At 43.0% G+C, this 288,358-nt stretch overlaps 1 protein-coding gene across 1 annotated transcript; it reads left to right on the top strand.

Moving 5' to 3' along the window:
- The first annotated feature begins 87,728 nt into the window (after nt 1-87,728).
- Nucleotides 87,729-274,887, top strand: LOC126183480 (lutropin-choriogonadotropic hormone receptor-like). Its single transcript, XM_049925540.1, has 5 exons — nt 87,729-87,896; nt 94,734-95,019; nt 260,339-260,567; nt 270,293-270,525; nt 274,664-274,887. The coding sequence occupies exons 1-5, from the start codon at nt 87,729-87,731 to the stop codon at nt 274,885-274,887; spliced, it is 1,140 nt and encodes a 379-aa protein (XP_049781497.1).
- The last annotated feature ends 13,471 nt before the right edge of the window (nt 274,888-288,358 follow it).

Genomic DNA, 288,358 nt, shown 5'->3' with positions numbered 1-288,358 from the left:
TCTAGGGGACTGATGACCATAGATGTTAAGTCCCATAGTGCTCAGAGCCATTTTTTGATTAGATGTGTAGATCACGTAACTAATGAAGAGATACTGAGTAGAATTGGGGAGAAGAGAAATTTGTGGCACAACCTGACTAGAAGAAGGGATCGGTTGGTAGGACACATTCTGAGGCATCAAGGGATCATCAATTTAGTGCGGGAGGGAAGCGTGCGGGGTAAAAACCGTAGAGGGAGACCAAGAGATGACTTTACAGTAGGCAGTTTCAGAGTGAAGTAGGTTACAGTAGTATACTCGGAGATGAAGAGGCTTCCATAGAATTGAGCAGCACGGAGAGCTGCATCAAACCAGTGTTTGGACTGAAGACCACAACATATGAAACCTCCTGGCAGATTAAAACTGTGTGGCGGACCGAGACTTCGACTCGGGACCTTTCATTCTGGAAATATACCCCAGGCTGTGGCAAAGCAATTGCTCCGCAATATTCTTTCTTCCAGGAGTGGTAGTTCTGCAAGGTTCACAGGAGAACTTCTGTGAAGTTTGGAAGGTAGGAGACGAGATACTGGCGGAACTGAAGCTGCGAAGATGGGTTGTGAGTCGTACTTTGGTAGCTCAGGTGGTAGAGCACTAGTCCGCGAAAGGCAAATGTCCCGAGTTCGAGTCTCGGTCCGGCACACAGTTTTAATCTGCCAGGAAATTTCGTAATTGGAAATGTTATTAGGAGACTGCGCCTACTCAATACTTCGTTTAGATTTACAGTGAATGCAGGGTTTGGCCAGAAATGACAGTTACAGAAATGGGAGCTCTAGATGACAAAGCGTTTCGAAAAAAATAAAAATTCATTTTGGTGCCTGGCAGCCGAGGCATGAGCGCTTTACTTTAGCATGGAATATAAGTAGCGGTAGGCAAAGCATATGCAATGGATGTCTGTGGGTAGTGGGAACGAGACCCTATGCGGAAACTATTTTTATTTCTTTGATTTTCTATTACTGCAATACATACACTGCAAATAAATTCCAGTAAAGCTTAATATATTGTATTAGGTTGGTGCATACGTTCGTGGCGCTTTTATTTCGCATGTCGCTATTCCCGTTACTAGAGGTTTATTTATAGATTGTAATTTTTTAACTGTAGTTCATTGTTGCTATTTGAGTTTACAAATTGTCATTTTGTCATTTGGAGATAGTGAGTGGAGCTGTGGACGCCAAGTGGATATATCGAAACTTTCCCGACATATTCTTCCGTTTGAGTTCAATGGATGAGTTACATCATTTTCCTCCAGCATGAGGATAATGCCATTGGATAGAACGCAGCAATGAAATGATTTTCTCCTTTTAAGTAGGATCGTCTTGACATTAGAGACTCTCCACGTTCAGGAAGACCTTCGGTGTTTTGATGAATATGATCCACGTCATTGTTCCCGAGAACTAGAAACATGATAAACTGTGACCATTCCTCCATCGTATGATATTTGCTTGCAGTGGGGAAGGTTCAACAATCGGGTATGTGGGGAGCGCGTGATCTAAGCCAAAAACACAAAAATCGGAAATCAGGGGTGGCCATATCTGTATTCCTTCTTGTTCGTCATCAATTGGCTCTTTAACAACACCAACCATTCGTATCCCATATCGTTACTATTGACCAGAAATTGTTCCTTTATGCTAACGTAAGAAACAGAAAGGAATGGTTGAGCCCAAACAAAGCAGAAACTTCTCGTACAGAGACCTACTCGCGTCCACGAAGATAATATTATGCACTTGGTGGAACAGCAATTGTGCGGTGTACTACGAATTGCTTCTCCGATGTGTAACCATCACTGCTGACGTTTATGATCAAGAACTGAGACGTCTGGCAGGCGCAGTCCCAGAACAACGACCACGAAGACTGTGTGCACTGATGCTACTTCACGACAGCACCCGCTCTCATTCTGATAGACTGACAGAAATTTCTATATAGGATTTGGGTTGGTAAGTCATTCCGACCCACGTTATTCAACTGATCTTACATCTTCATTTTCTCCTTTTCCTCTCACAATCAAACAACCTTCAAGTAACTTTCTTTTCGGATGAAACCGTGGTCCGAACATGGCTCTACGAGTTATTTGATTCAGAACCACGTAATTTCTATAGTCGCGGAATAGAAAAGCTAACCCACGGGTGGCAGACTGTTGTAAATAGTGAAGAGTAATATATTATTCATGACTAAAGTCTGTGTTATGTGTATCTGTTATATTTATTAAACTTACGAGAACACGCTATGAACTTATGCATCAACCTAATATTTATTAATGTTTTCATAAAACGCATCAAAAGGAAAGCCAAAGGGCACTTTAAGATTGCAAATACGTTTCCAGGGAGCGACTGTAAGGCGTACACGAAAACTCCGACTATAAAATTAAATACTTTTATTTTTTCACATATGAAAACAACAAACCAGGTGTAATGCATCATTTTGCTAAATACAAGAGAGAATAGCTGGTGATGTACAATGGGATGTATTTTTATGCACTATTCTCAGAATGTTATTTCTTTCACTATGCCGATGAGGTAAGAGCAGTTTTGATATATATATATATATATATATATATATATATATATATATATATATATATATATATATATATATATATATATATATATATATATATATACGTATAGCGATGACATTCATCGTAAAAATTAGGGACCAGTAATTTCCCCGACCACTGGCACACGCAATCAATGAAGCATTTTTACAATGACATGCATGTTTTAAAGTTTGTATAGAAAAACAATCTTGGATTACATTCATAAAAAGCTTTCTCTCGACGGACACATTTACAACAAACCAGGTGTAACGCATCATTTTGCTAAATACAAGAGAGAATAGCTGGTGATGTAGAATGGGATGTATTTTTATGCACTATTCTCAGAATGTTATTTCTTTCACTATGTCGATGAAGTAAGAGCAGTTTTGAGGTATAAATAGATATTGCAGGGTTGCACTAGCAGATTACTTTTGTGGAGAATCTGTTTCAGACTGGATGGTGGCAATTCTTCTTTATCTTAAAAAATATGGTCGTATCATTGTGAATATGTTTGTCGTCTCCATGGGTCAGTCACCAAGTGAAATTTGTTCTCCTGCGCGCTACGCTTCATTAAATCAGAACAGTGTTCTTGCTTAAAGCTGTTGCAAGATCCCTAGATTTTCTTGAAGTAATAACGACAACGTTATATTTTGCACCGTACTCATCCACCGTATCTTGAATCGTCGGTCCGAATGAGTCAGTACTCTCTTATAGTCATAAGTACGCTGTTGACAGTCATTTTCCACGGTGGGTTATAGGATATTGTACAGTACATGAGTGGGTTACTTTGTTTCCACCCTTTTACGAGAACTACGTATTTTTGCCTCCCTATGGCCCAGGGTCCGGTTATAAGTAACCTGGAAAGAGAACAACAAATGAAAATATTATGTTATACGTGACATTCAAAAGAGTATATAGGTTGATGTCGCCTAATGAGAATTCTCGACTTAGCTATTTTATCTAACATCAAGTACCGGTACATTCTCTTCAAGGAAAGTTGTTTGCAGAATCCTCCTCTGTCTTCGGACATTTATTTTTAATCCCAAATCATTCTTTGACCTTCCTTTTCATTCATTTTTTTGAAAATAATAACAAATACAATGCACCATGTGATCAAAAGCACCTGAACACCAGGCTGAAAATGACTTACAAGTTCGTGGCGTCCTCCATCGGTAATTGTGGAATTCAGTATGATGTTGGCCCAATGACAGCTTCCACTCTGGCAGGCATACTTTCAATGAGGCACTGGAAGGCTTCTTGGGGAATGGCAGCCGATTCTTCACGGAGTGCTGCACCGAGGTGAGGTATCGATGTCGGTCACTGACGCCTGGCATGAAGTCGGAGTTCCAAAACATCCCAAAAGTGTTCTATAGGATTCAGGTCAGGACTCTGTGCAGTCCAGTCCATTTCAGCCATTGCAGGGATGTTAGTATCGTGTAACCACTCCGCCACAGGCCGTGCATTATAAACAAGTGCTCTATCGTGTTGAAAGATGCAATCGCCATCCAAGAATTGCTCTTCAACAGTGGGAAGCAAGAAGGTACTGAAAACACGACCACACCATGACACCACCGCCTCCGAATTTTACTATAGGCACTACACACGCTGGCAGATGACATTCACCAAGCATTCACCATACCCACATCCTGCCATCGGATCCCCACAACGTGTAACGTGATTCGTCACTCCACACGACGTTTTCCCACTGTTCAATAGTCCAATGTTTACGTTCCTTACACCAAGCGAGGGGTCGTTTAGCATTTCCCGGCGTGGTGTGTGCCTTATGAGTAGCCGCTCGACCATGAAATCCAAGATTTCTCACCTCCCGGCTAACTGTCATAGTACTTGCATTGGATCCTGATACAGTTTGGAATTCCTGTGTGATGGTGTGGATAGATGTCTCCCTTTTATACATTACAATCCTCTTCAACTGTTGGCGTGAGGCATCTTGTCACGGTCCGCGCGGCTTCCCCGTCGGAAGTTCGAGTCCTCCCTCGGGCATGGGTGTTTGTATTAACCTTCCCATAAGCTAGATTAAGTTAGATTAAGCAGTGTGTATGTGACCGATGACCTCAGCTGTCTGATCCCATGAGACCTTACCACAAATTTCCAACTGTCGGCGGTCTCTGTCAGTTAACAGATGAGGCCTGACTGTACGCTTTTGTGCTGTAAGTGTTCCTTCACGTTTTCACTTCACTATGACGTCGGAAACAGTTTTCCTAGGGATGTTTAGGAGTGTGAAAATCTCGCGTACAGACGTACGACACAAGTGACCCCCAATCACCTGACTATATTCCAAGTCCGTGAGTTCCGTGGAGCGGAATATTCTGCTCCCTCACGATGTGTAATGACTACTGAGGTCGCTGTAATGGAGTATCTGGCAGTAGGTGGCAGCACAATGCACCTGATATGATAAACGTATGTTTTTGGATGTCCGGATACTTTTGATCATATAGTGTAAATAGAATATTACTTTGGATCATTTACAGTGTCAGTAATGTAAAAATTGGAAATACAAAAAGTTCTGAATATAGACTCCACCCCAGCACCCGGGGATTATCATTCTGTAGTCTTCCGTTGTGGCAACCACTGCCTAGAAATTACATCAAAGTAAATGGCTAATGCTTTTCCGAAAACATGCTGGCCTGGAGTTCCCACTTCCGTCACTTCCATTTCTGGCCGGGCACTTCATATAACACAAATTTGTCGCGACTGAACCGTCACTTTTAGTGCTATCGGGGCTCGCACTCGGTTCCTCCTCATGGGTTCCAGATCATTAATGTTTTCGAATTAATTAATATTTTCGGCTGATTTGGTCAATCACTTAACTGACCGCATGATGTTCATTCTGAGTCTCTGGGGAAGAAATAGACAAGTCAGCGTGGACAAATTTGTTGATGAATTTTCTCTTCTGAATGGCGCAGATACTGTGAGCTTACAGAATCCATCAAAATCTTTCTAAAAGTTACCACATTTCGTCAACTTGCAGATTTTATAGAGGCCTTCATCTTCCTTTTCGCTTAAGGAGCTGTAAAGTGAATACGTGTACTCTTAAACAACAAAATGGCACTTTCTGATGCGCATGTAGTGAGTGTGAGACTACTCCACGGTGATCCAGGTTCTTCTTGTTTCTGGGAACAGCATGCTTCTTGAAGATATGTTAAAGAAATAAATATTACTTCTTTCAGCTGATAATGGGGCTGTGGAAGACACACGCATTCATTTTGAGGATTATTTTTAGGTAGACAAACACGCTCCGTTGTTCTCGTTTTTGAGACTTTTACCACTATCTGAGTTAACGATCTGTGACTGAAATGACTCATTAACAGATTCCCCCACTCACAAGGCTATTTAACAGGTAAGAATTTGAGTCATGATGTTTGGAGCGCAGTTAAGTGGTATACACGGTTCATTCACGTTAATATGACCATCACTGTGTTCGACGTCAAGTTGCAATAACCACTGGCAGACGGCAGGAGACAAGACTAGCAGTGGACGGTATTATATTAAGTGTTTCGGTGGAACACGGATAGTGGTGCAGCCGTTGTCGAAATACAGGAACTGAGCGATGTATCTGACGTCGAAAATGAGATGAACATTTGCTTTTGGGCCAAGGGTGCAAGCATTCCCGAAACGGATTTGTAAACTGTCCACGTGCCGTTGAGGTTAAAGTACACTGTGCATGGCAAAATGCTGCTATCCAAAACCGGACGAGGCAACGGTATTTCATCAATGGCTGTATATGACAGATGTGGATGATGGATTGCGGAGATGAGCACGGGCGAATAGATGTGTAACCGCTGAGCAGCTGACCACCCACTTGAACCAAGGAGCAAACAACAGTGTTTTCTCAACAACCGTCCAGAGAACGCTGTCCTGTATGGACTTCCGTAGCAGGCTCGTGCTTCATGCAACCATGCTGACTCCTGTTCATCGGCGACGAAGGCTGGAATTTGCGCGCCTGTACAGCAACTGTGTCCACTGAGAGACAACGGGTGGTATATTCATGCTCCATCGGATAGATGGCCGTAGGCGTGTGCGGCGTCAAACGTTTGAAAACAAACAGCCGGCAACAATCTTCAGAGCAATATGCTCTGGAGAATGAGTGATCTTGTCATCCTGGAAGGTTCGACGGATCCACAAAACTATGTGTCAATCCTTTGCGACCATTTCCACTCCTGCAGCCAGATTGTTTTTTCCTCAGCAGCAGGTCATCTACGGGCAGGAAAATGCAACGTTCACACAGCTCGCAATTTAGGTGCGTTGTTTGAAGTCCGCCAGGATGAGTTTGCCTTACTCCCGTTGCCACCAACCCCCTTGTAATAAAACGAGTCGATAAATTATGGGGGCAAAGCAATCGGGCTGTTCATGCCATGAATTATTAAGGGATAAACCTATGGCAGCTGGCCACAGCTCTGGAGTCGGCGTGGCTCCACATCCTGGTCGGTACCTTCCAGAACCTCGCTGACTGTCTCTCTGCAAGTCTCGCAGTGGCCCGCGCTGCAAAAGGTGGTTATTCAGTCTTTTTTCTGGTGGTCACAAAAATGTGACTGTATTGTGCATTAGCATTCTCAAAAGAGGGGGAAAGTCTCCTGAGATTTGAGATTCTAGGAACGGCTCATTGCCAGTCAACAACAGCTTCACATTCTGCACTGTCGAATTCCGTGCTTTCACAAAGATAATCGAATAAGTCGACGTAGTGGTTAAGTAACTGAATGTTCACTTCAAGGAAACGAGGCGTTGATTCGCACCTGAATATTTAGATTTAGGATTTCTGTCTGTTTTCTCTCTAAAGCTGAAAAAATTATTCGTTTTTAAAATAGAAACCGCCTTCACTTACTGCAGTGTATTTTGTTCCTTCCAGAAGCTGATCGCCTTTTACTTTAAGGCATCCTCAATTGAACAGTTCTTCCCGTTTATGGTTGCCATTTGCGTTCCCTTTCAACTGGTCACATGTTGGAGGTCGCACTATAACTTCACTTACGAAACAGAAGTAAGATTGCATGTTGCGACCTTTTTTTCACAAATTTCGTATTGACTGCCTTAATTGCTGTGGAGCATTTTCTATCTTCTGTCGCTAGTTGTAGACATTTTACCGAAAACCGTAATTACAGTGTTCCGAAAGTGAAATAAAATACATTGCAGCAAGGAAATGTGGTTCCTGGTTACAAAAGGAATAGTTCTATGCTTGCAGCGGGTGACGGCCACAGAAACAAACTTGTAAAACAAAAAAATATTCTTGTATGTTCCATAACTCCCGACTTAGCTACGACCTATACTACCCGATTGACATTGCACATACAACTCTGACGGGAAAAGAAACTGTCGTCAATGAGTGGAATTTCATTATTACAGTACAGTACACAGTGAACTACTTAAATATTAATATTAATAAGATAATATTGCTTCTTATCTTTAAAAATATTAACCGATGCTGAAAATTACACTTTGCAAACAGAAATAAAAATTGCTTATTATACAAGCTCAACAGCGACATTGTTCACGCTATAGCAAATGGCCGAGTGATGTCTGCGCTTTTTTGATGCAGTTCATGGCTCTGCTGCTTCAGGTTAAACCCGAGGAACAGCAACTGGCCCAAACGATATGCTGGCCCTAACCAACTGTCGATCGCCTATAAATATCCAGCGACTTCATGGCCACACGAATGAAGAATTTGACGGAGGCTATTCCAGAACGATCTGTGCATAAACAATATAACATATTTGTGTCGCTCGAACCTCATCAAGTCAATCAGAATTACAAGCTGACGTAACTGCTTTCCTCGAACTCTTTTTTTTACAGCGGCATGTGCTAATTTGCTCTAGTGTGTGTCATACCGCACAACCGAATCGGTGCCATAGTTCTGTTGTGACCATTATTGTAACTCGCGGATAGTAATCCCAGCACTTAATAGTCACAGAGTTTACAGATTTACCAGATCCGAAGAACAAACTCGTAACGAGCTACTAAAGACCAAGAATTCCTTATTTCAAACCATAACAAAAGTCCAAATTTGTTTGTTGATTTCAGGCTACTACGTTCTAGGGTAAAGATTTTGCACTGTGGAAAAACCTGGATTGCGTTTTAGCATAAGACGTATAAGTTGCTTTTGGTGCGATACCTCCAACTTGTGCAACCGTACAATAGTTTCGTTTGAACGGTCAACAAGGGAAGCGCCTTTGGCAGCTATCACCCGCCCCTCTGACGCTCATTCCGGGTACCGTTTCCATCTCCCCTCCCCCTTCGACCGCATGGTCGGTCTGGCTAGATTGTGTGGCTACATTTCAAACGCTAGGGAATGGACTTGCCCAGTCGGAAAACCCATTCGTGCGAGTTTTCAGCGAGTTTTGCGGTCGCGCGCTCTTTGTTATCCTTAACTACGCCTCGGAAAGCAGTCTACTGGTAAACTGCAGTCGCTGCAGTTGACGCACATGAAAACGCCGTCAGCGATCTATTCACATTCGATAGATGAACGGAGGCATGACATTTGTCACGATTCAACTACTGCGCTTTTATATGGCACCTAAGGCCAGAGACTCAACACTTTTTCGCCGGCGACATTGTGTTGGCGTTTATACACTCCTGGAAATTGAAATAAGAACACTGTGAATTCATTGTCCCAGGAAGGGGAAACTTTATTGACACATTCCTGGGGTCAGATACATCACATGATCACACTGACAGAACCACAGGCACATAGACACAGGCAACAGACCATGCACAATGTCGGCACTAGTACAGTGTATATCCACCTTTCGCAGCAATGCAGGCTGCTATTCTCCCATGGAGACGATCGTAGAGATGCTGGATGTAGTCCTGTGGAACGGCTTGCCATGCCATTTCCACCTGGCGCTCAGTTGGACCAGCGTTCGTGCTGGACGTGCAGACCGCGTGAGACGACGCTTCATCCAGTCCCAAACATGCTCAATGGGGGACACATCCGGAGATCTTGCTGGCCAGGGTAGTTGACTTACACCTTCTAGAGCACGTTGGGTGGCACGGGATACATGCGGACGTGCATTGTCCTGTTGGAACAGCACGTTCCCTTGCCGGTCTAGGAATGGTAGAACGATGGGTTCGATGACGGTTTGGATGTACCGTGCACTATTCAGTGTCCCCTCGACGATCACCAGTGGTGTACGGTCAGTGTAGGAGATCGCTCCCCACACCATGATGCCGGGTGTTGGCCCTGTGTGCCTCGGTCGTATGCAGTCCTGATTGTGGCGCTCACCTGCACGGCGCCAAACACGCATACGACCATCATTGGCACCAAGGCAGAAGCGACTCTCATCGCTGAAGACGACACGTCTCCATTCGTCCCTCCATTCACGCCTGTCGCGACACCACTGGAGGCGGGCTGCATGATGTTGGGGCGTGAGCGGAAGACGGCCTAACGGTGTGCGGGACCGTAGCCCAGCTTCATGGAGACGGTTGCGAATGGTCCTCGCCGATACCCCAGGAGCAACAGTGTCCCTAATTTGCTGGGAAGTGGCGGTGCGGTCCCCTACGGCACTGCGTAGGATCCTACGGTCTTGGCGTGCATCCGTGCGTCGCTGCGGTCCGGTCCCAGGTCGACGGGCACGTGCACCTTCCGCCGACCACTGGCGACAACATCGATGTACTGTGGAGACCTCACGCCCCACGTGTTGAGCAATTCGGCGGTACGTCCACCCGGCCTCCCGCATGCCCACTATACGCCCTCGCTCAAAGTCCGTCAACTGCACATACGGTTCACGTCCACGCTGTCGCGGCATGCTACCAGTGTTAAAGACTGCGATGGAGCTCTGTATGCCACGGCAAACTGGCTGACACTGACGGCGGCGGTGCACAAATGCTGCGCAGCTAGCGCCATTCGACGGCCAACACCGCGGTTCCTGGTGTGTCCGCTGTGCCGTGCGTGTGATCATTGCTTGTACAGCCCTCTCGCAGTGTCCGGAGCAAGTATGGTGGGTCTGACACACCGGTGTCAATGTGTTCTTTTTTCCATTTCCAGGAGTGTAGTTCCTTGAACAATTCCCCTGTGACTGGCATTCAGTGGAAAGTCTGAATTCTCCACGACTACTAAGTGCAGACAAAAATAACGTGCTTTGCTTCATGGGTTACGTTTAGCTGGTGCACATCGACCACTTGCAAGTCCGGTCTTCCTTCTATAAATTACGTGACTTTTCACGAAGAACATTATTTTAAAATCCTTTTCCGTATGTGTGGTGTAATCGAAGCGAATGTCGTTTCCATATGCGTCCTGTTACGACTACAGTTAGTAACAAATTCACCTCAGATTTGTAAAAGAATGAGAAATTTTTGCCAGGCCGAGCAGTTCGCCTCTACGAATCGGTACGGATTCCGCAAACGCTTACTTTTCACTGTTCGTAAAGAGAAACTGGTTGCGTAAACAGCAGGTCCCAAGCTGACGCCATATTTAGTGATGTGCGGAAAGCCTTCGATACTGTCCCACATCAGCGCGTTGGAATCAAAATATTATTTTACAGAGTGTTAGAAGATACATGTTACCGGGAGACTTTGAAGCGAGAAGATAGTTAGGTGATTTTTTTTCTTCTTTTGAAGAAAATCGAAGCGAATGTCGTTTCCATATGCGTCCTGTTACAACTACAGTTAGTAATAAATTCACCTCAGATTTGTAAAAGAATGAGAAATTTTTGCCAGGCCGAGCAGTTCGCCTCTACGAATCGGTACGGATTCCGCAAACGCTTACTTTTCACTGTTCGTAAAGAGAAACAGGTTGCGTAAACAGCAGGTCCCAAGCTGACGCCATATTTAGTGATGTGCGGAAAGCCTTCGATACTGTCCCACATCAGCGCGTTGGAATGAAAATACTATTTTACAGAGTGTTAGAAGATACATGTTACCGGGAGACTTTGAAGCGCAGAGATAGTTAGATGATTTTTTTTTTCTTTTGAAGAAGGAGACCCATCAGAAACAAACGTTATGCGTAGGGATTTAATGTGACAAATGTGCTGTTTAAATCTTATCAACAACATGTACTATTGTTATGTCATATAAACAAACGGAATGGTAAGTCACCACCTTCACGTCCTGGCACAAAGGACTGCACGATGCTGACCGGCCAAAGTGACATCCACTGCCAGCCCACGTCATTCGGATGAGGTATGGAGGATTTAGGGTAAGGAAACCGCTCTCCCTATCATTCTTAGTTTCCCAGACCTTGAAGCCGTTACCTCTCACTGTAAGTTGGCCTCGCCAGATTGAGTGGATTCTATTCCAGTCCTCTTATCAAAACAAAAATACTGGTAGGAACGAGAATGGAACTTAGTTACTCCATATGCCAGTCAAACATGCTGACCGCGTAGCTACAGAAGCGGGCTAACATGAAGCACTTAAATATACCACACATTAGTTGACAGCACAAGCAGCGAACAGTGATTATCATCAAGTGCCTTGTAGTACATAGAAACAAAACACAGTGATCTGTGATGGGAGTATAATTGGAAGAAAGGTTTTTGAGAAGAATTAGCAGCAGTTGTAAATGGTCCAAGAAGTAGTTCACTGGCAAGAAGAAGGTCACTTGCAAAAGCCTCGTTCTTGAGGAAAGATTCATCAAAGGTTAGGCTTGTTATCGAGTTAGGTTAACGAATATCGGGTGTCTCTGCTAAGAGTCGTAAGGCGAAATTTTCTTTGATGTTTTCGTAGATATTTGCTATTTTGAGTGTGAAATGTGTAGATGCAGTTAGCCCAAACAAATACTGCTCGTCACATGCATCTTGTGGTGCCCATCGTCAACGGAAAGCGTCCGTTTGTTTTCCGTTACAAACAAAAGGATTTTTGCAGCGTAATTTTACGTGCTCATTGACAAGACTGTCCCAAATCAGACTAGTGCGATCTTCGTTTTACCTGTATCTGTTAACACTGACAGTACAAGACGAAAAATAGTCGCTAGTCCAGCAGCGGCAGAGTAGTGCTGTTGCATGGTGGGCCGTGGTGGCACACGAGTCGCTGCTTGAGTGGTGGTTATCCTCACACTCTTATTGTCCCTGTTAGTACATATCGATAAAACGAATATCGCACTAGACCATTTCGAAACTGCTTTATCGACATTAACCGACGCTTTCCATTGACAGTATGCGTCGTATGGGGGATGTGACGAGCAGTATTTGTTTGAGCCAATTCCAGCTACACATTAAAAAATCTAAACTGAAAATACCTCCCCGAAACTTAGGAGAGACATCCGGTATACACACAGTGTTCTAGAAATGTTGCGCCATTTTTAAGTGTTGTAGACGGTGTCTTGAGGAACAGATGAACAAATCACGGACACAAATCCGTGTCCAGAAATGTAATCCGACGACACTATAGAGCATCGAAGTTACAAGTGCCAACGCTTGCCACTATGCCACCTCTACCAACGCAAACTTGACTTTGTTCGCTGACGGACCGTAGGCGGAACGTCTCTCAGTGTTTCACGACTGATTGCCACGATCGGCCGTGGAGGAGATGGAGCTAGCTGCTGAGCGACAGGTCTTGTCTCATAAGAATGAGGCGCTCTGTTGTCTTAGTGGATGATGGTCTCGGACAAGGGCATCCGTCTGCAGTTATTTTTCTCCTGTATACCGAATATTGGAGATTTTATAAGATTCCAGGAGAAAAATAGACTACTGATGGAAACACTGGTCCGAAACCGTCGTGCACCGAAGCAACAGAGAATCGCATTCATCAGAGACAAAAAGCTTTCTGCACCACAGCTAGCCCCATCTTCTCCAATGTCGATGGTGGAAATCAGTCGCGGTCACTGAATAACAAACAACGTTACGAAACGTCCCACCTATGGTCCATCAGCGTACAAAGCCACGTCTGCTACGGAAGAGGTGGCTTAGTGGCAAGCATCGGCGATTCTAACTTGGGCGCCCCGTGGCGTCGTTGGATGACGCTTGCGAACGTGGGTTCCTATCCTCAATTTGTTCAGTAAGACACCCTCTACAACCCCTCGAAGTATGCCGCAAAATTTCCGGGACATCCTATATAAGGGCACTTCTGAGGCATATATGCAACCCATCGCGACTCCGATGCGGATTCATAACCATCGGCATGAAAGGAAAGGATTAGTGTGGCCTGCGGACGAAACCTTTTGATTACCCCTTACACATAGTGTGAGTGTGTTTGTGCGTGTGTGTGTGTGTGTGTGTGTGTGTGTGTGTGTGTGTGTCTGTGAGAGAGGTGGGTTGGAGAGAAAGGGAAGGAGAGAGAGAAGATGGGACAGAAATGACAGAAGTAAATAGAGGGGGCCAAAGAGAGAGAGGCATATAAAAGATAATCATATCAGTTGTTAATACTCAACAACATTATCTTACTGTTGAAAACTTGATAAGTCTAAGAACTGAACAGCATGCCAGAGATTGTTTGTTTCAGCAAGTAAACACGTTTCTTTATAGTAATGTTATTTCTGGAATAGTTTTTAGTATCACATTCTTCTACATCTTCCCATTGTAACTAAAGCAGTAGGTACTCACAGTTGGAATTTATCACGAGAACAATAATTTATGTGTATTTCACTACGTTACTTTTGCACAAATGAATTTACGGCTCATTGTGGATGTGTTCCAGGGACCTGGACAACAACATGATCACCAAGATACCGTCTTCCGCTGTCAGGGTGCGCTCGGAACAGTTGTAAGTATCCAGCACAGGACGTTAGTTCCTATGCTCCCACATGGAAATGTGAACTTTACAGTGTATTGAATTGCATTTACTCAGTTACACATCAATTTAATTTCAACCATGTTGCAGCACATCTTTTATTGACTGGAAACCAAGGCTCTTAAATCGTGTTGTACAAAATCAATACTTTTAATTGTGTCACAGAATTTTAGGTTGGTGCGACTATTATACGTATGATTTTAGCCTTACTTACTACGAAGCAATGTAGGACGCTTTGTTCAACTTCTTAACATAGCTACTGCGTTCAGTCGAAAGGATTCGATGGCACTGAATTGGGAGACAGAGAGAGATGCAGCTACATAATGTCTGTAAGTTAACGGACACTTGAGGACGTCAATTTGGTGAGGCAAGTCGAAGACGTAGGTGTTGTTCAACGGGGAGTGGACGAAGGAGATATATGACCGGTGGGCAGGCTCACATGCTGCCAAGGTTGTTTAAACTACACTGCAGATGTTTCGCTGGGAAGCCCTTACACATTCCTTAGATTCCCGGTCTCTCCTCCTGCGCTTTCCATATTTTTGAAACCGTGAAGAAAGACATTCGTGGCTGCTGATTTGCTTCGTCCCAAGAGATGCACATCTGGGTACAATCATACTTCCGTAGGCAACCGCAAGCATTTTCCATCAAGGCACTGGCCATCTTGTCTCACACTACAATAAATGTATCTACAGTTATGGTGATTATTTTTAAATATACTCTTTGTGGTACATCCACACTGTCGTTAAGATTTTTCGTGCTGAATAAATCCACTCCTGCTGTAGTTCACAAATAAAAGGTTTGTGAAATACAACTGGACCGAATTAATTCATCATGAAAATTTTTGAAATAAATGACAGTTTGCTGACTTTTGGTACCCTCCGCCTCATTTACTTTGACTGCCCCTTATTGTTCAATAATGTTTGTGTCTCACTGTCTCATTAGTTATTGGTATATCTTCCTCAATCTCGTCATCTCCTTTGCAGTTGTATATACACACGACGGTTGTCCAGAAAGTAAGTTCCGGTCGGTCGCGAAATGAACAACACAATGAAAACCCGATGAAACTTTGCACAGATGTGTTGGATAGTGTCTCTAGTATGACCCTCGATCGCATCAAGTAGCTCTTTTCAGTTGTGAGTGCACTGTGAGTGAGTATAGGTGCCTAGAACAACGATGTCTCCCGCCAAGTAGGAGGGTCTACTGACAGGCTTCGCCTTAATGAATGCAGCCCACCTAACACAACTGCCATGCACTTCCTTTATCATGGCAATTCTCAGCTACATTCTGCAGGGGCAGTGAAGACGCTCCTGCAGCCTTTTCAAATGGTTCAAATGGCTCTGAGCACTATGGGACTTAACATCTGAGGTCATCAGTCCCCTACAACTTAGAACTACTTAAACCTAACTAACCTAAGGACATCACACACATCCATGCCGGAGGCAGGATTCGAACCTGCGACCGTAACGGTCGCGCGGTTCCAGACTGTAGCGCCTAGAACCGCTTGGCCACAGCAGCCGGCGGAGCCTTTCCAATGGGAAGTATTCGATCACCCACAACACAGCCCTAATTGTCTCTTCCTGAGTATCATCTCTTTTCACATGAAACGCTGTATACGAAGACAACACTTGGGCGCAGGCTACGCCCTATAGACCAGCGCAGAGAATTATCGGAAAGCACAGGCGGCTGCCTTCTATGACAATGGTGTTTTAAAATTTGGTATAACGCTCCGACAAATGTCTAAGTCGGAGCGGCGACTATGCAGAGGAGTATCTGGAAAGTGTAGCTAACTCTTGCAAATAAAATGTCTCTGATTTTCACTGTGGTTTCCATTTAGCGACGATCGGAACTTACTTTCTGGGTGACCCACGTATATTAACGTAACTATCTTCTCTAAAGAAAATTTAATTTGTAGATACCATCAGTGATATGTTGCATGTTGATTGGTGGGTTCACACTCATGGAGGATATTTTAGTTAACAGGTGCGGCGTTAAACTGTTTCGGTATTCTTTGCACTTTATATATTTGTTGTTCACATATAATGATATAAATGATGCCTAGAAGGTTGGGCTCCCACTTTCTCTGGATATTATCACTGTGTCATAGTTCACTTTAAATGTGTGAATTCAACTTACGAAGTTGGTTTGCTCTGAGCACTATGGGACTCAACATCTTAGGTCATAAGTCCCCTAGAACTTAGAACTACTTAAACCTAACTAACCTAAGGACATCACACACACCCATGCCCTTACGAAGTTGTCTAGCGCTGACGTTTGTCTTCTTGTTGCGTCGTGAGTATTAGAAGCATTTATGTTAAAAGTCATCTTTTAAATTGCAGATAACGAAGTTCTACTTCCTCGAGTTGTTTTAATTATCTTACACTATGTTCCTGCATGAATGCGTATATGCTAGTTAATATACTTTAGTAGTTTGTAGCAATAGTTCAGTATATAGTGGGTCTGTAATTGATGTCAAAACATACAATCACTATTATCACATTCAGCTATTATTTCTTCCATATGCTTATACCTCAGCATACGTTTATGATTCCTGCCTTGCTAGTAGAATTGGTGTATACTACTTGACACACATTGACTTTAAATTACCTTGAAAAGAGCAAGTGTTAATCAAGTGAACTTGAATTTAACCTCTTTTGATGTAATCATACCCTGCCCGTCCCTTCCCCTCTCTTTCCACTCCCCTCCTCTCCAACCTATCTCCAACCGCTTATAGCACAATAATAAAAATAAAACAACCAATTAGACATACAAAATAACGGGAATAATCCAATTGTATTAATGGAAAAACTTTTAAAAATTCCTCCCCTTCCACATTCCCCCATCTACAACCACTCAAATAGAGCTGTACTACTTAAATTCAGCTAATAATAGCACAGAGAGAAAACAAATCCAAGATGTAGAAAATACCATAATTGTGTTAATGGAAAACTGAACATCCTCCCATCTTTATACGGAAACAGACCAGTTTTGTGATTTATAACCCATGCTCCCTCTTACCAACCATACAAGTGTAGTATACAAATGATTGTAAAAATGGTGCCAAATTCCATTATTTTCAACATACACTTTCCTTTTTCCAGCCGGAGAGTAGTGTTAAAAACAGTGCCAAATATTGTTATTGTGGTCTTCAGTTCAAATACTGGTTTAATGTTGCTTTCCATCCTACTCTGTCCTGTGCAAGACTCTTCATCGTGGAACAACTACTGCAACCAACATCCTTCTAAATCTGCTTACTACGTTCATCTCTTGGGCTTCTCCTGCGACTTTTTAAGCCACATGATTGCTTTAATACTAAACTGGTGAACCATCGATGTCTCAGAATGTGTCCCATCGACCGATCCCTTCTTCTAATTAGGTTTTGCCACAAATTTATTATTTCCCCAGTTCTATTCAGTACCGCCTCATTAGTTACATGATCGACTCGTCTAATCTTCAGCAATCGTCTCTAGCACCACATTTCAAAGACGTCTACTCTCTTCTTCTCTAAACTGTATTTCGTCCGTGTTACACTTCCATACATGGCTACATTCCATACGAATACTTCCAGAAAAGTCTTCCTAACGCTTACACCTACACTTGACGTTAACAAATTTCTCATCTTCAGAAATTCTTTCCTCGTCAATGCCAGTCTACGATTTATATCCTCTCTACTTCGACCCTAATGAATAATTTTGGTACCAAATAGTAAAACCGATCTACTACTTTATGTGTATCATTTCCTAATCTAATGCCCTCAGCATCACCTGATTTAATTCAACTATATTCCATTGTCCTCGTTTTGCTTTTGTTTATGTTCATCTTATATCCTCCTTTCAAGACACTGTCCATTCCGTTCAGTTGCTCTTCAAGTCCTGTGCTGTTTCTTACAGAATTACTATGTCATCGGCATATCTCAAAGTTTTTATTTCATCTCTGTCTTACTTTAATGCCTATCCTAATTTTAACATCGGGGATAGGCTAAAACACTATCTGACTCCCTTCTCAACCACTGCTTCACTTTCAAGCCCCCGACTCTTACAACTGCCGTCTAGTTTCTACACAAATTCCGCTCCTTGTGTTTTACTCCTACCACCTTTAGGAACAGAAAGAGAGTATTCCAGCCAGCATTGTCAAATGATTTATCTTAGTCCACAAATGCTAAAAACTTAGGTTTGCCTTATCTTAACCTATCTTTTATGAGAAGTCATAGGGTAAGTATTACCTTGCGTTTTCGTACATATTTCCGGAATCCAAACTGATCTTCCCGAAGGTCGGTTTCTAACAGTTTTTCCATTCTTATTTTAAGAATTCATATTAGTATTTTGTAAGCCTGACTTACTAAACTGATAGTTCGGTACCATTCACACCTACCAGCCTCTGCTTTCTTTGGAATAAGGATTATTATGTTCTTATTAAAGTCTGAGAGTATTTCGCCTGGTTCTTAGATGTTGCTCACCGGATGGAATACTTTTATCATGGCTGGCTCTCCCAAGGCTATCAGTAGTTCTAACGTAATGTTGTCTGCTTCTGGGACTTTGTTTCGACATAGGGCTTTCAATACTTTGTCAGATTTTTCGAGCAGTATCATATAACCTATCTCATCTTCATCTACGTCCACTTACATTTCTATAATTTGCCCTCAAGTCCATCTCCCTTGAGCAGACACTGTATACACTCATTCCACCTTTCTTCTTTCCCCTCTTTTCTCAAGACTGGTTTCCCATTTGTGCTAATGATATTTATACAGATGGTTCTCTTTTCTCCAGAGGTCACTTCAGTTTTCCGGTACGAGTCATCGGCCTCTCACCTGCTGATATGCTCTTCCAAATCCTCATATTTGTCCTCTAGCCATTGTTCCTTAGCCATTTTGAACTCTCTGTCAATCTCGTATTTTAGGCGTTTGTATTCCCTTTCGCCTACTTCATTTACTATGTTTTCATATTTTCTCCTATCATCATTTAAATTAACCATCTCTTGTGTTACCCAAGGATTTCTTCTAGCCCTCGTCTTTGTGCCAACTTGACCCTCTGCTGCCTTCAGTATCTCATCATTCAGAGCTACCCATTCTCCTCTACTGTATTCCTTTCCCCTGTTCTTGTCAATCGTTTCATAACGCTCCCTCTGAAACACTTTACAACCTCTGGTTCTTTTTAGTTTATCCAGGACACTTCTCCTTAAATCCCTACCTTTTTCGCTGTTTCTTCAGTTACAGTCTACAGTTCATAACCAATACATTGTAGTCAGAGTCAACAGCTGCACTGAAAATGCCTGACAGTTAAACATAAGGTTCCGAAATCTCTGTCTTACCTTACCTTTTCCAGCTTCTCCAGATCTCTTCCACTTATACAGTCTTCTTTCACGATTCTTAAAGCAAATGTTAGCTACGATTAAATTGTGCTCTATGCCAAATTGTACCAGGCGGCTTCCTCTTTCATTCTTTTCCCCCAGTACACATTCACCTACTATTTTCCCTCCTCTTCCTTTTTCTAGTATCGAATTCCAGTCTCCCTTAACTATTTGAATAATTTATTTTATCTCGTCATTCATTCCTTCAAACTCTTTATAGTTTACGGAGCTAGTGCACATTGTGGGCTTCGTGTCTGTCTTGGCTACAATAATGCATTCCCAATGCTGTTCATCGTAGATTGCTATCTTTTTACTCGTTATTGAACCTACTCCTGCATTACCCATATTAGATTTTGTATGTTTTACCGTGTACTCACCTAACCGTATGTTCTGTTCCTTCTGCCACTTAACTTCAGTAACTCCCACTGTATCTAAACCTAACTTATTCACTTTCCCTTTTTAAATTTTCTAACCTACCTGTCCGATTAAGGGATCTGGCATTCCACGGTCCGATCTGTAGAACGCCAGTTTTATTTCTCCTGATAACGATATCCTCCACCCGGATATCCGAATCTGGGATTATTTTTCTTCCGGAATATTTTACCCAAATGGATGCCAATATCATTTAAATAAACAGTAGACCTGCATGCCCTCTGGAAAATTATGGTTGCAGTTTCCACTTGCTTTCAACCGTTCGCAGTACCAGCACAGCTAGGCAGATCAGTCAATCATCAAGACTGTTTCCCCTGAAACAACTGAAAAGGTTCGTCTTTAGGAACCACAAGTTTGCCTAACCTCCCAATAGGTACTCCTCACTTGTGATTCCACCTATGATAGGTTATCTGGATCGCTGAGGCACGCAAGCCTCCCCTTCAATGGCAAGGTCCACGTTTCCTGCCAGGCATGCTTAAAAATTACGTAACCCTCTGATTAAGGTCATTTACTTCTGGCGTAAACATGATGTCAGCTTACATTATTTGCATACACACATATACTTCAAATGTAATTTCAAAATTATGATTACTTGACATCATCAATGAAGCAGGAGTCGATCTTCTATATCTGACAGTCTAATAACCATTTAGAAGACTTTAATGTCTAGATCTCACTATTTGTTACATAGACAGCCACTTTCAGCCAGCGAGTGACCATCCACTGATCCATAATCACAGATTTTCCAACATTTTAAGTATTGTATAGAGTGCTGAGCAGTGTCTGATAGTTAAAAAAATTGTGGCAAAATCCCATGTGAATGACCTTACACTTTTTAGGTAATAGCCATAAGCAATGTAACACGTCATCCAGTGATCATGGATCTGAAGATAGCCATTGAAGTGGTTTAAACTGGTTACCTATGCAACAAAACTTGCCATCTAGTTAATAAAGCGTTCTGAATGGATAGTTGATTCTCTAATATCAAAGACATGAATTATGTATGTAGAACGGCACGCGCGTACACTCGTACACACGCACAGCTTGCATAGTGTTCCACCTTCCTCCCCTTTCCTCCAATTAGCGCCTACTATTGCTGTTACGATACAGTCCCATCTCGGGTGTGATGAGTAGTTTCCGGATGACCTCAATTACAATGGTGTTCAAAATTCAAACAACAAAAGGAAATTTTGCAAGGCCGCGTTTATTTTGCTAGAAAACAGTGTAAACAGGTGACAGTAAAGTAGAAACACTGTAAAGAATACAGAACATAAACAAATGAAACATGCATAACGGTAGCAAAAATGTTCTTCGTTTTTTTTTTCAAATTCAACGGATTTTCACACAATTCTGACAAATGGTTAATGTGTGCAGTATGGTGTGCGACCACCTCAGGCAGCCATATAGGCCTGACAACGACGGTACATGCTGTAAATGATGTCATTCAGCTCACGATGACGCAACAATGCCGATTCTTGCTACAGAGCTGCTCACAAGTGTTGGAGAGGATTGGAGAATGCTGATGTGATGCAACCCGGCTAGCTAGTGCATCCCAGATATGCTATATGGGATTGAAATTGGATTGCAAGAATGCTAATGTGATGCAACCCGGCTATCTAGTGCATCCCGGACACGATATATGGGATTGAATTCGGAAGAGCGAGCACTATCTTGCATTTCCAAAAAAACATCAACCACCTGTGCGCTATAAGCTCGGGCATCATCGTCCATCAGTGCGAAGTCTGGGCCATGGCACGTCGCAACAACCGCGCATGAGATCCCAAGATCTCTTCGCGGTACCTGACAGTAGTTAAATATTGCTGATTTACCAGTACAATTTCATGAAGAAGTATTCGAGTGGTCAACATAATCCCTTCCCACACCATTAGGTACCATACACGATGTCAGTCTCTTTCCACAATGTTTGGGTCCCGAACTCGCGTCCCATGCACCCTCCAGATGGAGTCTGTCGAGAAACACTCTTCAGATCAAATCGGGACTCATCTGTGAAAAGAGCATTGGCGTACCTTTCGGCCGTCCAGATGGCATGTTGACGGCTCCACTCTAGACTTTCCCTTCTGTGAAGACACCCCACAGGTAAATAGAAAGTAGGTCTGCAACAATAAAGGCCACTCTGCTGAAGTCTTCTGTGCACTGTTTGCCTCGATACAGCATGTCCAGTGGATGCTGCGAGCTCAGATACCAGTTGCAGTGCAATAGTAAGGCGGTTCCGTCGTGCCCTTACAGCCAAATAACGGTCCACTCTTTCTGTCACCCGAGGACGGCCCTGCCCTGGTATCCGGGACACAGTTTCGGTCCCTATAAACTGCCGACTCATCCGAGAGACAACAGAACGATTCACATTAGGCCATCGCACAACACCAGTTTACGACTCTTCTGCTTCCATGCTTCCTACGGCCCTCCTCAGCAGACAGTCTGTAACCGTCTTCTCTGAGCCAGTACAGCATCGTTTGTAACTGTGTTCAAATGGTTCAAATGGCTCTGAGCACTATGGGACGCAACTGCTGTGGTCATAAGTCCCCTAGAACTTAGAACTACTTAAACCTAACTAACCTAAGGACATCACACACATCCATGCCCGAGGCAGGATTCGAACCTGCGATCGTAGCGGTCGTGCGGTTCCAGACTGTAGCGCCTTTAACCGCTGGGCCACTCCGGCCGGCTGTAACTGTGTACACAGCGATTTGGATATGGGACAACCCTGCAAACACTACCCCGTTCCCGGTGCCCAAGTCGCCCAATGTGGCGTCGAATGAAATAAGACCTGCACTTGGCGGCCGAACTTCCCCGAATAGGGCCTCCCGGCCAACGATGCCATACGCTCATTTCATTTTCACTACCCCAGCTTGATAGGTGGCCCGACGACATTGCTGGCGTGGTTGTCCGCTGATCGGAATGACATCTCCCGTGCAGAAAACGATCAGAAGACTGTCTGTGTGATTATATCGTGAATGAGACACAGGACGGGGAAATAGCAGCTTGTTCCTTTAATTTATCAGAAAATATGTCACACACGTCTCTCTTCTCCTCCAATCCAAGCCTAGTATCACTATTACAATGTATCTGAATTCTCTAAAAATACTGAAAATTTGATCTTCTATATTTGCATTACTGATTCCTTGCATCAATATTTGTTTGTTAAATATGATTGGCGAAGTAGAAACATGTACTTGTTGACTACAAGTTTTATCTTAAATACTGTTCCACAAACCCTGAAAATGCGAAATAAAATCAACTCTTGTCTAACTTGCTAGTTGCTTACTGCCACCAAATGATGGCTCATTTGTCAAAACGTGACGAAAGCTCGATCTCTGTACAAAAATATCTTGTTCTCATCATCACTAACACCTGCCTGTGTTGTGTAAAAACGTTCATAGTTCGATCTATGAACCACAACTGATTTAAGACACAACAAGACTTAAATTAATTATTTACCACATTATGACGCTACACTGTTCTGAAACGTCAGCAAAACATGTCGGAAATGCAAATAGTGCCATGTTTACTAACTTTGTTAAGGTCCAGTGTAAGAAAAATGCTGTAGGCTGAAATTAATTTTTTTCAGTAGTCTATAATATTAATATACTAAAATGTCTCAGAATAATGTAATGTTTATGTTCCAGTGGTACCTAAATACGTAAAGTGTATTCAGCCCGGGCAAAATTTGATGTGTGCATTATCAAAGTTTTTACGCCAATATTATTTTCTACACATTTGTCCTGTACTGCTTATGAACTTTAAAATACATGTCAGTAAGACTCAACAGTGAAGATAATGTATCACTCAAAAAATACAATGGTAACAGTTACTCCACATATTATTGGACACCGAGTTGAGGTTAAGTACAAAAGAACGTTGTAAGACTCAAATTACTCTATCTCAACTATGATACCACGATATTTCAAAATGCTCCTGAAAATATAATGTCTATGTTGGGGCAGTAATATCTAAACATATTAAGTGTACTTAATCTGATAATGTGTGTGTTCTTTCATCACCAGCCTAGGGCACAGCGAAGATAATGTATCGCAATAAAAAAAGTCGATAACAAGTTTTAAAAACAAGCTGCTCAGGCATTCAGGAAATGGTTCAAATGGCTCTGAGCACCATGGGACTTAACATCATTCAGGAGACTAAGTGTAATCACGGTGTAATCAACTAAACCAATATCTAATAAAAGTACACCCACAGATATGCAGCGCACGATTGTTTCTTCGGGGAAGGAAGGAATAAAATGCTCGATTTTAGGAAGCAATTAGGTGTTCGGTTTTAGGAAGGAATATGGTGTTTTATTACGACATATCATGTAAACTGTAGAGTGACATGGACTATTTATAAACACTCATTCACAAGACTGCTTTTTACTGCACATCTGGCACTATTTTTTGTTCTACTCTCCGACTGGTCGGAGGTAGGGAAGTGTACGTTGGAAATAATGTAATTTGGCACACTTTTTACACATCATTTAAATACTACACCCCGATTGGTTGGAATGAGAAGATGGTGTGGGGTAGAAAACACACAATTGATCGGTTTCCATGTAAGGAGGCGAGTGTTTTAATTTTTCCGTAGAAAGAGTTGGAGTATTTCCGCCACCTTAAACTTTTTAATACTCTGCTATTGCTGGCTGAAGATAGGGAGTACTGCTCTGTGTGACTGGTTGGAAAGAGGTGGAGGCCATGAGTTGCTGAACTGTTTTAAAAAGGGCGTTATATAAAAGAGGGGATGGAGGTCCGTTCATGTCATAGTGAATCTCATGCTCTTCCATGTTCTCGAAGGTAGCTTCTAATTTAAAACTGCTGTTTCTTTCACACCGGTTTGTGCATGACTCTTTTATTTAAACATGGTATGGCATTGGTTGCCTATCATGCGTTGTAATAGAGAATGTTTTATATACTCGAATATAACTCAACAAGTATGACAAATAATGATTACTCTAATCTTAGAAAACTGTTGGGGTGGAGAGAAGTGACGTTAGAGAGGTTGCACTATAATTTATTATACTGTACATCCCTTAAACTGACTTTGAAACTTTTTATAGTTTTATTATTTAATGGATGTAATCAAGTCCACGAACCGGACCCTTCAAACATTGATATAAATGATACTTAATCTATTACAAATGCGGACTTTCTTGTCTCAAATTTAGTTTTCAGTAAATTACTTGAAAGCTTTTAGGGGTAGGTCAATGGGGTCACATAGTTAATGTTTTTATATCAAACTAAGAACCATGGACCTTGCCGTTGGTGGGGAGGCTTGTGTGCCTCAGCGATACAGATGGCCGTACCGTAGGTGCTACCACAACGGAGGGGTATCTGTTGAGAGGCCAGACAAACGTGTGGTTCCTGAAGAGGGGGAGTAGCCTTTTCAGTAGTTGCAGGGGCAACAGTCTGGATGATTGACTGATCTGGCCTTGTAACACCAATTTTTCCATTCGTCTGTAAGGAATTCGATTCAGTATTTTGCAGCCGTGACTTATTAAACTGATAGTTCGGTCATTTTCACACCTGTCAACACCTGCTTTCTTTGGGATTGGAATTATTATGTTCTTCTTAGGGTATTTCGCCTGTCTCATACGTCTTCCTCGCCAGATGGTAGAGCATTGTCAGGGCTGGCTCTCCCAAGGCTGTCAGTAGTTCTAATGGAATGTTGTCTACTCCCGGGGCCTTGTTTCGTCTTAGGTCTTTCAGTGCTCTGTCAAACTCTTCAAGCAGTATCATATCTCCCATTTCATCTTCATCTACATCCTCTTCCATTTCCATAATATTGCCTTCAAGTACATCGCCCTTGCATAGACCCTCTGTATACTCCTTCCACATTTCTGCTTTCCCTTCTTTGCCTAGAACTGGGTTTCCATCTGACGTTACTATCCATAAATACTAACAATACCAATATTATTGAGGCTTTATGGCCATTTGTTAACATATTGCCAATTGACCACTATCTTGGGACCTCTGTCTGACACTTATGTGTCAGACTTTCTGATGTTGCGTTAGCAGAAGTGGCTGGCTCCACCATACATTGCTAGTGGCGGACTGGACTACAGCCCGCGGCCGCAGGTTATACATTTATCAGCCGGAACATTATGAGCACCTACGTAACAGCCAACATCTCCACCTTTGGTAGAGATAAAAGCGGCAACGCGTCGTGGCATTGAAGCATTTAGGCCTTGGTAGGTCGCTAGAGGGAGTTAGCACTACATCTGGACGCTCAAGTAATTAATTCCCGTAAATTCCGGGGAGGGGGACGATGAGTTCGGACGCCGCGTTCAATCAATCCATGATGTGTTCGATCGGGATGGGGGCGGGGGACAACACGTCATTTGAAACTCGCCACTGTGTTCCTAGACGTACTCCATCACTCTCCTGGCCTCCTGACATGGCACTTTCTCTTGCTGAAAACTGCCTGACGTCGGGAAACGTGATCGTCATGAAGGGGGGTACGTGGTTTGTAACCAGTGTGCGACGCTCATTGGCCATCATGGTGCCTTGCACGAGCTCCATTGGTCCCATGGGTGCCCACGTGAATGCTCCCCTGAGCATAATGGAGTAGCCACCAGCTCGTCTTCGTCCTGCAGTACTAGTCGCAAGGAGCTGCTCTCCCACAAGGCAGTGGATTCGCGCCCTCCAATCGGCATGATGAAGCCGGCACCAGGTTTAATCAAACCATACAACGCTTTGACACTGAGTCAACTTCCAGTGCCGATGGTCACGTGCCAATTTCTGTCGTAGCTGCTGCTGTCGTGGTGTTAACATTGACACATGCAAGGGTCGTCAGCTGCGGAGGCCCATTGTTAGGAGTGCTTGGTACACGTGTGTTCAGACACACTTGTACTCTGTCAAGCAATAAACTCTGATGCTAGTTCAGCCACAGTTTGCCGCCTGTTCTGTTTTACCAGTCTGCTCAGCCAACGACATCCGACATATATAATGAGGGGTACATGCCCAACCCCACGACGTATAGACGAGGTTTCACCTTGGTATCGTCACGTGTTGAAGACACTCACCATACCGCTCCTCGAACATACGACAAGTCGTGCAGTTTTCGATAAGCTCGTGCCGGGTCTCTGGGACATCATTGTTTTCCCTCGGTCAAATTCAGATAGATCGTGCGCCTTCCCCATCCTATACATGGACAGCACGCTCACTGATACCACATGCACCGAGCGTGTGTCTGAGTAACACTCATTCCTCGCCAGGTGACGCTACTGTCCCCTGCATGAGTTTATATCGGTAGTAGATCAGTAGTCATAATGTTCTGGCTTATCAGTGTATGTACCTGCCGCACCAATATCCGTAGGCTTTCCCGTAGTCGTTACCGCTGTGGTTCTCTCCGTGCTATCTGCAACTGTCGTTCGCTGCAGCACGGGTATCCATGATCCGTTTACCGTGAGCGATTCCTCTTTATACTGAAGCACTCATCAAGACTGTGGATTTCGAAAGCTTTGTGAACAAACGGACATGGCAGTTCTTGGTAGTTCTTGTCTACAGCAAGGACATACGTGTTGGCGAATTTTATTGTACGGTCGGGCTCTCACAGCACTTACTCCCCCAGGTCAGATTTCTCCATCTTCTCCAGCTTGCAGTGAGATTTATATTTGGTAATCCCAGGGTTAATGGATCGTCCAGGCATTCCTAGGTAGACTTTTCCACATTTACAAGGTATAACATTGCAAGTGGGACCTTTTGTCGTTTCCTGATCTAAGGCACTCTTTGATCTTCTTCGTTCGTTTGTAAATCGTCTTTAAGCCGTGTTTGCGTAGTATGCGGTCGATCTGTCAGTCATACTGGGGATATACACAGATAGACAGGTAGGCAGTACCCAGCCTTTCTTCTTCTACCTATCACATCACCAGGTTTTAGATTTCGTGAGACTTAGTATACAGCTGATGGAGGACCCATTGCTACTCAGAACACTTTCCATGTGCTTCAGCTCGCATCAAGTACCAACAACAAGAACAAATTAGAAAAAAAATAAGGCAGTACACACAAGGGCGCCCATATGTTCGAGGGTCGGCCTGCAATTGAAACACTAACGCTCGCTTATGTGAGACAGGCAGTCAGGCCAACCATTCACGAACCGACGACAACCCAACCGACCAACCGACCAATAGTCAGCGGACCCACAGACAAGATAACTTCCACTTCACCCGACAAGGGCGCAACAGGGAGTTGAAAGGAAAAACGTAGAAGATATTGGCGCCCACAACCAATCAAAGACGGAGCTGTCAAAGTACACACCATGCTGGACAGCTACAACACGATGAGGAAACCACGCTGCCTGGAATTTACGTCAACGGCCAGGGCAGGTAACCGGAACGTTAACGGCCACAAGACAGAAGATTCCGCTGATGCACTTCAATTCAAATAAGCAAGTACAGTGAAACTCCACCGGAGGGTGGCTAGAATTTTACCACTTGAAAATCACGTTGTTGCTAGCGGGAATATCCCAACAGCCGACAACGAACTCCTAACGACACAATGTGAACAGTCTTGACTTTCTGGTAGATGAAATCAGACTCAAGTATCGTGTCCAGGATCGGTGAGTCACGGACCTCGTAGCAATGGGAACAGCGCCACACACTTCGACAGCGCTTAGAGACCGCCATTCGGCCCCTGGCCAAACTGCGCCCGCTGAGAATTCCTCGCTGCTCCACGCCAACTGACCGACTACTAGCACACCGGCCAGCCGGAAATACAAGCAGCAGCTCACAGATAGTTCAGGGTGCGAATATCGATACATTGCACTGCTGCTACCTGTGGCAGGAGAGGATAACAGCATAATCACGATAACCGCGGGAGACTAAACACAGAATCGCAATGAAGGTTTAATCCAGCCCATACCATGAGCCAGCCGCGGCTCAGTAGGAAATACAACCATTGTAAAGAAGACCGAGGGATATGAACAGAATATTCGTGAAATGTTAGATGAGATGACCTACCGAAAGCTAAGCCCAGATTCGACGCAGTGAATGACACGGAATGCAAATTATTTAATCAAGGTTTCTTCCCTCTCTGCCGACATACAGAGGAACCGGCGCTGCTCAGAAGCCCTAACATCCTGGCTGGATGGATTACCAAAAATTCACAATGTTGATGTACCATTAAGATCGATTATAAGCGATCGTGGCTGACCAACTGCGCCAAGACTTGACCTCTCTGCTTCACTCGCCCGTAGGTAAGACTGACACACACATAAAGAACTCGGGACTTTCATTAGAAGCTAAAGAAATTAAAACTTGGACCAAACGACATTATAGTCAGCTTTGATGTTGTTTCTTTGTTTACAAAGTGTCACTCCATGATTCTGCGGATCGTATCGGTTCCATTTACCCACCTGACCAAGCTCTTTCACGCGTGTCTCACCATTAACTACTTTGTGTGAAATTTTGATTTCTATGAACACCTGTAAGTGGCCGCCATGGGTAGTCCACTTAATCCGGTGGTGGCTAGGTTTTTCGTGGAACATTTCGAAAGACAGGCGCTGGACTTGCCTCGTTGTGTAATGAAAGTGTGGTACAGGTACACCACCGATAACGTCGTTATGTGTCTCCATGGTGACTACCTTCGACACCTGAACAGTCTCTATGCAACATTAAAATCTACTATGGAGACAGAAAAGGTCGAAGAACCGTCTTTTCTACATGTGCTAATTACAACGAACGGTGAGAAACTCGGACGAAGTGGGTATCGAAAACTGACACATGGACCGATACTTTTACAAACTAATCGTCAAATCAACGCCCGAGCGAATAAAGGGGAATGCTCATAAAGCGTGCCAGATAAATATGTGAACAGTAACACCTTGGATGCAATACTAGGAAAGTGTTCTGAAGAGCTATGGGTACTCCATGAGTTGCATAAGGAGTGTAACTAAATCTACCACTCAGCGAAGTGATAAGTCAGAAGACGAAATGCCCGGTACAGCCTTTCCGCCTCGATCCCCAGGGTGACGAACGGAGTCGGTCGCATTTTTTGCAAACACACCATAAAGACAATTAGCAAACCTGTCAAACAGATCAAAGATCTCAAGGTTTCCAGGAGGATTCGACATACCCAGGGCGTGTGGAAAAGTCTGTGTTAGGATTACCGGACGATCCATCAATCCCAGGTTCACGGAACATAAAAGGCATTGCAGGTTGGGGCGGATGGAGAATCGGCCGTGGCAGAGCACGTTCTGTGTGAGACGGACCACGCAATAAAATACTCCGAAACGGGAGTTCTCTTTGTGGACAAGAACTACCACACCCGTTTGTTCAGGAAGCTATAGAAACCCACAAACATGTTAACAGCATCAGTACGAAAGAGAAAAGCCTCAAGATAAACGGATCTTATAATCCTGTGTTGCAACGAACGACTGTTGCAGTTGTAAGGGAAGAACCGCAGTGAAAATGACCAGGGAAAACCTCTCGGACGGTGGTGCAACAAGTATATTACACGGTGATTAGGAACAGTCTGAAAAGCTTGTGCGGTGTTGCAGGGTAAGTTGTGGTGATAAATAACTGTTAAGAAATAAATTCGATTCGTTGCACTATTTCCTAGATAATGAACATTGGAGTAAGCCAATCAGGCCGTAACCTCCCCCTCACTTATCGACCTTAATGACAGTGAAAATTTAAACAGCATGTACCTAACGGAAATTTGGGAAAAGCAGTCGTCACCGAAGTTAATCTGTCGGTAAAGAGGGAGGAAAGGGTTACATCTAAATGAAAGGAAAAATGCAAATAAAACTGGTGGAAATTAATTTTGAAAAGGGGTAAAGTTAATAAAGAAAGTAAATGTGCGGCAGTTACGTTAACAATCAACTAGCGGTAATTAGATATTTGAGATTTGGGGGAAATTACGGTCGCCAGTCCTATGGACAATTACTATAGTAACTGAAAAAAGAAAGGTTATTACACATATAATTAGCACTAGAAGCGTGGCAACTGAAGGTTGACACGTGTAGTGTGAAAACTGAAAGTTTGCCAGAAGTAATAAATTTCGCTACACTCTGACTTAATTTAGCAAAAGAATTAATAAAACCGGAAATCGAAAGTTAATTTAGTGACTGAAGTTAATAGTGAGCTTTCTTTCTGAAGCACATCGAAATTGAGTAAAATACGGTTAGTCTTGGACTACCTCAACAATCATTTCAAAAGCTACTTGAATCTACGCAATTTAGAAAAAGAGATTTAACTTTGAACTTAAATTAAATGATTGTGAACAATTAACAATAGTAAAATTTAACACGTACCAAGCTGAGCTGCAGTCACAGGTAAGCTAAATTATGGTAACAAAACTCGCACTCTTAATTTGTGCTTGTGTAATCTAAATACTGTAGCCAGCTATGAACACCTTAACTGAACTTTGAAATTAAAGCAGTGAAATGATGTTACTTTAATGCTGGCGTCTGAATTTCAACGACACTCGGGTTGATTTCGGAAAAGGAAGGGACCCTGCTTGGTAATGCAATTGGGACAATGAGCAACAAATGTCCATGCTAAGTTGCTGTAATTATAGTTACGAAAATGGTACAGTTTGAAAAGCTGAGGTCTGCCATACAGTTCTAAAACTTTACGTGCTTCCAGTCTTCCTTATTGGTTGATTGAAGGTTTGAAGCCGTCGATCGAGGAGGTGGCGACAGTCACTCATTGTCGGCCGTCGCTGTTGCAGAAGCTGGATGTTGGCGCGCCTTCTTCTCGACACGGTCACCAGGCGAAACGGGCTCTTGATGTGCGCCAGCTAATGCTTCCCGTCCGCGACACCGTGCCAGAAACTATTATCGCAAGTCGAGCGCAATTACATTCTGCCAAACCCCGAAAGCGCGGCAACTCGCGGGAGCGTCACACAACACATCTGCTCCACTCGCTACTCCAGCCAGACTCTCTCTGCTCAGCCCGCGCTCCACGCGACAGGGTTAACACTACCAAAGCTCCTACACACTTTGATTCTTTACACGACCTATCGATGTAATCGTTCGATAGCAGTTTTCCCTAGGCAAGACCCAGCGTAAAAATACAAATAATATTTACGAAACAAACCAATTATACATCGACATAAATGCATAAATATATATATACAAATAGTAAAACAATTACAATATGTAAAGACACAGAAATGTCATATATTCAGGTAACAAAAATAAGGAAAACAAATTTATAGTACAATAGATGGAAATAGGAGGATATGCATTTCCGGCGTTACAAGGCCCTTGGGAACACACATTCAAGGGGTCGTCCAAATACAATTTTTGTCAGTTGTTCTTATAGCGTAGATGACGGAGCATGAGGCTGCTTAGCCGTTTTTTCTATCTTTCTCTTGTTCAGTTTTAGGAACCAAACGGACAAGTTTGGCAATACCGTGTCTGGCGGGAGGCTTGAATTTGCGCGCGCAACGACCTCACTGGCTAGCTCCAATGTTAATTAACTCGGAAACGGCGTAACATATAGAATTTTTTTGTTAACAGGTGGTTACGATCACACCCTTACAAGCATTTCACACCGTTTCCAAACAGCCTGTAATCACCGGCCGTAGGCTAGACTACAGTGCGCCACCAGAAATGTAGGGTAACGCATTGATAACGCCAGCCACTTGCACTAACGAAACGTCCAAGAAATCGTCAAATAACATCGGACAAAGAATTCGTGACAGGAGCTAACTCGTAATATTTCATAGTAACAAAGTTCAGCTATCGGTAAGTGCTGTTGATTGGTGGAAATGTTCAGTACCCGTAAGTCTTGTGACCCTCGAAGGAGCTTTATCCGATTTTTTTCTTTTTGAAAATGTTCTGGTCCTGCTTTAGAAAATTGATATGCGCACCCTGTTTCTCAAACACCATTTACATACAAGTCCCGCTGATTTTCTGAGCTGAATTATTAATTTAGGGCCGGCCGAAGTGGCCGTGCGGTTCTAGGCGCTGCAGTCTGGAATTGCGAGACCGCTACGGTCGCAGGTTCGAATCCTGCCTCGGGTATGGATGTATGTGATGTCCTTAGGTTAGTTAGGTTTAACTAGTTCTAAGTTGTAGAACTAATGACCTCAGAAATTGAGTCCCATAGTGCTGAGAGCCATTTGAACCATTAATTTAGGGTGATAGGTTGGTCCATCACTTCACACCATACAAGAATAAAAAAGAAAAGAAGGATTACAATGAAGTGATTTGGAGGACAGTTGTTGGAACATCAAACATCCTCTTTAAATTATCGATTCTCATTTTCACCATTTACCAAATAAGACGACAATTTTGAACGAAGAACTTTTTCGACTCGTAGGAAGAAGTGTGCCATATATTGATGTACATTTCTCAAAACAACCAGAATGCCGCTTTATGAATGCACTCTTTTCCTCTGAAGAAGATTACACAAAGTATAGCTACCATTACCATAAAAAAAGGTTAATAGAAAAAGGAATTCCATTGTTAGGCATATCTCTTATCTTCTCGATGTACATATGTGTACAGTGAACTCATTGTTATTGCTACTGATTTGGAATTTTATATATCATCGAATCTGACGGTTCATACGATTAACGGAATAGTTACGAAAATAAGAATACTCAGTCGTTACTGACCTACCTGTATGTTCCACTATTCTGATTTGACATGAAAAATTCATCTAAGGTATTACTGTGTTGCTATGTGGTTCAAGAAGTGTGAGAAAGTTTTTAAACTTGGAATACGAGTTATTGTTCTCTACAATTATGATATGTATAATTGGAGACTACAAATGTTTAAATAAGTCTTAGGCATTCCATTCTTTAAATTCTATTTATGGTACTTGTGTTTCATTTATGTGATTTAGTTCAGTTATTACCAAGAGTGTGTAAGAATTAAATCTTATTGCTATAATTAAATTTTAAGAAACGTATATGCCTGCGGTTTGTTCCAGTTTGCTAAACTACAACCTGATTGAGGAAATCCACGAGAACGCTTTCAATGGTTCGGAGATAGCCGAACTGTAAGTACCGCAACACGCAAAAGGTGAAAAGTTTTGCTTCGCCTAAAGAAACGTCATTGGTGATGAACATTTACAGTAGATGTAGGCTGCCTGTGATTAAATTTCCAGTTTCAAGCTGTAAAAAGAGAACCATTGCTCAGAATGCCTTCAAATCTGAACTGTATATTACTGAGGCAGGGGGTAACGACATGGAGAACACATTAATGAAACTTTTACCGATAGCTGTTGCTTTAAGTATTTTAACGTAAATGTGGTCGGTACAAAAGACGGATGTATCACAATACGACGACTATGGTTTTAGTTGCACAGTACGCCATCCGTACTGTTCAATGTGCACGACTGCATGAGTTCGGCAGACAACAGTTAAGGCACTCACAGCTAGGTAAGCGCATCCACAGCGGCAAGGTCATGCCACATCCATTGGTAAAAGTTGATTTATAATTGTCCTGAGATAAAAAACTGCAAAAAACGCAAAATGAATGGGTTTCCAACTGTCATGAGACATTTTCAGTATGAGGTCCACCGTTTCCTGCCACAAGTTGAAATCGAGGAACTGCGTTTTCCACAACAGATCGGAGTGCTCTCGGGGGTCACGTTCAGAATGCATAGCGCAGTGTGGCCTTCGATTCATCTAAGTTCGTAACTGAAGCAATTAACACAGCACTTTTCAAATAACCCCACAGCCAGTAGTCACATTGATTAATGTTAGGTGACCTGGACGGAAAGGCTGTACGGAAATAGCGGTCGATAATTCTAGCAAACCGAATGCCTCCAGGTTCACTGGCTATGCAATGCGCTGAGAAGCGCCATCTTGCATAAAAATAATCCTATCCACACACCCACGTTGTTTTGGAGTTGCAATGACGTTGGTGCGCAAAAGACTGTCACAGCGTTTTCCATTGACGGCACACGTAACGGACCCGCAGGACTCCTCCAAGAATTACGGCCTTATGAGAAACGATGCAGTCAAAGCGCACCACGCAGCCACTTTTCCAAAATGAAATGGTACCGGCTGACGGTCGTGTGGGTTTCCCGTTGCCCATATTCTGCAATCCTGTGTATTCACATGATATTGGAGATGAAAATGGGCTTCGTTTGTCAGAAAATGTTCCATGGCTATTCATTGTCCAGTTCCAAGCGAGCAAGAAATTCTAGAGTGCACGTCTGTCTTGCTGGAAGGAAGCAGCTCGTAGCAATACCGGATGTTTCGTAGGATTTTATGCACGGTGCTCGCACACAGGTCCAGCACTGGGGCAATTTTCTGTCCACTGCATGTATGCACATCACCGCTCCACCCCTTGGTGCAATGCTGTGGCCAGACCTCGAATGAATTACTTTCCTCCCTCTGCCACTTTGCACTTTCAAAGAAATTTTCTTTTCGAATTTGGTACTCATTTTCTCCAGACCCTTAGCAAATATCGGACCAATATCTCTTTAATTCCCTTGAGTGTCCGGAACTTATGCAGGGCTACTGGTACACAGTTACTGTTCTTGTAAATGAGTTTTACCAACAGCACTTCATGGAAACAGCCATGTAGGATGTCTCGTAAAAAAAAACTGAGGAACAGCCGTATCCCGCACTTATCTTGGGGTGCGTACTCTGATTCCACAAGACTCATTTCTTGGTCATATTTTAGTTTTTTTACCCATCACATTTCCCCGAGCGTCAGTAATATACTTTTAAAATTTGATATCATTCTGAGCAACTGTTGTCTTTCTATCGCGTTTTGAATCTGGAACTTTAATGATAGAGATCCTTTATTTTAAAATAACATTAATGAGCATATCTACATGACGATAAACATTTCGATATTATTATTGATTTTGGATTCCATGCATGCTTGCATAAAAATTACAATAGATATCCCACATTGTAGAAGCCGAATTTTTTTTCCATTTACCATTCATGTCACAGCAGTTTCTTTGATATCTTTAGTATACTGCTCTTCGATTGCATGTTGCATGATAGTTAATAAAATGTATTAAATTACGTCACGACTACTTTTATAACACTGAACACTGGAAAATGGCTCGAAATTCCGACACAGACGTCTCATTAAAGGCAGGATGAACATAATAAATCATACATGATTACTGTATTTGTTTAAACTGTTTATAATAGTTACAATTGCAAGAGTATTTCACCAATGACCAGCAGCTACTTTTGTCTCAGTTAATTAGACTTTTAATTATGATACTTGTTGAAAACAGTATCCTCACTCAGCTTTAGTGAAGAATTAAAATCTACGGTGAAAAAAAAACAGAGTCTAATGTCTGCCATCCAATATTCCAAAAACATGTACAGATATATAAATGAGCTGCGGTCATTTGCCTATATTGTAAACTTAGTTTTGGTCGTAACTACTGAAATAATACTAAAAAAATCTTCGGATTCCAACATTTCTGGAGACCGTACACAGAAACAGGGCAGAAAATGTGACAAATCAAAACATAATTTTAGCTTCTAGAAGGTAAAATTTTCAGAGCACTTATGTTGGCGAAGTACATTAGTAATATTCTCCTGAGACCGTGGTGTTTGATTTCATTATAACCTAATATTTATTTTCTTATTTCTGTATACCTTTTTGTTTATGCAAGTAATTGTTATCTTGGATCACAGGCTTTATCATGTTGAGAATGATATATATCTGAATTTTTCAATGATAACTGTTTCCTTCTATGTTTCACTAATGAATAGCTATCTTTTCTTTTTAAACACTTCGTAAAACACTCAATTTTCTCTGAAGATTCCACTCTTCATTATCGGATTCACAAAAAGGAATCGGTGACTCGAAAGCCACTCAGTGCTTCGGCTTATTACTGTAGGCTGTTCCACTAGTTTTGCTAAGGAGGGAGATAGTTTAAAGGTAATATAAGTACGATAGTTGTAAGAACGTTGAAAGAATTTACTCGGAAATACAGTACATTTTTAGGGGATATACATTAAAACATTGTAGGAGATATAGATCGATTGACAGAAGGAAGACCTTGTGTTATCCCGTTCCCTATTGATCTCCACCCACTGTCAGAAGCCTCTTGGTGAAATTTAGACTGTACAGTAATATCATGGGAAAGAACCGTTAACTCAAACACGAGTCACTCTCCAGTAGCTGGCAGTCCCCGTGGCAGTTACCCGACACAAAAACGTTGCAGCATCTTTAATATGTAGAGCGCCTACAGAAGATAGGAGAGACAAATTAACAAGCCTGGACATGCACAATGTGTCGCAGTTGCATTGGGATTGGGGCTACGAAAAAATACCTCATGAACTCTGTTCACAAAACCACTGTATTTATTCAAAATAGTCTCTCCCTGAATCAATACACACCTAAAATCGTTTTAAAAGTGTGTTGAAACCGTCACTGTTGTCCTATTTTGGAACTGCATTTACTTCTGCAGTACCAATTTCTTCGATGTTCTTAATTGCGTCGTAACGGTGCTTCTCAACGAAATTTTCAATTTGGAGAAGTCGGTTATGGCCAAATCCGACGAATACTGTGGTTGATCCAGGACTGTAATCCGTTTGCTGGCCAAAAACTCGCGCATAGTCTTCATTCTGTGGGCTGTGGTGTTGTCGTGGAGGGCGACGAAGAACCTGCCTTTTAGTATTTGGGTTAAATTCGATGAATTATCGTCCACAAACACAAAACTTGATGTAGCCTCGCTGTTTCACCGCCACGACGAGAGTCAGACAGGTGCTGTTACGTTCAGGACGAGCATGAATGTTGAACTTCTACACGGCTATCGTTGAAACTTCAAAGAGCTTAACACCACAATTCGCAATGAGATAGAATTGCAGTTTGGAATTTCACACAAGCTGTCCTGACTGAATTGGGAAACACTGTGTACGAACGAACAGTGAGAGCGAATTTTCAGGATCGCAGTTGGCCCTAAATTTGTCTACATGAGTGACAGTGCATGGGCGAATCCAATAAACCTGCGGGGCGAATTCACTAAAGCTGCTTTATTCTGCGAAGCCTCCAGACGTGAACCACAGTGTCTAAGCTGGAAGTGCTTTTTTATGACGATGCATGTCCTGCTTGATGCCATCACAGGCATATTTATGATGCGGCCCGTTTAAGTCGCGAGCAATGTCATCACCTGTAGTAGAGATCACGAGCCAGTCGTGGGAAACACGCAGCATTTTTACGGCCATGTTGAAGGCTTTTGTGTTGCTGCACACAATAAAAAGTATGTTGATTTATTGGAAAATAATCTTATTTTCTTAATTTTTTTTACCTCATTACATTTGTTATTAATAGGTCTCCTTGTACACTCCTGGAAATGGAAGAAAGAACACATTGACACCGGTGTGTCAGACCCACCATACTTGTTCCGGACACTGCGAGAGGGCTGTACAAGAAATGATCACACGCACGGCACAGCGGACACACCAGGAACCGCGGTGTTGGCCGTCGAATGGCGCTAGCTGCGCAGCATTTGTGCACCGCCGCCGTCAGTGTCAGCCAGTTTGCCGTGGCATACGGAGCTCCATCGCAGTCTTTAACACTGGTAGCATGCCGCGACAGCGTGGACGTGAACCGTATGTGCAGTTGACGGACTTTGAGCGAGGGCGTATAGTGGGCATGCGGGAGGCCGGGTGGACGTACCGCCGAATTGCTCAACACGTGGGGCGTGAGGTCTCCACAGTACATCGATGTTGTCGCCAGTGGTCGGCGGAAGGTGCACGTGCCCGTCGACCTGGGACCGGACCGCAGCGACGCACGGATGCACGCCAAGACCGTAGGATCCTACGCAGTGCCGTAGGGGACCGCACCGCCACTTCCCAGCAAATTAGGGACACTGTTGCTCCTGGGGTATCGGCGAGGACCATTCGCAACCGTCTCCATGAAGCTGGGCTACGGTCCCGCACACCGTTAGGCCGTCTTCCGCTCACGCCCCAACATCGTGCAGCCCGCCTCCAGTGGTGTCGCGACAGGCGTGAATGGAGGGACGAATGGAGACGTGTCGTCTTCAGCGATGAGAGTCGCTTCTTCCTTGGTGCCAATGATGGTCGTATGCGTGTTTGGCGCCGTGCAGGTGAGCGCCACAATCAGGACTGCATACGACCGAGGCACACAGGGCCAACACCCGGCATCATGGTGTGGGGAGCGATATCCTACACTGGCCGTACACCACTGGTGATCGTCGAGGGGACACTGAATAGTGCACGGTACATCCAAACCGTCATCGAACCCATCGTTCTACCATTCCTAGACCGGCAAGGAAACTTGCTGTTCCAACAGGACAATGCACGTCCGCATGTATCCCGTGCCACCCAACGTGCTCTAGAAGGTGTAAGTCAACTACCCTGGCCAGCAAGATCTCCGGATCTGTCCCCCATTGAGCATGTTTGGGACTGGATGAAGCGTCGTCTCACGCGGTCTGCACGTCCAGCACGAACGCTGGTCCAACTGAGGCGCCAGGTGGAAATGGCATGGCAAGCCGTTCCACAGGACTACATCCAGCATCTCTACGATCGTCTCCATAGGAGAATAGCAGCCTGCATTGCTGCGAAAGGTGGATATACACTGTACTAGTGCCGCCATTGTGCATGCTCTGTTGCCTGTGTCTATGTGCCTGTGGTTCTGTCAGTGTGATCATGTGATGTATCTGACCCCAGGAATGTGTCAATAAAGTTTTCCCATCCTGGGACAATGAATTCACGGTGTTCTTATTTCAATTTCCAGGAGTGTATTTTAAAAGCTCTGTCCAGAAACATAGCCATCCTTCATGTATGAAATGTAGTGCAAATATCGTAAAGCACAATCCGACTGGTTGACGGAACACCAGGGAAAGCTTTTTATTTGTTGTAGTGGTAGCCGCGATGCCAGATTTCTTCAGTCTTCTATTTCACGTGGTAAAAACATTGCAACGGAATCTTACACGCCGAAACACGCCTGGTGATATTTGGCGGAGGTGCTTTATTGCAGGAGCAGCGTAATCTATAGTCGTTAACTGTTAGCGTACAGTAACTGCGAGTATGTCCTGTAACTGTGTCACTGCGTTCCGTTGCAGCAGCCTGAAGGGAAACCGCAGGCTGAGGCACATCCACCCAAAGGCGTTCGTCGGACTGAGAAGCCTCAGAATTCTGTAAGTATACCGCTGCCTCATTGCCCTGAGCACTGAGTTGCTGACTAAACTCTAGATCACTTAGTCTTCCTGCAGTAAATTTTTTTATTACGACTGCATTTCTCGATTTTCTGCAGTAAGTTTACATCTGTATATTAAAACTATGAAGAGGTCTTTGTTGAATAGGATTCCTGCGAGAGATCTAATTACTTTCTGTACTCATCACTCTTAAAACAGGTTTAATGCAATCCGACATGATTTACTCTCCTGTAAAAACATCTTCATCTCAATCTCTTACACCCATAGTAACAGTAACATTCCAGTTCTTCCACATGTTTATTCAGATGTGATTTTTTTATGTGGTGTAGCTCTTGGAACATTTGCAAGGTTCGTTAAGAATATCTTTGTGAAGGGATGTCATTAAGATAACTGAGACTTACAGACGTTCCTTTCGCGCTGGGGTAAACGATCACTTTTTGCTCCACCTCAGAGTCTTTATATTCTTTCTTCTAATTTCTCCCCATGTCCTTTTCACCTCTTCATTTACATTGGCCTTCTCATCACTGATTACGAGTGATGCTCTTGCGTTGACCAAATCGGTTTTTGTTTTTTATTTATTTTTTTATTTATAAACGCCCAACTTCCCTCTTTACCTCATTATAAATTTCCTTTCTTCTCGATGAAATATTACTAGACAACATTTTACATAATTCATCGTCATGCCTATTATAGTTCATGTCGAAATACCAACAGCCGATCTCATCCTTTTCTTCATTTCCTGACAATAGGGGAGCAATGAATGTAACATCAGTTATGGAATAGTCACTAATTTGTGATTAACAAGTTAAGTACAGTCGAAGAAAAGAAACCAGTCTTGTTTTAGAATTGATCTTTGTGATCTCGTACTCTAAAATAATGAGAACGGAACGTCTCTAAAGGCATTTCAGACGATAAGGTGAAGGAAAAGCTTTATTCGTAAGAGAAAATTTAGAATATTTTATCAATAAGAAAGAGATAAAAGATTTATTAGTTGGTATCTGGGATCTTTTCTGGCATTAACATCTTTTCACCCCTGACAGTGATTTGTTCGTCAGTATGTGAAAAATACCAGACTGCGACGTGGTTACAAAACATGTTACGTTGTATGTCCACCCGCAACCGAATGGGAAATCAGAGCAGAGTTCAGATGAAAGTAAATAGCACCATATCTCGTAAACAACTGTTGTGTTTGAAATAACTTCAGACTTGATGTCATCTTTAGATTGCTTTACCTTAACGAAATGGAATACATGAGGACATAATTAAGAAATGGATTTTTATAGGACCTTTCTTTCGTGTTATCAGCTTTATGACTGATCTGATGCGCCCCGCCATGAATTCCTCTCCTGCACTAACGTCTTAATCTAAGAGAAGCACTCAAAAACCAATTTTGTCAATTATTTTTTGGGAATATTCCAATATATATTTTTCCCGCAGTTTTGAACATCTATAGCTCCATCGGGTGCCATGGCAATTATTCCTTGATCTCTTAACATCGTTTCATACCTTATCATGAGTATCTTCGTTAAATTAAGATCGTTGTTCCATACTAGCAGACATCTTTTGGTCAGAATTGACTTCATTGCCTATACTATTATGTGTTTCGTGTTATCCTTGCTTCATCTGTCAACAGTTATTTAAATTCAGAAGTAGCACAATTCCCTCACTCCTTCTTCATGGTCCCCAATTGTGATGTTATCACTAATCTCATTTCTCCTGCTCCTCATTACATTCGGCTCTCTTCGCTTTACCCTCAATCCAGTATGTGATCATCACACCATCCACTCCATTTACAGCTACTGCTATTCTTTGTCAGTTTCACTGAGGGTAAAAATTCCTTTAAACGATCTTATCATTTTAAACATTCTTTGAAGGTAACTGGTAACGGTCGTCAAGTAATGTTTAAAATGCATGTCTGACAATCAGCTGCTTCTTTATTGAAAACCCAAATATCGACCTGTTTCTGTCACAGACCATCTTCACCGGTCAGGGTTAAAGCAGTTGAAGCCACGACATCACATCAGTCATTATTAAATAATAATCACACCTCATGTAGAGCTTGTTATGAAATACAGTACACCACGCAGGAATTTTAAAGGTAAACATAGTAATAACGTGTTAAACAGAGCAGTATTGCCTTTAAAAGTCCTGTGTGGTACACTGTAATTCATGACATTCTCTACGTATGAGATGTGGCTATTATGTAAGAAATGACAGATGTGATTTGGCTTAAACTGTTTTCACCGTAATACGTGAAGATGGTCTGTGACTGAAACCGGTCGTTATTTGAGTTTTAAATAAAAAAAGCAGCTGATGATCAAACATGCATTTTATACAGACCTTATCATTGTTACCCTTTCGTGCTGACTTTAATTCCACGCACGAGCCTTAAATTTCTTTCATCACTTCTCCATCGATATGCAGACTGAACAGTAGAGATGAGAGACTACATCTTAAATTCTTTCCAATCCAAGCACTTCATTCTTGGTTTTCCATTCTTATTCTTCCCTGTTGGTTCTTGTACATGTTGTATGTTATCAATATTTCCCCATAGCGTAAATATATTTTTCTGGAGAGTTTCATACATCTTGCACCATTTTATATAGTTCGATGCTTTTTCTAGGTCGATCAGTCCAACAGAACACGTTAACAGATGGGTTGAAATAAACGTTGGATGTTAAATTTAATAACAATGGCTCTCTTTGTTTCAGAGCAAAAGTGCGCTGTGTTGAGCTGTTTGAGAGGGACTTAAGGTGTAACTGTGATGTTGTCAGGGACGTGTCGCGAACGGCCATCGGGTCGCTGCCCACGGTGGGGCTGCGAGAGCTGGAGGTGCTGCGCCTGCAGGACACCGACACCCTCAAGGTCATCCCCTCCATCTTCAACTTTGAGGTCAGTCCCAGCAGCCGCTCGCTCACTCCCTCCACCACATGTGTTAGTGCTGCAAAGTAGAGATGGGCAAACTTGTTTGTTTCTGAGATCGGGTCATATCAGGTCACTTACAGGAATGAACTAGTTTTTTCTCCTGACTCACCATTCTCTCACAAAAATAAGTAAAAGGAAGGCACTTGGCCTTTTAATTAATGTCACTAAACTTGTATTTTATCTGATTTGGTCCTAGTTTAACAGAACATACAAAGATGAGTAATAGTTTTGTGCCATGTTCTCTGGTAATGTTCAGATAAGGAAATTTTAAATTTCGTCTGACGCAACAGTTATAAATATTACAACAAAATCGTAAATATTTTTTTATCAAGTGCCAAAATTTTAAGAATGAAGACTGATTCTTATTGTATTTTGATACTTTTATTGAATGAAATACAATATAACAAATATAACAACTGTAACTGAAGTGTATCTACAGTTGTCATTTACAGTTAGTGTTACCATATATTTACCCAAAAAGGAATAATTAATCAATATTGTCATTTAGAGATAAAATCTGACACACTTTAGTATATGTGAGTCTGTTTCTCTTACCAGTGCATATTTGTCCTGCTTTTCAATGTATATGTTCATAGGTTGTTGTTGTTGTTGCTGTGATACATTATATATGTAGAACCAGTTGATACAGTGTTGGCCACAGAAATTTTGTAGTTTCCCATCTTTCTAAGAGATCGCTGTTTACACACAAATATCCCTCCGCTAAATATTTGTGCAATTTGACAATTGGTGCACTTTCTGGGTCGTGCTTTCCTTGAAGCTGACTAACAGTTTCATTTAACTCTTCTCATGATGAGGAAGTCTCATGTGTTATGGTGTTAACTGGTTGAGAAATGTGATGTATTTTTTATTATTGAACAATCAACGCGTTATTTCTTCAATAGCTTTCATAATAAATAAGGACTTGATCCGGAACCTGATGACACTTACGTGCTGGATAGAGATTGAAAATTAGTTTGCCTTTCTGGGAGGGTACCTTCAACCACAGTGGAGCAGACGTCAATGAGGACGGCTAAAAGAGAAATGATTTCTCGAGTTTCTGTATCGACTGATGGCGTACTTGGTCGGCCTCGTGATCTATATTGTTCCAGAGTTATTGGAGGTTGTTACGATTTTAGAGTCTCTTCAGCTTTGGTGATGAGCCAGAAGGCTTGGAAATTATCTGCTGAGAGTAGCGTTATTTTCATTTTTCTTCCAGTCTGGTAAAATGGTACCAAACATCTCTCGTAATTAATCTTGGCGAAAGCAATGTGGATGAGATATTGTTGTGCAGCACTGAAAAGTACGCTGATAAAACTAAAATATTTACTTTTAACATAGCTTTAAGTGAGAACAAATATTCATGCAGCACATTCTATAATCAGAAGTTACAGAGTATGATATAGATTGTTGTGATCTACGAAACCTAGACCCGCAGTCGTAAAGTTTGTATGATTTACGAAGAGTTTTGAAACAGTCAGATGGATGAAGAAACTCACGTAGACAAACCAGACAATATGTGAGGATTTCACTGGTGAAAGACAAAAGTTTGAATAATGCGATATCCGAGTTTCGGCTACATAACGTATGAACAAAAGATTGCTGAAGAATGGTCCTCCTAAGGGCTGGAAAAAAGCAGCCCAAATGAACTCTAACGCCTGCATTTTAGGAGCTACGAACTTGTCAGGTCATGCACCCACTAGTTCTACCAGTGTGGCTTCCTTGTTATTGCAGAACATAGCTGGCCATCCTTTCAACTCATTTCGACGAACTCTGCCATGTATTTCAGAATATCGACCTCTATGTCTTTCTTCTAACGAACGTCGATACCTGGCTGAAGGCAACATGTTCTCCAGTTCCGTAAACATAGACTCCATTGTCCTAACAAACCACAGACTAACAGACGAGGAGGTGGAATAGCGCCATACAAACGCTTTGAGTTATTACCTACCGTGCTACTCACACCCATTACTAATGAAGACAAACAAGTCAGATACATGTTTGTAAATGTCAAATCCCTTAACAAAATTTGCGTAACTGCGTCTTCTACAGACCTCCGAAAGTAGGTAGGATAGCCTGTTTCACACCTGACCTTCAAAATTCAATTCCACTTAGGAGTATACAAATAATGCTAGTAACACTAAATGTTATGCCCCTTCACTGTGAAATTCAAGTGTGTAGTTTCTTCTTCAAATGTAACAGTATTTCAGCTTGCACCTACCCGTAATGCTGCCTATAGTCACATCACCGTAAATAGATTTTCCACGAAAAAAACAAGCAAAGAAATTACTACCTGGAATAACAGCTCACAACATCATATTCATGACTTACTCTCTAATATATCCAAGGAATAAACTGTAACTGACAAGATGCTTGGACTTTAAGTGTATGAGTGTACCTGAACCTGCAGTGGAGGCACAAGAGATAATTTGGAGATGACTTCCATTCCATTCCTGGAAAGACAAACTCCTTGCACCTACTATCAAACTAACTGTTTTACACAATAAATATACTCCCTCGTAGACTCGAAACATGAGGCGAAAACATCCACCTTGGCCAAAGGAAGAGCTAAAACATTCATGAATCTCAGGGCCACTGCACATCGGACTTACGAACGACCTCCTACCCTTCAAAAAAAATTTTACCAGCAGAAAGCAAACAGAGTCAGTAAGTCTACGAGAAATGATAACTAAGCCATTCCAGTACATTAATCTAAAACTTTAACCCAGATGCTGTACAGGAAAGCTTGTGTGATCTAGACAAAGTAGAAGCTGCTGCTGATCCCATTGTCCCAAACAAGGAAGTACACCAGTACTTGACTTTAGCGACAAACTTCACTGAACCGTAAACAAAACATAGATTTACTGATTATTTCACGGAAGTAAAGTGACGGTAGTCACGAAAAATTCTTTTTTCAGCTGAAAACGTCGTCGAAAAATCCTTCAGGTCAGAATTTACTGTATAGGATGGCGTCGCAGTCTAAATGATCAAGCTTACTGTTGACCCTCTACTGCTCTTAATAACCACTGCTCTCTACACCTTGAAGCTATAAAAGGACTCAAAGTCAAAACTTAAATGAGTGGATTAAAAAATACAGAAACAAAGGAAGCATTATGTCACAAGAATGGAAGGCGACATATTACAAAAATTGATGATAATTAGTGCCGAGTGGGCAGAAGATATTTAGAAAGACCGAGATTACGCGCAGGATTAGCCGAGCGGTCTAAGCCGCTGCAGTCATGGACTGTGCGGCTGGTCCCGGCGAAGGTTCGAGTCCTCCCTCGGGCATGGATAATTTAGTATAATTTAGGTTAAGTAGTGTGTAAGCTTAGGGAGTGATGACCTTAGCAGTTATGTCCCATAAGATTTCACACACATTTGAACATTTTTGAAGACCGAGAAAAAACTGCAGTATCAACTAACAGGGCTTAACAAGTAAATGCCTGATACATGCAAAGAGAAGAAGAAGTGATATCACATTAAAATTATTATTATATTTTAAGTATCTGTGATTTTAATAATTTTTGTAAGTTTCATATAAAACTCTGGTCTGATATAAGGCGCCTCCTGAAGGCATTATTCTCTTCAAGTTTTAAATGAATAAATAAAAAAAATAAACTCACTATACTATCACAGGGCTCACTGAAACGTCAATCACACAGTTATTTTAATCGAAGTGCAGTGCCCTATGCAGTAGAAATGGGCAGTCCACTCCTGAATTCATTCAAAGAGGCAGATCATTTTGAAGAGTGGATGGTGGGTGACTTGGAAAAAAATGAATGGTATCTCATATGATTTAAAAATGCATCTCTCGTGGCTGTAATGAGCGGAATGAAAATTCTGCAGTAGGGTGCTGCAATTGCACCCCATGCCACACCCATAAGAAAACGTTCCCCAAGCTACAAAAATGTATTTGCCATTTCAATAGTAATGCTAATAACGACGATATGAAAGTAAGCTCAATACAACACCCAGTCTCCAAGCGGAAAGAAATCTTCAACGCCAGCAAGAATCGAACCTGGGTCCCTTCACTTGACAACCCGCCACGCTGACCTTGCAGCTACCTAGGAAAAGGATGGATCAGTTCTTCAGAACATTATACTGACGCAGAAAACACTTCTCTTGTGATGTTTCTGCTCTTGATTTGAAAAGAATGTCACCAACTTTAGAAGCTCAATAAATGTTTACATACTTTTGTTCGAGTTGTTACTTCTTATTCTTGGACTCAGCAATGCATTCTGAATGTGCTGTCAGCGATGATATTAACTGCAGTCTTCAGTCGCCATGTGGTCGGCGCATATCGCAAAGCGAACTAGGTATCGCTCCCCTCCCAGCAGCTCAGCGCTTCTAACCACTCTCACCAGTTGGACTGTAAGCCGTCTCACTAGCTCACTATTCACCACCACTCTCTCAGATCGGACTGCAAGGTACCTTCATACCTCACTGCTTCCTATCACCCTTACGGATCGGACTGCAAGGTAGCTCACTGCTCCCCACCACTCTTGTGGTCAAGATCGCATGGAGAAGATCGTACAGAGACTTTGGGTGTCATTATGTCCTGTGCACTGTTGGCACAGTGATACAGCTTACGACTCACTTTCATGACTGAGCACCCCTCCATCCGAGTTCAGCACTTTATAGACATAAAAATATGTATAACACATAATTACTTTAAGATACATGATAGTCCATGCACACAGATTGTCACAGAAGGAATGGTCAATATTCAGGGATATGACAGGAACGATCACTTGGAGCAAAAACTAAATATGGACATATGCCCTATTTTGAACGTTTTCTGAGAGAGAACACAATTAAAGTTACTTTTGTGTGTTTTCTTTTGAATAATTCGAAATCTGTGGCTTCTAGCGAAAACCTGACACAGTACAAAATTAAACTACATTTAATTTCCTATAAAACGTCCTAGAGATGCGTTGTGCATGCACTGAGGTGTGGGTAGGTTTAATAAGTCAATTTGAGATACTTTCCCGACTTGATAGATCATGTGTCCTGTTTCAAATTATTCGTCTCGACTTTATCTACACTATTGTGGTACATTGTAAAAATTGACAATGTACTGAATAATGAGGAAAATAAATAACGTACGTTAAATATGTTCTATCTCGGAAACCATTCAGAATAGTGCATATGTCTACTGAAGTTTTTTGCTTCAAATGATCGTTCTCGTTATGTCCCTGAATACCGATCAGTATAATGTAAGAACATATATCACATGCTCCAGCTTAAAATATTAAACACATTATGGAATAATGTGGTTCACCGTGTAGGCAAGCACTGTATTATGATTCAAGCAACATATTGTTTTTGTAGCTTTAACATCAGGTGAGATAATAATACCTAAGTATGCAAAAACGTTAATTATGGGAACTAAAACTAAAAGTATGCGTGTCATTTTCTTCTCAAAGATAATATCTTAAAACATTCCAGCTTCACAATTTTATTTATTTTGAATGTCCTTTTCATCTTCTTCAGCCTTCATCCTTTTCATTTTTATTTTGGTTTACTTTATCGTGTTTTCAGCAGCTTTTCCAGCTTCAGCGATACATTGCGTGTACATTCGTAGTAGCTCATTTTCGTATTGTCCCTAATTTTCATGCTTTATTGCATCGCCAAAAATATTGTCTATGTGTACATTTGGATCGAGAATTTAGTTTTGTACTTACTGCAATGGATAAAGAATACTTACTGCAATGGATTAAAGCATGTTCCATCTTCTTGTCTGAGAGCCAGCACCCAGCACTGTGCTTGAAACAGCTAGACCTGTGTAACTTCCTGTGCACCATTTGAAGATGAGCCTGAAATGATTCCAAAATCGGTTCATGGAATGAATAAATAACTATTTCAAAAAATGACTGGTTGGAGTTTTATTTCTTACATTAAATAAACAATGGCGGGTTCTAAATATCCGTAATGGATAACCTTAACAGACAATGCACATCGGCTTTACTAGCAGTGCTGCAGTAGAAGACACAACAGAGGAAGAAACGGTACATCACTCCTGACTGAGCTGACTTACAAACGGATGATCTCAAGGAAATTGTTTACTGCAATGCGCATTTCCGCTCTGTGTTGCAGCACTTGCGGGAGGCGTGGCTGACGTACCCGTACCACTGCTGCGCCTTCCAGTTCCCGGCGGCCCACGACCCCGCAGAGTTCGCCAAGCGGCAGGTGAGTCGAGTCCTTCACCATAGGCCTGCGCAGACTCGTCTAGCACAATTAACACACCCCAGTTTGTTGCTCCTATTTCTTCTAGGCTGCAGTCTCGCTGTAACTGTTTCGTCCTTATTACCTTAGGTCTGTCCTCCCTACTAATATTCTCCAGCTACTTAAACACACTTCGGTGGCAAACGGAATTCCCATGCACATATGTTTCGTGCTAATACAGAACAGTGGGCACAAGTAAGCTATAAAAAATTACCAATAAAATTCTTCTGAGGATGTGACCATATTGCCAATGTGTAATACTTCCGACGTTTCGGCCACTATTGCCAGTGGCCCGCATCAGAGTGTTAAAACAAACACCGTCAGAACAGTTCTTGAAGGACCAAAGGTACAGACCGGCCGCCGTGTCATCCTCAGACTTTAGGCGTCACCAGATGCGTATATGGAGGGGCATGTTGTCAGCTCACCGGTTTTCCGGCCGTTGTCAGTTTTCGTGACCGACCTCGCGACTTCTCAATCAAACAACTCCTCAGTTGGCCTCAGAAGGGCCGTGTGCACCCCGCTTGCCAACGGTACACGGCATACCCGGACGTTGACCCATTCAAGTGTTAGCCAAGCCCGACAGCGCTTAGCTTCGGTCACCTGACGGAAAACGTTGTTACCATTGCGGAAAGGCGACAAAAAGAATGTTTTGCTGAAACCCCGAGGAAGGCCACTCGCAATACGGGCCCTGAAAAGTCGTGTTAGACGTTGCCACTGTGGTCACAGTCCCAGAAGACGCTTACATATACAAAATATCATAATTCCTGCTGATTAAAATTGTAATGTTAATATCATTAATCAGATTATTACTGATATCAAAGTATGGAATCTTCTAATGCACCGCTAGCTACAAAATACAGGGTGGTCAGGAATAGTCTGAAAGGGTCGTAAGTGTGTTGCAAGATAGGTTGTGTTGAGAAATAATTATTAAGAAAATAATGCGATACATTGCGCTGTTTCTGAGTCAATTAGCATTCACATTAGCCAGTCAGGCTATTGCACCCGGAAATTTAAGCGAGCCGTGCGAGACGCTGTACAGCGTTTGGTTTCCTAAAACCGAACAAGAGAGCGACACAAAATTTGGATACGCGACGATACTAAGGATCGAACCGGAGCCCAAGACTGAACAACCTCGTGCTTTATCGACAACGCCACGCGAACGACTGACACTTCTTGTATCTTCATCTGTATGATTGGCAAACTACAATGCCAGTTAACTCACAAAGTGAGTTGTTGTTGTTGTGGTCTTCAGTCCTGAGACTGGTATGATGCAGCTCTCCATGCTAATCTATCCTGTGCAAGCTCCTTCATCTCCCAGTACCTACTGCAACCTACATCCTTCTGAATCTGCTTAGTGTATTCATCTCTTGGTTTCCATCTACGATTTTTACTCTCCACGCTGCCCTACAATGCTAAATTTGTGATCCCTTGATGCCGCAGGACATGTCCTACCAACCGATCCCTTCTTCTAGTCAAGTTGTGCCACAAACTCCTCTTCTCCTCAATCCTATTCAACACCTCCTCATTAGTTACGTAATCTACCCACCTAACCTTCAACATTCTTCTGTAGCACCACATTTCGAAAGCTTCTATTCTCTTCTTGTCCAAACTATTTATTGTCCATGTTTCACTTCCATACATGACTACACTCCATACATACACTTTCAGAAACGACTTCCTGACACTTAAATCTATACTCGATGTTAACAACTTTCTCTTCTTCAGAAACGCTTTCCTTGCCATTGCCAGTCTACATTTTATATCCTCTCTACTTCCACCTTCATCAGTTATTTTGCTCCCCAAATAGAAAACTCCTTTACTACGTTAAGTGTCTCATTTCCTATTCTGATTTCCTCAGCATCAACCGACTTATTTCGACTACAGTCCATTATCCACGTTTTGCTTTTTTTGATGTTAATCTTATATCCTCCTTTCAAGACACAGTCCATTCCGTTCAACTGCTCTTCCAAGTCCCTTGCTGTCTCTGACAGAATTACAATGTCATCGGCGAACCTCAAAGTTTTTATTTCTTCTCCCTGGATTTTAATACCTATTCCGAATTTTTCTTTTGTTTCCTTTACTGCTTGCTCAATATACAGATTGAATAACATCGGGAAGAGGCTACAACCCTGTCTCACTCCCTTCCCAACCACTGCTTCCCTTTCATGCCCCTCGAATCTTATAACTGCCATCTGGTTTCTGTACAAATTGTAAATAGCCTTTCACTCCCTGTATTTTACCCCTGCCACCTTCAGAATTCGAAAGAGAGTATTCCAGTCAACATTGTCAAAAGCTTTCTCTAAGTCTACAAATGCTAGAAACGTAGGTTTGCCTTTCCTTAATCTTTCTTCTAAGACAAGTCGTAAGGTCAGCATTGCTTCACGTGTTCGAACATTTCTACGTAATCCAAACTGATCTTCCCCGAGGTCGGCTTCTACCAGTTTTTCCATTCGTCTGTAAATAATTCGCGTTAGTATTTTGCAGCTGTGACTTATTAAACTGATAGTTCGGTAATTTTTACATCTGTCAACACCTGCTTCCTTTGGGATTGGAATTATTATATTCTTCTTGAAGTCTGAGGGCATTTCGCCTGTCTCGTACATCTTGCTCACTAGATGGTAGAGTTTTGTCAGGACTGGCTCTCCCAAGGCCGTCAGTAGTTCTAATGGAATGTTGTCTACTCCCGGGGCCTTGTTTCGACTTAGGTCTTTCAGTGCTCTGTCAAACTCTTCACGCAGTATCGTATCTCCCATTTCATCTTCATCTACATCCTCTTCCATTTCCATAATATTGTCCTCAAGTACATCGCCCTTGTATAGACCCTCTATATACTCCTTCCACCTTTCTGCTATCTCCTCTTTGCTTAGAACTGGGTTTCCATCGGAGCTCTTGATATTGATACAAGTGGCTCTCTTTTCTCCAAAGATCTCTTTAATTTTCCTGTAGGCTGTATCTATCTTACCCCTAGTGAGATAAGCCTCCACATCCTTACATTTGTCCTCTAGCCATGCCTGCTTAGCCATTTTTCACTTCCTGTCGATCTCATTTTTGAGACGTTTGTATTCCTTTTTGCCTGCTTCACTTACTGAATTTTTATACTTTCTCCTTTCATCAATTAAATTCAATATTTCTTCTGTTACCCAAGAATTTCTACTAGTCCTCGTCTTTTTACCTACTTGATCCTCGGCTGCCTTCACTACTTCATCCCTCAGAGCTACCCATTCGTCTTCTACTGTATTTCTTTCCCCCATTCCTGTCAATTGTTCCCTTATGCTGTCCCTGAAACTTTGTACAACCTCTGGTTCTTTCAGTTTATCCAGGTCCCATCTCCTTAAATTCCCACCTTTTTGCAGTTTCTTCAGTGAGTAACGTACTGAAATTTTTTCTTAACAATTACTTCCCAGCACAACCTGAAATGTAACGCACTTCCAACCTTTACAGATCTTTCCTGACCATATTTTATATTGCAAGTCGTGACTGATGATTCTTACGTTTTAAATACGTTGCTTTTTTTCTTTCTTGTTGAGTCGACAATTAGGTATCTATAGAAAATGTAAATTAAAGTCGCCCTCCACTTTTCTGTGTTTGCATGTTGTTGTCAATCTGAGGAACTACTGTAGGGGATTTGGTGTGGTTGTCACTCTTAACTATACTGATCCTCGAGGAAAATTACTGTATATCAGTATATACACATTACAAAGATGTCGTCCGTACATAGATACTTAGTACTACCCGTGGGAAACCCTGGAGGGTCACTAGTAAATACTACGGAAATTCTCAACAACGTGACAGTTCTTCTCGTAATCTAAAATGGAAGCTCCTCACGCCGATTAACCAGCGACTACCGCTTAAATCAGGTCCAGACACTACTACATAAATGCGTCGGGTGGATAGTACGAGCTCCTGTGCTTACGAAGAATGAGGATGTACACCACCAGCCCAACAGCAAGAGGCTGCCGTACCAAACACTCGACAAAGCATGGCCCCTAGTCAGAAAAGAAGGTACACTATGTGATCAAAAGTATCCAGACACCCCAAAAATATACGTTTTTCATATTAGGTGCATTGTGCTGCAAATTACTGCCAGGTGATCCATGTCAGCGACCTCAGTCGTCATTAGACATAGTGAGAGAGCAGAATGGGGCGCTCCGTGGAACTCACGGACTTCGAACGTGGTCAGGTAATTGGGTGTCACTTGTGTCATACGTCTGTACGCGACATTTCCACGCTCCTAAACATCCCTAGGCCCACTGTTTCCGGTGCGATAGTGAAGTGGAAACGTGAAGGGACACGTACAGCACAAAAGCGTAGTAGGCAGACATCTATACAGACCTTCACACAGGAATTCTAAACTGCCTCAGGATCCACTGCAAGTACTATGACAGTTATGCGGGAGGTGAGAAACTTGGATTTTATGATCGAGCGACTGCTCATAAGCCACACATCACGCCGATAAATGCCAAACGACGCTTCGCTTGATGTAAGAAGCGTAAATATTTGACGATTGAACAGTGGAAAAATGTTGTGTGGAGTGACGAATCACGGTACAGAATGTGGAGATCCGATGGCAGGGTGTGGGTATGGCGAAATTTCGGTGAACGTCATCTGCCAGCGTGTGTAGTGCCAACAGTAAAATTTGGAGGCGGTGGTGTTATGGTGTGGTCGTGTTTTTCATGTAGAGCCCTTGCACCCCTTGTTTTCCGAAGCACTATCACAGCACAGACCTACATTGATGTTTTAAGCATCTTCTTGCTTCCCACTGTAGAAGAGCAATTCGGGGATGGCGATTGCATATTTCAACACGATCGAGCACCTGTTGTTAATGCACAGCCTGTGACGGAGTGGTTACACGACAGTAAACCCCTGTAAAGGACTGGCCTCCACAGAGTCCTGACCTGGATCTTACTGATCGCCTTCGGTATGTTTTGGAACGCCGACTTCGTGTCAGGCCTCACCGACCAACTTCGATACCTCTCCTCAGTGCAGCATTCCGTGAATAATGGGCTGCCATTCCCCAAGGAACCTTCTAGCATCTGACTGAACGTATGCCTAAGAGAGTAGAATCTGTCATAAAGACTAAGGGTGGGGCAACACCAGATTGCATTCCAGCATTACCGATCGACTAAGCCACGAACTTGCAAGTCATTTTCAGCAAGGTGTCCGGATACTTTTGATCACATAATGTATATTTTTCCCACATCCAAGTTAAAGTTTCAGACTACCAAGATCATTAATCGAGTCATTATAAAATTATTCATATTTTTATATGTTACACTCACTAACCCCGCGCAAATGCCTCTAAAAACAAATTAATTTTTTTTTCACTTACAAAGACCGACTTCAGCTCCACAATGGATTAGTGACAATGAAAATTTGTGCGGGACAAGTTATCGAACACGCTTTCCCACTGGAAACAGCAGCACTTCCGCTGTTTCACTGGATGGCTGCGAAAGCCGGACTACGCCTTAACCACTTTCGTTAGCCAAACACGTCTTCGGGACTAGTCCAGACTCCCATACGTCACTGAGTGTCTGCGTCCTGCACTTGCACAGTTGCTGTGGTTCCCGCACAAGGGGAGAGACCCATTACTATCGCAGCGGCCGTCTCTAGGCATGAAATGGTATTCGCAGTGTCTGTGTCATACGATGCACTAGGCGCATAGTATTTTCTGTGTCTGTCTCATAGGCTGTACTATGTGCACACTACATCTTATAACAAAGTCACTGCAAATACTATACCTCTAATATTTTTCACCTACAGTCCCACTTAACTAAGTTTGTCTGAAAGAAGAACACACAGGCGCCATTTATAAATTCAGAAAACCTATGTTATATAATGGACAAATATCAAAAGACTATTTTGATGCCTGTTATGTACACATATTTCTCATTAAATACGAAAACTGCAAGGGGCAGTTATAAAACGTCCCCTTTGAACAATTTATACACGACTGTGCTTAAACTGACACACAATATTTTTTTTAGCGCAACGCAATCTGACTTTCAGAAATCCCTACAAAGGAATGGCCCTGACTAACTTTAACCTGTACCTTTCACAAATCACTTACCTCACCAAAAATCTTCGTTACTCGAACTACTGCAATACAGCGAGCGCCACTACTGCCAGCTAAATAAAAGATTCAAACTACGGAAGTCACTAACTACTGATAGGCATAGTTAGCAAATGAAAGATTTTAATAGAGAACAAACAATGTATTTACCTTAATATCATCAAAAGTCATAATATATGTAATTTCAAAACTCCGCCATTTCCTTCCACACATCCACCACTGCTGGCGGCTCACCTCTAACTGCGCAACGCTACGCGCTGTTCACATCCAGCTGCCGCTGCCCAACACTACAATGGCAGACAACAATGCAAACTAGCCACAGGCGGCACACAGCACAGCCAGTGATTTTCATACAAAGCGCTACGTAACGTTGCCAATAAGAAAATATAAACAGCCTACTTACATAAAGAAAACATAAACAGCCTACTTACATAAAGAAAACATAAACAGCCTACTTACACAGTCACCGAACAACTGCTACCTGTTTGTTAGATACTTAACTATCTAGCTCATCTGATACTAGGCTTAATTCCGAATTGTTTTGATGACCTTCTCTCACCCTAATGTCTCGCTAGAAAATCACTTGTGTTATATTTACATGAAGGTAAATGTAGAAACTCTCGTCTACGGCCGGCCGGTGTGGCCGAGCGGTTCTAGGCGCTTCAGTCTGGGACCGCGCGACCGCTACGGTCGCAGGTGCGAATCCTGCCTCGGGCATGGATGTGTGTGATGTCCTTAGGTTAGTTAGGTTTAAGTATTTCTAAGTTCTAGGGGACTGATGACCTCAGATGTTAAGGCCCATAGTGTTCAGAGCCTTTTGAACCATCTTGTCTGGGACGTTCCATTTTGTAGACTTTCGTCATTCTTTCGATAATACTTGATGTCACATACATCAATAAATCTGTCAAGGTCTAGCGTAACGCAGAACTGTCCTTGTGTTGGTTGTAGAAGGTACCCCAAAACGGTATTAAACACATCTTCACAAGTGCTATCCACACTGTCTAATTAGAATGCTTGGATACGTCTATTGAGAAAATTATATCCCATCAAATAATACATTCAACCAAAAATGCTAATTAAAGAACAATACTGACATCATGTCAAACAGAATATGATCGCTGCCGTCCCTATGCAGTTAATGTTCTGGAGGTTTATCGCCTTAGAGTTTCTGACCGTTTTGTGTGGAACCCTATATTAAAGAACCTTGCTGGCAATTGTACAAGTTAATATGAATGACAGTGCTGTAATGTCAGTAACTTCACACCTGGAAACGTCCAAAATGGCTAAGGGGCCTGAAATTTTCGATTTAAAAAAAAAAATGGTTCAAATGGCTCTGGCCACTATGGGACTTAACATCTGAGGTCATCAGTCCCCTAGAACTTAGAACTACTTAAACGTAACTAACCTAAGGATATCACACACATTCATGCCCGAGGTAGGATTCGAACCTGCGACCGTAATGGTCGCGCGGTTCCAGACTGTAGCGCCTAGAACAGCACGGCCACTCCGGTCGGCCAGCTTCCGTGTTCAAACCATTTCGCCCACCACAGTTGCCAGGCCATTTATGCTGTTAAAACATTCGTTGTAGAATAGGAATATGAGATTGTGTCTTTAGTTAAACAAAAATGCATAAGGGCCCTTTCTGCGCCGTGTCGCAATACGGCCGAAAGCGTGATTCCGTCCGTGTACCACCGATGGAGTCCTGGGCGCCTCGCAAGCGCCAACAGGCATGTTCGCAGCCATGCTGCTTCACCTGGCTCTACTAACCAAAAGGCATCATGATGCTTCCACCCAGGCAGGCTGTCTACACATGACTCACAAGTGCCAATGTCACTCAGGCCTTCCTCTGCACACGGAATGACGTCACTGGTGACACGTCAATGTCGACTCCGTCCCAGGTTAGTCACATTTAGCTGCTCGATGCACATCTAGACCAAGCGACATCACATCATGAATTTTTAAATTTGCTCAAGTGCCTGTCAAGTAATATCCAAAACAACCGTGCTGCTGCCGTGTGGAGTGGCCCCTCCCGCTGGAGGTTCGAGTCCTCCCTCGGACATGGCTGTGTGTTCTAGTGGACTGAAGACCTCAGAAGTTAAGTGCCATAGTGATCAGAGCCATTTGAACCATTTTTGAACCACGGAAGCTGTTTCAGCGAACAGTGACATCATAAGGGTGGGGAAAACTATTTAGATAACGTATTAAACTGACCTTAACAGATCTGTCCGCCTCGTTAGCTGCGCGGTCAGTGCGGTGGATTGATAAGTGAAGGGATCTGGGTAGCAAGTTTTCTCCAGTCGGGGATTGGGTGTTGTCTTGTCTTCACATTCCTATTGTCATCACTGTAGAGATGGCTGAATGGGCACGGCACGGAAGCCAGTAAACTGAAATGAAAAAAATGTGTGACGTGAAGTCACGTAAGATGTATGCACCCATTTCTACGTAATTTCTAGGTTGTACCCTTCCCACTACGGACGCTATAAAAATACATGGAAGCTACAGGTTTTGTAATGTAAAAGTTTTTCATTATCTTATGCATAAGACAGATGACTCCATACCTACGCATGACGCAATCAGCTAGACATTGATTTAACTATGCATTACGAATAAATCGAAACGTGTAATTAAAGAAAGTAGTCACCATACAGCCTGTGACTTCCATGAATTTATATAGCGTCAATAATAGAACTGAAGCATCCTTCAAATCGAACTGAATTATTCGAATTTCCGGCCGTTTTAAAATTAGCTCAAGTGCATTGCAACGTCAGGGGAAAGCCCTTTGACAATCTTGGATTCTATCCTTAGAACGCGTTAAATCTGAAACCATGCGGGCTCATATCCTCAGGTCTTCTGTACTTAGGTCAAGTCACCTAGCAACCAAATAGGCTGTTCTCGTATCGTCAGGTCAGCAATCTTGGATCGTGACCTTAGATTATCATGTCACAGAGGTTCTCCTCAGGTCTACTATCTTGGATTTTATACTTAGGACAGTTAGGATAGGTTTTTGAGTTTCCCGCCATTTTACACTTAGCTCAACTCCTTTTAACCGTCCACTATTTTATACATAAGGAAATTCGGCTATGACTTCACATGGGGAAAGGGAGGGGAGTGGAGGAAATATGGCCACGTTGCATTGCGACATAATCGATGATATAATTAGAAATCTGCCAACAGTGCGGGTTGTCCTCGAACATATCCTGCCCCAAGTTTCACCTCACCTCTCTCGTGGAAAATTTACTAATATTTACAAGCATCTTTTGTCGAGGTTATTGTGCATCCGCGACCTGAATACGGCCTGAGCAACTGAGCATCTGATGCCCAGACAACGAGACATGGTCTGCTTTTCAGTTTCGCCGTTCAAATTCGTCCGCTGAGCGTCGCCCCTACCACATGGCCCGGCCTTCCCTACTTAAGTACATCGGTTCTTGACAGATCACTGAAGTTAAGTACTGTTAGGCGTGGTCAGTGACTGGGAGGTAACCGCCTGATTACACTGCCATGTACTATTGCCTATTTCCCCTTTCCCATTATGGCAATGCCCTCAATTAATTTACAAACCTCCTTGCAGAGTCCCACGAAGCGAGGCATGTGGCACCATTGATGGTGATCCGTCCATCATATGGGAATACTAAGCCCGACAGTCCCCTTGGTGGTATTAGAGAGGAGTAAGCTGTGTGCTGACACAGGTTTTCATCCTTTCCATTCTCTCATCATCATCCAACACAGACAGACACTACACTACGCACACCCATCAAAGTAAACTACGCTTATCAGATACAGTAAAAAATACAACACTCTTCCAGTTAGCTGGCTGAACTTGCGCTTCGGGTTTCCCAGCCACACAACTTTATTTTTTATCTTAAGCAAGCCAAGGGTAAGCAGTGTAACAAATGGGAATCGTGTAAATCACCGTATGATCAAGAGGTAGCTAATCTCGTTACGTTACAATGTGTGACCCTGAACGTATGTAGTCAACAGTGATTAATCCCACGAGTGGATCCTAATGTAACAAAAAAATAAAAGATGTAATAATAAATATATAAATTGTTGTCCATCTCAAAATCAGTAAAGTCTCACTCATGTTTTCGTCCTGTACCTGCACCCCACCATACAATAGCAAAATGAAGAAAATGAAACAAATATAACTCTCTGATGTTAAATATACCTCCCAGAAATATAGAAATATACACAGTGTCAGTGTTGTCAAAGCAAAATGGCTCTGAGCACTATGGGACTTAACATCTGAGGTCATCATTCCCCTAGAACTTAGAACTACTTAAACCTAACTAACCTAAGGACAGCACACACATCCACGCCCGAGGTAGGATTCGAACCTGCGACCGTAGCAGTCGCGCGGCTCCAAACTGAAGCGCCTAGAACCGCTCACCCGCACTGGCCGGCTCAGTGTTGTCAAATGAAACATTAAGTGACGTGTGTGACGTGGAATCCACCATGAGATCTCATGAGAAGTGAAACCGTCATTACGAAAGGAGGTGGGGAACACCATATTATCAGTAAAGAAGCAGTGAAAATAGAATAACTCGGTATGAGAGCTCTGACGTGGAACGTGGACTAGCCAGTGGACGTCATATGAGAACAAAGCCACGAGGGAATTTTCACCGGCCAAGTTGACTGTTGGTGAAGTAATAGTGAAGTGGAAACGCGGAGGGAGAATCACACTCAATCCGAGACAGGCAGACCTTACGTACTGACGGCGTTAAGCATCGCATTAGGAGGTAGGAAAAAAATGGGCGAAAGGAATCGCTCAAGAAATAAACAGTGCTACTAACAGACAAAAGCACAATGACTGTGCGTAGGGAGCTATAAGGAGATACAATCGCCGAGCATCTACTCCTACATCACACGTTCCTGTAGTCAAGCTCAATGACGCTTGAAGTGGCATGACGGTTGAATCTACAGCGCAATGAACGATTAGAGACGAGTGATTCTCAATGTTGAATCACGCCGTACGCTGCGGTAGTCCAGCTAAATGAATTCGAACAACAGACTGTAGATACCAGTATGGTGCGTGCTTCTGTAACCAAGGCAACGAAAGCGTTTGGTACTTCAAGAGACAATGTATCGAATATTTACACCGCATACAGGGAAAGTGGAAAGAAAAACATACACTAAGTCACAATGCGGAAGAAAGTTTGTGCTGAATGATCGTGTCACGCGTCATTAAATAGGGAAATAAGAGGACGACAGTTGCAAAAGTTGCTGCAGAACTGGATATCGCGCACGCAAACCCTACCAGCACCAGAAAAACACGTAGGGAGCTTCATATGCTGGGAATTACCGGATGGGCTGGGCTTTCGAAACCAATGAGTAAGACAACTGCCCATAACGGGTAGACCTGGTGCCGAAGCCACGCAACATTTAATACAGACTAACGGAAGAAAGTCATTTGGTCGGATCAATATTGTTTCACTCTGTTGCCAACTTATGGCCGAGATAACGTCTCAAGATCAAATCATGTCGGAGACTCTGTTATGTTTTGGCAGCCATATCGTGGTATTCCACGTGTAAACAGGCACAGAAGTACACTGCCCGTCGCCAGATTCGAACTTGGGTCCTCTGCTGAGCACGAGGAAGCGGATGGTGAGGCTGTGTCCACAGATGGCTCCTGATGACAGAATTTCAACATTTGTTGATCGGCTGCAATAGATTGGTTGTTGGTCTTCTGGTCGAGGTTTACTTCTGCTCATAATATTCTTGGCGGCGACGAAGGAGGCGAGACGGCCGCGGAGGCCGAGCGGTTCTAGGCGCTTCAGTCCGGAGCCGCATTGCTGCTACGGTCGTATGTTCGAATCCTGCCTCGGGCATCGATGTGTGTGATGTCCTTAGGTTAATTAGTTTTAAGTAGTTGTAAGGTCTAGGGGACTAATGACCTCAGATGTTAAGTCCCATAGTGCTCAGAGCCATCTTTGAAGGAGGCAACAGGTGCTACATGTGCACCCTCTGCTGCGACTGTAGCAGCGCTGGCGTGACTGGAACCCGCTGCTTAACAGCGGCGCTACGGGCTTGCTGGGTCTCACCGCGGGGGCTGTAACCACGTGCCCCGGGCCTCTGTTGTGATCGCGGCTTGGGGGCGTGGCGGTGGCGGGTGCGGGACAGGTCACTGTCCTGTCTCAGCAACCATCAGCAGCGCCAGGGCCCACAGCTCTTGCTCTGCTCACTGTGTTTGTGGAGGCAGCGTCCCAGAGCAAGGCGATGACTCCAATTACAGTTGACTGTTTGCTTACCGTGTCCGACGATAGAACGGGGATGACTACAGCAGAGGCGTCGCATTGGTGCCGCCTAGGCTATGACCTCCATTACTACAGTGGCTATTACAGTGACTGCAATGGAAGTGATCACTTCGAACTAATGGTGGCACTGAGTGGCACAGCCTCTGTTTCACTCTAGTTCCTCACAGTCGATGATGATGAGCTGGCTGTGGGTCGTTAAATACGGCTTTCTAGCAATGATGTTTGCAGTTCTTACTTTCCAGTGGGTTGGTGGAACATTTTGGTGTTGCTCGGCTGCTGTAATTGATCCGAATACCACCCTCGATGTTCACACCCTGGTGTGCGGCGAGCTGCTTCTTGTCACGTGTTCTGTTGGTCGGTGACAAGTGTTATCTTAAGTGTTGGTTAACTCGGCACTCCGCCGACCCACTTGCGTTACATTACCGTACCACTGAGGAGCGCAACAGAATGTAACAAAACATATGACATCTGGCTCCCAGTTTTCCTTCACATTTTAACTAACTTCGTTACTGTGGAAACCTAGCTTTAATCAAATTAACTCCTCTAATCTTCGACCCTCTACGTTCTCCCCCTCTATGGAAAGAATGTTTACCCATATTCCGCCTCCATATCTATTTACACTCAACTTTATTTACATGGTTTTGAACCCTCTACCAATATTGGGCTTGTACCATATTTACACGGTTCGCTTCCTATGAATTTATACTGTAGCTTGTCACTGCTAATTACACCATTGTTCATTACGGTCCGTGAAAACATTTGGTACTTGACTCCATGACTGTTGACCGTTTACATTGCCTTGCTGGGAAGGGGGATGCCGTTCTGATAGGTTAGAACCTATAGTCTGAAGTTTGTGAAGAGTGAAACTTGGGCAATTCTTCTCTATAATAAGAATTATATATGGTCATCACAAGGAATACACAAGCGGCTGATGATGATGAAATAATGAGTGCCAGTTGTTACTGTTGCTTACTTCTGTTGCTTTATACGTGCTCTAAGAGACGCTCCATGGTAACACGACCTATTTGGCTAGCAATCGTCTGATCTACAGAGGCCAACATGTCTGTGTCAGAGGTATCATTAAGAAAGAAAAGACGTTGAGGGGCAAAACCGAGGAAGGTAGTACGTCAGGTATATAAATAAAGAAATGGAGAGCTATGATTCTCATTGTTGTAGCTGGTGAAAGAAAATTGGGTTCAGACATCTCACAATGAGTTCTAATGATTATTAATCCTCAACTCTGCAGAACCAGCCTTTATGTGCCACCTAATTTGCCCTTCTTATAACATGTACAAATAAACACTGTTGCCCTTGCCAACGAATATGACCAGTGCTGTCCTACCCGCTGGAAGTATTCCCCCTCCTCTGACCCATTTCTTGCAGTGAAACAATGTGACCTCGCAAGACTTTGGCACTGTATCTACTAACTTCGACTGGCAGATAATAACCGGTCCGGTGTGGCAGTGTAATAAATCTTGTGTAGACATTAATGTGTGATTGTGTATATTGGTGCCATTAGTAAGGTCTCCATCACCATTAGCTGTACTTCGGAAAAACTTCCATACTACTGTGTGTACCGCACAGTATTACAAATAGCAGTCTCTACAATTAGTGGTACCGGTCTGCTAACTTCCAGGCGAGTCTATCATGACCGTCTCCTAGTGGTAGCCAAGGGATAGTGCATCGTCAAGTACTCCTCCCTTGGCCATTTAATAAGTCCGAAAGACGCTGGCACAGCAATCTCGATTTCTTTCAGATAAGTCAATAATCATTCCGGTGGTAGTCTAACTGGTGTAAGGTGTCCGTGCATGGCATGCAATGGTCCTTCTTGCAACTCCCCAGTTTCAGTATCAACATGCAGCAATCATTAACTGTGCATCAGTATTGTCCAAGCGATCACCAGTAACATATAAGTATCGAGTTTTGGTTTCAGCAGATGACCTAATATACGTCATTAACGAAGAGGTCAACTCACGAAGCTGCCAAGTGTTGTTCAACACTTCGTTTTCCAAACTAGTGAGCTGGGTTGTGTGCAAATTCACTGCCTCCTGGTTGCTTCCCGCCACTTTCCGAACTTCCTGTGGTGTCTTATTGTTTCCTTAGCATCCTGTCACCTACGTCCAACCATCCGCTTTTCTGTCTAACCCACGGTATCAGTTCCATACTTGTCGTAGTTGATCCCGTAGCTTTGCCAACAGCGACAGTAACAGACGATACTCTCCTTGTGCACAGTTACATCCTGACTGATTACTTATCATGATGTACAATTTCCGCAACTTTTTTCGTCTGCAAATCTCGTTCTGAGTGCTCAAATAGTGAAGTTTACCCTTAATCTCCACTGATGAACTGACACAATAACGTCTGCTTGGAAAACGTGACGACTCCGGACACAGTACGTGCCCTAACTGCTTCGTCCAAACACCCAGGATACGATAAGCCTAAAACGATAAGCCTCCATTCTCCGCCCCTCCTCCATGGACCAGCTGTGCTCCCACGTACTGTTTCCATCTTCTCCAGTCCCAGTGAAGAAACGTATACTCTGAGGGAAAATAAAATCCTAATGTCAGTCCCGCATCGATGATCTATGTCTTAGCATATACCGGTTCGCCATATTATACTGCTTCCTTAGATTTGCTCTGGGTGCCGGTGATGAGAATGAAAATACAATGAAGACAACACAACACCCAGTCCACGAACGAGGAAAATCTCCGACCCGGCCGGGAATCGAACCGGGGCCGCTGCATGGGAGGCTAGAACATTACCACCCAACTAAACAGGCAGACGCCATATCATTCAGCTGCGCAACACAATATGATACACACATCATATCTGGCTCCCAATGTTATTTCACATTGTAACTGACTACATTCCTGTAAAACTCCTACCCTTAACCAACTTAACCACTCTAAATCAATCGACCCTCCACACAAGGGGCACATGCTTAGTCTGCAAAGTCACATTACTGCCAAAGACTATGTGAGAAGTTTGGCTGATCAGGTACAACAATTGTTCTCTGTGCTCCAAGCTTGCATCGTTCAGGACTGGTTTATGGGCACGACGATGAATTCCTTCACCTCTCGGGCTCTTTACAGTCATCAGAGCTCAATATTATTCAGCCTTTGTTGTCTACTTCGGAGAGAAGGTAGAGTGATCGCTATCCCACTATTTTGCAGGAACAATGGAATAAGGTTCCATCTAAAACCATATAGGACCAGTATTTATCCTTTCCTAGATATCTGGAAGCTGTTTTGAATGCCAATGATTTTTCTACACCTCAAAAACATGGTAATAAATTGAGCTCTTGGTGTCTGCATACTTTTCTCCGCACTGTACAACCTTCTTTGGACTATATGGGGTGTCAGAATCGGCCGTCGCCTTAGTACCTACTGTTACAGATATGTAAGAAACTAAGGGAAACCACAATCCACACAGTATACTCAGGACTCAATTATTCGCCGGTCGCCATGCAAATCTGCTATGTAACGAATGTACCTTCTTGCTCATTTACTCAGGTGTATAGATGCTATGGCAGCTCAGAAACACGTGTTTAAACCTCCAGAGATCAAGATTTAAGTTTCTGTGGTTTTCAAAAGTCTCTTGAATCGAGTGTAGGCAATAGTTCCCACGAAAAATGCAAAGCTATTTCCCATTCCCCTCGTTTTACGACTGAAGATTGTGCTCGTTCTCAAATGACGTCGTCGTTAAGAAAAGAGAGAAAAATTTGAATATCAAGGTGATGAAAGACTATGGCGGTAAACTTACGCAAAGATCTTAGCGTCAGTAGAGTCCTAGTATAGCAGCATTGGGAAAGTCCCCTGAGGAGTGCCTGAAATCAGGACACGATGCTGTAGAGAGTGACGCAAGCGATTAGTTGAAGTGCTGTTGTTTGAATGGCGGTCAATTAGCACCGCCTCCACAAAGTCTGCTGCTAATGACAACCAGGCGGAAAGGAGGGCGATCGTTGCCTGTGAGCCAGAAAGTGAAACTCCGCAGCACGATCTTTGATGGAAAAATATTACAACTTCCTAAATTGTATGATGCAAAAAGGTACGGTAAGACAGTGAATGTTGCGAGTTCTATTCTAAGCAATATTTTTACTTGTTTTTTTTCCCAAGGTAAAGTCAGGCACGTGAGTTAATGCAAAATATCAACTTTCTTCACTTTTACGTTGCATGTATCCATTTAGATGATATAGTTTTCGAATGAAACACCAAAGGGCTCTTTGCACAAAGTGAGCGATGCGAAATCGTATGTGAATGCAGTGTTATTCTATTAAAATTTTATAATGGCTATTGTCTCTTCTTTCCTAATAACGCCCTGACAATTAAGTGCCAGTTTCAGCGCTCCGTAGTCAGTTTTTTTCTCTTACTTTCCCTTCTGTATTCCTCCACCCTTTCTCTATGGTTATTTCTTATATCGTTCGAACTATTTGGTTGCTTTGGAATCCATCCACCTGTAACTCTTGCTAATAATTGTATCTGTTGTTTCATCGTCTTTATTATCCTCTTTGTATATCCTTCTTGAGCTTCTGAACGCATTCTTCTGTTGATTTCTTTTAAAATAGGTATTCGAAGAGGCCAGGCTAATCTGTTATTATTTACTGTACGCAAGTAACCAACATCTCTTCTCTTTCTTATTTCTTTCCTTTGTTCTCGTTACCCAGACGTCCTGTTTTTACTCAGTTCAGTATCTTTCCCGTGTTTCAACTGTCTTGTATTTCTTATTTATGTATTGTATAGTTTAATAAAAGGCATTCATTTGTACACAGGTACTCTCGATCGGCAACTGTACTGTAGAGCTTTGTTTTAAGGGTCTTCCAAGCAGTTATTCATTTTTGTACTATGAATCACAGGGGTTAACCATCTTGCGTAACGTTTCTTCTAAAACAAATTGTTTGAACTACGTTTCACAAATAACTAAAATTTTGTCCTTTTTAATTTGATCAATATAAATCACTCTAAATTTAGGAGTCTTTTGTTGACCAGGGACCTGCGCAAAGATTTCTCACTTTCATAGTTTTAACTAATGACAGTATATAGAATAAGTGTAGTCGTAGAGGTAAGCTTTGGTGTGAGAATGAAGAGAAAACATCTTTAAAAATGAACCGAACAACGTGAAATAATAAGCATGAATTGTTCATACATACTTCTATTAAACTTCCATATGTCCAAAAAGTGTTTTCCATTCTGAATGTTTGTCCCGTCTTGTATGACGGGCAGAGATCAGGACTGTCAGTAGTATCTCTTAACCTACAACTTTAACTCGACATTTTCAGTTGCAGCATGCACTTTAGGCATTGGGGGCAACTGGTAAACCACAATTCACAGCTACCATGACATATATGATTCTCGTTTCGAAGAAGTATATTCAATTAGAAAAGTCAACTTGTACGACGTACACAGATTATGGACTACCGTAATGGTCACTGTTATTATATATGGCAACGATGCATACAAATTATCCAGTTAATAAGCATTTTAAATGAAATAAAATGATCTTTTCAATAAGGTAGTATGAAACGAGAATATCTTATTCTTTATTAATAAGTTAGCATCGTAAAAAATATAGGTATGAAGCGGGACATTCTTGATGCCCTTTTGCCTCTGATAGTAAAAAACCCCTTTTCTGTTGAAATTTTCCACAAATCAGCTCAAAATCTGTATAAAATGTCATAAGCCGTTAAGAAAACCTGTCTAACGATGCCTCATTCGTCACTGTACGATTAGTATGTGTTGAGAAAAAGGGCTCTTGATTTGAGAAATGATACATATGACAATTTTGTTGCTACAATGACTCTTAATTATTTTTATTGGCTACTTTCTGTTTAAGATTTACTTTGAATGCTACATTTCTTCAATTTTCAGGGAGTGCAACAAAATAATCATTAAATGCCATGCCGTTTACTTGAACACCTGTGTTCTTTCTACGTAGTACTATTCATGAAATTCTCTATTCTGATTACCTTTTGTTTCTTCCGTATTTACTTTGAAAGATTTTGGAATTTCACAGACTTGTTTTAGTTTCGAAAATGTGGAAGTGAAAGACTGATGAACTAGGTTTGCTTACAAAGATTTAGCAACGAATTCACTCATATAGCACCAGTACAAAAATCCTTATATTTAATGTGACTTTACTTCATGGTATATTGTTATATCTACAAAAGAGTTATATCAATGGTTTTGTCTCATAGAGATTTGCTTTTCTGGCCACAAAACGTGGTACCGTTCCATAAAAAATTCATTGATTCTTGTATCTTGTTTCATAATGAATTTTCGAGAACGCATTGCTGTTCGTTTCGTGAGCCCTTTGTTCGTCCCTGCAAATGTGTTCAAAGGATAAAAAATAATCACAGTTGACAAAGTTAGACAGTATACCCTGTGCATGTAATTATTTCGTAGATAACAGTTTAATCGCTCTTGAGTCCAGGTAGTGATACGGCAGAATGTAGCTGCGAGAATGTATCAACTAAGACACTGCTATCAGCCAATGAAATGGAATAAGTGGCTGATTTAAACAGACCTTACCAGTCATTTCCTGTTATGTGTCTGTTAAAGGAAATAATGTCGAAAAAATGGTTCTGAGTACTATGGGACTTAACATCTGAGGTCATCAGGAACTACTTAAACCTAACTAACCTAAGGACATCACACTCGAACCTGCGACCGTAGCAGCAGCGCGGTTACGGACGGAATCGCCTAGAACCGCTCGGCCACAGAAGCCGGCAGTAATGTCGCAAATGATGTAAACTGGTTTAACTTTAAGTTTCTCAATTAAGTTCAGTAGCTGCGAGACATCTATATATGGCTGAGGCTTCTACTACTTGACATAGTAGATTGATGATATTATCTACAGCTAAGATAGAATGTGCAAATCACAAACATTATGTTCTTATTTTTTATCTTATTTATGTTAGCTATAGTTATTGCACTGCGCCTGTTGAAACGGAAAAGGCAATTATCGCTATCTCGGCGTACCGGGTGGTTGTAATTGAAGTGCGGCTGCTGTCAAAGGGCCAGTGTGGGCTGTAATTATCGTGTGACAGATAAACTTTATGGGTATTCTAATGCGTTAACGGGGAACCGATTTACGCTGGAAAAAACAGTCGTAATTTTAGCCACCAGGTGTAAATCTTGCGTTGTGAATGCAAGAAAGACATATATAAATGTTTCCATACGTCATGCGTGAGGAATTTGAAGTGTACAGGAAAGGTCAAACAAGTGAGAAAGGCATAAAGCTAATATTATTATGAACTGCCGCTTACACAGTTCGTTCAGTACGTGGATTACAGACGTCGACGAGATGCTTGCATCTGTAAAATAACTTGATCAACGTCAGCGGGAAGTGGTGCCGGTGGAATCTGAGCAATATGTTCCTGTATACTGGCCTTCAGATCAGATAGAGAGCGTTCTTTTACATATCGCCTGAGTCAAAAATGACATTGGTTCAGATCAGGTGATCTTGCCAGCCATGCATCTGGATAACCACTGGAGATAAGACGTTCGTGGAAAGGTGCATTAAGCAGATCTTTCACTGGGTGGGCGACAAGAGATATTGCCCCATCATGCACGAAAACAGCGATTTCCGCACAGCTGCATTGTTACAAAGCTGGAATTACATGTTATATAAGGATGTCACGACAACGAGCAGACGTCGCAGTAAACCTCACAGGCCCTTGGGGTACATTCTCTTCATAGAGGAACGGACAGAGAATAAAGGTGCTTATCAATGCATACCACACGATAACATACGGTGAGTGCAGTTGCTTTTCGTCTACAACATGGTGTTTAACTATACCCAAATTTTGGCATTGTGTATATTCTCTGCAACCTCTGGTATAAAATTTACCTCGTCACTCCAGAGAAAATTGCCCCGCTACGTGTCATCGCCTTCTATCGTTGCCAGAAACCGGATACCACATTAAGAACATTCCTGCGAATCATGATGTTACAATTGCTGCACCGTCTCCATCTTGTACGGATTTCAATGTAAAATGCAAAACTTTTCGTACTGTTGACAATCTGATGAAAAATTCTCGTTACACAGTACGAACACAAGCCCTAACCATTTCCACGTGCTGCATGACCAGCTGCACACAGAAGAGCCAAAGAAACTGGTACACCTGCCTAATATCGTCTAGGACCTCTGCGAGCACGTACAAGTGACGCAACACAACGTGGCATGAATTCGACTAATGTCTGAATCAGTGCTAGATGGAACTGACACCATGAATCCAGCACGGCTGCCCATAAATCTGTAAGAGTACGGGGGGTTAGAGATCTCGTCTGGACAGCACGTTGCAAGCATTCCAAATATGCTCAATAATGTTCATGTCTTGGGAATTTAGTAGCCAGCGGGAGAGTTTAAACTCAGAAGAGTGTTCCTGGTGCCACTGTAGCAATTCTGGACGCTTGGGGCGTCGCATTGTGCTGCTAGAATTGCCCAAGTCCATGGAATGCCCAATGGACATAAATGAATGTAGGTGATCAGACAGGATGGTTACGTACGTGTCACCTGGCAGAGTCTAGTACAGACTTATCACGCGTACCATATCACTCCAACTGCAGACACCGCACTCCATTACAGAGCCCCCACCAGATTGAACAGCCGCCTGATGACATGCAAGGTTCATGAGTTCATGAGGTTGTATCCATACCCGTACAGGTCTACCCGATCGATACAATTCGAAGCGAGACTCGTTCGACCAATCAATAGGTTTCCAGTCTCCAACAGTTCAAAGTCGGTGTTGACGGGCCCACGTGAGGCATAAAGCTTTGCGTCGTGCATCATCAAGGGTATACGAGTGGGCCTTCGTCTCCGAAAGCCCATACCGATGATGTTTCGCTGAATGGTTCGCACGCTGACACTTGTCCATGGCCCAGGATTGAAATCTGCACCAATTTGCGAAAGGGTTGCATTTCTGTCACTTTGAACGGTTCACTTGAGTCGTAGTTGGTCCCGATTTTGCATGTTTTCCGGGTGCAGAAACGTCTGAGGTTTGACGTTTTACCGGATTTCTGATATTCGCGGTACACTCGTGAAATGGTCATATGGGAAAATCCACACTTCATCGCTACCCCGGGGATGCTGTCCCATCGCTCGTGCCCCGACTATAACAATACGTTCAAACTCACTTAAATCTTGATAACCTGACGTTGTGGCAACAGTAAGCGATTTAACAACTGCGCCAGGCGCTTGTTGTCTTATATAGCCGTTTCCGACAGCAGGGCCGTATTCTGCCCGTTTACATATCTCCGAATTTGAATACGCTTGCCTATACCCGTTTCTTTGGCTCGTCAGTGGAGCAACAACAACGTCTTCATTAACTTACATCAGGATAGAACGCCTCCTCTTTCAGGTATCACATGAACCTCACCTCCGTTTTCGAATTCCATCATCATCTTCTTTAAACCATTTAATGACGTCGGACCTCTCTTCAGCTTTCAGTCAGCGATGCTTTCTCAATACAACACTGTAACAGCTACCGTTTACATAAAACAGTTTCGCTAACGTGCACGATCTCTCTTCTCGACAGCTATACCGTTCACTCACATTATAGCTTGTCAAATGACAGCGTGACGTCATACAGTCATACAAGCAGTTTGTAGCGCCCGATATGCACCTGATGGCCCACATACGAAATAACTTATTTTCCAGCTTAAACTAGTTCCGCATTAACGTTTTAACGCATCTATCAAGTTTCGCTGCCATACATAATTACAACCCACACTGGACCTCTGCTAGTAGCTGCACTTTAATTTTAAGCTACCAATAGATTGAATATTGAACGAGGGAGCGAGCAGTCCATCTGCACCAAGGAGACCCCTTGCGACAACTACATGATCCGGAAAATTACAGCTGATACCAAGGTAAAGTCTTAGTTTCGATGCAAAAGTTGAAACATATTCAAAGTTTCTGTCTGCATTCCCGTGGAATATACACACATGAAAAAGAATGTTGCATCACCGCGGTTCCAAGCTCTCCTGAACACTGACGTTGAATGTGTATACAGGGTCAATGACACAGTCCCTTGGATTGTTCATATATGTCACTCAGCCCACACTAACATGTATACAGCAACGCATGCTCAGTGCCTGCGACGGAGTGGGTGAGACACCCGATGTTCCCCTCATAGCAATAGGACGTACACTAATTGTGTTTTCTGTAGTTCCGCCATGCCTGGAAGATCAGTTCCGAAGTTTGATCCGCATGTTATGGTGTGTCAGGAAGGGCTGTCATCAAGGGAACTTTTTTGGGGGAAACGCCACGATGCTGCATAATGACTATTGTGAATCTAGAGGATGTGATGTTTCGACTCAAACTGTACGAAATAGGCTCCGCGATGTGCAATTCCCGACGGCCACGAAGAGGTCCAACTTTGACACCTAGACACCAAGTGGAACGGTACAACATGCTGTATGGACTTGTCAGAATTGGCATCAAGTTCTGCTCACAGGTAAGACTCATATATGCCTTCAATCAGTCGGAGACGTGTTTGGAGGCACTCTGCTCACCCTCAACGTCTTAGACACACTGTTCAGCGATCGTAGCAAGGTGGTGGTTTCCTGATACCTTGGCGTGGCATTACGTGGGACCAAGGTATGCATCTGCTGGTCACAGAGGGCAATCAAACGGCTGTACGTCACAGGGATGGCATCCTCTGACGAATAGTGCACCAATATCTGCAGCATTTCAGACAGGGATTCATCTTAATGAACGACAATCTTCCTGCTCCTCATGCACGTCTTGTGAATACGTTCCTTCATGATAACAAAAACGATAGATTAGGATGGCCAGCATGTTCTACAGACAAGAAGTCTATGGAATATGCCTGGGATACATTGAAAAGGGCTTTCTTGGGCAAGATGACCCACCAACCTGAGAGGTCTGCGTGTTGAGTAGTGGGACAATTTGTACTGGCAGAAGTAAAGTTGTGAGGACGGGGCGTGAGTCGTGCATGGGTACCTCCCGAGTTTGAGTCTCAGTCCGGCACACAGTTTTAATATCCCAGGAAGTTTCATATCAGCGCACCTTCCGCTGTAGAGTGAAAATTTCATTCTGTATCAACAGTGCCTTGCCGATGTAGGGAACAGTATGCCACGACGATATAGGTATGGTTCGAATAGCTCTAAGCTCTATGGGACTTAACATCTGAGGTCATCAGTCCCCTAGATTTCTAACTACTTAAACCTAACTAAGATATAGGTATGCATCAATGCAAGAGAACGTGTTACCGCGTATTTTAAGTAGAAGAGTATCCAGCAATCCGGAACAAAAATTCAGAAGTTTTAGAGTATTAGTGTATAACTAGCAATTTTTTGTTTTCGTGAGCAATAAATGGAGCTGAGCCGCACGTCGTAGCCGTGCGGTCTATGGGCGCCTTGCCACGGTTCGCGAGGCTGCCCCCGTCGGAGGTTCGAGCCCTTCCTCGGGCATAACAGTGTGTGTTGTCCTTAACGTAAGCTAGTTTAAGTTAGATTAAGTAGTGTGTAAGCCTAGGGATCAATGACCTCAGCAGTTTGGTCCCAAAGGAACTTATCACCACAGCTAAATTGAGGTGAAATGTTGTATCTGTATGTCTCTATTCCACTTTTATGCAACAGGTCAAGTACCCCTAGAACCGCATTGATGCAACACTTTTTTTGACATGTGTATCAAAGCATGAAATCGGATAAATCTTTTTGAAACACCTTGTACACAAGCTTTACAACAGATGGGCCATGGACCACTCGGTCGTCGGTCGTGGACCACGCTTAACCTGCATCATGTTCGTGCAACTTGTGCCCTCAGCGGTGGCTGTCGGAGGTGCACGCCAACTACTGCGGCCGGCAGCAGCAGCAGCAGCAGCAGCAGCAGCTGGGCGACGACGAGCTGCACATGAAGGTGTCGGTGTCGCGGGCGCGCCGCAGCCGCGACCACTACGGCCACGACCGCGAGCGCGAGCAGTTCGGCCGCGTCGTCTTCTCGCCCGACAACTCCAGCTCTGTGTGGCCCAAGGAGCCCGACTGGGGCGCCCTCGCCGCCGCCGCCAACTCCGCCAGCGGCCGCCTCGCCGGCGAGCTCTTCCACCAGGAGGTCAACGTCCAGCCGCGCCTCACCGACGCCTACTGCACCGGCGGCAACGTCTCCACCAGGAAGACCGGCCAGGTCAGTCAGTGCTCTCTGTAGCTATACCTACTGTCCGCTGCTGACGGTGGGGAAGAAGCACGATACAGTGACTCAGCAGCCAGTCAGGTACTCATTGTGATGTAAATACAGCGCGTTCCAGAATGAACACTGATAAGCCAGAAAGTTGTGACTACTGGCCACCGCGACGTTGGATGCCGTCTGGTGTAGTTGCGGGCACGTGACGCGGGAATGAAAGTATGTAAGGGAAGCAGGTACGTACGGGGAATCACACTAGTGAAGATCTGCGCTGCAAATGGGGAAATCCATTACGATGAGCTATTTTGGCAAAGTGGACATTACTTGACAGGTTCCCGGGAATTACGCCGGATTATTGTTGTTTTCTTCAGTCCTGAGACTGGTTTGATGCAGGTCTCTATGCTACTCTATCCTGTGCAAGCTTCTTCATCTCCCAGTACGTACTGCAGCCTACATCCTTCCGAATTTGCTTGGTGTATTCATCTCTTGGTCTCCCTCTACGATTTTTACCCTCCACGCTGCCCTCCAATACTAAATTGGTGATCCCGTGATGCCTCAGAACATGTCCTACCAACCGATCCCTTCTTCTACTCAAGTTGTGCCACAAACTCCTCGTCTCCCCAATCCTATTCAATACCTCCTCATTAGTTACGTTATCTACCCATCTAATCTTCAGCATTCTTCTGTAGCACCACATTTCGAAAGCTTCTATTTTCTTCTTGTCCAAACTATTTATCGCCCATGTTTCACTTCCACACATGGCTACACTCCATACAAATACTTTCAGAAACGACTTCCTGACACTTAAATCTATACTCGATGTTAACAAATTTCCGGAATATTTTACCCAAGAGGACACCATCATCATTTAACCATGCAGTAAAGCTGCATGCCCTCGGGAAATGTTACGGCTGTAGTTTCCCCTTGCTTTCAGCCGTTCCCAGTACCAGCACGGCAAGGCCGTTTTGGTTAGTGTTACAAGGCCAGATCAGTCAATCATCCAGACTGTTGCCCCTGCAACTACTGAAAAGGCTGCTGCCCCTCTTCAGCAACCACACGCTTGTCTGGCCTCTCAACAGATACCTCTCCGTTGTGTTTGCACCTACGGTACGGCTATCTGTATCACTGAGGCACGCAAGCCTCCCCACCAACGGCAAGGTCTACGGTTAATGGGTGGCGGGGGGGGGGGGGGGTAATATTGTAAAAACCGCACAATATTATCCTGCGTAATTCCCGGGAGCCTATCAAGCAGTTGCAGCGCCGGGAAAGCCTCAAACAGGACAACAAAGTGGACATTATTACTACGCAGAGTCTGTGAAGGAGTATCTCGAAAAAGGAGAAGGTGGTCGATTTTTCACGTGCTACTGTCGTGAGGATCTACGGAAGGAGGTACAACAACAGTGAAACCATCACTAGGTGCTAAATGGTTAGACGTCCATCACTCTTGACAGAACGTAGGGTTCAGAAGTTTGTCTGGTCTGTAGAGCTTGATGGCTGGTGATCTGCGGCATCTCTGCCGAAAGAGTATAATGCTGGTGCACGCACAAGTGTTTCGGAGCGCACCGTTCATCGTACATTCGTAAAATTGGAGCTCCGCAGCAGACTACCCCTACGTGTTTGCAGGTTGACCCAACGACATGAACAATTACAATGACACTGTGCACGAGACCGTCGGTATTCGACCCTCACTCAGTGGAAACGTGTCGGCTCTTCGGGAATTCACATCTTTGCTACACCAGGTCGATGGTGTCATCGAGGTGGATGGCGGCTCGAAACGTGCAGCGCGCCACTGACGCAGGGTGGTGGGGGCAGTATTGCGCTCTGGGAGACAATCTCCTATGTTAGTAATCGAAAACACACTGTCGGCTGCTAACCAGCTGCATCCCTTCATGCTCGATGTCTTCTCCGACTGCAGTGTCATCTTCCAGCAGTATACTTATTCCTGTCTCAGAGACAGAATCATGCTATGTTATGAACTTGGTGTCTCCGCGACCAAATTCGCTTGATGTAAATCCAATGTAACGCTTCCGGGTCGCTACTGGGCGTCATCACCACGTAAGCAAATCAGCGGTCCGTTATTTACGTAATTACACGATCTGTGTGTAGACAGCTAATTTGCACATACCTTCACAAACCTCCCAACAAATCGCCGGACCCCTGGCATCCAGAATTGAAAATATACACTCCTGGAAATTGAAATAAGAACACCGTGAATTCATTGTCCAAGGAAGGGGAAACTTTATTGACACATTCCTGGGGTCAGATACATCACATGATCACACTGACAGAACCACAGGCACATAGACACAGGCAACAGAGCATGCACAATGTCGGCACTAGTACAGTTTATATCCACCTTTCGCAGCAATGCACGCTGCTATTCTCCCATGGAGACGATCGTAGAGATGCTGGATGTAGTCCTGTGGAACGGCTTGCCATGCCATTTCCACCTGGCGCCTCAGTTGGACCAGCGTTCGTGCTGGACGTGCAGACCGCGTGAGACGACGCTTCATCCAGTCCCAAACATGCTCAATGGGGGACAGATCCGGAGATCTTGCTGGCCAGGGTAGTTGACTTACACCTTCTAGAGCACGTTGGGTGGCACGGGATACATGCGGACGTGCATTGTCCTGTTGGAACAGCAAGTTCCCTTGCCGGTCTAGGAATGGTAGAACGATGGGTTCGATGACGGTTTGGATGTACCGTGCACTATTCAGTGTCCCCTCGACGATCACCAATGGTGTACGGCCAGTGTAGGAGATCGCTCCCCACACCATGATGCCGAGTGTTGGCCCTGTGTGCCTCGGTCGTATGCAGTCCTGATTGTGGCGCTCACCTGCACGGCGCCAAACACGCATACGACCATCATTGGCACCAAGGCAGAAGCGACTCTCATCGCTGAAGACGACACGTCTCCATTCGTCCCTCCATTCACGCCTGTCGCGACACCACTGGAGGCGGGCTGCACGATGTTGGGGCGTGAGCGGAAGACGGCCTAACGGTGTGCGGGACCGTAGCCCAGCTTCATGGAGACGGTTGCGAATGGTCCTCGCCGATACCCCAGGAGCAACAGTGTCCCTAATTTGCTGGGAAGTGGCGGTGCGGTCCCCTACGGCACTGCGTAGGATCCTACGGTCTTGGCGTGCATCCGTGCGTCGCTGCGGTCCGGTCCCAGGTCGACGGGCACGTGCACCTTCCGCCGACCACTGGCGACAACATCGATGTACTGTGGAGACCTCACGCCCCACGTGTTGAGCAATTCGGCGGTACGTCCACCCGGCCTCCCGCATGCCCACTATACGCCCTCGCTCAAAGTCCGTCAACTGCGCATACGGTTCACGTCCACGCTGTCGCGGCATGCTACCAGTGTTAAAGACTGCGATGGAGCTCCGTATGCCACGGCAAACTGGCTGACACTGACGGCGGCGGTGCACAAATGCTCCGCAGCTAGCGCCATTCGACGGCCAACACCGCGGTTCCTGGTGTGTCCGCTGTGCCGTGCGTGTGATCATTGCTTGTACAGCCCTCTCGCAGTGTCCGGAGCAAGTATGGTGGGTCTGACACACCGGTGTCAATGTGTTCTTTTTTCCATTTCCAGGAGTGTATTTCGTTGCGAAGGCGGACAAACAAGCTATTAAGATGGTGATCAAAATGTTTTGGCTTATCAGTGCACACTTATTATAAAGCGTTACCTTGTCAAAACTAATTATAGCTACTACACGGTTCAGTTATTGGAGGAACGAATACATTGTGTAGTTTATACTCGTTGCCGCTGCATGTCGGTTATTTTCTGTTTGTTTGGTTACCGTCAAGTGTTGCAAAATGGCTACTCCGCAGCAGATATCATTTCGTGTCCTCGAGTCTGAGAAGTGTAATTCTTTGATCGCAGTGCAGAGACGTTTCACGATGAAGCACCAAACTGATCCTCCGAATGGGGAGCACACGGATACAGGAGACACAGTTGTAGATACAGGATGTGTATGTAAATGGAAGAGTCCTGGCCGACCTCTGTTTCTAGAGTAAATGTTGCACGAGCTTAAACAGCTCTCCAGTGTAGTCCCCACAAAATCAACTCATTGTGCGAGTCCAGAGTTACAACTGCCACAGCAACGATGTGGGTTTTTTTTTTTTTGAGACGTTGGTTGTTTTTCAAGCCCTACAAGTTACATCTGTTATAGGCTCTGCTTAATGATGACAAACGCAAACGGTTAGCATTTTCTGGCGAGCTTCAGAATACTGTCGACAGTGATGACACTTTCGCACAACGCATCGGGTTCAGCGAGGCTGCGACTTTCCACCGTAATGGGAAAATTATACAAACACAATATTCGAATATGGGACCTAAAGAACCCAAAAACACACAATGAACACGCACGACATTCATCCAAAGTCGAAGTGTTTTTTGCGATATTCCACTCAGCCGTTCACGGGCCATTCTTATTTGCTGGAAACACATAAACGGTCAGAAGTATCTTTCTGTGTTACAAAATAGATTGTTTTCGATGCTTAACGGTGATAACATTTTTCAACAAGACAGGGCACCCACTGACTAGAGTCTCCAAGTGCGTAAATGTCTGATTGAAACTCTATTGAGCCGTCAGATTGGTCGTCAAACAGCCGGCGACTTACCACCTATCACCTGGTCTCGTCACCCGGATCTGGCACCCTGTGACTCCTTCAAAAAAATGTTCAAAGGCGTGTGAAATCTTATGGGACTTAACTGCTAAGGTCATCAGTCCCTAACCTTACACACTACTTAACCTAAATTAACCTAAGGACAAACACACACACCCATGCCCGAGGGAGGACTCGAACCTCCGCCGGGACCAGTCGCACAGTCCATGACTACAGCGCCCAAACCGCTCGGCTAATTCCGCGCGGCTGTGACTCCTTCCTTTGGGGTTCCATTAAGTATAACATTTGTGCACCAACACTATCACAGAATCTAGAAGAGCTGAAGAATCACACCCGCATTCCCAGAATACCAGTAACGATGGACGTGCTCACCAGTGTGTGGGAGGAATTCGAGTATCGATATGATATTGTCTGTATCGCTTTAGGAGGGCATATTGAACATCTACAATCTGAATGTGAGATATTCGAAAACGCCTGTTCCAGTTTTCATAGTTGTATTCTTAAGTTCAATAAATGAGTTCGTTCTAAATATATGTACTCCTTTTGAATCACACTGTGCAATAGATGGATGACCTTTAATATTGCAATACCAGGTAGATTAATGAATTACTAAGATCTTCTCACTGTGCATATGCAGTATGGCAGGAAGTATATACGATTATATGTGTAGGCGGGTAGGGGCGTCATCAGTCTTCTGGCTGGTTTGATGCGGCCCGCCACGAATTCTTCTCCAATGAAAAGGGTGCTCTTCATGTCATAGAAGCAATTATTACCCTCTACTCTCTCAGTCATTTGCTGGATGGCTTCCAATTTCTGCCTTCCCGTGCAGCTTTTACCCTCTACATTTCCCTCTAGTATCGTGGGAGTTATTTCGCAATGACTTAACAGACGTCCTACCATCCCGTCCCTCCTTCTTGTCAGCGTTTCTCATATGTCCTTTCTTCGCGGTTCAGCGGAGAACTTCCTCATTGATTACTTTGTCAATCCACCTAATTTTCAACATTTCTCTGTAGCACCACATCTCTAATACTTCAATTGTGTTCTGTTCCGCTTATCACACTGACTATGTCTCACTAGCATACAATTCTGGGACCCAAATGTACATCCCAGAAATTTCTTCCCGAAATTAAGGCCTACGTTTGATGCTAGTACACTTCTCTTGACCGGGAATGCCATCTTTGACTGTGGCGGTTTGCTTTTTATGTCCTCTGTGCTTCGGAAGTAAGGGGTTACCTTGCTTCCAAGGAAGTACAATTCCTTAAATTTGAGATCACCAGTTTTTATGATGAAATGGTTCTCGGGCAAGACGTCGAATGTCCTTTCGAAATTTCCGCAATATTTCATCGGCAAAATTGACCGACATCTTCAGGTGCGGCGAACACAGTGCATCAAACCAGGCAGAAGACTGATGACGCCTCTAACCACCTACAGATATAATCGTATATTCTTCCTGCCATGCTGCATATGCACAATAAGAAGATCCTAGTTCGAAATTTCCACAATATTTCATCGGCGCAATTGACGGACATCTTCAGGTGCGGCGAACGCACTGTTAGGGCTGTGACTGAAGCCCCCTATTTACACCAGTCTAATAAGAAACCGTGCGGGTGGTAACCTGATCGGTAGTGAGACAGACATCCATGCCACCTGTCGGACGATGAACCAGCAGCTTCCAAACAAGCGCAAAGGCTGTCAGTAATACTTTGCGCTGACTCGTCGGCCCCAGCGCCCTCTGCCGGGAGCCGCCTACCGATATTCGAGTCCTCGCTGGTGTGCGCCTATCCGCGCCATTGTCATCCGACTACATCCTTTGTACAACCAACAGTTCCTCTTTATGTTCGGTGCGATTTTATCATGGTCAGCGCTGCATCCCATGCAATGCTGAGTTGGCATTCTGTATCCCCTTCAAGCAGATTAGTTGAGCTGCGAATTTCCACTGCTTCTTTAATAAAGCTGTCCCGGTAGGAAGACGTCGAGAGAGAATTTTGGAGCTTTCTTAGTCCATACAGTCTCCTGTACTGATACAATGGTCGGCCATTGCAGGTTCCTCTAGCTGATCCAGACGTGTGTGTCGTCGACGATCGACGCACCTGTCCTCCACGGTACGACGCGTTTGTTGAATGTATGGTACCCCGCAGGTATAGGGAATCTTACAGACTCTAGGCCATGCTAAACCATAAAATTTTTCCTCAGCTTAAAGGAGCTCTGAGTTTGGTTGGGGGACGAGAGACGGATTTAACTTTATGTTCTTCCTATTTTCGAAGAAACACCGACGACGAATAACACGATGATCGTTCCTTTTGTTCTTCACTTCCTTCCAGTTCCCTATTTTGGTTAACACGCCCAGTACGTAAGTAAGACGAATCTCTCTTTCAGAATATCCGTTCTGTAAAAATTCGGTACTGACGTGGCATATTTCATCGGATAAGCTGCCTGAATCTGAACAGCTGGTGATCTGCAAGTATAAATCCGTGCATGTAAGTTTACGGTACATAGCGTGACGTAAAGTGCCATCCTCTTTTCTCCATGCCAAAACGCTTAGGAACGGTAGTCTGCGGTGTTTTTCTTTTTTTCACGTCCGCTATAAACTTCATATTCGAATGAAGAGAATTTAAGTGTTGCAAAAATGAATCTATCGGTGCAGTAGCTTGGGGTCATATTACAAACGTGTCATCCACATATAGCCATATTTTAATATTAACTTTCTCGATATTCTAACTTCTGCTGCTTCCCATTAATTTCGTTCCCCTTCGGTTTAATCTCATTCCGTATACTGTGCTCATTAAACGTTCACTCCGTTCTGTTCTTCAAATTCACTGAGGACAGCAGTGCCATCAGCGAATCTTATCATAGGTATCCTTTTAGCCTAAATTTTTGTCCTACTCTTGAACCATTCATTAAACACCGTCATTGCTTCATCGATGTATAGATTGAACGGAAGGGGCGAAAAAGTGCATCGTCGTCTTACCCCTTTGTTAATCCGACCACTTCGTTCTTGGTCTTTCAATATTATTTTCCTCTCTTGTTTCTGGTACATATTACATATTACTCGTCCTTACATACCGCTTACTCGTTTTTTTTTCAGAATTTCGAACATCTTACAGTGCTACACTGTTACACTGTCGAACACTTCCTCCAGGTCAACAAATGCTTTGAACGTGGACTGATTTTTCTGCAGTCTCGCTTCCATTAGCCATGGGAAACGTCAAAACTGTCTCTCTGATGCCTTTATCTTTTCTAAAGCTGAACTGATCGTCTCTAACACATACTGTTTCCTTTTCCATTCTTCTGTGTACTGTTCGTGTCAGCAACTTCGATGTGTGAACTGAATTCTTATTGCACTCTCAGTGTTGACATACTTCTCCTATTCATCAACTTTAGGGGTTGCCGTGTGGTGACATGCCATTCCTTCGCCAAACCATGACCAGATGGTTTTGGTCGGTTGGAGATCTGGGGAACGTACTGGGCAGGGCAACTGCCAAACACCCTCTGTATTCACGTATGTTCCGATAGAATGGGAAATATAAGAACTGATGGTTTCTTGTCGAATGGTAATGCTGTAGGGAGCCCAAACACAGGGGCCAGGCCCCAACTTTAACACGTCGGAAACGTACCGACGTTGTCTAAGTTACCAGCTACGGGAACCGGAGGTAAACGTTTTGGATACCGAATGGGACCTCATACCATTACATCAGGTGCTGTGCCTGTATGGCAATGATAAATGCAATGTGGAAATCTTAGTTGACCCCAGAGTCTCTGCACTCGGGTACGTTCGTCGTAGCGCTGTAAGCAAAACCAGCATTCATCGGAAAAGACGACGTGGTTCCACTACTGCGTCAGGCCCAGCGAAGTATATGTCGTCGGCGTGTAGTTGTTAAGATCCTACACGACACTCAGCATGTCCCGTCTGAAGCAGATGAGTCAATATTGACACGACTGTCGTCGTATCCCAGCTACGTGAGCGGCAATACGAGGTGTGATCAAAAGGCAATGGATATTTTATTTTTCTTAAAGAATCTTTATTTAATCATCAACTTTCCCCTCTTGAAAGTAGTTCCTCTTAGATATAATACACTTGTACCAGCGCCTTTTGCAATCTTGGAAGTACTTCTGGAACTCACTTTTCGTAAAGTTGTTAAGCTCCTCAAGATTCTGTTTTCATCTCATCATTAGTGACAAAACGAAATCCTCTCATGGTTCTCTTCAGTCTCTGGAACAGAAAGAAGTCCCAGGGGGCCATTTCTGGCGAGTACGGTGGCTACGGCAACATAAAGGTTTTGTTTATTGCCAAAAAATCACGAACAAGAATTGAGGTGTGAGCGGAAGCATTATCGTGATTCAATTTCCACTTGTGGTTTTGCCACACTTCTGGTGGTATTCGGATTGCTTCATTCAAACAGTGCTTAACTTCCTGGTGGTATTCCTTATCGACCAAATGAGCATAGGACAGGAGTTCGTCACCATCGCATTGTAATCGAAGAAAACAGCGAGAAGAACCTTCACATGTGGTAGAACTTGTCGAATCTTTTTGGTCTTGGCTCTTCAGGCAGTTTCCATCGCGACGATTCGGCCTTGGGTTTCGACGTCATATCCGTATACTCATGTTTCGTCACCTGTTACAACTTTATTTAGAAGTTCTGGATTATTGTCAACTTCTTTCAGAAATTCCTGACTAATGTCTACATAAGGTCACTTTTGTTCGAAATTCAACAAACTGTGCTGCTACACATTTCATGCACAAAAGATCCGAAAAAACTGCGTGGCATGAGCCAGAGGAAATGCCGACGTCATCGGCAAACTCTCTTATGGTAATTCGGCGATTTTAACAGACTCATTTTCTGTACTTCTTCCACATTGTCGTCAGTAATTGGTGTGCTAGGGCGTCCATGGATGTCGTCGTCTTCAAAACCTTCTCGACCCTCTTTGTAACATTTTACCACTGTTAAACTCTTGTCTTATTCAAAGTAGATTATACGAATACTTTTTCGACTCTCAATAATAAAATAAATATTCAGATCAGCTGAAAATGTAAGCATATGTCAGGAATATGTTTCCCGACAAGTTACAAATTTTTTAAAATCGTATAAATAACGCCAGAGAAATTAAAAAACTTCCCTTTTATCACATCTCAAGTATCGGATGATCCGGTGTGGGCTGTAATTATCATAGGGCAGCGAAATTTGGTAGATATTCCAATGCGTTAATGCGGAACTAATGGCATAAGTTCCAGTTTTTGCCACCAGATGCAAATCTTTAGTTGTGAGTGCAAGGAAGACGTACAGAAATGTTTCCATATGTAATGGAGTAGGAACAGGACATGCGCATAAAAGGTCAAATAAGTGAGAAAGGCATAATTATTTTATTATTAGCTGCCGCTTACATAATTTGTTCAACATGAGCAATGGAGACGTCGACAAGATGCTGTACAGCGTCGAATATGCATCTGATGACCAAAACTGGAACTAAACTTTTTCCGTCGTAAATCGGTCCCGCATTAACGCATTAGCATATCTACCAAGTTTCTCTACCATATGATCGCTGCAGCTGCACTTTGATTATGATCGTGTGGCATTGATGGCCGGGAGGCCCCATCCGTGGAAGTTATGCAGCCGGGTTGCAAGTCTTATTTCAGGTGACGCCACATTGGGTGACTTGCGCGTCCGTGATAATGATGAGGACAACAAAACACTCAGTCCACGAACGGAATAAATCTCAATCCCAGTCGGGAATCGAACCCGGGCCCAACAGATAAACTGCAGTCACCCACAATGTTGGTATTGTGCATCCAGCTACTGAAATACGATTTTTTGTATGAACATGTTTCGCCTTTGTGATTTTTTGTATGAACATGTTTTGCCTTTGTGATTTAAAACGCTGTGAATGCAGGAGCTTTGTCTCTCTCACTCTCTCTCTTTCTCTGTCTGTCTTTTTTAGCTTTAAAATGATGATTTCATATCTGCATGCATATTTCACAAAACGATTCGCCTTTATTTTCATCATTGACATCAGAAACTTTGGCATAGTAGGGACTCTTTACTACGTACAAGTTTCTAAGTGTTTTGTCTCACACACTTGTCGAAATTATCGAGGTTGTAGCACATTCTTTACTTATTCTACCCCTTTCGGACAACGATACACAGCACAGTAAGGCTACCAATGAAATCTACTAGGAGGAAAATGTTTTTTGGAAGATCAGTAACGCAGTGATCTACTACATATGTGGCTGAGAATCCTTCTTCTCTGAAGACAGCAAGATTTTAGCTCTCTGTTCGAAATACCATTAATTCCATGCGAGATTTTGCTTTTGGATGAATTTATTGTTTTCCTAATACAATCCTTTCAGAAAATTACTATTACAAATACTCCGCCATGCCTTTTTGATTAATGTAGTTAGCATACTACTCTGTAAACGTGGTGTTAAGCTTCTTATTTCATTAATCTCAATGCCAGTTAAAGCAATTTGGATCTTATATTATCCACCAGTATACTAACTGCGAAGAAATCTGATCGACTCCTACCGACATGTTCGAATTCACATCACCCACTGCCAAACATGATTATGATTTTCAGGCCTATTCGCATTATTGAGTCTTAATAAATTTCAGCCTGCCCATTTTCGTGCGCTGGTATTTTCAATTTTCACGGGATACTTATTCTTACAACATTTGACACTCATATCTGTAGCACGTAAGCCTTTTCCATCTCCTTTCCTACAGATCCTTCGTAAGCAGTCCCCCATCGGAAGATGCGAGTAGCAGAACGGTTAACCTACAGTTTATTGCGTGTACGTGATCTTGATACTATTACTGCTGAAGTCGGAAAGTAGTGATGGATACGAGTATGATAGTCTAGTGGAGTTTTCTCCAACGACTGGTGTTACCAGATTTCCCATAGTCTTGCAGCCCAGATTCGGCTGATATACAACTTTGTCTGTTAGTATTCTCGATCATGCTTTCCAGGCCTCGTAATACGACTGTTCCTGTTGCCATGGACGAGAGTCGTGCTGTAAATATCCACTTTCGGCGTCTTATATCCATGGAAGCAAGTATCGACGAAGTTTATACACAATAAGACGAAAACAACGACGCACCAGGAAGGAACTATATCAATGGGACGTAAATCAGTAGATGTGATGTAGAAGTACAGACAAATGATTACAATTTCAGAGAAATTGGATGAGTTATTGAAGACAAAGTGCTTCACAAATTGAGCAGTTCAATATGTGTTAGTCCACCTATGGCCATTATACAAGCACTTTTTCAATTTGGCATTGATTGTCAGAGTTGTTGGATGTCCTCCTGAGGGATATTGTACCAAATTCTGTCCAATTGGTGCGTGAGATCGTCAGAATCCTGAGCTGGTTGGAGGCCCTGCCCATTACGCTTGGGGAGAGATCTGGCAACCTGGATGGCCAAGGTATAATTTGTTAAGCACTAAGATAAGGAGTAGAAACTTTCGCCGTGTGCCGGCGTGCATTGCCTTTCTGAAATGTAAGACCAGGATGGCTTGCCATGAAGGGAGGGAAAGTTGGAGTATAATATCGTCGACGTACCGCTGTGCTGTAAGAGTGCCGTTGATGGTAACCGAATGGATTCATCTAAGAAAAGAAATAGCATGCCAGACCATCACTCCAGGTTGTGGGACAGTATGGCAGGTTGGTATCCCACTGCTGTCTTGAGGCGTCTCCAGACACGTCTTCGCTGACCAGTGGGGATCAGCTCGAAACGGGACTCATCACTGAACACATTCTACTCCGCCAAAGTGATTCCAGGCAGAAAACTTCTCTGTAGGCACTCTGGAGAGCTGTGTGTTACCAACCTAATTGTCGCCTGCCATATGGCACGACAAACGGGAGTGTTGGCCTGGTGTGCCACTTGATTTCATAGCAGGACCCCTTTGGTTGTCAACCGCGGCACTCTTACGCACACCGGTATGTCGGCGATATTCTACGCTCCAGTTTGCTACCCTTCACGGAAAGTCATAGAGTTTCCACCGCTTTTCTTCGTAGTTGCCAGACCGCACCTTGGCCAGCACAGTTACCGGAAATCTCCCCAAATGACAACGTTTGGAGCATTATTAACATGGGCTTCCAACACGTTTGGAATTTTGACGATCAAACGCGCCAATTGGACAGAATTTCGTTCAATATCCCTCAGGAGCACATCCAACAACTTCATCAATCAATGTCAAGCCGAATAAATGTTTGCATAAAGTCCAGAAGTGGACCAACGCATTATTGAGTGGGTTGGGTTGGATTGTTTGGGGGAACAGACGAAACAGCGAGGTCATCGGTCACATCGGATTAAGGAAGGATGGGGAAGAAAGTCGGCCGTGCCCTTTCAAAGGAGCCATCCCGGAATTTGCCTGCAGCGAGTTAGGAAAATCATGGAAAACCTAAATCATGATGGGCGGACGCGGGATTTAATAATTGAAATAATTCTCTTAAATTAACAGTTTGCCCCATATACCACACAAAGAGTCATTTGAATTACTTCTCTGTACCCAACCACGTGTGTCGCACAACTTTAATGCTGCGTCAGGTGTCTCTAGAGACCTTCAGGTAATCTTTCTCTCACCAGAGGGAAGTTCATAATGGCCTGAGTGCACCTAGAGAAATAAACTAAACATCACCTAAAATGAATAACACTAAAATTTCATTCAATGATAAATTAAAAAAGAACACAAAAAGGAGTAAAAAATGTCGAAGTAATATTAGTAGTAGATCGTATGACAACAGACACCTATTGAAAAAATATTAAATGCCAGTGAAATGTGATAACGGTCGCTGAAAATGGCTCGGTAACAGGGACGAGCGACATGAACCGTGTGAATGGCCGGAGAAAAAAATGTGACATCCGAACGTAACGTGCGGAAGAGCGCAGCAAAGGCTTCAGAGATAAAAATGTTCACCGATAACTGCACGTTCGCCAGCAGATAGTATTTCACATAACGGCAGCTTTGGGCTGAAGGTTCACACGACGTGCATGAAAAAAATAAATATTACTTTTTTTCGTGGTACCACTGGAGTTTTTAGACTTCTTTGCCTGTAGCTACATGAGAAAACTTAAAAACTTACATAAAACTTAATAACTTATAATAACATATAGAGCTATAGAACAGTGTGCATTATTCGTACTTAAATCCCTACAGAGACCCTGCAACAGTGAACAGATAATCAGACATAAGATTGGCAAGCGTTAGTGGCATGCATTGAAACGGTATAAGGTAGCAACACCTCAGTTAAACAGCTGCGAAACTCATGAATTGCCATCGTAAGGCAATGTAAAAGCCAATTTTGGAAAAAGAGCGAATGCCTATTAACATTTAGCGTCCCCTCCATACTGCAGCCATTATAATATGAGTCGCTGCTCTATTTGTGAACGCGGGAAGAAGTAATCTAGTGTCATGTCTGAAGGAACTATCCCGGCAGGTGCTTATAATGATTTAGGAAAACGCGGAACATTGAAAAACAGGGTGTCGTCCAGACACTTCTCTTATGTTTCATGCAACAGGATCAAAGATCATATAAGCAATGCAGAAATACCTGTATTGGTGCTGCACGGCGCTTCTATTGTAAGTATTGCCGATTGCTACAACACGAAACGTAAGATGACGGTTGGGTCGGTAACATAAATATGGTAAAAATGTAATAAAATACTGCAAATATTATAAATTCCCGCCGAAGCTAACATAAGAGAATTATCTGACAGGATTAACAAAATAACAGTACGACAACTAAACGTTTTAAATTACAAATTTCCATTTTAACCTTAGGAAGGAAATGTTGTTCCAGTGATTCAGAAAGACAGAAGAATCTGCTCCCAAGAAGCGGTATGTCGGAAACACAAAAAGGGATTTGAGCGTGTTCCTTTACTAGTCTTGTCGAAATAAGTTCCCATAACATTTTTTCCACACATCATTTAGCTTTTACGAAAAAGCTATGTTTTTGCCAATGCAATATACTGTGTAAGGTCCAGGGTGTTTCAAAAATGACCGGTATATTTGAAACGGCAATAAAAACTAAACGAGCAGCGATAGAAATACACCGTTTGTTGCAATATGCTTGGGACAACAGTACATTTTCAGGCGGACAAACTTTCGAAATTACAGTAGTTACAATTTTCAACAACAGATGGCGCTGCAAGTGATGTGAAAGATATAGAAGACAACGCAGTCTGTGGGTGCGCCATTCTGTACGTCGTCTTTCTGCTGTAAGCGTGTGCTGTTCACAACGTGCAAGTGTGCTGTAGACAACATGGTTTATTCCTTAGAACAGAGAATTTTTCTGGTGTTGGAATTCCACCACCTAGAACACAGTGTTGTTGCAACAAGACGAAGTTTTCAACGGAGGTTTAATGTAACCAAAGGACCGAAAAGCGATACAATAAAGGATCGGTTTGAAAAATTTCAACGGACTGGGAACGTGACGGATGAACGTGCTGGAAAGGTAGGGCGACCGCGTAAGGCAACCACAGAGGGCAACGCGCAGCTAGTGCAGCAGGTGATCCAACAGCGGCCTCGGTTTTCCGTTCGCCGTGTTGCAGCTGCGGTCCAAATGACGCCAACGTACACGTATCGTCTCATGCGCCAGAGTTTACACCTCTATCCATACAAAATTCAAACGCAGCAACCCCTCAGCGCCGCTACCATTGCTGCACGAGAGACATTCGCTAACGATATAGTGCACAGGATTGATGACGGCGATATGCATGTGGGCAGCATTTGGTTTACTGACGAAGCTTATTTTTACCTGGACGGCTTCGTCAATAAACAGAACTGGCGCATATGGGGAACCGAAAAGCCCCATGTTGCAGTCCCATCGTCCCTGCATCCTCAAAAAGTACTGGTCTGGGCCGCCATTTCTTCCAAAGGAATCATTGGCCCATTTTTCAGATCCAAAACGATTACTGCATCACGCTATCTGGACATTCTTCGTGAATTTGTGGCGGTACAAACTGCCTTAGACGACACTGCGAACACCTCGTGGTTTATGCAAGATGGTGCCCGGCCACATCGCACGGCCGACGTCTTTAATTTCCTGAATGAATATTTCGATGATCGTGTGATTGCTTTGGGCTATCCGAAACATACAGGAGGCGGCGTGGATTGGCCTCCCTATTCGCCAGACATGAACCCCTGTGACTTCTTTCTGTGGGGACACTTGAAAGACCAGGTGTACCGCCAGAATCCAGAAACAATTGAACAGCTGAAGCAGTACATCTCATCTGCATGTGAAGCCATTCCGCCAGACACGTTGTCAAAGGTTTCGGGTAATTTCATTCAGAGACTACGCCATATTATTGCTACGCATGGTGGATATGTGGAAAATATCGTACTATAGAGTTTCCCAGACCGCAGCGCCATCTGTTGTTGAAAATTGTAACTACTGTAATTTCGAAAGTTTGTCTGCCTGAAAATGTACTGTTGTCCCAAGCATATTGCAACAAACGGTGTATTTCTATCGCTGCTCGTCTAGTTTTTATTGCCGTTTCAAATATACCGGTCATTTTTGAAACACCCTGTAGATCTGTTGTTCTGTCACTATTTCGCGGGATCTCCATGTCCTGAATACCTGACTGTCTGACTGACTGACTGACTCATCATCACCCAGCCCAAACCGCTAAGGATATAAAGTTGAAGTGTGGCGAAGTGCGGAGCCTATGCTGTATACGTCGTTTAAGAGTGGATTTTTTGAAATTCTAACCATAAGATGTTGAAATAGGGGATGAAAGGCTTTTTTTTAAAAAAATATCTGTAGTAAGGCAATTTTGAAGCTATACCTACGAATACTGGTATCTGGTTTCTCAGTCACAAATAATGAAATACGTATTTCAGCATTTTTGTAAATTCAACCACTATAGGGATCAAATAATGACTGAAAGCTTTTTTGAATACAAATAATTACTAAAGAGCTACTAAAAGATTTTTAAAGCTACATCTATGACAACTGGTATTTGAATTTTCGGATGAAAATTTAAAAAACAAATGTTTCAGTGTTCCTGGAAATTCAACCCCTAAAGGAGTGCAATAGGTAATGAAAATTTTTTACAAAATGTTTTGTTATATGGAAAAAAATTTTAAAGCAAAATTTATGAAAATTCGTATTTGACCTCTGGGGCAGATATAAAGAAAATATGTTAGGGGATGAACGTTGCTATGGAAATATCTCCACAAGAACCCTAAAGGCAGCATTAACAAAAACTTTGGACTACAGTAACCAGAATCGCTTTTCGGTCAGAAGTACAGTCGTAAAGACCATGCTTATATGGCCTTAATTAGCATGAAAAGCTTAGAAGGTGTAGAACTCTGTGAAAAACATAAAAAACGATTAAATAAAAACAAAAACAAAAAATCTCTGCAGGCCATTCCGCCTACAAGAGCGAAGGAGCTGATGTTAAGTTAGCCCCTCATATTATTTGTCTGGAAACATGCTCTCTGTCAAACATACAAGCAGCAGCTACAGAGTCGTTCCTGTACGCTATACTTTGTTGTATTGCTAATCGAATATCTTGTACAAAAATGGGTAATGAAAGTTATCTTGGCTCACCATAGGCTGAAACCAAGACCATTATTTGGTCAAGCCGAAGTAATAATACGTCATCCTTGATGCTGAAGTTTCATTGCATAAACAGGTGTAACGTTTGTTGGAAGCAACTAAGTGGTCTCATTCTGTAGTACTTGATGAATATAATTTGGATAATTTGCGCGCCGTGCGGTACGCTCCCTTAGTAAGTATACACTAAGGTGACAAATTCCAGGGGACAGCGATGTGCACATATACAGATGGTGGTAGTATCGCGTACACAAGTTATATAAAGGCAGAGCGTGGCGGAAGTGTCATTTGTACTCAGCTGATTGGTGTGAAAAGGTTTCCGACGTGATTATGATCATGACGAGAGCTAGCAGACTATGAGCGCGGAATGGTAGTCGGTGTTGGACGCATGGGATATTCGATTTCGGAAAAGCAATTCAATATTCCGAGATTCACAATGCCAGGAGTGTGCCGATAATACCAAGTTTCAGGAATTACCTCTCAGCACGGACAACACAGTGGCCGACGGCCTTTACTTCACAACCGAGAGCACTGGCTTTTGCGTATAGTTGTCTGGGCTAATAGACAAGCAACACTGCAGGAAATAACCGTAGAAATCAGTGAGGGACGGTCCGCAGCTCGTGGTCGTGCGGTAGCGTTCTCGCTTCCCGCGCCCGGGTTCCCGGGTTCGATTCCCGGCGGGGTCAGGGATTTTCTCTGCCTCGTGATGACTGGGTGTTGTGTGATGTCCTTAGGTTAGTTAGGTTTAAGTAGTTCTAAGTTATAGGGGACTGATGACCATAGATGTTAAGTCCCATAGTGCTCAGAGCCATTTGAACCATAATGCGCTATCTGTCTTTATACAGCGTGATGCACCTACGACATGGAGTTTCAAATATGTTCAGAATGAATGACTGTCTGTAGGTACTGTTTGGGCCAAGCTATAGTTGACAATGTGGCGAAAGTCCTGACGTTCGCAAATAATTTTTATGTATATAGCTGCTGAATTACGACACCGACTTTGTTTTTTCTAACAGAACTGCGTACATTTCCCAGTGGCATTTGAAATAAGTTTCAAAGAGAACTTCAACGACATAACATTTATGGGGCTTGATCTACTACTATCAAGGTAACAGTACCGCAAACCACTGTCCCGCTGTCACAAGAAGTAGTTTTCAAAAACTCCTTCCCTATTATACCAACTGTAAGCAAACACAGATACGGTTCGTGTGTTTATTATAACGTCTGTCATACTAAGTGCAGAAACTGTTGACCGTGACCATTGCTACACACTAAAAACTGATTCCGGAGAAACAATACTTTATACTGGATTTCATCTGGAGACAACGACCGTACATGCTAGTGTTATAACGCTTTCGGTGCCTTCGGGAGTCGTTGGTCTTTTCTAATATAGTTCTTGTTTTGAGTTTCGCCACGGATTAAAGCAAAGAAATGTTAAGTCTGTCGAGTGTGCAGAACGTTTTGTGTTTCCTGAAACTTTCTCTTGAGAGGTTCTGTCACTACAGACACCCGTCACGTTAGTATGACACTGACTGCCTTATGTCAAGTGGGATGTCTTCCAATAACTGAACCTACAGCATATCTTAGGAACTTCAGATATTTGAGTATATTCATATTCCAGTCAACAAAACAGGTACCAAAGATGCAGGTCTTGATAAACTCAAACTAACCGTTGCGAAGACAGAGTGTTGGTTTTATCAACTCCTTTGAGTCATTATGGATTTTCAGCTGACGATTAACACATATTGCGAAGGTTGACTTGGCTATGGTTTCTAAATGGTGTTTATTTCTTTAAGAAAATGTTGTATAAATATGCCACGCCACTTTTTACTTTTAGTAAATATGTGTGAAATGTTATGGGACTTAACTGCTAAGGTCATCAGTCCTTAAGCTTACACACTACTTAACCTAAATTATCCTAAGGACAAACACACACACCCATGCCCGAGGGAGGACTCTAACCTGCGCCGCGACCAGCAGCACAGTCCATGACTGCAGCGCCCTAGACCGCTCGGCTAATCCCGCGCGGCTTACTTTTAGTAGATAACAGTCGGAGAACTGTGACCAATTATGGAGATCACTGTCATGAAGCTGTATATTCAGCGAAAAAATGAAGAGGGTGACATGCGATGGAATGACTGTTCGCAGGACACTCGTTTCGTTGATCCTTCTTGTACTTCCGAGATGACTCTCAGTAACATTTACATTGTGTGATAATGTTGCTAAAATGCTTTTTTTTATTTCATTTCTTTCATCAGTTGCTTTCCTTTTCCCTTGGCGTATTTCATTCTCCACTCTTCCAGTTTCTGAAGCTCTTTTTACAGTGTTTTAGAGACACAGCGTAGTGCTTGGTACGATCTGGATATTCTTCAGCAAACACCTCTATTGAGCTGTTGGCGCCGAGGAATTTCAAAGGAGGAACCTAGAGCAGCACGCCACGTTACTGGGGTCAGCATACCTCCACATCCTTGTCGGTATCTTACAGAACCTCATTGACTGTTTCCCTACACCTATACCGGCAGTTCGCGCTGCAAAAGGTGGTTATTCAAGTTTTAGACACGTGGTCACATTAATGCACTAGACAGTGTATGTTCTGTTATTTCATCCGGTTCCATGTACTCACTTCTTTACTGTACAGCTGTCATACAGCCTGCTGTCTTGTGCCTACGTCTACCCGGCTTGCCTTCCAGTGTAGTACTGCCGCGCGCCACAATCGAAGCGACGTCGCTATGCCTGTACTGAAGCGATTTCTGACGCTGCAAGCGTAATGTTACTTGCTCGTGTGCTTCGAGCCTACAGTGCAGTGTTGTGCGGCAGTTCGTTTACGGCAGCAGTGGAAATGTTGCGTTCGTGACAGCGCAATGAAGATGGCTAGGAAAGTTGACGGGCTGCATTACTTTTAAGACTGAACTCGCAAACTGCGATTATGGTTTCTCATCTGTCCTGAATATTTCAGAAGAAATTAAACATTTGTGCCAGACCGCTTCTCGAACACGGACTTCCCGCGAAGCCTGCTCGACTTACTGAAATTGTGAAGGCGACCGCTCGCGGCGAGCATTTAATCAAGGTTCGAGCTCAGTCGAGCAAAAATTTTAGTTTGTTCTGATGTATTCAACAGCTGATTCGGAGCCGTAATTACAGTCTGCGAGTTCATTCTTAAATTTAATGTGGCTACTGGTAGCGCAATGTCTCAGACATTGCACTGCAGCATTTCATGCCACAGAAAGGCAATGACGAGAGAAAACATTGTGTCACCCTATGCGGGAATCACGATAATGTAGTGTGAGCACAAGAGAGAGTAGACACCGGGACCAATGGAGATTAGGGCCACTCCTGGAAGCGTGCTCGGATAGCCGAAGTGGTTTAGGAGACCACTCGTGACAACCGGGAACTCCGAGATGGGCTCCTGGTCCGGCGCAAATTTTCAATCGTTCTGAAATATTCTACAGCTGATGCGAAACCATAATACCAGTTCGCCAATTCATTGTTAATTGAGTGCGGCTGTTGATCATCAACGCAGTGTCTCAAACACTGCACTGCACTGCTGTATATTTTTTATTTTTTCTTATTTGTGCCCTCTAGTGGTGCCTTACGATACTGCGGCATGGCGACATCAGTGTGTACCAGGACTGAATGCCCATAACTGCTAACAAACAAAAAATTGATTAAGTAACTTTATTTTTCCAACGTAATAATTAAAATATTACGACTGTCTCTCGTATACTACTTTGAATCAATGAAAGGGAATTGTAGTGCCGTCGATGGCCAAAACCGGTGGCCCGCAGTTCGTGGCCAACCCTAGTTAGCGTAACGGCGTGCTGGTGCGGGACTGGTGGAGAGCGTGCAGTGTCCGGCAGGTGCGGTGCCAGCCGTCGCCGGACGCGTTCAGCCCGTGCGAGGACCTGCTGGGCAACTGGGCGCTGCGCGGCGCCGCCTGGGCAGTGGGGCTGGCGGCGTTGCTAGGCAACCTCGCCGTGCTCGCCGTACTGCTGGCGGCGCGCTTCCGTCTCAGCGTGCCGAAGCTGCTCATGTGCAACCTCGCGCTCGCCGACCTCTGCATGGGCCTCTACCTGCTCATGCTCGCCGCCGTCGACGCGCGCTCCCTCGGGCAGTACTTCAACTACGCCATCGACTGGCAGAAAGGTAAGCGACAGCGCGAGCTTCTGCCACCTGCACTGCGGTCGCACCAGCAACTTCATGCAAACGCGAGCTTCTGCCACCTGCACTGCGGTCGCACCAGCAACTTCATGCAAACGTATCGTTTACAGAGAAGTGTCGTGAATAGTCAGTGCGTCCCTAATTATTGTGGCGCTATGCTGATCCGTCGTCATACGTAATCTTACTCCAAAGAGAGCAAATGATAAATTTCAAGGCGCAAAAAGTGTGAAACAGGGTATATGTTCAATCATGGGACCTGGACTGTTGCACTTTTCTGTTAGCCATAGGAAGCGCAAAGTTTGTGTCTATGTTAGGATCTTCTCTCAGATCACTGGTTCGATTTCAACTAAATGTGGCACAGGAATGGCACTCCTCACAACTGTTGTCATTGTAGGGTTTATAACCTCCTAGATATAATAGGAGCAGTGACACCGGCAAAAACGTGTCTGTTCCAGCTCCAGGCATATAGGGTGCCCTTCACAACAGGATGTTGTGTGGGAACAATATCGGCTGCCATATCAACGTACTTTGCAGGGCAGTCTACATGTCAAGACCTGGACTATTACACTTTTTTTTATTAAAATGTGTTCATTCAAGGAATTAATAGAAATGTAAGGCGTCCGTCTACAGCATTGGGTAGTTACGACGCCATTAGGAAGTTGGAGATTGGGAGATCATGACTTGATGTTATCAGTGCCTTCCCCACACACTGTAAAATAGCTTGAAGTGTACTTATGTCGATTTGGATCCCTTAAGCTGCTCGTGCTGGTTCATTAGTGGGAAGCTGGAGCAAATACAACCACACTCAGGATGGAACTGACTGATTTATTTCTCTTGTGTTATTTAATGCCCGTGCCCAGTGTTCAGAAATGCAGTGGCTTACTTTGGCTGCACGTCGAACCTACGACGCTCAGTGGTAGGGATTTAGTATACTCGTTCACGGCCATCGCAACTCCGTGTAACATGGGATCGGCGTAACTTTGGGGGGGTAGGTCTGACAGTTTTCTCTTTGCTGGCAATGCCGACCTCCTTAGCTATCAAGCAAGCTGGGTGTACCAGCCGCCTGACCCAGCAGCAGCTCGTGACGAAAGCAATGGTGTGTGGGGAGCGAATCGCAGCCTCTGACGTCCTGTTGGTGGTGCCTGACGACATAAGACGTGTCTTACAGTCCATAGGAGCTGATGCCTCTCCGTACTGTCTGCGATCCTGTAGAATAACAGAATTTGAGGACTGTACCCGCAGACAGCGGTAGAGAGATATTGCTTCTCCAGACCACACGTCGCAGCCTGCCCCGAAACGATCACTAACCTTATGTCTTTCGTCGGTTAGGTGACCAGTACTTCCACGTACAAATGCAGATGTTCCACGTATTACGTTGTTGTCTTGTAGAAACACTGCAAATGTTACATCCAAGATTTCGGTAACATCACTGGTTCCGTTAAAGAAGTTTCAATTTATGACGAGAAGCATTCCATCTTCTCTTAGGAACACCGTGAGCTTTATTAACTTTTCCATGTCCGTTTGTGCGACGAAAATATAGCTACATGTTTATGGCCGCAACTGTTCACATATATTTGTTAATTGAAACGTTTTTATTGTTTACATGGGCGTAACATTATAGTTTTAGGACTGGGGTGCACCATCTAGTGCCATATTAAACCTAACACAAAACATACGGATGTGGTATGAAATTTAATGAAAGAAGACACAGTCCTAAATTTATCTCCCTTATTAATCTGTTTGCTGTTTTTAAACTTAGTTTCGTTAGGCAAACGTCAAACTTTGGCTACTGTGCATTTCACCTCCATAATACCTGACCATAAGTCCTGATTTTCGATGTAGCAACGTTCTGAATCACATTATGTGCTGCAATGTTTCGATTTAGTTGTACTGTCACAAGTAGATGATATTTTATCACTTTCATTTGATTATGTGAATTCATTAGCACCAGTAAAACAGCTGAATGGGTAATGCAACGGAATATGTTAAATCGCTAACAGGGGGATCGTACTAACTTCCCCGAACCGATCTCATTAATATTTACAGGGCATGTATGGCACGCCTAGAACATCAATATATGTAAACAGGAAGACGCAACTTTCAACCGTTTGGGAGAAAATCGAATCTGAACATTTTAGGCATGCCGGTAACATTTGTGCGGTGATTAGTATGAAAGTAGTCCGCAGCCGAGCGAGTAAGATTCAAAAGCGCGACTCCGCTGGATCGACTCTTATTGCTGGTCCCTTTTTCTCATTCCCATTTAATTCTGCAACAGATTTATTACGACTGTGCAAATTGCCGAATTCCATCCCGGATGTTCTCTTTCTGGAGTGACAACCCCAGTACTGTTGTACAGTAGAGCGTGATCGATATCCATCTTCGCCTGCTTCTCACTGAGTTCGTAAGCGTCTGGTGAAGATGAAGTGACTTCTTCCTTTCCTTCAAACAGGTCTCATTCACCTATTTACTGCTGTGGAATTAATTCGTCATGTACCACGAATTGTTTCTCCGCTAGCACCCACAAAGTGTTGCGAAATATTTCATCTCCAGCATGTACTATTACTACGGAATAATTAGAAGCGATGAGATCGTTTTGCAAAAAGAGCTATTCACCATACACGATTGCCCTTTTTTAATCGCTCTTTCCAAACTTCACTGTTAAGCGATTCTGCCTCACAATCACGGTCAGTTTTCCTTGCTGAAGCGTTCGAAAGTAACTACCTCGGGGACTAACATACGAATGAAATATTATATGAATTTGTGAACGGTTTTCCCTTTCTCCCTACACCAACGGAGGCACATGAAGGTGTTTCTGTTCGGACAAAACTACCTGTTGGAACACTGGAATAATAGATTCATACCATGGGTCGTACTGTGACTGGACATATACGGAAGAATGGGCTCATATTGCTTCGAAACGTACCTTCACGGACACAGGAAAAATAGTCTCATGGTGTGTTCTAATGTACATGGAGTATTGCGATTATGAAGAATTTTAGACAAAAAGCTGGTTTTTCAGGCTAAAGATTGTAAAAATTATAAAATATGCACTATATGTCGATAAACAGCACAGTCGTAATAATTCTGTCGTTAGAATTACGTGGGAATGATAAAAAAGAACCGATGGTGAGACTCGATCCGCAAACCTTGTGTATATGAAACCTAGTGCGTAGTTGCTCAGGTCCGTCATTCTTCAATTTGAGCGCCCACACAAAAAGCACACCTAAAATTTTGAAACTCGATTTTCTCGAGAATTGTTGAGGTTTGTGCTTTGCTGTTTACATACGTAAAGATCCTAGTCGTGTGCTACACCACCTATCAATATGAAAAAAATAGGTACAGAGAAGTTCGTACGGTCCTCTTTCCCCTTGTATGCTATTTTGCAACTAAAGAACATAGTGTCATCCAAACCAGTAAAAAGAGAACTTCAGCATATTCTCCTGGTGTGATGAGATTCCACATATGTTATGCTCTTAATGCCCTCTTCACGAGCTCTTCTACTGAAACGGAAAATACAAAGAAAGTGCCATGACATATCGGCCGCTATCAGCATTGGAATTACTTGTGTACGTCTACAAATTCTCCAAATCCTCCATAATCAGAAAAAAACTACGTTCTGTGTACAAGGTGAACATTAATAAAACAAACAATCTGCAGAGACGGATTCCTGACTGGAAATGGAGAAAAAGGGTCCTACGAACATGTGTCCTTAAATGGACGGTATGCGTGCAACGACAACAAATCGTCCCAGAACTCAGTACAGAGCTACATCACATCCACGTCACAACACATGTTCAAAGTGGCGTCCATAGGATTTGGTTATTATGCTAGATACACATAATAGTACTGTGGCTTACACCATGTTGGCGGGTCACTTGCCTGCACCTTGTATTAGCGTTCGTCTCAATATCTTGTAGAACCCGGTCCTCCAAATCTGGTGTAAGCAAAGTCCGCCACGTCCTTCCAAATTTGCCTGTCTGAAAGGACCCATCATCGTGCAGACGCCCAAAAAGGACTTGAAATGTTGTGTGATCTAGTTGTTGTCTATGAGGGCAACTGTTTTGGTGTAGCCGTGGTGGCCCTCGACCGTTTCCATCTGCCTGGCTGTCCACCAACACCATCTCGGCTTGTCCCCGTCACGAAGACAAGGCCATTCGGCTGCTTACAATACACTGCGTCAATCACACAGCCCGCAACACAAAAGGAACACACAGGATGTCGTCAGAAGAATGTTCATCCCTCAACGCAATCTACCGTGGCAACGATGCATTTCTATGCTCTTAGGATATTTATTCCTCCACTTTCAGTCAGGAATATGTCCGTGGAGTTTGTGGGTTTTATATACGTTCACCCTGTATCTCTTTGGAGGCGTCTCTAGGTTGCCCCAACCTATATAAGGTCGATCCGAATAAATGGTGATAACAGACAGGGCTAGAAGTGTGCGACACTTGAAGCCAAATCGCCCAAGTAAATGTGTGTTTGCAAACGAGTCGTTTCCGACGTAACTGCAACTGTGTGGCTACTGGCCGCCGCTGACTACAGTGTGAAATATTGCCGTAGTTCGAATGTATCTGAAATGAAATCGTGTCTTTAAGTTCCCACTTAATTGCGTTCAGATTTCACTCTCGGCTCTCATTAACAAGAAATGTGATACAAGACATTACATGTAACAAATTACTGTAGACTCGTACGTATCGAAGAGGGGTTGGGGGGTGCCTCCTCCCATATGAATACAATATTGCATTTTGTCTGCAGTGAGTTACAAATTTTTTCAACCACAACTGGATCATCTCGAAACACCTGACTAGTCTACAAGTTCGATGTCCCACATGTCCATTTTTGAGATGACTCCAAACAGGAGAATCGAGAAGGTGAAGATCTTTTAATTTTGGAGTCCAAAGTATAGGCCTCTCGGACCATGTTAGCGAGCTAGGTGTCGTCTTACGTCAACAGCAAAACACGCAACTGCCGCATCAGGCGTGAAGAACAGTTCCCACAATTAAACTAGGGAAACATCTTCATACAGTCTTGGGAGATCCAGGTCCATAAATCAAAAGTACCCTGATCCTCGCGCTTTCTTGGATGAATATATGAACCAGTCAGACGAACACATTCCAATGCAAAACGGTACTGGCATGGTGACTCTTGAACGCCATGTGGGTTTACATCGAACCCGAGCCCAATTACATGGAAACTCAATCCAAAACGTTGTATTTTGAATATTTTTATACTACCATATCTTCGTGCTGATGTCGTTGACCACTTGTAAAGGCGCGCTTCCAATCTTCTTGCACACGGCTTGTTTACAGGGTCATGTTTACTGGAATGTATAGTGATGCCTGTGTCAGCATTCTCTATCAGTTATGTTACTCCCGGTATTTCGAGGTTTGAATGGGAAGGGTTAAAAAACTGCCTGTTGCTCAGCGAACATACGCGAATTAAAATGAGACACAGAGATGAGCGTTACATGCAGGCACAGGAATAAAGATCGACCAGTGGTTGATTGATTCCAACGGTATATGCAAGTATTCCAGTGTCAGTATCCCTCAACAACGCGTCATATGCCTCTTTGGTGCATGTATAATTTAGAGCCTAAACGTAAAAAATAGAATGTAGCTGGGTATGAAGTTGGCAGTGGCTTACGTATGAAAATAATCTAATTCGACAAATATTAGCTTCTAATTGTGATTAGTGGGCTGACTGGTGACAGCTTCGTTTCGTTCAGCTCCTTGTTTAATCGAAGAGAACGAGCACAATCTGTTGTGATTTGTGGAAACAAATGCAGTCTGTTAGGCACTACTCACCGTGTCTGAGTTCACTACGTTTATTCCGTAATAACTGTATGTTGCTAGGGTTTATTTTTACTTGCTTCTGGAACAGGCACTATAATTTTTACATCAAGATTTGTGTCAAATTATTGTTATAGTGAAATTATAAAAAGATCTTTGACAATTTGTATTCTGCAAACTTAATTTCAGAGTCGTAGAAGTTAATTTTCCATGATTTTACGACAGAAGTATATTTCTAACCATCTCTTACTAAATATAAAAACGGTTAAAACAATAACGGCGCAACTTGGGAAATCAGGTAGTATTCTGCAAAATCTAAAGAGGTAGGTCGTGTCATACACACCAGTGATTATTTTCCGGAAAAATTATGCCATATTATTCCAAGTCGTCATGCAGGGAATTTGCGGCTTAAAATATGCACCGAGGCTCGTTGACCAAATTCTGAAACTTCCAGCCCTGATGAAGCGGTACCAAACTTCGCAGCTGTCTCCCGGGTCCCACTAGGCTCTTCCGCCAAGCTCCCTGCGGATTCTCATCCAGTTTCCTGCCCGGAAGTCTTATTTGCAATTCCTAGCCAAGCACCTCTCAGTCGACGCCTCCCTAGAGCCAAATCCGCTCCCATCGACTGACGCTATGCAGATCAGTCCACCAAAGTTTCCCCGCGTACAGACGTAAGGACAGTGGTTCACTAATTATAAGTTTATGTCGAAATTATAGCCTGCTGACCGACACTATACGATTAACCGAACACAGAGTGTGAGGCTTTAGCCCATACATCAAAGGCATGTACCTGTAGTTAGGGGATGAGTCACTGGTGCGAGTTTCACCGGAATCCACACGTTCGCTAGGCAGCAGCAGTGTCGCCCACTTCAGATCTAGTATGGGGACAACAGAAAGCCTTTTGTGTTCTACCTTTTGCACTGTGCGGGTCAGTAATAGCTGTTCAGCGTGACTTTCGAACTAGGTACGGTGTGGGTCCTCCTACACCACAAAGCACTAGACGATGCCATCACCATTGCCGAGAAACAGATGGCTTGTGTGAAGGCAATTCGCCAGGCCATCGCCGAGTGTCTGACACAGACATTAAAGGCGTCCGCCATTGTTTCACAAGGAGTCCGCGGAAATCCGTTCGCAGTGCAGCTCGACAGCTCAACATGCCCCCGATGTCGGTCAGGCGTGTGTTGCGTTGACGGTTCCACATGAAACCATACAAAACTCGGCTACTGCAATTTCTTCGTGAAGGTAACAAACAACAGCGTGTGGAGTTCAGTAATTTAGTTCTTGGCAAGATGAGGGATAACAGTTTCCTTCCACGCTCAGTTTTTAGTGACGAGGCAATGGGGTACGGAACAACCACATGAAGTTGTACAACATGAGACGGATTCTCCAAAATTTAATGTGTGTTGTGCAGTTTCAGTGGAAAAGGTATATGGTCCATTTTTCTTTGCCGACATACTGTTACAGGAAGCACATATCTCTATATACTTGAGAACTTTCTTTTCCCACAGTTCGAGACTGATTCGAACGACTTCATTTACCAGCAGAACGGAGCACCGCCACACTGGCATCTAGAATTGTAGGAATTTTTAAATCGAACGGTTACTGAACGATGGATCAGTCGCACTGGACCAAATGATTCAGCCTTACATTATTGGCTTCCAAGGGCACCGTACCTGACTGTATGTGATTATTTCTTGTGTGTGTGTGTGGGGGGGGGGTATAAAAGACTTTTCTGTGCCTCCGTTACCTACGACAATAAATGAACTGAGACATCGCATAGCAGCAGCTGTGGAAGCCGTAACTCAAGACTTGGTCGCTGCAGTGTGGGAGCAATTTGAATACTGCAATGACATACGCTATGTATCTCAAGATGGGCATATTGAGCACCTAATAAAAGGTATGAAAAGAAACTCTTTGAGTTTCCCGTTCATCAAAAATCAAAATTCATTGTACATGTTCATTAGTTTCAGAAATATAGACGTGCCAAAATTGGATGATTCATTCTGATACATCCTGCATTTCCGCGCCGTAGTCACTGACACCAGACGAATTTTGTAGCTTTGATTATAGTGGCAGAAGGACAGCGTTTATTCCGTTGCAGAACAGTGAAAAATCGTTTTACTGGTGTGATGAAATACGATACGTAATGTGCACTTCGCAGAGGCCTGACGATAGGTGTATACCTGAGAGTCTTATGGATGCAATAAATTTTATTACTAGTCATTTTTATCTGTTTCCCGTCTTTCCCTCAGTTGCTCTAAATTCTTGGAAGTATGTATCATCTGTGCAACTTGTAAACCTTAATATCCACTGCAGACACAATAAAATTAACTGAAGAAAACTTACTGACATACAACAAACTGCCTGCAGACAATATTAATGAAATAACTAAAACCCTCTTAGCAATCACATCCCAAAATAACGTCCAATTTGAAAAAAAAATACTTACAAGAAGATGGGCTTCCAATGTGATCCCCAATTTCAGGAACACTGGTAAACATATTCATCAACCACCTAGAAAACACAATATTTGGTACAGTCATCACAAAAAGGGTAACAAAATTGTTTACTGATACAGATATGTGGACGACATAATCTGAATGGTAGATGAAGCAACAGAGAAAATTGATAAACTTCATACAGGTATGAACAACATAAATAAAAAATTTAGTTCACCATGGAAAAAGAAACACAAAAGCAAATACACTTCTTGGATATAACAGTGGAGTGAGAGAACAATAAACACACATTTGACATCTTCAGAAAGCCAACAGCGACAGATATAATTATACATGCTTCATCCAACTAACAGCAAAATCAAAAATTAGCGGCCCTACGACACATGTTACACAGATCAAATAACATCCCACTCAACAAAGAAAACTCTGAGAAAGAATTACACACACTACAACTCATAGCCTCTAACAATGGTTACAGCACCCATATAGTACAAAAACTCAACCAAAAAATTAAAACACAGCCAAAGAAATATCAAAACAAGCAGAGAGCACAGACGCCCACAGACACTACAGCACACTCGGAAACACAAAACAATAACACTCGTGACATGAATAACAGAATAAAATTTTACACTCTTACATACAAACACAAAACAACATACAAGATAGCAAATATACTAAAGAAACAGGGATTAGAAACAGCTTACAGAACAAGAAACACACTCCAATCTCATTTACAAACAACAGACAAACCAGAGTGCCAAGAATGTAAATCAGTATATCTGGGGATGACACGCAAGAACTTTAATACTACATATAAAGAACATATAATAAGTTGGAACTATGAAAATAGCCATTCTACCTTCGCTGAACACCTGATAAAACATGGACCTGAACTATCCAACATGGAATGTCACATGATAGCAGAGTGAATAATCACAACAAAAAGCTCCTGACATCGCAAGAAAACTTTCACGTACAAAGAGCCATTTAAATGCAAGAGAAGGTAATCAACGACGAAATCCATAAAAACAATAGCTATCTGATCATGCTAGCTACCAAAACAATAACAAACCGAAATGTAATTAGGATAAATAATTAATCTACTTCCCCTCTGTTCTCTCTCTTTCTCTCTCTCCCTCTCTCTCTCTCTCTTCCACACACACACACTACACAATCCCCTCCCCCCTTCACACACACACACACACACACACACACACACACACACACAAACTCATATTTATGATTTAAAAAGCAGAACAAAACAAAAAAGCCCTCTCCAGAATACACACACATGCGCGCGAGGGCACCCACACACGCATGCACACGCAGACACACACACACACACACACACACACACACACACATACACACACACATATACATACGTACACACGCAAAACAAATGAAAAACATCAAACACAACATATACAAAGACAGGCCAACACAGAAAAACAGTCGCAATAGTACACACCAAAAACACAAACATGTTGATCACAAAATGGAAAATGAAAGTGAAACATGCAATGTGACAAATGTGGATAAAAGAACGCCAGAAATCGGCCAGCTAGAGTATGAAAACTAACAAATACATCTCCAGGACCACACACATATTTTTACAGTGCTGGAAATTGTCAGTAACACCGAACGATGCACTGACGATACGGAACTTGTGCTACAAAAGTAGATTCTGACCTAAAAAGAAAGAGAAAAACATGACAATGTGTAATACAGCAGCATATTATATCTACCAAATAATATGTTTATTGCATGTATAAAAGGAAACATGTATTTCAGGCCACTGATGATGCTTCCCAAGTAAAAAAAGCGAGACGCGTATGGCAATAAATAAACTGCCTACATTTAGTTGTATAGACGGTTCGTACCTCCATTAGTTACTAGTTCTGTGGCACACAAAAAATGCCTCACTTGGTTTGTGCTTTCCTCTCTGAGGAAACATTTTGGAATCGGGTCTTTATTAAATATTTCTGCACAACAGTAATGTAAACAATTAAAATTAATGCTTCGTATATAACTAGCTAACCCAGAAATGTGTACATCTAAGCTCTTTCTCCCCTCACTCGCCTCGTCTCCCTCTCTTTGTCCATCTCATCCTCCTCCCCTCCCTCTCTCTCTCTCTCTCTTCTCTCTCTCTCTCTCTCTCTCTCTCTCTGCATTACCTCCTGCCCTCTCTCTCTCTCTCTGTCAATCTGCTTCTCTTCCTCTCTACGTCTAGTTCAGCCCTCTCCAGTCCTCAGTCCATTTATCCCATTCTTTGACCTTGAGATTTGCTTATTACAACTGTAAACGAAACGTTAATTAGGAACTGAAGTCGCTTAAAGTGAATGGGTAAATCGGTTGCAATCATTGATATATGAGACGTGGAAGAGACCGCACCAGCCGCTGGTTCTGTGGGGATGGTAGCTTCAATGACAGTATTTGGCATACTTTAAATCTGCGCATCGTAGGATTACAAAGTATAGGACGATTCAGATTCCGTAGTAGCAATCTTCATCATAAGCCGATAAGCTATAAATACATTCGTGAAATCTTCTCGGGTGATCAGCCGAGTAAAGGCGTCGTCTTCTCGCAACGTTTCGAAGGGTTTCGTACCCATCATCTTCAAGCGAAGTTGAAGATGATGGGTACGAAACACTTCGAAACGTTGCGAGAAGACGACGCCTTTACTCGGCTGATCACCCGAGAAGATTTCACGAATGGAATACGCCGAGAAAGTCTCAAATCACATTTAGCTATAAATACACTTTCCCTGCGTTCGGTAAAACCGATGACATGGACATAAACGATGAAACATCCCCTTAGAAAAATTAATAAATTACTGTGCTGATAAACCTTTTACGTTATTTGATTTTCAAACAGCTTAGCAGAACTGAACGTACTCAGACATTTCTCTCTTTACTTATTCTGATCAACACTAAACTGACACAAAATATTTTTAGCGCACGCAATCTGACTTTCAATAATCCCTACAAAAGAATGACCCTGACTAACAATAACCTATACCTTTCATGAATCACTTACCTCACAAAAATCTTCGTTACTGGAACTACCGCAATACAGCGAGCGCCAATACTGCCAGCTAAATAAAAGATTCTATCTCCTGAAGGCACTAACTACTGATAGGCATAGTTAGCATATTAAAGCTTTTGATAGAGAACAAACAACGTATTTACCTTAATAATATTCAAAAGTCACATATCAGTCCATGATATACAGTATTACAAATTTACTCTTTCTGATGGACACACGTCCAGATCGTCCGCTCTCAAAATTCTGCCATCCCTCTCCCCACATCCGCCGCTGCTGGTAGCTCACCTCCAACTGTGCAACACTACGCACTGTTCACATCCAACTGCCCAACACTACAACAGCGAATATTCCAACAATACCAACCAGCCACAGATTGCACACAGCACAGTCAGTGATTTTCATACAGAGCGCTATGTGGCGTTACCAACATAAAATCCTAAACAGCCTACTTACAACGAAACATCACATCGTTGTATATCCATTGTTTAAAAATTGTTGATAAGGAGAAAGAATACATATGTGAGGAATAATTTGTCTTTGTCTAATATTTTACACACTTGCTGTCGTAGGTGCTACTGACTGCAAGAAAGCAAACGAAACTGCATATTTTCACAGCTCACTGTTTTATTTCTCTAAGTTGGTTTGATCAGAAAGCCTGAACATTTTCGTTAAAGTAAAATACAGCCGATTTCTGTCTGAATGTTTATTCGTGTATCATATAAAAATTTGAAACGAATGAGTGAAGAATTTTTCGAGACATTTGCTAATAACTTTCTCCTTTATACATTACATATATAATAATATACTATACATATTTAAAAATATGTACTCTTTGTCCGTCCAAATGGCCATTAGAGTAACGTGTAAGACATTGAGGTAAATCGGAGATTTTTGGTAACAATGTTTCCGCTTTATATATATATATACAGGGTGAGTCTAACTATTGCCACCTAGAATAACTCCGAAAGTATGATAGTAGCAGAAACGTTTGGGGGACAAATGTTGCATGGTACAACGGAGGTCATAAAATGACGCTGTTTTTTGTTGCTAGGTGTGGTCGCGTCAGAGATATGAAGCTGTTTTTTTGTTTTTCTTTTCTTGCCGGCCGAAGTGGCCGTGCAGTTCTAGAGCTTCAGTCTGGAACCGCGTGACCGCTACGGTCGCAGGCTCGAATCCTGCCTCGGGCGTGGATGTGTGTGATGCCCTTAGGTTACTTAGGTTTAACTAGTTCTAAGTTCTAGGGGAATAATGACCCATAGTGCTCAGAGCCATTTGAATCATTTTTGTTTTTTTATGGGATGTTATAGTTTGGTACTCATATTCTGATAGCGGCTATCGAGACGAATCCAATGATGTGTAACAGTAAGGTCTCTGAAGGTCAACGAAGGTCAAAAAGGTGGCATGAACGTCAATTTACAAAAGGTTTTCGAAGTGATGACCATTGGTATCAATGCAGTGCTGTAGTTCTTCCTATCATGGATAGCGTCGTATTCCTTATCAGTTCGGCACCTATCGAAACACATCCTCAGAAAATTCTCTCTACAGGTGTACTTGGAACGTCTTTAAGAAAATACAGTGTATTTTATGAATCCCCATAAGAAAAAATCCACAGGCGTCAAGTATCCGGACACCCCCAAAAACATGTTGTTGTTGTTGTTGTGGTCTTCAGTCCTGAGACTGGTTTGATGCAGCTCTCCATGCTACTCTATCCTGTGCAAGCTGCTTCATCTCCCAGTACCTACTGCAACCTACATCCTTCTGAATCTGTTTAGTGTATTCATCTCTTGGTCTCCCCCTGCGATTTTTACCCTCCACGCTGCCCTCCAATACTAAATTGGTGATCCCTTGATGCCTCAGAACATGTCCTACCAACCGATCCCTTCTTCTGGTCAAGTTGTGCCACAAACTTCTCTTCTCCCGAATCCTACTCAATACTTCCTCATTAGTTATGTGATCTACCCAACTAATCTTCAGCATTCTTCTGTAGCACCACATTTCGAAAGCTTCTATTCTCTTCTTGTCCAAACTATTTACAGTCCATGTTTCACTTCCATACATGGCTACACTCCATACAAATACTTTCAGAAATGACTTCCTGACACTTAAATCTATACTCAATGTTAACAAATTTCTCTTCTTCAGAAACGCTTTCCTTGCCATTGCTAGTCTACATTTTATATCCTCTCTACTTCGACCATCATCAGTTATTTTGCTCCCCAAATAGCAAAACTCCTTTACTACTTTAAGTGTCTCATTTCCTAATCTAATTCCCTCAGCATCACCTGACTTATTTCGACTACATTCCATTATCCTCGTTTTGCTTTTGTTGATGTTCATCTTATATCCTCCTTTCAAGACACTGTCCATTCCGTTCAACTGCTCTTCCAAGTCCTTTGCTGTCTCTGACAGAATTACAATGTCATCGGCAAACCTCGAGGTTTTTATTTCTTCTCCATGGATTTTAATACCCACTCCGAATTTTTCTTTTGTTTCCTTTACTGCTTGCTCAATATACAGATTGAATAACATCGGGGAGAGGCTACAACCCTGTCTTACTCCCTTCACAACCACTGCCTCCCTTTCATGTCCCTCGACTCTTATAACTGCCATCTGGTTTCTGTACAAATTGTAAATAGCCTTTCGCTCCCTGTATTTTACCCCTGCCACCTTTAGAATTTGAAAGAGAGTATTCCAGTCAACATTGTCAAAAGCTTTCTCTAAGTCTACAAATGCTAGAAACGTAGGTTTGCCTTTCCTTAATCTTTCTTCTAAGATAAGTCGTAAGGTCAGTATTGCCTCACGTGTTCCAGTATTTCTACGGAATTCAAACTGATCTTCCCCGAGGTCGGCTTCTACTAGTTTTTCCATTCGTCTGTAAAGAATACGTGTTAGTATTTTGCAGCTGTGTCTTATTCAACTGATTGTTTGGTAATTTTCACATCTGTCAACACCTGCTTTCTTTGGGATTAGAATTATTATATTCTTCTTGAAGTCTGAGGGTATTTCGCCTGTTTCATACATCTTGCTCACCAGATGGTAGAGTTTTGTCACGACTGGCTCTCCCAAGGCCGTCAGTAGTTCCAATGGAATGTTGTCTACTCCGGGGGCCTTGTTTCGACTCAGGTCTTTCAGTACTCTGTCAAACTCTTCACGCAGTACCGTATTTCCCATTTCATTTTCATCTACATCCTCTTCCATTTCCATAATATTGTCCTCAAGTACATCGCCCTTGTATAGACTCTCTATATACTCCTTCCACCTTTCTGCTTTCCCTTCTTTGCTTAGAACTGGGTTTCCATCTGAGCTCTTGATGTTCATACAAGTGGTTCTCTTATCTCCAAAGCTCTCTTTAATTTTCCTGTAGGCAGTGTCTATCTTACCCCTAGTGAGATAACCTCTACATCCTTACATTTGTCCTCTAGCCATCCCTGCTTAGCCATTTTGCACTTCCTGTCGATCTCATTTTTGAGACGTTTGTATTCCTTTTTGCCTGCTTTATTAACTGCATTTTTATATTTCCCCCTTTCATCAATTAAATTCAATATTTCTTCTGTTACCCAAGGATTTCTAAGAGCCCTGGTCTTTTTACCTACTTGATCCTCTGCTGCCTTCACTACTTCATCCCTCAACGCTACCCATTCTTCTTCTACTGTATTTCTTTCCCCAATTCTTGTCAATTGTTCCCTTATGCTCTCCCTAAAACTCTGTACAACCTCTGGTTCTTTCAGTTTATGCAGGTCCCATCTCCTTAAATTCCCACCTTTTTGCAGTTTTTTCAGTTTTAATCTACAGGTCATAACCAATAGATTGTGGTCAGAGTCCACATCTGCCCCTGGAAATGTCTTACAATTTAAAACCTGGTTCCTAAATCTCTGTCTTACCATTATATAACCTATCTGATACCTTTTAGTATCTCCAGGGTTCTTCCATGTATACAACCTTCTATCATGATTCTTAAACCAAGTGTTAGCTATAATTAAGTTGTGCTCTGTGCAAAATTCTACCAGGCGGCTTCCTCTTTCATTTCTTAGCCCCAATCCATATTCACCTACTACGTTTCCTTCTCTCCCTTTTCCTACTACCGAATTCCAGTCACCCATGACTATTAAATTTTCGTCTCCCTTCACTATCTGAATAATTTCTTTTATATCATCATACATTTCTTCAATTTCTTCGTCATCTGCAGAGCTAGTTGGCATATAAACTTGTACTACTGTAGTAGGCGTGGGCTTCGTGTCTATCTTGGCCACAATAATGCGGTCACTATGCTGTTTGTAGTAGCTTACTCGCATTCCTATTTTCCTATTTTCCTATTCATTATTAAACCTACTCCTGCATTACCCCTATTTGACTTTGTGTTTATAACCCTGTAGTCACCTGACCAGAAGTCTTGTTCCTCCTGCCACCGAACTTCACTAATTCCCACTATATCTAACTTTAACCTATCCATTTCCCTTTTTAAATTTTCTAACCTACCTGCCCGATTAAGGGATCTGACATTCCATGCTCCGATCCGTAGGACGCCAGTTTTCTTTCTCCTGATAACGACATCCTCTTGAGTAGTCCCCGCCCGGAGATCCGAATGGGGGACTATTTTACCTCCGGAATATTTTACCCAAGAGGACGCCATCATCATTTAATCATACAGTAAAGCTGCATGCCCTCGGGAAAAATTACGGCCGTAGTTTCCCCTTGCTTTCAGCCGTTCGCAGTACCAGCACAGCAATGCCGTTTTGGTTATTGTTACAAGGCCAGATCAGTCAATCATCCAGACTGTTGCCCTTGCAACTACTGAAAAGGCTGCTGCCCCTCTTCAGGAACCACACGTTTGTCAGGCCTCTCAACAGATACCCCTCCGTTGTGGTTGTACCTACGGTACGGCCATCTGTATCGCTGAGGCACGCAAGCCTCCCCACCAACGGCAAGGTCCATGGTTCATGGGGGGGCTCAAAAACATACGTTTTCCATATTAGGCGCTTATGCTGCCACCTACTGCCAGCTACTCCATATCATCAGACATCGTGAGAGAGCAGAATGAGGCGTTACGCAGAACTCGCAGACTTCGAACGTTTTCAGGTGACTGGGTGTCACTTGTGTCATACGTCTGTATGCGAGATTTCCACGCAACTAAATACCCCTAGGTCCCCTGTTTCCGAGGTGATAGTGAAGTGGAAACGTGAAGGGACACGTACAGCACAAAAGCGTACAGGCCCACCTCGTCTGTTGACTGACGGAGAAAGCCCGCAGTTGAAGAGGGGGTGTAATGTGTAATAGGCAGACATCTATCCAGACCATTAGACAGGAATTCCAAACTGCATCAGGATCCGCTGCAAGAACTAAGACAGTTAGGCGGGAGATGAGAAAACTTGGATTTCATGGTAGAGCAGCTGCTCATAAACTACACATCACGCCCGTAAATGTCAAACGACACCTCGCTTGGTGTAAGGAGCGTAAACATTGGACTATTGAACAGTAGAAAAAAGTTGCGTGGAGTGACTAACCACGGTACACAATGGTGGTGATCCGATGGCAGTGTGTTGATATGGCGAATGACCGGTTAACGTCATTTGTCAGCGTATGTAGCGCTAACAACTAAATTCAGAGGCGGTGGTGTTATGGTGTGGTCGTGCTTTTCATGGAGCGGGCTTGCACCCTTTGATTTTTTGCGTGGCACTATTAGAGCACGGGCCTACACTGAAGTTTTAAGCGCCTTCTTGCTTCCCACTGTTGAAGACCAATTCGGGGATGGCTATTGCATCTTTCAACATGATCGACCACCTGTTCATAATGCACTGCCTATGGCGGAGTGGTTAGAAGACAATAACATCCTCATAATGGACTGCCCCCCCCCCCATAAACCATAGACCTCGCCGTTGGTGGGGAGGCTTGCGTGCCTCAGCGATACAGATAGCCGTACTGTAGGTGCAACCACAATGGAGGGATATCTGTTGAGAGGCCAGGCAAACGTGTGGTTTCTGAAGAGGGGCAGCAGCCTTTTCAATAGTTGCCTAGGTGATTGACTCATCTGGCCTTGTAACACTAATCACAAGGCCTTGCTGTGCTGGTACTCTGAATGGCTGAAAGCAAGGGGAAACTACAGCCGTAATTCTTCCCGAGGGCATGCAACTTTACAGTATGGTAAGACATGGCGTCCTCATGAGTAAAATATTCCGGAGGTAAAATAGTTCCCCATTCGGATCTCCGAGCGGGGACTACTCAAGAGGACGTCGTTATCAGGAGAAAGAAAACTGGCGTTCTACGGATCGGAGCGTGGAATGTCAGATCCCTTAATCGGGCAGGTAGGTTAGAAAATTTAAAAAGGAAAATGGATAGGTTAAAGTTAGATATAGTGGGAATTAGCGACGTTCGGTGGCAGGAGGAACAAGACTTCTGATCAGGTGAATACAGGGTTATAAATACAAAATCAAATAGGGGTAATGAAGGAGTAGGTTTAATAATGAATAAAAAAAATAGGAGTGCAGGTAAGCTACTAGAAACAGCATAGCAAACGCCTTATTGTGGCCAAGATAGATGCGAAGCCCACTCCTACTACAGTAGTACTATATGCCAACTAGCTCTGCATATGACGAAGAAATAGAAGAAATGTATTATGAGATAAAAGAAATTATTCAGATAGTGAAGGCAGACGAAAATTTAATAGTCATGGCTGACTGGAATTCGATAGTAGGAAAAGGAAGAGAAGGAAACGTAGTAGGAGAATATTGACTGGCGGTAAGAAACGAAAGAGGAAGCCGCCTTGTAGAATTTTGCATAGAGCATAACTTAATCATAGCTAACATTTAGTTCAAGAATCATAAAAGAAGGTTGTATACATGGAAGAAACCTGCAAATACTGAAAGAATTCAGAGATTATATAATGGTAAGACAGAGATTTAGAAACCAGGTTTTAAATTGTAAGACATTTCCAGGGACAGATGTGGACTCAGACAACAATCTATTGGTTATGAGCTGTAGATTAAAACCGAAGAAACTGCAAAAAGGTTGGAATTTAAGGAGATGGGCCCTAGATAAACTGAAAGATCTAGAGGTTGTACAGAGTTTCAGGGAGAGCATAAGGGAACAATTGACAAGAATGGGGGAAAGAAATACAGTAGAAGAAGAATGGGTAGCGTTGAGGGATGAAGTATTGAAGGCAGCAGAGGATCAAATAGGTAAAAAGAGGAGGGCTATTAGAAATTCTTGGGTAACAGAAGAAATATTGAATTTAATTGATGAAAGGAGAAAATATAAAAATGCAGTAAAAGAAGGAGGCAAAAAGGAATACAAACGTCTCAAAAATGAGATCGACAGGAAGTGCAAAATGGCTAAGCAGGGATGGCTAGAGGACAAATGTAAAGATGTAGGGGCTTATCTCACTATTGGTAAGATAGATACTGACTACAGGAAAATTTAGGAGACCTTTGCAGAAAAGAGAACCACTTTTATGAATATCAAGAGCTCAGATGGAAACCCAATTCTAAGCAAAGAAGGGAAAGCAGAAAGGTGGAAGGAGTATATAGAGGGTCTATACAAGGGCGATGTATTTGAGGGCAATATTACAGAAATGAAAGAGGATGTAGATGAAGAGGAAATGAGAGATATGATACTGCGTGAAGAGTTTGACAGAGCACTGAAAGACCTAAGGCCAAACAAGGCCCCGGGAGTAGACAATATTCCATTAGAACTACTGACAGCCTTGTGAGAGCCAGTCCTGACAAATCTCTATCATCTGGTGAGCAAAATGTATGAGACAGGCGAAATACTCTCAGACTTCAAGAAGAATATAATAATTCCAATCTCAAAGAAAGCAGGTGTTGACAGATATGAATATTACCGAACTATCAGTTTAATAAGCCACGGCTGCATAATACTAACGCGAATTCTTTACAGACGAATGGAAATACAGGTTGAAGCCCACTTCGGGGAAGATCAGTTTGTATTCCGTAGTAATGTTGGAACACGTGAGGCAATTCTGATCCTACGGCTTATCTTAGAAGCTAGATTAAGAAAAGGCAAACCTACGTTTCCAGTATTTGTAGACTTAGAGAAAGCTTTTGACAATGTTAACCGGAATACACCCTTTCAAATTCTGAAGATGGCAGGAGTAAAATACAGGGAGATGACAGTTATAAGAGTCGAGGGACACGAAAGGGAAGCAGTGGTTGGGAAGGGAGTGAAACAGGGTTGTAGCCTCTCCCTGATGTTATTCAATCTGTATACTGAGCAAGCAGTAAAGGAAACAAAAGAAAAATTCGGAGTTGGAATTTAAATCCATGGAGAAGAAATAAAAACTATGAGGTTTGCCGATGACTGACATTGTAATTCTGTCAGAGACAGCAAAGGTCCTGGAAGAGATTGGACCGTGTCTTGAAAGGAGGATATAAGATGAAAAAAGCAAAACGAGAATAATGGAATGTAGTCGAAAACTCGGGTGATGCTGAGGGAATTAGATTAGGAAATGAGACACTTAAAGTAGTAAAGGAGTTATGCTATTTGGGGAGCAAAATAACTGATGCTGTTCGAGGTAGGGAGGATATAAAATGTAGACTGGCAATGGCAAGGAAAGCGTTTCTGAAGAAGAGGAATTTGTTAACGTCGAGTGTAGATTTAAGTGTCAGGACGACGTTTCTGAAAGTATTTGTATGGAATGTAGATATGTATGGAAGTGAAACATGGACGATAAATAGTTAGGACAAGAAGAGAATAGAAGCTTTTGAAATGTGGTGCTACAGAAGAATGCTGAAGATTAGATGGGTAGATCACATAACTAATAAGGAGGTACTGAATAGAATTGGGAAGAAGAGGAGTTTGTGGCAGAACTTGACTAGAAGAAGGGATCGCTTGGTAGGACAAGATCTGAGGCATCAAGTGATCACGAATTTAGTATTGGAGGGCAACGCGAAGGGTAAAAATCGTAGAGGGAGACCAAGAGATGAATACACTAACCATGTTCAGAAGGATGTAGGCTGCAGTACGTACTGGGAGATGAAGCAGCTTGCACAGGATAGAGTAGCATGGAGAGCTACATCAAACCAGTCTCAGGACTGAAGACCACAACAACAACAACAATGGACTGGCCTCCACAGAGTCCTGTCCTGAATCCTATAGAACACCTTGGAATGTTTTGGAACGCCGACTTCGTGTCAGGCCTCACATACCGACATCGATTCCTGTCCTCAGCACAGCACTCCGTGATTAATGGTCAGCTATTCCCCAAAAAGCCTTCCAGCAACTTATTGAATGTATGGCTGCGAGAGTGGAAGCTGTCATCAAGGCTAATGGTGGGCAAACTCCATATTCAATTCCAGCATTACCGATGGAGAGCGCCATGAACATGTAAGTCATTTTCAGCAAGGTGCCCGAATACATTTGATCACATAGTGTATATATGTATGTAACATACATATAAAATATATTGCCTTTGTCGGACCGAGCGTTCATTAGACTGTAAAAATTTGAAGTTAATCGCTCTAGCATTTCTCGAGATTTTTGATAACAATTTTGAATACGGACTTTGCTTAGGGTATCCCAAAGAAACACTGGCAAACATTAGAGATAGGTGCCTTACACCGAAACACGAAAAACAATGTCGTAAACAGGGCTCCAAGGCGCATACCTTAAGAGATTTCATATTTCGCGAAGAGATAGAACTGATCACAGTAAGATAAATTTGCCTAGTCAACGTGGGCTTTAAATTGATACCTTACGACCTATGAGCACCTATTCAATAGAAGAGATGTGTTTCACACTAGAGAAGATGAAGAAGTGCTCATAGGTACTAAAGGATGCATTTAGAGCCAAGTTTACTGGAGATTTTTTCTTGTTTTTGTCAATACTTCCTTCTCCCAAAATATGGAAAACATAGACCTTTCAGCAGAACAGAACTGTTTCATAGTATCGACAATGAACAAGTGCTCAGCCCTGTTAAAGTATGCATGTCAGAGCCCATGTTTGCTAGACTTTTCTTACTTATTTCTGTACATGTAACCCGTACGTAAGGTTTTTTTTTTTGGGGGGGGGGGGCGGGGGCAGCCTGCGTAGAAGTATAGATAGCTGATTTCCTATCGTTCAACTCTTACTTATTTATCCCAGTCTTTCATTTATTTATTTATTGACTTTCGGAATGTGCCATACAACCATCTTCACGCTGTAAATATTTTATTACAGATTAAAGTTTATTTCGACAATTGAAAGTCGACTTAGTTTGTGTCGTAAGGTAGTACGAAGTAGGCCGGCCGATCTGTCCCAGCAGTTCTACGCGCTTCAGTATGGAACCGCGCTGCTTCTACGGTCGCAGGTTCGAATCCTGCCTCGGGCATGGATGTGTGTGATGTCCTTATGTTAGTTTGGTTTAAGTAGTTCTAAGTCTAGGGGACTGATGACGTCAGGTGTTATGTCCCATAGTGCTTTGAGCCATTTGAGTACAAAGTAACGTAGGCTCAACAAAGAACTGATTTCGACATAAAACAAGTTTTACTACCATACTATAATGAAGCGAGTAAATTATCCTAATCTTACGCTGACGAGACAAACACCACGACGATCTCGTTGACAGAGAATTACGACCGTTTCCCTCATAGCGCGTTCTACCACATTTCGATCGCAATACAGCATCGATTCTGAGTGATATGGATTCGAGAAGTCAGTGGCAGGTTTCCGGAGGTATGGGGCATCCGCCCAAATATCTGTTCATAGGTTACGCAATTTCCCTAAATTGTGGACCTGTGGTTATGGGCACGGATTTGGCGCCCCAGTATCATTGATCTGCCGGTCCTGACACATTTCAAATGAATATGTACGCATACTTTAGAGCCAGATTTTGTTTCCTGTGCTATGAATTTCAAAATAAAAGACTGGTGCAAAACTTTTATTGATGTGTGTAGTTCCTACAACGTAAGCAGCATAATGTAACAACGCTCTGTCGATTATGCTCATGAGCGCGAGACCCTATGGTCATGCCTAAACGTTCCATACGCAGGTGCAGAACTTAACTTTCACGTCCAACGAACAGTTCCAGATCAATTTCGTCATATCCTTTCATTCTGCCACTCGCACTGGTTAAGTTTATAATTTAACTCTAAGATACTGACCCACACATTGTGCATCACGTTATAGTTAACAGCAATCATAGTCATTCTTGGTAAAATACTGCTTTTAAAATTTTTTGCTGCCAGGTGCCTCCAAAAGATGTGTCATTCCATTTCACATATTTGGCGAACGGTGTGCTCAGGTTGCCTACTTCACCAATAGGCGTCGAAAGGCATTTGTTGATGTCTGATCTCAGTACGTCAGACCTTGAGCAAAGAGCTGGTTTTCATCCACTGAACGAACGTAGTCCCTACAGGACGCGAAGCGCAGTGTTGACACATCACTTGAATGAGACGCGGCTGTCGTCAAATTGGATTTCGAGTTTACGACTTGCAAATTTAACGTGCAGGCGGAGGCGGGCTGCTCGCTGACGATGTTCCTCGGATTAACGCCGTCCGCAAGCAGTTGGCCAATCCCCACGCAAACTAGCTCGTTAGCGCCAGCAGTGGATGCTGCGCGGTGCAGGTTTTAACTCCCGGCGCTAGAGGTCAGGCTTCGCAAGTGATGGCAAAGACTTGTGTTACATTCTTTACGTCTTCTTTGATCACTGATTGCAAATGGCGGCCTATTGTTACATAATTGTCTTCAACTTTCCTGCAGCGAGTAGCGGATTGCCGTTCAAAAATAGTTTGATAACCATATTTATTATTGATGTCTTTTGTCTAGCTTACCAAAAATAAGCTAAGGTTCTCAAGAGGCAAGTACTTACTGGGCCATATTGAAATTAGACTATGGCTAAGTGTGGTAAAGCTATCTTGTATTGCTGTAAAGAGAAAACGGATTCCATACCCAGAGTAAAATACCGTATTAGCAAAATATCTTGGTTAAAAATGAAAATAAAATTTCTTAAATCTTGTAATTATCAGGAACATTAAAATGATAATCACTTGAAACGTATCCTAAAACACACAACAAATAACGTTAGAAAGGAGATTCATATTTAAGATTCTGGAGGAGTCAAATAACTAATCGACTACCTCCCTCCTTCAACTTCGAAACACAATAACAGTGTCAACAGGCACGTAATAAGATGTAAATTGTAGGATTTTATGAAAAACATACGGGTATCTACGGAAACAGGTATTTGCCACATCATGCAATTGACAGACAACACGCTTAGAAACCCCATATGTTAAATTTGCGACAACCATAGTATGGATATACATAAATGTTTCAAAACATTGCAATGAAACACATGATAATAGCTAATGTAGGAGTACACAACTGTACATAATTTGTGGTTTTAAAAATTCATTATAGCGTGCAGTCTGCCGTCGTTGGCCGTAAACACCGTGGCAAGGCAACAATTATGTATCGGGTATGCTTCTGGAAATCTCTCTCCACGTAGTTTACATGCTAGTCCACAACCATGATCATTGTTTGTTAGAGGATCGTGTGGAGTAGGATGTTCGTTTCACATTGGCTGGCATCACTGCAAGAGATATATAGGGCTGCAAGTCAAAGCGAAAATACACGGAAAACACCAGTGTCAAATGCAAGAATACCTGGAAAATGTGCGTGCATATGTCACTGACAGATGTTAAAACAAATATCTAACCAAAATTCTGTTACTAAACACTACACTCAGTACGTTTTGATACGAACTACTGTTACGTGATACAGAAACAAATTAAAACTGTAAATAGTTTTCATCAGCGATCACTGTCGAGGTTTGAAGTGAAGAAGAAGGGACCCGCCGGTGTGACCGAGCGGTTCTAGGCGCTTTAGCCTGGTACCGCGCGACCGCTACGGTCGCAGGTCTGAATCCTGCCTCGGGCATGGATATATGTGATGTCCTTAGGTTAGTTAGGTTTAAGTAGTTCTAAGTTCTAGGGGGTACCCGTGGTCTAGGGGTGCCGGCACGGTAGCTCAGCGTGCTAGGTCAGAGGGTTAGCCGCCCTCTGTAATAAAAAAAAACTGAGTTAATAGATTAAGAATGAACTTAAAAGGGTGTCGTACGACGTCCGCGCTGATCAGATGCAACGAACGAAAACGAACAAAATGAAATTAAAAAAAATGGGTAGCGTCTTTGATTCATAATCAAAACGTCTTCGGTCCCGGGTTCGATCCCCGCCACGGCCTAAATTTTGATAAATAATCAGCGTTGGCGGCCGAAGACTTCCGGCATAAGATGTCAGCCTCATTCTGCCAACGGCCTTGTCAAAGAGGGCGGAGAAGCGGATAGAGGTTCAGGGCACTCTCTTGTCCTAGGGGTGGGAAATTGCCCCTAAAGGCGGAAGAATCAGCAATGATCAACGACATGAGGATTCAGAAGGCAATGGAAACCACTGCATTAAAGACACGTAACGTGTATCCACAGGACATGTGGCCTGTAATTGAAGAAGTGTCATGATGATCTCTCCATTGGCAAAAGATTCCGAAGTAGTCCCCCATTCGGATCAGCGGGAGGGGACTGCCAAGGGGGAGGTTACCATCAGAAAGAGATTGAATAATCTACGAAATGATAACGTTCTACGAGTCGGGGCGTGGAATGTCAGAAGCTTGAACGTGGTAGGGAAACTAGAAAATCTGAAAAGGGAAATGCAAAGGCTCAATCTAGATATAGTAGGGGTCAGTGAGGTGAAGTGGAAGGAAGACAAGTATTTCTGATCCGATGAGTATCGGGTAATATCAACAGCAGCAGAAAATGGTGTAACAGGTGTAGGATTCGTTATGAATAGGAAGGTAGGGCAGAGGGTGTGTTACTGTGAACAGTTCAGTGACCGGGTTGTTCTAATCAGAATCGACAGCAGACCAACACCGACAACGATAGTTCAGGTATACATGCCGACGTCGCAAGCTGAAGATGAACAGATAGAGAAAGTGTATGAGGATATTGAAAGCGTAATGCAGTATGTAAAGGGGGACGAAAATCTAATAGTCATGGGCGACTGGAATGCAGTTGTAGGGGAAGGAGTAGAAGAAAAGGTTACAGGAGAATATGGGCTTGGGACAAGGAATGAAAGAGGAGAAAGACTAATTGAGTTCTGTAACAAGTTTCAGCTAGTAATAGCGAATACCCTGTTCAAGAATCACAAGAGGAGGAGGTATATTTGGAAAAGGCCGGGAGATACGGGAAGATTTCAATTAGATTACATCATGGTCAGGCAGAGATTCCGAAATCAGATACTGGATTGTAAGGCGTACCCAGGAGCAGATATAGACTCAGATCACAATATAGTAGTGATGAAGAGTAGGCTGAAGTTCAAGAGATTAGTCAAGAAGAATCAATACGCAAAGAAGTGGGATACGGAAGTACTAAGGAAAGACGAGATACGTTTGAAGTTCTCTAACGCTATAGAGACAGCAATAAGGAATAGCGCAGTAGGCAGTACAGTTGAAGAGGAATGGACATCTCTAAAAAGGGCCATCACAGAAGTTGGGATGGAAAACATAAGTACAAAGAAGGTAGCTGCGAAGAAACCATGGGTAGCAGAAGAAATACTTCAGTTGATTGATGAAAGGAGGAAGTACAAACATGTTCCGGGAAAATCAGCAATACAGAAATACAAGTCGCTGAGCAATGAAATAAATAGGAAGTGCAGGGAAGCTAAGACGAAATGGCTGCAGGAAAAATGTGAAGACATCGAAAAAGATATGATTGTCGGAAGGACGGACTCAGCATACAGGAAAGTCAAAACAACCTTTGGTGACATTAAAAGAAACGGTGGTAACATTAAGAGTGCAACGGGAATTCCACTGTTAAATGCAGAGGAGAGAGCAGATAGGTGGAGAGAATTCATTGAAAGCCTCTATGAGGGTGAAGATTTGTCTGATGTGATAGAAGAAGAAACAGGAGTCGATTTAGAAGAGATAGGGGATCCAGTATTAGAATCGGAATTTAAAAGAGCTTTGGAGGACTTACGGTCAAATAAGGTAGAAGGGATAGATAACATTCCATCAGAGTTTCTAAAATCATTGGGGGAAGTGGCAACAAAACGAATGTTCACGTTGGTGTGTAGAATATATGAGTCTGGCGATATATCGTCTGACTTTCGGAAAACATCATCCACACAATTTCGAAGACGGCAAGAGCTGACAAGTGCGAGAATTATCGCACAATCAGCTTAACAGCTCATGCATCGAAGCTGCTTACAAGAATAATATACAGAAGAATGGAAAAGAAACTTGAGAATGCGCTAGGTGACGATCAGTTTGGCTTTAGGAAAAGTAAAGGGACGAGAGAGGCAATTGTGACGTTACGGCTAATAATGGATGCAAGGCTAAAGAAAAATCAAGACACTTTCATAGTATTTGTCGACCTGGAAAAAGCGTTCGACAATATAAAATGGTGCAAGCTGTTCGAGATTCTGAAAAAAGTAGGGATAAGCTATAGGGAGAGACGGGTCATATACAATATGTACAACAACCAAGAGGGAATAATAAGAGTGGACGATCAAGAACGAAGTGCTCGTATTAAGAAGGGTGTAAGACAAGGCTGTAGCCTTTCGCCCCTACTCTTCAATCTGTTCATCGAGGAAGCAATGATGGAAATAAAAGAAAGGTTCACGAGTGGAATTAAAATACAAGGTGAAAGGATATCAATGATACGATTCGCTGATGACATTGCTATGCTGAGTGATGATGATGTTTGGTTTGTGGGGCGCTCAACAGCGCGATTATCAGCGCCCGACTATGCTGAGTGCAAGTGATAAGAATTAAATGATCTGCTGAACGGAGTGAACAGTCTAATGAGTACACAGTATGGTTTGAGAGTAAATCGGAGGAAGACGGGGGTAATGAGAAGTAGTAGAAATGAGAACACCGAGAACTTAACATCAGGATTGATGGTCACGAAGTCAATGAAGTTAAGGAATTCTGCTACGTAGGCAGTAAAATAACCAATGACAGACGGAGCAAGGAGGACATCAAAAGCAGACTCGCTATGGCAAAAAAGGCATTTCTGGCCAAGAGAAGTCTACTGATATCAAATACCGGCCTTAATTTGAGGAAGAAGTTTCTGAGGATGTACGTCTGGAGTACAGCATTGTATGGTAGTGAAACATGGACTGTGGGAAAACCGGAACAGAAGAGAATCGAAGCATTTGAGATGTGGTGCTATAGACGAATGTTGAAAATTAGGTGGGCTGATAAGGTAAGGAATGAGGAGGTTCTACGCAGAATCGGAGAGGAAAGGAATATGTGGAAAACACTGATAATGAGAAGGGACAGGATGATAGGACATCGGCTAAGACATGAGGGAATGACTTCCATAGTACTAGAGGGAGCTGTGGAGGGCAAAAACTGTAGAGGAAGACAGAGATTGGAATACGTCAAGCAAATAATTGAGGAAGTAGATTGCAAGTGCTACTCCGAGATGAAGAGGTTAGCACAGGACAGGAATTCGTGGCGGGCCGCATCAAACCAGTCAGTAGACTGATGACCAAAAAAAAAAAAGTTATAGGGGACTGATGACCTCAGATGTTAAGTCCCATAGTGCTCAGAACCATTTGAAGTACAACGTGCGGTGAAATGAACAAGCGTTTCAGTAGTTCGAAAGACAGGTTTGAAATACTTAATCTAACCATACAGCATCTATGGCCACTATACCTATAGAAATCGTAGCGTATATGCCACATCGTATGTAACGCAGCATTTATAGAGCAGAGTGCGATATACCTTCTCCACACCGTCAGATAGTCAGTAAACCTATAAGCGGATCGTGAGGAGGCTTGCGTTCGCGGGACGGTATGTCTGTGTGCCAGCGCAGGCAGTTGAGTCCCCTTACAAATATACGGTTATATGAACGACTTTAAATATTACTTATGGATGATATAGCTTAACAAAAAGCTACGTCGACCATACTGGTAGCTTTATTCAAACTGACGATCGTATCTGCAATGGTTGCATTTAAAAAAAAAAGCCGTTCAGATGCTAAACAACAGAATAATGATAACATACGATAGTCGGCGTAGATCGCTAACTATCAATGAACCCACCATCTGACGGAATTGCAGGTTAATCCTTTCGGCAGCCTCGTCAGGGGCCGTACCGAAACTTGGCGAGATAAACCCCTTATCAATGCCGTAGGCACGGAGAGGCACTAACACTGACAAAGAAAGCAAGGAAATTGGGACAATTTAAGAACTAACCGGGTGAGGCACGTGAGTTCTACTCCGTGTGTTCCTATATTCTGCATGCGGGAAGAATCAGCATGCGAGACTGAAAATGTACTCTCTGGTCTCAGTGTCATTTCATTGAAGTAGCACGTGAAGAAATGGCTATTACGGAACATGCATCACTTGGGTTGTGTGTCAATACTGTGCTTGGTTCATACAGCTCCTGTCTGCATAGCTAGCTCGTGTCAAACAGAGGAGCTTTTTGCTGCTACGTCGTTATGGTATTGTCGGATCTCAAAGGCTGGCCATTAGGTATAGGTATAGGTGTAGGTATAGTATGTTGTTTAACGGAAGACATACTTTTTGCCAATTTCTGCCAACTGAGGACTGGAGTGAAACTATTTAAGCTAGACTGCTTCAAAATATCTGATACAATAATAAGTGAAATGGGAAAAACGTCTCACATCTAACACACCGTTTCGTCTCACTTTAATTTCCCGTCAGAAAAGCGTTAAATGGGAGCTCTGTATCTTCTTTTGAAAATATGCAGCAAATTTTGGTGCCAAACATAATAGAAGTGGGAGCCGAGCTGGTTAACGAAATAGCTGCTGTCAAATTCAGTAGAAAGACCTGAAACAGAGCAGTTACACGGATTCCAATTTGCCAAAAATCGAAATAGTTTCATGGTTATTTATGTTAATTGCACTGCAGTTTGCGTAAATTAAAGAGGACAAAAAACTACGTAAGTCCGACTACAGGAGAAGCAGACTGTCAACTGCAGCTGTCTTGTCGATACAATACGACACAGGTTCTAAATTAGACTTCAGTGAAATTATCAGTTTAAGTTCGGTGCTCTCGAAGCAGAATAATGAAAAATCAGATTATGATAAGAATGTAGTTGTTGGAAATGACTGTGCTCTTAACACTTAATTATTGCTCTTTTCCTTTTATATCCTATTAGTGACTCACAGACAGTTAATAATTTGACAGGAGCAAATTAAATTTACTCCTTATTATACACCACAACAAAATCAATGTGCAGAAGCTGTCAAAAACCACAATATATTGATTTTGTTTTACTTACAGTTATTTCAGAAAGTCTGTAGAATGTGTAATTTATTTATTACAATGACAGAGTTACTTTGCTGTGTCCAATATTTTTCGCCTATGCATTTTCATATAACTAATATACTTATGCTCGATTTTTACTCAACATACCTTACAAATTACAAAATTTTCTACAGCTACATTGTTGGGAAAACTCTGGTCTTTTTACTGCGGATTGGTTGTTGGGGGGGGGGGGGAGGGGGGAGGAAGAGAGGGGGCACAGATTTCGCAGTTCTGTGAGGGGTGGAGGATTGGTAAGACTCTGAGTTTCGCTCAGTGTTCTTTGAAGTTAACAACAAACCATTTTAATTTAAATGTGTTTTTTTAATGAAAAAACTGTATAATCTGTAAAACTCGTCTCAGGTAACTTACAGAAAGTGAATTTCGCTACTTAATGCGGTGGTATTATCCGTAGCAGGAGCGGTGTTCTGAAATGGAGTCAGACATTGCGGACTTCACGTGTGGATCTTGCTGACTCGCATAACGCATTACGTTTGCTAGAAAATCAACCGTGTGTGTAATTACCTTATTTAACATGTAAGGTCAATTGTGGAAAAAAAGGTACTACCTTGGCCAAATACAAATTCTTCTTGGTGTTGATCTGTTCGTTGCTGCATGTTGAATGTTACAGCCGGCCGGAGTAGCCGAGCGGTTCTAGGCGCTACAGTCTAGAACCGCGCGACCGCTACGGTTGCAGGTTCGAATCCTGTCTCGGGCATGGATGTGTTTGACGTCCTTAGGATAGTTAGGTTTAAGTAGTTCTAAGTTCCAGGGGACTGATGAGCTGAGATGTTAAGTCCCATAGTACTCAGAGCCATTTGAACCATTTGAATGTTACACATAGCAACGAAGAGATCAACACAAACGTATAAACACAGACACACGAAACGTAAACCCACAGAATACAAACACACAGAGTACATTACACGAAGTAGAAGCATCCACAACAACTAAAAATTGGCACACACTGGTCTTCAACTAGGAAGAAGCTCACAAGTTGGGCCACATATTCAAAAAGAGGTGCTGAAGTAAGACCACAGTGTGGACACCACTAGACAAAAGAAAACAAAAAGAAAAGAACAAAAAACTGAGGACAGTCAACATTAAGACACATACATCACACATGTAATTAACGGAGAAGTGTACTTAAGAGCAGTCATTTTGTGTTTGTAGAGCACCTTGTGGACATGAACCCCACATCGAGAACCATAAACACTGATCTAAAAATTCTTGAATGAAGCAACAAACCTCCACAGAAACTTATAATGAAATAAAATTGCCATATACAAAAGCCGTAGTAGAAAGAAAAGAAAAAATGAAAAAAGAAAATAAAAACAAGAATAAATACACGACACTTTTAAGTGGAGTCCTGTTCTTGGTCCTAAAGGGATTATCAGATCAATGGACATAAATCACCTACCCATCCACCCACAAACACGCACACACACACACACACACACACACACACACACACAAACGGACATCGTGCCCCCACCCCTCGCACCCACACGCCAAAACCTACTCTCATTTCAAAATTCTAAATTCCAGCCAGAACACTATAACAAGATGGCGGAATAGGTGAATATCTGATAAGTCGTGTGACACTGCAGGTTGGAAGACAAAGTTTTGATACCCTGTACAGGCATGAAAAAACGGAATCAACAAAAAGTGCGTACACTCAATTTATATAAATAGATTCTCACTTCCACTCACCAGTTTAGAATGCTCATTCATAATCAACAAATGCCCACACCATTTTCAATAACTATTACTCAAACCTTACAAACGATGGTTGCAGAATAAAACAACAAATCAGTGTTGACAACGAAATATATAATAACAGTACCATAATCTAACAGCTGTTTAGCGGAAAAAGAAGCAATAGTTTCATTTTAGGCCTAACATTTTCATAAATATACGGAAAATGATATTGAAAAATCCTGATTAATTGTAAACGACGAATTGAAGCAAAATATCAACTGTACTGCGAATATCAGAGAGTTTTATAAATTTCAGTATGTGATATTACAGAATAAATGTTCTGTTTGTGATTTTATAAATTTAAATATCATAATCTTGAAATTGTATGTATTATCACCAAATATTTCTTTACATGGTATGACAGAAAATAAATGAACGCACTTACAAAGGTGAGTCTTAAGCGAAACATATTTGGGTGTTAAAATATGAAGAATTTGTGTTTGCACAAGAAAAAAGCTGTTTTCCATAATTTCATACTGTATTAGGAGAAAAATTAGGACAAAAAGTGGTCTTGATTCACTAGATGATTAACTGAAGATCTAATAAGAAACACGATGGCATCCATTATTACATTAAATGGCGTTTGAGGTTTCATTTCAGAAGAGTAGTAGCAATCCCAGTCATCACACATACCGTCACTCTACACGTGGTATAGACCAGAAGCAGCACCCTCAGAAAGGGAAATGCGGTGGGACAAACTGTAACTGTAGAAGGTCTGAAGTGAGCAAACCTATCTGCCAGTTCTCAGCGAACCACCTAGAGCAGACTTTTAGAATCTACTTATGTAGTTTATCCAACATATAGCCACCATATAAAATTTATCTCAAGGAACAACTTGTGAAGTTATACCCAAGCGCAATAACGTGCCGAAATTGGAACTTGATGCTAAAAGGTTACGAAATATATTATTATTATTTTTCATTATCATTGTATATTTTTCTGACAGTTTGGTGGTGTACTGTTCTTCTGCTTTTCTCATAACCAAACCTCACCCAATGGCAGTAAGAAACATCTGATGTGAATATTTTACTATCAGAGTACACAAGATAATGATGCAATGTAGTGTTATTTTGTTAGTGAGAGTTTAAAATGGAGCGAAGCATTGGCAGAAAGGGGGAGGGGAGGGGAGGCGTATGCTCCGTGCCATCTTGGAGCCTCTTTGGATGCATTAAAAAAGGGACAGCTACACGCTTATGTGTGCTAGAGCAAGAAGATATCGCGGTGCTACTGTATATTTTCCATAAAAAATTGATTTTTGCTAGGTTACTCACGTTTGGAGTTTCATTTTCGCATCTAACTGTTCATACTCGTAGCATAACCGCCAAGCAGCGCCTGCGTCGCCGTGTTTGACTCCACGGTGCATGAGGGCCCGACATGGGTCGATCGTAACTGGTACATATTTGGTTGATTACTTTTTAATCTACGCTAGTGAGCGTGAAGTTCGCAGACGCCGTAAAATTAGTGCGTGCCTCGACGTGTCTAAAGGGGGGAGGGGGGGGGAGGGTGCCTAGCACACTGGCCAGCGGTGCTGTGTATGTGTGTGTGTGTGTGTGTGTGCGCGCGCTTGTGGCGGCACGGCCTGGGTTTCCCTGTGTGGCGAGGCTTGGCAGCGATGAGGGGGGGGGGGGATCCCTGTGTGGCGAGGCAGCGCAGCGCCGGATGCGGCGCTCGGACCAAATTGTGGGCTGGCTGGCAGTTCTCTCCACTTTCCGCGAGCGCATTTCTGGTTGGCTTTAAGCTTTAAAGCCGAGCGGCTTCTCTTTCGGACAACTTAGCCCAAGGCAGTGCGATTAACTGCCGGAAATTCCTCATCCCATTTATTATTCGGATTGCGGCGAATTCTTAAATAACAGAGGTACACGTAGGATTTCGTAGACGTGTACGTATCCCTAATTTGTATAATAAATCTTTGTCATCGCCAGCAAGAATCAGTAGAGAGGTGTGCAGTTCAGGAAATGGGTGGTTTATCCATACTTCTTAGATGGGGCAATTCATGCTTTCGATGTCGCACTTCGCTCTCTCTGTTCCACGCAACACCGTCCATGTGGTCTCTGTCTTCGCTAGTCTTCTTTCACTCTCTCTTTGTCATACATGAGTTTTCACACAATGTGTTTTGTCTCTGTAACTTACCAAATGACAAGTAAAAGGAATATTTCTTTAACGCGTAAACAGAAGAGACATTACTGTTTCTGTGGAGTTACGAACAAAGTTCATACAGTTATTAGAATTTTCCAGAGAGTTACAGCAAATAGTTATAGTTTTTAAAAATCAGAAAGTTATTTTTTCTGTATTATAGCTGTTGTTTTTAAAGCCGGGATGTACAAATCTAATTAAATTAAATTTGTATTTATTCGGTTAGAGAGCTAGAAACATTCAAAGTTTAAAACCTGCGGTATCAGCAACTGACATCACACCAATACTGCGGAGATGCGTAACAAGACACAGGTAACAATGTTCCAGGAGTCAAGCGACCATGCTATGACCGTCCACCAGTAGGCGACCAATGTCCTTCTGGAGGCCATAGGCCACACAGATCTGTTCTCTTCCGCAAGGCATGTAATCGGGAATCTGCCCACCAGTATCCTAGCGCCGAGTGGTATTTAGGTCAGTGTTCGGGCCACACCAGATCTGTTCGCTCTGAGTTTTCCAGCGGCCAAGTGCCGATTCCGCAAGGGTTCAGTCAGTCAGGAATTCTCACTCAGAGGCTGCTTGCACGTCGTCGCGTTCGACTTTGCAAGCCCAGAAGCTTCCAGCTGTGCACTTGGAGTAGTTGCAGCCTACTTGCCAAAGAAGGCGGGAACTCTCTCATCGTGTCAGAATTGTGGCCGTTCAATTTGATTCCTGTTTAATTTTCAGCCGGCTACTCTCCCGAGTCAGTCAATTTTGCTGCCTATGAGAGTTAAACATTGTTCATTCAGTTTGTACTTTAACACTGAGTTTCATACACGACTTAAGTGTAAGCTTGATGAACATAGACACAGTAACAATCTAACTGACCTACAGCCGTCGGAAGTATTATTGTTCTGTTTCAGGAAGTGACTTATTTTATGTTGTGTTTCAAACCGCGTCAGAGTAGACGTGTTTTTAATGTTTGAGAAATAAACTTGTTCAGTTCCACCAAATGCTAAGCACAATTCTAGGCAGTGCATAAAATGGAATACCAATCAGTTAATCTCACGGCAGACATGCAGAGAAAAATGCACGATACAAAAGCACTATCACTACGGCAGTATGGTTTCCCAAAAATCTAGTAACAAGGAAACATCACCAATGCGACTTCATATTTTAAGGGAAAAAAAAACAATTGCAAGCTATCATCCCCAGCAAATGATTCCGCGCCAAAATTTATGTCTTAATTTTAACAGTACATAGTTACTACCTTCTGGAAATACATCATAGAAACTTTCGTGCACATCCTTTGTTTGTCACTCGCTCCGACACACTGCAGCCGCCTTATGCCAGAGCGCAAAGTTCTCAACAGTGGAGTGAATCAGAGGCTCTAAGCACTATAGGACTTAACATCTGAGGTCATCAGTACCCTAGACTTAGAACTACTTAAACCTAACTAAGGATGCACACACATCCATGCCCGAGGCAGGATTCGAACCTGCGACCGTAGCAGCAGCACAGTTCCGGACTGAAGCGTCTAGAACCGCTCGGCCACAGCGGCCGGAGACTATGTTCAAGTAGTCTGTATTAACTATTGGTTAAAAGTTAAACATAATAGCAAATCAGATCTTAAAACATTGTAGAATTAATAAAATCTTACTGTACAAAAATTATGCGGCTGTACAGCATGACATTATACAGTCTCTGCAGCTGTTGTATTTGAATGGCGTCTGCTGTCATTGCGCATGTGAATGCTGCTTTCACAGTTGTTATAACATCAGCATAACTATCACAGATCACGTCGCAATTTTAAAATTACGTGTACTTTCTCCCACAATCGCAACCAACTTACGCATTATCACTTCAAAATACGTAGCTGATGTGGCCTTGGGACTACAGAAATGTTGTCACAGACATCTTACGCTAAAGGGAACAACAGACATGTAGAAATTAAGTACTCGACATACAGAGACGATGCACACAGGTGTCACGAATAATCCGAATCTATCAACTTCCTTCATGTAGAATTAGGAGTGCGGGAGAGGTTAAATCAAATGGCCGAGGCGCTTAATTTGTCAGTCGAGTAAAATAAAATACAGCAAATGGCCACTCTTATAGGTATAAAATTAAATAAAACCACAATAGCTTGTAATTATACGGCTAATGGATCCTAACTTACGACTTTGCATGTCCGTCATGTTAGGCACGACTGGCTGTCCTTAACACGATTCTAAAATAAAATGAAATGATCGTATGGCATTGTTGGCCGGGAGGCCGCATGGGGGGAAGTTCGGCCGCCGTATTGCAAGTCCTTTTTAGTAGACGCCACTTCGGCGACTTGCGAGTCAATGAAGATGAAATGATGATGAACACACAACACCCAGTCATCACGAGGCAGAGAAAATCCCTGACCCCGCCGGGAATCGAACCCAGGACCCCGTGCGCAGGAAGCGATGACGCTACCGCAAGACCAAGGGTTGCGGACACGATTCTAAAAATTGTCTATGACAGATATTGTGTAATACTGCAACGAATGGAAAGAAAAATATGAAATCTCCAGGTTCTTTCAAAATTTTTGAAGATTTCATCGCAAACGCCACCGAATTTCAGTGAAGGGAAATGTGTTAATTATTCACTATTTCAGTCTGATAACAGATTTCAAGCTTACTTCCGAAATTACTCAAAACTATGTTAGTAAACGGCTAAAAACATCCAATTTTAGTTGCAGATTGCCTGTTTAACGATTTCCTACGGCAACAGATATTTTATCATCAGTTTCTCGTAAATTTATTGGCTGTATATAAAAATTAAAATAATGTGATTATCTACCCATTAGAAGGTACAATCTTAAGTTAAAGTTTTAACACATTAAGTCTGGTACTAAAGTTAGAAAATGTGTATATAGTTTGAGGCAGTCTAACTCACGCAGTGCTAATTATCGGGATAATATTCATCCAGTATTTGAAAATGAGGTCACTTGGCGATTTATTACTACCTTTAAATATAATTTCAAGCCTTTTCGAAACTTTTTCTCGCCGATAGCTCACAGAAAATAATGAAAGGAAGAACACTTATCGTCAATTGCATCTCCCGTTGACGCAGTAAGACTTCAGCATTAGGAAAGAATTTTTAAATTGCTGCTTCTTTACTACTTACTCTATTCGCAGTACGATTTGCACACAGTATCCGAAAATACCACTGAACGTTCCTACAAAACTGTACAGTTCTACAACATACAGTTCAGAAGATACGACGTCATAAGCACTTAAGATACGCGAAAAACAAGCATTTTTAAAGTAGAGGGAAAATTACACAAACCTTACTCATCCAGCAAAGAATACGAGATTTCGTAAACCAACATAATTAGGGTTTTGCGTCTGCAGCCATATAGGTTTTACACACTTAGCGTCAAACATTTTACACGTTAATCTTACGGGGTCTTTCGGAGTACGTACATAGATATAGGTGTGACTAATTTGAAATTTTATCACGCTTTTGAAGCTATTTTATACATGGGGGATCGATTCTTTAAAGAATCGAAGTTTGGAGCGTTACTGGTTAATGATAATTGTCCAGGATGTTAGTAATGGTGATGTAAAACAATACAGTTTATAGAACAGCATATCTTTGTAAAGGCAGCAGCCTTTCACCCTGTTCGATAGTGCCCTCATGTTTTCCTACCTTGACAAATTGCTTGTTGGCTTCTGTCTCGGGTTTCTGGCCGGCTTTAGTTTGACGATTTCTCTGTAGATTCCGGAGTAAGTGTGGCTGGGATTGTCATAGCTTCACTCTCCATTGCTGGTGGCGAACTGGAGTCGAGCGCTCACGGCCGCAGTTTGTATGTACTGTCGCGCTGACGCTTGAGAGTGTTTCCCTGTCATTAGTGCTGTAGTTCGTCGCTTCTTACTTGCAACGGTTGTTCGCTGCAGCGCTGGAATCCAGGACCAGTTTATCTTGATGCATTCTGCTACTCTGTTGAAGCTACTGCCATGTGGCAGTTTCACTGCATGAACAGCGAAAATGTAGTAAGCGATAAACTATTCATCATCCAGTGTTTTGTGGGGGTTGTCAAGGGAAAAATTTTCCTAAATGTTTGAATTTCGTTGCAAATCACTGCGAGCTCTCATTCTCAAATACTGTATGACTAAAGTATGGGTATTTTCGCTTCATGGGCCACTTTGCTTTTTCACTCCCACCCCTTTGATAGACAGGGCGTTCTTACACCCACAGCGATTTCTTCCAAACAATAAGTGGTATGTGTACTAAGTTCGGTTGAAATCACTGCTATGGCTTAGGCGGATATGTGAACATACAGACATACATATACACAAACATACCTACATCCATTTTTATAATAAGTAAGGATTCTTTTGAATCAAGGAAAACAGTGTTCAGTTTCATGACATGGACACGTTATGAGGCAAGACATGACTAGCGGCCGGTCTTTTGTTGCCTCTGCAGCATTCTACTATAAAAACTTTTTGACTTCATTGAGTGTGTTGAGTACAAAGCAACAACATATCTTCTTTTTGCCCAAATTTTTAGTTAGAATGCGACGCACAGTTGATTTAGAAATAATAGTGAGCTCCTCAGTTAACCTGGTACTTTCACAACGATCATTTCGAAGGGTTTCTGCCGCTTTACGACTCGAGGTTTCAATATCATAAGAATATGTATTATTTCAAAAGTGTCTGTGGCTCTTTTACCCAATTCAGAACAAAAAGTAATGTTCGTATGTCACTCCGTTTCCCCTTTCACAATCTGAGTTCCAAGCATACTATTAAATTTTCGGTTATTACGAGCAGTTTGTGACGCCAGTTCCGTTGAACTGAAAACGGAATGTTATCGAAATATCAGTCTAGTTAATACATGCATCCGTTCAGAGAAGGCATTAGTGGTGACTCGAATAGTAAATTAGTCTACATCTACACCTACGTGATTACTGTGCTATTCACAATAAAGTACCTGACAGAGGGTTCAATGAACCACCTTCAAGCTGACTCTCTGCCGTTCCACTCTCGAACGGCGAGCGGAAAAAACGAGCACTTAAATTTTTCTGTGCGAGCCCTGATTTCTCCTATTCTATCGTGATGATCATTTCTCCCTATGTAGGTGGGTGCCAACAGAATGTTTTCGCAGTCGGAGGAGAAAACTGGTGATAGAAATTTCATTAGAAGATCCTATCGCAACGAAAAACGCTTTTGTTTTAATGATCGCCACTCCAGTTCACGAATCATGTCTGTGACATTATCTCCCCTATTTCGCGATAATACAAAATGAGCTTTTCACTGTTTCGATGTCATCCGTCAGTCCCATCTGATCCGGATCCGACACCGCACAGCAGTACTCCAGAATATGGCGGACAAAGGTGGTGTAAGCAGTCTCATTAGTAGACCTGTTGCAGCTTCTAAGTGTTCTACCAATGAATCGAATTCTTGGGTTTGGTCTACCCACAACATTATCTATGTGATCGTTCCAATTTAGGTTATTTGTAATTCTAATCCCTTAGTATTTTGTTGAATCTACAGCCATTAGACTTGTGTAACTTACCAAGTAATCAAAATTTAGCGGATTTCTTGTAGTACTCGTGTGAATAACGTCACACTTTTGTTTATTCATGGTCAATTGCCAATTTTCAGACCACACAGATATCTTATCTAAACCATTTTGCAATTCGTCTTGGTTATCTGATGACTTTAGAAGACGGTAGATGACAGCATCACCATCTAACAATCTAAGACGGCAACTCAGATTATCTCCTATATCGTTAATATAGGTCAGGAACAATAGAGGGCCTGTAATACTTCGCCGGCCGGTGTGGCCGTGCGGATCTAGGCGCTTCAGTCTGGAACCGCGTGACCGCTACGGTCGCTGGTTCGAATCCTGCCTCGGGCATGGATGTGTGTGATGTCCTTAGGTTGGTTAGGTTTAAGTAGTTATAAGTTCTGGGGGACTGACGACCTGAGAAGTTATGTCCCACAGTGCTCAGAGCCATTTGAATTTTTTTTAACACTTCCTTCGGCAACACCGGAGATTAATTCTGTTTTTTACTCGATGACCTTCTGTCTATTACTACGAACTGTCACCTTTCTGACAGGACATTACGAATCCAGGTGCACAACTGAGGCGCTATTCCATACGCACACTGTTTGGTTAGGGGACGCTTATGAGGTTCGGTGTCGAAGGCCTTCTGAAAATCTAAAACTATGGAATGAATTTGACATCCCCTGTCGATAGCACTCATTACTTCATGAATACAAAGAGCTAGTTGTGTTTCCCAATAACGATATTTTCTTAATCCGTGCTGAACTTGTGTCAATAAATCGTTTTCTTCGAGGTAATTGCCGGCCGCGGTGGTCGTGCGGTTCTAGGCGCTCCAGTCCGGAGCCGCGCTGCTACGGTCGCAGGTTCGAATCCCGCCTCGGGCATGGATGTGTGTGATGTCCTTAGGTTAGGTAGGTTTAAGTAGTTTTTAGTTCTAGAGGACTGATGACCACAGCAGTTGAGTCCCATAGTGCTCAGAGCCATTTGAACCATTTTTGAACCAATCTTCGAGGTAATTCATAATGTTCGAATTCAGTATATGTTCCAAACCCCTCGACGTTAGTGATACGGGCCTGTAATTCAGAGGATTACTCCTTCTTCCCTTTTGGGAATTGGTGTGATTTGAGCAATTTTCCAGTCTTTAGCTACGGAACTATCTGTGAGCGAGCTGCTGTCTATAATTCTTAAATATATAGCTATTTTATCAGCATACTCTGAGAGGAACCTGACTGGTATACAATCTGGACCGGAGGCCTTGCCTTTATACAGTTATTTAATCAGCTTTGTTACACTGAGGATATCTACTTCTGTGTTTCTCATCTTCGCAGTTGTTCCTGGTTGGAGTTCAAGAATATTTACTTAGTCTTCTTTAGTGAAGGAGTTTCGGAAAACCGTGTTTAATAACTCTGCTATAGTGGCACTGTCATCAGTGACTTCACCGTTGTTATGGCGCAGTGAAAGTAATGATTATGTCTTGCCACTGGTGTGCTTTATGTGTGACCAGAACCTCTTTTGGTTTTCTGCCAGATTCCGATACTGAGCTTCCATGTGAAAATTATTAAAAGCAACTCGCATTGAAGTACGCGCTATGTTTCGAACTTCTGCAAAACTTTTCCAGTGTTGTGGATTTGCGTTCTTTTAAATTTGGCATGCTCTTTTCGCTGCTTCTCCAACAGCGATCTGACCCATTTTGTGTACCATGGGGGATCAGTACCACCACTTACCAATTTATGTGGTATATGTCTCTCAATTGCCGTCGACACTATCTCTTTGAAATCATTCCATAACTCTTCTACGCTTACATGATCAGATAGGAAGGACTGAAGACTGTCTCTTACAAAGGCGTTAAGAGCATTTTTAGCAGCTGTTTTTAAATTGGTATAATTTGCTTTTCTTTTTGATGGTTCTGGGTGTTACGGTATTTAGCCTAGCAGCAACTGCCTTGTGGTCGCTAATCCCTGTGCCCGCCGCAATACTTACTATTTGTCTAGGATTATTTGTTGCTAAGAGATCAAGTATGCTTTCGCAACCATTTACGCTTCGAATGGGTTCATGAATTAATTGTTCAAAATAATTTACTGAGAAAGCATTCAGTACAATTTCGGATGATGTCTCATTCCTGCCGCCGGCTTTCAACGTATGAGTAGGGTACCAATTTGAAATGAGACTCAAGTTTTCTTTGAACTGTTCAGCAACTATATCTTATGAGTCGGGGGTCTGTAAAACGATCCAGTTAATAGTTAGTCCGGTTGTCAAGTATAACCTCTACCAATACTGTTTTGCAGGAAATACCTACTTCTATTTCACTCCAAGGCAAACTATTTCTGAGGGTAATAAATACTCCACTACCAACTGTATTTAATCTTTCCTTTCTGAACACTGTTACACAGTTTGAAAAAATTTCGGTTGAATCTATTTGCGGGTTTAGTCAGCTTTCTGTACCTATAACTATTTGAGTTTCAGTGGTTTCTATTAGGGCTTGGAGCTCTGGTTCTTTCCCAACGCAGCAACAACAATTTACAACTACAATAGAGATCGTTTCTACTAGTACCATACTCTGTTTTACCTGCCCCCTTTTAGACGGACGCCCTTTCTTTGGTTTCCTGTGACACCCTCTAACCTAAGGAACCGTCCAGTCCCTTCTACACAGTCCCAGCTACCCGTGTAGCCGCTTCCTGTGTGTAGTGGACTCCTGACGTATCAAGCGGAACCCGGAAACCCACCACACGATCTCGCAAGTCGAGGAATCTGCAGCCTGTAAGGTCACAGAAACATCTGAGTCTCTCATTCAGACCCTCCAATCGATTCTGCACCAAAGGACCACAGTCGGTTCTGTCGACGATGCTGCAGATGGTGAGCTCCGCCTTAATCTCGCAAGCAAGACTGGCAGTCTTTACCATTTCCGCTAGCCGCCCGAAACCAAAGAGAATCTCCTCCGATCAAAACGACACACGTCATTGGTACCGACATCGGCACCACATTTAGTTGGCTGCACGCGGTACTCTTCATGGCATTCAGAAGTACCGTTTCCACATCCGGAATGACTCCCCTCGGTATGCACACGGAGTGTACACTGGCTTCCTTCCACTCATTGCCAGCCATGTTCCTAAGGGCCCCACTATGCGCCTAACGTTGGAGCTCCCAACGACCAGCAAACCCACCCCCTGTGAATGCTTAGAGTAGACCTTGCAGGCCGAGAAGCTTTCTCTGGAACAGGGTGGACGACTGCATCCAGCTTAGAGTCTTCGTCAGCCACAGATAACGCCCGAGGCCTGTTCGTCAAACGAACCGGACAGGCCCTACGATCAGCCCCTCGGAAATTCTTTCGCTGCCAGCCAGACTCTGGAATGATCTCCCACTCAACCTCAGTGCAGGCAATTCATGTGGCGGCCTCAGCAGTGGACCGATAGGGGAACACGAGAGACGTGCTCGACGTCCCTCGCATCCCCGCGTCCGACCCTACACAGTGATGTCCGTTGGCAGCAGCCTCAAGCTGCGTGACGGCAGCCAACACAGCCTGAAGCTGTGAGCAAAGGGTCACCGACTCAGCTCGCATCTGTACACAGCAATCACAGTTCCTATCCGTTACTGCAGTCGCTCCTGTTTGAAACTCGTAAAAATACGTAACAAAGGAACGGTGTGCTCGCCTTATTAACAGCAGTAATTCGAAGTGCTCTCTCACTGACGGTCTAACCGACACTGAGCTACACTAACCAAAGCAAACAAAAGCCTATACGCTACGAGGGTCGACAACAACGGCGGTACTGTACAGTACGCTGTTGTTAAAATGAAAGGTTGTACCTAATAAGCACTCGAACACGCAAGAAATTACAAAAATAATCTTGTAACTAACCAGGTATCTGTAAATAAGTCGCTCTAGTAGGAAGCTCATAAAAATGTATAACAAAAGAACGGTGTACAAGCCTTATTAGCAGCAGGAACACGAGGTGATCTGTCTCCGACGGTCTATCTGACACTAGGATTCGAACCGTCGCTTTGCACACGTCCGGTTATATAGCGCAGACACGAACCACTTCTTTTTTATCTCATTTTCTTCATTATTAGTCATTGTATTTGTTCTGGGCGGACGTCACATGACGCTTGTTCAAGATCATCGTTGATCCATACATTTTGTCTTTTTATTACGTAGGGCAGCTAACCCTCTGACCGAAGACCACTTGACCACGACCTCACCTTTCCTTTGGGAAGGACAGTGTAATTTGCCTATCGAAATCTCTGGCTAAATTTCATACCGGCTTTACATTTGCAGTCTTCGTTGTATTGCTGTTATAATGGACAGCAGGTGTCTATCAACAAATGGTTCAAATGGTTCTGAGCACTATGGGACTCAACTGCTGTGGTCATCAGTCCCCTAGAACTTAGAACTACTTAAACCTAACTGACCTAAGGACATCACACACATCCATGCCCGAGGCAGGATTCGAACCTGCGACCGTAGCAGCAGCGCGGCTCCGGACTGGAGCGCCTAGAACCGCACGGCCACCACGGCCGGCGTCTATCAACATAATTTTTAAATTAATAGATAAGGCATACCCTGTACACTTAACTCTGTTGCGACTTAAGGCAATTCAGCATATGTAAGCCTGTTTATTTCCATTGTAGTATTCACTGTGTTATTGCCACCTATATCAGTAGATAACGCTTATATTATTTTGGACTATTTTTGCCCACCACGGAACTGGCCAGTTTAGTCTTCTAAAGCTACAGCAGAACCCTATGACAACGGAAGTTAAATTCTTAACTTCCTATCATCCTTTTCAGTAGCTGATTTTTTTTTAAAGAAGAAAAAAAGAAAAAAGAAAACGCGTCCTTGCCGATTTCCTAGGTGATTTAGGTTTGTAAATGTCTTCCAGAACACCCTTGATATGCTGTCAGATATCTTCCGTAGCAAGAATTTCCAGAATCTTTGTCGACTTTGCGGAGCCGCTGTCTCGCAGCCCCGCCCTCATTGTAAACAGGATCCGTCCGTTCGCTAAGCCTGCTGCCTTCAACACCAGCGCCTCTATTGGTGGCGTCATCCAATTACTCGCCAGACAAACGCCGCCAGTACGTTCTCGTTGGTGCGAGACCGGAACACGGCTGGCTGTCCCTGCGAACGGGCGCCAGCTTCTACGTAGCCACACAGCCACCTGGTCGTTTTACAATAAGCACAAGGAAATGCCCAAAAGTAATAATAATCAATTACTCAGTTAGAAATATGTTTTTCACAGAACATTATCTAAATTGCATCAACTTCAAAATTATACCAACAGCGCCAGGTGATTCGCTTATTGCGCGAAAGAGCACTGTAAATGTATAGAACTGTTCTGCGTAAAGCTTCTAGCCGTTTCCGTTTTACCTCTTCTTTGTCTTAAAAGTCCTTCCGTTTTCATTCGCTTTGTTGCTGGGAAAAGACAGAAGGTCACATGATGCCAAAGTACAGTTGGAACGCTGTGAGTAGGAACGTTGAAATGAAACAGTCAACTCTTCGATCTCCACAACAGGCAAGGTACTTTTAGTTTTTGATTTTTTCTTTCCAGCAGTGTCTCATCATTGTAGCGTCTGAAGGTAGTTATGTCGATTAGCTGTGGCTTTCTGATGAAAAGGTTACATGTAGAATTTTGCTTTAGGTGAAGAAATTAAGTCAAAGTTGTTTTAACCTGTTTTACCACTGTGGGGCTGGTTGCTATCTCCGCCGTCCGACCGTCTAAGTTTCGCGTGCCGCGGTCTAGCGTGGCTGGCGTACGAAACACACTGAGGCGGCAGAAGTAGTGCACCAACTCGACATGGCGTGTACTCAAGTCGTTGGATGTCCCCTGCAGAAATAATGACCCTTGCTGCCTCTACAACCGTTCATAACTGCGAAAGTATTGCCAATGCAGGATGTTGTGCACGATCTGACCTCTCGATTGTGTCCCATAAAGTTTAGATGGGATTCGTATCTGGTGTTCTGGATGGTCAAACCATTCGCTCGACTAATCCAGAATGCTCTTCAAACTAGTCAAGAACGATTCTCGCCTGGAATCATCGTTGTTTTGGAACTTCATGTCCAAGAATGCAACTGGTATCCGATTAGCTGAACATAACCATTTACAGTCAGTGACCGGTTCAGTTGGACCGTAGGACCCAGTCTATTCCGTGTAAACACAGCCCACACTATTATGGGGGCACCAACACCACGCGCAGTGCCTCGTTGACAACTTGGGTCCATAGCTACGTGGTGTCTCCGCTTCACTCGAACTTTACCATCAGATCTTACCAATTGAAATCGGGCCACGGTTTTCCAGTAGTGTGAGTTTCAACCAATATCGTCACGAGCCCAGGAAAGATACTGTAGGTGATGCCATGGAGTTATCAAAGGCACTCGCGTCAATCTGCTATAGCCCATGAATGTCAAATTTCGCCGCCCTGTCCTAACGGATACCTTCGTAGTAGGCCTCACATAAATTTCTTCGGTTATTTCATGAAGTGTTGCTTGTCTGTTAGCCCTGATAGTTCTACGCAAACAGCGCTGCTCTCTGTCGTTAAGTGAAGGCCGCCGGAAAGAGCGTTGTCCGTGATGAGTGTTAAGGCCTGAAACTTGGTATTCTCGGCACACTCTTGACGCTGTGGATATCGGAATACTGATATCCCTAACGATTTCCTAAATCGAATTCCCTTTGCGCCTAACTCCAAGTACTAGCCGCGTTCGAAGTCTGGTAATTCCCGTCGTGCGGCCATAATAACGTCCGCAGCTTTTTCATATGAATCACATGAGTACAAATGGCATTTCCGCCAATCCATTGCCCTTTTATTGCTTGTATACGCGATACTATCGCTATCTGTATATCTCCATATATCAAGCCCATGATTTTTGTCACCTTAGTCTATAAACTCGTACTGGAAACGAAGCAGCTTTATTGCATGCCACAGAAAACGGAAACTTATTAAGAGTCATATGCTTCAGAAACGTTTACGAACATGTAGAAACTTCTCTCGAGGCACAAGAATAACTATAATTTAGAGCGCGTAACCGAGTAACTACGTAACTCATGAATAAAAAAACGCTAGATAAGAGTCTAAGAATTAGTACATTCCTAACAGAAATAAAACGGTGCCTCTGGCAACTGGCGCGGAAAATGATTTAACAGCCGCAGAGTAAGTAGAAACGTACGTGACACAACGTAACACTTCACAGGGACGATCCTAATCTCGGTTGCTAATACCTTTAGTTGCCTGATGAATCTCTCTTCCTTCTTGCTGTGATGAATAAGAATTCCTGTGGCTCTAATGTTACTTTGTTTTTAACTCATACCAGAACACCACTTCTCGTCGCCTTCTACCTTTTTCGACAAAGTGTGAGAATCGATCTGTGATCATTCTTCCAATCCTTGACAAACGTTCACACAGAAGCTCCTCTGCTCTACTGAAAACTTAAGCTAACGAAATTGCTGAACGGTTGTAACGTCCCATTAGAACAATTTATACACGACTGTGCTTAAACTGACACACAATATTTTTAGCGCAACGCAATCTGACTTTCACAAATCCCTACAAAAGAATGGCCCTGACTAACATTAACCTATACGTTTCACAAATCACTTACCTCACCAAAAATCTTCCTTACTCGAACTACTGCAATACAGCGAGCGCCACTACTGCCAGCTAAATAAAAGATTCAAACTACGGAAGGCACTAACTACTGATAGGGATAGTTAGCAAATGAAAGATTTTAATAGAGAACAAACAATGTATTTACCTTAATATCATCACAAGTCATAATATATGTAACTTCAAAACTCCGCCATTTCCTTCCACACATCCACCACTGCTGGCGGCTCACCTCTAACTGCGCAACGCTACGCGCTGTTCACATCCAGCTGCCACTGCCCAACACTACAATGGCAGACAATAATGCAAACTAGCCACAGACTGCACACAGCACAGCCAGTGATTTTCATATAGAGCGCTACGTAACGTTGCCAATAAGAAAACATAAACAGCCTACTTACATAAAGAAAACATAAACAGCCTACTTACATAGCCCCCATGCCCCCACAAAAAATTTTACAAATTGTTTTGGCCAGTGGCCAATAATGATTTGAAAAAATTTTTGATAATTACAATAACAAAGATATCAAATGCACACACTTATTTATACAATGTTGGTCAAAAGCTAAAATTTTCTCACAGTCCATAAAGACAGTCCAGATTGTTCATCACAGTAAAACTGCCGATTCTTTTATCAAAGTCTGAGCAGTAAAAGTCAATGCACACGGAAGTAATGGATGTCCATGCAGTCTTGAAGAAGTAGTGTTGTCCTTCCAACAGAAAGACAGTGCTGACTCTTGACATGCTGACAGGTAATGGGCCACAACAGAGCAAACCCACAGCAGAGTCAGTCGAAGTTGATGAATATTAGTAGGTAGGTCATCACAGAGTAGACCCACTGTAGTCCTGGTAGAGATTGTGGTATTGGTGGGCCACCAGAGGTGCAGACCCACTGCAGTCCTTGTAGAAATAATGGTATTGGTGAGTCAGCAAAGGTGTAGACCCACTGTAGTCCTTGTAGAGATAATGGTATTGGTGGGTCATCAAAGATGCAGACCCACAGTAGTCCTTGTAGAGATAATGGTATTGGTGGGTCATCAAAGATGCAGACCCACAGTAGCCCTTGTAGAGATGGCCAGCAGCCATCTGTTGTGACTGTACAGGTGCACAATCACCATTGAAGAGTCTTGCAGTTAAAATAGCAAGTCCATAATCACCACTTTTGCACTCACAAAGTTTTTGGAATTGTCCTTAGAACCAGCAATGCTGTTATCCAGTCCCTTGCTGAATTATTAACACACGTGCAAACACTAACAGTCCCAACTTATCACATATTGTCCATATACTATGACCAACAGAAAAGTGTGCAGTGAAATGTAACTAACAAGTTAATAATATGATGAACTGGTATCAATTACAATTTTATAACATAAGAATACAATTACAAAGGTACAAAATACATCATTAAAGAACATAACAATACAGATAACATTTGTAGAACAGGCTTTACAACAGAATAGAAATAAACATATACATCAGTGTTGTAGGAATTATGACATAAGTAAATACATAAAAGATGAGAATAATTATTGAAACATCAACTTCACACATGAGCATTAAAACAAAACAGAATAAATAATGTCTAAGCATATGTACAGGGTAAATAACATATTATTAATGCCAATTATATTTGAGGATAACAGTATTCCTCATCATAGTGAATATAGCTTAGTATTAGAAGAAGAAAAAATTCTATGAAACTACACAGAGACAAGAAGAAAACAAATACACAAGGGTACACAAACACATAGTGGGATAACACAAAAGGAAAGGACAGGGTTCGTTTTCAGTGTGACATTTGGTACTGCAGTCCACCCCAAAACTTCATTCCATATATCTTTCCTCTTATTTCAACATTTGCTCCAGCCAAAAAAACATCCTATCCAAGCATGCTTTCTGTATTCTGTTCACATCCTCTTTCAAAAATAGTTTTTCTCCACTGTGCACTACTTTTTTGGCCAAACTATTTTCTTATAGCTTCTTAATGCATTTCTTCCAATTCATCATAGTTAGTTTCTTATATAGTCTACCCCCTCTTAAGCTAACTTAAATCTACTGAGCTCAGATATATATATATATACCAAGGGACGAGGCAACGCAGCAGCATAAAACAATGAATACAAACAGCAATGACAAAAAATTCAAATTGGCAAAGCAATTGCAATATTACAACTAATATAAGGCACTGTGCAGCAAACAAGAAAACTAAATCCGTAGTAAAACTGGCTTAACAGTGTAATACAAAGTCAAATTCTGTAACACTATGCCTGGCAAACAGCAGCACCAAATAAGAAAACTTATATCTAAACATGACATAGCTCAAGCAGAAAAAATATTACACTAAAATGGCCATGTCTAATACCTATGTCACATCTTAACACTAGAGTGATGCATCACGAGAACTTACACTAGCAGATAAGTTACCAGATCGTAAAGAAATTATTTATGCAATTCCTGTGAAGGGAAATGTCTATGCTGCAGTGCAGCTAGAAACTAGATATTAAAGAAAATGAGCAAATATGTACAAAGGACGGCATGAAACATCATTCATTAGCCATATGGTATTTCATAATGCAGTAAAAATTCCCTCAGTTCTAGAGAAAGACGCTTGTCATAATCAGGCGTGCAGATGTAAGTATCTTTCCAAGTAATGAGGGTGTCGCATTTGCAATGTTTTCTCTAAAGGAATGTCAATGGCGAGGATAATGGCCTCCCTTTTTTTTTCACCTAATGGCTTTCTTTTGTCAGACGACTACCTCTCAGCTGGGCGCCCAAAACGCATTACGTGCAGGTGGTCACTCAACTTTCTTACGGAAATATTTACTACAGCAGTTTCCGCTACAGTGACAGTCTCATATAAAAATATTTCACAGGTCAAGAATTTGCGTTACAAATGTGTAGAAACAAAATCTTATGAATATAACAGTGTCCAAAAAATTTTCGCTGGCATTGTGATACATTCATGCATTTACACACATTTCATAACTCTTAAAGTACGATTCTTGGTTTCCAACATCCTTTTTCACAAGTCAAGAGTCCCTACCCACTATTCATTACTCCTTACCTTATTACACATATACGTATTCATCGACACTCTTCAATATTTCATCATTATAAATATGAAGCATAATCAAATAACTGATACAGCCTCAGCCTATTAATCATAAACATACCTCAGCAGCATAATACACATCGTCGTCGTAATAATAACATCATAACACCTCAGTCAAATCTCAAAAACTTCGTAGCTTTCTGCAATAATTTCAAAACCTAAAGAAAATTCCCTGCTCATTTCAGTAGTGTCATCTACCTCAAACGTACTTTAAAATCATTCTCCCTTACCAAATACATCATTCAAAGCTCTCATAGTATCACAATGGTACCAAAAAATATGAACAGTTCACACAGTACAGACAATATACAATTTCCTAAGTGTGAAGTAATCCAACTCTGTAATTGCGTAAACATGTGTCACTGACATAGTAAAAAGTTTGTCTCACTCAGTTAAATGATCAGATAGCTATGTAATTTATGTGTTAGAGGAATATGGTACTGATGTGTAAAGTTGTATAAACAAATACCAAATTAGCTAGGGCTCCTTGTGTTTGCCAAACACACGGTACACAAAGTAGGCGCGTACCCCCCTGAGGATTAATGTAATTATACTCTCAGGTGTTACAGATTACAACAATGGAATGAAATGTATCACAGAAAACTTTCTTTGCATTTCAAAAATCTTGAAAAATAAAAGGTTTAAGTACAAAATTAAGCACTCAAATGCATGTCCTGTAGCGCTAAATGTGCATCTTGTTGTAAGATAATCTCTGTGTAAGTGTCATAGTTATTGTCCTCCAAAAGCTAAGTTCTGCAGAAGTCAATGTACTTACCTCATGATAAACAAAAGTGAAATGCTTTGCGTATAGATATCTTAGTTATTACGCTTATTGTTGTGATGATGAAAGTACTGTGCTGTAACGTATTGTTGTGCTACAGAAAAGGCTGTCTCCTTGTAGCTATACCACAAAAGTTACTACTAAAACATGTTTTACTTTCCAGAATAATTCAGAAAAACAGTGCAGATATAAAACAGAAACACCGCAAAAGCAACATTGTAAATTGTCACTCGTTAGTAGTGTCGTGATAAAATCGTGTATCTGTCACATAAACTAACTACTGTCTCATCTGGTATCTCACAGAAAGTACTTCAAATCCAGAATCCACTCTCAAGCAAACCAAAATGTTGCATGAAAATCTCATTAGCAGTGCCGGTATATGTTCCAAGTATGTGAGCCTCATAGTCGTTACGCGATCGTGCAACTAACAAGCAAGAATGTACACACACAGTAACACTGTGTCCTCTGTTCACTATCACAATGCAGTGGTAATTACTGTCTAAATATGTACCCTAGGTTCTAGGTGGATAGTTAACTTCAAAACATAGTTGCATGATAACAGTTTCTAAGTGTGAAGCGAAACGTTTTATGGCAAAGACAAAGTTAAAAAGCAGATTATTTTTCAATAAACGGTTTTACATGTGAAATGTGGTGTAAACCTTTACTCTTCCTAGTACGCAGAGTTTCAACTTCAACGCAATTATCATGTGGTATACGTCGGATTCTGTAAGGTCCATTGTAAACTAGAAAGAATTTGTAACTCAAGTGTTTCTTCTTATGTGACAATGAATGAGCTTTAATGAGAACTTTCTGACCAATATACAATTTCTTTGCATTTGCTTTACCGTGTAGTTTTCTCCTTTTGTCTGCTGCAGATTTTATATTTTTAAGAGCCAAATCAATTATGTCTTTGTGTCGAAGTTTACGTGTATTCGGGAAAGGTACAAGCTCACTGGTTCTGTTCGGTGGTTCTTCATTCTTCAGTACAAGAGAAGATGGTAAAGCAGTGGAGTCATGAGGCATTTCATTCAGCACGATTTGAAAACAGTGTAAATATCTGTCCCAATGCTGATGCTTTCTGTGACAATAAAGTCTGCAAAGCTTATTGATTTCTTTCATAATCCGTTCAGACGGGTTACAATGTGGTGAGTACAATGAAATAAAAACAGGTTTGATTTTATGATTCCAAAGCATGCGGGACCAAACAGCAGATCTGAATTGCGGTCCGTTATCTGAAATTACTTTAGCAACGTGGCCAACTTCACGTAAGAAATTTTTAACAAAGGCGTTGGATACAGACCGTCCAGTGGCTTTACGTAACGGAGTGAAAGAAACAAATTTTGAAGTAAGTTCAACAGCGACTAGAACGTACGAAAATCCATTCGATGTTCTGACAAGGGGTCCCAAGAGATCAACAGCAGCAAATTCTTTTAATTTAGAAGGAATGATAGGAAACAGCGGAGCACGATGTGAGACAGTAGATGGTTTCGCCTTTTGACAAAGTTTACAAATAGACAAGACTCTTCGAATTCTCTTTTCCATATTGTTAAAATAACAAGTCGTTCGAAGAATATGATAACATCTTCGTGGACCAAAATGTGCGCCGGCCGAAGTGGCCGTGCGGTTAAAGGCGCTGCAGTCTGGAACCGCAAGACCGCTACGGTCGCAGGTTCGAATCCTGCCTCGGGCATGGATGTTTGTGATGTCCTTAGGTTAGTTAGGTTTAACTAGTTCTAAGTTCTAGGGGACTAATGACCTCAGCAGTTGAGTCCCATAGTGCTCAGAGCCATTTGAACCATTTTGAACCAAAATGTGCGTAGCTGAAATGAATGTACCAAATGAGCTTATTAACAAAATCGTCTGGAATGCAAAGTACCCATAGCTTGTCATCAACAGTGCAGCGTTTGAACAGTATGTTGTTTCTAACCAGGTAATAATGCCAAATCTGAGTGTGTGTCTTTTCATGCCATTTACTTTTGATGTCTTTCCAAATCGGATCTTTATCTTGTTCATGAGCAATGTCCTTTAAAGATGTGGTGATGAAGTTTTCAAAGGCGACTTTCTGAATGTAAAGAATACTGAAATTTTTCTCAAGGTTGCCTTCTGTGTTACTTTTTTCAAGCCCAGCCGGTGCGCGTGACAGCGCGTCCGCAACAATGTTCTCCTTGCCGGGAATGTAGACTATCGTGAAGCGGAATTCTTGCAGAAACAATGCCCAACGTTTTAACCTGTCATGATTTAATTTTGAAGACATAAGACATTGTAATGCACGATGATCACTGTATACTTTTACGTGCTTACCAGAAAGAAAGAAACGGAATTTGTTAAATGCCCAAACGATAGCTAAAGCTTCTAATTCAGTAACGGAATAATTTTTTTCAGATTTTGTTAGCACTCGGCTAGCAAAAGCAATGGTTTTCTGAAGAGTAGTGTCATTTTCTGTGGCTTCTTGAAATAAATGGGCACCAAGACCGACTTTAGAAGAATCTGTGCTAAGGCAGAAATCTTGTGACAGATCTGGATGAGCTAGTATTGGCGCATGAAGTAACGCTTCTTTCAAAGAATTGAATTCCAACTGTGCTTGTTCGTCCCAGTTCCAAATAGTATTTTTTCCTGTGAGAGAACAAAGTTTTGGTGTAACAAGAATTTGCATATTCAGAAAACGACGGTAAAAATTTACGAGACCTAGAAAACTGCGGACTTGTTTTTTTGTGGATGGAACTGGCTCTGATTGCTTCTAACTTTTCAGGATCCGGCTGAATGCCTTCAGAAGAAATAATATGTCCCAAAAACTTCACCTTTGACCTACCGAATTCAGACTTTTCCAAGTTAACTGTAATTCCAGATTCTGCAAAAATACGTAACACGCTGTTGAGGATGCAATTGTGTTGTTCCCATGAGGCTTCTGCTATCAGAATATCGTCCACATATAAGGTGATGTGACGTTTTAAGAACTCAGGTAATATGGAATTTAGTCCACGAATGAATGCTGCTGAAGAAATGTTCAAACCAAAAGGAAGTTTCCGAAACTGATAACAAACGCCGAAACAAAGGAAAGCTGTGTATTTTCTACATTCTGGATGAAGTTCGATCTGATAAAAGCTGGATCTGAGATCAATGGAAGACAACACTTTTACACCATTAAAATTTTGAAGAAGTTCTTCCATCGTCTGCGGCTTATCTGTTTCAGGAATGATGATAGTATTGATTTGTCTCGAATCTAAGACAAGCCTGATCGATCCATTTTTTTTCTCAACAACATGTAATGTTGTATGAGCTTACTGCAGGCTCAATAATGCCCTCGTCAAGCATAGATTGTATTTCTGTTCTAACACGGTCCCTATAAGGTGCTGGAATTATATATGGTCTAACACAAAATTTAGTATGCTCACGAACACGAAATTGGTATTGAAATCCCTTGATTGTTCCTGTTTTGTGAGTAAAAACTGTGGAATGAGCTTGTAAAATCTCAAAAAGGTCCTGCCTATCAGTGTCATTACAATTCTCAATTGTTTGAATTTTATTCTGAATTAACTCATTGGTTTCAAATATGCCGTCGATATCATCCCTGTCAGCACTTGCAGAGTGATTGTTAGTGTCTAGTTCCGTAGAAAATTCCGAACTGTTGTCTAACAGAACGTAAAGCCGATTAATTTCCTCATCAAGGTTTGACAGCCAGTCTTCAAATTTCAAAGCTATTGACTTACCTTCTTTCTCTAAACTTATTTCAGCATCGTGAAAGCTTAAGATTGCTTTGTATTCATTCAAAAAGTCTACTCCCAGTATAATTTCAGTCGACAATAATGGAACAATAAGAAAGTTCATAGAGAAGCTGTGGCTTTGGCAAAAGAATTCTAAATTGGTTTGCTGGCGTACATCTACACTTTTTCCAATGATTGCACCTTGTAATTTAATCTTACGTAACGGAAGTGTGGGGCAATTGTTCGATTTGTTGCATTTGCTAAAAGCTGTTTCACTAATTACTGAAATGGGACTGCCAGAGTCAAGTACTGCCGTAAATTTTACGTCATTTACAGTAATGTGAATCACAGGATATGCAATGTTGTTATGTTTTACGTCGTGTTCCTGGAGTAAGATGTCCCTAATGTCTTCCATTTTTACGTAATTACTAGCTACGGCAGCTGTGTCGTCAGTTTCATAAGTACGTTTTGTGGCTTCCAGCGGTGTGAGTCATTGCCTATTGTCTCTTTGTTGGCGCGCGTCGTTATTGGGATTTGGAGACCTAACTTCTACAAATTCACTGTGACGAGAGGGCTCTGCTCTGTTTGAATCCCGCCAGTTCTGATGCAATTCAGGTCTGTCGTTACGATCATATCGTCTGTCCTCATGTCGGTAGATTCCATAGTTTCTTTCTTGTCGGTCACATGGTGGAGAATTTCTCCCTGAATCGTAACTGCGCGCTGGACCATTGCGTCTGAAGTTATTCTGTCTCCCGTGATAATAATAGTTCTGGTTGCCAAATTGTCTGTTTCTATGATTGTCTCTGTCATATTCATTACTACAGAAATGCGATCTTTCTCTGTAACTATTACTCTGCTAGTGGTTGTCATACGGGTGGTGTCTGTTTTGGTCACGATTTACGTTGTAAGAATAGGCTTGTCGTGGCCATTTATTGTTTCTGTCATCACTGAATTGTGACAGATGTGACCTGTAGTGATTGTTTTCCTGTTTTTGCATCCTGTGACTGTCTGTGTCAATTTCTAATTCTTGTAACAGTCCCTGAAAAGCTTCAATGTCGTCTTTGCAACGTCCTGCCAAAATAATATGCCGTAAATGTTCAGGTAATTTGATTAAGCAAATGCGGATGAGTTCTGAGGGGCTGTATGGGTTTGACAGGTACTGATTCTTGTGCAACATGTCTTCAAAATATTTGACAAGACTGGAAAATTCAGATTGTTCAAAGTGTTTCATCATCATGATGCTATGTTTTACTCGGTCTTGTGTAGCTTGTGACCAATATGCTGAGAGGAACACATGGTAAAATTCTCCTTCACTGTGACAATCGTGAATGTCCGATCGCATTCTTACAGCTGGTTCATTCTCCACGTAGCCACACATAAATTCTAACCTGTGCTCCAATGACCAGTTGGGAGGAAAACAATGAGAGAATTGATGGAGCCACGCTTGTGGATGAATGTCGTTGGCAGAATTCTTAAACGTTTTGAATTTACATGTAGTAATGAACAGCTTATAGTCAAAATCAGCGTGTCGGCAAGTCGCATATCGGTCATTGGTTCGTCGTGTCGGCGGTTCCATCTCAAAATTCGGTGTACCTTGCCAATTTCTTTCATAATTTCCGAAGTGCCCTGAGTTATTATTTTGTGGCTGTTCCGTATTTCTATGTCCCTCTTCCCGTATTGGAGCGCGAGTGGCCTCTGAAATACGTAATTCTTGTATTACCTGTGTCAGCTGATCTTGTACTTCCCGGATTTCTCTTTGGTGTTGCGTATTAATTTGATTCTGATTTTGTTTGAATTTCCTGATTTGTTCGCACTCTTCTGTGTCAGTGATGGCTACAGGTCTTGTGTCATTCAGATCATCATCTACCTTTGCAGATAAGTTAGTGAACTGATCCGAAAGTTCGGCTACTTTCTCCGATAGTGTACTTATTTCCTCAGTGTGTTTTTCTGAACCAAGTTTCAGAGTGTCCATTTGTGTTGAAATCGTATCTACTGTGTCCTTTAAGTTTTCCTGAGTTTTTGCAAGTTGCGTAACCGAATCGGTAGATGCAACTGAGTCAGTTTCAGCCAACAAGGTCTCATGATTTTCACGAACAATGGTTTGCAGTTCTTTTATGGCTGCTTCGTGATTCTGTAATGCATTTTCATGCCGCGAAAAAATAGGTTGAAAATGCTCACAAATTTGTGTTTTTACGTCATTACAGACTTTTTGACATTTCGATTCAATGTTATGTAATTCAGTAGTTAAATCTTCACGTGTTTGTTCAAGTGTGGTGTCTAGCTTCCGAAGATTTTGTTCCATTATGTCTAACTTTTTAAGATTTTGTTCCATTGTGTCTAACTTTTGAAGCTTTTGCTGTGTTTGTCTCTGATTTTGTCCCATTGTGTCTAACTTTTGAAGATTTTGTCCCATTTGTCTCTGATTTTGTTCCATTTGTTGCATTAATTGCAATAGTAATGTATTAGTGTCTGGAATCTGTTTCTCTATGCTTTTTGGCAGTGCATTTTCACCGGCAACATTCACGTTTTGACAAGCAGAAAATGTGTCTTGACTCATTTGAGAAAACGGTAAGGACCCAAAACCGAAGTCTACAGTATTTGCAGTATTGTGTTCTGTCATGTCGGATTCCTGAGGCGAGCTGCTGCCGACCGATCGATCGATAATGCTTCCCTGTTCACTACCTGTTTCATTGTCTACACCATTATTTGCCGCCCGCTCCATTTCCCTATGCACAGTTACCAAATTACTACTTTGAATATTAGTTAATTCATTACATGGTGGCGTTAACACACTGCTTTCGTCTTCACTGTCATTTCTCAGTTTACTTTGGAGCCTAGTATTACGTTTTTCACACGCCATTATTGTCATAATATTTCACACGACAACACAGAAAAGCACAATCTGAAGAGCAAAAATAAGAGAACACATTAACATAGCATTGAAAATAATATCTAGTTAATTGCAAGCGCAGCTGCGAAATACTTGGTGCAAATCTACATGCATACCACAACTGTTTTACTGTACAACAATGAAAGACTGCAACTACAAAGGAGATTCTCTCTACAATTACGCAATAGCAATAAACAAAATCTACACTAATTACACAAACTACAAGAAAAAAATCAGAAGATTCCAGTGAGGTATCCTCGGCTAAGAGTCGACATATGTAACGTCCCCTTAGAACAATTTATACACGACTGTGCTTAAACTGACACACAATATTTTTAGCGCAACGCAATCTGACTTTCACAAATCCCTACAAAAGAATGGCCCTGACTAACATTAACCTATACGTTTCACAAATCACTTACCTCACCAAAAATCTTCCTTACTCGAACTACTGCAATACAGCGAGCGCCACTACTGCCAGCTAAATAAAAGATTCAAACTACGGAAGGCACTAACTATTGATAGGGATAGTTAGCAAATGAAAGATTTTAATAGAGAACAAACAATGTATTTACCTTAATATCATCAAAAGTCATAATATATGTAATTTCAAAACTCCGCCATTTCCTTCCACACATCCACCACTGCTGGCGGCTCACCTCTAACTGCGCAACGCTACGCGCTGTTCACATCCAGCTGCCGCTGCCCAACACTACAATGGCAGACAACAATGCAAACTAGCCACAGACTGCACACAGCACAGCCAGTGATTTTCATATAGAGCGCTACGTAACGTTGCCAATAAGAAAACATAAACAGCCTACTTACATAAAGAAAACATAAACAGCCTACTTACACGGTTTATCTTTCAATTTGCAGGACTTCACCGAAGTTCAAGTAAGATATTTCTGTTTCATTAATTCATCAATTGATTTTTGGGGATGAAAAAGGATTGATTTAAATGATTAAATTTTCTAATCCTTTCTGGAAGTCAAAGTTACAGACCATCCTTCTAAAACGAGAAAGCCAATCGCTTTCTCCCTATGCTCCTAGGAAATCAGGAAGGCTGTTTCCGCTGCTGATTTTCGCAAACGTAAACGCTGCTTTATGTTAGCACAATTTCCAGCCATGTCAGGAGATGAAAACTCCGACGTAGCTGGCACTACCCCACGGATTAGGTCTTTCTTCTGATACAAAACAGTCCGATCTCGAATGTCGATTGCTCTGTGAGTTTACTTACACCGATAAATGCAAACATGCTTCATCGGAAAGGATGAAAATTTCTGGATCAAGCTTTCCATCATACACATACCGTAATAGTCATTTGCAGTGTGATATCAGGCAGCACTGTCTGCATTAGCCAGTAGCTGTAATGTCGTTACTATGTAAAGTTTCGGTTTGAGTTTGTTGAAACGACTGCTTTTGACACATCAGTCTGAAGCGCGACAAGTAGCAACGAATTTATCACACTATTTTGCAAGGACGCACGTCATAAGCATGTGAATGCGTGTGAGACCGCTCTCTAAGTTTTCATATATTTTTTTAGGTTTCAGATATATATTTTAACGGTTTTTGTGATAATATTTACTATATAAGTGACTTATTAGTGGTTTCTTCATTCACCTCTGCCTTTCTTGTGTTGTGACCTGAATTTGTGAGTGTTTCGTATCGAGCAACTTAACCTCTTACCTGTGTTTACATTCGGCACTGACCAGTTGCAGCTGTAGCGGCGCATCGAAGGCTAAGTACTAATTAATTGTTTGTGGATAGTGGTTTATTTAGGAACTTTAGTAGTCTTCAACCGGTGTTCTTGGTGTTTTCTGCTGAAATAATTTCAGAAGAAATTTTTGGGAACTGCTTTCACTTTCGTTACTGTGTCATTAGACGTTTGATTTTCTTTCTGTGTTAGTCTTTGTTATATTCTCATTTGCTGTTGATTAATACTGTCAATAATAGTATTTACTTTCCATGTAGAACAAGTTTGTGATTTTTGTAGTCAGTTTTTTAACAGCTTCTTATTGTAGTAGCGGAACTTAGATAAAGTAGTTTTCTTGTTTTAATAACTGTAAAATTTTACCACGAGTGAGAAGTGTGGGCTTTGCCGCAGGTTCGTGAGTAGTGGATTGCGGTGTGAGACTTGTTCGAAGTATTTTCACTGGGGGGAATGCAGTGAGGAAGCCAGTGGGCATTCTGGTGAGATCCTCTCCTGGAACTGCAGTTTATGTAGCAAGAGTAAGTTGATAGAGGAGCAGGAGCGTAAGATTTGTGCCCTTCAGGTGCAGTTGAAAAACGCACAGGAGGAGCTAGATAGGATGAGGAGGGAGAAGGGGTTGGGGAATGGGAGCTGGCTGTTGGCAAGAGATCTGCTAGGAGAAGGAGATTTTCAGATAGTTTTACTATTGGTGTTTGCAATAGATATGACCAACTGTCAGAGTCTAGTGGAGAGGAATGTCTAGTAGCTGTAGATGTAGGAAGTATGCAGCAGACCTCAGCAGTTACGGTGGCTAGGACAGTTGCAAAGTCTAAGAAAAAGAAGAAGGTTCTACTGTTAGGTAGTTCTCATGGGAGAGGTGTAGGCCAGCAGTTGCAAGAAGTGTTGGGGATTGAGTACCACGTCACCAGCATTGTGAAGCCTAATGCAGGATTGGCTCAGGCGCCTATTAACATAGGGGGCTTATGTAGGGATTTTACTAAAGAGGATCAGGTAGTGATTGTGGGGGGGCTGGTAATAGTATTGATAGGGATGGGGAGTATGACGTAGATGGTGACCTGGAAAAGATAGCCACTCAGACTGGCAACACGAATGTGCATTTCGTGGAACTGTTTCAGCGTCACGATCGGCCTCATCTTAATACAGCCGTCAGGGGTAATAACATGAGACTTTGGGGGTGCGCTGATGACTGAAGGCATGAGTCACATTTCAGTGGTGTCGGTGGAGTCTATCAGTAGGACGGATTTCACTAGCTATGGCCTGCACCTCAACAGGTATGGAAAGGGGAGGTTGTCAAAGCTTATAGGTGACAGCATAGGTGGGGGTGGTAGGATCACTCGTGGGAAAATTCCTGTAGTTGTGGGTGTTAGAGCTGTACCTTTTTTAGATTAAGCTCAGCTGATAGGTATTCCTGCTTGAGGAAAGTCTCTCTAACAAAGGAACCACTTTCAACAAAGCTTAGGTATCCGATTAAAGAAGGAATTAGTATATTTCATCAAAATATACAAGGTATTAGAGATAAAGTTAGTGAACTGCTTATAGATGTTGACTCTGAAATTATTGGTATATCTGAACACTATTTAAAGAAGGAGACCGCTACGGTCGCAGGTTCGAATCCTGCCTAGGGCATGGATGTGTGTGATGTCCTTAGGTTAGTTAGGTTTAAGTAGTTCTAAGTTCTAGGGGACTGATGACCTCAGATGTTAAGTCCCATAGTGCTCAGAGCCATTTGAACCAGAAGGAGATAATTCAGAGGCTTCCTTTACCAGGATATAGGTTGGCTGGCTGCTTTTCTAGGAGCTCTTTGCCGTGTGGGGGAGTAGCCATGTATGTGGAAAACGGTATCCCATTTGAGTCAACTGATGTTTCAAAGTACTGCACTGAAAAGGTGTTTGAATGTTGTGCAGGTATGGTTAAATTTAGTGGAGCTAAACTTCTAACTGTTGTTATTTATAGAACTCCAGATTCCGATTTCACAACATTTTTGCTAAAGCTAGAGGAGGTCCTTAGTTCAATTTATAGGAAATACAAAAAGTTAGTTATATGTGGTGACTTCAATATTAATTGTATGAGGGATTGTGCAAGTAAAAGGATGCTGGTAGACCTCCTTAATTCATATAATCTTATGCAAACCGTATTATTTCCAATGAGAGTGCAAGGGAACAGTAGAAAAACCATAGACAAACATTTTTGTTCATTCCTCATTAGTAGAATGGCATTCTGTTAGCAAAAAGGTGAATGGCCTTTCAGATCATGATGCACAAATTTTAATTCTAAAAGATTTTTGTGCTACAACACATGTTAAATATAGTTATCAACTTCTTAGGAAAGCTGATCCAGTTGCTGTAGAGACCTTTGTAAACCTTATAGAGGAACAAGAGTGGCAAGATGTTCATAGTGATGATACAGTAGACGATAAATATAATGCTTTCCTCAAGACTTTTCTCGTGCTCTTTGAAAGTTGCTTTCCGTTAGAACGTTCGAAACAGGGTAAGTACATCCTGTAGAACAAAGTGGCAATTATATCAAAACGTTATAAACAGTCAAAATCTAAATGCACCTGAAATGCTCCTCCATGATACTGACAAGAGGGAGACTGAGTTAATAATTACATCACTAAAGACCAAGAACTCTCATGGATATGACGGGGTATCTAGCAGAATACTGAAGTATTGTTCTATGTATGTTAGCCCAGTACTTAGCCATATCTATAACTTTTCCTTTCGGAGTGGTCGGTTTCGTGACCGATTAAAGTACTCGGTAGTGAAGCCACTTATAAAAAGGGAGACAGGGATAATGTTGACAATTATAGACCTATTTCTATGCCATCGGTGTTTGCTAAAGTTATCAAGAGGGTTGTGTATACAAGGTTACTGGAGCATTTAAATTCGCATAATTTGCTGTCAGATGTACAGTTTGCTTTTAGAAATGGTTTAACAACTGAAAATGCTATATTCTCTTTTCTCTGTGAGGTTTTGGACGAATTAAATAAAAGGTTGGGAACGCTAGGTATTTTCTTTGATTTAACGAAGCCTTTTGACTGTGTTGACCACAAAATATTACTGTAGAAGTTAAACCATTATGGGGGTAAGGGAGTAGCTTACAATTGGTTCGCCTCTTACTTTAAGAACAGAAAGCAGAAGGTAATTCTGCGCAATATTGATAGTGGCAGTGATGTTCCGTCCCAATGGGGCACTGTTAAGTGGGGCGTTCCCCATGGGTCGGTGCTGGGGCCACTGCTGTTTCTTATTTATATAAAAGATATGCCTTCTAGTATTACAGGTGATTCAAAAATATCTCTGTTTGCTGATGAACCAGCTTGGTAGTGAAGGATCTTGTGTGTAATATTGAAACAGTATCAAATAATGCAGTTCATGAAATAAGTTCGTGGCTTATCGAAAATAATTTGATGCTAAATCACAGTAAGACTCAGTTTCTACAGTTTCTAACTCACATTCAACAAGAACCGATATTTTGATCAGACAGAATGGGCATATTGTAAGCGAGACGGTACAGTTCAAGTTCCTAGGCGTTCGGATAGATAGTAAGCTGTTGTGGAAATCCCATGTTCAAGATCTTGTTCAGAAACTAAATGCTGCTTTATTTACCATTAGAACAGTATCTGAAATAAGTGATAGTTCAACGCAAAAAGTAGTCTACTTCGCATATTTTCTTACGCTTATGTCAAATGGTATTATTTTTTGGGGTAATTCTTCTGATTCAAAAAGGGTATTTTTGGCTCAAAAACGGGCTGCTCGAGCTATGTGTGGTGTAAGTTCGAGAACCTCTTGTCGACTCCTTTTCAATAGTCTGGGAATTCTGACATTGCCCTCACAGTATATATTTTCTTTAATGTCGTTTGTTGTTAGCAATATTAGCTTATTCCCAAGAGTTAGCAACTTTCACTCAGTTAATAGTAGGCAGAAATGAAATCTGCATGTGGAATGCACTTCCTTGACTCTTGTGCAGAAAGGAGTGCAGTATTCTGCTGTATCCATTTTCAATAAGCTACCACAAGAACTCAAAAATCTTAGCAGTAGCCCAAACACTTTTAAGTCTAAACTGAAGAGTTTTCTCGTGGCTCACTCCTTCTATTCTGTCGATGAGCTCCTGGAAGAGCTGAAAAATTAAGCAAATTCCAGTGTTACATTGTTGATTTTCTTTATTTAAAATTACGAATTGTCACCTGAATATGTTTCTTATATTTCATTTTATCTGTTTCTACTATCGTGTTATAATTTCATGTATTGACTCGTTCCATGACCATGGAGACTTCTCGTTAATTTGGTCCAACGGAACAATAAATAAATAAACTAGTCTCTCTCTCTTTTTGTATGAGCACTGGAGACAGGATGTGCGGCATATGTGAAACATTTAGAAAATGTGACGAAATAGTTCACGTCTGGACGGCCAGATGTTAGTGTCCGAGCACAACGTTTTGGCAAGCTACCTTGTTGGTATTGTCAAGGACGCTGATGAACTGACAACCTAGGAGCTGGCGTATGGCTTTCCACTCCTGCTCACCTTCTGACAGTTTGCTCCGTTCACTGCCCGCACCAAAGGATGGGCCCGCTGCTGGTATTTCCTCCCTCCCTCCTGCCGACTTCTCCCTCCGTCTGCAGGCCTTGCTCGGGGGCGCGTGCTGTTATCATGTCCATTCTTGTTCTACCTGCATCCGAAGTTAGTTCGTTACATTCTTGCTCCACCTGCCCCAAAGTTAGTTCGTTATACGCTATCTCATCAGCAGCACTCCAACTGCACACCACACTGCAGCAGCCTAACAACTCGGCAGTAAGGGAATACTGTCTATAGGGCATGGTGTGGATTAAGAGCGTACTAACGTTGGTTCTGACACAGACGTCTAACTTCTGGCTCTGTTTCATCAAAGAATCTATCTAGTTTCGCTTAAGGGGACAGCTCATCCCTCGTGATAGTGGCCATATCATTAGTAAGATGTGGGAACTCACACTTAGTCTCATCAAGAAGAGGAAGGAGGTATCTCACGATGACGTGATCCTGGGAGTAGGTGGGGCCACTGCGGAGACGCCGCCAGCATCTGTTTGCGAACGAGGACGGCGGACTGAGCGACAGTCAGAGGAAGAGGAAGAGCAGGTAAAAGCCCTGAGCCAGTTCCTTGGCAGACAGTTCATTAGCCCATCTGATGACAGCAAAGTGATCGCTTGACGAAATGTTGTTCCTGTTGGGCGCTGACATCTGGCGGTTCACTTGTGAATTGCTTTTTACTGAAAAACGTTGAGAGAAATTGAAGAACAACACAGAACGTATGGTGCAGAGGTTAGAGAGCCGAATGAAATACGTATAGAGGTTGATTACAGGTACGGAAGATGGACTCTTGGATAATTTTTAGCACTTAATGGACTGAACACGTGAAGAATAATACAATAAGGCAAATTACGGGAGCGAGGAAGACAATAACGGACGCAATAGGAAGGGTGGTCGTAACGTTTTAACTGTTAACTTGTAAAAATCGACCTGCGACCATGAATGTTTGTAATGGTGGCGGTCCTTGCCTACATAAGCTCCCTTCAGTGCGACATATTTTTCCCAGCGATGTATGACTTGCAAAAGACTTCGGTTGTAAAATTGTGCATTCTGAACCTAGAAAATCACATCATCGTCATGCCGGAAATGCCTCTCAAGCAACGGTTCCTTTATCCGAGAGGAAGAAGTCACCAGGTGCTACGCTGGGACAATAAGACGTGCCTAACACAATGTAATAGCCAAAGGATCACATGTGTTCTGTGCAGGCTGAGCTGGGCCGTTTTCGCACTTACGACCATAATCTGTTAGCACCACGCCGGCCGGTGTGGCTGAGCGGTTCTAGGCGCTTCAGTCTGGACCCGCGCGACCGCTACGGTCGCAGGTTCGAATCCTGCCTCGGGCATGGATGTGTGTGATGTCCTTAGGATAGTTAGGTTTAAGTAATTCTAAGTTCAAGGCGACTGATGACCTCAGATGTTAAGTTCCATAGTGCTCAGAGCCATTTGAACCATTTGAACTCCTGTTCATCAGCGACGAAGGTTGAAATTAGCATGCCAATGCCGCAAACAGCCGTTCACTGAGTGGCAACAAGTGGCCTCTACAGATGAGTCATGTTCTATTCTCCATCGGACAGATGGCCGATGGCGTGTACGTCTTTGCAATAACCGTCGGAAGGGTCCAGGCTGGAGGAGGGAGCTCTATGGAGAAGCTTTCGTGACATTCCCTCGATGATCTCGTCATTCTGGAAGGCACAGTGGAGCAACACATATATGCATATATCCTCGGCGATCATATTCAACCCTACACGCAGTCTACTTCAATTCTGCACGATGGCGTCTCCCAGCAGGAAAATGCAACCTAACGCAGCTAACCACGGCACTGATGTCGACATGGCTCCAGATCCCAGTCGGTACCTTCCAGAACCACACTGGCTTCCTTCCGACCGCGCTGCAGAAGGTGGTTATTCACGTTTCTGATATGCGGTCACGTTAATGACTGGTGTGTGTAGTTGCTGAACACTTCCATCAATTCAGCATGGATTGCTGCAACGTTATTCCCGTATGACTTGCAAAAGACTTCGGTTGTAAAATTGTGCATTCTGAACCTAGAAAATCACATCATCGTCATTCCGGATATTCTGTTGTTTCTCCTGTAGCAGGGTGCTACGGTACTGCGGCGAGAAGATATCAATAAATGTTACTAGGACTGCAGATACGTACCAGTAAACGATAAAACAGTTAAACAGATAAACAAATTTTGTAGACGATAATTAAGAAATCATGACATCCCCTCGTATAATCCACCGGCACACAGTATGACAATAAAAAATTTGCAGCATCACGTTCCTCACGAAGAATTCCTGACACGCATTAAAATTTCGACCGACTTTCACCAGTAGAGTTTCATAAGCTGAACATGGTTCGCCCCCGGTAGCTGAGTTACGCCAGCACGGTAGCTTAGCGTGCTCGGTCAGAGGGTTAGCCGCCCTCTGTAATAAAAAAAACTGAGTTAATAGATCAACAACGAACATAAAAGGGTGTCCTACGACGTCCGCCCCGATCACATACAACGAACGAAAACGAACAAAGTGAAATAAAAAAAATAAATAAAAAAGTGGTTCAGTGAACCCTCTGCCAGGCACTTTATAATAATAAGAAAAAAAAAAGTTGTCAGCGTGACAGACTGTCAATCCTAAGGGCCCGGGTTCGATTCCCGGCTGGGTCGGAGATTTTCTCCGCTCAGGGATTGGGTGTTGCGTTGTCCTAATCATCATCATTTCATCCCCATCGACGCGCATGTCGCCAAAGTCGCGTCAAATCGAAAGACTTGCACCAGGCGAGCGGTCTACCCGACCGGAGGCCATCGTCACACGACATTTTTGTTTTAGCTGAACATGGACACGTACTGTAATCTGAAGAACAAGTACCATGTTGAGACGACTGATAATGAATTTGGAATATTACAGACATCATAGCTTCCATCTTCCTTTGGACATCGAACAGGCAGACGAGTTCGCTGTTGTCTGACAGTTGTTTAATATGTAGGTAGCGCGCTTCATTTAGTAACCAGAAACATGAACCACCTGGAAAGTACCATGACGGAAGAAGGAATTAGCCATGAAATTCCTTACATTTTCAATCAAATTGTTAATACGGCTGAGATATTAAATTATCGGAAGTGGGAAAGTCCAAATGAACTTTTTGTAACTGGTGCACATTTCATTTTCTGAAATATCGTCTAATAAAAACGCTTAAAAGCGGCAGAACTTTGGGACAGTAGCTGTATAGGGTAAGACCACTTAGTGTTACTACAGATAAACGGAAACTAATTCTGATATCGATACAAGTGATTGCTAGAGTGTCGAACTAACGTCAGATCTGAAAGCGTCATCGGTGTTCAATCCTTGTATTCATATCGGTAAGGTATCACATAATGATTTACGGGATTCTGTAGCATGGCAATATGATGCAACCATAGAAGCTTTATCGTGAGCTACAAAAGGCCGCTGAAATACGTTAAATGCGCATACTGTTTATTTAATTATTGAAAATGTTTAAATATTGGTAACTGGTTCCTCACTGGGAGACACTTTTGCCATTAACATGGACTTTTTCGTTGCCGTGAGCTTTCTGTTGAACTAAGAAGTGCTTATCATTCTCTGAGCTTCCTGTGTAACAGGTAGTTTGAAGATCCAGGTATGTTAACTGAAATTAGCCCCAGGTAATATCGCATAGAAACCGCGCAACGGAAAATCTAACAACCAGACTTTACACCGTGCAGATCGACCGACAAGGGACTGAACTTTCTTTGTGTTTCTTAGTATCTTTCTCTTTCAAGGTGTTCGAGGTTAATGACCACAGCAGGGGAGATGGCGCGTCGGTATGTGTATGTGGGCAAAGTTTAACGAACAGGATGGTTCTAAATGGACATATACTCACGAAATGGAGTCTGCTCCTGAACTCGTTTAGGATCCTAACACTATCGTTCCATAAGTGTAAAGTCTTTGTCATTATGTTAATCAACATTATTCAGCAAGGATTATATGTCTAATGACGCACGATGAAAGCTGATATGTTCACATACAAATATTCAAACATACACAGAATAACCGAAGACGAAATTTACCATTTCGAGCAAAAATCTGTGCACTTGGCTTGTGACTCGCAGCGGGAAGTAACACGAAACGTAATCGGGATCGAGATGAGTAAAGTGAATTACGACGTAATAGAGAACAAGTCTCTTCACATCTGAAAATAGTTACACTGTAGCAAAATTATCTCATTAGAGAACACCATAATGCTCCTGACAAATGACTTTAAAACTGCTAAAAGTTCTTAACAGGAAAATCTGATCTATGTCTCATCAAAAAACCATCATACTCAGCTTACTCCACGATGATCTGCGACGGACTAACTCTGTACGAAATCCAAGCTGCCTCATCTTCCAGCCGAGAGACCGGCAAAGCTTAGTGGGGCGAACTGACCAATCGATTCGTCGAACTATTTTAGTGATGGCAGTAATCACCTTCAATTGGGAGACAGGAGAGACAACGCCTGTTTTCCTAATTCAAAATTTTCCATCGGTTCAAGGCCTAAATCTGAAGGAAAGCGTACCGTAAGCGCAAGTCTGAAGGAATCAATCCCAAAGCCACACATTATGAAAGCCCAGGGAGATACGATTCCGGCGGACTGTTACCTCATGCCGACTTCGTATGTTAAACTCAACAGCGTTCCCAGGGATCTGCTACAAAGCTGAGCCAAGACAGCCCACCTTGATACACCAATATACATGCGTCTGAACTGCATCCATAGATTAGATTAGATTAGATTTACTTTCATTCCAATTGATCCGTAGTGAGGAGGTCCTCCAGGATGTGGAACATGTCAGAAAAACAACAATACATGACAAATATTTACAACTAAAACAAATAAGCAAATGTACCATTCCACAGGTCCCAAGTGGAATGATCGTCATTTTTTAATGAACACTAAGAGTCATTTTACAAATACTAATGCACTGAATTTAAAATAAAAAAAGTTTTTTATTTATTTATAAGGTAATAAACATGTAATACAACTACTGTAATACTTATTTACAATGAACACATTACTGCACTGAAATGGTGCAGAAGTTAGATTATACTTACACACACACACACACACACACACACACACAACACACAACACACAACACACACACACACAAATTTTCAGTGAACCCATTACTGCACTGAAATTGTGCAGAAGTTATGTTGTACTTATATACAAATCAGTTGGTTTTACTAAGAAATTCATCAATGGAGTAGAAGGAGTTGGCCACCAATAAACCCTTTAGGCTTCTCTTAAATTGAATTTCATTGGTTGTTAAGCTTTTTATGGCTGCTGGCAAGTTATTGAAAATGTGTGTTCCTGAATAATGCACACCTTTTTGTACAAGACTAAGTGACTTTAAATTCTTGTGAAGATTATTATTCACGCTACCTAGCAGTTATCGATGTTTAACGAATGATGGTTAAAAGTACGTAATAGGATGAATGTCAGACCTAATAAAAATGAAAAAAACCCACTCTGTACTGCTCCCTGTATGGTCTTTCTCCCTGGCATACTAAAAGTATAAGAAAATCATTGTAGAGAAAAGACACTCTGCAGAACTTGATAAAAATACAAAATTATATGAAAGGTTACTGACTGCCACCTTTCAATGTAACTGACTTTCCCCAATAAAAGTTGAACCGATGTTATAACAAGACAGTCCTTATGCCTCACCTGACTGCTAAGAATGTGTTGATAGCTTGTTATTTCCCAATATTTACATTTGTCTTCTCTTCCTCTGTTTCATGTATCTGACAATTAATATTGCTTATTTGCACTGCAGTCACTTCATTTCCGCTGCTTCCTTTATGTTCTTATGGCGAATAATAGCGTTAGTTGGCAAGAACAATCTTCTCTGAAATTCAAAACTCCACATGGAAAGCAAAACAAAATCCGGATCCACATATTTACTTTGCCAGCTTCATGAAAGGGAGTAATCTACACACAATAAAGAACTGACGCTGCTCCAGGCGGTTTCGTGACGATAAAAACCAATTAAAATATGCAAATGTTTTAGCCTGCCTTCGGGCTGCAGAGTACTCGTGCAAGAACTCGATTTCAGAGTCTGCTTTTGGAGAATAAACAGCAATAAATCTACTGTGTCTGAACTGTCATACTGTTATTAGATAATTTTCTCGTGGAGAGGGCGCTTAATACCTCCTTGAGTTAAGGGTTGCATCCCTTTACCAGGTACTCTCTTTCTGTCATCTCCACCAGTTTTCTGAAAATTGGTGGGACATCTGGCTCTGATATTTAATCGGTGCATACACTGACATAGAAAAGGTACCCTTATAGACGAGATATAACAAATAATCAGTAACCCTGTTCGACAAGCAACTTTTACAGTTTGTATGCAGTTGATTTATCTAACTTTCATATTGTTGAAGCCTTGGAAAGAGTCCGTTCAGTTCACACTAAAATTTGGGTTGCGAATCTTCTTTTCCTTTTTGTCTTCAGAATTTCGTAACAATGGTGGCCTTATAAATGGGTGCTACAGAGGAAGTACGTTCTTGGATTTCTCGTATTACAGCATTAAAAATTTTATATCACAATTTAGTTACGTGTCGTATCTCTCTCATATTACTTTCTTTTCGACGCTACATGAGGCTATATATTAGACAGATATGGTTGATCATAGCGTTACTTTAACAGCAGTTTCTATACCTATTGTAAGCACTGTATTTGTTTACAAACAAGGACACGGTGACAGTCGGCCGCGAGCGTAAACAAACGAGAACGTAAACATCCATTGGCACGGGAGCTGTGCGGGGTAAGAAGAACCGCCTCCCTCTGCATGGCAGGTAACCTTTGTCCGTGTCCTGTACGTACAGAAAGCAGAACTGACATGTATACGACATTGCAGTGCCTGTGTTATTCCGAATTCCGATACAGAGTTCATTGTGACATGCATGCATTCATGCATGCTCGTATGTTATTCCGCATTACGATACTCGGTCATGCATGAATGCATGTATGCATGCATTGATCCCCCATCGCTGGGCAAGCGACTTTCAATTAAATGTCTCCCCTATATAGGAATATGCATAATGGATGTACGAATACGGGTTGTAGGCACATGGTTGACAACATATAGGAGTTTGGGTCTGGCAGTGAGTCGTGCTGTGTTAGCCGAATGGCAAGACGCCCGCTGGCCGTAAGCGGGAAATGCGAGTTGGAGTTCCAGTCCGGCACAAATTGTCGTTGTCATCATTGCATTATACGCTGTTGGTAGTTCATTTCGCAATTGTGAATTCGTTTCATGAACTTACATATGATTACAGAAGCCACCAATCCCTACCGGTGTCATGTGAATCACACACGACTTTGTCGCTGGTGTTTTCTAAGGTTGGCAGTTGCAGTTCAGGCCTACTTCCATCGGTATCCTACGCAAGTTTAGTTCAAAAGACCCCTCCCCCCCAAACACACTCACACTAAAAACTGCCATGACGTAGTGTCCACGTAATAGGCGTTTTCTATCCCTGCGGGCAGGATAGTAATCCGTTCTTGGTATGTGGACCGCGTACCTAAAGCTTGTGCGCTGCTCGTTAAGGATAAAGTGCGTCGGCCTACACAGCTTCTATCCCGTGAGAACGTCACTCGAAGACATTTCATTAAAGTCACCTTCCATTGCGTCGATTCACTATTCAATCAAACATAAAGCCACTTCTTTACAGCACCTGCAACTGCACTATCCGTCACAGGGGGAGGGCGTGCTAAATAACGTTCCTGATATTACGAGCACACCTGTGTATATGTTAGTTAAGTTTAGTTTTAGTTATGTCATGTTCCGTAGAACCTTTTCCAGATTATTTTATCGATATGATGTAGAAAAAGTCAGATTACAAGATATATATACACACATGGATAGTGCTAATATTAATATTACTGAAATTTTTAGTTCTACACGTGCAACTAAATTTAGGGGTACAATTTTTTTCACCATTTCTGAAACAAAAACTCGACCATGGAGTAGAAGGAGTTGTCCAAAGGAAATCATTTTAAGCTAGATTTAAAACTTGATCTGCTACATGCCAGTCCCTTTATCTTGTTGGGCAAATGATCAAAGATTTTTGTTGCTGAATAATGTACTCCTTTTAGAGCAACTGGCAGCTTCAATAACAGATAGGAAAGGTCACTGTTCCCTCTAGCGTTGTACGTATGAACATCACTGTTCTTCGCTAATTGATATGGATTATTTATAACGAATTTCATTAGCGAATATATGTACTCTGATGGTACATTTAAAATACCTAACTCCTTGAAAAGGTGTCTACATGACGTCCTTGGGTGAACATCACTAATTATTCTCACTGCTCTCTTTTGTGCAATCGGTACTTTATGTCGAAGTGGTGAGTTACCCCAGAAAACTATTCCATAAGACATTATTGAGGGGAAATATGCAAAAATAATGTTTCATCCAAAATATTCAGTTACAAAAAAAAAAAAAAAAAAAAAAAAAAAAAAAAAGCTCTGAGCACTAGGCGACTTAACTTCTGAGGTTATCAGTCGCCTAGAACTTAGAATTAATTAAACCTAACTAACCTAAGGACATCACACACATCCATGCCCGAGGCAGGATTCGAACCTGCGACCGTAGCGGTCGCTCGGTTCCAGACTATAGCGCCTAGAACTTCATGGCCACTCCGGCCGGTATACTCAGTTACACTTTATGCACTTCCGTATACGTTGATTTGACGGCCGTTGTGGCCGAGAGGTTCTAGACGCTTCAGTCTGGAACCGCGCGACCGCTACGGTCGCAGGTTCGAATCCTACCTCGAGCATGGATGTGTGTGATGTCCTTAGGTTAGTTAAGTTTCAGTAGTTCTAAGTTATAGGCGACTGATGACCTCAGATGTTAAGTCCCATAGTGCTCAGAGCCATTTGAACCATTTTATACGTTGATTTGGTGATGGGTATGTAGGCTATAATAGCTATAAGCCGTATCTGTTCCGCACCACCTAGTGCGAATGGCTGCTAGAAAATAGGAATAAAGCACTTCCCTGCCCATCGGAAATTCTATATGCAAGACAACGCAGTTTGAAGCGCCAGGGCTGTGCACCCCAGTGCAATGACGCGTCGCCGTCGAAGCAGGCGAATGGCGTTGGCGACATAGCTATAAGCACTGACCGTTGCTCCTGTTGCTGACACAGGTGTTGCAGGACAGCAAGATGCTGCTCTTCCAGCAGCTCCTGTAGCAGTTTCTGCTGCTGTTACTCTTGTTGATGTTGTAGAGACAGATGTTTTTACTACAGTTCATGAAACTTCGCATGCACAGTTCCACAATGAGTGTGACGGCATCGCTAAATGAATGAGAGGAGAAGTTCTTTTCACCACACTTCTGTCTTCTGCTACGAAAGCGTAAACCGTAAACAGGGTAAGAATAGTCCGTTGCTGAAAACTGAACATAAGCAATTAGAGAGAACCAGATAGATCGGATAAAAAAAAGGGTCATTGCAGACGTAGCATAATGACGGCAGGCTACACAGTTCACTCAGCTCAGAAGCAGTACCAACGCCGCCAGCGGGCCCGCCTGTACGCGCGTTAGCGACGCCGGCGTGTTAATGGCAGGTGTCCCCTGTCAAGGCTAGGCGTGGCGCCTGTCCTGCTGCCAAACTGCAGCGCCTCTCCGCTGCCACTGCTGTCGCCACCTGCTGCAGGTGGGGATACTGACACTATGCACAAAAGGTTGAAGCAAGTGTTGATGATAACAGAAATGAGAAGAACAGTTTGTTTAACTTCTATACTGAGGAACACACCACAGACGTTTTTGGAAACTCATAATTGGAATGTTAGCGATCTTATATCGTAACGGAACTAAAACAGACAGTCCAGATCTCAAACGGTTTTTGTTGTTGTGGTACGACAACTGGTTTCAGTCGTACATAGACCATCATCAGACAAGTGTAGTCTCCGTTGGCGACGCGCGGACACGACAGGCAACGTCGTTAAAAGTGCAAGAAGCATCTGTCGCCAACTGCTTGAGCAGTGCTTCTTGCACCGAAAACGGCGCCACACATGTCTCTATGCGTCACATCACTGATCTGATGATGGTCCATGTAAAACTGAAACCAGTTACCACTCCATAAAAATAACAACCGTTTGTGATCTGCACTTATCTTCTGTTAAACAGAAGAAGCAGTGAGAAAATTCTGATGTTTTAAAATCTTGAACATGGCTGCAGGCAGAACTACAGAATGCAGTCTTGGGTAAGGAAATGGTGAAAAACAGCTTGATCAGTAACAACAGTACAAATGTTTATTATAACCTCTTGGCTTAGGTTCAGACGTCGTTTAAAATGTCTTCTTCATAAGGATCAGTGGTTCACGCCTAAAGTGGCTAACACTAAGTACACTGAATTCATATTGTAAGACCGGTCAGACTGGCCGAGCGGTTCTAGGCGCTTCAGTTTGGAACCGCGCGACCGCTACGGTCGCAGGTTCGAATCGTGCCTCGGGCATGGATGTGTGTGATGTCCTTAGGTTGGTTAGGTTTAAGTAGTTCTAAGTTCTAGGGGACTGACGACCTCACTGTTAAGTCCCATAGCGCTCAGGGCCATTTAAACCACATTGTAAGTAGGCTGTTTATGTGTCTGTATGTTGGCAGCCCTATGTAGCGCTCTGCATTAATAACTCTGACAGCGCTATGTGTACTCTGTAAGAGACTCTGTGGCTGGTCGGACTCTCTGGTAGAGGTGAATAGTCAGCAGTGATAGCGCTTGGAAGTGAACAGCCAGCAGTGATGGAAGTTTGGAGTGTGCAGTCAGCAGGGATGGGGGTTAGAGGTTTACAATATTAGCGTGAGCGGACGGTCTGAATGTGTATCCGTCAATAACATTTATTACTGATGATTATATAATTTTTTTAAACTGTTTGTTACATGATTAAGGTAAAATCTGCAACAAAATCTTTCCTCTGATAACCACATGCCTATTAGTAGTTAGAGCCTGCAGTAGTTAGAATCTTTTATTTGGCTGGGTTTATTGGTGTTTGCTGCATTGCTGTAGTTCGTGTGATGAAGATTTTCTGTGAGGTAAGTAACTTATGTATGGGTTATTGTTAGGATTTCTTCTAATTCAGGGCCATTCTTTTGTATTAATTATTTGAAGTCAGGTTATCATTTTTTGAGCAGTCAGATTGGGTTGAGCTTGTCTATTGTGGACAATAAATGTATAGGACAAGTGTCAGTTCTGTTTATCAGGAAAAATTCTGTAGGTGAGAAATGTTATAATAATTTCAAGCAAAGAGACATTGCGTTCAGTTTCACTCAGCAATTTAAGTCAAAAATTTTATTAAGAAGTTTCATCCTCCCAGTTATTTCAGTCCAAATAATTAAAAATTATAGAAATAAATTTCAATATTATACCGTAGTTGAAAGTAAAAATGACAATTCGCAAGCTTACAAAGAATTTTTACACTTAATAGCCTCATGATATTGTGGAAATAGGTTAAAAATGTAGGCATTAGGCTCAAACGAAGATAGAATTCACCTCTGTAATAATAAAATCACAATATATTATACTTACTCTCGTTAGAAAGTGCTGGCGAACTGACATACCGTCGATGTCTCTGCACTTGATGAAAATTTAGCACGCGAGAGGCAGTTCATGTACGCGCGCGATATGTGCGCCAAAGTATGGTGAAGAATCGCACTGAATTGACTGGAAGACATTTACAGTATTTAAATGCTGACACAAAACAGGGAGGGGCTTTGTGCCTGTATGATAGTGTGAACAGACAAACATACAGCGTTTTCTTTGGTTAACAGCCGGCCGCGGTGGCCGTGCGGTTCTAGGCGCTCCAGCCCGGAGCCGCGCTGCTGCTATGGTCGCAGGTTCGAATCCTGCCTCGGGCATGGGTGTGTGTGATGTCCTTAGGTTAGTTAGGTTTAAGTAGTTCTAAGTTCTAGGGGACTGATGACCACAGCAGTTGAGTCCCATAGTGCTCAGAGCCATTTAAACCATCTTTGGTTAACATTGTACCCGTTTTTTTGGAACCCATGACATAATTCAAAAAACGAATAACTTGGAACACCTCACGTATAAGTGATAAAAGGGGAAGAGAGCGGTAAGGATGTGAGAGAGGAATAAATGAAAGTGATTGGGAAAATATGAAAAAGATGGAGGTGGTGGATGGAAGGATTCAGTTATCTACCTACAGCGTGATCGCCATCATAAATTCGTAGGAAAAATTCACGGAACATATACCATAGTTAGTACTAAGGACATGAATGTTATCATCATTTGCCTTACGGCTACATTTTTAAGGTACCTCCCCAACATTACTTAATTAATCAGCACGTGTAAAAATTCCCTATAAGTTGGTGATTTGTTGTCACTTTTACTTTATACCTGTATTTTAACATGTACAATGTTAACCATTTTAGGTGGTCGTCATTGATGTTCCTGAAGAAGAAAGATGCCGAAACATAGGTAAAGGGGTTTTAATAAACCTTTTTGCTATTGCAACTGATTGGCTGTTTCTCGCCTTTTTCTCACGAACAGAATTCCGATACATAAGATGTATAATTACACGATGGTGATTCAGTAAAGAAAGATTTCATGAAGAAATTAATGTAGGGGAATTTAGTCTGTTTGAAGAAAAGGAGAGCATTGTATCAAATAGTTACACCTAGTTAAGGAAGACGTTTCTGAAACCCATCCCATGGCCGAGTGAATTAAAGCGCCTTCTTCTTGTACAAGGGGAGGCACGCCAGCCAGGTGGAATCGCCCCGATGGACTAACGCCGGAGGCCGGTGTACCGGCCAGACTGGATATGGTTATTAGGTGCTTTCCTACGTCCAGTTCGGTGGATACCAGGCTGATACCTACATTCCTCATCAGTTATACAATTCGCAACATTAAGAACTTTCTCACATTAGCACATAAACTCGATGCATTAGATGGTGTACACAAATTTCGTCCCGGGATGAAGTGGTGGTATCAAGAAGGGCTCCTCGTCACCCACTACCACTAACATTGCCAAATCCAAAATAATGCTGGATAAGGCCAGGCAGAACTAGAAAAAGTTCAATATTGGGTCCGGCGACTGATAATATAGGGGACCTATATAAAACTTTTACGAACGAGGAGCAGATAATGGAACGGGGAGTAGTTTGGAAAGGGACAGGGATTATGGGATAGGTTGTGACGTGGATAAGTTAGCTGCTCAAACTGGAGGCACATCTCTGAATCATGTGCTGCTTGTTTCAGATTCATCATAAGCCTCAACTTAATACAGTTGTTAGGCTATAAACATGGGGCTTGAGAAGTCATTGATGACTGATGGTCTGGCTCACGATGCATAGTTGATTCTATCGATAGATCTCTTTACTAGGCGTCGCCTTCACCTCAGTAGGTACGAGAAGTGGGGACTGGCAGAACTTGTAGTAACAGTGTAGTGGGGGATGGTGGAATCACTCATGGGAAAATTCCTGTAGTTTAGAGGTGCACCTTTTTTATACTCAAGTCAACTGCAGATATCCATGATTAAGGAAAGTCTCCCTAGCAAAGGGACAACCTTTAAAAAGGTCAGGTATCTAAGTTGTTAAGGAATCAGCATATTTTATAAAAATACCAAAGGTACAGAGTGTGGACAAAAATATGGAAACTCAACGAGAAATGCGTGCTTTAACATAAATTGAGTCGCTAACCAAGCCTGCAGGATGCTCTGTTGTATTTCACCACGAACAGAACCTGTGCAATGTCCTCGATGCGCTGAAAGTGACAACCGTGGTGATAACAGTGTCCTGTGAAGTTGTGTGTTGGATTTAAGTGACTCCCAACCTGGGAAAATTGTTGTTGCTCGTATGGTGGATACTTCCATAACCGAGAGAGCCGAGTGTTTGGTGTTTCAAGAGGCAGCATATCGAAGATGTATATCGCATATACGGAAATCGGAAAAACATCATCCGCTAAGGTAACGCGGAAGAAAGTGTGCGTTGAGTGATCGTGATGGCCGGTCATTGGAGGGGATTGTGGCGAAAATCAGGAGGAACACAGTCGCAAATGTCGAAGCAGTACCGAATGACGAACCTTGTCAGTACCAAAACAAACACGAAGGGATTTCAGAATGATGTAATAGCAGGACAAACTAGAATTGCAGAACCACGCTCCAGTGATGTAAATACTCATAAGAGGAATGTTTGATGTCGAAGCCGTAAAGCTTGGATTATGGAGCAATGCAACACATTCATTTGGTCGGGGTCTTGTTTTATAGTGTTCCCAAATTATGGCCAAGTTCATGCGCCAAGAATGAAACATGGCGGGGATCAGTGATGATTTGGGCAGCCATATCGTGGTATCCCATGGATTCCTGTGTTTCTCTGCACGGTAGCATTACTGCCTAGGTTTATGTGACCATTTTGGCTAATCAGGTCCAACTCGTGGTACAGTCTTTAGTGCCCAACGATGATACTGTGTTACAATAAAAATGGTTCAAATGGCTCTGAGCACTATGGGACTCAACATCTGTGGTCATAAGTCCCCTAGAAGTTAGAACTACTTAAACCTAACTAACCTAAGGACATCATACACATCCATGCCCGAGGCAGGATTCGAACCTACCTGCGACCGTAGCGGTCACGCGGTTCCAGAGTGAAGCGCCTTTAACCGCACGGCCAACCGGCCGGCTGTGTTACAATAGGAATGGTCCCCTGTTCACACATCTTGCATTGCTCAGGACTGTGGTACAATCTTTAGTGCCCAACGATGATACTGTGTTACAATAGGAATGGTCCCCTGTTCACACATCTTGCATTGCTCAGGACTGTTTTTATGAGCACGAGAATGAATTGTCAGATCTTCCCTGGCCATCAAAGTGAGCAGATCTCAATATTTTTGAGCGTTTGTGATCTACTTTGGAGAGAATGCTGAGTGATTGCTGGCCATATCCGTCATCGTTACATGACCTTGCAAGTATTTTGTAGGAAGAGTGGAATAGGATCCCCCTGAAAACAATATAGGAACTCTATTTATCGATTCGAGACAACTGCAAGCTGTTGCAAATGCCAATGGGTTTCAGCACCGTCTATGGCATAGTAATGTGTTGCGTTTTTCGTTTTTCCAAATTTTTGTCTAACCCATGTATTAGAGATAAAGACAGTGAGCTGCTTGTTGATGTTCACTCCGACACTATTGTGCTATTAGATCACAGCTTGAACAATGTGATATTTCAGAGGCTTCCTACATAGGAACAGAGAATAGCTTGCTGTTTTTCAAGGATTTATTTGCTGAGCGGGGGAGTTTCCACAACGGTGATAAGCGGTATTCCATTTGAATCTACAGATGTAGGAAACTATTGCACTGAACACGTTATTGAATGTTGCACAGGAGTAGTTGAATTTAATGAAACTAAACTTTCAATTACAGTTACCTAAAGGTAATCTGACTCCAGGACATTTCCGTGCAAGCTTCTCAGTTCTTGCTTAACTTTGCAAAAAGTATCAAATAGAGTGCAGGGAACAGCAGCACACTTACAGACAATGTTTTTGTTTAGTTTACATTACTAGAGACGGATTCTGTTAGTAAAAGGGCAAATGCCCTTTCAGACTACGATGCAAATGTTTTAACACTAAAAGGAATTAGCACACACACACACACACATGTTAAATATAATTACAAACTATTTAGAAATGTTAACCCAGTGGCAACAGAAACTTAACTCATTAAAGAACAGGAGAGGCAGGAAGTTTATACTGCAGATGACATACATGATAAATACGAGTATAACGCTTTCCTCAATACGTTTTTCATGCACTTTGAAAGTTGCTTTCCATTAGAACGTTTAAATGCGGGTACTGGCACTAATAGTCAAACTGAATGGCTGACTAATGGGATAAGTGCTGTATATCATGTAGAACAAGTTGGAATTATATCTAAGTGTTGGGAGTAGTAAATAAAGCTGCAGTAGTCCATTAAAAGCTGTACTGTAAGGTGGTTAAAGATGTCATTTAGGTAGATAAAACACATGTGTTATGCAAATTGAGTAGCTAATTATCAGGATAAAATTAAAACCATATGGTTGGTCGTCATCAGCAAAAAGTCGAGGATATAAAGTCATTACGCAGTAAAAACTGTACTGGTACTGGTAAGCGAGATGATGTACACAGTTTAACAATGACACTCTGAATGAAGCAGGTGAATGAAACCTTAGTTTCCACAGTAAATCTGATAACTCGCTTAGAAAACAGCTTTCCAAAACTGCCATCTGAGATATACCACCGTGATACTGATAAGGAAAAAATTTGTGTAATAATGAAATAGCTGAAGACTAAAGACTCTCTTGGATATGACTGAGCACCTAGCAGGATACTAAAACACTGTCTGCTTACGTTAGCCCAGTACTTAGCCACGTTTGTAGTTGTCCTGATAAGAATGGTCAAACAGTAAAACCGCTAAGCATAAAAGGAGAAAGGGATAACGTAGATAAGTTTAGACCTATTTCTACCTCATCAGTTTTTGCAAAAGTTATTGAGTAGGCTTTATATATAAGAGCAACAGATCATTTCAGCTGACATAATTCGCTGTCAGACGTACATTTCGGTTTCAGCAGAGGTTCAACAAAAGAGAACGCTGTACCTCCGTAAGACACTGGACGGATTAATCAAAACGTTACTAACATTAGGTGTCTTATTTGTTTTGACTTAGACGTTTGAATGTGCTGATAACAAAATATTACAGCAGAAGTTTGACATTTAGGAAATAAGAGGATTAGCTCATAATCGATTCGTCTCGTACTTTAAGAACAGACAGCAAAATTTCATTCCCCACAGTAATGAGTAAGTGTTCGAGAAGGCGTCTGATTTGCATGGTTAAGTGGTGGTGCCTCAGTATGGGACCCATCGTTTCTTATATATTTGATATGTCCTTTTAGTATTCTACTATGAAAGACGATTCTAAAATATTTCTGTTTGGTAGGTAGTGAAAGATATTGAGAGCACCATAGGAAATGGATGAAACAATACAATTCAAGATACAAGTTCATAGTGTGTAGAAAATAAACTGATGCTAAATCACACCAAGAGTCTGTTTTTACAGCTTCTAACACAAAGTTCAGCTAATACTAATATTCTAACTACACAGAACAGACATATGACTAGTGAGTCTGAACAATTCAAATTCCTGGGTGTTTATATGGGTATCATGTAAAGCCCATTTTCAACAAAAGAAGGAAGACTAGTGTTTAGCGTTGCGTCGACATCCAGGTCTTCAGAGGTATGGAGCGATTTGGGGAAATTATGGAAGACCTAAATCTGGATCGCTGGACGCTCGATTTGAATTGTCGTCGCCCCGAATGCGTGTCTAGTGAGCAAACCACTGCACCAAACCACTGGGTTAGCCCGTTCTCAGGGTCTTGTTCAAAAACTGAATGTTGTTGTATTTACAGTAAGTGCAGTTGCAGCAATAAGTGATAGTTTAGCACCAAAAGTCATACTTTGCATTTTTTCATTCATTTATGACATACGACATTGTATTCTCGGGCAACTCTTCCCATCCATGAAGGGTACTTTTGTTTCATAAACGGGCAGTGAGAGTACTATGATTCGAATCTCTTGCCGACTCCTGGTCAGCAGTCCGTGAATTCTGACACTGGCATCATCTCAATATGTATTTTCTTTAACGTGGTTTTTTGTTAACAGTGTGAGCTTCCTGAATATTTCACTAATATTTTGTCGGTAAATGTTCTTCATATCACGTCATGCCGTCTGCCTTAAAACAACGTAGTTATTGTTCTATCCGAAATTCCTTAGCGGAATCAAACTGTGTTCCCGACCGGGACACAAATATCGGACTTTTGCTTAACCTAATGTATAAGAAGCCATCAGCCTCGATTGCGGTAATGAAGCCAACCTTTACCTAGGTTCAAATGGCTCTGAGCACTATGCGACTTAACTTCTGAGGTCATCAGTCGCCTAGAACTTAGAACTAATTAAACCTAACTAACCTAAGGACATCACACACATCCATGCCCGAGGCAGGATTCGAACCTGCGACCGTAGCGGTCGCTCGGTTCCAGACTGTAGCGCCTAGAACCGCACGGCCACTCCGGCCGGCTAACCTTTACCTAGGTTTCAGCCCAAATAATTAACCATTTCTCCGCTGTAACCATTCTTGCCAGAGAGACAGTCCCGCGAGGTACACAGGACAACTTCTGATACGCTTGGTAGGTATGAGAGAGTTATTGGCGGAAGTAAAGCTGCGACGGCAATCATGAGACGCGCTTGGGTAGCTCAGTCGGTAGAGCACCTGACCATGAAAGGCAAATTTCCCAGTTTCGAATTCCGGTCTCACACACAGTTTTAATCACCCAGGAATTTTAGGTCAGTGCACACTCCGCTGTAGACTGAAAATCGTCCAAGAACTGTTCTGTTTACACTAATGGGAAAAGTAAAAAAAAAAAAAAAGAAAAAAAAACAGCGTGAAAAAATTATTCACATTCTGTACAGGTTACACGCTATGTCATTATAATCGTCTGTGAATAGATTGTGTTGGACAATAATTTCAGATCTTGCATAGCTTCCTCTGGTTACAACATCGCTGCACAATTGTAAATAGACCTTAGTTTAGAAATGTGTAATATAAAATGGTGAGTTTCACACTTCTTCTATTTGTTCCCATCAGTGATTACATAAACGGTACGTCGAGCTGCAGCTGCCTGAGTGTGCCAGCAAAAAGATTCTAGCATTTAGTTTCATACTGGATGTAACGTCCGCCCGTTATGCAAAACTTTGTTTTTCATTATATACCCAGACATGTTTCAACATCTTCTTCCCATCCTCAGCGGATTTTCTTTATTTGAATCTCTAAAATTTGAACGTGTTTTCAGTGATAATTGTGCAAATTAAGCCTAAAACAGTTTTTATCTGTCGTTTTCATTGCCTTAATTTTATATTATAGGGTTATGTAGGATCCGCTGTAGATTATCGTTCACTGGTAGCTTGTCATTTGCCACTGAATTATGTTGATGATAAATATAATATGCCTCTTAAGTTTGACTACAGCATAAGTAGTACGTAACGTTCGTTGATAATGAAATTTAACACGAAGTTTTGAAACTAACGGTGGAGTGAGGCAAGGGATGCATTCTCATGTATGCTTTTTAACATGGCACTGGAGAAGGTAATAACGACAAGTCAAATCAACACAACAGGCACACTGTACAACAGAATGGTGCAGGTTCTGGACCATGCACATATTGTGGACATTATTTCAAGAACAGAACTAGCTGCTGAAGAAACACATAGGGCACTGGTGGCAGCAGCAATAAAAATGGAACTGGTAGTGAACATCAGTAAAACCAAATCTATATGAATAATACAGCCGGTAGTAAATACAATGTCAGAAATCGACCAAGTGCAGATACAACCTGTTAGTCAATTTATCTGTCTGGTAAAACTGGTAACACACAGAATGATCTTAGTATGGAAGCACAGAAGTGCATCCACCTAGCTAATAAATGCTATTAGGGGCTAACCTCCCAACGTAAGTTCAGAAATCTATCCAGAAGAATAAATTCTCAACTGTAAAGAACTTTAATACATCAAGTATTAACATATGGCCCAAAAACGTGGACACTGACGTAACAGTGTGAAGAGCTAATAGGATGTTTTGAATGAAAGATTTTACACAGAATCAATGGGGTGACTAATGAAGATAGAGCAAGGCATAGACGATATAATTTCGAACGTTACAGATTATATGTTGTTGTTGTTGTAGTCGTCAGTCCTGAGACTGGTTTGATGCAGCTCTCCATGCTACTCTATAAAGACCTTGAAACCATTAACTTCATGAACATAGATCAACCTAAATGGGTCGGCGTTGGTTTTTGCATGTAACATTAGAATCCAGAAAAAACAGCACTGCTGCAGAACCCAATGGGACAAAGACCAAGACTTCGACACTTGGATGACATACAAGAAAATTTAAAAATTATTGGTGTCAGAGGATGGAGACGCTAGAAACTGAACGGGGATGAATGGAATGATATCCTAGAGCTGGCCAAGACCCATTAAAGGCTGTAGAGCAAGGAATAATAATAATAATAATAATAATAAATTAAACCTGGTTGGCGAGTTAACGCATCAGCTTAAACCTAAATGTAATTTTGTTGTGCCAACAAAATCACATCAACGTAAGTGAAGCTACCAGTACATGATAATGTGAAGCGAACCCATCACAAGCGTTTAATGTAAAATTAAGGTAATGACACTTATGACACCATACATAGGAGCCCAATCCCAAAGTCCTACAGTTATCAGGAGAGAATTGGGCAGGATGCGGTGATGAGGCACTAGCTACACTCGAGACCGCCAAGAAAACATCACTAACAGTAACACATTTATTAGGCAGCAATAGACAATGTCCTCCAAACCGACATGCCATAGCATGGCCAGCAGAGTGGAGGCCTCGTCAACAGAAGAGAGCCAGTATGCACTTGACTTTTGGTTGCACCAGTGCAGTGAAGTGTCAGGTGGCTTCAGTTACCTCAAGGGGTGGCTGTCGACCCGTGGAAGCAAGAGGCCTGTAGCCATACATATCGATCTCCTAAGAGCTCGCTTTGACGTCAAAGATTTTCACTCAGAAGCCGCGCCCCCAGGCCCACCTGAACTACTCATTAACTCACAGGGGTCGGCTCTGAACCCTCGTTTAAAAGACAGGCGCTGGTAGCATCGGTGTTGGTCTCAGGAACAGGATAAGCTGCTGCAGTGGCCTTCCCTCTCGGAGGCAGATAACAGGAGCATCCTGATGTCTCAAGTCAAGCCTCCAGCCGGCTTTCAGGATGATGGAGTCCTCTGAGCCCCATGAGCGATGCCTTAGAAGTTGGCAGTGGAGCCAGCAGTAGCTGTGTCCTTCCAGCCGGACATGTTGTTCCATAGGCAGATGAAGACGGGTAGGCATGCCGACGGTCGATCTCCAAAATGCCGGCCGCGGTGGTCTAGCGGTTCAGGCGCTCAGTCCGGAACCGCGCGACTGCTACGGTCGCAGGTTCGAATCCTGCCTCGGGCATGGATGTGTGTGATGTCCTTAGGTTAGTTAGGTTTGAGTAGTTCTAAGTTCTAGGGGACTGATGACCACAGATGTTAAGTCCCATAGTGCTCAGAACCATTTGAACCATTTTTGATCTCCATAATCTGCCTTCTCAATGAATAGGTGCAACTGATACAAGGGCTGAGACTACGCAATGGGCAGTCAGAAATCCACACATAGCAGTTAGATATTTGTTAAGAAGAGTGAGGTATTAATGGTTGGAATGGCTCTGAGCACTATGCGACTTAACTTCTGAGGTCATCAGTCGCCTAGAACTTAGAACTAATTAAACCTAACTAACCGAAGGACATCACACACATCCATGCCCGAGGCAGGATTCGAACCTGCCACCGTAGCGGAGGTATTAATGTTGGCCCTTCCCGTGTGCTCTGCAGTGTCTATGACATAATGTGTCTTGGTTTTCATTCGCTGACAGCTCTCCTAGTGATTCTGAACGTTCGCAGCTTCACCTTCCAGAGGCTCTTTCTGCTGGTTCAGTACCTGAGTACCTATTGTTCCTTTGTCCGTAGCCCTCCTTACGGCACACTGCTTTGTAACTAGTACGACGGTGTCATTCTGCTTCGCTTGAAGACGTGGGTGCTTGGTCGTTCCCCTGTGCTGCAATAGCATCTGTGTCTGCAGCAAGTGACTCAGCGTTTCCCCATACTGGTAGTCTACTAGTAATTGACACAAACGGTTCAGCTACCAGGAGCTACCAAGATACAAATTGGACGACTTTTTAGTGTTCACAAGGGATATTTCACATAACAGGCTTGCGTTGGCCATGTAATTTTTATCTTCAAACATGGCCAACAGAGGAACTACAAAACTTAGTAATAAATATTTACTCTCTTATCACCATGAGTGTTAAGTAGAACTGAACATAGGGAGTTTTCCTTTTCAGAGCCCATATTAGAATATTACTTCGTATGTTCATTATTTCTGGAAAAGAGTAAACGCAGTTTCAAAACTAGTGTAAAAACGGTGATAGTTTTGCTGTATAATTTCAAAATACTTGTGAAATCCAGATGTTGATAGACTGTGATAGACTGATGAGAAAATTAATCCAGCTTTCTTCACACATACTTCGCTCATAGATTCCGTTGTTGATCATAAAGACAGGTGCTGGAAATACCACAATGTATTCCTCTCAACAGGACATCAAATGAAATGGTTCCAAGAAGATTCCTGCATCTCCTGGTATTATATGTGGTCTGTATAAACGTACAAGTTGAAAAATATTGGGTTTCTTGGTTAGTGCTGCAAAGACTTCACCACTTCCTTCAGAAAGTACACAGTAAAGACGAAAGGCACTTGAGATACTGTGTTTCTGAATCACTAAATTTTCTGTTCCGATTTTCTGAAAGAAAATGTCAAGAGACATTATAAAATTCGTTCCTTATGTGAATCCCGGTCGTATGGGTGTCTTCTAATGAATTACTGCAATCTTCTACTGAGTTTATACTTCTCTGTTACAGTCAATGACATGAGCTTAATAACCAAAGACGTTTCCAGTTACGGGACCGCGTCACCCCGTTGTTTATAAAACCAAAGATTCAGTCACTGTTGCAAGTGACTTTCATCAGAGTTCTCAGATAATATGATGTAACTACGTCACGTATATAGGGGTGCCGATTTTTTATTTCCTTTTATCACTGTTTGTTGATTCAGATCTGACTCATATCCCTCCGTAGCAATTCCAGAAGACTGTAAATATGAGGAGATCCAATGATTCTGTAAAAAAAAGTTTATAGTCACAAAGAGGAACAAGGGCTCGAACATCGATGCCCATTTTCGCTACTCTTGTATGCTGTTATTTTGCTTTTGTCGTCTAGTATGTTGTACCGTTACGTCACGCTCCAAAGGCGCGCTAGTTAACGGTATACGCATAATAATGCTTTCAAAGATCAAAGCAAATGTGTGTCCATGTACGCTTCTACCTCTTTTAAAGCAGAGCAACCCAAAAATTAGCTCATTATTAACATTCTGCGATTCTTTTCTGCCTGTTCCTTTTTCTGCGTAAAAAGCTAAAGTCGCGTGACACTGTTACGAGCACTCGCCTGAATTAACAACACCACTGGACAAGAAAGCTGCTTATTTGCCTCCAGAAGAGACACGGAATCTACGGCTGTGGCACTAACGTCATTGTAAACAAATGTAAATACAATTTTTGTCTTTCTGTGTCAGCGGGACATGCACATTTAAAATTTGTATAAAATTTATACTCCTTCCGATAGCTTATACTGTGTGGCGTATCTTACCACGTTCATCATTGTCACTTTCCCGCTTTCCAGTTCCATTCACGAATGATGCACAGGAAATACGAATGTTGGTAAGCCACAGCGTCAGATCGGAGCTCTCCAGTTTTACTCTCCTAGTAGTGTTAAGAATTATCAGGGTGTTTTAAATATCATACGACATAGGTCAACTCCATTATTTGTGCAGATACGAAAAAAAACAACAATAGAACGCGCAAAATTTGGGGAAATACATTGTTTTAAATCATGAGCTTCATTTTTCCGACATGAAATTACCATTCGGGTTAATTATTGGGTAGCTTTCTAGTCTGCTTGGCATCACAAACAAATCAATGTCCTATCCGTTCACCGTTTATGACTTACCAATAAAATCGACAATCGCAATGGATACTCATAGAGTGGCAAACTGAAACGAATTAATGACACGAACTGCAATGTCCTGCAGCTGCACCGATTGGACACTACTAGAAGAATTGTTGAAACTGATTGCCATCCTGTGGACGGCAAACTGAATATGGTTCACATAACTCTTGCGCATTTTAGGTAACAAGTACCTGTTATTGCTGCACAGGATACTCTGATGTTTTCCTATAGTTCCTGCAGTGTTCGAGATCTATTTCTGTACGCTTTGGATCTGAGATGGTCCCAGGAGAAAAAGTCAAGCGGTACCAAATCTGGCGCAGAGGCGGCCATTCCACTGAACCCCTTCGACCTACCCGCCACTAAGGTAAAACTTCATTAAGTAATTCGTGAGTTTTTCGTCCGTAATGTGGCGGTGCTTGATCTTACTGACAGAAGAACCACCATCGTTTTGTTAGGGGTAGTTTATGCAACTGAGGCAGGTGTGTCAACTCGAGATGCTGTATGTACAGTACGACAGTGAGCTGCTTGCTAAGAAATACGGGACCGATGATAACATCCCCGTGTATGCAACACCCCACATTTAACCTTGGGTCAATCTTATTATGAGCATCTACAGCAATTTACGGGTTATCGGTTTCCCAGTGTACAGCAGTATGTCTGTTCACTGTTCCGTTCAGAAGGTGGAAGCAGGCCTCATTGGTGGAAAAAATGTCAGCTACTCAAGGATCTGCACCCATCGACCTGTGTAATATACATGAAATTCCTCGACAAAATGCAAACAATGTGGATGGAAATGATTTATGGATTATGTCCTGGACACGGATGCTTGACTAATGGCACGTTCTTGAGCGATTTCGTTTCTTTAGCGTGTTTGACTGACAGTCACTTTGACGAGTTCGCTGGCTAAGTTGCATGATCTGTTTCGCTTGTCATGTACATTGCATGTTGTCTTCAACCGGTCCAACAAACAACCAATGGTCGCGTGATGTGGTGGTGGTTGATCTGGATGCCGCATGTGATATTACTCCGCAGCTTTCCATAGATTTATGCCTGCAGCATGGATAAGAAACATTTCCGCCCTTTCCTCAATTGTGTACTGCGATACCGTTGTTGGTTCATCATTAAGATCATATTTTAAAATGTAATTTCCAGCGGTTTCCTTGTTAATCACTGAAAAAAAAGAAAAAATACAAATTCAACACCAAGGTCTTGATTTAAAACGCATGTCCAACAATTTTCCCCTGTATCGTTTTATCGGTATCTGCACAAATAACAGAGTTGTCCTGTTGTTGTTGGTATTGTGGTCTTCCATCCAAAGACTCGTTTGAAGCAGCTCTCCATGCCACTCTATCCTGTGCAAACCTCTTCATCCACGAGTAGTTACTGCAACCTACATCCTTCTGAATCTGCTTGCTGTATTCATCTCTTGGTCTCCCTCTACGATTTTTACCCTCCACGCTTCCCTCCAATACTAAACTGGCGATCCTTTGATGCCTCACAATGTGTCCTATCGACCGATCCCTTCTTCTAGTCAAGTTGTGCCACAAATTCCTCTTCCACCCAATTCTATTCAGTATCTCCTCATTAGTTATGTGATCTACCCACCTAATCTTCAGCATTCTTCTGTAGCACCACATTTCAAAAGCTTCTATTTTCTCTTGGTTAAGTATTTCTTGTCCTTGTTTCACGTCCATACAGGGCTACACTCCATACAAATACTTTCAGAGAGGACTTCCTGACATTTAAATTTGTACTCGATATTAAAAAATTTCTCTTCTTCAGAAACGCATTCCTTGCCATCGCCAGTCTACATTTTATATCCTCTCTACTTAGAACATCCATAGTTATTTTGCTGCCCAATGCCCAAATAGCAAAACTCATCTACAACTTTAAGTGCCCCATTTCCTAATCTAATTCCCTCACCATCGCCTGATTTAATTCGACTACTTTCCGTTATCCTCGTTTTGGTTTTGTTGTTGTTCATCTTATAGCCTTCTTTCAAGACGCTATCTGTTCCATTCAACTGTTCTTCCAAGTCCTTTGCTGTCTCCAACAGAATTAGAATGTCATAGGCAAACCTCAAGGGTTTTATTCCTTCTCCATGGATTTTAATTCCTACTCTAAATTTTTCTTTGTTTTCAATGTATGTATGCATGTATGTATTGAACTGGTGACGTAGAAATGACGGACAGGCTTCGTCCCCGCCGTAGCCCTCAGTGGTACACAACTCCACAACAGACTACAGCAGTCCACTCACCCCACCGCCACCACACACCGAACCCAGGGTTATTGTGCGGTTCGGCCCCCAGTGGACCCTCCGCCCCCCGGGAACGTCTCATTCCAGATGAGTGAAACCCCAAAGTTTGCGTGGTAGAGTAATTATAGAGAACGCGTATGTGGGCACAATGTCTGCGCAGCAATCGCCGACACAGTGTAACCGAGGCGGAATAAGGGGAACCAACCCGTATTCACCGAGGCAGATGGAAAACCGCCTTAAAAACCATTTACAGACTGACCGGCACACCGGACCTCGACACTAATCCGCCGGGCGGATTCATTTCGGGGAATGGCACGCCTTACCGCTCGGGAAGCAGTGCGTTAGACCGCACGGCTAGCCGGACGGGCTTGGTTTCCTTTACTGCTGATTCAATGTACGGATTGCAAATACCGGGGATAGGCTACAGCTCTGTCTCACTCCCTGCCTAACCACTGCTTACCTTTCACGCCCCTCGGCTCTCCTAGAGTTATCCTATGACCCACGACTTTTGAATCATCCTGTATGTATAAGGCGGCAAAATACTGGTTCCCAGTTCTACGAACGTGCTCTTGAAATGCAAACGGTAAACCACCCCGTTCCGCCACTATACTTGGACGAGTTTTTGTGTAACCTCTTTGTTCTTGCCAAATGAATCCGCGAAGAAACGCTCCTCTTATATTTGCATCTTCTCTGTTTTCTCTATGAATCTTTCCTGGTAATCAGCCAAGACTGAGGAGGTATATTGAAGTACAGTACGAACAACGGTTCTGCAACGTCTCCCTTTTATCGATGGACTACAGTTCCTGAAGATGTTTCCAGTGAGTCACAGTTGGAATCTACACTATGTGCTCAATTGTATCCGGACACCCCTAAAAAACATACGTTTTTCATATTAGGTGCACTGTGCTGCCACCTACTGCCAGGTACTCCAAATCAGAGACTTCAGTAGACATTAGACATCGTGAGAGAGCAGAATGGGGCGCACCGCGAAACTCATGGACTTCGAAATTGGTCATGTGATTGGGTGTCACTGGTGTCACACTACTGAAGTGGAAACGTGAAGGGACATATACAGCACATAAGCGTACAGGCAGACCTCGTCTGTTGCTGACAGATACCACCACAGTTCAAGAGTGCTGTAATGTGTAGTAGGGAGACATTTATCCAGACCATCACACAGGAATTCCAAACTAAGAAAACTTGGATTGCATGGTCGAGCGGCTGCTCATAAGCCATATATCACGCCGGTACATGCCACACGACGCCTCGCTTGGTGTAAGGGGCGTAAAAATTGGACGACTGAACGATGGAAAAACGTTGTGTGGAGTGACGAATCACAGTACACAATGTGGCGATCCGATGGCAGGGTTTGGGTATGGCGAATGCCCGGTGAACGTCATCTGCCAGTGTGTGTAGTGCCAACAGTAAAATTCGGAGGCGGTGGTGTTATGGCGTGGTCGTGTTTTTCATGGAGGGGGCTTGCATCCCTTGTTTTGCGTGGCACTATCACAGCACAGGCCTACACTGATGTTTTAAGCACCTTCTTGCTTCCCACCGTTGAAGAGAAATTCGGGGATGGCGATTGCATCTTTTAACACGATCGAGCACCTGTTCATAATTCACGGCCTGTGGCGGAGTGTTTACACGACAATAAAATCCCTGTAATGGACTGGCCTGCACAGAGTCCTGACCTGAATGCTATAGAACACCTTTGGGACGTTTTTCCAGTATTATGACTTTGGTGATAACTCTTCCTGTATCCAGTGCGGTTTGTTCCACGTGAACAATATTCGAAGGCTATGAAACATTAACCGTAAAATTAAAATAATTTTCTTTCTCATTGATCAACTGTTTCTGAAACGTAAATGCATGTGTCTGGCAACGTACTCTCGTCGTGGTGCAAATGATCAAAAGCGGAAGGACCTGCGGATGATCGACGCTTGGTGAATGTGCTGCGAACTGACCCTCAGCATAAATATACGTGACGTAATATGAATATTAAGGTACATTTTTTGCAGATCGTATATTAAACCGACAGATGTATTAGCATGACAGCGCTTGAAACGTTCATTTAAATGTTGGCAAGACTCTCTGAGTGCAGAGTTGTTTTTCTGCTTGTTAAACGACGCGAGAACCGAAATACCGGCTTACTGTCACCTTCGTCTAATCCTTACCTGGCCCTAGATGAAGCAAGTAAACCGGGACGACTGCTTGTGACTGTGCTCCAGTAGTAATACGTGCTGCCATACAGCATGGTTTTTATTGCTTACCCTCTGGTGTGGAAGTGAGGAAGTAAGTGACTAATGTAACACTCGTTTTAATTTCGCCACGATGCATGCAGTGTTGACCTTTTGGCACGCTTCTGCAATCTTCGCCGACTCAAAACTTGAGACAGTGCAACTGCCTGACGGAGTGTTGTTCTGTTGTGTGTGTGTGAATGAATGATTAATTGAATAAATCTACTTCTATTTAAACGCATTAAGCAGTATCAGACACGATCACAGATGTTTAATCATGTGAATGACTTTTTTCTGCCACTCATTGAACTGTATTTCAACAGCTGTGATTTATTTTATATTCCTTGCACAAAAATGCACCATGTTTCAGGGTCGGAAGTCGTCGCCATAATGTGTATTCGTGAGTTGAAAATTCGTATCATAGCAGATGATCGATATGCTTAGGGCGCTCCCGTGAGATGTAAGTACAGCTAGACAAACACTACAACATGCCACCTATCACATCATCTAACCCCGCAGTGACCAAGCTGCCGTTCATGTCAGGGGCCTACTTTACTTACCTAACGGCCGGATTTACCAACGTCAATTAAAATTAAGCAGTCGGTTGTTGGAAAACAATAGATTCATTCAGATGTAGCTTTACGTTTCAGTTGAATAATTAATGCATTATTTTGAGTGAAATCAGTTCGTGAGTGCAACCAAATGAAATAGATCGATGTCATCGGAGTAGTTTTGGCATTGTGAAGTCATTGTTGACTGCACTCTGTTATCAACCATCTTCACATTTGTTGTCGTTCGGACATCTGATTTTTATTCAATGCCAATAAGCAGTTCTTAATTCCGTTCTCGTCCGTGTTTAAGAATCAGCGTTTACTAACTTGGGAAATTTGTATCTGGCTCAAAATGCCAAAATACACAGTGGCTTGGGAATGGAATAAATCATAATCGCCGGCTGGTGTGGCCGTGCGGTTCTAGGCGCTTCAGTCTGGAATCGCGTGACCGCTACGGTCGCAGGTTCGAATCCTGCCTCGGGCATGGATGTGAGTGATGTCCTTAGGTTAGTTAGGTTTAAGTAGCTCTAAGTTCTAGGGGACTGATAACCATAGATGTTAATTCCCATAGTGCTCAGAGCCATTTTGAACCAAATCATAGTCATGACAGGATAAAAAGTGATCTTAAGTATAAATTCAATGTGCTATGCAGTATCTGCAAGGATGGTTCATAATCTGTAACGATGTTATTTTAGGAAATCGAAGGAAATTTAAAAAAAATACTCATTGAAGAAGTACTTCCGGCAAGTGACAGTATGTGTTTTAAAACCATGTCATTAAGTAACTAAAGAAATAAAAAAAACTGTACATTACATGCTTTCTGTTTGCGTTACCTCAGCATTTACTGGAAGAGAATTATCGCTGATGGTCGAACGCAGCGGGGAGAGACAAATAGGACTTCAATAACATTAAACAGAAACGTAAAATTCATTTGTTTAACCTTAAATTTCTAATGTAACGCCAGTTTCTAATTCTTAACAAACAACCAAAAATCCGTATTTAATGCTAACAGTACGAAAACACATTCCGGGAATGGAAAAGCAATTAAGGAAAGACGGGAAACGAATAAATGACGACTTTACAGCCATGTCACTGATTTCCCGTCACGTTATGCAACAGAGGCCAGACTACCCATTTAAGACACAGAGGAATTATAGACATTGGCTGCAAGCGGGCATTGAATGAAATCTGTGAGGGAGTTGGAAATTTGCGCCAGACTGGGACTTTAGCCCGCGTTTGCTGCTTACTAGGCAGACGCTGAGACAACTAAAAATTTAAAAAAAAAAGGAAGGGATGGGCCAAACAGGGCACGGATTGCAACCCGATTCCGGCCACCATGTGCCGTTCTCTTTTCCCAAGAACCAGGAGCCAAGGAAAGCGTAGGAACCTATAATAGAGGTACAATTTTGTATTATTATTTTATACCACGAAGAATAGTAGGACAACGATGTCGCAAGGAGGAGGGAGCGGTAGGTCGCCAGACCCACTGAGACTATCGACACACAGTTTTATGGAGAAGAACATTCCGATGTCGAGAGAACATGCCGGTTCTAAGAGTTATTCATTGCAGTAACAACCCAGCTCTTGGGTGGGTTAAGAAAGACGCTAAAAGAAAATTGGAGAAAAATTGTATTTGGGACTGTGGGAAATTGCGCAATGACGTTCATTATGGAAGTGCAAAAACCTAGATCATTTTTCTCTCCATCAGCAAACTAGTAGTGCACTGTGTGACCACAAACCCACTTCGCGGAGTTCTTCTTAGTTTGTGCGAGGTATCCAAAGCCGGGAAAGGGAAGTAAGTGAGGAGGTATATGATGATGAGTCGTACGAATAATTAGGGCCAGCATCAGTCGCACCAAGAACCAGACACCTATCGCCTATCTGCATATCAGGCGGTGATCGTCCTTGTTCAGAACACCACAGGCGACCACAAAGGGGCGTCTCAAGGTGAATCCTGTGGAAGTGTGACCAAAATACTTGCTTCCCAGTGATCGTGAGGTACTATGTAGACTAGACGTTAGTGGCAGGAATAAGGAGCGCACATCGATCTTCAGATGGCACGCCAGCCGCGCGGAGTGGCCGAGCAGTCTTAGGCCCCACTGCACGCCCCCTCACGCCGGAGGTTCGAGTCCTCCCTCGGGCATGGGTGTCTGTGTTGTTCTTAGCATAAGTTAGTTTAAGTAGTGTGTAAGTCTAGGGACCGATGGCCTCAGCAGTATGGTCCCTTAGGAATTCGCACAAATTTAAACATTTGAACATGGCACGCCAGTCAACGTGGGGATGCTTCCCTTCAAGAACATTCGGTCACCCGTGCTGCTAAAGAAAGCCATCGATCGCCTTTGTAGATGTCAATCGCGTTGGCAATATTGCAGTAAGGAGACAGCTCAGTTGAAGTAAAAAACGGCGGAAGTAAAAGAAGGGCGGCGGAACGCTTGAAAACTTGATAGGGGCTGAGAGCGAGCATGGTGCAAGGGCCTCTAGCAACAGGCTGGTAAGGCACACGGATCTATGGCACTATAGAAGCACTTGAGAGCTGATAAAAAGGACTATCGCTCTGCCAGGGACATAATAGAGACCTAAACCGCCTCCGCTCCGTTGGAGGATGAAGGTCTCGCACGTTATCTCGAACAGCAGGCCGTGGCAAACATATGAATCCAATGCTGCTCACATGCGGCGTGCCATGGACGTCAGAATAGGAAGTGTCTGTGTCACGTGGAGGATTCGTGACGCCACATATACATTTACAAATTGTGTCAACTGCAGAAGGTCGAGGGCTCGTAAATGGTGATCTAGGAGCACATCTCGTCTTTGGGACAGTAGGCGCCAGAAATTAAAGACAATCGTGCGCCCCGATACCTACGAAATCGAGTCCTAAGCATCTGTTGGTAGCAGCTACACGCAATGGAGCAACGTTGTCCTCAGGAAGGTCTGCACCTGTAGGCCATGGCTTTCGATTTTGGAACGTTAATGCAGATAGCAGAAGTTTTGCCGCAGGTGGTAGCCCTTGCTAGTGACTCCTTGACCTCAGCACCGCTACGAAGAATGAAAGCAATATCGTCCGCATCAGTAGCGCAGCTGAATTCATGGTTACAGACAGAAATACCAGACAGGCGTTGTCGGAGGCCGCAGACCAACGGTTATATGGCGAAAGCATGCAACAGTGAAGAGAGTGGGCAGGCTTGACGCACCAAAAGACGGATGGAGGTACGAAAAGTGAAATGGCGATTGTCGAGTATACGGGACGTGGCTCCATCACGGAGACGCATTATAAAATAGTCGTGATTAACACAATCGAATGCCTGGCTGAAGGAAAGGGCTGCCAAGAATCCAGGTACACGACGAGTGTGAGTAGTCGTGATTAACACAATCGAATGCCTGGCTGAAGGAAAGGGCTGCCAAGAATCCAGGTACACGACGAGTGTGAGCCGATAGGCACAGAGAATAATACGGATGTTAATAATACCTCCGAAAGAAGTTCGGTCATGTGCAACCAAAATGAATCATTTGTATTAGAGGTGACGCATCAATAAGACAACTTTGAGAATATGCACGTTACTGGTATGTCGTCGCTTAAGCATTTTACCCTGCGATGTACTTTTCTGACTGCGAGAATGTAAAGTATCAACAACTTTAAACGAAAGGAAAACTATATGAATTTACGTAGTACAAAAACTTAATCTGATGCAACAATATTGATTGGAAATTTTCCCTGGTGATCAAACAAACCTTGATCAATTTGAAAAACATGGCCTCTGTGCTGAATGAATGCTATCCCCTAAATAATAAACGTTCTTCCCTTTATCTGCGCAATGGTAAAGCTCTTCGCACTGCTTTCTGTTAGTACTTCCAATTGTATAGTCAGCATACAGCTATTGTGGAAGGCTATTGCTTATCACCCGTTTTAATTAAACCGCATATGAGTGAGACAATAATTTCTTGAACAAAATAGTTAATCAAAACGACGTGGATCTGTGAATTGGTATTGTGGTACTAATAACATGGCACTAACTTTAAAACTTGTTATTTTGATTCTTTGAAAATTAATACTGCTCACAGTTAACACATACAATAAACTGATTATACATTAACAATTACCTTTACAAGATCATTGGATCTGAGTGCAATACATTGTCTCAATCATCGCTTACGAATATGTGCGTTGAATTAGTAACAAACAACTTTCCTGACCTTGATTATTTCCAGTATGGTTAGTTGGTAGCAGATTAGTATACATCCAGCACACATCAGATAGAACACATCTTTTCGCTTAAGAGTCCTCCATACATCTCTCTATCCAAAGTTACTCTAACTAATACGTCTTTACACTTAAAAAACAGTCCTCCATACTTCTCCTTATCCAAATTTACTCTAACACATTATCCATAACACCATGAACCAGCAATCGCTGTTGAGCAGCAATGCTACTACACCATCGATACTACGTTTGACCCTCTCTGGTTCAATATAAAATTTTCTTACACAGTTTTACCCTTTGTCTATACCTTTCAAAATCGTGCAGCCAATAGCTTCGTAAAGATCTTTGAGTCGCTGTTGAGCAGAGTCAGGAGGCGGTAATCGCGTATCTACCAGGTTCCACGAGGCTTGTGCGTGGGAATGAGGAGACTGTCAAGGAAACTGTCTGAGATCTGCACAAGATGCAACATAAGATCCTGATGAATTTCCGTTCACATCGGTGCCATTAGGGGACGAAATGTCCGATAAAACTCTAGTGGGAGGTCGTCAAGGCCAGGCGACTTGTTCGTAGAAGCCACCTGGGCAGCATCATGGACTCGTCCTCCATGACGTCGACAAGGAGATCCATCGTTGCATCCCCACGAAGCAAGCCAAAGGAGAGCTGGGAGACGGGCATAACGTTGGCAGGGTAGTGATGCACAGAGTACAGCTGACCCTACATCGCGTTGGTTATCTAAGCGCCGTCCATCATCAGTCATAAGAACACTAACCAGAGTCCTTCGATGGCCGTACCGTTCCACTATAGCATGGTACATGGATGGACGCTCCTGTGCATTCGTGAGTTCGCATCCAAATCAAAGTGACGTCGAGAGAGGGATGTGAACTTTGTCTTGACATGATTCATCATCGCTTGATGTTCTGACGAGTGCGGCGTCGCAGTGCATTCTCAGAGAATGGTGAAGCAGAAATCCTGGGCTCGTAGCTTCCCTTCCATAACCAATCAGATTTTGTGTAGAGGACCCACCATGAAAAGGCAGACTGATATGCATCACGGCGTCGATGTCAAGCTGTCCCTGTAGTCTCAATGAGCTGCCAGCAGTCAGGTGAAGTACGACAGATCACGTTCAGTTTACAAGATTCCCAGCCGTGCCATATCCTTAGGCGGCAGAGACTGGTGGCACGGATATATGCATCATGATTAGAGAACGATACGGGCCAGACTCCAGCAGCCTGTACACCAGCGAAAATATCGCGAGAGATTTAAACATTATCGAGGTGGCTGGAAGAAAGGCTAGAGAAATACATAAAGATCGGACGATCAGCATGAACACGCTCCCAAGAGTCCGCAAGGTTGAGGTGCTAGAGACCTGCCACAAGCACCGTGCAGGGAGAGAGACGCTGCTGTTGGTGTTTGGGAGCCTGGGTGGAGTTGAAGTAGCCTCCGATCATCAGTGCATCCTGTTGACCCAGGAAGAGAGGCGTAACTGCCTCAAAGAATGATGTGGAACATGCGCGGCGGTGACTCGAGCCAGATGGCGCATAGACGTTGATGATCCTGACGCCATTAAATGTGAGAGCCATACCTGTGGCATCAGGGAGATAGGCTACTGTATGAGTGTGAATGCCATCACATAGGAAGACTTGACACCCCACTACCAGAAGGGGAAGCATGAGAGACATGAGCCATAAACACATAGGGATTACAAAAGCTGCAACAAGTACTTCCTGAAGGAGACCGACGTCAGTGTACGCTGGATACAGCATTTTATGATGTATGGCCAGTTTATGGCCCGCATGAATGGTGTCGACATAGACCATGGCTTTGTGGTAAGTCTGAAAAGCTTCCATCGCCTGGAGGATGAGTGATGATAACACGAGTGAAGCAAAGAGCCCCCATTGAAGGGCAGATCACTGTGACAGGGAGGTAGCTGACCCCATCAACGGGGTTCCATCGCTGAGGGGTGCACCCACAGGTAGTGTCAGACACAGAAAGGGAGACAACCGCATCAAACGCAGGTGGGGGAAGGTCGGTGTCTGTAGGTGGACGCTGACTGTAGAGACGTTGTGTCATCTAGTGCCAGGATGTTAGAGCAGCGCTTCCTCAGTAGGAGGGCCGTTATCCTGTGCACACATCCATTGTAGGAACTCGTTCAGTCATTAGAAATGTTACAGCGTTGTGTCTTCCGCTTCCCTGGCGACCATTGCTTCCTAAAGAGTAGTTTTGTGTCAGATGGCAGGCGGATGTCGTCTGATATGTGGCCAGACAGTGGAAAAGCGGAGGTTGGTACTGATCCATGATCCGTCGGGACAGAAGGCTTGCATCTGCTGATGGCCATTGTCCGTTGGTACTGTCTCCAGCAGTCCAGCAGGGACAGGCAAAACGTTCATCGTGTCGTCAAGAGAGTCGACGCTGGTGCTGACTGATTCAAGAGTGGGAGCAGCATGCGGCCCGTCGCGGGTGCGTAAGATGGAGGTAACACAGTGGGCACCGCAGGGAGAGCGAGTTCTTCTATAGACGTTTGAATCGGTCTACATTGGAGACATTCAAAAGGACATGACCTTCCTAGCCACAATCCTAATAAGTGCGTGGCTGGACATCGTACATGACGATAGCCCTGCAGTCATCAATAATCAAGATGGAAGGCACCTGGTTCCTCAGTTCAATTTTTGTGTGTCGGACACTGTTGAGGACACAGCATTTATCGAACGTTTTCCACGTTTCAACAACGTGACTGACGACCGCGTGACGGCCACCAGAACGTGCGACGGCGTCTCAAACGGGAGTTCGAAAATCCTCAACTGCCTCGTGCATAAGGATAGATAAAAATGTTCTTCGTTTTTTTTTTCCAACTTCAAGAATTTACACACACAGCACACACAGCAATGTGCTCAGTATGGGATGTGACCGCCTCTGGCACCAATACAGGCATGACAACGATGGGACATCCGGTGAATGTTGTCATCAATCTAATGCTGAGGCAATAACGCCCATTCATCCTGCAGAGTTCCTCACAAGTATTAGAGGGTGGTTGATGGATGCTGATGTGATGTAACCAGTCTCCCTAGCATACCACACATTTCTATGGGATTCGAATCGGGAGAGCAAGCAGGCCATGCCATTCGAGCAATATCTTCCTTTTCCAAAGAAAAAAAAAAAGAAAAAACAAAAAATACCACATCGTCCACCCATGCTTTATGTGGTCGAGCATTTCGTCCATCGGTATGAAGTTTGGGCTCACAGCACCTTGCAACAACCGCGCAAGAGATCCCAAGATCTCCTCACGCTACTTGACAGCAGTTAAATCTTACTGATTCACACGTTCAATTTCATGACGAGTTGTTCTAGTGGTTAACGTAATCCCTGACCAAACCATTAAGGGGGATGGGGGGTTGTTTGGGGGAAGAGACCAAACTGCGAGCCGGCCAGAGTGGCCGAGCGGTTCTAGGCTAGGCGCTTCAGTCTGGAATCGTGCGACCGCTACGGCCGCAGGTTCGAATCCTGCCTCGGGCATGGATGTGTGTGATGTCCTTAGGTTAGTTAGGTTTAAGTAGTTCTAAGTTCCAGGGGACTGATGACCTCAGAAATTTAGTCCATGTAATCACTGTCCAGAGCAAATCGGGACTCATCTGTGAAAAGAACATTGGTTCAACATTCAACTGTACAGGTGACATGTTGTATGCTGACGGCTCCGCTCTTGGTGTTGCCTTCTGTGAAGACGCCAGAGGTAAACAGACAGCAGGTCTCCAAAGTAAAGGCCACTCTGCTGAAGCCTTCTGTTCACCGTGTTCCTCATACAACACATCCAGGCAATGCTGTGAGGTCAGATGCCAGTTGCAGTACAGTAGTAATGCGGTACCGCCGTGCCCTTGCAGCCGAATAACGAGCCACTCATTCTGATGTCACACATGGTCGGCCCAGTCCTGATCTCTGGGATACAGTTTCGGTCTCTGTAAACTCCCGCCTCATCCGAGAAACAACAGAACGATTCACACTGAGCTATCGGGCCTCATCAGTTCACGACTCCCCTGCTTCCATTCTTCCTATGGATCTTCACGTCAGAGATCCTGTAGGCGTCTTTTCTGTCTCGTACTGCACCGTCTGTGACTGTGTGCACAGCGATTGTGGGTTTGTTGACTACCCTGCAATACTACACCACTTGATAGCTGCTCTGACGTCATTGCTGGCGTGTTTTCCGTTGACCGGAATGCCATCTTTCATGCAGAACACGATCGTAGCGACATCTGTTGATAGTTTGTAACATTATATCGTGAATTAGATGGTTCAAATGGCTCTGAGCACTATGGGACTTAACATCTGAGGTCATCAGTCCCCTAGAACTTAGAACTACTTAAACCTAACTAACCGAAGGACGTCACACACATCCATGCCTGAAGCAGGATTCGAACTTGCGACCGCAGCGGTTGCGCGGTTCCAGACTGAAGCGCCTAGAACCTCTCGGCCACACTGGCCGGCCGTGAATTAGACACAGGACGGGGAAGTCTGAGTTTATTGCTTTAATTTTGGACACCAGTGTGTATATATAAGCCGCGAGTAATGAGGATAATGGGCAAGGGACACTACGTTAGTAGTGTGTGAATAAGCTGAGAATTTAGGTGTGACGTGATGTGTGCTAGGGTAGTCCGTAGAGTTGTAAGGACCACTGTGTCCGGATAGCTCATAGGTCGGCAGGATGGTACTCCAGAGTGTTTGGTAATAAACAGAGTAAAAGAATCTATGATGGACTCGAACGGCTGTCAAGTGACGTCCGGCTAGACGAAATGCAACGAACAATCAAGAATAAAATGGAAAAAAAAGTGGTTAGAACCTCTGCCTAGTTAGCAGAAGACCCAGGTTCGAATCCCGTTCCGGCATAAATTTTCAACTTTCCCCTTTGGTTTCATTCAACGTCCGCTTGCAGCTAACGTCTGTAAATCCTTTGCCCCTTAATCCATAATGACTGCTGGATCAAAATGGTGTATGTTCTTTGGGACACGTCCGAAAAGATAAACACCACAGAAATCTGCTCGATTATTTGCTCCAGATGTAAGCGGTCAGCTTAGCTCTCGGCCGAATTTATCAACGTCAATTAAAGTTAACCACATCTTAAAATATTACTTTCTCTGTATTTTTTGTCACTAAGCATGAAATAAACTCTTGAAGTTAGTTGACGTTTTTGAACTCGGCTGATAGTTGGTAGAGGCATATTATTTTACTCGTAAAATACAGTTCAGAATGAGCGGGCCGCAGCGTGAAGACCACTGCTTCAGATGGTCCCAGGTAATAGGTAGTGAGGGGATGTTACTATGATTTTAGGAGAATCACTCATGAGGCCGAAATTAATTTACACACATATATTTATTTAAACTAGAATTTACGTGCAAACACACTTCTCGGGTCTGCCGCCGGATCGTATTGTGTAAGTCGCACAGTATTTCATCGACGCAACTGCTCATTGTCTTCAGGTGGTGGTAGTGGCTACTGTCACTGCTGAAAGGTGCAAAATTTATCAGGCCGGGAGCAGGCAATATGCGTGCACGGGACACTCGCCGTTGAAGGAAAGCTGCGCTCCCAAGTGCCCCCTGCTGGGAGCCGCGGAGAGGTCTTCCGCGCGTGCGCTGGGGCAGTGACTGTACTGACGGACGCTCCTGTGGTTAAAAGCTGAATTAAATCTCAGCAGTGCATTGCGTTGCGTCATTTCATTAATCTGAAGTTCTTCTTTTCCCGGTTTTGATTTAATGGCAGCCAGTGCTGGATTCCAGGTGACATTTAATTCAAAACCTGCATCCCTGTTGATAATATTGTCCACTGTACGGATATGTATGGCCTCCTTAGCAACACAGCCCCAGAAGGATGACACTGGGGATAGAATTTCAGTCTTTTCGTAAAACATACGTTGCTCCGTGTTCAAGCAATGCTCCGCTACCGCTGATTTATCAGCTTGCCACAGATGTGTATGATGATGGCGTCCGACGCAACGTTCTTGCACGGTTCGGCATGTGTGCCCAATATGAGAGTTTGCATATGAGCGTGTGATCTTATACACGCCACGTTTCCTAAGGCCAAGGTCGTCTCTGACCGAGCAAAATAAATTTCTTAATTTTGCTCGTGACCGAAAAACACACTTTATATCGTACCTCCTGCCGATTCTTTCTATTCTTGAAGAAATGCCGCCAAAATGGAGCAAGATCGCTGTTACAATGGGAGTCTGGGTGTCTTCATTTACATCCCCGAATTTACTTAGAACGGAATGCATGGCGTATCTGTCTATCGCAATAGCCATTCTGTTGGAATAACGTTCTTAGGTGTTGTGGCTCACCAGGTACACTATCGGCATCTGCGACCACATGTGTTCTATGCACCAAAGGACGTAAGACACTACCGCGTTGCGCAGGGTGGTGACAACTTGTGGTCGCTTTCCTCCTTCGCGCGCACGCGTATCGCCTGCTCCCGGCCTGATACTTTCGACGCCGCCGAGCGATTATCATCAGTGGCGCCTTGCAGCAGTGACAGCAGCAACTACCACCACCTGAAGATGTCGAGCAGTTGCACCGATGAAATATTGTGCGATTTACACATACGATCCGGTGGCAAACCCGAGACCTGTATTTGCAACAGATCCGTCGGGAAAGCCTGAAAAATCACAAGAATTTACATGCCTGAGAGCTGATGGTGCTCTCGCCAACTAGAAAAAGAAATCTTAATTACACATGAGTCAGCTGAATAAAAATTCTCACTATAAGAAGGCTCTCTCTCTCCCACCCACACAAAGAATTTACTAGAAATAACAAAATACGGAAACGCAGTTTACGGTAAGTTTTTATTAAAAATTACAAACAAAGACGTAGGGTGGTACACAAGGGGAAACAGATATACAATGTACGTGATTGCTGACCACATCTAAGAGAATGATTCCACAGAAGATCGTGACTAAAAATCTACAAATTGTCCTAACAAAGTTTGGTCCGCAATGAAGAATTTACTCTTATTTTCATCTGAAAGGGGCTAGTCAAACTAGATACAGGTTCTGATGGACAAATGTCATTTACTGGTCCACGTGGCCGCCTGTTAGGAATCACAGCAAAAATTAACTACCAAAACGCAGTTCACAAGCAACGCATGCTATATCTGACCGGAAAAACTACATACAAGGCTGTCAAGATTGCGTCTTTCGTCTCCAGACACCGCAAAAGAACGACTCATCAAGATGCGTGCAGGTGCTACTTTTTTTCTGTTGAACTTGGCGCATCCGTATAAATTTCGAACAGTGGAACTATTCAAGCGCATTTGTGCATGCGTAATTTCATGCAAATGAAGGCCGTGCGTTTAGCACAACGCTTCCCGCCTGCAGTGGGGATCTTTGTTGACACCAAAGGAAGCACACTTAAATTTATAAATAATAGCGACAAAGAAAATTCGTGTGGAGTGTCGCTTCTATAGATTATTTCTATAAAAATTTGAGACGTGATGCCCTGAGCGTTAAGTTTTAGTTAAGAGTCTCTGATCGTGTTACTGTAAAGAATAAGATGCCACAATTTTCGAAACAGGAAAACAGAAAAGAGTAAGCCTGAAGTTTATAAAAAGGGTGTATGAAATGGCTCCAAGCACTATGGGACTTAACATCTGAGGTCATCAGTTCCCTAGACTTAGAACTACTTAAACTTAACAAACATAAGGACATCACACACATCCATGCCCGAGGCAGGATTCGAACCTGCGACCGTAGCAGCAGCGCGGTTCTGTTCTGAAGCGCCTAGAACTGCTCGGTCACAGCGGCCGGCAAAAAAGTGGGTGTATGAGAACTGTGGAATATTCATGCTATGGCGACTTACTAGCATAATAACTGAGGAGCTTCACATCCTAAATGATGGTGTGCTAGAAATAGAAACAGAAGGACATTGATGTTGCAAAAAATAGAAAATTATAAAACACAATCACCATTCTAGTGGCTTCTGAAGTCTATAAAATTCCCAATTTTTTCAAATCGTAGGACGTTAATCTACACATACTTTTTGAGGATAAAACTGAACAAATTGTTTCTTCTAAAAAATAAAATACAAGTGACACATTGAAAGTTAATTAACCTTCACACATCAACTAACAACCTCCGTTTAGTAGTTCTCATATTCAGAAATAATCATTGGTATATTCCGTTCTAGCCGGCCGGTGTGGCCGTGCGGTCTAGGCGCTTCAGTCTGGAACCGCGTGACGGCTCCGGTCGCAGATTCAAATCCTGCCTCGGGCATGGACGTGTGTGATGTCCTTAGGTCAGTTAGGTTTAAGTAGTTCTAAGTTCTAGGGGACTGATGACCACAGATGTTAAGTCCCATAGTGCTCAGAGCCATTTGAACCATATTCCGTTTTAAAACGCGAAATAAATAATTCAAACCAGTGAATGAGTCACCGATTACTAGCTAACGGAATGATACTGTCAGCCTTATCGCTGCTGTTTCCCAAGCCTAAAATCTAAAACCTCGCATGTGACCTCCTCCTGAAATTTGCAAACAAAATGTTATCACTTTGTATTCCTCGTACTTCTGTTGTTTGGCTGTTTCTTTATCTGCAGTCGCTTTCGCATTTTCTTTTTCTATCGCTTTTCCGTCTCAATAAACGCAGCACAAACTCACAAGAGAAGAAGGGGACCCGTAACAGACTGCTTGTGCAATGAAGCAATGTGTGGACACGAGAGCACCCATGCGTAAAGCGTTCTTTCCATAAATTTTTGTGCATGCCTTTTTATACCTCTTCGTCTCTTATTGCGTACGAGGAATGGGGATTCCATGTCGACATACCTATTCCAACGTGTTCGCGAACCGTGCTTTCTCTGTGATAGTGCAGAGAACTTGCGAAGAACCTGAAGTCGCTCACCCGCGTATGGCCCAACGCGGACAGGACTACGGCGTGCATCCTTTAAAAATGCCACACGCCATTAAATGCGTGCAAGGAACAACTGTCTCTTGATAATGGCCAACAGCTGTCTTCAGACTTGAGTAGTAGTGTACTATACTGCTGGGTGATGGATATAGGTTCAGAATTAACACCAAAACTGTTCTTACTAAATACAGGTTATGTCTACATCTACATCTACGTGATTACTCTACAATTCACAATTAAGTGCACCTTTAAGCTACTTCTCTACTGTTACACTCTTGAAAAGCGCGAAGAAAAAACGAACACTAAAATGTTTCTGCGCGAGTTCAGATTTTATTATGATAATCATTTCTCACTAAGTAGATTGTTGCCAGCAAAATATTATCTCACTCCGAGGAGAAAGTTGGTGATTGAATTTTCTCGAGCAGGTCCTGCCACCACAGTTAGTATACCATATTTGTGGCACTCTCTTCTCTCTTTCGCGATAATATGAAACGAGGTGCCCTCCTGTGAACTTTTCGATGTCCTCCGTCAATCTTATCTCATACAGATCTCACACCGCACAGCAGTATACCAGAAGAGAGCGGACAAGCGTAGTGTAAACAGTCTTTATTGTAAATCTGTAACATTTTCTCAGTGTTCTACCAATAATTTGCAGTCTTTGGTTTGCTTTCACCACAACGTTATCTATGTGATCATTCCAGTTTAACTTATTCGTAATTTTAATCCCTCAATTGTTAGTTGAGTTTACAGCCTTTAGATTTGTGTGATTTTTCGTTGAACTGAAATTTAGCTGATTCCTTTTGGTGCTCATATGGACGACTTCAGACTTTTCATGATTTAGAGTCAACTGCCACTTTTTGCCTCATACAGATACCCACACAGATATCTTGGTTAAATGATTTTGCAGCTCGTTTTGATCATCTTATGACTTTACATGACGGTAAATGACCTGAATCACCTGCAACAACAAAAAACTAAAAGGGCTACTCACATTGTTTGTATAGATAAGGAACATCAAAGGCCGTACAACACGTCCTTGGGGAATGACGAATATTACTTCAGTTTTATTCGAAGACTTCCCGTCAGTTATTACGAACTGTCATCTTTCCGGCAGCAAATCACGAATCCAGTCACAAAACTGAGCCTATACTCGATGGGCATGCAATTTATTAGAAGCTACTTGTAAGGGACTGCTGTCAAAAGCCTTTTGGAAACTTAAAAATATGGAATTAATTTGACGTCCCCAGTCTATAATACTCACGACTTCGTTATATTAGAGAGCTAGTTGTGTTTCACAAGAATGATATTTTCTGTATCTGTGTTGGCTATCTGTCAATAAATCGTTTTCTTCGAGTTGATTTATAATTTTCGAGCACCGTACATGTCCCAAAATCATACTGCAATTTGACGTTAGTGACATGTGTATGTAATTCAGACGGTAATTTTTGTTTCCTTTCTTGGGTCTTTGTGTGACTTGTGCAGCTTTCTAGTCTTTGGGTACGAATCTTTCTACAAGGGAGCACTTGTATACGATTGCTAAGTGTGGAGCAATTCTATCAGCATACTCTGAAAGGAATCTGACTGACATACAATTTGGAACGGAAAACCTGCCTTTCCTTAGTGTTATAATGTGCTTCGCCGCACCAAGGATATCTCATGTTGGTTGTTGTTCTTGATTCAGATTCTGGAATATTTACTTCGTCTTCTTCTTCGAAAGAATTTCGGAAAACCGAGTTTAGTAATTCTGCTTTAGTGCCACTGTCATCAATAACATCACCATTGTTATCACGCAATGACGGTACTGGTTCCTCCTTGCCACTAGTGTACCTTACACACGAGTAGACTCTCTTTTGTTTTCTGCCAGAGACAAAATTTTGGTGTGGAAACTATAGAAAGTATATCGCATTGAAGTTCGCTCTAAATTTCGAGCTTCTGTAAACCTTCGCTAACTTGGCATGCTTTTTTCGTTGCTTCTGCGTAATAGTGTTCTGACCTGTTTTGTGAACCACGGGAGATCAGTATCATCTCTTATTAATTTAGTTGGTATATATCTTTCAACGGCCTTCGAAACTATTTCCTTAAATTTAAACCACATCTGATCTACGCTTACACAGGCAGATTGGAAGGAGTGGATACTCTGTCTAGGGAAGGAGTCAAACGAACTTTTATTTGCATTTTTAAATAGATGAATTTGCGTTTATTTTTGGTAGGTTTGGATGTTACAGTGTTCAGTCTAGCTGCAACAACCTTGTGGTCACTAATCCCTGCATCTGTCAGGAAGCTCCTTATTTGGTCAAGATTGTTGTTGTTGTTGTGGTCTTCAGTCCTGAGACTGGTTTGATGCAGCTCTCCATGCTACTCTATCCTGTGCAAGCTTCTTCATCTCCCAGTACCTACTGCAACCTACATCCTTCTGAATCTGCTTAGTGTATTGATCTCTTGGTCTCCCTCTACGATTTTTACCCTCCACGCTGCCCTCCAATGCTAAATTTGTGATCCCTTGATGCCTCAGAACATGTCCTACCAACCGATCCCTTCTTCTGGTCAAGATTATTTGTTGCTAAAAGATGAAGTATGTTTTCGCAGCCATTTACACTTCGACTGAGATCCTGAACTACTTGCTCAGAATAGTCTTCTGAGAAGGCATTCATACGATTCCGATCGACGTTTTACGAATACCACCGACTTTAAAGGTGTATTTTCGCCAACATATTGAGGACAGACTGGAATCGCAGCCAACTATAAGTGTACGAGTTGGGAACCTATTTGAAAAGACACAGAAGTTTTCTTTGAACTGTTCAGCAACTGTGTCATCTGAGTTGGGGATCCGTTAAAGCAATCAATCATTAATCTATTCCGGTTGTCAAGTATAACATCTATCCATAGCAACTAACAGTAACTATCTACTTCAGTTACACTACAAAGTAAAGTACTCCTGGCAGCAACAAACACTCCATCACTAACAGTACTTAATCTATCCTTTCAGAACACGTTTGAGTTCTTCATAAAAATTTCGGCAGAACTTAATTCCGACTTCAGGCGCCTTTCCATACCTGTACCGATTTGAGATTCAGTGCTTTTTATTGGCGCTTGAGACTCTGGTTCTTTTCCAGCTCTGCTCCGACTATTCACAACTACAATATTGATTGTTCCTACGTGTGCCCACTTCCAGAGTTCGTCCTGCGCCCTTTCAAACTGAAGCCCTTTCTGCACTTTCCCGGAAATTTCTAACCTAAAAAGCCGCCCAGTCTCCTCCATACAACACCCGCTACCTGAGTAGCTCATTCCTGCGTGCAGTAGTCTCCTGACCTATTTAGCGGAACCCGGAAACCCACTACCCTACGGCGCAAATCGAAGAATCTGCAGCCTTTACGGTCTCAGAACAGTCTGAACCTCTTGATTCTGCTCATCCACTGGGCCCTGTACCAGAGGATCAAAGTCGGGTTCTGTTGGAAGTGCTGCAGACAGTGAGCTCCGCCTTCATCTCGCAGGACTGGCAATCCTTACTACTTCAGCTATTCGCCAGAAACCAGGTTGAATCTCTTTCGATCCGAAACGATGTATATAGTTAACACCATCATGAACCACCATCTGCAGTTGGCTGCGTCTTTGCCCTTCATGGCAACCGGAAGAATCCGTTCCACATCTCGAATGATTCCTCCCACTGTGCACACGCAGTGCAAGCTGGATTCTCTCTCTTCCTTCGCGGCCAGATGCATAAGGGGCTCATAACGTGCTTAACTGTACTACCGACGGCCGATGGCGTTTAGATATGAACACAACATGTTACGGTAACGAAATTTATCTTAGTGTCTGATACTGAAACTATTAAAAATGGCTTGTATTTTGATTTTCGGTTACAGATGGTACGGTCAGTAACTTCATCTAGCTGAGTTAAAAACTAAAAAATAAGAGAAATGGAATCAAAATTTGGCAGTTATATTATTCTTGCATTTCGCCAGAAAAACAGGTTGACCACAGTATCATGAGGCGGCCCACACCGCAAATAGCTTTCAAAATTCGAGTCCACGGCCGGCGAGGGCACAGGAGCGAATTTCTGTTTGATTACGTGATACTTATGGTCTAGTAAAATTTAATTTACCGCGAACATCAGGTCGTCAAATGGGGTCTGGGAGCCTTACACAAAATAATGAAGATGATAACAAAAATAATAATAATCTCTCGGTGCCATTGTGCATATCACGTTGTTACGCTAAAGAAGATTGACTGCTGCACGGTATTCCCTAAATGAGCCGAATATCAGCCCCCGTTTTAATTTCTCTGTCAAATTTCTGATAGTCGTGCATTAAATTTTTAACCCTGGGAATGCAGGAGGATACTCTGGGCGTATAAATTTTACTCTCAGGAGGTACTGAAGATAGAAAGAGATCTGCATTCTGCAGCAGATGCAGATATCACATGACTTCCCACGGAGTGCAGGCTTTTTTTAAATTGCTTTGTTTTACATGCTCCTCGAACAGAACACACCTGATTATTACTTTCTTATGGATCTGTATCACTTACAAAGATCAAGTGTTAAATGGTTCAAATGGCTCTGAGCACTATGGGACTTAACATCTAAGGTCATCAGTCCCCTAGAACTTAGAACTATTTAAACCTAACCAACCTGAGGACATCACACACATCCATGCCCGAGGCAGGATTCGAACCTGCGACCGTAGCGGTCACGTGGTTCCAGACTGAAGCTCTAGAACCGCACGGCCACACCGGCCGGCCTCAAGTGTTAATCTAACAATGCTGTATGGAATGTCGATCTATTCAACACCTCAATTAACCGATGCTCCTCATGTTCCATAATACCATATATTCAGCAGCAAGTAAATTCTGATACTATCTTTCACAAGTAAGCTCAGTCCGGAACCGCGTGACTGCTACGGTCGCAGGTTCGAATCCTGCCTCGGGCATGGATGTGTGTGATGTCCTTCGGTTAGTTAGGTTTAAGTAGTTCTAAGTTCTAGGGGACTGATGACCTCAGATGTTAAGTCCCATAGTGCTCAGAGCCATTTGAACAATTTTTCACAAGTAAACGCATACAGTACGATCTTCTAAGAGTTATCACCTCGTGGACAACTGAACAGAAAGGGAGAAGACTGCAAGTTGTAGTAAACGAGGACAATTGTGACAGAAAAACTTTGTTTCCATTTATGAAGCAGATTGTATCGTCTATTGGATGCGTCATTCTGATTCTTGAGATGCCGTGTGTTTGAAGATGAAAGCTTGCTCTCCCGAAGTTGATATGATTTTATGGATGTTAACACTGTTAGATGGTTGAACGGAAATTTTCTTTTCAGCTGTTAAATTACAGCCCCGACGTCGCCCCCGTGAACAGTGGCGTAAGTACTCGTAGGGTGCAGCAGATAAGGTGCGTATGTGTCGGAACCGTTTTGAAACAGGCGAACGAAATTGTGAAGAGCAAAAGAAGAGAAAAGAGGGAACACGAAGTAGTAGGGGGAACAATAACACGAAAATGAAGAACAAGAACGAAATGGATGGGAGTGCACTGAAATGGGAAGACGCGGAGTTACATGAAAGCGAATGGCTCTGAGCACTATGGGACTCAACTTCTGAGGTCAGTAGTCCCCTAGAACTTAGAACTAGTTAAACCTAACTAACCTAAGGACATCACAAACATCCATGCCCGAGGCAGGATTCGAACCTGCGACCGTAGCGGTCTTGCGGTTTCAGACTGCAGCGCCTTTAACCGCACGGCTACTTCGGCCGGCCATGAAAGCGAATCATCAGGATGTGCGGTTTGAGCGGTGTCGATCAACAGTCCCGTCACTCATGTCTATTCTATGTATAGAGAACCTTATTTCTTGATGCCGACTGCAAGATGGAGCCGCGCTCGTTAGACCAGGCCAGCCAACGCAACGAAAGAGTAAGGAATACACGAGGGACAATCAATACTTAAAGAGACAAACTGATGCAGAAATGAAACGATTTGCAGGGAGAGTTTCGTACTTTCATGACTTTAGGTTGGCATCACTGGGAAAGCTGGGAACAGCTGACGGATAAGAATTTTTTTTTTTTTTGCTTATAGCCTGCAGCTAACGATGGAGTGTTTGCTTGAAGTTCCCACATTAGTGAAGCTATGTTCACTTACCCGTTTCTTTTTTCTGAGGGCGAAACCTGTACGAACTGCGCAAATTATTTAAGTGGGGAGAACAGTTTAAACCGTGTCGAACCTCTGTGACTGAAGAGCAACGGCCTGACAAGCCAACTGACGTGTCAACTCCTTCGCTTGAAACACGCATTGACGACATTATTCATGAACATCGACGTATTACAGTTGAACATACAGTAAAAACAACTGCCGCAACTGTTGACACAGTTCATGACGACAGGCCGAGGCCGATGAGAAAGACGGGCCGCGGCGCGTTCGTCACAAAAGCAGGCCTGAGCTAGCTCGCTCGCTTAACTCAGTGGGCAAAAAGGGGTTTCTAAACCTATTCACTCGCAACTGAGTGCGTACGTACTAACGAGGATTGCATTTTCTACTGGAATCTGCTTTTATGAAGTCTTGCTGATTACTAGTCGTACAACAAAATTTAAAATCAATCCTCGACATAAATGGTATAACAGTTTGTTTATAGCGTTTAGTCTCATCTGCGTAACAGTGAACCTCTCACGAAAGGTGTGGTGCCTTATGCAACTGATAATCATTTTGGTGTGATTTTAATTGTATTGTACCCCAGTACGGCCGTAACAAATTAGTAGGCCTATGGACTTCTTATCATTGTAGGACTGATAACAGTAAGATTCCATAATAGTGGATTCCAGTAAAGTGTTCAATTCTGGTTTGCGCATATGCATCTAGTTAAGAGTGAACACGTATAGCGACACAGCTTGTCTCCTGAGTTGAACGACCCTGACCTACCTGCGTGACGTAGGCCTCGTAACAAGCTCAGGTACAGCAAAACAACAGCAAGATGGGTCCGAAAGAGTAAATTCAAAAACACAAGGAAACAAGTATCAAAGTGCGCACAGACTTGGAAGAATGCTACGAAAGGGAGCTGATTCTTTCCTAAACAAGATTTTAACGTATGATGCAACTTCCTCGACTCAAGGAGGCATTACGAAAAAAAAAAAAAAAAAAGAAAATTCACCAAGAACGAGGAGAGCAAAGAATTTGTGGGAGCGTGGCTCAAACAACAAGGGAAAGACTACTTTGGATCAGGTTTAAAAAGGAAGCTACATCATCGTTCGCACACGTGTACTAACTTTGGTGGCGGTTAACTTGAGAAGTAATAAAAGTCATTCTGTAAATAATCACTTTTTCCGCATCAGTTTATCTCTTTAATTATGTAATGCCCCTCGTATGTTAGCGTTGGTTGTATCGTGTGTCACAGGTTTGTACTTCGAATAATGAAACAATGAAAACTGGGTCAGGTGCGAGTAGGTTCAAATGGTTCAAATGGCTTTGAGCACTATGGGACTTAACTTCTTAGGTCATCACTCCCCTAGAACTTAGAACCACTTAAACCTAACTAACCTAAGGACATCACACACATCCATGCCCGAGGCAGGATTCGAACCTGCGACCGTAGCTGCCAGTAAGTCTCGAGCTCTGAGGGTTCCGTAGAAACTTAATTACTGATACAGACAGTTCCTCAGTTCCGATAGTCGAGAATCTTGACCATTTTTGCCTGTTATTGACATTGATACTGGCAAGATATCGGTCCCAGGGATTCCATGTTTTCCGAGAAAAATATATATGTGACATAGTCATGCAGGAGGCAGGCGACCGTCAGTATAATTACCAGAAGTTCTGCATTCAGGCAGACTGGGTCACAATGGTAAAAATCAAACGTAGGCAAGGAATAACTTTACTGCGCATATGGCACGTTCCGGAATTCATCCATCTTCAGATATCAGGAGTGACTACTGCACGTATATGTGTCGCTTCAAGTTTTCTAAGAAACAAACATTCGCAGACTATGAACAAGGTAATTCCTGGCCTTAAGTTTGACTTTTACCACTGCGAACCAATCATTTTGAATGCAAAACTACTGAGTCTTTTAATTTTCACTTTGATGTCAGATAACAGATGAAGTAAGAAATTTTTTGTGAGATGTAATTATAAATTAACAGTTTTCGGATTTTTCCCTTTCCTTGCAGTGTGAAACATTGCATCCTTCTAAATTTCATGATTCTTGGTCAACGGAAAGTATCCTATGAGTTTTGATGACTGAGATTGCGAGTAGAAAGTATGTGGCATAAATGGTTGTATCGTTTGACTGTATTGACGTAGAAGCTTATAACACTCGTTTGCTATACGTCACTAACCTGCCTGTCGTCAGACAAACTAATGTTACCCTCTGAGAGGATTTATGATTTTGTCCGTTCGTGTGTCCAATGGATGAAGGTATCAGGCTGTAATTTTGAATATATTGTAATTTAACAGAAAACTAAACAGGCTTAAACTCTGAAGTTACATGAAAGTAGAAAAGTTCATACGAATGAAACAATTACCGGTCGCCAGCCCAATTAGGCCCATTAATTTGAAATATTATGTTTCACAAAATTGAAAATTAGTTGTTGAAGTGACTTTCATTAAGATTCCCTTAGAATATCATACTGGATACACACGAATACAGGGCAATCTAAGTTGTGGGTAGCACCATTAATTCACAAACCAGTATTCATAGAAAGCAAAATTGTACCCAACTCATAATAATAACAGTTACAATCACGATCGCCGGCCAGGGTGGCCGAGCGGTTCTAGGCGCTACAGTCTGGAACCGCGCGACCGCTACGGTCGCAGGTTCGAATCCTGCCTCGGGCATGGATGTGTGTGAAGTCCTTAGATGAGTTAGGTTTAAGTAGTTCTAAGTTCTAGGGGACTGATGATCTCAGAAGTTAAGTCTCATAGTGCTCAGAGCCACTTGAACAATCATGATCATTACGTGACTCAGTATTGAGATGTTACTGCAGGAAGCACCGAACTAAAATGGCACATGGAGGGGCTTCTGACTTAACTGACATATAAACACCGCCAATAAAATTAAATAATACTACAATTACACTGTTTACACCCCACTTTACAGCCATGTATCAGATTTCTTTAGTAGCAATAATATTCCAAATATCTTTCTAATATGAGAAGAATATGGTGGGGACCCATAAACTGATACTGTATCATTAGTCAAGCTCTATGATTATTTCAGTTGTAATATTGAATTCAACTAAATTTGATTCTTAGCCTTACTTGGAATAGTTTAAGTTTTCATCCTCTAAAGCAAATTACCCAATACTGAACTCAACTGACCTCAAAAAATCGTTCATGATAGCAATGAAGGCTAAATTATGTTTCAAATAAGTTTCGTGCCCTTTTCATCACCTGTGAAGCAGGTATTTTAGACAGCAACATTTACGCAGTCTCGCACTGAATTTGTGCACATTTAATACACGGAAATAAATTACTAGTTTGTTTGAAACAGGATACTCGGTTTTCTGAATACTTAGGAGTGGATCCTGCATAGGTTCGTGATTAGGATGAAAGGTACGGTTCTAAACACAGGTTCATAGCACTTGGAGTATTATTAAATCACTCACACAAATTAACTGGTCCATACTCTGATACATATGTGTATGCATGAAGTTGGTGGAGCAGTGGCGACGTATGGTGTCAAGCGACGTGGCGGCTAACTGTACTCACCGCTCTTGATGTTTGAATGCTCTTTATAGTTTCTTCTTTGCGATGGATTTTTAACGTGTTAGAGACATTCCTTGTTGCCGAGAGTACCATGCAACAGCCATTCTGCATCAGAGGCAAAATTCCTTGCAAACCGGCTTCCAATTGCCTCCCTTGGCACCATCGATGTGTACCATGCAACGGCTAGCCACTGACTGCGTACCGTTCCCACCGAGTAGCCGCCGAGTTCCACCGCCAAAACCATCTTTTACCTCGCTCCAAGCCACTTCCGTTGCGGAGGGACTTCCCTACATCTTTTACGTTATGCAATACAAGTGCCCCAACCCCAAACCAGCTTCCGGTAGACAATGTTTTCTTTATAAACATACATATAACATAAATCTTCATTATTTTAAACATTATTTTGTTTTTCCATACATTGAAAACTTTAAATTTCCTGTCACAAATCAATGACCTTAATTAACAAAGAACAAACACTTCATAATCACAGATACACAGATACATAGTACAGACCTACTTTTAATCGTTATAGGTGTTACAAGCTTCAATCTTTTACACCGTAAAGGGACCATTGACCGCGCATGTAACATAAATTTCAACTTCATACGTCTATCCGTTCCTGAGAAGATGAATTTTTAACAGTCAGACGGACAGACAACGAAGTCATCCTAGAAGGATTTCGTTTTTAGCAACTGATGTACGAAACCCTAAAAAATAATTGTGTTACTGTTGCAGGCAATGTGATTTTGTACACAGTATTGTGCCATATAAAATAGATTTGTAGAGACGTATACATTGTCTATACCGGTAGCTCCAAAATCTAGTTGACCTCAAAAGAAGAATAAATAGTCTCAGCAGCGATGAGGATAAACAAAAAAAGTAATGCCAATTTGAAAGGATACATATCGTTGTTGTTGATGTTGGCATTGTTGTGGTTTTCCGTGCAAAGACCGTTTCTACGCTGTTCTCCACGCTAGTCTATCGTATGCTAGTCTCTCCAATTCCGCACTACTGCTCGGGCATATATCTATTTCAGCCTGTTTGCTGTATTCATTCCCTGGCCTGCCTCTATAATTTTCATCCCCCCACCCCAACATTCTCACCTCCCTTCATTACCGAACTGACGGCCCCTTGATTTCTCAGGAGGCGTACTATCAACCAATCTCTTCTTTTAGTGAAGTTGTCCCACAAATTCCTTTTATCCCGAATTGACTTAAGTTTCCTTTCGTTAGTTATTCAATGTATTCATTTAAAATTCAGCATTCTCGTGTAGCGCCGCATTTCAAAAGCTTCTGTTCTCTTCGTTCCTGACCGAGAGTGGTGGCGCAGTGGTTAGCACACTGGACTCGCATTCAGGAGGACGACGGTTCAATCCCGTCTCCAGCCATCCTGATTTAGGTTTTCCGTGATTTCCCTAAATCGTTTCAGGCAAATGCCGGGATGGTTCCATTGAAAGGACACGGCCGAATTCCTTCCCCATCCTTCCCTAACCCGGGCTTGCGCTCCGTCTCTAATGACCTCGTTGTCGACGGGACGTTAAACACTAACCACCACCACCACCTCTTCGTTCCTGAATTGTTTATCGTCCACGTTTCACTTGCGCAAGATCATACTCCTTCCAAACAGCTTCAGTAAAGACTGGACAAATTATCACTTTACTAGGAGATATGCAGGTTTTCCCCATTTAATGCTTTAAGTTGTTTAATAAAACGTTGTGCAGATTTTTCATTTTTATAATTTATTTCTTCAGCCAGGAAAAACTCAGCAAGACGCATTCAAATATATCATATAACAGGACTAAGAATATAGTACATCACATTGTCATTAAAACTCCACTAACAACCTCCAAAAATTAGATAATGACCAACAACGTTGAATTCGCTATACAAAGATATTACTCGATGTTAATTTATTATATTAAATGATTAGTAATTTACATTTTAAATATTTTCAAATTATAATAGAAAAATTATACAAATAATAATAATAATTTCAAACGTCTTTTCAAAATGTAGAGATATCTGTTCATCACAACATTTTAAAATAATTCTTCGTTGTATTGTTTTATATTTGTACGTAAGTAAAGTAACATTCTAAAATGTGTTATAATCCAGAAAACCAAATTTTATTTTACAATTTCTAAAGAATGCCTGTGTATCGAGTAATCCATTCATTTGAGTGTATCGAGTAGTCCAATACGTAGCGAAAATGAACCACTGATATTTCTATTACAAGCTGTGATCAGTTATTTTGCGTCCCGAATAGGAAAACTACATTCAGTGTCTCATGTTCCTAAAGTCATTCACTCAATACTGCCTGATTTAGTTCGACTACATTCCATTACCCATGTTTAACTTGCCTTGATATTACTCTTACACGCTCTTTTCAAGATAGAGAAGAAGGTCAAAATGTAGACTAGCTAAGGGTTTTACACACTAACATTTTTCTATTAATGATTAAATTACTGAAGAAACACTGGGATGGTACACTAAATAATTTATTTAAAAAACTAATACAAAAACGTCGATCTTTTCTGGGGTCCAAATATGGGCTATCTTTAACATCAAAGAAAGAAATATTTCAAAACAAAAACATAAATTTCATTGTTCATCTCTGAACATTCAGTAGGGGCCCACATACGACAGTCGATAAACTGAATCCAAATTTCTCCGTTGGCGTCCGCTAAAAATAGGCTGTCGCAGAATATGCACGATACATATGTCCCAGAAATCGTGCGGTCGTCAGAAACCTCTGTATCACTTCTCTCGTCGCCCAGGGTAGGCTCAACCTCATTAGTTAATTCGTCAGACGAAGATAGACCTAATTTCTTTTTCTTCTGTAGATCTGTTTTTGTTTCTCCTGCCTTCTTTATGTAATTTTTGAATCTGCTTCAACTCTTGTTCAGAAAAAGTTAGCAGTCACTTCCCCTTCAGTGACCCATCCAAGGAACTCGTGAGCTCTTCCTTGTACGGTTATCCTCTAATCAAGAAAGCCTTTGCAAATTTCCGACCTCTATTGCTTGTAATTGTGGCTGGTAGCGAAATGTCGAAAGGGATAAAAGCTGCTGACGTTTCTGGTTGTACATGTGACGAGGAAGCAACGAGCAGAGGAAATTCATAAACCGTTCCTGACTGATGAGAGAATAATCTGAATTTGTTGGTACATTTAGAGTTCGCGGTTCTGTGTTGTCCGTTCGCAACGATTCTCGCTGAGGGTCGATAGATAGGCGAAATGAATGGCGACTAAAAAAAAAAAAAAAGAATCTGCCCTACTCCTACCAGATCCGTTAGTGATGAAAGGTGCATTAATCCCATTCCTCTCTGCTAAAACAAACGGCTTTCGTTTCCAACCAATCTCTTCTTCCAGACGTGGTCCCAAAAGAGAAGGCCTACCTAGCTTAGCACGGGCAGCAGCAGTTGGAGTAAGATCTGTTTTCTTACTTCAAGTCTGCAGGGTAGAGCGAGGTGTATCATACATTTTTGCAGCCTTTATAGATCCCATTTCCTTCTACCACACAGCAGCGATGGCTGCAGCCATCTTTGAAGGGTACCACGTCTCCATTTTGCCCTTGGCTTGGTATTTAGACTTGTTACGAGTCATTCTGAAAACTAATTTTGAGTAGATTTCAATTATAATGTGGAAATATGATTAGACACTTCATGGTGGTCCATATTTGGACCACACTGTGGTTCCTACAAAGTGTCGCTAACAGTCAAAATACAGACAGAGCAGTGGGAACTGGGAAACAGACACTTCAACATATCAGTAATACAGTTCTTCAAACGAACTGCATGCAGAGCTAAGTCGAATTACGAAGAAAATGGTCAAGCACATACCTGTCGATAGAGTGCAGTCCACAGAATCGAGGTCCTCACGCGCAAAATCTCACTGCAGCCAAACAGTCTGCGTTCGCACGATCAGTTGTTAACAGTCATCGTTGGAGGTAGTGGGGGACAGTTTTACACGCGCCACGGCCAGGTGGCAGCACTTTGTGCGCCTCCCCAGGCCTCGTAGCCCATATTTAGACGTTTGCCCATATTTGGAACTTCTCCTCTACTATCTGTTCAATCCAACCGCTCTTAGAAATCCTTTGACATGCCTGATAGATTTTCAATGTCATCGAGAAACCTTGAAAGGGTACAGTACCGCCCGACATTGAAAATAGGCACAACATTCTTCGTTATTCTTGTCAGAACAACATATTTTTTGTAATTTCACTTAACACACCGAAGCCAGATACCAGTGTAGGAAAGAATGACAATTTATTTATTTAATTTATCACATGTGCACTCCCACAAAATAAATCCCTACATCCAATTTGGTGAGATCTGCGAAATGAATGAATGTATGGTCGTCTGCTAACCGCAGATAGTGAATGTGCAATATATGATCATCTTTGAGACAGTCCTTTGGTCACCTTTGGTGGAAACAAAGAGATGAAATTTACCTGAGCTTTGAGCGCCTGAAATGTGGCTGACCAATACGGTAGCAAGGAGCTCCCCCACCTCGACGGAGGTGTGAGCTGACCTGAAGAACGGCCATGTTTCAGCACTCTGGCGCTGGATCTTGTGTTGGTAAGACCTGTCTTAGGTGTGCTCCGTAAAGACAAAAGAGTGGAGAGAATGGTATGCATGTGGAATACTTAAGAGTAGTTTGGAATAGTTATTTCTCTATTTCAGGAACTTTTGGGGGGAGAATTAAATGACAGGCAGGTAATATTAAGGGGATCGTAGTAATCTTCCGAAGTGACCAACGGTCGCAATGAAACCACGTGTAGCAATAAGTTGAAATACTTGCGAGTGCTATTATTACGTTGAAATACTTCTGAGTACTAAAGTTAGCCTGAATTACTGGCGTGTGTACTATAAGTTGGAAATATTTAAGAAATGGCGTGTGCAGGACTTGAAATTAGAGACGAATACTTCCACGTGGTGAGTACTGTGTGAGTTTCAATCTGTGTATGAGACAAAGGATAAAGAGAAGTACTCGTCCATGGTATCAGTTGAGGACTCGCGTGTGTGACGAATATGTTCTTAATATTACTTTGCGTGTTATGTTTCCGTGTGGCGCTTGATTCAAACTCTAATACTCTGAGAGAGAAGCAAGGTGAGTCAGCCGTCTATCCAGCAATGGCACTTGGCTTGCATTGCACAGGAAGACGTGCATATATCCTCCAGAGTTCATAGTAGGAAAGAAAAGATACGAAGTGTGGCAGTGTCGTGTGAAACTGCGATGAATACTAATTGAAGTGGGAAAGCTGAAAGTGAAGTGATTCTAACGTTGTGACTATTCTTCGTGATGTATTCTATGTTGCCAGTGTGATGTATTTCATGTAATTTAAGTATGTTTGGTTTGCATGGGAGAGTAGCAAGATAGGTTCAGAGGCAGTGGGTTATGCATGTTCCTTTTTGTACCGCTCGGTCTGGAGGAAATTTTCGTGATGATGGGTGTGAGAGTCGAAATGTGAGATATAGCAAAAGATCCACCACCCTATCCAGAAAGTGCACTGTAACATTAGATAATTACGAGACCATAAGATAGAGAGTCACCAACGTAAAGCCATGCCCACTTGGCGGAGTTTCTCATGTGTAATTGTAGTATAAAATGTAATGGTGTGTTTAGGTTATCTTTGAATCATAATAGAATTTATCGAAATAAAAAAGATAGTGAAAAGAAAAAGATTGGTGGCCTTGTTCTTCGTATACTGTGTACTCATGATATCTTGAATTTATAATGTGTGCGCCATTCATATTCAGTGCGATGGCCACGTGTTGGTCAAAGCCATTGCGTAAGAAAGAAAATGTGGTACTGCCAGAGCGTAGTGAACAATCAGAGTTGTGTAAATTACTAATAGTCATATGTGCGTTATCGGTTTCCGTTGCGTAATATTCAAACAGGAGAATAATTTGTAGCGTAATTGTGAGTACTAGAGCTCATAATCAGTCACTGATGTTACTCGATAAATAAAAATAAATCCACTCGCTTGGCAGACCACTCATCTTGCAGTCCTGACTGCTTGATGCCACAGTATGAGCAAGGCATTAGAGATGGGCAAAACTGTTCTTTTCAGAGATTGGATCAGAACTGTTCACTCCCTGAAATGAATTAGCTCTTTTTCATGACTCACCACTCATTTACAATAGAAAATAAATGGAAGGCACATTGCCCTTTAAACTTGGTTTATTCCAGTACTATACCTGTATTTTGATCTTATTTGATCCTATTTTGAAGTAACACAGATAATGAGTAAGAATTTTGTATTGTTTATTGAAATTTCCACGATATGACAAAGTTTTTGATTATTGATTTATTTTGCACTATCGTGGTTTTTTGGGTGATCGGAAAATGTTGTAACTTGAGATTTACATTAACAATATATTTGGCTATAATGTATTAAAATTTCATTAACCTCATACAAATACATCGCAAGCCATATATTTTTAAAGTGAACGTTTCCTTCCGAAGACGCCTAAAATCGCAAAATCCGTACCAGAATAAGAAAAAAAAATATAAATTTGACTGTAAAACGAAAGTGCTGCATATAGCCTTACGCAGAATAAAACAAGGAAAATATTGGTGTATCACATTTTGCGATACGTTTATCGGTTCACTCGTAATTAAAGCGTAAATTCGAGTGTCCATAATAAAAATCCTATAGTAAGAGGAGTCATCAGGAACCTAATCTAATCAGTTTAAACAAATAAAAATAAAATAAAAACAATTGATGTATACATAACATAATAATGTAATATACATAGTGGTATTACTACAAAGAACAATATCCAGTGGGGACGAACTCCGATGCAGAGGCGCTGAGTCGAGCAGGTCGAGCCGCGAGCTGTATTACTGCGTGAGCTGAGACCGCAGAGACCAGAGTGACACCTGAGTCGCTTTGCTCGACGCTCTGGCTAGAGTCGAGACGGTGGGGTGAGCGTTGAGCGGGCGAGTTCCGAGGGTGGGGGGGAGCGGTGAACTCACCCGCTCCGAGACAAATCGTCCGTTCCCTTGCGCTACCGTTCTTTTTTTCTGAATCACTGATTGTTCACTCCTTTGAAAGATTGAACTCTATGAATTAGTTCAAGAGCGGATTCCCCATCTCTACAAGGCATGTGGGTGCCTCTCAACCTCACACTCTTCTTTCTTCACCCTAATCTTCATTGGCGCAATAAAGGAGAATCTAGAAAAACACAAACACCAAAGAGAGAAGAATGAAACATTTTAGTGGTTGAAACCTTTTGAAAATAAAAAGGTCAGATATCCAGTGGAAAGATGAGAATCCAGAAAAAAAATATCCAAGAGCGAAGAATTTAGAATGTGAAGGAACTTAGCGGAGAAAAATTTTCGAAATTTAAAATACATATGTACTTGAGAAGAAATTGTGTGAGAGGAATAGGTACATAGGAAACTACTTCCAGGGAAATGATAATGGTAGGACAGGTTTCTTGAGCATCAGAGAAGACAGCAGGAACTAAAAATTAGTGAAGGAGAAAAAAAGGGTGTCATTTGCATCCGTGTTAACTGGAGCATGGCGTGTCATCTGGGGGTGGTTAACTGCCGCACAAAGCTACCGCCAAGTGTCTTTGTGTGCGCGTCGGACGCTAATGATCAGCGGGCGTCCCGCCAACAGCGCCAGCGCCAGCGCCTGCTAATGAAAGGTGTATGCCTGAATGCGGCGCGGGTCGACGACACGTGCTTAATGCCGGGCCCGCCACCGGCACCACGTGGGGGTCGTGAACCAGCACGTCTTGTGTCTCCTGCCTCTTCAGCCTCTGTCTCATCAGTCTCCTGACTAGTTTGATACGAGCCCCCACGAATTCCTGTCACGCACCAACCTCTTCATCTCAGAGTACCACCTGCATCCGACGTCGTTAGTTATTGTTGGATGTATTCTAATCTTTGTCTTCCCTTGGCGCTTTTACCCTCTATAGATTCCTCTCGTACCGTGGAAGGTATTCCTTTATGTCAAAACACATGACCTATCGTCTTGTGCCTTCTCATTGTCAGTGTTTTCCGTATGTCCCTTTCTTTGGCGATTATGTGGGGAAACTCCACATCCCTTATCTTATCGCCGTCCGGTGTGGCCGTGCGGTTCTAGGCGTTTCAGTCTGAAACTACGTGACCGCTGCGGTCGCAGGTTCGAATCCTGCCTCGGGCATTGATGTGTGTGATGTCCTTAGGTTTGTTAGGTTTAAGTAGTTCTAAGTTCTAGGGGATAGATGACCATAAGTCCCATAGTGCTCAGAGCCATTTGATCCAATTTGAACATTATCTTCTCAGCCCAACCGATTTTCAACATTTTTTTCTGTAGCGCCTTACTTCAGACGCTTCAGCTCTCTTCAGTTCCGGTTTTCCCACTGTACATGATTCACTACTATTCAACGCTGTGCTCCAAACATCAGAAACTTCTTCAAATTAAGGCCAATGTTTGATACCAGGAGACTTCTCTTGGCGAGGGACACCCACTTTCCCTGTGCTAGTATGCTTGATTTGTCCTCCTACCTTCGTCAGTCATATGTTATTTTGCTTCCAAAGTAACATACACCCTTAACAATGTGTACTTCGTGACCACCAATTTTGATGTTCCCTATCTTAAACATTTTTTAATCCGATAACTTCGTTCCTTACCTTCCAGTCCTATTGTTCTCTCTTGGCTCTCGTGCATATTGTGTGTTACTCGTCTTCATCTATAGCTTAATCCTAGCGTATGTAAGTAGGCTGTTTATGTTTTCTTATTGGCAACGTTACGTAGCGCTCTATATGAAAATCACTGGCTGTGCTGTGTGCAGTCTGTGGCTAGTTTGCATTGTTGTCTGCCATTGTAGTGTTGGGCAGCGGCAGCTGGATGTGAACAGCGCGTAACGTTGCGCAGTTAGAGGTGAGCCGCCAGCAGGGGTGGATGTGAGGAGAGAGATGGCGGAGTTTTGAAATTACATATATTATGATTTTTCAACACTATTAAGGTAAATACATTGTTTGTTCTCTATTAAAATCTTTCATTTGCTAACTATGCCTATCAGTAGTTACTGCCTTCCGTAGTTTGAATCTTTTATTTAGCTGGCAGTAGTGGCGCTCGCTGTATTGCTGTAGCTTGAGTAACAAAGATTTTTGTGAGGTAAGTGATTTGTGAAAGGTATAGGTTAATGTTAGTCAGGGCCAAGTTTGAATCTTTTATTTAGCTGGCAGTAGTGGCGCTCGCTGTATTGCTGTAGCTTGAGTAACGAAGATTTTTGTGAGGTAAGTGATTTGTGAAAGGTATAGGTTAATGTTAGTCAGGGCCATTCTTTTGTAGGAATTTTTGAAAGTCAGATTGCCTTGCAAAAAAAGAAAAGAAAAAAAAGTTCAAATCGCTCTGAGCACTATGGGCCTTAACTTCTGAGGTCATCAGTCCCCTAGAACTTAGAACTACTTAAACCTAACTAACGTAAGGACATCCATGCCCGAGCAGTCGCGCGGTTCCAGACTGTGGCGCCTAGAACCGCTTGGCCACTCTGGCCGGCCCGCACTTTGCACTTTTAATGGTACCACGCTTGCTTTTAATTTCACCTAACGTTGTTTTGACTTTTTTTATACCGAATCAGCTCTCCCGATGATCATTTATTTTTGTATTTCTTCACATCTTTCCAGCAACCATTTCTCCTTCACTAGTTATAAAGATAGGGACTATACAGGGTGAGTCACCTAACGTTACCGCTGGATGTATTTCGTAAACCACATCAAATACTGACGAATCGATTCCACAGACCGAACGTGAGGAGAGGGGCTAGTGTAATTGGTTAATACAAACCATAAAAAAATGCACGGAAGTATGTTTTTTAACACAAACCTACGTTTTTTTAAATGGAACCCCGTTAATTTTGTTTGCACATCTGAACATATAAACAAATACGTAAACAGTGCCGTTTGTTGCATTGTAAAATGTTAATTACATCCGGAGATATTGTAACCTAAAGTTGACGCTTGAGTACCACTCCTCCGCTGTTCGATCGTGTGTATCGGAGAGCACCGAATTACGTAGGGATCCAAAGGGAACGGTGATGGACCTTAGGTACAGAAGAGACTGGAACAGCACATTACGTCGACATGCTAACACCTTTTTATTGGTCTTTTTCACGGACGCACATGTACAGGGGTGAGGTACACATTCGACGGGCGTTTCATAGGGCATGGAGGACGTATAAATTGGCCAGCCCGTTCTCCTGATCTTACACTTCTTTCTGTGGGGTACGTTATAGGAGAATGTGTACCATGATGTGCCTACAACCCCAGACGATATGAAACAGCGTGTTGTGGCAGCCTGCGGCGACATTACACCAGCTGTACTGCGGCGTGTACGACATTCATTACGCCAGAGATTGCAACTGTCTGCAGCAAATGATGGCCACCACATTGAACATCTATTGGCCTGACATGTCGGGACACACTCTATTCCACTCCGTAATTGAAAACGGAAACCACGTGTGTACATGTACCTCACCCCTCATGGTAATGTAAATGTGCGTCAGTGAAAAAGACCAATAAAAAGGTGTTAGCATGTGGACGTAAAGTACTATTCCAGTCTTTTCTGTACCTAAGGTCCATCACCGTTCCCTTTGGATCCCTACGTAATTCGGTGCTCTCCGATACACACGATCGAACAGCGGAGGAGTGGTACTCAAGCGTCAACTTTAGGTTACAATATCTCCGGATGTAATTAACATTTTACAATGCAAAAAACGGCACTGTTTACGTATTTGTTTATATGTTCAGATGTGCTAACAAAACCAACTGGGTTCCATTTTAAAAAACCTAGGTTTGTGTTAAAAAACATACTTCCGTGCATTTTTTTATGGTTTGTATTAACCAATTACACTAGCCCCTCTCCTCACGTTCGGTCTGTGGAATCGATTCGTCAGTATTTGATGTGGTTTACGAAATATATCCAGCAGTAACGTTAGGTGACTCACCCTGTATATGAAACATTCTTATATTGAATTTGACTGTTGTACAATCAGTCGCAATAAAAGGAGTACTCATGAAGTTTTGTTGCTCCAAGAAAATGGCGTTACATAATTAATTACCAGTTTGGTTGCTGCTGCATGCCTGCAGTCCTGGTGCACACAGTACAGCAGCCCGCCTCTAGAAGAGTAAAAAATAAGCGACACAGCTCATCTCTACTTTATCCAAGTCACTGTGTAGTTTTTATCCTCAACAGGCGTGCTTCGGTACTGCGTCTACGAGATTTCAGCGTGTACTCGGACTGCAGAAATGTAGCTGCAAAGATATTAGCAGTAAATTTTTAGAGTGTTCGGAATAAAGTTCCTGAATTTACTGCCCTCCAGGAAGCGTCTGGCGCGCAAATTATTCTCGGGACTGAGACCTGGCTGAACCGTCAGATAGGAAGTTCTCAAATATTTAGTGAGGGTTGGAACGTGTATCGGAAAGACAGATTAGACACCGTAGGATGTGGTGTCTTCATTGCAGTTGACAAAAATATTGTTTCTACTGAGGTCGAAGTAGAGTGTCATTGTGAAGTTATCTGGACACGTTTAACAGGGCTAGGGGAAACAAAGTTAATTGTGGGGTGTTATTACCGGCCTCCAGGTTCCACCGTGACAGTTCTAGAATCATTCAAAGGGAGTCTATATTCTGTATCGCAGAAGTACCCGGATCATGCTATATTAGTCGGAGGCGACTTCAACCTACCTAGTATAGACTGCGATGTCTATGGATTCATTACAGGTGGTACAGATAAGCCGTCGTGTGAATTACTATTGAACACATTATCCGAAAACTGTCTTGAGCAGCTAAATCGACAGCCAACGCGCAACGGAAATATTTTAGATCTGGTAGCCACGAACAGACCAGACCTCATCGACGGTGTCAGTGTTGAGACAGGGATTAGCGATCATGATGTTCTCATTAGGACTATGGTTGCGAAAGTTAAAAAGTCGGTCAAGAAGGCTAGGAGAGTATTTTTACTAGAAAGAACAGATAATCAGTTGTTAGCATCCCACTTAGTAAATGAATCGACTTCATTTACTCCCGGTACGATGGACGTGGAAAAATGATGGGCAAATTTTAAACACATTGTAAATCACGCATTGGACAAGTATGTGCCGAAAAAGTGGGTTACGGACGGTACTGACCCACCGTGGTTTAACAGCACAATTCGGACAATGATCAGGAAGCAAAGGCAGTTGCACTCGCGGTACAAGAAAGATCGGGAGAATGAGGACAGGCAAAAGTTAGTAAAGATTCGTGCTGCTGTAAAAAGAGAGATGCGCGAAGCATTCAACCACTACCACCGTCATACCTTAGCAAAAGATCTTGCTGAAAACCCAAGGAAATTCTGGTCTCACGTAAAATCGGTAACGGGTCGAAGGCTTCCATCTAGTCACTCACTGATCAGTCTGGCTTGGCAAAGGAAGACAGCAAAGCGAAATCTGAAATTTTAAATTTAGCATTTGAGAAATCTTTCACGCAGGAGGATCGTACAAACATACCGCCGTTTGAGTCTCGTACAGATTCCCGTATGGAGGACATAGTGATAGAAATCCCTGGAGTTGTGAAGCAGCTGAATGGGTTGAAAATAAATAAATCGCCAGGTCCTGATGGGATTCCAAATCGGTTTTACAGGGAGTACTCTACTACATTGGCTCCTTACTTAGCTTGCATTTATTGCAGATCTCTTGCCCATTGCCCAACGTAAAGTCCCGAGCGACTGGAGAAAAGCGCAGGTGACGGCTGTATATAAGAAGGGTAGAAGGACGGATCCTCAAAATTACAGACCAATATCCTTAACATCGGTTTGTTGCAGGATTCTCGAACATATTCCCAGTTCGAATATAATGAATTTCCTTGAGACAGAGAACTTGCGGTCCATGCATCAGCACGACTTTAGAAAGCATAGCTCCTGCGAAACGCAACTCGCCCTTTTTTCACATGATATCTTGCGAACCATGGATGTAGGGTATCAGACGGATGCCATATTCCCTGACTTCCGTAAAGCGTTTGACTCGGTGCCCCACTGCAGACTCCTAACTAAGGTACAAGTATATGGGATTGGTTCCCAAGTATGTGAGTGGTTCGAAGACTTCTTAAGTAATAGAACCCAGTACGTTGTCCTCGATGGTGAGTGTTCATCGGAGGTGAGGGTATCATCTGGAGTGCCCCAGGGAAGTGTGGTAGGTCCGCTGTTTTTTCTATCTACATAAATGATCTTTTGGATAGGGTGGATAGAAATGTGCGGCTGTTTGCTGATGATGCTGTGGTGTACGGGAAGGTGTCGTCATTGACTGACTGTAGGGGGATACAAGATGACTTGGACAGGATTTGTGATTGGTGTAAAGAATGGCAGCTAACTCTAAATATAGATAAATGTAAATTAATGCAGATGAATGGGAAAAAGAATTCTGTATTGTTTAAATACTCCATTAGTAGTGTAGCGCTTGACACAGTCACGTCGATTAAATACTTTGGCGTAACATTGCAGAGCGATATGAAGTGGGACATGCATGTAATGGCAGGGGAAGGCGGATGGTCGTCATCGGTTCATTGGTAGAATTTTGGGAAGATGTGGTTCATATGTAAAGGAGACCGCTTATAGAACGCTGGTGCGACCTATTCTTGAGTACTGCTCTAGCGTTTGGGATCCCTATCAGGTCGGATTAAGGGAGGACATAGAGGCAATTCAGAGGCGGGCTGCTAGATTTGTTACTGGTAGGTTTGATCATCACGCGAGTGTTACGGAAATGCTTCAGGAACTCGGGTGGGAGTCTCTAGAGGAAAGATGGCGTTCTTTTCGTGAATCGCTACTAAGGAAATTTAGAGAACCAGCATTTGCGGCTGACTGCAGTACAATTTTACTGCCGCCAACTTACTTTTCGCGGAAAGACCACAAAGATAAGGTAAAAGAGATTAAGGCTCGTACAGAGGCACATAGGCAGTCATTTTTCCCTCGTGCTGTTTGGGAGTGGAACAGGGAGAGAAGATGCTAATTGTGGTACGAGGTACCCTCCGCCACGCACCGTATGGTGGATTGCGGAGTATGTATGTAGATGTAGATGTAGAAACAAATAAGTAATAACGTAACTTAAACATCTCGAGCTGAAACCTTGACATTTATGACTATCCATTTTTTGTTAATGTTACATCTCACTTTAAAAAATAGTCTGTTCTGCCCAATTCTCCTCATCTCCGCATAACAAGTAAATGTAGTGTGTATACATTGCGATAACTTGACAGAGAATAGCATCATATAAGCAGCCGTGAATGATTGAAGGTCAATATTCATGGCGCCGTAACACTGCTTTGGCAGGTGTTCACGGGCTGTGGTGCACCAGTGTGTACTAAATAAAGGACGCACACAATATTACGAAACGTTCCGAAATGTTCCACTCAGAACTTTTACGTTCGTGCGTAAACAATAGGGACACCCTGTCACTATGTAAAACCAGGATAGCGTCTTATCGCTTCATTGCAGTCGACATTTCCATTGTTCCTGCCACAGTGAATGACAGATCACTTCACTGGTTGCTCAAGCGACTAGCGCACCCGTGGTGCGGAACAGCACTGACGCATTCGAAATTCAACGCACAGAGGAAAAGCGGCCAAAATGAAATGACTTGTTCGCTGAGCCCCTACCCGGAGCAGCGCCTCTTGTCTCGGCTGTCATACGCCGCGGTCGTCGACCCTGAATTAACTCCGCTCCAGTTTAATAAACGCGGCAGACGCTGATGGATGAGCGAGTCGAGGCTACTAGCTGTCGCCCTGTGCACATCTCGCCATCTAGTGCACGTGGGCCATCGACTCGTGTCACTCGGCTTCATTCACTTGGTTGTTTTGGTCGTCAACGGAGAAGGAAACGTTATTGCGTTCCTCCCGCTCGAGCACATAGGTAGCGAAGCTGAATTCCTTCCTTGTCCCGAAACTTAATATAAGCTTAGCTGTAATGCAAGCAGCATTGAAGGTGACACACGTCTTGACGCGAGAGCGTCCTGCATTTGAAATGGCGGCAGCAGAACCTCAGAGCAGCTTCAGGACTATTGCAAGACTCGTTTCCTGTCAGTATTGTGGCATCGAGCATCTTCTTGGATACTCGTTATCACCTACAGATAATGTGTGTGTGTTATCCACCTACACTAATAGATCGCAAGACACTATCTGATCCTCTTTGTGAGCTTGTTTGCCTTCACTACGGGCCAGTTCATTCATCATACAACAGCAAGATTTCTGACTTTTGGTAGAACGTCATAAGACGTGACTAAGTTAAAAGTTTACTCGGTTTAACTATAGTGAGCAACAGAATTAAAGGATCACATTTTAGAAAACCTGTAATTATTTCCCATTGCGGTGCATAAGTTTGAAATTTGATTAAAATACGCCTACAAAGTTCCTCTGCAATGTTGCAAAAGAAGGTTGCCAAGCGACACTTCGAACAGCAGGTATCGACAAATGCGAAAAAAATCAGCACTGCTCAGAAGTTCATCTGAAATGTTAGGTAGGTTAATGGTGTCACATTGTCACCAAATCGCATCACAGATTTATTTATTTATTTATTGTTCCGTGGGCCCAAATTAAGGAGAAGTCTCCATGGTCATGGAACGAGTCAGTACATGAAATTATAATACGATATTAGAAACAGATAAAATGGAATATAAAAAAAAACTTATTCAGGTGACAAGTCGTAAGTTTAAATGAAGAAAATCAACAATGTAACACTGGAACTTGCTTAATTTTTTAGCTCTTCCAGGAGCTCCTCGACAGAATAGAAGGAGTGAGCCATGAGGAAACTCTTCAGTTTAGACTTAAAAGAGTTTGGGCTACTGCTAAGATTTTTGAGTTCTTGTGGTAGCTTATTGAAAATGGATGCAGCAGAATATTGTACTCCTTTCTGCACAAGAGTCAAGGAAGTGCATTCTACATGCAGATTCGATTTATGCCTAGTATTAACTGAGTGAAAGCTGCCACCTTGAATGAATCACTTGAAGAGTAGGCCGTCACGCTCACCCTTACCAACATTTCACTCCTTACTTGACGCCTCTGCGATGGAGGTCTAAACGGCGACACCCAGCGTTGAAATCACGCAGTTTTCGTATGGGTGACCGAGGAAAAGGTTTTAAACACACCGTCGCTCATAACTGGCAAGGAAAAGGCCTTAGATGGTGGCAGATAGGTTGTGAATGAGACCAATCTATTTCCTAGAAGCGTTGATTCGCTCGCTTTTCGCTGTCGAAAACGACAGTTCTGAGTGTAGTCAGAAAGAGCTCACTGGTCTTCACAATCTTTTAAGCTGCTGCTACCCCCGGCCATTTCAAACGCTCTCTGAGGATTGTCTCACGCTACATCCTCACTGAAGAAGAACGCTTCCTTTCGAGTGCAGAGCGACAGCAACTTTCGGTCTCGTGTTTAGATTGGAACGACTGGGGGCAGTTCAAAACCATTCGACAAAATTTGAAAGGGATCTACAGCAGCAAAGGGTGCTTATGTTTGATGAGCCTCTTGTTTCACACCCTCCTATGATATAACCAGAGAGCGGTGTGACTGTGACACATACTTTAATAAAATGGTAGAAGACCCCTCTAAGACCCTGCAGTTCAGCAATACCCAGGTGGCACCTGCTCAAATTTATTGAGAATTTTAAAAATGTGTCTTTACGTAGAAAATCTGTGAAGTAGTCTTAGAGTCCTGCAAGCAGGCAATTGACATCAGGGGTGTGTCGTGTGGTTGCCCCCCTTACACATCACACGACCTTCTGAGCTCCAACCTTTTTCTCGCCTGTGTCGACACCCTGCTGTTTGAAGCGTAATGAATCCCAAAGGTGACGTCGCGGGGCGCCATGCTTCTTCACTGTTACAGAGAACGGTCGTAGGCAACTTTGTGCAAAATTTCAAACTTCTGACTCGCAATGGCAGAGAACTACGGTCTTTTGAGGCAGTGATCCTTTAATTTGTTGTACAGTGTACGAGCATAATAAATGGTAACTCTTACCACTAGTTTAATGGCCCTGAGGAAAGAAAATAAATGAAACCAGTACATATTTAAAAATTTTTGTTTGGATATGATAAAGATTCGTAGAATAAATGACACTACGCCAAACAAGAAAAATTTCAGTTTCCTTTCCAGATTTAAAAATTTCACGGGATGGAGGAGACAAGAAAGGCGTTTGAGAAGACATAACAGAAGACGCCTTACAGGACAGGGAAAATTGTAGGCTACTGATCAATACTGCAACATTTCCTATCAAACAACAAAAACCGTAATAAAGGCATGTGATGTCAAATAAACTGAGGCCAGCCATCAGCCAACTCATGAAGAAATTCAGGGAAGATCTTTTTTTTTTGTTTTGGGGTGGGGGGGGGGGGGGAAGGGGTTCATCAGTCTTCTGACTGATTTGACGCGGCTCTCCACGAATTCCTCTGCTGTGCCAACCATTTCATCTGCGGAGTAGCACTTGCAACCTACGTCCTCTATTTTTTATTTTTTTTATTATTCGTTACAGTCAACTTTGGACTACGCTAAGCATCAGTCATTTCTTGTGCTTTTTCTTGCGTTCTTCCCAGTACTTCTTCATTTTTTCTGAGTGGGCTTCTTTACGTTCTTGCGACCAGGTTGTTCCCGTCTTCTTTGATTGCGTTCGGTCTTTGAATCCCTGTATTTTGTTGATGGCATTCCTATATTCCATTCTGTTGTAAACTGTCTCTGGTATAATGTTCATTTCTGCAATGTCTTCTTTTACTTCTTTCAGCCAGTTAATTTGTGTCTTTCTGCTTTCCATGTATTCCAGGATTTTCTTTGCCGTTCTTTCTGGTGCCATTCTTTTGACATGCCCATAGAAACTCAGTCTTCTCTTTTTAAAGGATGTTGTCAGTTTTTCAATTTTCTCGTATAACTCTTTATTGGATCGCAATTTATATTCTTGTCCATCCTTTTTAGGTCCTAAGATCTTTCTCAGTATTTTTCTCTCTTTTATTTCCAATTTCTCCAACAGACGTTTTCTGTTCAGTGGGATGCATTCAATCGCATACAAACTTTCTGGTTTTATTACCGCATTGTAGTGCCTGAGCTTGGCATTGATGGAGATCGACTTTTTATTGTATACATTTCGGCATAGCTGGTATGCCGTTTCCATCTTTATTGCTCTTTCCTGTAGTGAAACATTTGGTAACCCTGTCGGTGTAATCCATTCCCCTAGATACTTAAATTTATGAACTCTCTTAATTATTCCATATTTAGTTTGCAATGTCTGTGTTGGGTCTGTTTTGTCCTGTATCATCAGTTCTGTCTTTTCATACGATATTTGTAGACCTGTCTTCTCAGCGATCTCATGCAGCATTTCTATCTGAATCTTTGCTGTTTCGATGTCATCTGCCAATATTGCCATGTCATCAGCAAATGCCAGACATTCAATTTTTGTTTTATTTCTTCCTAACGTTATCCCATTTTTCACTCCAGCTTCTGCCATCTTCTTTCTCCATTCCCTGACCACTTTTTCAAGGACAATGTTAAACAACAGTGGGGAGAGCCCATCCCCTTGTCTAACACCTGTTCCAATTACAAACGGTTGTGACAATCTACCCAAAAACTTCACTTGCGATTTTGTTCCCGTAAGGGTTTCCTGGATTAGACTTCTGCTTTTATCATCAATCCCAAATTCTTCTAATGTGTTAATCAGAGTTGGTCTATCAATAGAATCATATGCTTTTTTGAGGTCTATGAATGTAATTACTAGATTTTTCGATGTGCGTGCGCGAAGTTGTATTATGGAGAGTAGACTGAATATCTGTTCACTGCATGATCTTCCTTTTCTAAACCCAGCCTGATATTCACCCAGTTCTTTCTCTACCTGATTTTCAATCCTGTTTTGTAGTGCCTTGGATAGGATCTTATAGGCCACTGATAACAATGAGATACCTCTGTAGTTATTTGCATTTGTCTTGGCACCCTTCTTATGTAATGGATGAATCAATGCTGTCTTCCATTCCTCCGGAATCTTCTCTGTATTCCAAATCTCTTCAAACAGCGCCTCGAAATTATTTATTAAGTTTTCTCCTGCGTATTTCAGTAGTTCCGCGACTAACGAATCTTTACCAGATGCTTTATTGTTTTTCAATCCTTTCAAGATCTCTTTAATTTCTTCTTTATTAGGTGGTTCAGAGTCTGGTAGCTTATTCTTAGGCTTCTCAAATGTCAAGGTTTCATCAGGTCTTTTGCAGCTTAGCAGCGTTTCAAAGTAGTTCGCTAGGTGTTGGCAATTTTGTTCCACGCTGGTGATCAGATTTCCTTTTTCATCTTTGAAGCAGAGTGTCGGTGGTTTATATCTTGTTATTGTAGTTCTGAATGTTTGAAAGAAATTGCATGTATTGTTCTTAGAAAATTCATCTTGTATTTTCTGTATTTGTTGTGTGTCATATTTCCTTCGTTCACTTTTAATGATTTTCGTCGTTTCACGTCTTTGCGTTTTGAACTGCTCCCAGTCAGTTGGCCTTTTGGTTGAGTTGTATTTCTCCCAAGTTCTGGCTCTTTTCTGTAGTGCTTTCTCACAGACCTCATTCCACCAGGGATGCTTTTTCTTTTTGGTTAGTAAAATTGTTTGTTCTGCTGCGTCTCGTATTGAGGTTGCAATTTCTTCCCATTTGTGACTTTTGATTTTATCTGTCTTTTCCTTGTAGTCGTCTAAGACTTGCTGATTGAGCATTAAGTCCTGTACTCTGTATTTGGCTATTTTTGTTTCGTCACTCTTGTGACTTCTTTCTGGTGTTAATTTCATCTTAATTTTGGTCAGATAATGGTCAGAATCAAAGTTGGCCCCTTTCACCACCTGTACATCTTGAATGTCCCTTGAATTATCATAACTTATTGCCACGTGATCAATCTGGAACTCGCCAAGTAATTTGTTCGGTGATTTCCATGTTGTTTGTTTTTTGGGATTCTTCTGGAATTTAGTTGTCATAATGTTCAATTTGAATTTCTCACAAAACTCTACTAATCTCTGGCCATTCATGTTAGTTTTAGTGTGTGCTGTAAACCTCCCTGTGCTTTTTGATAATTCGTTTCTTCCAATTTGTGCATTAAAGTCTCCTAACAGAATTGTAGTGTGTTGCTCAGGGATCTTCCCTATTGTTTCTTCCAGTTCCTCCCAAAATGTCTGCACTTTCTCTGGATTTTGTTGGTTGTCTTTATTTATTGGTGCATGGGCATTTATAAGTGTGTACTTTTTATTTTTATTTCTGAATGTTATCAATGATATTCTTGGTGATTTAGATTTAAATTCTAGTACCTTAGTAGAAAATGAGTTATGTATCACAAATGCTGTGCCATATACCCGAAGACCTTTTGTATTCTTTACTATCTGTGCTGGTTTCCCTTTATAAATCCTGTACTGGTCTGCCTGTACTGTATCCTCATCTGGGTATCTTGTTTCTTGTATAGCCAGAACTTTTAGTTTGTGTTCATCCATTAGTTTTGTCAGTTCTTTTTGTTTACCTGTTCTCAGCATTGAGTTCACGTTCAGTGTTCCTATGAACGTTTGATGTCTGTTCCTATGTTTAGCGTTAGGGATCCTAGGACCCTCCGACTGGTCTGTTGCGCAATGATGCTGGGCCCCCGGATCCGAATGCCCAGCTTCGGTGGTATTACCACCACGGGGAGGAAACTTTCTCATTGCACCTTCCATTTCTGATACTTGGTTAAAGCTGTTGTTTCCAGAGGTATACACCTCCTTCCACTAAGACTTAGTTCGCTACACTAAGAAGTTAATTCAGGCCGCTCCTCTGGAGTACAGACGCCTTTCGCAGCCGCTTCTCTGAAGTACAGACGCTGCTGATTGAAGATAACTCTTCCGCTCCAAAAGCCGTTGGGACATATAGTGTCTTCTTCCGTCTTCTGGACCTATTATTTGTTGGATGATTATTTTCTGTCTTCCTCTACAGTTTTTGCCTTCTACAGCTCCCTCTAGCACCATGTAAGTCATTCCCAGGTGTCTTAACTTACGTCCTATCATTCTGTCCTGCCTCCTCGTCGGTGTTTTCCGCACATTCTTTTACTCTCCGATTCAGCACAGAACCTCCTCATTCCATATATTATAAGTTCACCTAATTTTCAAAATTTGACTGTAGGACCAAGTTTGAAATGCATCGATTCTCTTTTGTTCCGGTTTTCCCACAGTCCATGTTTCAGTACCGTACGATGCTGTGCTCCAGACGTACATTCTTAGAAATGTCATCCTCAAATTAAGGACTATGTTTGATACTAGAAGATTTTTCTTGGCCAGGAATGCCCTTTTTGCCAATGCTAATCCGCTCTTGATGTCGCTCTTGCTCCGTCCGTCATTGCTTATTTTGATGCCTCGTTAGCAGAATTACTTAACCTCATTTATTTCGTCACCATCAATACTGATGTTAAGTTTCTCGTTGTTCTCATTTCTGTTAGTTCTCATTACTTTCGTCTTTCTTCGATTTACTCTCAATCTATATTCTATACTCATTAGAATGTTCATTGCATTCAGCATTTCATGTAATTCTTCTTAACTTTGACTCAGAATAGAAATATCTTCATCGAATCGTATCATCTAACTTCTACTCTACCGTGTGGGCATCTGCAACAGGGAGTTGACATGTGTACAGACTCCATTTCTCCTGCTGCTCTGATATTTGTTCCCATACGTATATGGTGTTATTACTTAACAGATGAGCTTAGTTACTTTTGTTTACACCTTCCAACTCTGATATGTCCCCACAACGGTGTCAGAACATCTACATACTGCAGACTTTGATTTTTTTTTATCCTAGTAATAAGTTATCCGGTAGTTGACCGTGTGGCGACTGCACTAAGCGTCCTGGATCGTGATGGTTACCCCTCCCCTTGCCTGCATGAGCGCACCCGCCAGCAACATAATTTATAGACGAATAGTTAGCACATATTCTACAGATGCAGTGAACTTACTTTATATTCTGTGTGTCTATGTCTACGTGAATGTCATGGATGGCTGTCATGAATCTCACCTGGTCCTCTCCTCGGTGGATCCACCTTCGAACCCTATCCTTGGCGTATTGTGTTGTGGATCATACTCTAGACACCGTTCCGGATATAAGGAATAACGGATCCACCAGCGGGAGGACTGGGTCATGTTTATTGGCGCCATCCTCAACACACGCACGGACATAGACATACAAAAAATAGAGTAAGTGCACTGGATCTATAGAATAATTGGTTGTGATTAACAGGGGACACTCGAGTACAGTACTATACCATCCGACTAATGTGCTGTTCTTTACTGTCCATAAAAATAATACTTACGGACTGTCTTCCTCTATCCAAAGGATATCTAGCACACAAAATACCGGAAGTGGAATGATTATGCGAGGCTATAGCACTGTCGAAAAGAACTTACATGCGTCTGAACTCGAGACTTCAGCATTGGTAATAAGCATGCACAGTCTCCATATGTATGTGTGTAGAGGTGTCAGCAGCGGACGGTTGCGGTTCGAATACATAACTAGCTAACTATTCGTCTATAAATTATGTTGACGGGGGTAAACACTCTTAGATATGGGGAGGGGAAACTCTCACGTTCTTGCAAGCCAAGTGTAGTCGACACACAGTCAACTAACAAACAACTTGTTACTAGGATTAAAAATCATACCCGAAATCTATAGTTTGTAGGTGTTCTGACATGGTTGTGGGGACGATTAAGAACTGGAAGGTGTAAACAAAAGTAGCGAATGTATCTGGTAAGCAATAAGGGCATATACATATAGGAAAAAAATACCAGAGCAGCGGCAGAAATGAGCTCTGTACACATGTCAACTCCCTGTTTGCAGATCTCTGCACGGGAGAGTGGAAGTCAGATGAACGTGTAGAGTTGTACCTGACTTTCAGTTTCCATCAGGTGCATCGCTACATGAGTTTGCAGACAAGCACTACGTTGTGCCGTAGCAGCAGACGGATTTGTTTCCAGGCTATGATGCACCACTCGTCGAGTGACATCTTGGCACAAGTAGGTTGTTACTATATTTTTTATGATCTTCTTCTCCAAAATATATGCATGTAGATCATCGAGAAGAGGGGAATTCCTAGTATTTTTAGTGGGCTGGTGTAGAACACAGACAAATATCCTTGTATAAAATCAAACAACACATGAGTAAGTCGGCATTGTGACCATACACAGACACACACACACACACACACACACACACACACACACACACACACACACACGCACACACACACACACACACACACACACACACGCACACACACACACACATATATATATATCAAAAAGAATGTGGAGAAATGATATAAAGTGGTTAAAAATCGAGAATAACCTGGTATAATTACGACATATTGATGGGAAATACCAAAAACAGAGGAAAATATGACGAAATATATAAAATCGCGATAAAATTGCTAAATTACTTATACTGACTGAGAATATATGAAATTACAGAAAAAGTACCATAAAATACAAGTAATTCAGGTTGATCGGTGGTACCTGGACATTCAAGACCGAGAAAAGCTTAAAATTTATGCCCCGGTGCGTTCACTTTTACCGCCCCCCCCCCACCCCCCAGCTCTTCCCCTGTAAAGTACATAGGCTTCCATAACACATACTTTAATAAAGGCGACATAAGTGTTATACAGAGGCGCCATATTAAAGCAGGAAGAACATATGTATCCCAATCGATAACTGTGTTCTGGCACATGCAGTCGAATACAGATATTACTGAATTTCGGTTGGTTCTCACAAACAGTGTTATTCCCTAAGCATTAAGGAGAAGAATCAATGCGTTTATCATACTTCAGCCATTTCCTAGAGTGTTTTGTAGGAGAATGGATCAATGTCATATGTATCTCCTTAAATTGTGTGTGTGTGTGTGTGTGTGTGTGTGTGTGTGTATGTGTACGTGTGTGTGAAAGGGGGGGGGGGGGGTTGTACTCGAGAGATGTGGTATTAGGACGAATTTGCTGTATTACGCTACACATGAGCTAGACCACCTTACATCAGAAAGGACTTCTTTGTGCAAGAGGAATGCTAGGAATGCTACCAGAGTTGAGGTGATGCTACTGTAAACAGCTATAAGACTGTTCTGAACCGTGGTGCTTACTCTCTTACTCCCCTGTACGAAGTTGATGATTCTTTGCGTGCATTTTCGTGCAACAGGGCGTGGGTGGTACCTCAACGTATCAGCTATCGAAAATATTAATGTCGGTTTTTACTCGCTCTATTTCCTAGTGAGATATAGCTTCATCTATCAAAACCTTTACTTTTACTACGATTGATAAGCAAGACTGCCCTGGGAAATATGATTGAAGGTACGTACGTTTCCAGCTTAAGAAGACATATAAAATCTATTCATTTCCTTAGACGCGGAACACCAGTCACCTGACTTCATTCTAGTTGGTTTATAAGCAGCTCGAGCACCGGATATACACTGATGATGCCTTCCTAGGACATCAGAATAGTGTAGGAGGAGCTAGTTTTATCGTTTTAAAGTTTGTCACCGTAGTGACTGGGGTAGCAAACTTTTGGGTTGGATGTATGTCTGATGATGGACAACTATATCTCGTATTAGAGTATTAAAAGCGTCGTATTCCGGACGACTAATACTTTGGAAAGCATAAGGCCGTAACAGTACAGCATTTTAAGGTGCAGAACCATGAAACCATAGGAGTGTGCGTTTATACTCTACGATCATCTTTCTCATGCCAGTATCTTCCCGGTACTGACTCCAGACAGTGGAGTGATCAGAACAGCGAAGCATTTTCCATCACTTGTGGTATGACGTATTGGCTTCGGTTACCTGGATTGCAGGCTGATTGTCGAGCAGGTGTTTGTAGCGAACTCTGACGTCAAAGAGCGTTGGGTACGGACCTCAGCTGTATTTTTACAGGTAATACACTTATTAAAACCCTCTCTGTCCAACAACAGAATCTCGTCAGTTGAACGTATGTCCAACCAACAAAAAAAAATTAAATAAAGGTAGTTCTTTCTGCTCCAGCCTTTTTCCTGCTAGCTTGTAGGTGAAGGGTACAGTTTCGAGTGCAATTGTGAAATTTTCTCTCAGCACTATAACATCAGCTGCATGGCATCATCAATTTTTGAACTGTAATGCGATTTAGGCACTCCTTGCGTGACACTGTGCATACAGTTGTGTAATTAGGCCAAATCTTTATGATCAGTTACGTAATTAGGACCGATTCTTGCTTCAGTTTCACAAACCAAATAAGTAAAGTACATTAACCAACCTTCCTCTCCATTATTTGGGTAGTTTGCACGTGTCGGGGGGAAGTACTTGGACTTTCGTCCAGAAGGACCAGGGTTTGAGTCACGAAAAGAGCACCGTCATTTTTAATTTCCCAACAATTCCTGGGGGGTGGGGGGTGGGGGGGGGGGAAGTGTGGGATGTCAGCACAGCCCTGGGACAATGAAATTCCCACCATTTTTAAATTCCCGCCAACATTTAAAAGTTGCCACCAAAATTCGAAATTCCCGCGAATAGTGTAGGTGGTGAAGGGGTGTGTAAGGGGAAGGGGTGGAGACAGGGACCCATGTGCAGGCAGAAGAAAACACATACGTGATACGGGGTGGGGTTGGTGTGGGCGTGGTTGAGGGGTGGTCGTAATTAATTGATCAATTTTCTATGAAAACTGCGTCAGTACACACTTACCCTCTTACTCACGTGACTTGGTCACTGCCCCATCTGTAAAAGCTTCACCATTCATCTGTGTGTGCATACTAGTGTGACAAGTGCGGTTCTAGGCGCTTCAGTCTGGAACCGCGTGACCGCCACGGTCGCAGGTTCAAATCCTGCCTCGGGCATGGATGTGTGTGATGTCCTTAGGTTAGTTAGGTTTAAGTAGTTCTAAGTTATAGGGGACTGATGACCACAGATGTTAAGTCCCATAGTGCTCAGATCCGCCATTTGATGCGACAAATTTGTTCTCCATTGAGCTTAGCCTAGTGTGCAGTATACTACGATCCGCATTGTTTGTTCTGTGTGATTCGTGACCTCATAGGTGATTCCGCGTTGCTAACGACCACTGCGGCAAGCCGTTAGACTTAAATGGCGGACTCGCATCGTCTTGATATGTGGACTGTTCCGTTCACTCACCGTTGCTGGAGAGATGCCTATGTTGCATGGTTGGGATTCGACGTTTTAAGAAGCAGAACCACTCGGCTACACGTATTTCGTTTTTTATTCGATCAAATAATGCAAACAACGTGGTATTCTGCGGCATATTTTATTCACCAGCTGTTGTTCCTACCACAGACGTCAGTAGCAGTGGCTCGTATCAATATCGGACGCAGGCGCTCGCCGTAGACATCTGGATGCGATTCCACATACAGGCATCTGTGGTCACATCAAGCACAAAATCAGCATATCTCTGTATATTCAGTTCCTTTCTGAAGATATGATATGAAGATGTGGTCATAATCTTACTGAAATAGACGCATTAACATGTATACAGTATTTTGGCACTCATTATTTACTCTTCAGTATCGATTAATTGCTGTATAGTAAACGAAAGCCGAAGAATAGTTTTTCGTTTGATTTGGGTAGTTTCTAGAACAATGAAAAATATTTTAATGGGAAGAGAAACATTTTCTGACGAAACTGTGTTTTGAAGTTATTACTTCTTTGATTCTGTTATTTCTTTAAAATACTGAGTTCCAGAGAACTATTTTTACGTTTCATATTAAGGCGGGGAAAGAAATATCTTATTTACAATTATTGTGGATTCAAGACTTGTGTTATAAGCGTGTAAAATAAATTTAGATTCTTAAGAACATGTTATGTATGACCTAATCGGGACGAAACAGCTAAAGGGATGACGTTTTTGCGCAGGAATTTCTTACTATATGAGACAATTTACCTCCACTCGTGGCATAAGATACGAAACAGCAAAACGTTAAGGAAAATGCCCTACAAGCTATTTGACTATTCGTTTTTTAATGTTTTCCTTCTGCTGAAGCGGAGGGTTCAACTAGCTAATTGCGTTTTCATGAACTGAAGAGTAACTCTCATCTGTCACAGTAACGGATCTTTCCATACGACCAATTATAACAATAATATTAAACAGGAAACATTTTCCTGGTGGTCTTCGAAATATTATTTACATGGTCGCAGACCGGCTTTCGGCTTCTTACGTCATCGACTATGGCAAACAAGACAATCACGGAAGCGTTTAATGTTATCCCTACTATTACGTTCCTACTGGTATATTTAATATTCCTCGATCGTCTGGCTAAAACCTTTCCTTCTAGAGTTTTGTATACCTTGCGCTCTGCCTGAGGACTGCATATTTTTCAGACTATATATCTGTCTATCTGTCGACGAAATAACTTTATGGTTATGTCATGCGCATTGCAACACCTGTGCGAAGCGTGGCTATAAATATTAGATAGTCGAGTCGAGTCGAGTCGAGTCGAGTCGACTCGAGTCGATGAGGAGCGGAGTGAGAACTGGGTGCGCCATACGCAAAGCGGTAGCTTAGCTCCACTGCGACGTGCTTTGCCAGTGATGTTTATTTAATAAAACGTGCTTTACCAGTGATGTTTATTTAATAAAACTGCAATTTTTCTCATTATTTATCTGAACTACTGCAATATTTGATTTTACATTTACAATATTTTGTAATTTTTTGTACCTGTCGCACAGGTATTTGGTATGGCCAGCTCCTTTTTACCCTACGTGTTTATATTTACTCCAAACACTAAGTTGTATATCACTACCGATAAATTAACTTAGCACTCACACACATGTCGCAAGAAGTTACAAAGATTACTTCATCACATATGTCCAGTAACGTTTGTTGTAACCTTGATTTTAAATGTAAACCTCAATTTTGTTACAAAGTAAATGTAGTTTCAGAACTAACTTCTTCTGTAAACAGGTTGCTTATTTTTGTCAGCTGATGACACTGCGTCCCAGTTCTAAGACACGCGGTTTTTCATTTAATCTACAAACAAGGAAAAATTATGTTTTCATAAAAATCATAGAATAAAACGCTGTGTCTCATGACAGATTATATAATTCTCATTAGAGATGAAGATTTTAGCAGTGATTACCATTCTGAACCCATTCTACTCGTTCTTATTTTTAAATGATCAATACGAACTGAGTCTGAGTTGGCGAATTTTCAGTTGGGACAAAACTTAATAGATCCGGTAATAAGCTGTTAAGTCCAGTGAAGGCGTGGTAGTGCCAGAACAGGAAAATCCTGCCCCCCATTGCGCCTCGCATGCAAATGTGCACTGTTTCGAAACTGAATCGACAAATGCAAATCGTAGGCTCTTCTGCATTGCTTCCACACACAATCGAGCAGGCCCCTTGGTTCGGCGAGTTACAAGTTTGGTCGAACACGAGTTTATAACTGCAGTAATGACCAAAAACAATTGTTACTGCTGTATTTGCCTTAACGCTCCCCGAGTAAGAACACAGCCCATATTACGGACTTTGCATACGAATATATCACGTTTGTTCTACAGCCATATGATTCGCCTACTCGCGTTACTTTTTATGATAACGGCATTGTTAAACACGCATATTCATCTTCCAAAACGTTTTTCAACTCTCCAGTTAGCTATTATTAATATCTACACAAAGAAGAAAACCTTTCCTCACGTCATCACTTTTAAGTCTCTTATTACAATTTTAGGTAGCAAAGCGAGCGTTCTCACAACAAGATACACCGCTATTTATTTTCTTCGATGACAGTCTTCATCTACAACAGCGCTGATTTTACATAAATTAGTTATTTACACAGTAAACATAAATGTATTCGACAAGCAAGCATCTGCCAGTTGAGTCTTTTTTTCGTTTAGATGTAACTAGGTTGATGAATTGACCTGAACAATACTCAATGTAACAATTTATTAAGTCAAATTATTTTCAGAAAATGCTAATGGTGGTGAGCTTCTTGGTGAGCATAGCTTCTAACAGTCACAAGCACAGCTGCATGGAAGGACGTCAGTAACGTTGCCAAACTCAACAGTTTACGAGTCCCAAATTAATACTGAAACCGCTCAAATTTTCTACTATGATCCGTGCTGAGTTCCTACAATTAAATCTCTGAAAGTTGAAGTAGATTCTCTCGGTCTAAACATAAAGTTGATAGCACCGTTGAAAAATGAGGGCACCCATCAATAATTCATAGTATATAAAGGACAGATCACTTTGCAAACTGAAAAACACACAAATTCCTAGCAGTCCTGTGACTTTTAACCGGCAACCTACTAAGAACAGAAGACAGCTTCACGAATGATATTATATTGTTTTTGTTACTCTTCAATTGTGTTGCATTCTTTCCTAACCCATGGTCTGTTTCATCTAAGTAATCCCTAATTGAATACAAAGTATTTCTTAACAGATACTTTTTAACTTTTAGCAATCTCTCTCATTTCCTGGGCTGATTCGTTGTACACTTTTATTCGTTAGTAGAAAATTCTGTTTTAAGTTTTATGTTTATTATTTTTTAGTAAATATAAGTCTAGATCTTTGTCCATGATGATGGACAGAGTCGGTCGTGCAGTCATCATCATGGTCATTTTTTAAGTGCATGACTAAGTGATAAGTGTACTTACATGCTGCAGTTGAAATCCCCAATGTTTTCAGCAGTTCATTACAATTAATACTTGTTTTGTAAATAAAACTGCCTTTTCCTGCTTCTTTACAATGAGACTGAACATTATTTTATGTCATTACTCTTCGAGCACTTTTTCGGAGTTGAAACATTTTATGTTGTTACTCTTTGAGCACTTTTTCTAGATTGAAAACTGTGTTCATACTTTGTGCCTTTGTTCGCCAGAAAAGAATTTTATAGCTAAGAACTGACTGTACATTTGAAAAGTATGTAACTAAAGAACATTGGCTGTTGCACGCTGACGAAGCCCTCCTCGGGCGCAATATGCCAACTGAGGTAATTGTATCAATTATGCCTGAGGGATCTAGACTGCAATAATTTCTCACGCTTCTACAGGAAAAACATTTAAAAATGACATGCCAGGCGTAACACAAGTTTTATTTTCACAGCAATTTCTTTGTGAAAACATAACTGCAATCATTGGCATAGCTTCATTAGTTTTATATACACTCCTGGAAATTGAAATAAGAACACCGTGAATTCATTGTCCCAGGAAGGGAAAACTTTATTGACACATTCCTGGGATCAGATACATCACATGATCACACTGATAGAACCACAGGCACATAGACACAGGCAACAGAGCATGCACAATGTCGGCACTAGTACAGTGTATATCCACCTTTCGCAGCAATGCAGGCTGCTATTCTCCCATGGAGACGATCGTAGAGATGCTGGATGTAGTCCTGTGGAACGGCTTGCCATGCCATTTCCACCTGGCGCCTCAGTTGGACCAGCGTTCGTGCTGGACGTGCAGACCGCGTGAGACGACGCTTCATCCAGTCCCAAACATGCTCAATGGGGGACAGATCCGGAGATCTTGCTGGCCAGGGTAGTTGACTTACACCTTCTAGAGCACGTTCGGTGGCACGGGATACATGTGGACGTGCATTGTCCTGTTGGAACAGCAAGTTCCCTTACCGGTCTAGGAATGGTAGAACGATGGGTTCGATGACGGTTTGGATGTACCGTGCACTATTCAGTGTCCCCTCGACGATCACCAGTGGTGTACGGCCAGTGTAGGAGATCGCTCCCCACACCATGATGCCGGGTGTTGGCCCTGTGTGCCTCGGTCGTATGCAGTCCTGATTGTGGCGCTCACCTGCACGGCGCCAAACACGCATACGACCATCATTGGCACCAAGGCAGAAGTGACTCTCATCGCTGAAGACGACACGTCTCCATTCGTCCCTCCATTCACGCCTGTCGCGACACCACTGGAGGCGGGCTGCACGATGTTGGGGCGTGAGCGGAAGACGGCCTAACGGTGTGCGGGACCGTAGCCCAGCTTCATGGAGACGGTTGCGAATGTTCCTCGCCGATACCCCAGGAGCAACAGTGTCCCTAATTTGCTGGGAAGTGGCGGTGCGGTCCCCTACGGCACTGCGTAGGATCCTACGGTCTTGGCGTGCATCCGTGCGTCGCTGCGGTCCGGTCCCAGGTCGACGGGCACGTGCACCTTCCGCCAACCACTGGCGACAACATCGATGTACTGTGGAGACCTCACGCCCCACGTGTTGAGCAATTCGGCGGTACGTCCACCCGGCCTCCCGCATGCCCACTATACGCCCTCGCTCAAAGTCCGTCAACTGCACATACGGTTCACGTCCACGCTGTCGCGGCATGCTACCAGTGTTAAAGACTGCGATGGAGCTCCGTATGTCACGGCAAACTGGCTGACACTGACGGCGGCGGTGCACAAATGCTGCGCAGCTAGCGCCATTCGACGGCCAACACCGCGGTTCCTGGTGTGTCCGCTGTGCCGTGCGTGTGATCATTGCTTGTACAGCCCTCTCGCAGTGTCCGGAGCAAGTATGGTGGGTCTGAGACACCGGTGTCAATGTGTTCTTTTTTCCATTTCCAGGAGTGTAGATAATTGAACATGATTGACCAAGAGGTATCACGTCGTTAGAGAATAAAAGCACATGGAATCAAGTAATTATATTTTTCTTAATTTTAGTTCATTAATTATTTACGTTTTTGCTGTTGGGTGATAATGATTGCAAAGGTTTCAGATGGGATTTTGACCTAAGAGAAACCGAATCACAAATACATTTGGGGAGCCTGCTGCTGCGAGCATCCGGCAATCAAGGAAGTTTTTCCAAACAAATGTTCCGTTGCATAAAACCACCGGCCTCACTGACCTCTACGGGACTTTCCCGCTTTAAGAATCTACCTTCATTTTAGCAGTGGTTCGGCTGCATGGGTCTCTGTAAAAAATTGACGCAGTTGGTTTCAAGCATTTAGACAGTTTCGCGAGGTATAAACTAGAGACTTCGTGAATTAGTGTGTATGTTTGTAACTTAGTTTTCCTGTAGAGAGCGATATGATTGTGTTGTTCTTGAGAACTTGCGACTAATTTTAGCACTTTTGAACTTATAAAGGTTTCCGTGCGTAGAACCTGTGATATTTTTGCGAGCATGTTGTAGATATCTGATTAAATCCATTAGGAAATAAGTTCTTTATTTATTTAACCAGCTACGATTTCGGCTATAAGAGCCCTCTAACACCTGCCCAAGATCTTACAAGAAAAAAAGTTTGGATTTACTGTTTAATTAGATTATGGACGTAGTAGCATAGACATGGGGACTCAGGCACCGCTTGAATTCTTACGGACACACTACCAAGCCTCTAACTCTGTCAGTGATTTTTTCATGCATGACATCATCGATGAACTTGAACTGCTGACATCTTCCCCGCCCCTCCTTAGTTCCAGCCAATCAGAGTGCAGTATTGAAATCCGAGACGGCTGAAATAGCTCATTCTGCATGAAATAGAGGAATAGGAAGGAAAGGGAAAGGGTGGGTGGGAAACTAGTGACTTCCAGTCACACAAGTATTGTGGAAATACAGTGCCGAAATTTAAAACTTTGTGCCTGACCGGATTTACCGCGTCCCATAAGCAGTTGCCTTTACCACTTTTTTTTTTCAGGTACTATAATATAGGAATGACGACCACTCGAAAACATCAGTAAATAAATGCTTTCGGGTCCCAGCTCTCCACAGCGGGGATTCTCGGATATGTCCTCTCGGAATACACTCTTGTTCAGTTGTCCCCGTCGAGTTTCAAGTCAGTGTCCATCAGAATCAACTTCTCTCACCCAGCACCCAGTACTACGCAGCGACAGGGGGGGGGGGGGGGGGGCGAGGGGGGGGGGAATCCTTGAATACACTGTACACTGTTTAAGTAGTTAGGAAAGGTTATATGGTTATATGGAAATTTGTGGTAACAGACCGTGTCGTAAGAAAAGTCAAGCATCTTTTGAGACTTTCCCGAAAAAGGTAGTGCACAGTTTCGTCCACTTAATCACAAGTGTCATTGATTGAGGAAAGCTGGTCTTAACAGGGTGAAGGAGCATTTCGGGCTCGATCGTGTGGGGCGGTACTCGGAGATAGAAGGCAAGCATCTTCTGAATTAGAAGCCACACATCTGCAGAACGTCCACATTCCAGGTGATGTTCATCCGAATCTGTCACACGACAGTGAATTCACATTGGAGAGTTAGTTAGAGAAATGTTGTGCAGTATTTGTTTTATAAGAAAGTTTTCGTTGATGATGAGGCTCCAGGGGGCACGTATCTCCGTCGTAAAATATCGTTGGTGGATCGCTCGCCACACTGTTGATCACCAACTCCAGGACAGCGTTTTGAACCACATTCCGAGGGTCATTCGTCGTCAGCTGGCCGTACACACAACGTGCCGTAGGAGTCTTGGCTCAGGACGGATTGATGTGCCCATAGACATAATCGAGGGTGAATATTTTGACGTAGTTTGACGAGGGAGAGCTCAGGCACAACGTGAGCAAGTGAAAAAGGTGTAGGAAAGACGGAGGCGCCAGTGCATCAATGAGGAGAGTTGTTAAATTGTGTTGGCGATGGGTCAACATCTTCTTCATGATGTTGATGGAAAGGGCCATCGCACGTCCTCGAACGTTGAGAATTCTAACCCTCCGGTGCGATGGGGGAAGGTAAGGACATCGTTTCGTACATTGAAGAGAAGTCTATGACCGCAAATGTAGCCAAAGGCCGCCTGGATCTGCTGTGCCGTCACTGCAGTCATTGGTAAGATCTGCGCCAAATGAGGTATCCGCGATGCCTTACGTGTGTTAATGAAGGCGACCTGATGGACCATATCTAAAGCTTGAAGGAGGTCGCCTCGGACGCCCATCTTTTGTAAATACGGTATCCAAACACTGAAGTGTGTCCATCGTCCTTAGTGGTGCCACACTCCCCTCCTGGAGCCATCTCCAGATTTCCACGGCACAAGAAATGGCAATGTTCATGTGGCTACCTGCCGCATTCCCATATTGCTCGACCCATCCTAGCACCATCCGGGTCTCTTCATAACGGGCGAAAAAAACTAGATCATCCACATAAGCGCGGCATTGCAATATGCGTCCTTTCAAAGTGATCACCAGAAGATGTTGTTTCAGCCATTAGACAAGCAGTTCTGTCGCTATTACCTAAAGGATCATTGAGAGAGGCCAACCTTGTCGGACTGAACGTAAGATGGTGATGTGCCACTGCACCCTGCCATTAATCATTATCCTCGACGAGGCACCATGGAGAATGCGCATGATCACGTGGGTAAAGGCAGCTGGGAAGGCCATCCCATCCGATCCAGCAAGGCAGCCATGAAAGAATGGGTCACATTATCAACGGCGCAATCAAAGTCCATAGAGACCATGGTGCCATGCAACCTACAGGCCGACGCAATGTCGATCACATCTCGATAGCCGCCAACTGCTGTCAGGATATTACTGTCGCCCCCCCCCCCCCCCCCCCCCGTTCCCCCCGAAAGATGTTTGTGCAATACTCGATTAAGACACATAGCCAAAATACTGGTGAAGATCTTGAAATCACAGTTGACGAGGTTTATCGGACGGTATGTTCAATCCATGTGTCTCTAGCTGGTTTAGGGACCGAAATAGTAGCCTTCCGTGAAACCCGGCCGAGTGAGGACTCCTAATGACAGCAATTCTTGTTATATCTTCTTCTACCGTGGGGCCATCACATACTTAAAGTTTGGCAGAGTTCCAACCATCTGATGCTGGTGACTTATTTGCTGCCCCTTGGCAAGGCATCGGCAACGTCATCATTGGTGATCTCTTTCAAAAGGAATGCCGAATCGTCAAGTGTGCCTGCAAGGATCCGGGGGACTGTTTCCAAAACTGCATCATCGCAGTACATCGCCTTTATGTATATTCCGCATCTCCTCCTAACCCACTAGATAGACTTCAGCCAAACTTGGTACACTTATCACTTACTGTCTGGAGTAAATCACTGTGAGCAGTTAGTGACTTGGAAGAGACTTTCCACATTTTTAAGCCTACAAGAAACATTTTCTCGCTAATAAATCTCACAGAATGATAAAAGGGAAAAATGTTATAGCTTACTCAATTTTCGCTGTTCGTGCAATAAAACTGCCGCATGGAGCATTACGTTTTAATTTATTATTTCTTTACTACTTACTGTACTGACGACACATTTTGCAGATAGTAAACACATACACCTCTAACCGAACCTGCAAAATTGTCATTGTCTGATACTTTACTCAGAAAAATAACATGATACTAATTGAGATGTGTGAAAATGAATCTGCAAGACGAAAATCGTTAGAGATGCAGGTGAAATATGCTTACGAATATGTGTGAAATATGTGAACTTTGCGTACTCGGGAAAATACGTGTGTAGGAAGCTTCCTCTAAACCCCTTAATCTGTTTCAGCCAAATCTGGATCTAAAAAAAGAAAGCGGGGTAAGAACAACTAACCTCCTATTGGGGTGGGAATGGTAACGTGGAGACATAAGGAAGAGATGTACTGACGAAGAGGGGGATGGACGACATCGACACATTGACACAGATATGAAAGGGGGGGTGGGGGAATTGACACAACGAGGCGTAGGGGGGAACGGACAGAGAAGAGTAAGAGGAGGAGATGGACAGAGAGAGGGAGAAGAGAAGATGGACAGAGAGAAAGGAAGAAACAGATGGATTGAGAGCGGGTGGAGGAAGAAATGGAAGAAAATACAGGGACGAGGAAATAAACAGAGAAAGGAAAGAGGAGATGGACAGAGAGTGATAAAGGGAGGAGATGGCCTTGTTGTTGTTGTTGTGGTCTTCTGGTCTTCAGACCTGAGACTGGTTTGATGCATCTCTCCATGCTACTCTATCCTGTGCAAGCTTCTTCATCTCCCAGTACTTACCGCAACCTACAACCTTCTGAATCTGCTTAGTGTACTCATCTCTTCGTCTCCCTCTACGATGGACCAAGGGAATAAATACATACATACCAGTGTAGTGCCGTGTACTCAGTTAGTAGTTCTATAACTCTATTTACTTTTCAGTCAGTGCGTGATTTCTATGTTTTCCCCTTTTTCGGTATAGTTTTTATGTTGATCCCTTTTGTCGGTGTGCAGCATGTCATCTACAGCGGTATGAACGGTTGTTATTGACAAATATGAAAATCTGAACTTACCTAGCCAGTGCTATGCTATTGGGAATTGCGGTAATGTGGTGATTACAGTCATGGTGAGCACTAGATTGGAACACAGAAAAACAGGTGGAGCGGGGTAGCCGCGCGGTCTTGGGCGTCTTGTCACGGTCCGTGCGGCTCCCTCCGTCGGAGGTTCGAGTCCTCCCTCGGACTTGGATATATGTGTTGTCCTTAGCTCAAGTTAAAGCTGGATTAAGTAGTGCGTAAGCTTTGGGACCGACGAACTCAGGAGTTTGGTACCATTAGACCTTACCATTACTACCACAGAAAAACAGAACTTTACACCCTCGCAGTAACTCTAAACGTTATGCCATGTTACCATATGCGTGCGTCTCTACATGTATCACGTACAACGAGAAGTTTTTAAAAACATGAAATCTCCTTCAATAAATTGGAACTTTGGGTCGGTCAGAGACCATTTCCGGATGGCCGAAGTGGCAGGACAGTGCAAACGGGGCTATTTACGTTCTCGCCGTGGCTCGCGCTTACGAGGTTTTTACATGCTACAGCGGATTTCACGAGTGTGAGTGTGTTTCTAAGTAAATTCCAATTCATATCGGAAATAGACGCTGAAATTCAGTTTCTCGAATGAATACGCACGTTCCGAAGCCCTTGAAATAAAACTATTTCTTCCAAATTATGTGAAGATCCCTTGTACCTAACTTGTTGGAAACCATCTCTCAGCTGTAAGCAACGTGTTTACGTTAAATTACTAACTGAGGCTGCATGCCACACGATTTTAGAGAAGACGAGAGACGGGCTCAAGTTCCAACATTCAGGCGGAAATATTGGTCCAGTGACTGCGATCATGCGGGTCTCGGACTCAGGACGATCAGCGCATTCGAACTCCCATTCGAAGTGGCGGTGGACGATGTGGTGGCTGCATAAGCCGTACGGAACGATTCACAGTCACATTGCGGAGAATTGGGCAAAATTTACCACCTACCCTCTATTGAATGTAGTGTGATAGCTACGTAAGCATGTTCCGTCTTACCTCTACATCGGGATAGCAGGGCAGTCATAGTACTTGAGGCCAACCAAAGACCTGCTCGGGTTGCGGAAAAGAGGTCCATGTTCACTCAGTGTATGCAGCGACGGATTGACCAGCTCCGACCAACGGATGTGATGCTTTCCACCGCCCTAACATAATGTATCTACGTATGTAGCGGATCTCAGTCAGATGCAAGAGCCCGATCAGTTACAGGATCTTCCACAACAGGCGATTTCAAGACGGAACGACGAGAGGCAACGGACTCCTAACAAGTCCCCTATGATGTCCCACTGGCTATAGAAGAAGATGAAGAGAAGCCTCATGGCGGTGTGGAAGTCTATGCGATGGTTGTGTTCGCGGCCGCCTTTGTGCTTGGACGTCGGGACTCACTCCTGTTATCTGCCACAGACACGCACTCTCGGAAACAGTGATGCCCAGAGAGACATAAGAAGCGAAAAATGATCTCAGCCAGTGAGTCCACAACACAGTCGCGAGTCGAGGCGATCTCTCACCACGTCGATGAACTTCCGATGGACACCTCCACGGCAGATACTAAAATGTGTCCTTCATCGGTCGACCGTCGATTCGCTCTTGTCGAACGTACAGCTACTGCTTGAAGACCAACGCGACCAACGACTCCCTGTATCATGAGAAGTATCCCAGGAGCCACCACGTCCCGTTGTGGAGGCCGCGCACCCAATGCCATGGGCGGATGATATGCTCCCCGAGCTTTCGGCAGGAGATGCAGAAGCGACTGTTGCCTCGGCGGCACAGGAACGAGAGAATGTATTGTGCGGTGAAGAGGCGGCTCAACGTGGTCGAGCTGCTGCTGCGGTTGCAGCTCCTCCCCTTGTTGTTATGAAAGTCCCGCTGTTTGCAGACTAGCAGCAAGCGTACAAGATTGCCTCCATCAATCTCAACATGATCGGTACACGTATCAAATTTCAGCTGCTGCGCAATATGCTCAGACTAGCGGACGTGGATGATGTTCTGCTGCATGGAGTTCGAGTGGAGACTTTCCCCGAGTTGTATTGTAGGCAGTGGAATGGCTGGCCTTGTGCGAAATGGAAGAGAGGTACCCAAAGTGGTACACTTGCAATCGGCATGGGGACTGGGATTCGATATGCAGTGTACTCGAGTTTCTAATGTATATGCCCCTTCTGAGATAGATAAGACCAGTCACGGTTTTACGCAGAAGAACCTACACCTCCCTTCTTGGGCCACTATAACCACATCATAATTGCTGGAAGACTTTAATAGCGTGCTGTCTCAGAAAGACCAACAACAAAACTACACTCCCTGTCCTGAACTGAGTCCCGTGGTACAACACCAGCATCTCCTGTTACTTGGAAGGTATTCCGTGGTGGTCGCCCAGGTTTTACTTATGTGGTCAGTAACTCAACCAGCAGACCTGATCGCATCTACGCCTCCTCTGACCTTGTGACGGCGGTTATAGCAGCAAAGCGTCGGCCCACGGCTTTCCAAGAATGTAGTGCACACATATGCATGGTCAGCCCCTAATGAAGGACGATGTGGAGAAGTCGGGGATTATGGAAACTGAATGTGGCACTCCTACAGGATCAGAAATGTAGGCAATTCGTAGCAAGCATGTGGGCACCACGTGAACATCGATTGCTGCGACACGTATCATGGAATCAATGGGGGCTCGAATGCGTCAAACAGGCTTTACGACGTGCGCTGTTTTGTTAAGGTAGGGAACGACCGCCCTGGCACCGATAAACGACGTACTTCTATTACACTGTTCTCCGAGAACTCATTGCGCTCCCACCATTCCCTGACCGCCAGACGGCGATCTGTCGCGCCAAACCAAAGTTTGTCAACCTTACTCGCCATAGGCTTGAACGTGGGATACGAACGAGTTTCCAGGACAGGATCGCCGAAGAACCTCCATCCATGCAGCACATTATCACCGAACGACGACAGAAACGACGAAAATTGGTACCTGCTCTAGATCTCCTGGATGGTAGCATAGTGACAAACCTGGCAGACTTTGTCCATGAATACGTCAACCACTACGTTCGAAACCGCGGGTCGGGAGATATATTACTGCCCCCCCACCATCCCCACCCCTTTGATAGGTACGGGGTTCGTATCACACAGCGATTTTCTCTCGACAGTGAGTGATACGTGTACCAAGTTTGGATGAAGTCTATCTAGTGGGTTAGGAGGAGATGCGGAATATACACACGGGAGATGTATCATGATGATGCAGCTTTGGCATCAGTCCCCTGGACACTTGATGATTTGGCATCCCTTTTGGTGGAGATCGCCAGTGATGGTGTTGTGGACACTCTTGCCAAGAGGCAGTTAATAAGTCACCCGGACCAGATTGCTGGAATTCTACCGACCTTTAAGCATGTGATGGCCGCGCAACGGAAAGAGATGTACCAAGAATTGTTGTCATTTGCAGTCCCCACTCCCTGATATATATCTAAACATACATATATACATAAAACAATATTTATAAGTTGTATAGATTCATACAATACAGTACTATAGCCGAACAGTACACATGTAATAATGTTTCGTAACGGTGTTAATTTTGCGTGACTTTGAACAAAGGAAAACCCAGTAATGATGGCGACATTGTCGCTTAAACTAGTTTGAGGAAGAAAGTTAACATAAATATTCAGCATGATGGCTGACTCACAATCTCATATTGTTCTTTCTGACAACTGCCTGATCTAGGACAGGAACGCATCTAGATGCACGCTACCTAGACTGCAGGCATAGAGACCAAGCGCCACGAAAATTTGAAAAAAGAAAAATGTGCTTATGTGACTAGTTTTCCAATTGACAGCTGATATGAATTAAGTCAATATCACCTCTCAAACGGCCCTTGCGAAAAATTCTCTATGACACCCAGTTTAAAGTGTTATACTTTATTGTCAGAACATTTAAGACTTTAAAACAAAAGTTAAGACAGTTCTGACAGTTCAAAATCGATTTAGTGAACATCAATATCTTGTAAATTTTATTTCATCTGAACCACGAGCCATTAAACGTCAAGGAGTTCGAGGTCGGTCTAAGAAAGCACCTCTCACCTGTGGGAACAACCAGCTGGCAAAGGTCATTTTCAATACTGATCATAAACAGTCTTCGTATCTTTTCGTTGGAAGAGTGAATCAACGTTACGTGTACACACAGTAATGAAAGTTATATTTTAAGGCAGTTTAGTTATGGAGATATTATAAGTACTTCCATTAGTGTGAAGCGTAAGCGCAAACAGATAAGTTTACTTAAAACTTTCATTTCAAGGCCGATAATTTGAAAAGTATCGAATCTGAATGAAGTGTCGGCAAAATCGGCTTTACCAACACATTCATTTAGCTTTTCCTTTCTTTATTGTTACAATATATGACTTCAAAAAAAACAAATATTTATTTAAGCATGGATAATCAAAGACTGCCAGTCCCTGTAAATATTAGCGCTGGAATCATCAATTATTAGGTACCTGGTTTTCCCTCTGAAATTTATCTTCAAGATATTGAATGAAACCCTTGTAAACGTAATGTGACTGAAATATTAATGTGTAGGAGAGAGCACAAGTCTCGCAATCGCAGCTACATGGGAGAGTTCAAACGTGGGAGCGTTCAAACTGCTTCCAGATAATGTGGATTTGAATACTGACTACAAACCCAAAACAATAACCTCGTGTTGCGTATTAAAACGTGCCTGTTGGCTCGACTTGTTTAGGATAATATACTTGCCATTTATGACCTATGCTACCTGAAAAAAATACTATTAATCCATGAGTTGGTGAGGTGGAGACTATAAAATCCTTTACGCCATTTCTTCAGCCGCATACCTAGTAATATTTCATCACGTTCCCTTACCTTTAGTGCTGTGAAAGTCTTACGGAAGATCATAATAAGAGCAGTATCCCGATGTGAATAATGCATTGGAAATGAATAGGACACGTTTTTTGCAAATACATAGGTGACTAACACATGGTTGGAATCGTGGAGAAAGGTAAGTATCGAATGTAATAAATTCTCAAATGCCAAAAGTACTGAAAAGGTACTATAATGATCAAAATTAGACTACAGAATGAATTACGCCTCTTGGATGTGTACGGTACATCAAAACTAGCATTTCAAATTTCCCAACCTCACGTTTGAACTAGAATCAGATCCTGACAACCACTTGCTTCGGTGAAATCGAATGACTGCAAAGAGAACGTGCGAAATGAACTCAATTCTTCGTATTTATAAACCATATGAAAACTCCAGCAATGGAGACGATACGCGAATGCACTAAGCAAACTGCGATGTCATCAAGTCGTTTGTATTGGCAGGTTGAATGCACCGTCTCGAAACAGACAAGGCAGGTACAAGACTAAAATTTTATTGGACCATACAAGGTTCTGTACAAACGAATTCTGGTGGCTTGCGTCCTGATTGGCCGTCACAGGTCGGAGATACGCGAGCGACATGCCTCACGATGCTTTGCGAACATTCGCTCAACTAGCAGACGTAGACGCTAATGAGTGAGACTTCCCGGGGAACAAGCGACCCGCGTGTGGCGCACGGGAGCGCGTGATTTGAAACAAAGTTCGCGCGAGAGCGATTGTATTTCAACAATTTATTTATCAATAATTTATTTTATTTCTATAATAATGAGTGAGATCACCGACGACTTTAATTTTTTTATGGTTGTCACCACCTTTGTCCCACACAGACACAGATTCGGATTAATTTATTTTCCGATGATTCCTAGTCCTGAGAACCAAAGGCATAGACGACAGGAAATAGGATATACCCATATATCTACTGTGGACCTCTCCAATCTAAAAAGGCCGATAAGCAATGACGTCAGAGCTGTTAAAATTTTGTAGCCCTGCAACTTTGTCGACTTTAGGTCCACGTACAAGAGCAACGGTGATCCAGCCATACCGTGCTGCATAGTTGTTGCTAAGGGTACAGTTAAGAACTCCACCAGAGAAGACCGACGGACCATGCAGGATGAATTGTGCACCTACACGATTCTCAGTGTTGATGGTAATATTGTCTGTTGCTGTACAGGATTGTGCACCTACATGATTCTCAGTATTGATGGTAATATTGTATGTTGCTGTAGAGACTGTCAGGCGGGTACGCCTTCTCCTCCTATAATATTGTGGCATCTTCTGTGTGAGCGGTCCAATTGTGTGATTGGATTGAGGAGTTCCTAGATAACAGGACGCAGCATGTTATTCTCAATGGAGAGAAGTCTTCCGAAGTAAGAGTAATTTCAGGTGTGCCGCAGGGGAGTGTCATAGGACCGTTGCTATTCACAATATACGTAAATGACCTGGTGGATGACATCGGAAGTTCACTGAGGCTTTTTGCAGATGATGCTGTGGTGTATCGAGAGGTTGTAACAATGGAAAATTGTACTGAAATGCAGGAGGATCTGCAGCGAATTGACGCATGGTGCAGGGAATGGCAACTGAATCTCAATGTAGACAAGTGTAATGTGCTGCGAATACACAGAAAGATAGATCCTTTATCATTTAGCTACAAAATAGCAGGTCAGCAACTGGAAGCAGTTAATACCATAAATTATCTGGGAGTACGCATTAGGAGTGATTTAAAATGGAATGATCATATAAAGTTGATTGTCGGTAAAGCAGATGCCAGACTGAGATTCATTGGAAGAATACTAAGGAAATGCAATCCGAAAACAAAGGAAGTAGGTTACAGTACGCTTGTTCGCCCACTGCTTGAATACTGCTCAGCAATGTGGGATCCGTACCAGATAGGGTTGATACAAGACATAGAGAAGATCCAACGGAGAGCAGCGCGCTTCGTTACAGGATCATTTAGTAATCGCGAAAGTGTTACGGAGATGATAGATAAACTCCAGTGGAATACTCTGCAGGAGAGACGCTCAGTAGCTCGGTACGGGCTTTTGTCAAAGTTTCGAGAACATACCTTCACCGAAGAGTCAAGCAGTATATTGCTCCCTCCTACGTATATCTCGCGAAGAGACCATGAGGATAAAATCAGAGAGATTAGAGCCCACACAGAGGCATACCGACAATCCTTCTTTCCACGAACAATACGAGACTAGAATAGAAGGGAGAACCGATAGAGGTACTGAAGGTACCCTCCGCCACACACCGTCAGGTGGCTTGCGGAGTATGGATGTAGATGTAGATTGTGTTGTTCGAGCGGCTGCACGAAGACTGACGCCTTCTTACCAAAATCATTATTTATATAGACACAACTTTTGCATCCTTGATCCCCGGATTCTCGATGCACATCTACAGGTTCTCGGCTGACGCCCCCAGTCAGAAGTTCTCTAAGTCCAGAAAAGCGTTATCCCGTACGTGTGCTGTAGTCGTTTTAGCAGCACGCGTCTGAGCTTGTCATTTTTGTAAACACAGAGCGATAAGCTATTATCTATTACCTATTACATGTCGTCTATGTCTTTGGTTCTCAGGACTAGGAATCATCGGAAAATAAATGAATCTGAATCTGTGTCAGTGTGGGTCAAAGGTGGTGACATTAGTAAAAAAAATTAAAGTCGTTGATGATCTCAGTCATTATTATAGAAATTAAATAAATTATTTCCTTTTCCTTATCCTAACCAAAAAAATATAAATCGCTTATTTAATTAATGAGCATATTGCATCAGTGTGCCCCCCATGAACCATGGACCTTGCCGTTGGTGGGGAGGCTTGCGTGCCTCAGCGATACAGATGGCCGTACCGTAGGTGCAACCACAACGGAGGGGTATCTGTTGAGAGGCCAGACAAACATGTGGTTCCTGAAGAGGGGCAGCAGCCTTTTCAGTAGTTGCAGGGGCAACAGTCTGGATGATTGACTGATCTGGCCTTGTAACATTAACCAAAACGGCCTTGCTGTGCTGGTACTGCGAACGGCTGAAAGCAAGGGGAAACTACAGCCGTAATTTTTCCCGAGGACATGCAGCTCTACTGTATGATTAAATGATGATGGCGTCCTCTTGGGTAAAATATTCCGGAGGTAAAATAGTCCCCCATTCGGATCTCCGGGCGGGGACTACTCAGGAGGACGTCATTATCAGGAGAAAGAAAACTGGCGTTCTACGGATCGGAGCGTGGAATGTCAGATCCCTTAATCGGGCAGGTAGGTTAGAAAATTTAAAAAGGGAAATGGATAGGTTAAAGTTAGATATAGTGGGAATTAGTGAAGTTCGGTGGCAGGAGGAACAAGACTTTTGGTCAGGTGATTACAGGGTTATAAATACAAATTCAAATAGGGGTAATGCAGGAGTAGGTTTAATAATGAATAAAAAAATAGGAGTGCGGGTTAGCTACTACAAACAGCATAGCGAACGCATTATTGTGGCCAAGATAGACACAAAGCCCATGCCTACTACAGTAGTACAAGTTTATATGCCAACTACCTCTGCAGTTGACGAAGAAATAGACGAAATGTATGACGAGATAAAAGAAATTATTCAGGTAGTGAAGGGAGACGAAAATTTAATAGTCATGGGTGACTGGATTCGTCAGTAGGAAAAGGGAGAGAAGGAAACATAGTAGGTGAATATGGATTGGGGGGAAGGAATGAAAGAGGAAGCCGCCTTGTAGAATTTTGCGCAGAGCATAACTTAATCATAGCCAACACTTGGTTCAAGAATCATAAAAGAAGGTTGTATACCTGGAAGAATCCTGGAGATACTAAAAGGTATCAGATAGATTATATAATGGTAAGACAGAGATTTAGGAACCAGGTTTTAAATTGTAAGACATTTCCTGGGGCAGATGTGGATTCTGACCACAATCTATTGGTTATGAACTGCAGATTGAAACTGAAGAAACTGCAAAAAGGTGGGAATTTAAGGAGATGGGACCTGGATAAACTGAAAGAACCAGAGGTTGTAGAGAGTTTCAGGGAGAGCATAAGGGAACAAGTGACAGGAATGGGGGAAAGAAATACAGTAGAAGAAGAATGGGTAGCTCTGAGGGATGAAGTAGTGAAGGCAGCAGAGGATCAAGTAGGTAAAAAGACTAGGGCTAATAGAAATCCTTGGGTAACAGAAGAAATATTGAATTTAATTGATGAAAGGAGAAAATATAAAAATGCAGTAAATGAAGCAGGCAAAAAGGAATACAAACGTCTCAAAAATGATATCGACAGGAAGTGCAAAATGGCTAAGAAGGGATGGCTAGAGGACAAATGTAAGGATGTAGAGGCTTGTCTCACTAGGGGTAAGATAGATACTGCCTACAGGAAAATTAAAGAGACCTTTGGAGAGAAGAGAACCACTTGTATGAATATCAAGAGCTCAGATGGCAACCCAGTTCTAAGCAAAGAAGGGAAGGCAGAAAGGTTGAAGGAGTATACAGAGGGTTTATACAAGGGCGATGTACTTGAGGACAATATTATGGAAATGGAAGAGGATGTAGATGAAGACGAAATGGGAGATAAGATACTGCGTGAAGAGTTTGACAGAGCACTGAAAGACCTGAGTCGAAACAAGGCCCCGGGAGTAGACAACATTCCATTTGAACTACTGATGGCCTCGGGAGAGCCAGTCATGACAAAACTCTACCATCTGGTGAGCACGATGTATGAGACAGGCGAAATACCCTCAGACTTCAAGAAGAATATAATAATTCCAATCCCAAAGAAAGCAGGTGTTGACAGATGTGAAAATTACCGAACTATCAGTTTAATAAGTCACAGCTGCAAAATACTAACGCGAATTCTTTACAGACGAATGGAAAAACTGGTAGAAGCCGACCTCGGGGAAGATCAGTTTGGATTCCGTAGAAATGTTGGAACACGTGAGGCAATACTGACCTTACGACTTATCTTAGAAGAAAGATTAAGAAAAGGCAAACCTACATTTCTAGCATTTGTAGACTTAGAGAAAGCTTTTGACAATGTTAACTGGAATACTCTCTTTCAAATTCTGAAGGTGGCAGGGGTAAAATACAGGGAGCGAAAGGCTATTTACAGTTTGTACAGAAACCAGATGGCAGTTATAAGAGTCGAGGGGCATGAAAGGGAAGCAGTGGTTGGGAAGGGAGTAAGACAGGGTTGTAGGCTCTCCCCGATGTTATTCAATCTGTATATTGAGCAAGCAGTAAAGGAAACAAAAGAAAAATTCGGAATAGGTATTAAAATTCATGGAGAAGAAGTAAAAACTTTGAGGTTCGCCGATGACATTGTAATTCTGTCAGAGACAGCAAAGGATTTGGAAGAGCAGTTGAACGGAATGGACAGTGTCTTGAAAGGAGGATATAAGATGAACATCAACAAAAGCAAAACGAGGATAATGGAATGTAGTCAAATTAAGTCGGGTGATGCTGAGGGAATTAGATTAGGAAATGAGACACTTAAAGTAGTAAAGGAGTTTTGCTATTTAGGGAGTAAAATAACCGATGATGGTCGAAGTAGAGAGGATATAAAATGTAGACTAGCAATGGCAAGGAAAGCGTTTCTCAAGAAGAGGACTTTGTTAACATCGAGTATAGATTTAAGTGTCAGGAAGTCGTTTCTGAAAGTATTTGTATGGAGTGTAGCCATGTATGGAAGTGAAACATGGACGATAACTATTTTGGACAAGAAGAGAATAAAAGCTTTCGAAATGTGGTGCTACAGAAGAATGCTGAAGATAAGGTGGGTAGATCACGTAACTAATGATGAGGTATTGAATAGGATTGGGGAGAAGAGAAGTTTGTGGCACAACTTGACTAGAAGAAGGGATCGGTTGGTAGGACATGTACTGAGGCATCAAGGGATCACCAATTTAATATTGGAGGGCAGCGTGGAGGGTAAAAATCGTAGGGGGAGACCAAGAGATGAATACACTAAGCAGATTCAGGAGGATGTAGGTTGCAGTAGATACTGGGAGATGAAGAAGCTTGCACAGGATAGAGTAGCATGGAGAGCTGCATCAAACCAGTCTCAGGACTGAAGACCACAACTACAACAACATATAGGATGTACTCTGTGTGAGCGTTGACCTTGGTGATTACGTAACTGCCTATCGTTCTGTGTTTACAAACATGACAAGTTCTGACGCGTGCTGTCAACAATGTTTTTGAAAAAAAAATGGTCATTCGTAGCTATTTTAACAAACCGTATTAAATATGTCAACAATTTTTTTGAAAAGAAAATATGGTCGTGCGTAGCAATTTTAATAAATCGTATGAAATATCTTAATGATTTGAATTTTTTTCGTTTTTTCTTATCTTATCGAAATCTTACATCATAGACCGTATAATAAAATTATATGAAAGTAGAGGAAATTGAGGTAAGATCGGCTAGCTGATTCTCTGAGATGCTATAGAGATGAACTATTTAACATGAGGTTGTCACGTTTAATAAAAATAATCATTTTTTCTGGGGTATAATAAATTACTCCTGTAAAGTCATAGCTTTAGTGTTTTATTAATGAGATGATCTTCCATAGAAAAAAGCAAATCACCTGCTCCTACTTACCCCCCACCCCCAGTTTTTGTAGTGCAAAGTTTGTAAAGAAGTTTGGAGTGCCATATTAAGTACACTCCTGGAAATTGAAATAAGAACACCGTGAATTCATTGTCCCAGGAAGGGGAAACTTTATTGACACATTCCTGGGGTCAGATACATCACATGATCACACTGACAGAACCACAGGCACATAGACACAGGCAAAAGAGCATGCACAATGTCGGCACTAGTACAGTGTATATCCACCTTTCGCAGCAATGCAGGCTGCTATTCTCCCATGGAGACGATCGTAGAGATGCTGGATGTAGTCCTGTGGAACGGCTTGCCATGCCATTTCCACCTGGCGCCTCAGTTGGACCAGCGTTCGTGCTGGACGTGCAGACCGCGTGAGACGACGCTTCATCCAGTCCCAAACATGCTCAATGGGGGACAGATCCGGAGATCTTGCTGGCCAGGGTAGTTGACTTACACCTTCTAGAGCACGTTGGGTGGCACGGGATACATGCGGACGTGCATTGTCCTGTTGGAACAGCAAGTTCCCTTGCCGGTCTCGGAATGGTAGACGATGGGTTCGATGACGGTTTGGATGTATCGTGCACTATTCAGTGTCCCCTCGACGATCACCAGTGGCGTACGGCCAGTGTAGGAGATCGCTCCCCACACCATGATGCCTGGTGTTGGCCCTGTGTGCCTCGGTCGTATGCAGTCCTGATTGTGGCGCTCACCTGCACGGCGCCAAACACGCATACGACCATCATTGGCACCAAGGCAGAAGCGACTCTCATCGCTGAAGACGAGACGTCTCCATTCGTCCCTCCATTCACGCCTGTCGCGACACCACTGGAGGCGGGCTGCACGATGTTGGGGCGTGAGCGGAAGACGGCCTAACGGTGTGCGGGACCGTAGCCCAGCTTCATGGAGACGGTTGCGAATGGTCCTCGCCGATACCCCAGGAGCAACAGTGTCCCTAATTTGCTGGGAAGTGGCGGTGCGGTCCCCTACGGCACTGCGTAGGATCCTACGGTCTTGGCGTGCATCCGTGCGTCGGTGCGGTCCGGTCCCAGGTCGACGGGCACGTGCACCTTCCGCCGACCACTGGCGACAACATCGATGTACTGTGGAGACCTCACGCCCCACGTGTTGAGCAATTCGGCGGTACGTCCACCCGGCCTCCCGCATGCCCACTATACGCCCTCGCTCAAAGTCCGTCAACTGCACATACGGTTCACGTCCACGCTGTCGCGGCATGCTACCAGTGTTAAAGACTGCGATGGAGCTCCGTATGCCACGGCAAACTGGCTGACACTGACGGCGGCGGTGCACAAATGCTGCGCAGCTAGCGCCATTCGACGGCCAACACCGCGGTTCCTGGTGTGTCCGCTGTGCCGTGCGTGTGATCATTGCTTGTACAGCCCTCTCGCAGTGTCCGGAGCAAGTATGGTGGGTCTGACACACCGGTGTCAATGTGTTCTTTTTTCCATTTCCAGGAGTGTAGTTTGGTAAGGCCATGTACTGCCGGTCTTGCCCTCACGGCTCTCCCCGTCGGAGGGTCGAGTCCTCCCACGAGAATGGGTGTGTGTGTTGTCCTTAGCGTAAGCTTAGGGACCGATGAACTCAGCAGTTTGGTCCCATAAAACCTTACCACAAATTTGCAATTTTCTTGCCCCTAGTCAAAGCACCCAATCCTACCCCGAGGTCAGACGTTATGAAAAGAAACGAAAGGACGCTTTGTTGAAGAAAATAACTATTGTGTGCTACTGAAGAAGTTGTCACTCTCCGTCCGAATAGGTCTCGGAAGGCCTGAAGATACCGACCGACCGCTGTGTGATCCTCAACAGATACGAGTCACTGGATACGGATCTGGAGGTGCATGTGGTCAGTACATAACTCATTCGGCCACGTCAGTCCATGTCCATCTCTTCTTTCCCCTCTCTCTGTTCATCTCCTTCTCTTCCCTTTCTCTGTCCATCTCCTCCTCCTCATCTCTCTCTGTACGTCTTCTCCTTCCCACACGTCTACTGAAGTTTGTGTCATACAATGATAGAATTTTGTAGGTACATTCAGAGGCATATCTGGATACTGTATGCTAAATGTGTTGTGAATAAAGTTACTAGCAAAGAAGTTATACATTTAAACATCATGACGTAATGCGTGATGGGACAGTTTTACCGCGTGAACAGCGAAAATATAGTAAGCGATAAACTTTTTTTCTTTTATCGTTTTCTGTGGTTTGTAAGCGAGAAAAATTTGATAAAGATTTGAAATTATGTGTGAAGTTTGTTGCAGGTCCATAGGTCATCTCTTTCCCAAATACTGTACAGTACACATCGTAGCTATATTATGCAATGTGTGCATTAAGGAACAAATAGTCTGGAAATATGGCTTAAACACATTGGAGATTCAATAAGCGTTGTATCCATTACTCTGAATCGTATCACATACTAATATCAATCAATAATAGAATTTTCACAAAGATGATCACGTTCAAAAGCCAAAGAGTAAACAGCTGTTTGAAAGACTGAATGTTTTTCCCCCATTCGCGTAATGTTCTTAAAACCAATAAAATTCTCGTACTACACAGTTTCTAAATTAGGCATGTTGTTTCTGAGGGATCAAGCTATCTCCTTGCCAAGGAGCAGATGTGGGATATAATTACGCCCATACGTACAATTTATAATAAATGTGAATATCTTTTTCTCCGCTATCCGAAGATGTTGGAATATAGCCTATTCGGTGCCTCGAGCTATGCGCAAATTACTTACGAAAATCCCATGAAAATTCGTGTAATGATTTTGGAGATAAGACTGTTCAAAGAAAAGCAGAGAGACGTGATGATTTTAAAGATTTGTTATTAGTATAGATCAATTTAAGGAAAGATATTGGTTCTGATATGTGAGTTTCCTTGGACCAACCAGTACAGCCTCGATCCAGTAGTACAGGTGAGTCTCAGGAGGAGGCCCTACTCGCTGGTACCTGTTGCAGGCCCGGGCTGCCAGGTGGCGGGCTTCCTGACGGTGTTCGCGTCCGAGCTGTCGGTGTACACGCTGACGGTGATCACGGGCGAGCGCTGGTACGCCATCACGCACGCGCTGCACCTGGACCGCCGGCTGCGGCTGGGCACGGCGGGCCGTGTCATGGCCGCCGGCTGGCTGTACGCCGTCTCCATGGCGGCGCTGCCGCTGCTCGGCGTCAGCGGCTACTCCAGGACCAGGTGGGCAGTCTCTGCACAGCATGTCTTGAAAAACACTGACTTCGGTGGATGGCATAACACTACGAAGACCTTACCTAATACACTGCCAAACAAACAAGGTGAAGCACCCAGAGGAATGATCGGTCGTGAGTGAACTAGGGCCGCCCAATAAGTAATTCAACACTTTTTTTTTAAATTCTGCCTGAAAGTTAGTTTGGATTGATTCATGATTCCAGTACACAATATTATTCCCCACTCTTTCGGCTACAAAACCCTATTTTTCAGTATAATCTCCGTTAAATGCGGTGGCCTCTCGCCACTCCACTGGAAGGGCCTGGTACGCCCGCATGGTACAAATTTGCTGGCCGACGTTACAAGGAGGAAAGGAAGGATGGAAGACTGGATTTAATGTCCCGTCGACATCGAGGTCATTAGAGGCACAAACTCTGATTGTGTGAAACATGGGGAAGGAAATTGTCCGTTCCCTTTCAAAGGAACCATCTCGGCATCTGCCTGGAGCGATTTAAGGCAATCACGAAAGACCAAAATCTGGATGACTGTACGCGGATTTGAACTGTAATCCCCCAGATGTGAGTCCAGTGTGCTAACCACTGAGCCACCTCGCTCGGTCGATATTGGAGCTAGCGTCCTGCTGCATCAATAACCTTCACATTATTCACGTACTGCTTCCCGAGGACTGCATCCTTCATGGGGCCAAACAGACGGAAGTCGTAAGGTGCCAGATCCGGGTTGTAGTTTGGATTAGAAAGAACAATACAATGAAGTTTTTTGAGTTCCTCTCGGGTGCATGGGCCTCGCATTGTCTTGGAGAAGGAAAATTTCGTTTGCATCATAGTGGCAACAAACACGCTGAAGCTGTTTTTTCAATTTCCTGAGGATTGAATAATACGAGGTGCATTCAAGTTCTAAGACCTCCGATTTTTTTTCTAATTAACTACTCACCTGAAATCGATGAAACTGGCGTTACTTCTCGACATAATCGCCCTGCAGACGTACACATTTTTCACAACGCTGACGCCATGATTCCATGGCAGCGGCGAAGGCTTCTTTAGGAGTCTGTTTTGACCACTGGAAAATCGCTGAGGCAATAGCAGCACGGCTGGTTAATGTGCGGCCACGGAGAGTGTCTTTCATTGTTGGAAAAAGCCAAAAGTCACTAGGAGCCAGGTCAGGTGAGTAGGGAGCATGAGGAATCACTTCAAAGTTGTTATCACGAAGAAACTGTTGCGTAACGTTAGCTCGATGTGCGGGTGCGTTGTCTTGGTGAAACAGCACACGCGCAGCCCTTCCCGGATGTTTTTGTTGCAGTGCAGGATGAAATTTGTTCTTCAAAACATTTTCGTAGGATGCACCTGTTACCGTAGTGCCCTTTGGAACGCAATGGGTAAGGATTACGCCCTCGCTGTCCCAGAACATGGACACCATCATTTTTTCAGCACTGGCGGTTACCCGAAATTTTTTTGGTGGCGGTGAATCTGTGTGCTTCCATTGAGCTGACTGGCGCTTTGTTTCTGGATTGAAAAATGGCATCCATGTCTCATCCATTGTCACAACCGACGAAAAGAAAGTCCCATTCATGCTGTCGTTGCGCGTCAACATTGCTTGGCAACATGCCACACGGGCAGCCATGTGGTCGTCCGTCAGCATTCGTGGCACCCACCTGGATGACACTTTTCGCATTTTCAGGTCGTCATGCAGGATTGTGTGCACAGAACCGACAGAAATGCCAACTCTGGAAGCGATCTGTTCAACAGTCATTCGGCGATCCCCCAAAGCAATTCTCTCCACTTTCTCGATTATGTCGTCAGAGCGGCTTGTGCTAGCCCGAGGTTGTTTCGGTTTGTTGTCACACGATGTTCTGCCTTCATTAAACTGTCGCACCCACGAACGCACTTTCGACACATCCATAACTCCATCACCACATGTCTCCTTCAACTGCCGATGTATTTCAATTTGTTTCACACCATGCAAATTCAGAAAACGAATGATTGCACGCTGTTCAAGTAAGGCAAAGGTCGCCATTTCAAGTATTTAAAACAGTTCTCATTCTCGCCGCTGGCGGTAAAATTCCATCTGCCGTACGTTGCTGCCATCTCTGGGGCGTATTGACAATGAACGCGGCCTCATTTTAAAACAATGCGCATGTTTCTATCTCTTTCCAGTCCGGAGAAAAAAAATCGGAGGCCTTAGAACCTGAATGCACCTCGTACACTTCCGAGTTGATAGTAGCAATCCAAGGGCGGTTAGAAACAAACCCAGGTTCTAATCGCCTCTTACGATGTTCGACAAGAACTATAACGATCAGCCTTGTAACGCACAAGCAATTCCGCATAGATGGTCCTTCGCTGCTCTGTATAGTCGTCTGTTAGGCGGACAGGAACACAGCTTGCACACACCTTTAAGTTACCCAACCGGTAGACCGAGGTTGTCAGCACTACCTACAGAAACAGCCAGTTGAGCAGCGAGGTGACAGACTGTGGTTCATCGATCACCTCGAATCGGAGTATCTGCTCGTTTTAACATTACAAGAGTCACAGTTATGTGCAGCGGCCGGCACGCGAGAGATTGGACTGGTTTGTGTGATCTTCAGACGTCTCGCCCAACGACTCGCCTTGTTTTTGCTCGCTGCCAGAACTACTTAGATATTCAGGAAGCACCTATCTGTACCTGTGAGAGTATGGTTTCCCGTTAAAGGAAACTCAGTGACTGCACATTGCTTGAAACGTACTTCCATTACTGACGCCATGTTGAGGGCTACGTGTAGCACCGACACTTATTGGAAGTTCATGAGACTATAGGGGCTGATGTGGGAATACTCCACGATGTCACACGACAAATTCCAAATTTTTTTCAACCGAAACTGGCAGAGAAAAACGATGTGTTGCATTACTTATTGTACACCCCTCGTAACTTCGTACACGTTCACACCGTCGGCAGAGGTATGATTAGAGCTGTAATTTTCCGTGACAGGTAGAATGGCCACCAGAATATACTAGTGTTATCCACCTTTAGTGTTGGTACCAACCCTGGTAAGGTATATAAGATGCTTGAACAGTGACAGATGTTAACTGCCGGGCGGGGTGGCCAAGCGGTTCTAGGCGCTACAGTGTGGAACCCCGCGACCGCTACGGTCCCAGGCTCGAATCGTGCCTCGGGCATTGGTGTGTGTGATGTCCTTAGGTTAGTTAGGTTTAAATAGTTCTAAGTTCTAGGGGACTGATGACCTCAGAAGTTAAGTCCCATAGTGCTCAGAGCCATTTGAACCATTTGAACACATGTTATCTGATTACTGTGAAGATGCCGCATATTCGTCTGAGACAGCATTATCAACAGCTGACTGAGTTTCTATTGGGTCGGCTGGTCGAATCGCCCAATATTCCTATGTTTTGGGCATTCGGTTGTAGACAATGGCCTGACGTTGGACTGCATGGGAACTGGAGAGCTAGCATACTCGTCGTCAACGTTCCGATCGGACAGCTCTGACAACGCAACGAAGGATCGATATATGGTGCACCGGGCACATTGTAAGTCCGTTTTCACAACTGAGTTATCACCAGAGAGGCTGCTCTGCTGAGGACCAGAGTTAGATTTTCAATACTGCCGAGGATTTTCCTTGGCTGCAGAACTGGTACATGGAGTAATCAGCCTCATGATGCCAACCGAGGAGCTACGTGAGCAAGTAGTAGCGGCTCCACAGTAAGGACCATTTGCAAAATAGGTGGGACGTAGTGTGCTGCCCACATGCCCCTCAATATAGACATCCGTTCGGTCTTCAAGGCCTGAACCAGGAGCCCATCAGATCTTTTTTTTTTCCTTTTTTTGAATCACATTGTAACCTCCTCACAACCCTGCCTGCCGTCCGAGAGCAAGTGATGGACTCCCTGTAACATTCTGTGCCATCTCGATCCACTGGTGAGAGGCTACTACAGCAGCCACCGAGTTAGGGAATTTCCGTCGCATACGTAGACTCCCACTGACACCACAAGCATCTTAAGGACGTTAAACGTTATTCATCCTTCCTTTTTTGTTACAACGCCGACGGCTGCATTTGGAGCGATCCCGGGCTCGGCAAGCATGAACTGTTGATGAATAGTGTCATATTGTGTTCCGTGATGACCACTGTTCTGCACTAACCTGGATGACCGTAATCGGCGAGTGTGGCGGGGACCTGTGGAGAGGTGCCATTCTTCCTTTGTTTTTAGAGAGTAATAGCGGTATTACTTCTGACGTCTGGCTGTGGAAATCCATCGGGTATGACTTCAGGTCACAGCTGGCAGGAAACTCTGACAGCACAACGATACGTCACGGTCATCCTATATTCACCAAGACACAATATCGTGGTGTCCTTTTCCAACAGGACACTTCTCTTCCAAGAAGAACACACGTCTATAAACTTTGTATTTAGTGTGGAGGAAATCCTGTGGCCAGCAACATCGCCAGATCTGTCCCTGATTGAACATGTGTCAGACTAGCCCCTGTAGCAGTGTCCAGGATAACAAGGACCATTTATAACAGTTGTGGGTCAGGTTGCCTCAGGAGCCGATACAATGACTTTATGACGTCCTTCCCAACATAATCGGTCCGTACATTCAGTCCAGAGAGGGTGCAACGTCATATTGACAAGAGGGCTCATACTGCCCAGCTCTTTATAAATATCACTCTGCTTTGCAATCACTGAAGTAACATCATATATCCTCTACACCTGTGAAGCTTCATTTTGTTTTCTTCTCCTCTTTTGGGTACTTCACCTTTCTTGTCAGGTAATGTGTTTAGCAAATTTTGTTAAGATTTTTACCACAAAACCGGAATTTTCCTTTAAAACTGATGCCCATCATCAACTTTAGTATGAGGCACCACACGAAAGGGCACCATTACACTCTTGTATTCGTTTTTGCATGGAAACAAGTACCCTCTGATTGTCGTCTTCTGCAATTTCTTGCCACGACTGAAGTTGTGGATGGCTGCTAGGTATACATCTTTCCATTGTGGTGCTACATCTCACCTGCCCCCCCCCCCCCCCTACCCCTCACTCCCTCTACTCGAAGAAACTGATGCCATATCGTGTAGCCTTGGAAACAAATGAATCGATCGTACCTAAAGGCGTATATGAAAAAATCAATTTGTACATCGATTTATCAAAGCTTCTCACCGAGATGTAAGAGCAATGAGGGTCAGCAGCGTAGCAATGAGTATCAACAGTGGGGCAGTGGTGTGTTACCTAGCCTGTAGACCTTAACGTCTCGCTGTATCGTGCAGATGGCAGCTGGAGGTTGTCTTCCGGTCCCCAGAATCACATGTAGCATTTGCACATCACGAATAGTAAATGTCATATTCAATTTTCAAAGGCTGTGACTAGATCTAGAGGTGTGTGAGGCCTCAGAGCTAGACTTTCGGCAACGTAGCGCCTTCCACAGTGTCTTCTGTTCGACAGTGACTAAGCTGACGCTACTTGTTGACAGTTCCAGGACACCAACAAAGTTCAGCTGAGTGACCCTGCTGGGTCCTGTTTAAGAGCTCGGTCCCAGCAGACTGTCAGGATAGGCACATATTTCTGTTGACACCCTAACAGGCCGTTCCTCAAAACGCCATGTCCGAATTCTGAAGCAACTCTGCAGATATGTTAAGAGTACTATTACCTGGCTAGTGCGAACCGCCAACTAGCTATCAGGGAGATACACCTGCACTCCTAGCGTCGTTCTTTAAACCAAGGTGCCATTCCAATGGTCCCTTCCGTTTTATATATCAACAATAACTTAAGTTTGAAAGAGGTTACGGTCAAATTAACCTAGCCGAAAATGACTTGTATGGAGAGGCAAAAATGACATGTAATTTTCATCTCACTGTCGTTCTTGAGACACAGAAAATCCGGAGGTAAGGTTTTCTATTTTAATTTATAATTCCCTAATAAAATAGGTATAATACTTCCTGGCAGGTTAAAACTGTGTGCCAGACTGAGACTCGAACTCGAGACCTTAGCCGCGCGTGGTAGCCGCGCGGTCTAGGACGGCTTGTCACGGCTCGCGCGGCTCCCCCCATCGGAGTTTCGAGTGCTCACCCTGGAACGGGTGCGTGTGCTGTCCTTAGCGTAAGTTAGTTTAAGTTAGCTTAAGTAGTGTGTAAGCTTAGGGACCGATGACCTCAGCAGTTTGGTCCCGTAAGACCTTACTCCAAATTTCCAAATTTCGGGACTTTCGCCTTCCATGGGCAAGAGCTCTACCAAATTTGCTACTCAAGCATGGCTCATGATATCTCCTGACAGCTTTAATTGCGGTATTATCCCATCACCTACCTTACAAACTTCACAGAAGTCCTCCTGCAAAAGCTATTAGGACTGGTCGTGGGGCGTACTTGCGTAGCTCAGTCGATGGTGCACGTGCCTGGAAAAGGCGAAGGTCCCGAGTTCGAGTCTCAGTTCGATACTCGAAATTTTCATGATGGAAAGTGGATATAGTATCACATTGTTACATCACAGCCATGCTTTAAGTTGTAAGCCTACCATAGTCGTTACCCTTACTAATAATCAATAACAGCCACCTACTTCCGATGAATATTATATGGTTGAGCTTCAATAGGTTGTTGATGGGGCACTTTCGCGTCAACTGTCGTGGAGCTTCTTATTAGACTGTACGTCCTTATGGGCGCTGAGAGGCTTTACAGGATTTCAAGTAGGTGTAGGGCATAGTTGAGCTGCAGGATAAGTAATTTTAGTTCGTGAAATCTTAGTTACGTTGAAAATATGAGGAATATCGTCTTTACAGGCTGTGTTTACGTATACATAGAAGATGTTTTGTAAGTTTATTAGTGAAGCATCGAAAGTTATAAGCAGTAAAACGGGATATTGTAGTAATATGTTTGAGTACTGTAAGCTGACCGTCGACACAACTGGGTACTTGTTTCCGGGATTAGAGAGACAGTTAAATCTTTCTCTAAGTAACTACATAGAAAGAGTGATGTAAGACTGTGGAAGACTGTCAACAGAGCATCAAAAATTCCGTATATTTCGGTAGGGTACTTAGGGTACCCGACAGAAATTTCTGATTCTAGAGACGATTTACACAGAAGGCAGTTTTGCATGCTAATTACAGCAATTGTATTCGCAGCAACTGCTCGAATGTGTGGCCGTTGGCATGTTCATCGTCGGATCATTGATTGTCGTGTACGCTCGAAGACTCTTGCCGTGTCCCAATGGTACCAGCAGCGAAGCCAGTTAGCAACAAGGTCGTCTTACTTTTCCACAACGGTTTCATACACTAACTGCTTCATACGCCCGCAGCGGAAGAACTCCAGACACGGGAGGTCAGGCCACGGGGATGGTCTGACCACAGGGCCGCCTTGGCCAACCCGTCTATTCTCAAAGGTGTCTCTCAAATGGTGAAAATGGCTCTGAGCACTATGGGACTTAACATCTGAGGTAATCAGTCCCCTATACTGAGAACTACTTAAACCTAACCTAAGGACATCACACACATCCATGGCAGAGGCAGGATTCGAACCTGCGACCGTAGCAGCAGCGCTGTTCCGGACTGAAGCGGTTAGATCCGCTCGGCCACAGAGGCTGGCTCTCAGATGATTCCTCACAGCAATGCTGAAATGGAATGGTGCCCCACTGTGCTGGAAGTACGTCATTTGTCTAACGTTCCGAGTTGCATCCTCTAGTAGCTCTGGCAACACATGTTCCACGAAGATGCGATATCTCCATACACTGAGGCCGAATGGAAGAATCTATGGTCCAATCATCTTATCGCTGAGAATTCCGGCCCACTCATTAACATCGAATCGGTGATGATGAGCACGAAGTCGAATACCTCGTGGATTCACATGTGCCCAAACATGCGAACTGTGGATAGTGAAGCAACGTTCACGAGTAAACCAAACCTCATCGGTGTACAGGGCCTCGCCCAGAAATAACGGGCACAAGTCAGTCTGTTGTATAATCCATTGTGCTACCGCACGCGTTGGGGACAATCTTTACGTGCTAATGCTGTCACTCGGTAAAGATAGAAAGGTTGAAGCTGCTGGTGATGTACCACATTCCACAAAAGGCTATGCCTGACTCCGAGGCTACTTCAAATACTTCGTGTAATTGTAGGTGGAGTCTCCTCAACATGCCTCAGAATCTCGTCTTCCATTTCGGGAGTTCTAAGTGATCGAACCTGTTCTGTATCGTGCTTACTTGAATGGAACATGCCTGTTTCACGTAGCAGCTGATTCAGACGTCCGAATGTTTGGTGTTGTGGAAACCATCAGTTGGGAAAGCTCACTACAGCTCGTCCATTTCCATTCGCAGACCCGTATATCATATGCATGTCAGTCATTCCAGTATACCTAAACGGCTTAATGTTCGCCGCTGTTTTCAAAAGGCTGTGATGTTTGCGAATGAATCGGTGTGTTTCCAAAAATGGTTCAAATGGCTCTGAGCACTATGGGACTTAACACATGAGGTCATCAGTCCCCTATAACTTAGAACTACAAACTCAACTAACCTAAGGACATCACATACATCCATGTCCGAGGCAGGATTCGATCCTGCGACTGTAGCAGCAGCGCGGTTCCGGACAGAAGCGTCTAGAACTGTTCGGCCACATCGGCCGGCAGTGTGTTTCCAAGCATACTTTGAGTCAATCATCTGAACACAGAACAGTTTTAAATGTCAGTACGCATTCTGTGATACCGACACGGCAACTTACGTCAGCTCCACTAACAAAATGATCCCTAACATTACAAGTTCATTTCAGAGACCAAATGTTCCTTATCCAAATATATTTCTTTTGGTGTTCTTTACCTCCTGTCTTAATTTGAACGAATAGTTTAGAAACACCCTATATTTGTTTGAAGGGTAAACGAATTCATAATTGAGTGACTTTTATCGTCCGAATATTGATTTTAAGCACAGAACTCTATGTGCATTGGAAGAAGTGAATAGGTAGGTTTAGGCACAGAGTAAAACTGAATATGCACCTACGTATCAGATGTAAACGCTCCCCTTTTACTCCTCCGGTAGCTACTCAAATCAAGTGAACTCTGCTCTCCCCGTCGGAGGTTCGAGTCCTCCCTCGGGCATGAGTCTGTGTGTCGTCCTTAGCGTAAGTTAGTTTAACGTAGATTAAATAGTGTGTAAGCTTAGGGACTGATGGCCTCAGCAGTTTGGTCCCAGAAGACCTTACCAATTTTCCAAGTGAACCCTCATTACAGTTCTCATTGCAATACAATAGAACAAAAGCAAACTAGTGCTTCACATTTATTATAATGTTTTTCTACCAAGAACCGATGGAAAATTCAGTTAACATGAACGTCCATTATTAAAATAAATGTGAAATAAATAAGGGACTTTGAGAAACGGTGAGAACCGAAAAACAATGTGAGTACGTTGGGAAGGTGTGACACAAAAAAAAGGCTCTCAGCACTATGGGACTTAACTTTTGAGGTCATCAGTCTCCTAGAACTTAGAACTACTTAAACCAAACTAACCTAAGGACATCACACACATCCATGCCCGAGGCAGGATTCGAACCTGCGACCGTAGCGGTCGCGCGGCTCCAGACTGTAGCGCCTAGAACCACTTGGCCACTCCGGCCGGCAAGGTGTGACACAGATTCGCGACATTTGACCTGGAACGGCCGGTACCAATCGATGCTAGAGCACGAAGCAATGTAGTCCTGAGTCGCTGCCGCCTTGCTCTTACGCGCACTGCCCTCACCCGAGCCCCGGTCCTGCGCGTGTTGCAGCATCTGCCTGCCGATGGAGAACCGCGACGCGGGCGACACGGCGTACCTGGCGACGCTGCTGCTGGTGAACGCGCTGGCGTTCGCGCTGGTGTGCGCCTGCTACGCGCGCATCTACTGCGCCATCCGGGGGAGCGGCGGCACGCGCCGGGGCGGCGGCGGCGCCGGCGGCGCCACCACGACGGCCGGCATGGACAGCAGGGGCGTCGGCCCGGGGAACGCCACCGCCGGGGCCGGTGAGTGCTCGCGCCGCTCCCAGCTCTGCAGCTGCAGTTACACTCCGCAGTTCAGCCTGTCATATTTGGTTCAGAATACTCTGAGTACCTCTGTCACTTCGCCCTACCCTATTTCAGTACCGAAGTATCTGCGCTGAGAACGATTGTTGGAAAGACTATGCGTGAGCTCGAACCTAATTCTACCTCCATGGTCTTTTCGTGGGTAGTTAATATTAAACTGTCGGTGTTCCGAGTGGTGCAGTGCGGGATGCATACATCTTAGGACGCTGAAACATCGTAGGTATGTCCATTAATTGGTGCGCTGTCTGAGTATTTTGGAAAAATAATAGTTCTGGGAAAAATAATGTTTCCTGTTATGTCAGTAAGCTGCATGTCCCTTTGTGATGCTTCTTGGTTTCTTTTGGGAAGTGACTCTGGCGTAAAGGATTAAGCTGGTTGAAGTTCACTGTATGGCATGCAGTGGCTACTGAGAAGAAAGACCGTATACTGTTAGTAAAGTGGCTTTACCAGAACGGCAACAATAGCAGCGCTGCACTGCGTGAATGTCGTCCACAGAAACAGGTGCATAGATGCCACATATCAATAAATGGTCCACCGAATATGATTAAGAAATCTGAAGAAACTGATGAATTAGGTGGTGCAGCAGGGAAAGGGAGGAGACCCATTCCCATGGCAGTTGTTGGCTGTCGTCCACAGAAACAGGTGCAAAGATGCCACATATTAATAAATGGGCCACAGAATATGGTAAAGAAATTTGAAGAAACAGTTGGTGGTGCAGCAGGGAGAGGGAGGAAACCAATTCCCATGGCAGTTGTTGATCAAGTTGCTGTAGCCACAGCCGAGAGTGCTGCATATGCCACAGATTCTGCAGTCAGTGCTTCAGCTGTATCACGGGAATTATCTCTCCTCATACCAACAGTTCAAAAGACATTTCGGCCCATTTTAGACTGGAATCAGAATTTGCACCAACATAATCATCATTTCCGCTCTTTTTATTGCTCATGAAAACCACACATTGCATGTTGCACCACCATACAGCGAGACCGTCAGAGGTGGTGGTCCAGACTGCTGTACATAACGGTGCATTTAATACCCAGTAGCACGTCCTCTTGCATGGACGCATACCTGTATTCGTCGTGTCATACTATCCACAAGTTCATCAAGACTCTGTTGGTTCAGATTGTCCCACTCCTTAACGGCGATTCGGCGTAGATCATTCAGACGGGTTGGTGCGTCACGTCGTCTATAAACAAGCCTACTCAAAGTATCCCAGGCATGTTCGATAGGGTTCATGTCTGGAGAACATGCTGGCCACTCTAGTCGAGCGATGTCGTTATGCCGGCCGGAGTGGCTGAGCGGTTCTAGGCGCTTCAGTACGGAACCGCGCTGATGCTACGGTCGCAGGTTCGAAACCTGCCTCGAGCATGGATGTGTGTGATGTCCTTATGTTAGTTAGGTTTAAGTAGTTTCTAAGTCTAGGGTACTGATGACCTCAGATGTTGTCCCATAGTGTTTAGAGCCATTTGAGCCATTTTTGATGTCGTTATCCTGAAGGAAGACATTCTCAAGATGTGCAAGATGAGGGCGCGAATTGTTGTCCTTGAAGACGAATGCCTCGCCAATATGCTTCCGATATGGTTGCACTATTGATCGGAGAATGACATTCACGTATCGTACATCCCTTACGGCGGCTTCCATGACCACCAGCGATGTACGACGGCCCCACTTAATGCCACCCCAAAACAGCAACTAACCTCCAGATGGTTCAATGCCTCTGAGCACTATGGGAATTAACATCTAAGGTCACCAGTCCCTTAGAACTTAAAACTACTTAAACCCGACTTGCGGCCGTAGCGGTCGTGCGGCTCCATACTGAAGCCCCCAGAACAGCTCGGCCAAGGCGACCGGCAGAGAACCTCCTCCTTGCTGCACTCGCTGGACAGAGTATCTAAGGCGTTCAGCCTGACCATGTTGCCTCCATATACGCCTCCGACGATTGTCTGGTTGAAGGCATATGCGACACTCATCCGTGAAGATAATGTGATGCCAATCCTGAGCGGTCCATTCGGCACGTTGTTGGGCGCATTTGCAAAGCGCTGCATGGTGTCGTGGTTGCAGAGGTAGACCTCACCATGGACGTCGGGAGTGAAGTTCCAAATCTTGCTGCCTTTTGTGCACAGTTGGAGTCAAACACGACGTCCTGTGCTGCACGAAAAGCATTATTCAACATAGTGGCATTGCTGTCAGGGTACCTCCGAGCCCTAATTCGTAGGTAGCGGTCATCCACTGCAACGTCTGTCTTCAGAAGTTCTGGGAACCGGGGATACTCAACAAGCGGACCGATTAATGAACATTCCTACAATTTTTCATTGTCCTGTGATGTGTACAGACCGCACTGCAGCACTTGCAACATCGTCAGTTTAATTACAAGCAGCCGGTACGTAGGAGATAGCAATGTATCATTTTACACTTCTAGGAATGTACGCTCCGGGATACCCTCTGTGATGCACAGCGCCTCCTTGTAACGTCTGCCACTGGAGCTGGCTGAGCGTCTGCGTGACGCTTTCGTGCTTGCTGAATGAATCTGTGACAAAGATCGCTGTTCTTTTCTGGATCATTTCTATTTCCCCCGTGAATCCTCTGTCGTTCGAGTCACAGACTGATGAACAATTTTCAGGTATTAGTCGAACGAGGACATTGCATGCCACTTCCTTCGTGGATGGACTACCCTCCTCAGTATTCTTCCAGTGAGCCTCAGTCTTTCATTTCCCTTAAGGCCGGCCGGAGTGGCCGAGCGGTTCTAGGCACTACAGTCTGGAACTGCGCGTCCGCTACGGTCGCAGGTTCAAATCCTGCCTGGGGCATGGAAGTGTGTGATGTCCTTAGGTTAGTTAGGTTTAAGTAGTTCTAAGTTCTAGGGGACTGATGACCTCAGAAGGTAAGTCCCATAGTGCTCAGAGCCATTTGAACCATTTCCCTTAAGGAGATTAGTTTTAATCGTCGTTCCACCTGAAATCCCTCTGTATGCATGCTCCAAAATATTTAGTTGATATAACTCCTTCAAGCGATTGTTCTTCAGTCATGCAATTATACAAAAGTATTCCAAGATGTCCCACAAATACTTCTGCATTTTTTCAACCGAAATTGGTCAATTAAGAAAATGAGTTACAATACTTATTCAACGCCCCTCGTGCCTCGAAGAGGTCCACCTTGAATGCAGAAAATTTCGATCGTATGAAACACAACTGGTTCTTCATCATCACGAAGTAAAGTACGAGACCGACAAGTGATCTCAGTTTGATTCCATATTCCCAGGTTTTTAGAAGGCTTTTGAAGTCGTTCCTCACAGGTGGCTTCTAATCAGTTTGCATGTTCATGGTGTGTGACTGGATTCGTAATTTCCTGACATTAAAGTCACAGTAACTGAAGTGGAAGTCGTCTAGTAGAGTCGAGGTGGCGCATGGGATCCACGAAGGCAGCGTTATAGGCCTTCTGTTATTCTTAATACGTAGAAGTGGTTCAGGAGAGAATATGAGCAACCTCCTAAGATCCTTTGCGAATGTCGTTCATCGGGTAGTAAAGTCATCAGAAGATCAAAATGATTTGCTATATTATTTAGTCAAGATATCTACATAGTGCGAAAAGTGGCAATTTATTGTAAATGATAAAATGGGTGAGACACCAAGCGAGTACTAAAAAAATTCGATTAAATTTTAGTTACTCGATGTATACCACACATGTAATACTTATATATTCAACTAAATACCTAGGGATTACAGTTACAGGCACTTTTTATTGGAACCATCACGTAGACAATCTTGTTGGGAAGGCCAACAAAAAATGCTGTTTTAGTGGTAGAACAGTTTATAAAAGGCAACAAATCTGCAAAAGAGAAGTACCTATACTAGGCTTGTTCGTCATCTCCTGGAATACTGTAGAACATTGAAAAAGTTCAAAGAAGGGGAGCTCGTTTTGTTTTACAGTGAAACACGTGAAATAGGATCACACATATGATAAACGAATTAGGGAGGCAATCATTAAAATGAAGACCGTTTTATTTTGTTGTAGCAAAATTTTTTCAGAAAATGTCAATCGCCATATAAGACTTTACCAAGATCGTATACCACTGAACATGTAGGATTAACGACTTACAGTGCTCCATCAAAGACCACAGTTTCTAGTGCGAATATGGACGCTGGTACGTCGACGACGCGGAACACTGTATCTCGTAGTACTGTTAGGGAAACGGAAGAAGCTTTTGCATCAAGCAAGCAAAAAGTTGTGTCGTTGCAAAGCACAGCAGCAAAGCACACGTTCGTGACTCTGAGCAGGCTTAAGAGCTGGGCTTCTGGGGCATTATAATCGATGGAGTGGTGGAAATAACAAAAGGAGGACGAAGGTAGTTTAGAATTTCACATCCGTCGACGACTGAGCCATCAGAGACTAAGCATAGCCTCGACTTTGGGAATATCTGGGAACGAAATCAGCCATCCCTCCGAAAGAAATGATCCCGACGTTCACCTTAAGTAATTTAGGGATGTCTCGACTTAGGGGGGCCATGACGGTGTGTCCTGGCTGCGCTACGACTTGCTGCCAATATCTCTAGCTACTATGTCTCTCAGGACCATCCAGGACATGGTAGTCTAGACGCATGCGAATGATCCACCTCATGCTGCTTTCGAGAAATACGATGAACAGGGACCTTGTCGATTCGCGATTATTCGGACGATTGCCTGAGATCATTTCATTGCTGACGTTCGCCGCGAAAGCCCCCATACTCAAAATACGGGATATTCACATCGAGAATATTGGAAACTTACATGAAATTTCTAGTGAGGAACAATGGGATAAAATTTTCCGTCTGCTAATCATCAAAGAGAAGCCATATCTGAAAAAACAATAACGGTGAGGCAGTGTTGTAACTTTCTGAAGTTGGATATTGGCACAACTTCTTCGGATAGAGAATTTACCAATCCAATTACTTTCCCACCAACACGACATGGCTCACTGACGACATCACACTCACAGGCTAAACACTTCTCGCCCATTATTTATAGCAGTGTATTTTACATAAAAATTAACTTAACGACTGCAAATAAGTACTAATTTCATAAACTAAAAATAATATTGTTATATAAACACTTGCTCAGTGAAGTTATTTTGTTAACTCTCATAAGAGAAATGGACGACAAGTGCTGTCTGCAAAGTTAAAAGAGAGATACGCTCATGGTGGTGGAAGTTATCTTTCCTGGAAGAACCCAACATTTGTTGTACGAGATGACTAAGTATCAGTTACGTCTCTAGCAGTCTAGCAGTGTAGAACTGTGCGCAATCATTTACGTAGACTCTGTCCAAATAAATTTCTTACGTTAATATTACTAGTATCTCATCTCTGTACTCCATTTAGATAGGGTGCGCTGTGGAGGATCGGTATGACTTTGTAAACCGTCCCACAATTGCTTCTTGTGACGTAGTGCGATTGATAGAGTGTGGAATTACCCGCCTGATCTTCAGTCTTCTGACCTGTGAAGTGACCGTGCGAGGTGGCGCAGTGGTTAGCACACTTCACTCGCCTTCGGCAGGACGACGGTACAAACTCGCGTCCGGCCATCCTGATTTAGATTTCCCATGATTTCCCTAAATCGTTTCAGGCAAATGCCGGGATGGTTCCTTTGCAATGACACGCCCGACTTCCTTCCCCATCCTTCCCTAATCCGATGGGACCGATGACCTCGCTATTTGGTCCCCTCCCAACAAATCAAAGAACCAACCTATGAAGTGAATGTGCACAACCTGACGACCTACACTCCCCCGACCCCCACCCGCCCGCCCACACTCCCCACCACACTGTGCTACACCCCTAGAGCACAGTTTACTCCTTAGCATTGCTCTACTACACTTGTATATGGTGCACACATTTAATATATTTGTTCCTAACCCACTTACAGAGTGAATGTGTGTATGTCTGTGATCTCCTCCCAAACCTCTGGATCGATTTCAACCAAATTTGGCACCTAAACAGCAGGTCTCACGACAATTAGCACTCCTAGCTCCAATAGGAACAGAGATATGGACAAAAACGTGTTTTTTCAGTCTGTAGAGTAAAGGCACTTAGTCTGTCTTACTTTACAAGCAAATTGTTTGGGAACAGTATCGGGCTGCCTTGTCATCCTACTTTGCAAAAATGGTTCAAATGGCTCTGAGCACTATGGGACTTAACTTCTGAGGTCGTCAGTCTCATAGAACTTAGAACTACTTAAACGTAACCAACCTAAGGACATCACACACATCCGTGCCCGAGGCAGGATTCGAACGTGCAACCGCAGCGCTCGCGCTGTTCCAGACTGTAGCGCCTATAACCGCTCGGCCACTCCGGCCGGCCCTACTTTGCAGTGCAGCCTTAAACTCAGGGGCAAGAAACGATTTCCATTCCCCAACATGTAACCTGCCATGCATAATAGGCGTGTTGTGTGGGATTAGTATTGGCCTGATTTCTCGACCTTCTTTAGCTGGGGCTAAATGTGGAGATGGACACAGCTGAGCAGAGAGATTTATGGGGGCGGGGGTCAGGGAGAAGGTGGGGCGTTAGAGAGTGGAAAATGTGGTGGACAGTGAAAAGGGGAGCAGTATACAGACAGAGGGAGAGGAGGAGGATATGGACAAATGGGTGAGGGGAAGATGTGGTTGGAGACAGAGGTGACTGAGATGGACAAAGAGAGGGGTAATAGGAGATGGAGAGACAGTGGGAAGAAGAACATGGGCATATCGAGTTTGGAGGATGAAGTGGGCAAAGAGATAGAAGGGAGGGTAGAGCTGAACATGGAGAGGGAGGAGGAGGAGATGTCTGCAAAATATGTGTCAAACACATATATGAGCAAGGCTGCATGGAAAAGACTAGTTTAACGATTAACATTAATTCTGTATCATTAAACGAATCTGCGGTTTTTCCATTCCCTGTACCATGGAAACTATTAGCCCTACAGAAAACTTAACGGGATGTTACTGTAAGAAATGTAATACAGTTTTATTTTGCACTGGGAAACCTTTTCGCTAGAAGCCGCGCATTTTGAGGTATAAACAGAGCGTGCTCCAAAATTCCCCTTAAAACTTCTAGAACTTCTACAGCGGACTGAGTAGACAATATATTGAATTGGAACTCATGTCTGGAAACGTATCATGTCTGTGATATAACTCTTCTAAAATGTGTTTGTAACGTGACCAATTTTACAAGTAATTTAATAGGCGTGATCCAGCACAAAACTTGTTTTACAAAGCCATTCATTAATAAGCAAACGAACAGTAAGGAAAGCTAATCAGTATTCACAGGCGCTGTCATCAAGTTCGGGAGTGCGGCACCTTCTTGCAGAACCACAGTCATGCCTGCTGGTAGTGAGATGAAGGTACCCTTTTCTCAAAGCCGTTGCCTAACTGTGGAGAAAGGGGGTATGCGATGGAGTCAGATATTTATGATTACGATCTTGATAAAGGCAACGAGCAGCTGTTCGATTACAGTGAGTTTTGCCATACAGGAAGATCATTTTAGGTTATCCTGCAATTGTGTAATCAACCATGTTACCCTAACACTCATACGTGAATCGGACGCGAACCAGCTCACAGAGGTAGGATAGACGTCATATTACATCAGCCGATCCGATGTAAACATCTCCTCCCTCCTTCCGCCCCACTGTGAATAGCCAGTTGAATACTTACATATCAAACGAGTATTCAAAGGGCTGTATCAAAGGAGAGGTTCAGTTCAAGATATGTGTTGTAATTCAAAATATTGTCTTATCAATCCCCTCGACAACTTTTAGACGTTTGTATAAGGAAATTTGGCGAACCCCGTACATAAAGATGACCTTCAAACCCTCTCCTTTCCACACTCACACTATATGGATGGAGACTTTTAGTACACTACTGACCATTAAAATTGCTGCATCAAGAAGAAATGCAGATGATACACGGGTATTCACTGGACAAATATATTATACTAGAACTGACATGTGATTACATTTTCACGCAAATTGGATGCATAGATACTCAGAAATCAGTATCAAGAACAACCACCTATGGCCGTAATATCGGCCTTGATACACCTGGGCATTGAGTCAGACAGAGCTTGGATGGCGTGTACAGGTACAACTGCCCATGCAGCTTCAACACGATACCACAGTTCATCAAGAGTAGTGACTGGCGTATTGTGACGAGCCTGTTGCACGGCCACCATCGGCCAGACGTTTTCAGTTGGTGAGAGTTCTGGAGAATGTGCTGACCAGAGCAGCAGTCAAACATTTTCTGTATCCAGAAAGGGCCGTACAGGACCTACAGCATGCGGTCGTGCATTATCTGCTGAAATGTAGGGTTTCGAAAGGGATCGAATGAAGGGTAGAGCAACGGGTCGTATCACATCTTAAATGTAACGCCCACTGTTCAAAGTGCCGTCAATGCGAACAAGAGGTGACCGAGACGTGTAACCTATGGCACCCCATACTATCACGCCGGGTGATACGCCAGTATGGCGATGACGAATACACGCTTCCAGTGTGCATTCACCGCGATGTCACCAAATACGGATGCGACCATCATGAGGCTATAAACAGAACCTGGATCATCCGAAAAAATGACTTTTTGCCATTCGTGCGCCCAAGTTCGTCGTTGAGTATACCATGGCAGGCGCTCCTGTCTGTGATGCAGCGTCAAGGGTAACCGCAGCCACGGTCTCCGAGCTGATAGTCCATGCTGCTGCAAACGTCGTCGAACTGTTCGTGCAGATGGTTGTTGTCTTGCAAACGTCCCCATCTGTTGACTCAGGGATCGAGACGTGGCTGCAAAATCCGTTACAGCCATGCGGATAAGATGCCTGTCATCTCGACTGCGAGATGCGGTTACGAGGCCGTTAGGATCCAGGACGGCGTTCCGTATTACCGTCCTGAATCCACCGATTCCATATTCTGCTAACAGTCGTTGGATGTCGACCAACGCGAGCAGCAATGTCGCGATACCGTAAACCGCAATCGCGATAGGCTGCAATCCGACCTTTATCAAAGTCGGAAACGTGATGGTACGCATTTCTCCTCCTTACACGAGGCATCACAAAACGTTCCACCAGGCAACACCGATCAACTGCCGTTTGTGTATGAGAAATCGGTTGGAAACTTTCCTCATGTCAGCACGTTGTAGATGTTGCCACCGGCGCCAACATTGTGTGAATGCTCTGAAAAGCTAATCATTTGCATATCACAGCGTCGTCTTCCTGTCCGTTAAATTTGGCGTCTGGAGCACGTCATCTTCGTGGTGTAGGAATTTTAATGGTCTGTAGTGATGTTGTTCATGTTACTCTATTCCACCACTGTACAAATATAATTGGCTACGCGATTTTTCCCCGCACTTCTTTCGTCTACTGGACTGTGTCCTCGGTACGGCCCTGACAGTGACAGTTAACAATATCTGTAACGATGGGGACTGGCTTGGCCGGCAGGAGCGGCGGCGCGGTCGGACGCGACGGTGGCGAAGCGGATGGCGCTGTTGGTGTTCACGGACTTCGCGTGCTGGGCGCCGGTGGCGTTCTTCGGACTGACGGCGCTGGCGGGCCGGCCGCTGCTGGGCGTGCCGCGCGCCAAGATCCTGCTGGTGTGCTTCTACCCGCTGAACGCGTGCGCCAACCCCGTGCTGTACGCGCTGCTCACCAAGCAGTACCGGCGCGACCTGCGCGCGCTGCTGGGCCGCGGCGGCCGCTCCGGGACCGCCTCGCGCGGGCGCAAGGAGCCGCTGGCCGCCGCGGCCAACCACGCCTGCTCCAACCACCACGCGGGCCCGCACCCGCCGCCGGGCATCGCCACGGTCGCCACGGCGACGGCGACGGCGACCGGGCTCTTCTCGGACGGGCCCGGCAGGCCCGCGGGCAGTCCGCCGCCGGCGCCCCAGTCCGACGCGCAGCCGCGGCCCACGTCGTCGCCGCCCAGCGAGGGAGTCACCACCAGCTCGAGCAGCCAGCAGCAGCCGCGCGGCGGCTCTCCGCACCCGCTGCGCAACTCCAACACGCGGCTCAACTTGAGCGGCGACCAGGAGCTGGTGCTGAAGCGCGCGCTGCTCGAGGCGCAGGCGCACGCGCGCCCCCCCTCACCCGCCGTCTACTCGGACTCGCACCTGTAACGGCCGGCCGCTGGGCCGCCCGGGGACCTCGCCTCTGCCCTCTGGCTGCCCGAGTGAGGCCTCGCCTCACCTCTGCCAGGTGCAGCGTCCTAACGCCAGTCTGGTGTCCGTACCGAAAACAGTGTGACGGCGTAACAAACACGATCTTCTCCATTACTTTTGCAGGAGAGATTCACTGGCCGGACCGTAGCTGATAAGTATTTCTTTTGGTTCATCTACCAGTGTTTTACTGGTTTCGGGGTTGCGGCGTCATTCCTGTTATTAGCTGAATTCGACCCCAATCTGTCGTACATATCAGGTAACGGGGCTAGTATGGGTCACTGCTTCCCCCACTGATATACCTGTGTTGTAACTATAAAGTTGGCCTGAATCAGCCGTGGCTATATGCTTCGTTGAGGCGTTTCTCCAGGTGCGTGCTCACCGCACCATTCCTGCCATCACCCAGACTGGATGCCAGTCAGTGAAACGTGACAGATTGCAGGGCAGGTACGGGTCACTCCTTCCTCAGATTGTGGTGTAAGGAGTGGAACTATAACGCATTGTCTACTGGAACTAAATCACCCAACCTCACATACCAGGCTGATGCCCTTTTCAGGTGCGTCGTCGTAGCAGCACTATTCCTACCATCAGCCAAACTGGACCCCAACCGGTGAAACATATCAGGCAGTGGGACAGGTATGGGTCACTGCTTGCCTCCATTAAGGTACGAGGCTTGGAGCTATAGCACACTTTGTGCTGACCTATCTAGTACGTTTATAACAGAAGACAGTCTTTTTCTTCTTATCCTCCCAGAGCTTCTACGTTCGTTGGATGATGGCGTGCGTCTGCCCGTTTCACATCGATGTCCTAGGTTGTAGTTTTTGTTGTTGGACAGCTAATATTGCACTGTTGTTGAGAAGGCTGAAATTTTCCCTGTCCTGCATGTTGTGTTCTGTGATGGTAAGTCTTCCCCAGTACTTTGTTGTCTCCCTCAACAATCCCGTTTAATTCTTAAATACGCAAATGAAATCAAACATTTTATTCTTTGGCCTACTGTCATTCATTCTGCGATTGTGACGGTAAGACCTTAAGCACTTCTTCCTTATTCTATCAGTGATTCCATGTATATTTCTGTATAAATTTTCATTTCTCCTCTCTATTCAGTAGCAGTCTCTGATATTCCGTGTTCCTAAAATTTTTCTAAGATTTTTCCTTTCTTTTTTTACTAATTTTTCTTGTTCGCCTGTTTTATTCAGGGCTGTATAGCGATTGCTGTTTAATTACTGTTGTGTAGTGTTTCATTTTTGCATGGAACGATACTGATCATTCATTGTATCGGTTTTGGGTGACTTTGTATGTTAATTCCATTTTCTTTAACCTTTCTGTCCACATGGTGTTATTTACTCTGCTTCATTGTATTCGCCAAATAGTCAAATTTATCGATTCGCTTTGTTATAACTAAATAAGGCGTGGTTCTTTCGCGTATTACGGAGCAGAGTACTCATCGTTGAACATTATGGAACGCCACTCAGTAACAAAGCTGACTCTGGCAATACACCGAGCGAGTCTATTGCGTCTATGCTGTGATGTCAGGGTTAAGCGACTGAAGATCATAACCTAGCTCACAGCTATTAATCAGGGGAAATAATTTCGGAAATTTAAAAACTGTTGCCTGTCTAGGACTCGAGCCCAGATTTTTCTGATTCTCACGAACGGTCACCTTGACCGCTTCCGCAAACCGGTCACGGTCCTTGGCGGACCCAAATTCCCACCTCACTCACACACTACTAACGTAGTCCACCTAATTGCAGCCACCGGTAATTTCCATAGGAGTTCGGGCTTGTCTGTGCATCTCCTCTAAAAGGATTCAACCCTTATTTTACAATTACTTTCGAAGCGTTCCATCCGGACACGGTCCCTGACCGACAGAAATTCCCTAATTATCCACACGCCACTATATACTAACACTGCTCACTTCCCTCACTACTCGTACGATCACTGATTCCCATAAGAGTTCGTGTTTGTTTGTGCATGTGCACTGGAAGGATAGTTGGCCAACTCACCTGCTTATACATATATGATATCTGTCCTTTCAACTCTCCCGAACTCGTCCTACGGCGTGGTCCATGTTTATTACCAAAGACACCAAAACAAAAGGTTCCAGGTCCAAAAGTCGTGTCTGTTCTTTTGCGCATGTCCGAAACAAGAGACGTCACATATATATGCCAGTAATCTGTTCCCAACAGTTTGTGGTGACAATCTGCCTGTATCTTCGGCCTCGGTTCTAGCCGATGTAAAATGTCTACTCGTCAGACCCGTTAGACCAACACCACGACATTCTTTCAGTCTAGTCCTTCTGGAGGGATTGTCCTTACTCGTTCTGCTCATTAGATCCGGATAATGTTCCCACGTCCATTGATTTAACATGCCGAAACCGTGAAGACACCGAATAAGTGAGTGATCCTATTGCCTATATGTTAAGATATACGCCTTAATTAGGTCCAGATCGCAAGGAAACCTTTCTTGTGAAGATGTCTTGACCATTAGAGATCATTCTGATGGACCTCTTCGATAGCTCCAGATGACAAGGTCAAAAAAAAAGAACAAAAAAGAAAAAAGATCGTTAGATTCAGAGAGCGCTACAAAAATTTCCCTATGTTTATTTCTGTTTTATTTTATTTGGTTCGATATGATTTTAGTGACGGACACGATTCCTTTTCGATGACTCCTGACTGGTTTTGCAGTTTTCCGTTCCTGAAGTGCAGTTTTCTATACCAGCATAAAGTACTCAGATGGACTGGAGTCAAGTTTCAACAGACTTTTGAGTACGTGCAGAATCTTGGTGGCTTGGTCGGTGTTCATTACCAAAGAAGAGACTCATTCCTTTCTGCTGATTGCTGAATGGTTTTGCAGTTTTCTATTCTTGAAGTGCAGTTTTCTGTGCCAGCCTGAAGTACTTTGTTGGACTGGAGTCAAGTTTCAACAGACTTTTGAGTGCGTGCAGAATCTTGGCGGAGTGATCCGTGTTCATTACCAAAGAACTTGTTCCGAATATTAGAGTAAGATAGCATTCGATTATATATTTCACTATCACATGAAAACAAATGAGCATATTTTTAGGTTGATCACAGTATGAACCTAAATAGACCTTTTTAATCGGCTCACAATGTTCATTTAAGGTTTATACCAATATAACTATAACTAAGAAGAAACTAAGTATTGGTTAATGGAAGCAAGGAAGGCAGTACTGGGTACAATGATCAGCCGACAACGAGACCACGACAGACGGTGCAGATGATCAGATTAAGGAACTGCTAGGCAGGAAATCGGTCTTATTCATTCGAAGGAACTATTGTGGAAATTTTATCTTGAGCGATTTAGGGAAACAAGGAAGTACCTTAACCTGGATGGCTTGAACCACCAACCAGCATCTTACCGCTACACCTTCTCAGACGGTAAGGTACACGGATATCTCTCTGGTTTCATTCAGCAAGCAAATCAGTTTACTTACAGCATTAAACATGCCTCTGTTCGACCATCAGATCGCTTAGCAGTTGATCGATTACGTCAAGAGAACGGCCGAACACATGTGTTTTCGTAAATAGTGAAGCACAGTTTAGGTGTTCGTCAGGGTAAGGGCATCTGGAGGATTTAAACAGCAAGCACTAGTACAATGTAAGAAGAAACTGTTGACAGTTTCACAACAGTAAAAGGTTATGATATGAGTATTTATAAGACTGCCAGTGCCATGACCTTTCTGTTACCACTTTGAATCCTGCTTTTGTGTCCCTTTTTTGCGATGGTATCTCTTTGTGGGGGTGAATCTTCTGACAAAGAGTCATCCGTTAAGGACCTACTAAACGAGCAAATCACTCTTCAAACTTGTAAATGATTCTCAGATTCCCAAATTCAGAAGTTCTATAAGGTAACAGTCGTTGTAGATACTAATTTGGATGGATTTGGGCCATTTCGGTACAGCCGAAGACGCGGTAAAACTCTGGAAAATTAAAGCCATAGATATAAAATTTGCGCATTATTCTATCGCCGAACGAACATTTAGAACTCAAAGACTTAACATAGGCGTCAGGAAGCTCAGACTCTAATGTGGTTATTAACCTTTCCAGTTCAGCAAGTCAAAACAGTGGACAATAATATCGAATGAAGTGTTTGCAGTAGATTTTTTGTGAGTGTAAGTGACGAAAAGAAAAATGTAATGAAATTTATTATTCGTACAGCTACACGAAAAACATGTCATCGACGCCTGCACGTGTAATGGGAAATCCATACTTCAGTACCTGTTTCCAACTTTTAAATGAAGATTTTGAAGAGCGAAATTGTGGAACCGAAAGATTGGTTCTTAAAATGAACTGTAATATTCCTTTAAGGACGATATTTTATGGTGTTTGTGGCTGTATATATTACCTCCTGTTCCTTTAAATATTTTGAAACATGTTTCATATTGCACCCCCTTTCACTTGTAATGAATTTAGCTGTTCCTGTATGTGTAAGAGCTCCGATAACTTCATGTACTCAAATAAACTTTCAATTTACGGACATATCTAAATGACATACTTTAAACTGAGGATGTAAGAGTTATGTCTGAAATTTATCAGTACTATTTGTTAGTAACTTTTTGTCTGTTGTACGCTGGGACAATTCTATGCTATGATCTCTTCCCCAATAGTGGAGATGTATATACTTGAGCTAATCACTACAAACAAGAAAACACGTTAATTCTGTATTCCGTATTTGACCGTTAATTAATGTCTGTACGTGACGTGAGTATTATGTAGTCTCAATGCAAACAAATGTTTCGATAGCCCTAGAAATTAAAATCTTTGTTAATAAACATGTTTTCTTCACTTTTCTTCTGATAACTACTCAGATCCATCGCCATGAATTAATGTATTTTTGAATGAATTTGACCCGCGCAAAACGACGCTTTAGTGCACTTTATCCAAGTAGGTAATTAAAATCACTATTTATCGTGCAAGAAAGCCGGCCCATGCACAGATTTAATATTTTTTGCCCTTCTTCCTCTGTTTCTGAACTTTACAGCGTGTCTCCCACATTTCCCTGAATGCAGCGTAGAACGAATTTATTGAACCACTCAGCAAAATCAGTCCAATGTATTTAGATAAATCACAAATATTTCTCATTCATTCTAACTGCTTTGTCACCGGTGCCACATGTATTTGTTAAGTTTATACACCAGACCGTAGTCAAACATTTGGTAAAATTAATTTTTTTTATGTTTCTGCATTGAGGGTCTCTACAAAGAAAATCTTTCTGAAAGTCTAGAAAACAGCTGACTGCTACATTTGTCCGTAAATAAAAATGTAACTGTGGCAGTCTTCTTACATCTTTCTAAGAACACATTAAAATTACACTACCACGAAAGTTATTTGTACTGTTTTCCCGTTCTGTCTGTCTGTCTGTCTGTCTCTCTCTCTCTGTCTTCCCCACTCACTCTCACTCTCTCTGCCTGTCTCTCTCTCTCTCTCTCTGACTATTTAGTTATCGAGTAAGCGGCGATGTCTAAAACGCACGGAATAATCCATTTTATGTATCTCGTTATCTATATGTGTCTAAGCGACTGTCATCTCGAACTTTAAAATTTACTCCTCTGTTTCCTAGTATGTAGTTGTAACCGTCCTAGTCTTGGCTATGTGTGTGATCTTTGTGGAATCAAAAATACGTTTGTATGTACATATTAATTGTGAAATAAAATTATAAGCACAACAATCAGTTTCTTCATATTTAGAGTGCGAACTTCCAGTTATATTCCTTATCCATCCAACCTAACCGACGGTGAACATCACAACACACCATTATCATAACAAAACCAGCACACCATGGAGAAATCTGAAACCGACTAAAGTTGATGGCCACAGATAAACACGAGAATGTTGCTGCAAATGCAGAAGTAAATATTATTGTTGCTGCACTGAATGGAGCTATGGTACTGTGCTGTACAAGACCAGTAGGGCAATTCCCAGTCGTAGAATAGCTTGCAGTTTATAAGTTAAACTAAAAAAGTAAATACCAATGAAATTTCGTACGTATTAGCGATCCAAATAAACTGCTTTAAAAACTTAAAATGTTGGTTAAGGTATTCAGTGGAATGTCTAAAATAATAATAGCAAATTGCGTACAGGTAGAAAATAGTTTCATATCAATAATTACATTTTCTGAGAACATAAGAAAAGCAATACTAGTCCACATATAAGTGGCCAATTGAATTTACGCATGAGAGGATAGCATAAGCCCATCAGACTAAAGTATAAGGTAAGTGCAAATGTAAAAATGGACTACTGAAACCTCAAATGCATCAAATCAATGAAAGCTTAGAATCTGAATTTGATTCATAACAGTTACACAGCAGACTAACAAGCAGAAAAAAAGATGTGAGTCATTATCCACGTATTATATCTACGTAAATTATTCATATAACTCTGATACAATGATTTAATCCATGGGATTCACATAATACGCTTCTATATAGAATGCTCTAACCACTAAATACGTTATTCACAGTAACACACAAGCAAGTGATCTGTACCTGTTAGGATATCCTGGATCCGATCGATTTGTACTGTACCTGTTACGATTATCCTCGATCAGGATCGACATGAACCGAACTTATGCTGCCTGCCTATCTATCTTTTGAGTCTCTAAGACCATCCTTTATCACATCTGTTACGATCTCAGTTCAATGCACGTAAATCAGACGTTACAATCACACACCAAAATACTCTCCTATTTAATATTTAAGCCAAAGTGGTGGCACTTGCTTCCCAATTTGACACCGTTTCGGTGAGACAGTCAGATTAGTAACAGAGTGGTAAAATTTTGTTTTTAGGTGTCGTATCACCAGGATCATCTATAGGACAATAGTTTGGTTCTTATAATCAAAATTAAATCCGTGTTTAATAATTCATTTATTTATTCTGAAATCTAGACTCATACGACACTGAAATGACAGAGAATAAGTTTCCAACGAAATGAAGGTAGTCTTGTAATGTTGACTACGAAATTGCTCTAATACAATGCACACAATGTAACCTAAAATATTGAAACGCAAATGTCTCTAGAAGCTCAATTTGATCACATCCCGTTAATGCGGTGTGAAGGTACCTTATCTATGTGGAAGGCCGCCTGGGAAACGTTACGAGCCTTCGTGCTCTGTGCAGCTCACAAATAAGAAGTACCTAGAGCATAACTGTGCATGATAGATTCATTTCCCTGTACGCAGAACTAAGAACAGGCCGCCAAATTACTGCTCGGCCACCGCATCCAATCTACTGTGGCTGGCTGCCACCGTACTCAGGCAGGATTGGCTCGGTCAGTGAGTGGGACATGACTAGCAGCCGATACCAACTTCTTGCACGATAAAATGTGGTCTATAAGCCATGATGGGAAATTTAAGCAGGGATTCGCTGTATTCACGTAAATAAAGAGAAATCCTCACTAGGCATTGTGGTAGTGCCTGTATCTCCTCTCTTCCGTGCAAATATTGTGAAAAAAATAAAGGGACGTAGCTTTAGAGGAGAAGAATTTTCGGCACTTTCCGTCCAGCTAGTGAGGGAAAGAAACCTGCGGTCTTTCTGTAGAAGAAAAGAGTCCTAGTCCTGGCGCCGAGTTTTGAGTAAGTGTCGCATTTTGCGTTAGTGCTTTCCACTGTCTGAGCAGCTCACAATGG

This window comes from Schistocerca cancellata, chromosome 1 (genome assembly GCF_023864275.1).
Source record: "Schistocerca cancellata isolate TAMUIC-IGC-003103 chromosome 1, iqSchCanc2.1, whole genome shotgun sequence".
Lineage (NCBI taxonomy): Eukaryota > Metazoa > Arthropoda > Insecta > Orthoptera > Acrididae > Schistocerca > Schistocerca cancellata.
Note: the sequence above shows the minus strand (reverse complement) of the source record. Positions and strands in the feature narration are given on the sequence as shown.

Coding starts and splice junctions, on each gene's coding strand:
- LOC126183480 (XM_049925540.1), top strand. CDS start 87,729: ATGTCTGAAGGAACTATCCCGGCAGGTGCTTATAATGATTTAGGAAAA. Junction 87,897..94,733: donor TGCTGCACGGCGCTTCTATT/GTAAGTATTGCC, acceptor AGTGTCCGGCAG/GTGCGGTGCCAGCCGTCGCC. Junction 260,568..270,292: donor AGCGGCTACTCCAGGACCAG/GTGGGCAGTCTC, acceptor CGCGTGTTGCAG/CATCTGCCTGCCGATGGAGA.